This window comes from Oenanthe melanoleuca, chromosome 8, assembly GCF_029582105.1.
Source record: "Oenanthe melanoleuca isolate GR-GAL-2019-014 chromosome 8, OMel1.0, whole genome shotgun sequence".
In the NCBI taxonomy this organism is placed as follows: Eukaryota; Metazoa; Chordata; class Aves; order Passeriformes; family Muscicapidae; genus Oenanthe; species Oenanthe melanoleuca.
Window position 1 is genome coordinate 8,210,788 of NC_079342.1, and position 288,358 is coordinate 8,499,145.

At 36.9% G+C, this 288,358-nt stretch overlaps 1 protein-coding gene across 2 annotated transcripts; it reads left to right on the forward strand.

The window, feature by feature from the left end:
• Positions 1 to 75,722: 75,722 nt before the first annotated feature.
• Positions 75,723 to 202,610, forward strand: COL11A1 (collagen type XI alpha 1 chain). Of its 2 annotated transcripts, none has more exons than XM_056498085.1 (67): positions 75,723 to 75,847; positions 90,748 to 90,915; positions 92,312 to 92,525; positions 94,966 to 95,128; positions 107,427 to 107,555; positions 118,080 to 118,196; positions 118,814 to 118,909; positions 121,064 to 121,309; positions 123,891 to 123,953; positions 124,491 to 124,532; positions 124,890 to 124,952; positions 126,538 to 126,612; positions 127,900 to 127,983; positions 128,150 to 128,206; positions 130,535 to 130,588; positions 131,992 to 132,045; positions 132,160 to 132,213; positions 132,783 to 132,836; positions 136,179 to 136,232; positions 136,349 to 136,393; positions 137,723 to 137,776; positions 137,865 to 137,909; positions 138,342 to 138,395; positions 138,856 to 138,900; positions 140,047 to 140,100; positions 142,193 to 142,237; positions 143,851 to 143,904; positions 143,985 to 144,029; positions 147,833 to 147,886; positions 148,795 to 148,902; positions 151,502 to 151,555; positions 153,516 to 153,569; positions 155,668 to 155,712; positions 155,843 to 155,896; positions 155,986 to 156,030; positions 158,989 to 159,042; positions 159,765 to 159,818; positions 163,886 to 163,939; positions 164,912 to 165,019; positions 165,788 to 165,877; positions 166,164 to 166,217; positions 171,679 to 171,786; positions 172,236 to 172,343; positions 173,233 to 173,286; positions 176,698 to 176,751; positions 177,443 to 177,550; positions 178,093 to 178,146; positions 179,052 to 179,105; positions 179,204 to 179,257; positions 185,320 to 185,373; positions 185,822 to 185,929; positions 186,118 to 186,171; positions 186,463 to 186,516; positions 187,028 to 187,081; positions 192,082 to 192,135; positions 192,509 to 192,616; positions 192,697 to 192,750; positions 193,790 to 193,843; positions 194,707 to 194,814; positions 195,382 to 195,435; positions 195,525 to 195,560; positions 195,670 to 195,723; positions 196,541 to 196,790; positions 198,406 to 198,518; positions 199,278 to 199,346; positions 200,000 to 200,233; positions 201,943 to 202,610. In XM_056498085.1, exons 1-67 carry the CDS (start codon positions 75,733 to 75,735, stop codon positions 202,087 to 202,089), a joined length of 5,424 nt encoding a protein of 1,807 aa, XP_056354060.1. In that variant the 5' UTR covers positions 75,723 to 75,732; the 3' UTR covers positions 202,090 to 202,610. The 2 variants fall into 2 exon arrangements, with proteins under 2 accessions (XP_056354060.1, XP_056354061.1); XM_056498086.1 differs by lacking the exon at positions 118,080 to 118,196 and adding an exon at positions 118,467 to 118,616.
• Positions 202,611 to 288,358: the final 85,748 nt, after the last annotated feature.

The following is a 288,358-nucleotide window of genomic DNA, read 5'->3' on the forward strand; positions in this document are numbered from 1 at the left end:
TCACTTCCTGTCTTTGTACTATAATCAAGAATTGTTCCCCTGCTTTTCTCCCATTAAAAAATCCAACTTACTGCCAGGAAACAGTTTCTTGCAGGTCAACTTGCATTTCCTTCTTGAATTCAATTCTGTTCTTGGAGAAATGAAGGTCTACCTATTTGGTTTTCCAGTCAATCTCATTAAGAGAACGATTCCCCTTTTTCTTTATGAAAAATCAAAATTGATGTGTAAGTCACTTCAGCCTGACAATCCAGGTTAGAATGTTGCCAGGCCTACACTGCAAATCATCAGCAGTTGATTTTCTTGCTGTGAGGATGCCAGCAAAGCCATCAGTGATGCTTAAGTTACCATTGCTAAATACCTGTACAATTATTATATTTGGTCCTGTTTTCCTCAAGCTCTTCCCACCATACTCTAGAATTTCTGAAAAAAATATATCAAGCTCCCTGCCTATTTCCTTGGACATCCAAAAGCTGCAAGTCACACTCCTGGTTTCTTTGCCCTTTCCTGGCAACTCCCTCCACATCATCAGGCTTAGCAGCAGCACACTCAGAAAAGCTTCTGACAGGGACAAGTCAGGGTGAAGCACCGAGGGGAGGCTGCCAAGGAGTTGCTTCTGGGGTGAACAGGAACAAGGCGGCTCTGGAGTGTGCTCACAGGACTTGTGCTGTGCTTGGAGGTGATTTCCAAAGAGAGTAGGTCAGCCATGCCACCCTCACAAAGGCTGGTGCAGTTTCCTGCAGGGGGAAGGTTGTTTTCCACAGACACCCCACCCATATGGCAGGGAAACAGGGCTTATTGGCATGAGGAAGGACACCTTTGTGGGCAGCTCTCCCACTGAAAAGGCTGGAAACAGTTGCAGAGGTATGTGAGTCAAAGAATGTTGTTGGAGTACTATTTTTCAATTATTTTTTCTTTTTTTGTTTTTAGAATTGGATTTAATAACTACAGCACTGGATAACACAAAGGACTTTAGAATTACTGGAACAGCTCTTTTGGCAACCTTGGTCCTGCTTTACCACGAGAAATCCTCAAGAACTCTCCATCATTGTCACACCTTGAAGTTCCATTTCAGTTTTTCTGTAAGTCTACCTTTTAGTACAGAGTTTGAACTGTTGATGGCTTGTGACTTTGAAAAAAGCAGGAGAACCACCTTGGTATTTGGGTTATCATTAGTCCCATTCAGTCCCTTTATTTGTACGTGTGGAAGTTGTTTTTTCTTGTTTGCTGGAACTCTGTTTCACCACATTGCTGTTTGAGTTGGCAGTGCTATGCTTCTTATTAGAACAAACAGAAGTCCAGAAACTGATGAAATATAAATAGAAGGTTCACTGTAGTCTACTCTTTTCAGGGAAAATAAACATTGGGGGGTGTTTAAAAAAACCCCAAATAATTCTGTGATATACCTTCCTGATTAGCAGCTAAAATCTAAATGGCACATTCTTAGAGGTAAAACTAACCAGAAAGATTATGCTGGTCTTTGCTTAAAGGAACTTATTTATCTCTCTGTTTTTATAATTTTCACAAGTTTCCACTACTTCAGACATAGCACATTGAGTATACATATATCTGGCTACAATGCTATATTTAAGCTTCATCAATTAGAAAATTAAATCCTCAGAATTCCTGCAATTAAGTTTCCTTTCCCTTTCCCTTTCCCTTTCCCTTTCCCTTTCCCTTTCCCTTTCCCTTTCCCTTTCCCTTTCCCTTTCCCTTTCCCTTTCCCTTTCCCTTTCCCTTTCCCTTTTCCTTTTCCTTTTCCTTTTCCTTTTCCTTTTCCTTTTCCTTTTCCTTCTCCTTTTCCTTTTCCTTCTCCTTTTCCTTTTCCTTCCTACAAAGTAATAGAAAAGGCTATGTGGGTTTTGTTTGGGTGGTGATTTTTTTTCCTTACAAGAAAGAAAACTAGTTTTAAACAGGCTATGTTCAAGGTTTTATAGGAACTTCAACTAGGAAGAGCAAGGAAGACAAGAAACAAGGAAGACAAATATAATCAGTGCTATCAGTTCTAAATTTGGCAGAATGTGCTGTGGGTTAGTGTTCTTGATGAGACACACAGAGCCTGTCTGTTAGAACAAAATTGGATTTTTTTCTTCACTGGGCTACCCAAAGGCAGCTATTCTCTCTTTTGAGTGCCAGCCACTGGAGATAGGCTAAATTTGTAGTACCCATTACCTGTAAAGCAAACCAAAATAGCCACATGAAACCTGACCCAGAGAGAACCTCAGAACGCCAGGGCTGAGTGTTTGCTGCTCAGACCTGAAATGTGCCCTCTCTTCCCCACCTCACACCCTGCTCTCCCCACTCTTGGAGGAGTAAATAGGGCCATTCATATAGAGACAGAGGAAGAATTCTGAAAGTTATAAAAAACTCCCTGTATGTAGAGATGCCTCCTACAGTGCTAACCACGACACTAATGATGAAAAAGCTACACCCTACATGTGCAAACTGGCATCCTTTTTACTGTACATAGGATTTTACTGTATGTATGTTTGCTTTTAATGACAGCATTTCATCAAGAGTGAGTATTTTTGCCGTTTTTACTAGTTCCCATTCACATTTGCACTGGTACATAACAAATGGATTCCCATCCCATAGGTCAGGACTAGATAGGAAGCCTTGAAAACACAGACCCCTCAGAAAAAACACAAAAGAAAAATAGAAATAATAGAAGGACATTAAAAGAATTTTTGAATGCTTTTTAAAGCATTCTGAGCTCTTGGTAACCCAAGGAAACCTGTTAGAAGATGTACATTGAAGATATATCCCTGACACAGATTTTAGGCCTAGAAAGAATTGTCAGGATGCAGCTGATCCACAGAGAAATTTTACATCAGTTCCAAGCAAAAAACTTTAGACTAAGATCCCCTTATCCCTTTGCAGGAATGAAATGCATAAACAATCTCTGAAGCAATTTAGGATGAAAAACAGTCTCACTTCATTAGAAAGCCCAAGGACTTTTTGACTGAATATTCTTTGTTAACAGCAGCAAAAATTGAGTCATAATTAGTTAAGTATTGGAGACTGTCTTTTCAAAATAGCTAGAATAAAATTTAATTATAATGGAACTACAAAGAAAGTTGCATGACTGTCAAAAAAAATCTAGAATTCTTTTTATACCATCACCATCTTTTTAGCAAGAATATAGTAATGGTTTAGCAAATGAGAATTAAATTCTACATTTCTTGCTACTTCACAGAACAAGTAGTATGTGTTTGAAAGAATGACAGAAGTACATTACTGTACATTACTAGTGGCATCTCTCATCATGAGCAGTCTAGCACAGATCTCTAATTTCCATCATCTATTTGTTAAATACAATCCTAACATCAATCAATTTGTTTGTTGAAAACAAAAAAAAATATTTCTTTCTTAAAGCTAAAGTCTTTCAAAGCTCAACAGTAAAGAATTAAGACAAGTAGGTTTTAATTGAGTGAGGACTACAGGAATTTGGGTAGCCTGTTATTCATTCTCTTCCCCTCCTCTTCTTCATAGTTGTATAGCAGCCTCCCACTACAGGAGGGGAAGCTAAAACCTGTTATTCTGGTATTGATTCCCCCAGCCTAGCCAGGTTTCACAAACCTCCTTCAGGAACCTTTCTCAAAAGTCCAGTGAAATGAGAAATTAAATAAGCTTCCCTAGATTCAAACTTCTCCAAACTTCTATGGAGAAATACAGCAAATGCACTGGGAAATATTGCATTATGATGTATTCTGTTCCTTCTGGAATTCCCTTCAGGGAGAACTTGTGGGCAGTCCAAGCTCTAGAAGAATTTAATCTTCTTTATCATGTTCACAGCTGGGCTTTATAGGATTATGTGTTAACACTGGAGCAAAGCAACATTAACTTCAGGTATGTGGGAGACAGGAGTGTCAACTGAATGAGTGTTGAAATAGAATCTGAACACTCCCTTAAAATACATTTTAAAAGTCCATGGGCTCTCTTCCCCCTTTGTTTGCTCCTCTACTTAATCCATTTCATCAAAGTTATAAGCTTAAATTAAAAAAAAAAAAAAAAAAGAAAACCAAACAACAACAACAAACAAACAAACCCCAACCCCAAAGATACTGCCATTCTTTCTGTGCTGGGAGTGCATTGCTGATGACTTACTTGCCTCTGCACAAACTGGGGAAATGCAAAGGCCACTTCACTGACAGAGATGGTAAATTTGTAACTCAGCTGTGCACATTCACCTATTTTCACTGCTAGGATTAAAAACTGAAATTGGCACAATGCTTTAAACATTTAAGACAAAAAGCTACCAAGAGCTCAGAGAAGACTGTGGTAGAAGCTAATGTCCAAAAGGAAAGTCACTCCTGAGAAGCAGCTGTATGGTAGAAGGCACTGCACGGGACCATTTCCCTCTGTGCTCAGCTTCTGTGTGGGCCCACTGGGGAATGGCATGGGTGCCTGATCCAAAGCTTACTTTGACACAGCCAGTCAAAAGATCCCAGTTCATGAAAGGGGCATTTTAGGAACTTCAATAACTCTTACAAATCTCTAATGTCTGGTGAGATGTTTTCAGTCTGCTTCCTCTCCTAATGCCAGGCACATCGCATGGACCTTTATCTGCATCCCTGTAAGTTACTCCTCTTATAATTTCCGTGCCTTGTCAATCTTCCTTTTTTTTTTTTTTTTTTTTTTTTTTAAATAATTTTAAAGGCTGAAGAACAACCTTTCTCTCAATTTTGAAGTAGTATTTCCAGAAAAATATTGAAACGAATACAATATAGATAAGGTGTGTCCTTCTGTTCAAAGTATATTTGGGGTCATACTGTGGGTGTCACTCTTTGTTCATCTGTGACCTCTGTTTGAATGAAGAGGCAAAAATATAATGACACTAGAAGTCTTCACCAACAGTTCGTTTGTACAGCTCACTAGCCCACAATAAATCACAAATCCTGGACAACAATATATACTACTGAGTCCCTGAACAAGTTTCAGAATGAAAATAAGTTAATATAAAGTATTTGTACTCTGTCTTCAGCTGTGTCTGTTTTGATTTTCCTCTTTAGAACACACATTTGTCAGTGCACATGCACACACATGCATAAACACACCATGTGAGTGGATACTGAATAAACCACCCTATAGAGAGGGAGTACAATATTTCACTGACTGTAGAATGAAGCCCAATTTTATTGGCAGACTCCAATGATGCTAGACAATAAAACATTTGTACGTTTTGCTGCAGACAGTCTGGCTGGCAGTTTCAGCAGCTCTAATTTATTGTGAATAAATAATTTCCTGGAATCTCTGAGGAGTCATTTTAATGCTCTGAAAAAAGTTAAAATCTGGCATGCTGTTAAATTTGTTTTCTGTTGTTTTGAACCAAAAATACTTAAAATGAAACAATTTAAAAACCCACCCTGATTTCAAAGATAGTACTTTTTAGATGTTAAATCTCCTAGTTTCACACTGGTTTTACACATGAATAATTTTTGTTTACTTCATCTTTATATTTAAAGGCATGACAAATACCATCTGGTTTTTTTCCTGTGTGTTATTTCTCAGTACCAAGCAAAGAAACTGTCCAGGTTAAAGGACTCCCATATTTCTGTAGGGTATATTTGGATGTTGTTTGTTTTTCTACCCTACCATAAATTGATTATTCCATATAACATAATGGTGATCAGACCATTTTCAAAGGCAGTGTGTTCTTGAAGTATGAAACAGAAATTCAAAAACAACTTCAGAATCTGTTAGAAGCCAACTGTAAAAATATAGATGGAGTCAATTAGTTGATTCAGTTTTGCAGCCATCAGCAAAAAAAAGAAGCTTTAGTTTCCACAGTTGCTGAGTACATTTTTTCCATGAGGCACCTCACAGTTCTTGCCAATGGAGTTATATATAAGTAACTATTGCACTTTTATTAAATTTTCATTACCTTGATGTATCCAGAAGATATCAAATAAGAAACTGAACTAAGAAAAGGGATACATTTTAATAACCAACAGCACCACTTAAATATCTAACATCATTCTCAGAAACTACTTTGTTGATACTTGGCATAAATAATCTCTCTACAATTCACAGAAATATAGTAAAGCTAAAATCTATACTGCTAATAGGAAATTATAGTGGAAAACACTGTGTAAATTTAATTGTAGGGCTCATTCCCTGTAATGTTGAAAGTGTTTTCTACAGACTAGTTACACTGTGAGGAAACAGCCCATAACACAAAGTAAATTTGAGAAGCAGAAAAGGCTACACATACATTTTTGTGTGACTGGGCAGCATCATCATAAAGCTAAATGCACATTTGAGCACTAGGTCAAGGAAACAGGGGATCTTCTTTTTTGTAGCAGTCGCATGACCCCTGTTTCCATGGAGTCACTATTTCCTTTTCCTGCAGTCTTTGCAGGGAGCTGCTTCCTTCCTCAAGTGCAAACCCAGTATTATTTTAATCATGTTTAGCCAGGCTGAAGGCCTGCAACATACTTGGATGAAAATGGACAGGTAACAGTGACAGGCTTGCCTGTGCCCTAGCAGAAAGCAACATACCTGCCATTAGCTACTGCCTGGTCTGTTTATTTGAGTTGGCACTAAGAAGGCAAAAACTCTTTGCAAACAAAAGGTGCTTCTCTCTGCCTGCAGCAACCAATCTCAGCCCCACCAGTGGTTGTACTCCCAGTCCCCTCAACATCAAGGACAAGCTATGAATTTCTGATTCCTTTTGTGTACCTGTGCTCCAGTTGTTCAATGCTCTGTGAATTCTGTGATAGGGGTGATGAAATTTTCTTATATGAATTTTTAATTCAAATGTGCAAAAAACTGGGATCAGGGTCAGATCTAGCCCCAACTGGATTTTACTGCAATGACGTACGGAGCTGACGGAGAAATTTCTGAAACTGGAAACTACAGCCCACAAGAATTAGAGGATTTTAAACCCTGGTGAGATGTAACATTTCTTAAGAACAATAGATTTTAACATTTTTATTCTGTACTGCTTTGGAAAATTAATTTAGTAAGTCAGTTTATTTGTCATTCATGCATAAAATAAACTAATATACATGTTGTTTCCTTATTCATGAAGTCTTTAAATTCAGCAGATGAAACTCTCTTTCTGCCAGAAAAAACACTGGGCTATAGATGACTGTCAATAAAAAGTAAAGCCAGCTCCAATGAAAAAGCGTGCTGAAAGCAAATACCTGTTGAATGCTGAATCTTTATTTCTACTCTTTGTAGAAATAAACACATTTATGGCTTGTTTATTGCTTGCAGAAAGAAAGCCTGTTCATCCTCCCCTGCTCCACCCATCATTTGCTGGTCTAGCTACTGAGCAGAGCCTAATCACAAGATGTCTGTGTACATCAAACAGATGTTCACCAGCAGCAGAAAATCACTGTCTGGCATGAAGTTATATTGTGTTCCTAGACTCTACTGAGCTCACTTTACTTGAAGAGCAATGCCTTGTGTCACTGTATCTATATCTCATAATAAAGAACAATTGCCCACTTCAAGTTATGGATTGCCTCTATTGTCATTCCACAGCAATGTGTTTTACAGATGTCTGCAAATGAATTTTAGGCTGAACTCCCTTTGCTTCTGAACCATAAGGAAGTATGATATGCTATCTGTCTGGTATTTAGTTATTAAATTTTGGTTTAAGAGCAGTTTGAATCCCTTTGAATTCATTTGAACTCCTGTTTTAAACAAGACCTCTGGCATTTGACATCTGACCAATGGGTCTGACAGGTTTTCAGCACGTTACCTTTAGCTGGCTGAAGTGATGTAGTACTGCACTTTATTTCCTCTGAAGCCAGCAGCTAACTCTTACCTTCATGTGAAAACTTAGATGGGGCTTATCAGCTCCTCCACAGCACTTCATGGCACTCTGCCCCCTTGGGATCATGGTCTCTGTCTGCTGTTATTGAGAGGGACAGGAATGAAACCGCAGCAGCACCAGGAGCCATCCTTTCAGACTATGTCTGACACAAGCACTGAGTGTTACATTATCTGCTTCACTGAAGCAGAAAGAGGAGACCATCAGGGAGCTGGCTGTGCTCCCTGCTTTTCTGTTCTTCCCAGATTTGGACACTCTAGTGCAACCTGTGTGCTGCCCCAGCTCTGCCAGCTGGCAAGAGTTCCCAGAAGAGAGTCTGTCAGTGAGGGTAGCTATGAAAGAGCCTGGGAGCTGCACTCTCCTCTCTGCTGTGATCCAGCTGCAGTGCCCTGCTGGCAGGGCTGCTGGGGCAGGCACACACTGCCACTGAGCAGGACTCCCAGCACTGGGCTAATCCTCACACTGGGGATGGGGACCTGCAGCATCCCTCTGCTCACCCCTCCAAATGGCATTAAAGCCCAAAAGTTCCAGTTAGTCCTTCTGGAGAAAATTTTTTAAAAAGCTTAAATACAAGTATTTTTTTTTCAAGGTATTTCTTTACCATTTTTGCTGCAAACAGAAAAATTGTGTTCTACCACATGAATTCCAAACCACAGACATTGTCTTCATTTTATCTTGAACCTTAGGACAGAATACTTTGTCAACCACAAAAAAACCCCAAACCACACCAAAACAAAACAGATCAGCAGACAAGGAGAAGAGCAACATATGAAAATAAAAAGCTGTGAAATTCTGCACTAAAAAATAGCATGTTGAATTAGTATTTTTAAACCCATAGGGTATCTACACAACTGCAGACTCTTCAAAATACGCTCATAGTAGAGATTCTAAAGAAGCAGTCTACTGAAATATGTCCAGCACAGCTATGCACAAGTGCATATGGGTTGTTCAACTGAAATGACCTGATTGAAATTGCAAATTTACACATGAAATCTTAGTCAGAGGTTCTGTATGTGAGTGGATAAGGAGAGACATGGATACTTGGGCTATGAATATGCTCTCACTCCTACCACAAAATAACATAGAAAATACATTTCAGACATACCCTGGCAACTGAAAATAGAAATGCCATATGGTGAACATCTAAGTAATTGCCAGATTAGGTCCTTATTGAGCACGAGTCTTCCCTTTTGCAAACAGTTTTTAAACTGAGATAATTATGCTCACTGTCCAGAAGCTGGGCTTCAAGCTCAGCCCTGCCAAGCTCTTATTCAGCACAGCTAAGTGGGAGCACAGACAGCAACAGGCCAGGGCTGCAGTACCCTGGATCAACTTGAACCCTTTCAGTAATGAGATACATATTCTGTCCCAAATCTTCTCTTTCCTCTTCAGCCCAAGCTCCCAAATGTCTTTTGCAGTGGGTAGTTATGAGAATATGCTAAGGTATGAGAATAATGGTTGGCATAAAGTAACAGCAGGCTGTCTACAGCTTACCCTAGGGAATCCTCAATTTCCCTGTCAGGAATAAGTTAGGCTGAATATATTAATGGAAAAGATCCTACCTTGAGCTAGGGACTTGTTTTAGTACAACTCCTGTATTACACTTGTCAAGGCAGTGTGGTAGACACTGGATCTCTTTACTTGCATCACTTATCAAGAGATACTATTAATTATTTGTGCAAATATTACAAAATAGTGCAATGTTACATATTGATGAGATGAACAATACCTCTCCATTACTTTCTGTTACTCTCTCAACAGAGAGTTCTGTTTTCTCAACAGAGATTTTAGAAGACCTGTTTGAAATTACTGAGCCTAGATTTTTTTTTCACATATTCAAACTGCAGAAGGATAAACTGTTATTTACTTTGTATTGTGATGCTCTAGTCTTACTTAGGCCCTCAAGTTATGCCAACATTTAGATTTATTCCTCAAAATCTCTTGTCTAGATAGTGACAAATCCTTCTTTCTCTTTTTCCTTTGGACTTATAATGAAACAAAAAGTTGCCAGAGAAGTCAGAACAATCACAGATTTCTTCTTGTAGTGACAAAAAGCAAAAGAAAGCCTATAAATATATCCTCAAGCCTCCTTTTCTGGAGCAAAATTTCAGGAAATAGACATAGCCTTTGAAATCCATTCTTCTTCAGGGCAGAGATAAACCAAAACTTTTAGTGAAGTAAACAGGAGAGTCTAGAAACAAGTGTTTCTATATTCAAGTAGAGTTTGAGGTTTTTCCTCAGTTAAGGGTAGATTGCAGCTAATAAGAGTTTGGCCACTCCCAAGACTCACTTTAACTTTTGCTTCTAATTCCACATGCTCCAGAAAGGCCTTCTGCAGAGCTACCAAGCACCAATGAGTTGTGATCCTGCTTTTTAACTCAGATTACTTCACAAAAGCGCTGCCAGATGTCTTGGCCACATGTTCTGCAGCCTTTCTGGATTCTCTGTGAAGATGATACTTAAGAACATGTCTCAAGGATAAACCTAGACCCAGAAGATCAACTTTAGACACTTCTGATTCACACAAAATTTCTGGATTGGATTGAGACAATTCAACTCTTCAGCTACCAGGCAAGTATTTCCTTTCTCCTGTCCTCCTTGAAGGGAAGAAAAGACAGGAAGTTTGAGAAATAACAGTGGTGAACAAGAAGAAACTGGAAATGAACATATTAATTTCATGTTTTCAGGCACATATTAGTTTCAGAGAAGTGAGAACTAATCCTCAAAATGAAAAAAACAAAAAGCTATATGTGACACTATCTAAAAGTTTCTTAAAATATTTCATTCATTCATTTTTCACACAGATAGTGTGAAAAAGCCCAGTGCAAAATTAAATAGCTGTCTTTTTTCCTTCTATTCCTTTTCTGCCTTGGCTGTCCATCCAAATCTGAGTGCTTCAAGATGTTGGTTTTACACTTGACATATTTTAGCAACACTATAGGCATAAACAGAATTATTGGTGTTACAGTATAAGACAGCCTTGGTTCTCTCTGACAAACCAGCAGCTCTGTGACTCTGTCACAGCCTCACAGCTGGCCTATGCTGGAATAAGAAGATTTTTCTTTGGTTTACAAGATTAAGGTCTTCTGAAAGTTTAAGTGGAAAATTTGCTTTACCATTTTGCAGTTACACATAGGAAATCTCTGCTAGGCTGCAAGACCACTGGCAGGAGCCTGTGAGCCAAGGAATCACTTCCCCTCATCCCACCAATCACCCACTGCCTGCATTTCTCACCCTGGCTGATTAATGGTGTGCTGGCCCCACAAGGCAGCCTTGTTCTTCCCCATAGTTGTTACACTCCAGTGGTTGTGAGTTTCTCTCAAAAGTGTCAGAATTAAAGGCAAGTTATGAAAGCCCCATTTCATTCTGTTTCAGGAGTCCATCCTGGTGCTGTATTATCCAGAATGTCTGTTGAAGTTAAAAGACAAGCTTACTTGGTCAGGATTCCTTTGCCCTTTCTGCCCTTCTCCATCAACATCCCCGATTTCTTCTTTCAGCACTGTTGACTTATAAACTAAATATATCAGTAAGTACAAGACTGTTGCAGACAACTCCTTTAGTTGTTCAGTGTCTTTTTGTCTTTTATTCCATCCTATCCCTTTCACCTTGTTCATCATTCAGTTTTATACTCCACTGAAAAAAAACCTCAGAGTGTTGTCCCTTTTACTGCTCTTGCTTCTTTCTGCTGTGTTTAACAGTTCTGAGTGGATGTCCCTTCTACTGTCTTGCCATTCAAGATTGGAAAAATGCTAAAGCCCTCTTTTCCCACTGATTTCCCCCAGTCCCAGCTGTGGCTCAGATGAATTAGCCAGGTGAAGCCAAAAGCTCAGAAATGCACACAACTTTCTGCCAGCACTAATCCCCCAGTGCAATTTGTATAATGATAGGAAAAAGGAACCAGAAATAAAAATCACTGAATATAGAGAGAACACTGAAAGTTTTATGTTACAATATGTAACATTAAAACTATTTATTACATTGTAGGACACCCTGTGTAAGCTTGTAAACAAAAGAATTAATAAATAAAACAATCAATAAAGCTCAAGAGTAGGCAGTATTTCAATATCAAGGGAGCCTTTCATAATGTCAGCACTTATCAGCACTTACTGTCTTCTAACAATGCTTTTTTAAAAAATTGACACCATTAGATTTTATGACTGTGTACAGTAAAATTTACTTTGCAACAAAATATTATTTGTTTAGCTTTTAAATTAAAGAAGAACAACACTCTGGGGAGATACCACATTGAGATTAATATTGGGATTCTTTTAATAAATGATATTTTATTAAATAACCTATTAAAAATGTGGTTAGAAATATATCATAAAGAATGTTATCCCACTATGCTCTGCAGCTCTGGTATTGCAGTTTAGATTAAGATAATTTGCATCTTCTGTAAAATATCATCTTCTCACTGTCAATTTGAAGGTGCCAGAGTGCCATGATGCTAAGAAATAGGTGAGTGCAAAAAGTGACATTTCTAGAAAAGCAGACTTGAATGTAAATAATAAGTAAAGCAGAGTATGTATATAGTGTGTGGAGTTTGTGATGATCCAGAAGATACTGCTGTTTTTCTAAAAAAACTGTAATTAACTTCCTCTGATCATAATACTATCTAAGAGAAAAAATGAAGACGTGAGTTCTTCATTGACAGCCCTGTTCAAATATATGAATATGGCACATGGGACAGCAATTAGTGAACAGAGTCACTATTATCCTCTGCAATAATTTCCAAACAAATGAAGAAAGAAGACTGCAAAACCATATGTTACATATATTATAAAGTAACCTGTTCCATTCTTTAGACTTACTATTACTGCTTTTGACACAGCTACAGGAAATAAAAAGCTACTGGAATGCAGACCAGGAAAATGTATTCCCAGAAGGCTTTGTAGAACTAGAAGCTGGAATCATTGAGTGGAAACAGACTTTGCAAAGCAGTCTCCCATTCTTTGCTGCTTAGATGATCTGCTCAAATATAAAATACATTTTACAAATGTGGCCATATTTGGTAGCTGTGCTTTTAAGATAATTATGGAAAGAAAGTAAAAGAAAGGAAAGAGACAAAGAAATTTTAAAACGTTAAGTCTCTTAATGGAGAATGGTAATATAGAAGAGAGCTGTTTTCAAGAGAGGAAGCACAAAGTCAAACAATTCATACTTTGTATGCACATATTATTTTCCTTCTCTATCCTTCTTAAAGAACTGGTTAAAGGAATCATATTAATACCTATGAAAAATATATGATCCACAAATCCTGTAAAAATTATTTTATAATATTAAAGAGTAGGTTGCACACATGCTGAGACATTTAAATCAATACTCCATTAACATAAATATTTTAAAATCTTCTTCTTCTTCACAATACCTAGCATCAGTGTAACATCCTTGCTCTGAAATGGTAATAATTAAACGGCAATGAAAGTGCACATTCTATAAATGGAAGAAAGCTTGCGAAAAAAATGAAAATTTTACTTAGTCTGCCAGTGATTTAAATTTCATTGCCAAATATGGGTAAAGTCTTGGCCTCACTGAAGGGACTGTGTCTATTATTCATGGATTTAATCCTGTATGTTCTAAAGAAGTTAGCAGGAATCCTTACATCTCATCTAAATAGAGCAGACAATAGAACAGAAAAAGAACAATGGCCTGTACATGACTTCACATTATTTGGTCATTTGTCATTTAGCTATATTGATAATAATAATAACATATTGATAACATTGATAATAAAATAAAGTTTACTGAAAATTGCCATCTTGACAAAATTAAGGTGCTTTTTGTGGTTTTACACTGAAGTGTACATGCTTGTAAAAAGGGAAGTAACTTGCTGAGTTATTTAAACAGATCAGCAAATATTTCTTTGAATTAAGATATTTGTGCTCTGATGAACAGTCAAGCACAGCTTATCAACACTTGCAAAACCAAGAGAGAAACTCCCATGTGAGTGTGCTTGTAGGGCAGCTGTTTGGGCTGAAAAGAGCAATATTCAGTGGTCAGTCCCTGATAGCCTCTGCTAGAGGATTTTAGCCACCAGGACAGTGTTACCCAAGGTCCAAATTTCCCAGAATTTAACTGCTTTTTGTGTCTGGAAATTGTGTCTCAGTACAAACTATGGCCCTGCTGCTAATTATTATTTTAAAATAAAGAAACTTGAAGTTGTTCTGACAAGGAAAAATAGAGGCTAAAATTTGCTGTATGAATTGTCTATCTTGTCAAGTTGGCTCAACAAGCTAAATGAAACTGATGTGTTGTAATTAGTGTACACAAAGAATTAACTTCTCTCCTTGAAATCTAAGATGAAAAAGTGAAATGTTGACAGAAGCAACAGATCTCCAAGGTATTGTATCAATCTTGTGGCCACATCCAATTCTGCTGATGCAGAAAACCACGAAGGGGGTTGCACCCTCCATCCAAACCCAACTGATTAAACACAAGTTGCCCAGCAGCTGGAAGGGTGGACTCTGAGCAGGGGGAATGAGCAGTGACAGGGTGCAAATGATCCTCCAAGATCCTTTGGGCAGACCACGCTCTTGGGAATGAGATCAAGATGATCACCTGCTGCATTTTAACTCTGCTGTTTCTCTTTAATCTGTCAGCTCACAATTCACTGCCTATGCTTCTGCGACATCTCTGGTATCATAAATACATGCAGCTACTCAGATCATTAAGGCAAAGGTCCCAAATACCCTACAACTGCCTTCATGCTGGCCAAAAAAAAAAAAATAGAGAAGTTCAGTTGCTAGAGGGTGAAGAGTGACAACACCAGCTTTCCTTAAGAAGATGTAAAAAAACAACTGAATCCATACATGAAAGACACAACTGCCAGCAAAGAAATTATGTTTTCTTCCCTCTGAATTTCATTGTTTCCAAGAGACAGGGATGGTAAGCAACAAAGCTAAGATAGGTATGGGCAGGCAAGAGGACATGTAATGAGAGATATTAAGGAGCAGAAAAGCAAATGGAAGAAAAAGAGGGTATAGGCAAAGCAATTTCTATTTTGTGCAGCACTTTTAAGGTAAAAAAACAAGGAAACTAATGTGCTGAGTAGGTGAGAAGTCAATAAATGGGTTCAAGATACTGAAGGGAAAAGCATTTAGAATAGATTATGGTGATGACTTTGGCAGCAGCACCTTAGACTAGAAAAGTCCAGCTGGGGGAAGGCAAGAGTTGTCAAGGAGATGATGAGGATGAAGCAACAGCACGGGAAACTGAAAAGAGCCATAAGACTAAGTCTGCAGAAACTCTTCACACCAGCCAGCTTTGAATATGCTTAACTGGGATGTATCCTTTGGCTTCTGTGATGAATGTGGATCTATGTCAAGGCAAAAGACATCATTCGTTAGTAATACTCAGATTTATGCTTCTATAAAAGAAAAAAAAAAAATCCCCTGCTGTTTATCCTTCAGCACTTTGTGAAAATAGAAACAAAGAACTGGAAAAGTATATACTCTTTTGCTTACTGGATAACATTCCAGTAGGATGTATATAGAGTTCCTATTTACTCAAAGGTATGAAATGTCTTTATATTTACAACAAAACTTCAGTTTGCAAGAAAGATGGTGAAGTTTCACTTAGTTGAAATTGAGGAATGCCAGCAACAATGCTACAATTTTTTGCCACTACCCAAAATTAGTAGGTTAGAACAGCAGTTGTTGTTGCCAATATTTCTTCCTTATTTTAGTTGCTGTGGTTCTGGAGGTGCCAAATCAGCCTTTCTGGCTAAAAATTCAAAGCCTACAGGAAGCAAAAAATACAAAGTCTTACAGTTTGTAATGAATGTCTTGGGTCCAATCCTACAAATATACATGTAGGTAATTTTACTTGCTTAGTAAATCCCATTTACTTCTCTAGAATTATTCCTATTACTAAAATTCCTCATGTATGTAGGAGTTTAGAAGCCTGGACCTGTTCTTCACTGTTTCTGCCATGTGCTGGCAGTGCTTTAGTAAGGGAGATACTTAAAAAAGATCCCAGACAGAAGTATGAAGAAGTCCAAAGGAGTAATTAAGAAATGGTCAAAGCAATGTAACAGTAAGGATAGAAAGATTTGTTCTAGAACTAAAGCTGGTGACTTCTGCAGGAGTTATATAAATGTACTGAGAGCCCTTTAAAATTTTGCTTGCTCCTTTCCCTCCTTTTTGCAAATGAATAGAGCCATTCATTTCAATGGAACTTTTGTCTGTGTGGGTCTGGAAAGCTGTCTGAGGAGCTTGCACAGCTCCAGGTAGCAAATGTTTGTAGAATCCTAAACGTTAGACAGTCTGTAATACTAATCTGGATGGCCTCAGTGCAAAATAAAGTGGCTCTGTGGAGATCACCTACTACCAAGACTAAACCAAACTAAATGTTTAGCCATACCAAATCATTGGATACTTTGAAATATTAGCAAAAGGAATCAAAGAATTGACCTTCCTTTGCCTAGGCTAATCTACAGTAATATTGAGAGAGGTGGGAAAAAAGGCATGTGAGTCTATATGTTCATGTCAAAAAAGAGAATGAAAGTAAGAAAGTTCATCATTAAAATTCAATGTGGTCTTCATGAAAACAACAACTCCAAAGACCAAAGTCTTACACACTCAGATACACACTCATGTTGAAAGACCTCCCTCTTTTTCCAGTGTATGCACTTTATTTTCACAGCCTGAGTATCAGTTATAAGCAGGATTTAATGAAATCTTCTTTAGTACCTGAGAAGACATGCCAAGGTCTGAGACAGTCACTAACACATGCCATGGAACACAGGACACCTCTAAGTGAAGTTAATTTCTCTTATGCTTCTTCCTCACAAGCTCTGCCTATCTTCCATCTAGTTGAGATTTCATCATACTTTCAGAGCCATGAAAAATTCCCTCTCTGCTGTCCATCATTGCCCCTATTCATTTCATTCCTTTCTGGTCCCATCTCTTTTGGCAACTTCTACACAAAGTGTTTGCCACTTGAGCACAGGCTATCCAGGGGACTTTGTTTTTCTTTTCTGTGAGGCTCTCAGTTCTCAAGACAGCTCCTCCCTGACACACCCCTTACCAAAGCTGATAAATAGTGAATAGTAGAGAGACAACTAAGAAATATTTTCTTGAAGTGAAAAACCAGTCCATAAAACATCATAGCAAGGCCAATACCTGCTTAATCAATATATGTTGAATTAACATTCTTAGCTTTTCGTTATCTCGAGGTTGCCATCCTACCTGTGTAGCTCCTAATACATTGCTGACCTCACCAAAGTGTTGCACATTTTTAAACTACTACAGTTCTTGAGTTATTCCTTTGCAAAGGAATAGTTGCCTTGATACTAGCTTGCCTTCCCAGGAGGGCATTTAAGACCCACAGGGAACACAATTCTATATGTGCAGGGAAAAGCCAAAAATAAATAAAATATATGTTTTCTTACTAGGGCTTGATTACATGGCTCCAGTATGTGACCATCTCTTTCCAGTAGAGAAAGGTACCTGCTTGCAGTGAGAAATGATGCATTTTATTTTCAGCTGGATTTTAATGGAGGAGGTTTAAGTAGCTTCCAGCTGTCTTTGGAAGGACTTGTCAGAATTTTCCTCTGAAAGGAATCTAGAGATATTCAGGAAATAGCAATAACTTTAATAAATCATGAACTGAAACCACTGAAAGCTGGAACTATTCAGTAGCATGAAATTGAAGGAGGAGGGGAAGAGAGAGAGAAGCAGGAGTGACAGAGTACGATTTGGGTGAAAAAAAGCATTTTGAAATATAAAACCTCCTGTTGTGCAAGATGACTCAGAAAGGCAACAATTATTTCAGGAGTTGTGCTGGGGCACAAAGCCAATGACAAAATAGGTGAGCAGGTCATGTCTTACCTGACATGTCTCCCAATGAGTGGCTGTGTGCACATACCTTCATACACAGCTGTATATACTGGAGAAGATATAGGTATTTACACAAAATGTGCTATAAAATACCAGTCAGAACTGTATTTTGGGTGGGGGGGGAACAAAAAAACAAAACAAAACAGAACAAACAACAAAAAAAACTTATCTCTTTTAGGGATGCGTTTTGTCTGAAGTTCTTTCTTTCAAATTTCCTCACTCACTTGCTGGCTCAAGAAAATTTCACCAAACAGGAAATATCTATAGTTCCTAGTGAGAGCCAGAGCCAGCTCAGAGGGTACACATGGAGTTGTATGAGTGCTATCAACTTTCCTGGACTTGTTGCAGTCCCATTTCCACATCACTGTGGGAAAAGTGATTTGTTGCTGGGTTACTTCAGAATGTCTGATAAAACATTGCCTTATATCAACAAATTGCTTTCAGGATTCTCTGCCTGGATGCTCAGAATATGAATTGAGTTCCTGAAATGTAGCTTTAAGGAAGACTTGATAAAAATGGACCTTTATAAAGGAAGCAAGAAAATTCTTCTTTGTATAATGGCAGTCAGGAGGTCAGCTTCAGTTATCCCCATGTAACCCCTCTGAACTTGCTCAATGGGGATGCAGTGCTGCAAAACCAGGGCAGAGCTTAGCTCAGTGTGTACATTTCAGGAAGAAACCTTCACTACAGAGCTCAAAAGAATCCTTGTGCTCTCTGAACGAAAGGTATAAAGGGGTGCTTGTTAATGTTAGTCAACACAGTCCATTTTCTGGAAGGGCAGGGATCTTGGTAAGAACCTGTGGCAAGGCAAAATTTCTCCAAGTGGAAAAAAAAAAAAAAAAAAAGCAAATGAGAATTTAGAAAAACATAAAAACACTACCTGCTCTGTACATCTTTGTAATTGTACAACACATTCCTATGGGATTGACTTTCTGCAGAAAAAAATCAACAGCTCAGTAACTGACACTATCATGTAGTTCTTTTAACTTTTCAACATATTTTTGATCTTTAACATAAAAATTATTCTAAAAATTGTTTCTTGGAAGAGAAGGAAAAAAGAAGCAGTGTGCTTGTGCGTGTGTGAGGAAGAGAGAAAATGAGATCGTTTGTATGGCTCAGAGAGAAAGATTAATTTAAAGACTATTGAAGGGAGGTTTTATCTGTAGGTGTCTGTAGGTCTGAAATAAAACCAGGAGTGGGTGGTACCCTGCTGTATTTGGTACTTTGCCCCCATCCTCTCACCATGGCACCATGTCTTGGCTGCTGGCTGGTGCAGGTGAGGCCAGGTGAGATGGGCAGCTCCTGGACCCTGTGCTGCAGCACGGGCGGGGATCCCAGCCTGCCACAGCTGCTGTGCAGGGCCATTCCCTCCTCCCAGCCAGCAGCCCGCAGCTCATAGGCTTTGGGGCTCTGTGACACGGGTGGAGGTGGAGGCTCTTCCCCCATTCTGTCCCAGAAAAACACTCCCATTGTTCCTCGGGCTCTGCGTGCCTGCAGAGGGGGCCAGAGAATTGGGCAGTCTCTGGCCACTGACTGCCACTGAATGTCTCATTTTGGACAACCTGGGAAATACTTTGAACAAAGAGAAGCACAGTGTCACTCAATGTTTCAATATAGTATGGTCCTCTGAGGCAATCTGCTCATCAAAGTTCTAGCTTTAGTGGTTTACCAGCCACTTTCAGTGTTCCCAACTCTTTGAAAATGCTAATTTTTCTTGTTTACAGCAGTATATATTTTTCACTTCAGCTTTTGTGGAACGTGTGCCAATAGAGTCTTAATGATCTTTGTATTTTTAAAGCGTTTTGTCAGAAGCTGAATGCAATATGACTTTTCCAAAACGGTATGGAAATCATGATCCATCTGTAAATTCTCTGTGTACCACAGTCATTTATTACTTCATACTGAAATTTGAAACATGAGAACAAAGCAGAGGCAAAGCCAAATAAAAAAGCCACACCAGAAAGGAACATCTGCAAAATTCTATGAAGAAAAATGCACAAATGTTATGAATTAAACCTTTTCTGACTTTTCTTACAGCTGCACAGCCTCACACTCAGCAAGACAGGAAGGATTATCAAAATATTTCCTATTCAAGAAGCAGAAGCCCATACCATTTTTTGAAACATTAAATAAAAGTCTGCTGGCATACTCCAGAAAATCTAACAGCTGATAAAGAATGAAAATGTGAATCATAAAATGCAATATCAAGTGCAAGTAATTTCAACTTTAGTCTTTAACACAGTCTTTGCTATGGCTACATTTGACTTTGTTAACAACTGGTAAGATCCAATGGAGAAGATGCTGCACTTCACACCTGCAGGGCATGCAGAAACTTTTGCAAAAAACTTTTTTTGATTGGAAAACACAGGTTTGTGAAAAGAGAAGGTGCTCATGAGACCAGGAATGTTTCTGTGAGTTTTAATTTTGTTAGAGGGTTCAATGTTAATCAAAAATAATATACCTTTTCTTGACAAACCAAGTCATAATTGGGGAGTAGGGGAGGATGACAAAGGAAAAAACAAGTTGAAATAGTAGCCAGTCATTAATCTGTAAACTCTTTCAATCTGCTGGTTTACTGACCCTTTCTAAAGTTAAAGCTTGTCTTAATATTTAGGAAAGGAAATCTTAAAAAGCAGGAGCAATATCCCAGATAAACTGCTTCACAATCAGTAACTGACTGCTTACACTGAGATGTAGTCTACACCACTGAAGTCAGTGTGAGAAGGAATTGGACTCAAAACAAGTAAAAAATTCTGGCCACAGAGTAGATACTACAAAGCAAAGCGCATTTCAGGTGGATTTTAGGTGGTAAAGTTCTAGATTACATACTTGCCAATTTGTGAGTTATGTAAGAAAATGGATACATTTCTCTTATCAAGCACTTAAAATTCCTCAGTACACTTTCCAATATCAGCATAATAGTTATTGTATTTTGTCAAATATTAGTTTGAAATTCTTCTTGTCTTATGTATTACTGACTTCTGTATTGTAGGGTTTTGCAGGCCCCAGGTGATGTGTGGCCACACTCTGTATGCAGAAGAAAGGAGTTTGAAAAGGAATATGTCACAGCACTGAAGTATGCTGTGAAACCTTTTTCTGCAGTGGAGAATGAAGTACTGCTCATGGAAAATCTTCTACTGAAGGACCATTCCCACATCACAGCTAGCATGGCCTGTCCCATTTGAAATGCCCTGGGAAACTACACTTTCAGTTTTCCTTTATTGTACTTTGCTTTAGGAACCCTTAAGCAAGAAAATATCTCATTTCCAATAACTGGGTAGAGACTGGAAAGATATCTACAGTCTCTGCATAATCTTTTAGCAAAGCTGTAATGGAAAACAAAGAGAGGTGTACTAGCAGACAAACGTTTTCCTTATGCTTATCTGTACTCTCACTTAGAGTTTTCATGTGAAACCAGAACTTATTTATAAATAAAATATAACACTTTTCTCCAAAGCTAAATTATTCTGAAAGACGTTGTTATTTCTAGAAGTGACATAGAAGTGACAATAGTCAGAAGAAAAGTACTAACTATCAGATAAACATTATACAAGACAAACATATGTGTTTGTGCTAAACATTTTCTACCTTTATCATTGCTATTAAACACAATGAATGATGTATTTGTAAGTAGGTTTACATTTTTTGCAAAAGAAGATTTGTTTGTAAGCCAAGGCTGGATATTACATTTACAAAGACCATGCTGTTATCAACACTAGAAGCATATAATAAGAATATTTCTTGGAAAATGAATCTGAAGAAAGATTCATAAAAGCATTCATTAAGGGAAATCAAAGATTTACAGGATCAAACTAATTAAATAGAGAAAGGGTGCATCAAGTATTTTCCAGACAACATTAAAAGCTGCCTGAGAGGGCACAAGCTGGGCTGTATCACTGTCCTTTTCATCAGAGATGGGAGGGAATGTTCATTAGTTATCAACACACTAAAAAACCACCCCCATTTCCTACCTCTGACTTACTCATTCCTCAAATCTGCACTCACTGAGGTACAGGAGCACAGTGGGTCTGTGCCACTAAGTCCATGGGGGGGATGGAAATGCTGGCAGGGACAGTTCTATTCCAGACTGTAAAGAACCATAAAGAGCTGCTGGTGACACCTTAGTCACCAGCTGTTAGCCACATTCCAGCCTTTACACACAGATAGTCAGAGCTGCAGTTTCATGATACTAAAATATTTCTGAAATCCTGGAGGAGAACCATATTAAACACAAGAAAGTGTGCATAGACTGCATCAATTGAAATGTTTACATTAATTTTCACAAACAGGGGCTTCCTTTAGCTAGCTTAAAGGTTCATGTGCTTTGTGGTCAGGGTAAAGAGAATTGCTGTCTTTATTTGCAGTTCAACTTGGCACTGAAGTGGCAAATAAACTTTCCCTATGGCTGCTTTCCAAAGCAAACAGAACTTTTATCTCTACTTGAAACTTTTATTAAAACAATGAATATCACATCTAGCATATATAAATTCCTTCTGTCCTGCACTAAAGTGGGGCATGCAGGAAGGATAATTTAGGTAATTAGCTCAAACTAAATCCTGGGTTGGAGGAAAATTCATACATAGCGCAATGTGTTAATGTGGAACGGTGATCAGATCTTGTGCTACTCTGTTCACCCTCTTAACTCTACCGTCTCCAGAAAAAAGAAACTTGACTCAAATGCAGTTCTCCTGGGAACCCTGCTCTGGCATGGTTCCTTTTCTTCCATTCACAGTGAACCTTCTTTTAGAAGTCATAATCTGCCCTGGAATCTGGTTTCGTATTTTGAGTCAGAAAAATACTAGCTCATTCTTCTCTTTATTCCACAGTATGTGATACACCATTTTTCTGATGCTATCAAATATATTTAACACCCCAATAAAGGTACTGGGATAAACATTTTCAATATTTTACTCTAATATAAGACTTGGACTCTCCTCTATATAGAAAGAAAATTTACTTGAAGTTGGATCCTTGATATTTGACACTGGTAATAGACTGTTCACTGTTTCCAGCCATTCATGGATGTGTTCCAGATAAGTCCCTGACACATAAAAGATTTTTATGTTATTTGAATACTCTTATGGTAGCTGGAAGCATTTTTCAACAAAGGACCTCACTCAGGGTGATATATTTGGTGAGCACTGTACTACTGTACACTGGTAATGTACATGCTAGAGATGTTGTACTCTGCACAGATGTTCCACCAACACAAGTATTTCAAGCTGAGAAACTGCTGGCCATTAATCCTACATTATTTAAAAGGAACCTTATTTATACATCTACTGCTACTGCTATGAGAATGTTGTAAAACTGAAAGAAATATTACCCTGATATAAAACTTTAGCAAAAAACAAACCCCTAGTTTTGTGGACAAAGAGAAAGATTCTAGAGAATGCCAAATGTAACTTCTTGACTGTTCCTTTAACAAGACAAAAACAGGCACTTCAAGAGCAGGCAGACATTGATTTGCTTGGGGAGGTTGAATGTCTGAGCAATATCAATTTTGTAGCACATTTCCTACATGGGGCAAGGAACTTGAGCAGATCTATCCTGCAGGCCATTTATCTAAGAACACTGCAGATGAGAGGTAAGCAGAAGTGATCTGGGCATCAGTGGCTATGCAGCCATGGCAAAACTCAAGAACCTACCTAGAAAGCAAGTCAGATAATTGGATGTCAGCCTGAAGTAGTATCTGTGCTGCTATGACAGCACAGGCAGCTGAAGACACTGGCATTTATCTTTTAAACATGACCTAATTGCCATTTCTTCCATTAGTGCTAATTGCTCTAAGTGGCCCTTATGTATCAAGCTCTTGTGTCAGTTGAATAACATCTGCTCAGTGCTCATGATGAAGTGTTTTAAACTAGAGAAAATTTTTCTCATATGGATCCTGTAGAGCATTTGCTCTACTCTTTCTGTCCTGTGTGCTGAGGAAGGGCAGTGTGCAGCAGCATCTGTTTTGCCTTATCTGCAGCTGGAATAGATTCTCCAGGCAAAGGTGAGAAGCAGAAGGGGACCCAGGGGTTACAGCAGCTACACTCAATATCCCCAGTGTCTCTCTGCACTGACACACCTGATTTCAGACCTCTGTTCAGGACTAGATTTATAAGGATACCCCAGCCTCTGAGCCTCAAAACCTCTTTGAGCGTCTAGCTAAAAGATTCAGAAAACAGAACCTAAATAATATAGTGGCAATACAAATTGCACTAGAAAACTTTAACACAAACCAGTTTGTGAAGAGAAGGATTCTCTTTCCATGAACATGGAAAGAATCACACCTCATCCATCCTGCTATGCATGCAATCAGAAATTGCCATTGAATGTCATCCACAGATATATATAAACAACAAAAGGCATTGGCTCTGTTTCCCTCTTTTGTGCAGCATGTACAAATTCTGTTGTATTTTTTCCTTTTTGTTATTGTATTGCCAATCCTGAATGAAAGAGCTTACCAATATATAAAAAGATTTGGATGGAAATATAATGCCTGCAGTTTTGTAATTTGTCTTTTCTAAAACCCCAAAACACCATGCATAGCTTTTTCAAGTTGAAATCTGCAGTTTTGCCCCAGCCACAAAAACATGCCTATGCTATCATGTGGATCCCAGAAATTACAGTTTGTTTCTGTAATCCTAACTGCAGAAAGTCTCCAAACTTTTTATTTTGGAAAAAACATATTCCTATGTTGTTATTAAACCTTTTAAGATCACTTTCTATGAATGCTATTATTTCAAATAAACAGGTTGGTATTTCAGAGGGATTTAAAAAGTAGGTAGTTTACAAAAACTTGATAGTACCTGATTGACTTTGTTTTGAAGCATGTTTGAGTAGGCAACAGTCTTAAATTAATGCAAGTTTGTGATCCAGATCTGGCCAGGCTTTTGGCAAAGCCATTTATGTCCTTGCCCATATTGATGATTTTTCTATAAGCTGCTCTAGAGGTGACTTCTCAGTGCTATGAACTGTATCAAGCTTCACACTGCTCCACTGTGTCTCTGGATTCAGCCTGGATGCACTGGGGTTTGTATGTTTGTGCCAGCTAAGATTAGAGACCTCTGTTAGTAGGCCTTGTTTTATTGGAGTATATTTTACCTCCCTGTCACTTACTATTATTCCTTACACAGTTCTGAGTTCCTGCCACAGTCTGGGTCATCAGAGGGATATCTATTAGTGCATCTGCTTATATAAACCATGTTCTAGTGGTAAAATGTTTTGCAAAAATCTTCATTTAAAATTACCATTATTTTGCTAGCACATTCCATAAGTTTCTAAGTTGTGACTAACTATATACAATTTATCTAGGCAATCATGTTTTTAAGTGATATGAACTGTGCTGATAACTGAAAATAATAAATGAAAATGCAAATAGGAGGCAATTGTTCAGAAATTTTGGTGGTTCTGATGCAGCTGGTTTGGGCTGAGACTTGTCTTAGCTTTGTTCCATAAGCAACAATTTCCCATTCAGAATCATTTGAAAAGTGCAAGGACACAGATTTGATGGCATTGGTCAAACACTCAATTGCTGGTCATGTTTGAGACACAGATATAAATGGATTGGTAGTCCTGTGGTGGTCCTGTGGTGGTGTAGACCCAGCCAGTGTGCCAAGAGTGGTGCGATGTCACTGTATGATGAAGTACAACAGAACCCCAAATGCATTTGCCTTTTAAGAAATGCTTCCATCTCCCACACTAATAAGGGCCAGGAGGAGCTATTTCAGCTGGTAACATGGTTAACACATACTTTCTCAATGTAGTAGCTGTTCTGTCTTTCCTGTCATGAGGATATATGGATTTCATTTTTTCACTCAAGACTGGGAACAGTAGGGATTTTCTGTTTTCAGCTGAAAACTGTCAGTTTTTATGGAAGCAGAACAACCTCCCTATGGAAAAAAATGAGACTTATATTTGTGCCTTAAAAAATTTAATCTAAACTAATTTCAGAATAGAAACTTTTAGATAAATTCCTCTTAGCCTTTGACACTTGGTCTATATTTCCCTCATTTTCCAAGAGAGGTTTTATCAATAGTGCTTTTTGCTATGTGCTGGTAAATGTCTGCATAACTTAGAAGCCACAGGCATCCAGGACAGAGTGAAGGAACAAGCAGTACCTGATCGAGGCATAAAATAGCAAGTGTTTGTGAGAGGTACGAGGAAGGTTTTCATGCGGCTCAGTTTATCCAACTGTGAAAACATTGCTCGGGATATTAGAGAGCGGCTGCTCCGAGCTCTTTTGGCTGCTGACCAGGATAAATGGTCCAAGCAGAGGAGCTGACTGCAGATTAGTTACATATAAAGAAGACACAAAGAGAAAAGAGAAACATGACCCAAGAGAGAGCAGCATGTGGGTTGAGAGATTAATCAAGCATTTCCTGAATTATTTTTCCCTATGTCCTGCTCCTCAGTGAACTCTACTCTTTCCCGCCTTCTCAATTAATCCCACCTTGCTCAGTTCTATGGGTTTACACACAGAGTTGCAAAAGTTATCACATCTCTCTTCAAGGATGCTCTCTGGTTTGAGACACGAGGATACAATTGCTGAGAAAAAACCAACAAACCTCAATACAGGAAGGGCAGAGTTCAACTCTACCACCACAGCTTTTCATTGAAAATATCTGAAAGTCACAGACAGAACAAACAAATATGGCTTTTCTCCATCATGACATCTCCCTCAATCACACTTCCATGACTTTTTCCTGACTTAATTCTTATGCTTACATTTGATTCAAATGTGTGTAAGTTTGTATCTCAGATGATCTTTCTGCACTCATCAGTACTCCATGAATGCCCCTGAGAGCTTGTCAGTCATCCCATTGCCATTCTGAGTTGTGTTCAAAGAACAAACTCAATGAGAGTTCAGACAAAGTGAGAATGAGTTTGTTTAGTGTTCTTGACAGGCTGGAAGCATCTCCATGTTCCAGGATACTCATTTGTATACTGAATTTTCATCCTGCTTGAATCTGGCTGAACCCTTTTATACAAAGCCAGTATTTTGCCACAATCTACTTAGGAATAGTTAAAAGCACCACAGCAAAATTATATCCTAAACCTGGAAGAAAGCTGACATATCCTGAAATCTGTAAGAAATTTGATACCCTTGTCTGCCCCTGATTTGATATGCAAACTGCTCAGGTACCATTTAAATTATAACACTGTGAAATCTGTTGCTGATAATTGCAGCAAGCTGGATTCTACTTCCAACCCATCTAGCATCTCTAAAATAGTAGGTATAAGCATCCTTGACTGCTGAAGTCATATTGCACAGAAACCACTGGAATATAAATCTACCACAAAGACAGCTGAAGGTTTACAGTATTCAGGACATGCTCTGCTCAGCATTTTGGCTATCACAGAAATGCATAACTGCAAGAGATCTTCCTTGCAGAACTCACCCCTTAGAGCATAAAATGAGGCATTATCACCTACACAAAGAACAAGGTTTTGTTTGAACTTATCTCCAATTGTAAAGGATTGCAAAGCCTTAAAAGGTTCCCTGCTGTAGCAATTTTTTTTTCCCATTAAGGTACTCTTAATTGAGTTTCCTACTCATTTTTTTCTGACACCTAAGTTAAATATTCCTGTTGTAAATTAAAGAGTGGTGTTCTTATGATTTTAAAGTCAGACAGAGAATCAGCTCTCTAACGAGCTTATGCACATTGGAGAGTCTCACACGTGACATTTGATGAGCTTTTCCACAAATCTTTAATAATTTTGACTTTGCCAAGACATGATCATATTTTCAACTTTGCCAACTATAATATGCTTTTCCTCAGCAGCTTCTAATGTTCTTCTATGTAAAGTCTGATCTATTGTTTTTTTCACAGATAAATGAAATCTATTATTGCTAACAGTGCCATGTACATTAATGATGCACTGGTATCCCCACAGTATGATATATAGAATCTCCTTGCTATCCCACCTTTTCAATATTTCTACAAAGTAATTGGAAAACTGTTTGACAACCTGCAATTATACACCTCTGTCATCACACCCATTTCCATGTTACAATGCAGCCTGTGCTCAACCTCCTGCTCTGCAAAATGAACCCATGACATTCAAATCTTTCTTCATGCTATTTAATTCTTAAAATAGTATGATTGCAGTGCACTTTGACTATATAAAGCATTTTCTATCATTCATTCTGGCTTATTTGAATATTATTTGAGTTTGTAGAAACCAGTGGAGAGCTGTGTCATTTTATTAGCAGCAACACTGATTACTGCTGCCTAGTATGTTTTTAAATGTAGTTCTGTTTCACAGTTCATTGTGCTTAGAACACATTTTTATAGATGGTTGCTTTGCCATATGCATACTGTACTTCACACAACCATTTTAATGTGTTGTTTTTACTACAAATAAATCTGTTCTCTGCTGGGCATTTATCACTTGTTTTTATGATAAGTTCATATATCTTAAATGGATGTTGTTTTAAGTCTTCTATTGCAAAGCACAATTTTAAGCTATCATTTTAAATTCACATTCGTGTGTTGCAGTAACAATGACAGAACACAAATGGAATTGCAACTCCCTTTCAGAAGGGCAAGTACAAAGGAAAACCTGTTAAGACTGTCAGTATTAAACTCCACTTTAATTCCTTTATGAGACCATTCCCTAACGCTTCAAATTCAAATATTTGTTATGCTCTCCAGTGCTACACTATCATGATTAATGCTCTCCTCTGTGGGCCATTTTTAGTAGATTGTTGTAACCTTCTCACATCATAATTTTGTGTGGCTTTCCCAAGAGGTAGTCAAAGATCTATTCTCATTTTCATTCTTGGCCAAGTTTCTTCTTAGAATACTTTGATTACTCCATTCTTTCTAAACAGTACATTTTTTCATTTTCCAAAGATTATTATAATACAGATATGACTTTGTAGAAGACTAGTGTGAGAGAAATTTTCAGCTAACTTAATTTCATAATACGTGCCAAAGCAATAAAGTTATAATTCCAGCCTAGATAAAGGCCTTATGTCTAAATGACAACTACAATTAAGGTTTAGTCATAACTGTGACAAATTCCACTTTCATAAGTGAGGTTTTATTTGTTTGTTTGAAGAATTATGGGGTTTGCATGGTTTCATTTGGTGGGCAGGGTTTCCCCCCCAAAATCGACATACATCTACTTTTGTTATTTGGAAAGCTCTTTTGAGAGCCCCAAAGGACCTTGAATTCCTTCAAGATCAGAGTTTTAAGTTTTCATGCATAGACTTTTATTTCTAGTTAGTAAAACATTTTAAGCATTAAATTATTGGTTGCTAAATATTAAACTTGAAAAAAATAAGTTGTCCTTTACATTTAGCTATGGTTAGTCGGTGAAAATTGTATATTTGAAAGGTGTAGTTCTATATTTATTTGAAGTTGAATCCACTAAACCACAAAGAAATGGTTTTCTAGTCTCCTGCTTCTAGAAAATCAAATAGAAGCTTGTAATTACTTGAACTGCACACCATCTTCAGCAGGAGTCAGAGGAGCTGGAGGAGTAGGTATGTCGGGGAAGTAGATCAGCATTCTTGGGGTTTACAGAATAAATCTCTTTGTTTAAAATATTGTTCAGTGGTATAATGAGGAATTGAGAAGCATCCATGATGTGCTCCTACTTTGAGTTCCTACTGTCAAAACTTCAGTATATTGTCATATGCTGAACAACAAGAAATATTTGCATTTAATTTGTTTGATTTGAAGCAGGTCTCTGGAAAAAAAAATCTTAGTCCTCCACAGATTTTGAATTTTTATGTGGTTGTAACAGCTCATTTTTCTTTATCTGATTAAATGTCTATGGAAAGCTGTTCAAACAGGTTCATCAGTAACATATGTCAACCACATAAAATTAGGCCAAGCACTGCCATCTGTTAGCAGCTATTTTCTTGGCTTGGAAAGTTCAGAAAAGGAAGAGCAGCACAGAAACTAGTTCTGTGAGAGAGCATTGAACACTAAGCTGAGCAAGTCAGAGGAATCACCGAACACTCTGAGCTGGAAGGGACCCACAAGGATCAGCAGCCCCAGGGCTAAGTGCATGGCCCATGTGGGTACCACACCCACCACCTTGGTGCTCTTAGTGCCATGCCCATCTCAGGGTGAGCATTGCCAGTGACACAAGAAGGCAGTGAAACATCCCATCACCCCTTGAAATGCAGGTGTTTATCTTCTGTTGGGTCCTACATAACAGCTTTCTTTGTATCTACTGTATAGGCTTGCAGTATGAGCCCTGGAAAGAGCCACTTTTCTCTCTGTAAGGAATAGTTTTTTATCAAAAAAGTATCTTTACCCAAAAGTAAAATGTTTCATCACCTTTTTGCAGCCTTTTTATGTATAGTATGACTTAGGTTACAATGCTAGAAAGACTGTAGGCAAACATATTTTCTAAAATAACTATAAAATCCTGAAATTATCAAAGTGATTAAGTAAACAGTAAGGGTCTGCACTCAGAATGCCCCAAACTTTGGTTATTCAGTGTTACTTTTTGTGATTTTCTTAAAACTGAATGAGGCTTTTTTCCCCTCTTACAAAAGCCACCTGAAATAATTTAATTTTATTAAAATAATTTTTAAATTAATGGATTAATACTGCACCATAGTATCTGCAATACTACTGCAGCTCCAGATCTCACAAATATTATAGAAGTTATGGGAATTATAGTCCAGCTGGGAGACCTATTTAGGATGATAAAGAATCAAAGCAATGTCCTTAGAGAGAAGTACAGTTATGTAGTTTAGTAAAATGTTTTGAAATAAAGTTTAATACAGATATGAAATGATAAATTCAGATTTGGGTCAAGCATATTTTAAAGACTTGAATTAATTTTGACTTTCACCATCTGAAAAAACAACTCAAAATCATTAACATCCATTAAAAAGTTTAGTTTGTAAAATCTGCATTATCTATTGAGAATATATTGTTGTTACATGAAATTTCCAACCATTTCTAGTTTAAACATTGTATAAAATTCTGTCTCTGCCAATTAGACATGCATCAGTCCCTCAGCACAAAGCAATTTTACCATGTGATGTTCTAATGCAAAAGGCACGGCACATGAAAAAAGCACCGGGTTTGCAGAGTGGATATTTAGTTATTCTTTAGGTTGTCATTTGTGGCTTTATGAAAGAACAAATGTTAAAATAAGGAGAAAAAGGCGTTCTCTTGCAATGGGAGAGGGATACAGAAGATTACAATACAACGTACAACATAATCATACATTTACTGCACAAAACCAACCACAGAAATATATACATTCATTTTGAGTTCCAGCAGATGTTCACCTACTTGAAGTTAAGGCCAACAGCTCTCTCCATCCCCATAAAGTACTGCCTAAGGGGAGAAAACATCAACAAATCAAACAAAACCAAACTACAAAACCAAAACATATCTGACTTATCTTATCCATGGATCTCAGTCCCCTAGCTGCTCAACTTGAGGCTTTTGGATTATAAGATGACCTAAAAGAGTTGAAAACATTCAGAATATGCAGGTAGCTGCTCTGTAAGTTATTTTAACCAATGCATTATGAGGGTTCTGAAAACTTCTAAGCTGCAAATAAAAGCAATTCCCAACCCACAGTCCTTTTAAATATCAACTGCAAAGCAAAAAAAGAAAGCAAAGTTTTATCACTAATGATTAGCATATTTGCCCATGAAATTCCTCTTCAGACTGACAGAATCCAAATATATATTGCCAAGTGAGAGACTGGATGTTGGAGCCCACTGCCCTGACCAGTTGTGCAATTTCCATTAAATGGATAGAGGCTAAAATTCAATAAACCACGTGAAGAGGGAAAAGCAGAGGAAGGACAGCACCACACAGAGTAGGAAATGACCAGTTCTGGTTTTAGCATGACTGTAAACTAGAAGAATTTTTGCTCACCCTCTCCATAGGCATACTCCAGTCCTCACACTGACCTCATTCCTTAGTCCCAAGTCAGTGACTCAACAGGAGGATTTCCCAAGACATGCCAGCAATGTGCAGCACCTGAGGGGAATCCCATTCCTCCCTGTCCTTGCCACTCCTTCCTGAGTGCTCAGGTGTGCTGGAGCAGGTCACTCTGATGCCAAAGGCTCATATACTCATACCAAAGACTGGCTACAGAAAGGACAAAACAGCCACCCCCATCCCTTAACAATCCACCCCAAATATGGGATGAATTGAAATATTTATTTATTTGTTTGTTTGTGGGGGCTACAAGTAAAGGATGGGGGCTCTACTCCTACCTTCCAAGTACTCCTCTTGCATTCCTGCTTCCAAGAATGTTGGTTAAGGCCTCAGCTTCTCAGACTATAGTGTCTATATTGGAATACAATCACAACATTTAATGTCCTTTTCTACTTTTCTTGTTTGCCTGGATAGCTTTATGTCATTATTTTAAAGCCAGCGTTCATTCATAAGAATTGCATTACTACAAGTTTTTCCCATGTCTGCATTTTACTTATTTTCCCATAAGAGAAGAAATAAATAACTTTAGAAATGGATTGGACTCAGTTCACGTACTAATCATTATATATATGTATAGATTTAAAAAAATGCAAAAAACCTGATATGGCAGTTGCCACTATAAACAAAATGAATAGATTCTGAGACATGAAAAGACAACATTTACTTAAAGGAAAAAAAAAAAAAATTTATTATCTTTCAATTGTTTTTTTAATACAATCAAATTAAACAGCTTTGAGGGAGGAAAAATAGAAAAATACTCTAGTTATAACTGGTGTTCTGGGTCAGGTAGTTTCAGTATGCTGTGTAATTATCAGTTCCAGTCTTCCCTTTCTACCCACAAAAAAAGCCCTCAGTGTCTGTTACTCTGCTGTTCAACTGGTTATGGGGTGCATAAAATGGTGTCTTCATTATTAGAAATTCATTGAGATCTGCCAATTGCACCACCTGAAAATCCCCTACTTTACAATTCAAGAGAATAAAATTATTTTTAATAGTAATAAATTGTTTCAGGAAAAAAAAAATCAATTTGGAGATGGTGTTCTGGGTATACTGATGGTATCCTCTTATTACTACAGATTTATGTTTGCATTCACACTTGCTAGATTTAGCTAACTTGCCACAATGAATTATTTTAAAAGTCAAGGAGCAAGCAGTTTCCATCTACAGAGATGAATAATGATTGACTAATCTTTCTGGATGTTGCCAGTAGTAAATGTCTCCAGATTTTGGCTCACACATCTTTGCCTTAATATCTAAGGTGACAAGTAAATTCAGCTTGAAAATTGTAGGAAATACTAGTGCTGGCATATACTCAGTGGACTCAACACATCCATCAACACCATGTATTTGTCCTCAAAACTGAATTATGAATTTTTGTGCCTTGGGTCTCCTACTGTCCTTTTCTAAAAAAAAGAAGAGAGAAAGATGACTCTATTTCTCTGCCTACAAATCTTTTCCATTTGCTTTTAAAAGCTACTTCTTATTCACCCACTCTATTTTTTTGATTATTATCAAGTATTTTTCTCTGATAGCAGTGACCACATCATATCTTTCACAAGTAGTGTAAAGATTTTAAGCAGTTGAGTGTCTCATGGGAATGTAAGAAATCCTGCCACCCTGTATCTGCAGAGACAGCACACAGGCACAGATACCACAAACCCCCCAGCATTTGTCATTAGATCTTGCTCTACTTTTATGCACATTTTATGATGGCAACATTTCCTCTTCAAGAGGGGAACTGGGGGGAATTTGGAAGTAAGAAGTGTGTTTCAGGTAGGGGCTTAAAAATTAAAATTGTGTGTGGTCTAATTTGAGAGGTTTAAAATTAGAAAAAGCAAATCAGGTTGTTCGTTTGGTTCTTTGTTTTGTGGGGTTTTTGTTTGTTTGTGGGGGTTTTTTTGTTTGGTTGGTTTTGTTTCGTTTGTTATATTAATCACTGTTACACCTTTGACTCCAAACCTTAAAGTTGCTGGTAGGTATTAATTAGCCTTTGGAGGGGGCTTAGATGGAGCCTGTCTTGTTTTAGCTCCTTGCAATATCCTAATCTGTAGATAAATGGATGGATCAGTGCTGCAGGACCACAACAATATCTTCATATTTCTTAATTGGCATATGCTCTAATTAAATGTATATAAATTTCACAGAAAATAACTATTGAAGAATTTATGATAATAGAAATTCTACCATGAGGGGAAAATTAGTTTCTTATCACTAAATAGTTTATACAACGAATATAGCTACATTTGCAAACTGTTAGATCCAACCCCAAAATGAATGTGTCTGTGACTCTGTCATGACACTTCTAGCGACTGGAAAAAATATTCCCAGATAAAGACAGCAGTGAATCGATGGATTCACAGTTTCTGCTAAAGCAATCCCTGTAACATGCAAACCACTGCTTTCAGACATGGGAAACATCCTGAAGCAGGTAAATTAAAAATCATTTTTACAGGTTGGAAACAGTTGTCAGTGCACCACATATCTACATAGATTTATTTTATTTCTCCCCAGGATCAACGTGCAATGTCAGATAGTAAGTCCTGTGGAGACACAATAACATTACAGAATTCATGCCAAGAGTTCCACCTGTGAGACTCTCTGTGCATTAACTATCGAAACAGCTGACAGCTATTTATTTCAGTTGCCCTATAAAAATCCTCTCAAATTTTCTAAAATTAATCTCTAAAACACATAAAGATGCAATTACAATCTTTGTGAGCTTATTTACATAGCTAGGATATGTGACTTTAACAAAGAAAAATATGATTGGTCCATAATAATTAACAATATCAGTTTCATCAAGAAGTGGTAACGCTTTGTTGTACCTCAAAACTGGTATTTTTTATAGAGGTAGAATGATCTTCACTAGAATCTAAGAACCACCTTGCTACCCTATATAACCCTCAGACTATACACTAATCAAAGAATGGGAATTAAGAAATATTTCTCAGAACAATTAGAATTTTAGCATAATTTAAATTAATTTTACTCTGGATATTATATTGGCTGTCAATATCATAATGTTTTGCTAAGGAGCTGCAGGGTGCCTACTTCCAGTGAAGCAGAGATTGGACAAAAGCCTATGGGAAATCTAAGTTTCAATCCTAATCTCTTGAAGTGAAATCCTTCCCCCTCTGGAAGTCGAGGGGAGTTTCACTTTTGACTTTAGCAGGAAGGACTTAATCTGTAAACAAAATAAGACTTCTTTATTGAGATCCTTTTATTTTGTATCTTGTTCTCTGATACTTTTTTAAGAAGTTCAGCTCTGAGATCTGTTCAGTCACAGTCCTTAGTTTTGCAAACCTCAGGGGGTTCAATTGGAAGTAGAGAGAAATTTAAACAGCTATATTTTGCCACTTAACCACAGAAAACCATTTTGTACCAGGCACCTGAAAAACCACATTTAATTATTAAAATGAATTTGCAAACATGAAGGAAGTTCAGGGAGCATGGTTAAAATGCTGAACTGTTCAGTTTTCATGGGCTTTTACACTCTCATCTGAACTGTTCACATTAGCTAACTAAATTGTATAATAATTTATCATGATTTTCCCTTTCTAAGTAGGGAAAAAACAATACTATTTAAACTTGTTCTACTCATTTACTTTTTAGATTACTCAAACTGAAATCCAACATATTTCACTTTTTATTGTCAGACATCAAACACTGAAAAAGCATTTAATAATTCCTTTTGACAGAGGCCTTCTTAATTACAAAAGGAACCAAGTTCAGTGCTGCTATTTAGTTACATTCTAAAATGATTCTTGGACTCTCTACAATCATTTTATTCTCATAGACTGGATGATGTCTCCAGTATGACTAGTCCAGACTCTGGATGCACGCTCTCCTGACTTTATAACAAATACTTGTCATCTGCCAAACTCAACTTGCTAGGGCTTAGTCTACACTGTAGTTGGAATGGAAAAAGCTAGGATATTCAAGCAGAGAGTTTGGTACAAAAAAAACCCAAAAAAACAAGCCCCAACAAAACAAAACAAAACAAAACAAAACAAAACAAAACAAAACAAAACAAAACAAAACAAAACAAAACAAAACAAAACAAAAGTCAGGAAGTAGACAACAAAGGCACTTAAAAGAGACCACAGACTTTCAGGGGAAAATTTCAACTGAGATGGATTTCAGAACACAAGAAATATTAAATAGGAATCAAACACCTTGTCATCACTTGTCAAGTGGCTCTTTCAACACGTGTACCTGACAGATTGCTCTCCCTCCTTCCAGGAACAAAAAGACTGTACAACCAATGTTAATATTTATATTACACAGGCAAAACAACCTCATGAACCACCATGATGGACAAGAGAGGAGAACCAGAGACTGTGATGAACACATGGAGCAAATTTTTTACATGATCACTAGCACAGTCCCCTCTCTGTACTAGTGCTTTTTACTTCTAAGCAGATCAGTTTTATAAAGTCAAATAGCCAACATATTCAATTCACTTTCCTCCATGATCTCTCCAGAGCTTTTACCCTATAATTCACTACTTCTTATCTACTTTTACTGATTTCTTTGTTATAAAACTTCTTCAACCATTTTGCCAAAGTGAAGTCCAACAAATGTTGTAGCAATTCCTGACGAGAAAATTTACGTAAAATGTTTCATTTTATTAATTTAATTATTTTTCTAAATGAGAAAGCCAGGAACTAGCTTTGGATGTTTTCTGCCAAGAGAGAATCTGACTCCCTGGAGTAAGTTTTCATGAGAAAAAACACAGCCAGCTCAAAGTCAGGATTTAGATGAAAACAGATAACCTCTCCTGCAGAAAAATTATAAAACTCTTCTATCACTTCCCCTGTGTCATAAGACAAGAGCTGGAAATCAGCAGGCTAAGTACAGTGGCCAAGTGTTCAGTATAGACTGTTGAGCTGTTACTTTTGCACGTCTCTCTGCAGTCTGATGTGGACAAAGTACAGCTGCCAAGTGTGCAGTGCTGGGACAAAGCAGAAATAATGAAGTGTTACAGCCCAAAAGGGAATGTAGGTTAAGGATTTAAACAGGCAAAAAGTGTGAAGGGCTGATGCAGAGCAGTCCAGCTGCTAGAAAAAGGAATAGGCAAGAGGGAAAGGTACCTGCAGTAATCACGTCAGACGAGGCTACCCAGGCCTACAGTCAGGACAGTGGCCAGTCATTTATTAGTATTTTGAAATCTGATTTCAGTTTAAACTTCAGAAAAGAAAAGCTAACAAATTCTGTTCACTGGATTGAACAGTGAATATGAAAAATGCTGAAGTTATCTGGAAAAGAAAAGGACAATATGGGGCTGTGGATATCACACAGAAAACTTTAAATGATGGCAGTAAAATAATAATTTAAAAAAACAAATTAGAAAGCCCCACCAACAATAAAGTGCACCAATGTATGTTGTATAAAACTGCAAGAATTACAGCCTAAAAAAAAGTGAAGACCTAAAATTATTCAAGCACCTCTCAAGATAATAATAATGCAGATCCAGTATAAGATAGTTAAAAAATGAAAAAAATGTTTACAATAACATCTCTAAAGATAGCAAGACAAGGGGTATGAAAATATTTTTCTTTGGATCATTTAATCTGTGGAATTATTTCCATTCTTCCTGTTAGAGATATAATACTGAACTGAATGAAGCTCTGATGAAGAACTGAAAGCAAAGGAAGCAGAAAGGAAAGTAAGATCCCAAAGGTAAATAGGTGTAATATGAACAGGAAAATATAAGATTTAGATCTACAGTATTATTCTCCAGTCAACTAAAGGAAATGCAACCTATTTTTCTACCTCTATTACCCTCGCCATAGACCCAAGATTTTAACTGGGCTCCAAAAAAGCAAAAAAAATTTGATCCATTTGAAGAATCTGAAGTTATTTAAACTCCATATTAAAAAGTTTTTTTTTGCCTAAGAGTGGCAGCGGGTAAGAGCACTAAAACACATCACACAAGAGTTTAGGAACAGACAGAATGGCACATGAGTAAGCAGGACTGCAAAATAAAGCAAACGTGCTACTGCAAAACTCTCTTGCCTCATTTCATGAGTGTAATGATCCAAAGTCAGAGACTCATGTCAGGTTTAGGGCAGCAGAGTGGCACTTGCTAAACACATCATAACATTTCAATGCCTGGCCTTTAAACAGCTCAGCTACCCTAGATCATCATGCTTTGCTGAGAATTCCAGGAGAAAAAACCCAGCATTTCCTGCAGAAGTAACAAGAGGGCAGAAAAACTGGGGAAAAGAAAACAAGGCGGCAAAAAACCAGCCAAATATAATTTGAAAGCTAGGATCTTGAAAAGATACAACTAAAGTACTTTGGATTTTTGAGCCTAGTAGTGGGCTAGAAAAATACTCTCTTGTTAGACTAAAGCTAAGGATGGAATTGGTTCAGTTGGCTGCTGTAAAGGCATATCAAGAAACGATGTTTTTAGTGAGCATTATTTTCATATGTTGGCATCTCCATTCATCTCTCAAAATGAACAGGGTGGGGCCATAGACATGTGTAAGAGATTGATTACTCTCATTAGAAGGGTACATTCTCATTAAAACTGTGATATAAAAATTGAAACAATTGAAAACCATAGATATCAGCTGTTGAGAGCCATCCAAGAGGTAGGTATTGTTACAAGAGTAATTCAAACATTTTGCTGCCATGCTGGAAGATCAGAGGTGTGAGTCCTCTCTGTTCATCTTTCAGATCTTCCAAATAGCTCAGCATACAGAAATTGTCTCCTTTTGACATTGTTTCCAGATGTACTTTTGGCCAGCTTTCATCTTCTATTTGGACTAATATGAATGACCTGAACCTTGAGAACGCAATTATACTCTGGGACAAAAATGTTATTCTCTGCAAATAAGGAACAAAAGCTGCAAAGCAAAGATATGCAGTGACTTAACATCTAAGTTGTTCTTCACCCCAGAAGAGAGGGCAAAGGACGTTTTGATTACTCCACACATTTTTTAGTTTCTATGTATGAGCACTTTCTAACATATTCAAGGAGTTAATTAGATAGCTTCAGAATCAGTCTTACAACACCGAGTGCCCATTAAATTACAAATTAGCAATTGTGTTATTATCATACTTTTTTTTTTTTTTTTTTTTTTTTTTTTTAGAAAAAAAGACTATTTGGAAAAAATGTAGTTGAGCTAAATAATTAAAGTCAAAGCTACAGAATTTGAATTTCAGCAGTGGGTACTAATCCCTCTGGTAGGGAAAGCAGGACATCCTCAAGCATTATTATATGCAGTGTAACCCTAGAAACACTGCATATAATATATATATATATATATATATATATATATATACACACACATATACAGACATATAGTGTCACACCGGTGTGGGTGACACTGCTGGGTGTATGTGACAGTGCTGGGTGTGTGTGACACTGCTGATCCGTGTGTGACACTGCTGGGTGTGTGTAGTGGAATCAATATGCAGCAGATCTGCCCAGTCTCCTTTCAGCCCACACTAAAAGCTCTTTGTCCCAACAGTGACAGAGGCTGGGAAGAAGACTGCCAGAGCCAAGACAAGTAAATATGGGCAGCTCCCAAGAGCTGTCCTCCCCAGAGCCCCATGGCTGCCTCCTGGCCAGCCTGCTGCTTCCCTAAAGTCACACCTGCAGCCAGTCCATGACAGGAGGGGGCTGCCAGCTTCCTGGGAATAAGCATCACTTAGTGTATCACAGATCCCAGGAATTGTCCCACTGATCCACAAAAACTCCACAAGCTGTAGTTTAAGCAATGCTGCTTTTGACTACATAAATTTCAAGTAGCTGGGCTTCATCTTCCAGTGAACCACTAAGCTGAGAATTCTACTGTTAGTTTGGTGGAAGAGCCTCATTTTGGAGCTAAAGGACAAATGAGCAGCCAGTTATAGTACAGGGAATTCTCTGGGGACCTCCCATCACATACCAGGTACATATCTTCCATCTAATAAAAAGTATATTTCATCACTGTACAAGACACCATGGCAATAAAGAGAACAGCACAATTCCAACTGCTAACCAGTTTGATGTCAGTCAACCCAGCCCAACAGAAATCTGAATAACACAACACTGCTCCAATTAGCAGAGCCCCAGGCCTCACTGGTGTATTTGCATCACTGAGTTTATTTCTACCATTCATATTCAGTTACTGTTTTACAATTTCCTATATGTCCTTTACTATACCAATTAATTGGGTAATGCATTCCAATCAAAACTCATTCAAGCTACACTACTTATAAATGAATTTTGTTTGAGGCACTTGGTTCTTTAGAGGAATAAAATGCTGAGAAAAGGCTTCATCTTGCTGGTGAGTACTGGGCTGTTTGTCAGAGTCCTCACTGGGAAAAAACCAGTCCCTGTTAGCACTGAAACCAGCAATGCTGCAGTGAGCTCAGAGACAGTTTTTCTCTCTTCTCTAAGAATTATTTTTATAAGACAAAATTACTTCCTAATTTTGATGCTGGAGTCTGTGAGTCTGTTCTTCGTGGAAGAACCATACATGTGCAGCTCACAGAAAATCCTAACTCTTTAGATCACTTTCTGCAATTTCCAACTTCCCTTACTTATGACTAAATATTAATTCAGTGCTATATAAACATCTAAATGAACCTTCCTCATCATTCACAAGTGGGATATTAAAACCATTAGACATTTGAAGTTAAGGCACAATACACTAGCTTTTTAAAATTTAACTTGAAAAGGAACAATTTATTTTACTGTAAATAGATCAAATTTGCTTAAGAAAACAATTATCCTACATATCACTGATTTTCATTTATTCAAACAAAATTGTTCCTTCCAGTGAAAGGCCACTATAAGTTCAAATATATTTCATGTCTCCTTTTAACAATTGATGTTTTCTTTTACCTAAGGGCAAACATTAACATTTGAACACCATAAATTTAGTTTCCAAGCAGCAATACCATTTAGTTCACTAAGAAAATGCACAGAAACTGTTTTGCTAAGCAGTTGAAGAAAGATCTGTTTAGATAATAGAGCTGCTGAAAGTGAGCATCATTATTTGACTTTCTATTACAAATATAGACAGTGTTGCATTGCTTAGGTAGAATCTGAGAACAGTTTTCCCATTTAATATCTGATTTCTGCACCAAAATTATTTTTTCCTTCTGGAGAAGGTAAAGCTGAAAAAACATGAGTTCTCCCACCAGTGGGAATCTCTGTCCCATCAAACAAGAGGTCAGCAGTTCACTGCTGAGGAGTCAAGACTGGCTCTTTCAGAAATGTTCCTTAATCATTCTTTTTTTGTTGTTTGTTGTTTGGCTTATTGGTTGTTCTGGTTTTGCAGCAGTGGGGGGAGACAAGAAATTCTTGTTGGGATGGGTAACAATATTTTTAAAAGTCTAAAAGTTTTGTCACCACATGGAATTATACATACTAGGAACTACATGTATCTCATTCTCTTGATATAAGACAACCTTTCATATCTACCACATCCCTGTCCCAAGAGAAGTTCAGCAGATGTTGGACAGAGTTGGATGATTTGCCATAGCACTGCTCTTCTGACCAAACAGAGACTGGTGACAACTGAGCCAGGATCCACAGCATTTTACCTGGCTCTCTGAACTATTATTGCTGAAAATAAAAGTATAAAAGAGAAGCAGAGGCCAGTGCTTTAAATTGCTAGTCTCCTGCCCATGCAGCTGGGGTGCTTATTTTGGTTTGTCTTTAGAAATGGAATAGGCTGATATGTTTTCAGTAGGTGGGGAATCAAACATACTAGACCAAAAAGTCAAAGTGAGTTGGATAAGTAAACAAAATATATCAAAGGAACTCAACTCCTTGGCAGTGGTAACAGTGGATTCCAGTGGAGCTTGTGTCTGGAAAATTGGACTCCAGGGCCCAAAGGGATTAATTTTTCAAATTTGTTTTACTTTCCTGTTGCAGATTTGGAACTTTGTACTCTTAGGTCTTCCACTCATTTTCTTTCCCCCTCTAAGAACTGGATAGCAGGTCAGGGAAAAAAAGTTGAAAATATGTACTAATTACACAGTAGATTGAAAGACTTCCTTTCAACTTGGTACTATAAATAGGCAAACAAACAGAGCTATTGACATTAGTCACTATCAAAAAGGAAATTATTTCTCTGATTATTCCACATATACTGTTTTTTCTACAACCATATTTTAAACTCATAACATTGCCACAATATATAATGAGGTAACCATTTTGTCACATTATTGTTATGAAATGTTATTTCACAGCATTGTAAGACTAGTTACAAACACCCCCAAAAAGAGAATGTGAGCACTTACATACTGTGAGGCCATTTACTAACAAGGACCTGATAATAATGTCCTTCTGGGATTGGGACACAGCGCATTGTTTTGGGAAACCAGTAATCTTTAATTCAAACTATAAATTACAATGACTCTTGGCATTCCATCAAAGTGAGGGCTTTGCAAGCATAGCTATTTTAGTTTTTTTCTATTGCATCATTAAAAGAAACAAACTCTGGATCCTCTGCCCAAAAGCTAATAGGAAGAAACATGACAACTTTCAGATTAACAATATTTAGAGAAATGCTTAAGGCTTCAAGTATACCTTTTAGTCTTTGATTTGAATGTCTGGACTTCTTTGAGACTAAGCAAGTCTCACTTTTAAAGTGGGGTTTTACTGCTAACAACCCTCTCTAGAAATTATATAGAATCATACAACAGTTTGGATAGGAAGAAATCTTAAAGATCATCTCATTCCAATCCCCGTGCCATGGGTAGGGACACTTTCCACTAGACCAGTTTTTTCATGGACAAAACCAGATAAAGTAGCTATAGTACCTAAAGAAATGTTTCTCTCTGATGACTCAATTCAGCTCATATAAAGCAAAGGGAAAAAAATCTTCATTTATTTCATTGTATACTGAATGACTCTCTAAATGAGTGCAAGTTAGCAGATGAAAGTCTGGCTACCTCAGAGCAAAAACAGTTAAAGCCAAATCCTTCAGCTGTCTTGTTCATATTTGCATTTTTTTAACTAAAGTATGATTTTTAACCCAAGTTCAGTGAAATTGTTCATCTACTTGTAGAACGATCCTTTCTCATCAAGAGGTATTTTAAGGTAACACACATCACTACATTATGCCAATTCTCTGTCGCAGACATAATTCGTTCTGATTTGACTGAAATTTTAATCAGCTGCCAGGAGAGCAAGTCCTTCACTGGTGGCATTCAAAACCAGCTCTAATACCCGAGCTGCCTTGGGAATTAGAGCTGACATTATTGTTACAGCTCTGAATGCACATACAATGCATTTTTATCTTGCACAGCTGAAAAAAACTGTTTTCTATGCCTTGAAAATTACAGACAGTAAGCTTATAAAGCAGCTACAAACTACAACAGTTGGTAGCTGTTTCATAAGTGTGAAGTGCTACATGTAGATAAGCAGTGACTTGAACTTAGCTGAGAGACATTCTGAACAGCAATTACATTAAAAATCAAGTATTTAACCTAAACCAAACAGTTTTAGAAAGTTTTATTCAAAGGCAACATATTCTGTTCGGGGTGCAGTGAGGGATGCCTGACACAACACAAAATTAAATTCTTCCTTGCCACAGGGATCAGGTAAAGACTTCTCCAGAAGGTTGTATCACACTCTAGGAATCCCACTTCATGTGCAATGTATGGGAAGAATCAGGAGTGGAGAGAAAGTGCTAGTTTTCAAGTTTGCAGAATATTTGAAAGAACTGGATTTACTCTCTAAAGAGCAGACTAAGGAAAGGAACAGTGAAGCACTCTAAAAGATGCCAAACAAACAAGGGAGGAAGTTGTTCTTCATATAAAAAATAAAACCAGATAGCTCATTTTAAGCCTGCAGCACTTTCCAGCTGTACAGCCAATGACACTGACAAAAAAGATTGTGTGATATGTTCACTCAGTTTTCTTTCCTTGGGACAAACTTCAGTGCTCTAGGTTCCCCAAGCCTTATTTGTTGTAAACCTCATAAAATGAGATTGTACTCAATGGTGTGCAAACCCTAGATAATGTAAACACAGACACATAGGTATGGAAAGTAATCTTCTGATTATGAATCAACACCCAAAGCTACTAAATAGCTACTTCTTCAGAAAATGTAACTTGCAACTCACACCTAAGTAGGGTTTCACCAGTTTAAGACAGAACCAAATGAACTCACAGTGCCTCATCACAATGGTATTGTAGTAATTGCTGACTTATCCTCTGCTTGAAATATAACTCAGTAACAACAGTTAATTACTCCACTTTTAAGTCTGTATTCTCTTAAGTCTAGGATAATAGCATAATTTAGTTTGGAAAGGACCTCCAGAGATCATTTAGTCAAATCCACTGCTCAAAAGAGGACAAATTAGATCGGGATTCTCAAGGCCTTGTAGAGTTGAGCCTTGACTATAGCCCAAGAGAGAGATCCAAACTCCGCTCCGGACAGCATATTGCATTATTTAACTATTATAGGGTTTTTCATTAATTTTGTTTGCTTTTCTTATTTTGAGAGATGCTACAAAAGAATATGTCCATATTCTTAAACTTATCTTCAGGGGAGTTAACACTAAATATCAAGAGATGTATGAAAAAATACTGCCAATAAAGTAGTTTTACCAGGCCCATTACCACATTTTTACAAAAAACCCTCCAAATGCTTGATGAATTATTCATAAATACGTGTTTCAGCAGGTAAGTATGACCAGGTTGGTTCTGCAGTAAGAATTGTGTTAAGCTTTCCTGGGTTTTGCAAATCTAATTTTTTAAAAAAATATTGCCTTAAATACTTTTATTAGTCATATTACTAAATATAGAGGCAATGAGATTCTCTCACATATTAAATATATTTATTTTTCTCAATGTTTGTCAAACTTATTTGGCTACTGATTTTTATATTATACTACTACCACCTCAAAGTGGATTATGGAACCCCTAAACACTACCAGAAGGATGCACTTGAACTTTCAGCCCAAGTCAAGCATGAAATTGGCAGCCTGGGAATTTTCAAATCTAAGCTTTTATACCGCACAACCAGAGAATTTGTGAAACAAAATCCAGCTTTGTTTCCAAATCTCACGTCTGAAACTTCTGCTTGAAGCTGAAGATGCTGATGGTAAGTTTCCTGTGCAGCATCTGTGGCTTATCACCAGAAGTTACAGGTAGCCTGACACACCCAATATCTATGCCTAATTAATATATTTCACACCTGCTGCCCATGTACTTGCACTGCCTGAATATTCTATAAAAAGCATGTACCTATACTCCTGACTACAGAGATATTTTCTGCTTTGCCTCTGAATTCTCATCTTTCCACTATCTCAAAAAGTAGAATCCTGTAAAGATAAAATTAAGCACTTATAGAATATACAACAACTTCGTTGTCTGCCATCTTTAAGGAAAAATATACTCATTAATAAAGGCAGGGAAAAAAAGGAAAAATAAGCAAAAAACCCCACTAAACTCACAGTTAAACCCTGATAACATTTTGCCACTGATTTTATTTGGTCCCAAGAACATTATAAAGCCATTCTAAAAGGGAATGAAGGGATTTGTTTCCTGGTTTCTCACAGGTGCAAATCATGAGGACATGGTGACATATGTGAAGGAACTAAATAATCTTCATTCCTTCCTGAAATTCTTAAATCTCTACTCAAGCTCTAAAGAGAAAAATTAACAACAATTAGGTCATATGCTCAGTATTTCTAAAATGTCTAGCTTAGTGTTTGCTGCAGCAAGATACACCACACTTCTTAGAAATACTCGATACAGCCATGCAGTAAGCTGTGGAAATTGGTTTTTAAGTACCAGATTTCGTTCATACATTTTTCTTTCAGTGATTTATTTAAAGCAGTTGAAAGATACAGCAGTGGTTTTTCAGTAATGAAAATTCCATTTCTTGTAGCACTTGTGTCTTGGCTCCATAGCTGCTGATTTGCTCCAAAATCTATTACAAAATAAAATGGAATTTCCAGACAGAAGTCAGTACTTTGCTGCTAGATATATATCAGAGAAAACCTCTTCTACACGTTGGCTGCTAATTATATACTATTAGTTCTTGACAGAAATAATTTCTGGATTGCATTTATTTTTTTGTTCTCATAAAGATAATTAGAGAAGACCCTATAGCATACTTCCATTTTATTTTCCACAAAAATCTATCCATCTTTTACTGGGACAAAGTGACACTTTAGAATGAGCAAGTGAATTCAGACTCCAGTTGGAATTTTTTAAAATTTTTTTTCCTAAATTTGACAATTTGAAGTTTAAAAGGTCTTTTCTGAGGAAGGCATACATCAAAAATAGCAGAACAAACTGTCAGAATCTGGATGATGGAGCAAGGAAGTATTACCATTTCTAAGGAAAGTGGAGGGTAGTGTTCAAACTTAAATACTGGATCAGGATGAAATTCAAGATTATGAACAAGTGCTTTGCCCAGGAAACTTCCACTCCATGAAAGGGTGAATCTTTTTGAAGATGAAATTTTAACATTTTGGAAAAGTTGGTCGCTGGTGTGTTGGTTGGTGGGGGTTTACTCTGTTTTGTTTTAGGCTCTAAAATCAAATAATTCAAACAAATGCCAGAAAAAATAATTTGTCCTTATCAGACTCCTTCCTTATGTCTTGCAACTCTCACCAACCTTTTAAGTTATGTCTCCAAACACCATTCTCACCACAAGCAACTTCTAGCTCTCCTATCCTGCAGTGTGATACTGACACCTACAATTTAAATAAGACATCAAGCCACAGTTGTATGTACATGGCCACTTTGAAACAAATAAGGAGGATATTTTTCTATCTATCACTTTTCACATACACACACACACAGAGTTTGCTTTTTCAACACTTTAAGATTTTCCATAAACACAGGCTACCTTGAGGTTTTTCTGTATGAAACTAAGGTCTGATATTGGTGAAAATGGAGCTTTTCATAATAACTATTAACAGGTCCATTAGTACTCTGATCGGGATTGGAAAGATTCTTTTTTTAAACCGACCAAAATCCCAGATCTCCTTTCCCCAAAGGTGGAAAGACTATTTTTAATATTTTTAACCTATTCCAACTCCAATCCCTCCTCACATCTGAAAAAGACATTGAGCAGTCCACATGGTGTTCCCTGAAAAAAAAGCGAATTTTTAACATATTTATGGGACCCAAATGTTTCATTCAAAACAGTATTAAAAGGTAAGAAAAACCCCACAAACCTAGAGAGTTTCCATATATGTTCCCAGACTTTCACTCTTCTACAGTAAAGTCCCACTGGAAGAGTAGTTCATGGATAATAAAAGTCCATATACTTCATATTTGATCATTAATTTAAAAACTGAACTAAGAAAATGGCATCTTATTTTGTGAAAACTCCAAATATGCTCGAAGGAAGAAGAGCTACCATTTCCTTCCTGGCCTTTTTAGCTTCCTGTCACCCAGAGTTTACTCCATAGACCTCCAATCTAGAGCTGGCAAAATGTTCCTTCATTAGAAGTAAGTAAATATATTTCACAGATGTGTAAAAAGATTTTACTTCCTTGTGAATAAGGCAGAGGTGACCTTGCCAGTGGGTGAGGTACGTTAAGCTGTAAGAACCTTAGTGGAACAGCTACTGAATTATACATGTTCACATCCTTTACCTGCAGCTGCAGTGAGCACAGCTTTTTCAGGAATCTGGAATGGACATGGGTGTTTTGCTGGAGATAGGAGTCTACTTAGACCTCATCTTAAGTTAGTCCTCACCTCTGTGTTATCTCTGGCACTTAAATTAGCTGGAGATTACAAGGGGAGCCAACAGCCATTGCCAGTCATCTGGCAAACATGGGTAAACAAAAGGGGCAGAAGAATATTTCAGTATTTTCAGAGTACCTTCATGGCAGTTAAAAAATTATCACAAGACAAAAATTTGGCAAAATACAGACTTGGATCAAAACTTTTCAGACGTGCAAAAGCAAGCTGCAAGTATAAATGAGGGAACAAAAAAATAGACAGCTGTGAAAGAAGGAAAGAAATCCCCTAGATACTGAGGAAGGGGGAAAAAATTAAGAATTTATTTACTAATTTAAGAAACAATGAAACTGGATATGCAAGAAAAAGCACCTGAATACAATCATACATGGCTGCATAGTTTTTCTCCAAAGTTACACAAAGCTTCCCTCAGAGCAAGTTCTAGGACCTTGAACCTCAGGAGTAATTAATATTTGATAGGCCTGATTTCTTTTGGATTACCTCTGAAATCAGGGATTAAGAATTATCTGGCCCATACACAATACATTCAACAATTTTTCTTCTCAGACAAGTAAGAAATAAGGCTCAGATAATTTTTAACTATAGTGTTACCTGTTGTCTTTTTAAGTACCAGTTGTTTGGTTTGTTTAAGTAGCGCAACAGATTCCACAGATTTTGTTTAGTCTACAGGCCATCTTCTGAGCAACCATTTCAAGAACACATGCCAATAATTAGTTGAATATCCTCTGTATGCCAGAGGCTGTAAGAGGAAAAAAGAATCCTTCAGCTGAATAATAATATGAAACCAAGAAAAATATACAATAATATTCCAAAATAGGTATTTTATGTTTACAAATCAATATTTTTGCATTCTAAATTCATCATGATCTCCACTAAATATTTCTCAAAATTCCCCAGAAACTAAATATTCGAAGGGCCTAAGAAATATAGGTGCCTTAATCAGGTTTGAAAATGTGACTTAAGTTAGTTTGTTAGCTGGATACATATGGAAATTTGTTCTTTCCTCTATATTTAAGGTACATCCCATTGATAACTCCATTGACATCTTATACTTCAAGTAAATCCACTTTGGGTAAGTAGTCATATTTCCTCATATATTGTAGTGTCCAGAAGACAACCCAATTCTTTGTGATTTCACATGAAAACCATGCATGCTCACATCCAAAAGATGTGACTACGTGCAAGACACTTCACTCAGAGGTACCACCAGTAGAACAGAGATTCTATGAAATACAAAGTTATCATGGATACTCCAAATTCTGGTTTCATATTAGCTCCTTCTTAGTGACCTTATCCAAATTTCCCAGGTCAGGTTTTGAGTCCTACACATACTGTAACTTCCAGGAATGTATCTACAAAGCTCTCACTTTGGCTTCACTTAATACTCATGAATTGCATTACTCAGAATGAGTCAAGCAGATGTGTACACAAGCATATAATTTGCTGATTTACCTTTCCATTTCCTTTTTCCCCCCTTTAGCTCCCTTTGAGCAAGCCTGTTAGTCCCCCTTTTGTCTTTCCAGGATTGCACATGTAAGCAACATTAAAATCAACAATACCCTCACCATCTTTTTCGCTGTGTCTCAATGGTTCAGTTCAGTTCTTAGGTAGAAGTCCCTTTTCCAACATATCTGCTTTATTTAAGATGCAATTAGAAGCATGAGGCAGCTTTTCCCAGTTAATTCTGAAGTATCTGGCATTGACCACTACTTGCCTTCTGTATGTCAATGTATATGTTCACAAAATTAAAACCAGGCTAAGATAATCCTTGACCAAGCAAAATGCCAAATTTGCATTCCAGAATTCATAAGAAATCTACATCTACTTCACAGCATAGGCATCCTCATCCCCTCATGGACCTCTGTCTCTATTATTAGGAAAAAAGAAATTAAACTAAAAGCAGCAAGTAATAAAACCAGTGGATGGATGACAGAGCAGCCTGCTAATGACATTCCTTTGCCTCTGCTCCATTCTTTCTTCTGTCACATTAATTTATGCAAGCAGTGATAAGAAGTAGAAGAAAAAGCATATAACCAGCATCCATCACATCTGACACAAATATTTTAGTTATAAAAGGCACTGAAAGAGGGAGCTTACAAACTTGGGGTGTATTTTTAAATTTCATCTGTTTTGCTGTGGAGTATACTCCAAAGAGTTTGCTGTACAAAATAGCTTATCATAAACACCTGAATTAATTCATACCACCACATCTTCATAATTAATTCTTCAATCAGTTAAGGAGTGCCAATTAACAACTGTCCAAAAAAGCAAAGAGATGAGGTGACACCAGTCAGGAGTGCAGGAGTGCAGGCCTAAGCACGGACATGGCTGCTCCCACTGCCCCTCTCATGCCCGGCATGGCTGTGGGAATGGGCACAGCTCCTGCTGTTCCTGAGGGGCTCAGGCAGTCCTGCTGCCCCTCTCATGCCTGGCATGGCTGTGGGAATGGGCACAGCTCCCACTGTCCCTGAGGGGCTCAGGCAGTCCTGCTGCCCCTCTCATGCCTGGCATGGCTGTGGGAATGGGCACAGCTCCTGCTGTTCCTGAGGGGCTCAGGCAGTCCTGCTGCCCCTCTCATGCCCGGCATGACTGTGGGAATGGGCACAGCTCCTGCTGTTCGTGAGGGGCTCAGGCAGTCCTGCTGCCCCTCTCATGCCTGGCATGGCTGTGGGAATGGGCACAGCTCCCACTGTCCCTGAGGGGCTCAGGCAGTCCTGCTGCCCCTCTCATGCCTGGCATGGCTGTGGGAATGGGCACAGCTCCTGCTGTTCCTGAGGGGCTCAGGCAGTCCTGCTGCCCCTCTCATGCCTGGCATGGCTGTGGGAATGGGCACAGCTCCCACTGTCCCTGAGGGGCTCAGGCAGTGTCACTGCCCCTCTCATGCCTGGCATGGCTGTGGGAATGGGCACAGCTCCCGCTGTTCCTGAGGGGCTCAGGCAGTGTCACTGCCCCTCTCATGCCTGGCATGGCTGTGGGAATGGGCACAGCTCCTGCTGTTCCTGAGGGGCTCAGGCAGTGTCACTGCCCCTCTCATGCCTGGCATGGCTGTGGGAATGGGCACAGCTCCTGCTATTCCTGAGGGGCTCAGGCAGTCCTGCTGCCCCTCTCATGCCTGGCATGGCTGTGGGAATGGGCACAGCTCCCGCTGTTCCTGAGGGGCTTAGGCAGTTCTGCTGCCCCTCTCATGCCCGGCATGGCTGTGGGAATGGGCACAGATGCTGCTGTTCCTGAGGGGCTCAGGCAGTCCTGCTGCCCCTCTCATGCCCAGCAGGGCTGTGGGAATGGGCACAGCTCCTGCTGTTCGTGAGGGGCTCAGGCAGTCCTGCTGCCCCTCTCATGCCTGGCAGGGCTGTGGGAATGGGCACAGCTCCCGCTGTTCCTGAGGGGCTCAGGCAGTCCTGCTGCCCCTCTCATGCCCGGCATGGCTGTGGGAATGGGCACAGCTCCCGCTGTTCCTGAGGGGCTCAGGCAGTCCCAACCAGGGAACTCCTCTTCCCAGCTCCGCAGCTGCCCACCATGCCATCCATCAGTGCCACCTCTCCGTCCTCCCAAGAACTCTCCTGAGTCTGCCAGACAGCTTGAGGGTAAGTCTCCAGTTTTGTTAATGAACCAATAAATATGTAAAAGTCAGGAAAAGTTTTGGTTTATATTCAGTAAGGGGCAGGAATCTTGCTGAAGGTTATTAATTCCTCTTGTTCTCCCAGACTTGGTGCTGTTCATCGAAATCACACCAGAAAGAAAGAAATTTTTATTGCCCACGACATCTATTCCCTTATCCATTGATACCTGCAAATTCTATTTAGCTCTCAGGAGGTTTTTACGGGCAGGAATTAAAAATGTTCCTAGGAAAGTTTGCAGCAGTGTCTGAGGTGCGGCCGGGCCTCCCCTCACAGCAGCCGCCCCACAGGCAGACAAGCTGAGCCCTCGGGGAAGCTGCTGCTGCCTCTCTGAAGGAGCATGTAAGGGGAAAATGCCACAAAAGCTGTGAGCAGTGAGGAAAAAAGTGTGGTACACAGCTCTGTGACCCCTGAAATCAGAGAAGGGGAGGAGGAGGCAATCCAGACACTCACCAGTGTGGCTGAGTACTGATCCTTGGCACTGCTTTTACCAGTGACTTTGCCAATGTATTATGAAGAAATCATAAGAGAGTCATTGCATAAGAGAGTCATGGCCACCCATGCCACCATGGCAATACCAGAGAAACCTCACTAAGGCACTGCCCCTTGTCAGACTGCTCTAGAGCTCTGCTTCTACCTCTCTCCATGCACAAAAAAATTCCTGCACACCAGGCCCTGTCCCCTGCACACATTCCTCTTACAACCTGAGCCTCAGTCTCTCTCTCATGTACCATCCATGCTTACTCATCTCCTCTGTGGGTGGTGGTGTCAGCATTTTGAGATGCCTGGAGAAATAAATTACAAGTTCAATTCTGCCATTTCAGACTGCTCGCCTTGCAGATCTTGCCGTGTTCGTACATCTGTGTGTGCTCACACGAGTGCAAGGCCTGGAGCTGGGGGTGATGGACCAGTCAGCACAGAAACACAAGAAAAGGAACCCAGAGTCAAACTTCCAGAAAAGGATCACACAAACAGTTTCTCAGTGCAAACTGTTAAGTTCTCAATTAAAAAAACCCAAATGAATCAAAACAAAACTCCCACCAAAACAACAAAGAAATTAATTCCTTTTCCAGCAGGCTTTATTATCTCAAAGATAAGGGTTAGGTTGAATTCAACTACAAGTTAAAAAATAAATCTCTAATTTATATAATTTCTGAACAGCAGATTAACTAATGGCATTTTCATAACCTGTACTACGCATGCAATGCAACTTCTCATTGCATGTAAACAATTTTATTTCTTTTTAATGTAATGTTATCCTTTTTGTGAGATAAATTGCTATGATCATCTTGATAAGCAAGATCTGTGATATAAAGTTATGAGGTAAATAACTCTCCAGTCCAATTATGGCACATTTCTTAGCTCTACCACAGGTAAGCTATAAACCATGTTTATCTTTTTGGCATTCTGTTTATCCTCGTGGGAGATCCAGTATCTGCCATCTCTGCTTGTCAGATCCTCTCAGCTGCTCCTTGTATGTGCTTGCCAGAGATGTCTTGTGTGCTGTGCCCTGCTGAGGCTCCCTCCTCCTCTGCTCCAGGCTGGCTTCCAAATTGTGCCTCACTATGCCAACTGGAGATCTGCCTAAGCAGCTCTGTTTTGTTACTGGTCAATGTCCATTAATAATACCACTTCACATCATCTCACTAATCCAAAAGCCATCATTACTTAAATAAAACACAATCAAGACCTAATGGCAGGCCACCCTTGTGCCTTGGTCAAAGCCAAGTCAAGGAAAAAAAAACAACCTAAGGAGAAACCTACATCAATAACTACAAATAAAATTTACCAATTTTTGGATATAATAGACATGAAGCAAACTTAGCAAGATAAGTTGCACTGCCTCCTAATGAAGTTTCTGATGGCCAAATTTTAGTTTTATACATGATGATGTGAGTCTTCAGCAATTCTATTGTTTTCCCAGATAGACATTCTGGATTTCCCCTACTGGAGCCAAGAGCAGCATCTGGCCTCTGGACTCCATTCTATCACTTAAAAGCAGCTGATATGAAGTATTTACTTATTTTATTTTAGGCTTTCCAACCTTCTATTTTGGGTTTGGGGCAAATTTATTCCTTGGATATCACTTAAGTTACTACCACTCCTTTCCTTGTAATTAAGATTTATCTCTAGCAATGGAAATGCAGTGTGCTAAAACAAATCTGAACAATACTGATGATATTTTTTTAAATATATAATTTTTATAGGCTCAGGAGTACTAATGTTGCCCTTCCTAGTGTTCACCAGACATCCCTGCTGGCTCTAGCATAAGACCCAGCCTTTTACCTTACACAGAGATATATATAGAACCTGACAGACTGAAGAAGCTTCTCATTAAAAAAATCCACCCATCTGGGACCACTTTGCTATTTTCAGTTTTCGAGCTTTTCACTAGAATCAGAAAGACTCAGTTGCAAGAAAGAATTTCCCTTCTCTTGTTGAAATTCAGAAACATATAAGTCAGCACCGCTGTGGTTCTAATCTCAGCTTTCAGCTTGAGGAGCTGAACTGTGGTCACTTGTTCTCTGTAACTACCAGAGAATTCAGGAAAACTGTTAAGATCAAATTATGCCTTTTCAAGGGCAGGCAACTCACATGGTAATGTGCTGAGCCACCACCAAGGAATGCTCTGGATTCTATTAATACAGGGGCAATTTTGTTGCATTTTCTCTAAATATGTAGCCTTACAAAAAAGCCTTATTTTCGTGCAGCTAGCACAGAGGAAAATGTGGTTAGAAACTTACTGGTTAAGTATAGTAACTTTAGCTTGAATAAGAGGACAATTATTCTGGAGTTTTTAATTTAGGAATTAACAGTTAGATCATAGAATAGGACACTGTTAAACACTAAATATTATAAATTAGCATATATTATGCATGCTTACAATGATTAGACTTGGATGCAATTTTTGAGGTATGTGTTCATGAACATTCATTTACATCTTAATTTTTTTCTGAAAATTTTCAACATTCATTTACGCCAATGCATGATAAATTTGGGGGGGAAAGGCTGTAATATCATATTTTAACACATAGCAACACCTAACAAGCTCTTGAAAGCAGGCTTTTAAAGTGTGTATCAGTTCATTATAAATGTTTTGACAGAAAGTTTCCAAACTGCTTTCTCAATAGCTTGATATCATAAAAAGACATACAAAAAAATATGTTATATATACTGAAATGTTTTACATAACCTGGAAGGAGTTTTAAATTTCTTAAGTGCATATTACACCAGTACACCTTTTCTGTGGCTAATCAAAGCAAGAAAGCAGTCACAGCAGATCTGCAGGCAGTATGAGGTGTTTCAAACTGTTCATCTAGAAAAACACAGCTTCTATTTGCAGTCTAAATTCTAGAGTGCTCACAAGAGCTGTGACTTGTCAGAGCTCCACTGTGTCAAATACCAGCCCTGCCCTGCTGCACACAGGGCTCCAGTGTGATTTCACTGTGTGAAGATGGCAGAGTATTTTGGCCTTGGTAAAGAGACCTGTGTTTCTCAGACTTCGTGTAGAACTTTAAATATGCATTTAAAATCTTAGAATTACTCTGGATATTTTTCTGAAAACTATAGTTCAATATTCAGATGTTGACAAAAAGGCAAAAATTAAAAGAAAACAGATAAACAATCGTTCAACATTGACTAGAACTCTAGCACACACATCAAAACTTCTACTAGTGATCATCTTTCACAGAAGGATGCTTCAGTATCACACTGTAATTAGTTCAAGCAGAAGTATGGAATGTTTTCTGAACAAAGATAAATTTAAAAGATCAAGAAACTTCAGCTTTTATATGAGTTACACTAGATGTAAAAATTAAACTTTGTAATAGAGGAAATGGTCAGAAATTATTTCTCAGTATTTCTTATCATTCAAGAAAACTAGCAGTCACAAAAAGAAGTAATTATTCAGGAGATTTAAAGTTAAGAATAGGAAATATTTTTTCATATATTCAACCTTGAAATTGTAGCATTTATAACTTCAATATTTTGAATGCAAACATATGGATTCGAAAATAATTAAGCTGATTAGTATAAAATAGATTTGTCAGCAGCTTTCAAATATGACAGTAGAGATGTTCTGAAGAGGAAACATCTTCAATAGCAAATTCCTTTAAACTGGGACAGTGCATGGAGAGACTTTCTTACACACCTGTGAGCTTCTAGTCTTGGCCACTCTCCAGGACAGGATAAAGGTTAGATGGATCATGGATCTGAGACTTTACCTGCGCTTTCCATTTTATACAACAGCATATGAATACAAAAAAAGCATCCAACTGCTTTCCAAAGATACTAGAAAAGGAATTTGCATGATACAGTTTTCCCAATGATCATACAGGATTTAAATTTTAAGTCTTTAACTTAAATTGTTCTGCCTCTGGCTACTGTACACTTCCTCAATAGACAGGAAATCATCTCTAGTTCCTGAGTAGACACAAGAAGGGTCCTCAGAGCAGATAGAGTTTCAGAATGGAAAAAAATGAGAATTACCAAATCAAACAATCAGTTTCCTGTCTTTCAGGAGCCTCGTGCCTTACTGTATAATACAATATAAACATCAGCTCTGTTTTTTCTTAGCATTTTCATTTCAGTTCATAATAAAATAAATCTCCCTATTCACATAAAAGAAATCAAATTAAAATGAAGTTGACACATTACTTTGGAAGTTAGTTTTATGCCAATGATAAAAACAGATCCAAACCATGTGCTATTTTATTTTCATTCCATTCCATTATTTATAAGAACTGGTTAAAACAAGTAATGAGCCATTCATGCCTCCAAGAGTCCAACATATAAAACTGACATTGCAGAAACTGTCAGAAATTCATTATTTCTGCAGTGTCAGTCTATGGCCTGTTATCTCCCACACTGTGCACCCTGCTCCAGGAGTTAACTAAAGCCACCAGAAGAGGTGCAGTCAGCCCCTTAAATAAAAATCCTGCTAGTGATCTGGGACTTGGGAGTCCTACCAATTCACATAGCCAGGCTGCTGGAGAAAAGCAGGAGAGTTGGCAATAGACAATGCCTGGCTCTGCCTGGGCCAGGAATAAGGAACAAAGTATTTTTCAGCTGATTTTTTATTGGAGGATGATGTGGTCATGCTACATCTCTGTAGGTCCATCAGAGGGGTTGACTCGATTGCTCCTGTCCCTGGGAACAATGACTGAAGGTTTTATAGGCAGCTCCAGAATGCAAAACCACAGTAGGATAGACTGAAATTCATTCAGGCAGAGTGAAGAGGTGGTTCTTAGCTGCTGAAGCAAGAGGGAAGTTATTTTCTATATTCTGAAACTTGAAAATAAAATCCTGAAATTAAAAAAACCCAAGTACTTGAACTTTCAGTAATCATCCTGAGAAGTTTTTGTCATAAAGGTGTTCGAACTCCTCCTCTATCACCTATCCAAGAGCAGGAGTCTCTCCTCCCTCATTCTTCATTCTCTCCTAACCTTGCTGGAGAGATTATCCCTTCCCCACAAGGACAATTTCAGTTTAACAATTTGCTCTCTGATTATGAAATGTTTGTGGCTGTACTAGTGGCTTGTGTTCATCACTACCAGAGCAATGTGAAGCATCTGCTTTCTCCAAAAGACAGAGTGAGGATTGAAGATGGGATAAGCCATCTCATGCTTTAAAATGTAAAGACTTTTATGGGATTTTTGGACTTAATATGTTTGCCTTCCTTTGCAGATACAGCTCAGTATCATAAATAGATGATAATTAGGAGCAATCTAAGCATCAGATTTTTTCAGTAGGACTCATCCCTGCTAGTAAACATTCCTCTCAGCTTTTACAGCTTACTTAATATTCACACTGTACATACATAAGAGATTTTATTTTTCTTTCAGTCTCCATCAATAATTTTTCCAGAGTTGTATTGCACAAGGTTTACACTGCAAAAATACTGAAGCTGCGCTGGAGCACTCTTCTTTAAAATAAAAACTTTTTTTTTTTTTTTTAAATCAAACAACTTCAACATATTCAGGCTGTCACTAAAATAGCTAAGCACCCCTAGGACTATAATGCTTGCCCAGACAAATGCACATTCCTGTCTGTAGAGACCTAGCCGGAATGTCTAGCATCAGAATTTCACATTTTGTGCAGTCAATTCTATTTCACGTACTAAGCCACAAACCCATTCTAGTTGAAAACAGCAGAAAGTCTGTTTTAAATTAGGTGACGCACATACAGTAGTAACAGAAACCACAGAGAGAGCCCAGATGTAAAGCTTATACATACAGGCAAGGCAACCAAGTAGGAAAGGCAGGTATCTCTTAAAATGCTTTCCAAATTCACAGGTTTAACAAACACTACTAATGAAGAAAACTATATATTTACTGAACAAAAAGGCAATGCAGTGTTTTACTCTTTTACTAAAGCTCTATCAAATATGAAAGCAAGAAAAACAGGTAATCCCAGTGTGTCTTCAATGAAGACTCTTTATTACAACAAGGGCTCTCTTCCTTTGAATGCACTACTACAAGAGACAGGACAATACCAACAACTAAGGAAAGCAGCCTTGCAAAGAAGATATTTAGACTCACAAGAGTCATGACCACTTACCAGAAAAAAAAGAGAAGAAAAAAATTATGCAGGCAAGAAGTAAGACAATATCGCATTTTATACTGCAGCTCCTTAAAAGAGCAAAATGACTGCATCAATCTCCTTTTTAGACTACCTGAGATTGCTCTAGCTTTAATGTGGAGACAGAAAAAAATGGCTGATTTTTTTAATAGAATTGTTCTATTTTTCAAGATGATGATTGATGATGTGATTTGATGTTAAAAAAAAAAGTTTGCATGATGAGACTAAACCTGTACCTGTAAATCAGTGTATTAAAAATCAGTGGATTAAAACAACTCAGGTCACTTTCTAATAGAGAATTGCATGAAATTATTTGATTATTAAATGAAATAACGAATTTATTTTAACATTGGGGGTATTTGAACTTGTCACTCATCCAGCTCAGTTCTTCTCATCCATAGTACGTTGTTCCACTTGTCCAAGGACAAAGGAAGTTATTCATAACAGGTTAGTACCAATAGAACCTACACCTTTTGCTGTGTTTTGAGATTTTTAAGGCCAAGAAAAATTGCCTTGTTGAGGTGGTAAAGCCTTGATTTATATTAAAGTAGTTCAGAAATTCAAGAAGTGTTGGCACAAACACTAAAGAAGTTGTAACTATTCAAAAACGCACAGAAAAAAGGCAAATTGAACAAATACTGAAAAAAATCAACTTTGAAAACCCCACAGAAATCCTCTACCTTTAAGAAGGAAGCAAGAAAATCATGCACATTATGAAGCATAAGTTAAATATGAATCACACAGTAGTTATGCCAAATTGCTATTATACAATCAGCAGCTGGCTCAGAAACAATTGAGAAATTGGAATCTTTTCTGTTCAAAAAGGTTGGCTACAAAAGCAAGCTTCTCTTTCACTCATTCAAGGGTGCACAGGATATTTATTTTCCATCACTACTGACACTACAGATACAAAAAAAGACATTAAAGCAAAGTGTAGTATCTCACTAAGGAAAAAAAATATTGTCCAAAACGTTTCATTTCTTGTTCTGTATCAATCTTCTAGAACTTTCCTTTTTTCGCCATGTTCATCTCTAGAAATTTCTTTTACTTGCATAGGTTTTCACTCCTCTATTTTTCTGTAGTATTTGCTTCTCCTTTATATTACAAGCAATCTATATTTAAAAATCAATTCTTCTCATAGAAATTATTCTGGTAGATTCTTCAAATCTATGCGCCAGTGTTTCAAATTCATGTGACTCTTTAAAGAAAGCCTGACTTGTGTTATTTGACTAAGATGAGTCAACAAAGCAAAAGAGGAAATAACACTATTCTTAAGACATACATACTTTGTGATAAATCAAAAATATTTAATCTTCAAATATCACTGTGGCACATTCACTCTACAGTTCATCCTGCCTTATTATTTATATTAGAAAAATAAATATTGAAGAACAGTGTGGGAAAAGCTAAAAACTAAAAATAATTACTCTTTGATGTTGAAAACAATATTTTAGTAATAAATTTATCCAATTTAGCCTGACAGAGTCAGCCCATGACTCAAAAAAATGCAGTCTGCAGCATATAACAGGAGTGATGGAATCATTAAGTAAATTTTTACTCTGAGCCTTTTTTTTAATGTCTTTGCTCAAGGTTTCTGTCCTGTCTCAAACTGTCAGCTGGGGTAGCTTGGGAAGAACGAAGGGGTTTCCCTTCTCTAAAGTACCAACCATTCAGTGCTCTCATATTCAGACTTAAAATATGTCTAAGAAATGTCTTCATACTGCACCTGTACGTAATCATTTCAAACAGAACTGATCTTTATAATTTTTTTTTAACAAAATAAAACAAGCATCCTTATAATAACAAGAACTTTGCTAAAAATCCTAAAGCTTTTTTTGAAAGATACTTCGTAGTGAAAGTAATTAATGGGACTTAAGCCTAAAGCAAGATCTTTAGCTCAAATTCATTATTGCATCCAGACATGTGGGTCTGGACATGGGATTGGGGAAGATTGGGGTTTTTTCTTATTTTAATTAATTTCTGGATTTTAATAAAGCTGGTGTATAAGCCAAATGGCATTAGAGTTTTATCATCTGTACATTTGTGAAGAATAGTGCAAATTGAGAGCAAATCTTAATGCATACAGAATATTTCTGGGACTTGTTGCATAGCTTACTTCACACCTAAAAGGTCCAGAAGAATAAAACGTGTGGGCCCAAGCTGCAGGCTTTGATACAATTTGCCAATCTATAAAAATCTCTGCTGAGGGCAGGAAAAGTATCCAAGATTTGCATTACCGCATGAAATTTGCATCAAGACAAAAAATTGAAGAAAAAACCAAACATTATTTATTATCAAACAATAAGGCAGAAATATTTCATGTAAAGTCCTTTAGCTAAAGACCCGAAGCATTTCTTTCAAAAGATGCATTCAAAATGAAATGGTTGCAAAGAAGTAACAGAAAAAATAAGAACTTTTTTCACAAGAAATGACTACAAGTATTGCCTGATTCAGTCCATCAAAGCTGATGGTAATGGAGAGTATGATAATTTATCATCAGTGTACCAAGAAAAGTAACAAGTACTTTTTGTGCAAATATATGATAAATTAGCCATAGATAAATGTTGCCAGCAAATTACAAGTCTCTTTTTAATATCAAAGGATGGGCTTCTGGAACAATCTTTCAGTTACAGAAACAACTGAACTCATCTGAGATGAGGCCTAACAGATTTACAACAGAGTTAATTTTCTTGCTTCTCAACCTCTAAATTGTAGAAATGCTTTCCTAATGCTTTAATGTTTTTCTTGCTTAATCTACGTTTTTTAGCATCCATTTTTTGTTTCATGACAGCATAAAAAAATGCAGGAAACCATATATAATGATACGATTCTGTCTCTGTAATTTTGGTCTTGTGCATCTCAATGATCACATGGCTTTGATATGCCACAGTAAGTTTTAAAATGCTGCATTTAATGGTAAATGTGGTAAGCCACAATTGTAGAGCTTGGTAATGCTTGCTTTGGCTTTGCAAAATGGGATATCAAAGAGGTATAAGATCAGCTTGCCATATTTGGCACCATCAAGTTTAAGTTAAACTTGTATCCTAGGTGAATGGACAGTCAAATAAAGCCATCCCTCTGGAAATAGCAGGGTACTGTACATAAACTAGAAAAATTACTGGTTGTAAAGCAGTCTGGACTGAATATAACAAACTCAGCTGGCTTGAGCTCGAGTAGCTGTTTCTTTTGCTTCATAACAGAGCTTTTGTTTCAGAAGTTGGAGACCCTGTGTTTAGCCCAGCAACAAACTCTGAAATGAATCAAGCATGTGTAGGTTGGATAGTGTGTTTACCAAGGCTTCCTGTGTGTGTATTATTTTGTCCTTGTACCTTAGTCTGATATTGCTGCCTGTGTACTATCCTACACAAAGAAAAAACTAAAAATTAACAAAAGCCTTCCCCCTAAGATATTTTTTTAAAGCAATTGTGCCAGAAAAATACATTTCTAATTATCCAGAAGACACATCTACTATCCCACTAGCTCCCACAAAATGGCTGGTCCCCCCATTCTCAAACAACTCATTTTCCTTCTTTCTTGATGGCAAATGGGTCATACTCTGTGACCCATTCTTAATTCCTTTTGTCAGCTACCAATATTTTCCTACTCCCATTGCCATTTTAATCTTCTTTCATGGACGAAACTACATTATACAATCCAAGTGTCCCATTTCAGGTTATTATTATTATTTTAAGGTAATTTCCAACTTAATTATACACCCATCCCAGGCATAAATATAACTAGTTGAATGTGGAAGTACAAGGCAGTGTGAGGAAAGTTTATACAAAGTCTTTTGTACATTCAAATTTCAGCCAGTGTGTTCCACAAAAACAACTTCTGTGAAATCATTACCTTGGAGATGAAATAGCACTGTGCTTAAAACATACTGCCTTACAGCCCAAAATTTGTGGCTTATAATAATTACTTTAGAACATTACTCAGGAACAGAAAAACAATGGAAAGCAGGAAGTTGTATCTATTTTCTTCAAAATGCTTTTACAGTACCATGACTTCATGTTCTTGACACCATCAGGAAGGGCTGGGAAGCTTACCCAGAGATACTGACAGCTTAACTGGGGTTAGAGGGATGCCTACCTGGCAGCAAGGGGAAAAAACTTCACTTGTACCCATAGACACAGTTGTGCCTTGCATTTTATGCAATCCCAAGGGAGATTTGTGCTTCCCTGTTTAGAGAATCACACTGTGAGTCAGCCTTCAAACCTTCCACAGGTGAATAGAAAGACCAGGCAAGAAGTTAAAGGAATGTAGATACTGACTCCACTTACATACAGCACAACTGGCTGAAATATTTTTCAGACCTGAAAAGGAAATCCAGTTAATATTTAGAAAAGGGAGTAAGTCGTTTGCCCAGTTTGTTGTGGAGGTTTTCCAACAATCCACATTCTTGATTTTATCCATTTCTAAACTCAGTTTTTTGGCATTTTTCTAAAATACAAGTTTAGAACCCTCACTATTGCTTTGAATGAAAGCCTGGTGAGCCAATTACTAAGTCTGATTTGCTTTCACCACTACTGAACAAGGCAAGAATCTACCAATTATTTTTATCCTATTATGGCAAACACTCATAGGGATAAACCCATACTATTGCAGCTTAGCAAATATCCACAATATCAGCCTATGGCTATATGGTTTGTTATGGTTTCTTCATCTGTATATTTCAAATCTTAGTGTTCCCCACCTCTTTCTTTCCTACAAAGATGACAGCAAAATGCCAAGGCTCCAAAATACTGGGAAAGCCCTCTGGAGCAGTTGTTTTGTGTATTCTGATGTGCATTCATTGATACTAACTGAAGAGCACTAGACAAAAAGAAAAGTGATACTAGGAAATCTAAATTATGCTCTACACCAAAAACCCTTTGGATTGGAAACAGCATCTTTACCTAAATATTTCTTAGGTAGATGTTCTTTGCTTTTCCATTCCTCTGTCACAAACTATTTTTCAAGTGAGAAACAGGAAAAACAACACAACCAAAAATAAACAAAAAGATCTCAGGAACAACTTTCATTACCTCACCAAATATTTTCTTTGTTCATAATTTTGGGGAAAATTATGATAACCTTAATATATCATTGATACATTTGCTTTGTTTCTCCTTGTGAAAAATTAGATTTAAGATTTTTAAAAACTTAAAACAGTAAATAAGGATCCATTTTTGCACCTGTCAAAAAACAGGTAGTAACAGATTGATTAGCAAGGGACAGAAAATTTCATAATATGTGTATAGTAATTTATCATGGTAAAAATAAAAGCAAAAAATCCTCTATACTTCTGCTACATTGATTTTCTTAGATTTATAGTGAGAAAATGAAGAGCATAATCTCAGCTACTGAAGACCAAATCATGTGCTTCTGATATCACGTACTGATCACTTGCATGGATGTAAGTTTATTTAAACAACCACATAAATAAAAGTCGCATCAGGATGAGATTATACTGTGCATGGCCTGAATTAAAGTTCTCTTACAGAGATATTTGTGCTTGAGAACTCAAGCTTGTCATTAGCCATCTTCCTTGCTGCTGGTTTCTGAATACTTATTCCACAGTAGATATTGAAATACACAGAGTGGAAGGGAAGTCTACAGGATTTACCACAGCAGGAATTAGCATCAAGTTACAGCATAATAAGGAGTGATGAAAACTTCTTGATAAACCATACAGCTGGATTTTCTTTTAAAACAAATCTATAGTATTTTTAGGCATTTTCCTCAACTTAACACACTTAAATTGAATTATACTTTAAAATTCTTCTGATTGCAAAATAGACTGCCTTAGTCTGATGAGTCTCATTTTACAGACTTGGAAAAAGAAAAAAAAACAAAAACAACCCAAAACAAAAGAAATGCTATTTACTGGTTGTTGTTAAAATCAACTTGATCTGTTTTATTTTACATAGGAATGTTGGGCTTTAAATTCCGGCATCTCAGGACTTACTAACTCATAGAATTTCCCCTTTTCAATTACATCATTCTCCTAGTCCTAGCTCTTACTCCTTGTTTCTTTTGGTCTAATAGACTATCTCAAATAAACTCGACATGGGTAAAAATTGTCCTTTTGGCCTCCAGGTTACCATAACCATGAGATGATGCTCCATAACAGGCACAGAAACTATATAAAGGTACAGTTTTAAGGCAATTCATTTAAAGAAAGAAAAAATCAGCTGTCTGAGACTGCTCAAATATTTGGAGTGTTACAGCCATGTTGTAAGAACCTGGCTGAAGAATCAAATGCAAAAGAAAATTACATCATGAAAGATGGGTGATAACTGGAGTTTATCATGATTTGGACTCACCATAGGAACACCAACAGCCATATGATGAAAGCCAGACAAAGAGATAGACCCAGCTTAGCTCCACAAGAATCAATGTATCTGCTTTAAAGGAGACTTCTTCCATAACTCTGGATGTCAGGGCAGGGAGCAAGGCAGGACTTAAAGACAGAACTATTTACACCTTCCTTAGGATCAGCAGTCCAAAAGTGGTTAAAGGGTTTCCATCCTAAGCTAGGCTTTAGTAGAACTCAAACTGGAGTAAGGTTGCTTTTCAAGTAGACGTAATGCAGATCTGTTGAAAAAGGCAGGTTTAGACAATTTGTAAACAATTTATTCCCTATCCTTGGTACCTGCATATCCAAATCCTGCTTCCAGGTCCAGCAGTTTTCAAGTCTTGGATTACTACACATTCAGCAATCCCTTTTAAAGCCTAAGGTGGCTTTTCTTGTCCCTTTATATGTAGCTATATGTCTACTCCCTGCCCTATAAGCAGGTCCTCTGCAAACTCCCCAGCTGCTTGTACTGAGCTGTGAAAACTCTGCCAGATGAACATGGCCAGTAACACTCAGAAGCTGATTTCAGGGAAGCCCCCAACATCCCTTCCTTTTTTCAGTTCACCTGAACTGAATAAATCCTTCATCAGGCCAAATTTCATCTTTTATAAAGTGTAGTGCACAATAAGCTTTGATCAAACAAGTGATACTATACACCTTTCATCACATCATGGATGGAATACAGTGCTCAATTGTTAATTTTAAAAATATCTTACTGCTAAATTTAACTTGCTTACTCTCACAGTACAGCAGGATTTTCTGAAGTACCCAGCCCTCCTAGTTGTGCTTCCTGGCAGTACCACAATAGAGAAGAATCCTTAGGACCTCTTCTACAAGGAGCTCCACAAGGGGTTTATTTAATGTGACCTTGATCAAGAACTCACTGATCTCTGCTCTTTTCACTTAAAATGAGACTTTTTCATTTCATGCTCAGATATTTGCTGGGTGGATAAGGGAGCATATTTCTGTCGCAGGCCAATTTACTGGTGAGAGAACAGCTGGGGAGGGTTTGTTTTCTGAGGCAGGTCATCTTTTCCCATGAAATGGCCTTTACTGGTATTAAGACAGTTTGCTGCTTTATTATGGTGGTTTTGTAAACTCCCTAAACATAGTTTTGACATAAACCAAAGAAAGGCTGGTGTGGGCTTCAATTTTTAGTAACTCCTGATGTTCAACAACTTTTCTTTAAATGAATTATTAAAAAACTTGGGTTTGAGTTATCTACCAAATCATGACTCTCAGAATACACAGTTTTAATCTGATTAAATAAAAGTGTCAATTTTTAAAGAAATGAAGATGAACAAATATTTTTAAAAGTAAGAGAGGAAGCAAAGCACTGAGTGTCAATTTTTGAGGGAAATTTTTCACAAAAAAAAATAATTCCTGCATTTTGTGTTGCTCTCTTCTACATAGAAAGAAGCCACTGTTTTACAAGCCAGACCATTTTGCCTTTGGGGAGGGGAAGTCAGGAACAGGGAAACTCCCTGTTGAAGGGACAGCAGCAACATTCCCATGCCTGCAGCCCATTCCTGTGGCTCCCACAGCTGGAAATTAAACAGAAAAAGTGGGTAATGCAAACTTGTGGTCAGGTTTCAAAGTTAGTAGATTGTACCAGCTTGACATGTTTGAAATCAAACTGTGCATTCTTTCATTCCATTTTTTATTGTTTTATCAATGTAGGTGTTTGAAATTTTATGTCACACTGTGACAGTGTGCTACTGCTCTCTTCACCAACACAACTCTTAAACATTGCTTGTGTTCCTCTTTCTCAATTTTGAGATTAAATTTCACAATATAACTAACAGTGTAAGGGTAAGTAATATAAAATAAATTAGCAGCTTCATTTTGTAGGATAATTTAAAATTTTTAAAATTTTTTTGGTCAAAACAGTAAGTCAGTGATTTTCAGAAACATACCATAAAGTTATAGTAACACAAGTTACATTTCTAAACAGGATGATAAACTACCATCTCTTTGCAATTCCTTTTATAATAAAGAAATAGCTCCAGAGTCTTCTTGGGAATTTGAGACATATTCAAAGCAGAAAATAACACATAAATTCCTTACAGGCTAAGGTAAGCCATGGGGGATACAAGCCTTGGAGACAAAGCAGTTCTGATAAATGAACCCTGACAGAGATGAACAAAGTGACAGACCCACAGGCAACTCTGAAGGCAGCAGCTCTCCTGCCTGTGAAGTTTGCCACGAAGCATAACATGCCCAGGTATTTTCACCTGCCTGTTATTATTCTCACTCCTGTCAAAATGCATCTCTCTTGCTACACTGTCATTCACAAAACACTCTGGGCTCCAAAGGCAAACAGGCCAAATTCAGAGCTCTAGCAATCTGACACCAGCCCACTGAAGTCAACAGCTACGCTTGCTTATGTATGCATGAAGAATTTTGTCTCAGTATCTTAAAATGTGGGAAATTCTGACCTATTCAGTTTGGTGAAATTTAGCACAGGTTTGTAGGAATTTAAGGGATTATTTCAAACAGCAAAACTGCAAGATTGTAGCTTATCTCAGATACTTGCTGGAGTAGTTCTTCTGAGTTCTAGCATCAACATTTCACCAATCTCTTCCCCTTGTATTAGCAGCACAGGCATCATTAAATGGTGGACACTGAATGCCTAATTTTCATTTAGTCATTTTTCTTTCCCAAAGAGCAGAGCACTGCAAATAAGCCTTTCTCATTCACTGCTTCCTGTGGGTCTTTCCAGGTATTCTCAGTACCATAATCATCTTGGGTCAGAACAAAAGAGTATATACAAAAAATTAATCATCCTTTTTGATTTTTTTCGTCCACTCCAACATTTCTTCAACTCAAAATGATGGTAATGTCATTCTGTTTAATTTGTATTAGCACCATACAAATGCCCAGGAAATACATATTGATTCTACTTTTCCTATATAAACCCCCCAGTTACATACACTGATTTTAGAAATATCTAGCTACCTTGTGATAGTTGGAACTATTCCTGGAGAAAAAAAAAGAAACAGATAAATATAAACCCCAGTGAGGTACACAGATATATTTACGTGCTTAAAAATTAGGCACCTGCCAAAATACTGGAAGGATCATAATCATAGCTAGCTTGCAGATGTGAGAATAAATAAAGAACAGAAATAGTATTTTTGGTTAAGATAGGTTGGATGTTTTTATCTAGGGGAAACTAAAAGAAAAGATTGCTATATTTCATCTGGAATGAATTTTGAGCCTTTTCCATACCTAAAAGTAAAACCAGATGTATAAAATCCTATTGGCATAAGAAAGCCCAGCTTTGAAAAGGCTATTGTCTGCAAATGTGATGATCCTTAAGGTCTATCTTTAGGAGGACTAAGGGATTCTGAGCAATCTAGGGATGATAGCAGGATGTCATATCTATAATAGCCAATACTTGGAGTCAATGTTTTTCCTTTCCATTTCTCAGTCTTGTTCTCATATCTGTTTAAAACTTGGTAGAGAACTAGAAGATTAAACCATATAATAAATTTTGGAAAATTACTGCAGTCATTACATGGAATTATACTGGATACAATAAGTTAATCCTTAGTATAAAATGAACATTGCCTCCTGTACTTCCCAACCTGAAAATATACACTGTAGAGGCTATAAATATATCAAAGCCTTACTTTCTCCAAACCCTGAGAATCTGCACCAGCACTGCACCTGTCACAGACAGGCGATCACAATGTCTCAGCACGACAATCAAATAGGCCTATTTCAACCTTCAGCATTTTGCCCACTGCATTTCAGAAATTCTGCAACTAATTTCAGTGTCTTATCACAGTACTACCTTCTGGAATGTTCATATTTTTTTTCTGAATCATGGTTTGGTTTAGCAATCTTACTTCAAGGCATTATGAATAAATTCATCAAAACGGTTTTTTATACCTCTGTAACTTTCATTATGTGAATAAGAAAAATATTTACATTCTTATAATCGATGTAAAAATTACCACAACAAATTTAATACTGAAATATATGAATTTGGAACTCATCGGCATCACTGAAGATTGTTATGTAGCACAACATTTATTAATTGCTATGATAGTTTCATAATCAATACCCTTTATTCTTGAGTGTCTGATCACATGAGTTTTAAAATAATGGAGTGGTAGAAAAAAAAATGTAATAGAACTTGGATCTCTTTAACTAAGAATTCAAATGTGAATTTCCATATTCCTATCTTTTTTTAATGCTTATTTTATAGAATTTCACTAAGATACAAATAAATTAAGATATATTTAATCTAGAGTTTTATATGTTGTAGCTTTTCATCTTCCTCAACCATCACTACAGTAGCAGGCCTTGTTACTTTTCGCTTCAGTCCAGACCAGCTACAAATGAATCTAATTATTTTACAGTTTGGGCAATGTGCCTGGCAGACAGCAGGGCATGGACACCCACTGCTGCTTTGAAGATACATGCTGAAAGAAAAACTTGACGTTTTTCTGATAAATTTATTAATTTTCATGGTATTGACTAAAAAATTATCACTTCCTGGAAAAAAGATCAGAATATGGGCAGCTGAGATTATTACTAATGGCAATAGAATTGCTGAAGCACTGTGAGCACCTGTTAAATATGTTTTTAAAGTGTTAAGGGAGAATGAACACCACTAAAAGTGAATGAAGTAGAAATCAAACATTGATCATTTAGTCTAACACACATTATAGAGCTGTATCACAGTTTCAGATAGGAAAAGATGTATGCAAAGATTTCTGCTCATCCTGCATTTACTGATTCTTTTGTGATTCTCACAGATCTGCTATAGTCTCCTTTGTTTGTCCTAATATGAGACGAAAATATTCACATTTTTCCCATTAAACAATCATCAAAATAGTATTTCTTTTCTTTTCTCCCAAACAACATGTAAACACACCACCTCTGAGAGAGGAATTTTGTGCTCTGCAGAGATCTATGCCCATGGAGAGGAAGCTTAAGGCAATTTGGGAGTTTTAGTGCAATCCTTGTTTCACTATTCCCTGTCACATGAACTACCCAAAGCTTTCTGCGAACTGCTGTTAACACACCCAGCCCATTGAGCTCCTGGGACTGCTCCCTAAGACTTTGTAAGGACTGTGTAGTGAAGGCTGCCTCACATTTCAAAGGGAATGGTCAGCCCTAAACAGGCTTTTCAAAACTTAGACAATTAAAAGGCATCAACTCAAATTAAAAGCTTTTCTATGCCTAAATTTTAAAGCTGCCACATGTAACTCAACCACTTTTCTCAAAGGGGTTTCTTTATTTTCTGGGATAAAAGCAGAATTTGTCTAGAGAAGATATAGTACATAGCATGCTAATGCATGTGATTCAGTTTTCATCAGCTTGGACTACTAAAGTGACCATTATTTTATAAACTGAGGTGGATAATGAGAAATATTTGAAGTCTGAGAGCACTCATATTCCAAGGCAGCCGTCAATCGGCAACCTCTGCGACTTCTTTGAGAGGATGTGTCATTTTGGGGAAAAGAGTTAAATAAAATGGGACTTCTATATTTATTAAATTATAAACTACTAATATATTCTTTCTTTTATTATTAGTTAGATGTAGTTTATGTTTTTGACCTTGTCTTCTCAAAACTGGGCAGTTATGAAATGGAGTATCCTGAGGCACAAGGCCTTCCTGAAATGTTACCTTTGTTCTCTCTGTGATCTTTCTTATAGAACAGGATAAACTTTTCCTCTACTTCAAAGTGCTTTAACAAGTGATCAGTTATGAGCTTTCTATACATAGGAAGAGGAAGTACAGGACTGTAAAGGACTATCATGGACATAAATTCATTTGCTGTTAGAAATTCACCTTCTTAACTCTCTCTATATCTTAATTTCTTCCATTTAAAAGGAACTGTGAGGGTGGTAGCATTAATGTTGCCAAAAACTAATAAACATGTTACAAGCATGTGACACATGCAGACCATTAGTCTGTGCCTGCACTGCCTCCTTGTGTATTAGATAGGCCACCAGTGCTCCCCCAACACAAAACAATGCCACAAAACAATGCAGAAGAGGAACTCTAAGAGGCCTTTCATACTTAAACACTTGTGTTCATAATTTTCCCAAGTTATAATTAAAACTGGACTGTGTTAAGTAGATATCAGCCCATTGCTTCAAGAATGACAGTGATTAAAGCAGAACTAAACAGGGACACTCTCTTTGATAATATGATAAACAGCTGCCAATGTCAGTAACTGAGCTTGCCTACACTGTCCCCTTTGAGCTTTCCCAGCCCATGTATTGTATTGGTACAAACTTTGGTAAATTGTGACCTCAGGTTAACCTGTTTGGCAACACTTAAAACACACCTGAACTAGAGCAGCCCATGAGAACATGAAAGCTGTTCAGGGAGCTGTGCAGAATCAAACAATTATCTCCAACAATTATCCTGTGTAAGTTTTCATTTTCCCAATGATACTTCCTAATTCCATCCCAACTCCTAATTCTACATGCACATGGGTATAAAAATAATTTACACTTGTGACAATTCCATGGAACATCCTATTCCTTCAAGCTTTGAAGAATCTTGCTTTAAACATGAGTCTTGAAAATATTCTTTCTCCATTCCAACCTTCAAGCCAATCTTATCCCTAACCTTCCCTATGCCCATTGCTGAAAATAAGGCATTCGCCACTGATAGCAGTAAGCTTCTTTGTATTCCCCAGCAAGAACTCAGTCTCCTGAAGTCATCTCTTGAAGCATAACCTTAATGAAGACTGTATACAGACCTAGCAGAAAGATATCAAACTTAAAATAAGATGCTAGACCTTGACCAGACCATTTTGTATCTCTAGATCCAATAAACTAGGTTGTCTATGAATTACAGTCCTCATCTCAGCCTCTCCTACTGTCAACAGCAGCCTTCCTAACACTTCAGATCTGTAAAAATGGATTGTAAACTGCAGTCTTGACACTTTCCTAATCTTAATCAGAAAGACAGTAAATCATTACTGAAAAAGAACAAAGGGCATCAGTTTCTAGCATCGCTGGTTTCTTCCTGCCTCTAAAAAACTTCTGGAAACTAACAGTAAATTGGATTCTAGATAGTAAATCTTATCTCAACTCTGCACAGAAGACCAGACACATCAGGGCCACAAAACATTCCCTGGACCATTTTATTTATTAGATTCAATCTAAAGATTCTCAAGCATTAAACCTAAACTCCTAATCCTCCCAATTCTAATTCTTGAATTATTAATAGCTACAGGATCACTTACTGCTCAATGGCTGAGTCTTATTAATTCTTATTTCTGGGAACACTGTGGATGCCGCATAAAGTATGTTCTTTACACTTAGTCATCCTCTTCCAAAGCCCTAATCTTTATCTGTTTCAAATCCTACCAATACCCTCCTAGAGCAAGTATTCCTACACAGACTAAAAGAAAACACAACATGAGCCTTATAACAGTATCTGCCCAATTCTCACCTCTGTAGCTTGTGCAGAGTCCAGTGCTAATTTGTAATTTATACATAGCAGCCTACTGTTATACTGTAAGACAGTATCAGTATCTGCTCTCCATTGGTACTGTTTCTGTGCTTCCCAGCAGGAAACCCTGTACAGCTGAACTCAGGGATGCAGACACATCACAGTAAAAAACCCTAACCTCTCATGTGGCAAAGGTCTTGTTCAGATCTAGAGAATGAGTTCTAAGTGTAAAATAAAATATAGATTCTTAGTTTATTTCTCCACCTGATGTAAATACTATTTTTCTTGCAGAAGAAAACCATGGGAGCTTTGGCTGCCAACTACATTAGTACAAAGATTGCTGACAAGATTTTGCATTTGGGTGAAATGAATTTACCTGTTGATCCTTTATTTCTCTAAGACTTAAACCGTCTCTAGACTTCTTCCCAGCCTGCTTGTGACTAAAGCATTGGTTTCTGCCAGTTAGAATAAAACACTGACTTCTATTAGTGCCCACCTTCTTCCTATCTCCTTGCTTCCCACAGATTCAAAATGGGCAGTCATTCCCTAGACCAAAGAGGGTCAGAGAAAGCCTTGGCTTCATCCCACAAAACCTTAGATAATGGAACTGGGGGAGTTCAGCAAAGTTGTAAGCTATTATTCATATTAGAAAAAGGTATATTTCACTTCTTGAAGATAGAATCATGGTAAGTAACGCTGCTACTATTCTGTGTATATGCATGTGTTTATATATTTCTCTCCCTTTAAAACTACAAAAAGGAGCTGGTTAGTATTTAATCTAGCAGAGATCATTCCACTGATCTCCACCAGTGAGACAACTTTTTACAACAGTTCACTTCTCTGAAGCAGTACGACTCACTTTTTTTCCTAATAATAATCATATAGCAGAAAACTCTCAGCAAACATAGATTTGCACCAGAAATGAGACAATGATAAAATAGCCACCTACCTAAACCAAAAGAATTAAAGCAACAGAGAAGGCAGTGGGTGATGACTTTTAAGGCAGACATTTATTTTGCGATATTCACTTATGTGCTGTGATAGAATTGGAGGGAGCATCAACATCTGCATGAAACCAGAAAAAAAAAAAAGTCAAGTAAATATTCCTGAGATACATGGAAGCCAACAATAAAAGCATACTCTTCTTTACAATGCATTGTATATTCCCAGTGAAATGACCCCTTTATATGGAGAGAGAATTCTATCACTTTTGGTGATGCCAAGGAATATGTTAGAAAAACTATGATTGCAAGAGAGCCAAAGAACACCATATTTACAATTGTATTTCATTAAGATGCCTACAGCCTGAAGAACGCAAAAGAGCTGCTGCTGTGAGTTTCTTGTGACCTACAGTGGTCCAAGGAAACACATTCTCTTCTCCATCGTTCCTAACCCCTCCCCCTCTCTGCCCCAAAATACAACAATGACCCATCTGTGCACATACAAGAGAGCAATTCCTAATATTTAAACATGGATTAATCTGCCAATGTCGATGTATCAGGGACAGAACATAATGAATGTCACAGTGCTTAGTCTTTCTTTTCACTAAAACTGTCTTGAAGAGTAATGAGGAACAAAAAAGCCGACAGAAAGAACAAACCACTGTGGATCACAGATGATTTAATAAATAACATCATGCACTTGTCTTCTGTTTCTGTCTGAAAATATTTTCACACTTTAGCCCTCTTTCAGATTCAAGAAAGAAAATATTGCTTCTGAAATTACATCTAAGAGCTGAAAATTTCTAATAAAAATCTTTAATTTTATGGCATTCATAAAGATTATCTATGCTCTGAATCATTATCTATTGTTTGACACATTTACATGGCTGCAATTACTTCACTCTGCACTTCACTAGAACACCATCGTTACAAATTAAAAGATTATGAACAATAGCTAGGAAAATATGTTAAATGTAAATCAATTAAATGTAAATCAATAATCCTTAAATAATTTGATGGGCTGCAAAATGTGGATCTTCTTTGAAATGGCATGTAACTTTTCTCTTGCAACTGCTGAACCTGATGGCAATTTATTACATGTCTGTGTGGCTTGACATGCTGGCATGCAAAAATAACTGAGTTAGCTCTAAATTAAAGTGGTCCTGGTACCAGAATTCATAAAGAATTACACAGATTTTTATATTAATGTAAGTATGCTACCTCACCCAAATAAATGCTTAACATTTTTCCTCTTTGTTCTGCTTTGGTTTGATGTAGGACCATGAAAATCAGTGGGTATCTTTCCACTGACAGTTTGGGAGATGAACCACATCCCCTAAACTTAAATAACTCTAAAGGCACTGTGTGAAATTACTATTCTCCACACTGTGAGAATACTTGTTCTTTTTCACCACTATCTGAAATGCTTCCATTTCTTCTCCTGGGAAGAGACAGACTTTTTCCTTTTTATTAGAGAAGAGTATAACTGTATTCATTCAGATAAAAAGAAAGGCTCAAAACAAAGTCAGGGAAGTAATGTGTGATAAGAGACTGGAAGCAGCAAAAATGCTGGTGACAAAGTGGATTAATTTATAAGCATGAAGAGGAAACTTGAAACTTCATAGTGTATAAGATTTTCCCATACCTAACTATCGAGTAAAAATAATAAATTGCCATTGAGACTACCTACTGATACTGTAAGGAAGGAGGCTGAAACACCAAGTTAATCTGGTCTGTTCTACAAAGCATCTAGTAAGTGACTGAGAACTACATGGACCAGCAGAGCAACAACAATAGTACTGACTTTTGGGGACCTGTGTGCAGTTAGGCTGTAAGGCAGACAATTGTATCATCTGATATTGTCTGATATTGTCTGACAGAAATATTCCATAAGCAGCTGGGGGTAGTCTCATCATCACTGAGAAGATGGTTCAGTGGTGCACACAGTGTTGTTGGGTTAAATGGCTGATGATCTTAGGGGCCTTTTCCAACTTTAATGATTCTGTGTGTAAGTTGTGGTACAGAAAGGTCGGATATGGCATTTTGGTGCTTCATAGCCATACCCTGGGTGACTACCTAAAGTGCCAGAATGACCTTGAGTATCTCATCACTGAACAGCACCCAATGCACAGCACTTAAGGGAGCTCAGATGCAACCTCAGCTCCTCAGATGCAAACCTAATGACAATGACACCAACTGTTTCAGGAAACCAAGAACAGAAAGACCTAGGTATATTAATGGAGCATAGCAAAATATAAGATATTTTATGAAAGGATAATAAATTTCTGAAGTATAATTTGACACATAAAAATTATTGATAAACCATATATTTATAAATTGCTGTAAGGCATTAAAGATCTCAGTGAAGGCAGATTTTTTTAAAATAATTATATACATTTCCACCAAAACGTGACCATGGTCTTCTCTCATTTTCTAGAGGAGCCAGGGCAGAACCTGATCCCAGCCGAGGACTTTGGCTGGACCTGCTGCACCAGCAAGCTCTGCCGAAGTTCCAGCCTCCGGGCCGGTCCGTGTTACCGATTGCTGCCCAGGTGGGACAGGACGGGAGTGCGAGCGGGAGGTTTCCCGGCGAGGAGCGGACCCGGCTGCCCGGGCTGCAGGATGTGGTGAGGCGGGGATGGCAATGTCAGTGGCGGGCTTTTCCTTCACCACCCCGCGCTCTGCTTTCTCGCAGGCGCCTTAGAGATCCCCCAAGGCTGTATGAGAACAAGCGGCGCCTGGGAGCGGTGCGAGGGGCAACGGGCCGGACCCGCCGCGCACCAACGCCAGCGGGCGGCTTCGGGGAGTTCCTCGGGGAGATGTTTCACCTCTGCGCCCCAGCTCCTCTCTCGCACATTCCTCCGCTCAGTCTTGCCCTGCCTCGCTCCCTCCCTCCGTGCCGGCGTCCCCCTCCCCCGCCTGTCCCCAGTGTCGCCCCCCCTGGCCGTCCCCCCCGGCCCCCGCGCGTCCCCGCTCCGCGCCCCCGCCCTCGCTCCGCGGGGCGCCGCGGCGGCCTCTGCGCATGCTCGGGGCGCGGGGCCCGCGCGGAGCGGAGCGGGCGGGGGGCGGCGGTGACCCGGGGACGGGACACCCCACCCTGTCCCCGGGCCGCTCCCGCCGCGCCTCCTGCGAGCCCCGAGCGCCTTGGGCAGGGCCGCTCTCCGCGCCGCGGGGGCCGGCGGTGCCGCGGAGCGGCCGGTGTGCCGCCGCCGAGGCGGAGGGCGGTGCTGTGGGCGGCCGGCGGAGCCCCGCGATTGGCCTCCGCCCGGCGGCTGGCGTGTCACTCGGGCTCCAGGGGTGGCCCTGGGAGCCGCTCGCCCAGCCCTCTGACGGGATGAAGCCTTTAGGGGGATGCGGAGCTCTTTGCATTTTGAGTAAAGCCCCTCATCTCCCCTCAGTCTGAAGGCAGGGCACTGGGGAGGACGGGTCGGAGGGGCCTGTACAAGGCCGGGCAGAGCGGGAGCGGGGCGAGAGAGAAAACCTTCTCTCGGTTTATCACGTATGGCTCTATAGGAGAAGTCATCTCTGGGAATATAGTGGAAAGGACGGAGCTGGTATAAACTGAAGGCGCCCGTGTTTAAATTCACACTTGTGGGTGCGCAGCATGGAGATGCAGAGATGGTCCACAAGGTGGAAAACGAGAAGGTGGCCGTGGGACTCGGCTGTAACCGTGCTCATCACCTTCGCTTTCCTTCTCCAGGCTGCAGAGGTCAGAGGAGGTAAGAAAGCAGAGGGGAGCCGGGAGTCCAGCCGCCTCTCTCCCCTGCTCGGGGGAAGGACCCAGGGCACGGCTGAGGCCGCGTTTCAGAGGAAACCTGTCAGAGGACTCCCGGTGCTGGGGAGGCAGAGCGCTCCTGGAGCCGGCTCCGGGCGCGGAGACCCGCGGGGAGCCCCCGCAGCGCGGGCTGGGACGTCCCCCCAGGTGCCGCCGAGGGACGGCTCTCAGTCAGCCTTAAACTTTGGATGTGTTTTTAATGAGGTAAAGGAGATGCACTGGCGGGGTGGGAAAATGAACGAAATACTTTTTGAACATAGAGACTTATCCTCTTCCAGCACTGGACTCTTGTTTTGTGGAGTGTGCGTCCAACTTTGTTTTGCTGAACTGCTGAAGTTCACCAGGTTGTGACTGAAACTGACCGACAAGTATCTGCCTTCTCCTCGGAGGAGTAAGGAAGGGGAAAGTTTGGGGTGGAGGCTCTTTGCTCTGATTTTCTCCGTTTTCCTCTCTTTTATTTTTCCTTTTGCAACGGGTTTTAGTTGTGAAAAAGTTTTCCAGGGCGCAAGCGGGGGAGGAAACACACTTGCAGGAGCCCTTTGTGAGCCGTTGCGGAGGGCAGCTCCCGGGGCAGCGGCGCCCCGCAGGTGGTGCGAGCAGTGCCGGGCCCGCAGATGCTCGGGGGGGCTCGGGGGGCTCAACCCGAGGGTCGCTGGGCTCCCGCGGGCGGTGTCAGCACCGGAGCGCCGTCCCCTGCCTCCTCCCAGCTCTGCACCTCCCCGCAGTATCGAGTGGTCCCTTAGGTGTCCGTGGACCTGGTGGGCAGGGTGCGGCCCGCGGGGGACTCGCAGGGGGAACAAGAGCCAGGCAGCAGCGCAACAGCCTCAGCAGAAAGGAATCGCCGCCCCCTCCCCCGCACCGCCCCTCGCGTTCTGCGCACTTCTCCCCCTGGGCGCCCCGCACCGCCGCCAGCCCAGCTGGGTTTTCTGGGCTGAGCTCGCAGTTCGCCGAGCTGCGGTGTGCAGTCTCCGGTGGCGGGAGAGTTCTCTCCTACCGGGGGTGAAAACGCTGCCTCTTCCTCCTTTCCTTCCTCCCTCCCACCGGAGCCCGCAGGCGCATCTGGAGGCCAGTCTGGCTGGGACTTAGGTTTTTATTTTTCTGTGGGTCTGACATCAATGAAGGGGCTTAACTCTCCGAAATGAAAGGTTTAATTTTTATGTATTTATTATTTCAACGAGGTATTTCTCGATCTGAATCCAGAATCAATAGGCATCTTAGAGGGAGCAGGGAAAGGTGATCAGTTTCCACTCAAGCCTTTATACCTGGGCACAACCTTGACGGTGTCAGATCGATCAGAGCTCCTGCCCCCTGCTGGCCCCGTTTCTGACAGGGACTGGAGGGGTCAGATTTCATCCCTCTTGAAATTCCACGGACTCGCTGGAGTTACACCAGGGTGAATTAACCTCGCAGAGCTTCAAGGATTCGGCTACTCGTTACTATGTGGAAACTAAATTTCTTCAAGAGCACCGTTCTCAAAGGCATGATCGATTTCTTATGCCACATTTCACAGCTGAACTCGCTAAATTAAGTAGGGTTTATGTAGCCTATGTTTATGTAATGGATTGGATGAAAATGGCAAGTTAAAAGAAAATCGAAACCCAAAGAGCACAGGAAAAATCAATAGAAATTACACTGAAATAAACAGAACTGATAGCAGACTGTATTCAGCAACATTAGGCAGACTAATTTGGTTGTGGTAACTTTATTCAAAACTAAAAGGCTGTATGGATAGTCTTCTAGTCTTCTGGAAAAAAGGACATTCCAGAAATGTAGAACTACAGTCTTCTTATTCTTCATAGAAGCATTCAGAAAAGAACTTAGTTCTTGACCTTTTCTGAGATACAGTATGCTATTTGCTTAAGAACTACAGGGAGCTGTGTGTTCAGGGCTTGATCTGTTATTGAAGTCAGTAAGAGTTTTTCCATTGACTACAGAGGGACTAGAATTTGACCTAATTTCTCTAACAGAGTACAAGGGACTTATTTCTGAATCATCTGTAATGCATTCTAATCTTATTTAAAGTAGTTAAAAGATAACATAGGACATAATGATTTCTATTTGAAATAGAAATAGATAGAGAGGGATAATACCAAGGAATAAAATAAAATAGCATAAATGACAGGTAAACAATATGACTAAATGAAAATGGTGGATAAAATATGAATGCTGTTCAGAATCTGAGTTGTTCTTTTAAACTCTTTTAATCTTCTTCAATTTTCTTTTCATAGACTGTCTTTATGAAAAGAAAATTGCATGGTGTATTCATATAAAGTGTTAATCATATATCAGTGACTTTTTGAACACAACAGAAACTATTCCATGTAGACAAACCTCAACAGATTCCTAAAATTCTTGACTTTTTTTTTTAAGTTTCTTTATTTAACAAAAATAATCCATAGAGAAGTATGAGGTGTCTTTCATACTTGTAAGAAAAGGTGTGCAAAAAAGTGTTTGGGCTCTTGAGTTATTTCTTCTTTAGACAGAAAAAGTTACAGCAGTGAGAATCAACTGAATGGGAAAAGCAGTGACTCACACTTGGTCAGCTCAGTGCCCACCAGCTCTTAAGTAGCTCTTTTCAGAAAATGTTTTTGCTTTATGACTTGGCTAAAGTAAACAAAATTCAGTATTTTTAAAGACATCCTTTGATTTCCTTTCCCCTTCCTCACCTTTAATACTAAAGCTGTTGGTAATGTGTTTGGAATGAATAAACTCATTTAGTCAAAATGGCATGGCTTCAACACTATAAATTTTTGTAAGTGCTTGACATCAATGCACTATTGTAATGCTGATTTAAATTTCATGGGCAAGAAATGAAAAATCAGCCTTTTTATTATTTATGAGCTTTTTCAAGCAAATGGAAATCTAGCTCTTAATCTGAGTGAAAAAAGAATTTAAGAAGCCTTACTGAAAATTAGGCTATGTACCTATATATAGAAAACTTTGGACCTTCTGTGTAAGCGATGAGCATTGGTTTCTAAAATAAATAGATACTTCTTGCTGTCATCTTAGGAAATACAAAGGTTCCTTGTGCTTCCCACACACAGGCTTGGAAAATAGTGGGAGTTCTAGGTGCAGAAGGAATGCAGAACTGGGCCAATTAGTGATGGCAAAAAGTGAGTTTGTGGATGCACACTTAACACTGCTACTTTTTTGTATTTGCTTAGTAAGGAAGATATGGATCTGTATGTTCAATGAAAGCTCTTGAATGTATCCAGCTAGTCTAAATCTGTACAAAATGGTGTTTTAAACTAGAAAAGTATGAGTTTCTTCTCAGAATTATTTGTGATGTAAAGCACTTTTGATTTTACTTTTGATCAATTAACTTTTAAGATTGAAAAAGAATATAAAATTCTAAGCATTCCTTTACTTTTCAGTGAAATTGTCTTGTGTGATCATTTGTGTGGCAAAAATGAATAAATCAAAGGGTGATTTCATCAGATGCAGCTAGTAGTCCTAGCTGAAGTTTTTCAGAGTCCCAAGGATCAGCAGGTGAAATGGTCCAATCTTCCCAGAATAGTGCAAGAGACACCTGCATGTATACATCTGTTTTGCTATGTAAACTCAATTTCTTAATTGTTTCTAAGGTAAAATAATTATTTCAACTTCAACTGCAGACACCAGACACAGAAAAAATGACTGGTATGTGTTGTTAATTCTCTAGAGTGTGTATCTTTGCACTGAATTTAGAAGGAGACAGGAGACTGTCACATGGATACAAGAAAGGACTATTCAGGCTGCAGGGAACAATGTCTCTTTCCTACCTCTCCAGGGAAGAAGTTTCTCAATTTCACTTTTGTGTATATCATAACAAATTTAACTGTATATAGGTGCACAAATACTCTGTGGGTTTAGTGTAAAATAATCTCTTCCCTAGTACCTATAATTGAAATGACAGTAGGGAAAAAAAATTTTGATATAAAAACTTTCCGTGGTGCTATCTTTTGTTCTCATTACTAAAAAAAAAAGCCATAAAAAACCCCACCCCCAAAGCTCACAATTGTTTGTAAAATTGGTGTCTGCAGCAGATATAAAATGTAGGAAAAAAATTTGTTGTACTTATTTTTACAACTGTCATGCCCAAAGTTACTCCCCCAAAGAGAGCCCTTAATTCTGACACAGTTGCAGCATACTGAAGGAGCCCTGACATTACTGCTGAGGTTATACCTAAAACACACTGGAGCAATTATGTCTTTCCCGGATTTGTTTTGTACAGTGGTGAACAGTAGGGTTTCCATCTGCCAGCAAGATTAAGAAGTTGCTTTTCTTTTCTCTGTGGAGCGTTCTGCTTCTTTTCAGAAGAAATCTTCCTAGCATTGGTTAATTTATCATTGTTCTGAGTATTTGTTGATAATAGGGGGGAATAAATTAGCAGAGCTTGGGAGAAATCTCTAATGTTCTAAGAATGTGAAGTCTCATGCAGTGATAGAGATTTGCTCTCTGGATGGACACAATAGAGAACAGTGGCTTAAAAGGAATTAGGTTAACACACATGCCTGTTGCAAGGGTTTATAACTGTTCTACTCAGTATTAAATACCAAGTTTACAGACTGTAAATGTAAAGATTAATTGCTGACCTGGTTATTACAATAGTAGTAGAATATGGCAGAACTTAAATTCTTTTTAGCACATTAGCACACATAAGGGACTGTAAAAACCTTTGTGAATTTCAGGTCTGGGACTTCACTGCAAATCCAATTGTTAATGTACACAGTGTGTGAAATAGAAGGTATTTGGGAGAGCTCATATTATAGAAGCAGAGTGTTTGCTGCAAACAAAATTGAAAGATGTATTATAAAAGAAGAATAAAAAATCTTAGATCCTGATCTTTCTATAACTAATGTCACTGGCAGCTAAGCTTTGTCTATGATAGAAATTAGTAGTAAATCAAATTATGGTCACATTTTAAAAGTAGACTGTATGCTACCTACTCTGTCCCTTACCTGTGTACCTTACCTTACTCAAATGACCATAGTAATCTGATAGAATATCAAACATTCTCAGTTTATAGATAGTTCAGGACTTTACAACCTTGGTGTCTGCGTAAGAGGAATTCCTGCTAATATTGGTAGGATACAGAATTGAATCTGATTTCCTTGCATTGCTCTCACAAGAAAGATGATACCCTCAACATTGGGAAAACATGGTGAAAGATTTTAGTTGTACAAGTTTCTCTATCAAACTAATTAGGATTACATTAAATGGCATAATTTCTAAATCTTATCCTTGGCTATATTCTCTGCTTAAAGCTGAAAAATGTATCATTGTTCCATATTTGATAACTTCAGTTTATTGGAAGATATTTTTGAATTCTTATTTGAATTATTTCTCAATAAATACCTTGATGACAAAACTTCTAAGTGGCCTCAGTTTCTTTCATGTTTAATTACTGAGGGAACACCTTGTCTCTTTCTGTAGCATGAGCCATTTTTAGACTGTGTCTCATTTTTTATGGTAATAGAAACAGGATACTCAAGAATGTAATACTTGTTTTGCTGATTTTCACAGCTGGAACTACTGTGTCTGCAGTCTGTACAAAAAGAATTTTTTGAATCTGTAGCAGAGGCCTCAATATAGTTTGGCACTTGGAATGTAGTCCTAAAAGGTTATGCTGTGGTGCAAAATAAGAATGAGTTCATAGAAATATGAAGACAGATGTTAAAGTATTGTAAAATAGTGGATCAATAGAGGTCTGCACAGATGATGAACAAGCCCAGTCTTCTGGGGGTAGCAAATGAAATGTTTTATGGAATCACCATTAGGTCTCTAGTGCTTGATGGCAGTCAATGCTGCTAACAAGAGATAAAAGTACAATCTGTCCAGTCTCAAGAGGTTTTTGAATAATACAAAAGTCACATTATGTAATGAAATACGTTCTGATAAAAAGTCTCAAAGTCTACATTACACTTCAGAATGATACAATTTAATGAAAACTTGAAATACTTATTCTTTTTTTCTTTTTTTTTTTTTTTTTTTTTTCCTTTTCTGGATATGTCCAGTAAATTAATCAGCCTACAAGCAAATGTTACTAAAGATCTGAAAGTGTAGTTGTACCTACACAAGTTTTCCACTGGTTTCAGTATAGACTATAAGTGGTGGTGGATTGTGGTTTTTGGGGTTTTGGTTTGTACTGTATGAGCGTTAGAAGTTGGTCTTTAAGTGAGATATAGTTAGTAGTTGCTATCAAAAGTGCCTCCTGTACATGCCTCGACTGACTGCATAGCCTTTGAAATACTGTAATGTATTTAGTAGATTTTGTAGCATAGGAATGAAAAGATTCTAAATAACTGGTGTGGTAACAGAAGTAGCCAGTTCTGAGCAGTTTCACAGAAGCCTCTGTTGGTGAAATAGTCAGTCCTAGGCTATTTAAAGCATTCCTCTATGCATCTGGATAATCTCTAGTTCTGTAAGCATTAAATATGAAAGCACTGCCATTACACATATTTCTAAAAATGTCACCAATCAAGATTCCAATTATATAATTCATTTAGGAAATTCATGTAGGAAAATTCTTAGGTAAAACAACCTTGAAGTGTGTCCCTAAAAGTATATATAGGCAACAAATATTCAGTTAATCTCATAGATTTATATTCAGTTTCCTAGGGAAAAAAAAAACCAGCTTAATTTTCAGGAGCACTATGTAATTAGGCAACTCTGTTGGTTTCATTTTTGTACCTTGAAGATGCTCTGTAACTCACTTTTGCAGCCCATAAAACAGAGAGTTCATTTTATCCAGCTCCATGAAGTCCATCTGCGAAAAGTATTGGAACCCTCCCAAAGGACACTGCAGAACCAGTGCTTTGATGCTGGTTCCCAGAGCAGTTCTTCTGTTACAGGGCTGGGCTCTCAGCAGAGTTGGGAGGCAGGCAATTCTCAGACTGCCAATCCCAGAGCTGGCCAGTAGGAAATGGTGAGCACAGAAGAGTGCCTGATCCTTTTCTGGTGATTAGACACCTATGGCCAAACTGCACGGAATCCTTTCTTGGGATACAGAGGCTGGAGCCTGCAGTGGGAAGGCAATAGAGTCCTTTGTAAGAACTGCAAAGCTCAGCAAAGCAGTTGGGCATAACACACTTTTCAGTTCCTGCTTTTGGATGTTCTGTATTAATACCTAACAGATGAAAAATGTAAAATAATAAATGTAGATAATATTATATGTGTTTTCTGTTTTTAAAGGATATCCAGCATAACTGCCCACTATAAGTGAAAGTGTCCAAGAGTAAAAATAGGAGCAGAAATATTCTTACTATATTAGAAATACATAGTTTTCGACTAATTGATGGGTCCTGTTTTGTATATTAAAAGTCAACAAACCATCAGTTTATCAAATTCAGATTCTAATGCTGCCAGTAAAAAAGAGGTGAAGACCTCTTACATTCATTAGGTCTTAGACCATTTAATGGGTGCCAGTTAGAAACTTTCATCATAAGAAGTGTTTATATTTACTCACGTATAGAATATATGGAATGTTCTTAGAATTATAAAGATTCAAAGTTTTAGGAGAAATAAATAAACTAAACAGCAAAATGTTATTATATCTTTAATAGGTAACATGGTTTCAAAAACCTATGGTGCAGATAGTACCCCTTCTACTTAGGTTCTTAAATCTAGAAATCCTACTAGAGGTAGCCTCTTATGAAAATCTTGCCCACAAATATAAGGAGTCCCTTCATTAGTACTCACCAACTGCACACATTTTAGCTTACCAGATCATCATAGCTTGTAGGTTTTAAATGATCTGTTACAGTGACATAAAACTGGACTCAACTTTGAGAAAACACTCCATTTAGAACTGAGGATTAATGTTTCAAGGCTCCTTAAGTTTTAGTTTTTGCAGTGGTTCAATTGGAACAGATTACTGGCAGAATGAAGTCTATTTCCATGGAAAAATATGAAGTAAAATAATAGTAACTTAGAAACATTAGTCTTCCTAAATTTCTCATTAAATTTTCTCATATAATTCTTTGTACTGGGGAAATTTAAGCTCTTTTCTACTTTAGAGGTGTATCTCCCTAATTAAGAGTTATTGATTGTAACTCTTAAAGGCCCTTTGTGGAGTGAGCACTGATAAATTTTCACTTTCACGTTAATCAAAAAACTGCATTGCTAAATAATTGTGAGAACTCAAGAAGTTATCTGTTTATTATATCAGAAAAACATATAATATTTTTTAAAAATACTTCTTACTCTACCAAAAAGAAGGAAAGGCAATTTCTATGGGTATTGACAGTATAGTGAACAATGAGTTGCACTTTCAGTTTGCTAAGGTGTATTTGTATATAAAGAACTGTCTCTTTGAGTTTTGTTATTGTTTACATACAAAGTATGTCCCCCAGCAGGAAATCTGGGAACATCTTGTAAATTATGTAGTTAAACACAGCCTTTAAGTAGGGAAGGATCATTGTGCCTGTGCTCTCATAAAACTGAGAGACTAACATCAAGGAGTTAACAGACCAAAATCTAAATATAATAGGATTTTAACTTCTTTGCTTTTTTAGGTAATTGGACAGAAATAAACATATTTTAGTCTTTATAAGTCATCTCCTGGACAATTTCTTCTGGGAATGAGTTTTGTAGCCAGATATTGCCACCGCAGTCACTTTCCTTCAGTCCTGGAGGGTTCCAGTTTGAGGTGTGATGGTGAAGTCCTTCTCTCTGAAAATGCAGATGATGGTTTCCTATCTTCAATACGATTTTACCTTACCTTCAATATCTGTCTTGAACTGTCTGGTCCTTAGGTGCCAGCACCTTCATCTGCAGTTCAAAAGTGCTGTACAGTTTATAGCAGGAGAACAGATGTCAAGCTTGGTACACCCTATGTGCAAAGGTTCAGGGCTCCTTTCCCACTGCAGCTTGGAAGTGGCTTGCAGCATGTTCCATGTTAAATAGAAGAAAACTTTAAGGTGTTGGACCTTTAGATAGGACCATTTTGACTTCCATGTTCATCTTTTGAGGAATAATAAAACTCGCTCAAAAGTTCTCTATTTAGTGAATAATAGATTTTCAATCTGTATGTATTCCAATCTGTGTGTATCACCCTAGTGTGGAATTGCAGCCGCTCATGGAATTGGCACATTAACTGCTTCTTAACACAGCTGTACCTAGGTTAGAAACCTGGATGATAGCCAGCTAGCCCAGATGAGTCAAAAAAGATTTCTGAAAAAGCACAGGTATGTGGTCAATTTTTTCTTCTGAAAAAAATTTCCTGTAATAAAGTGTTCATGTCATTTTATTTGAATGAAAATAATATTATATAGAATTTGTCAATTTATTTATGACTACAGCAGGCTTAAATTAATAGTAAGATACTGTGATTGGAAGATGATACTTATGCTAAGAAACAGAAAATCTGGTTTTTCATATGCATAAATGTAAATTTATTGACACGTACGCATTAGCTACTTAGGGTGATACAGGACAGAACATTCTACTTAGGTGAAAGAGTACACCTCTATTCTCAGTGTGTATTAATGGCCTAACATCTACAAACCTCACACTGACAGTAATGCCACTTGCTAAATTGATCTGAGTAAAACTTTGTAGAAAGAATATTGTAGATCAAAACATTTTCAGTATTGCAAAGTTACTAAAATAAAGATAATTAACCTTTAAAAGTTATTGCAGCTAGAAAGATAATATGTGTATATTTTGCTCTTTTATTCAAAATGATTACAGCTAGTATAATTGTAAAGATGATATTGCTGCCAAAAGATGCGCTGTTGATCCATCTTTTTTGGATTCTGTGCAGTTTACATTTGTAGGGTCAGATAGGCTTTGTCACAATGCAGAAATTTAATGGTGGCTGCTGAAGCAGAAACAAGGAATTTTATTGCCACTTGCTAAGTTCACCATGATCTCAGTTACAGACAGGATATATATTTTATAAACTAAGAAGAGGTGATTAAGTACCATTCATTTAATTACTGTCTACATTTAAATAAATTCAAATGTAATGAACCAGATATGACCATTCCAATGCAAATTTTCTTGCATATGTTACAACTTGTCCCTTTCTTGTAATGTCTATTTTTTAAGGTTGTGTGATCATCTACAAGAAGTGTTCCCATAGGGAGGTAGGGACTTGCTAAGCATTTTTACTGAAAATTGGGGTCATCCTTAAGAGAAGGAGGCTTGATGTCACACATTGAATAAGTCATGAGTACAGGCAGTTTCCAAAGGACTTTTGTTTCTGCTCTCCTTTACAGTTTCTCAGCCCTTTCTTTCTCTGCTATCATAACTTGTATTGTTGTGGTACCTGGGAACCTCCTCCATGGACAGTTTCCACCAAGAGAAAGTCAGAGCCATGTTGTGCAATACATTCCAGATCAAATGTCAGGAAGTCTAAGTGAAGGAAGCAAGTCCTCTGAACTTTAATAATGAATGTTGTTTATATTTGTGACATTAGGGCATGTCAGAAATGAATCTGCTGTTTTCACCAGATTCTGCTTAACTCCAGATGATACCACACCGAGCAATGGTAGTAATTGTTTAGGTGTAATGCAATATAAAGGCAGCAGAATTTGATCCATATATATTATATCGGTATTATTAATTATGATATATCACAGATATCATTTCAATTTAGATATTGTGGAGTGAATGAAAGCTATGATATTTTCAACTGTGATGATATGATAGTAATGTAGTCCAGATTTCTACAGACTTTTAAAATCTTTAATGGCATTCTATTTTTTACAAGATAGGGTTATGAATTAATAGAATAGAAAGCACTGTCATAGGCTTTAAAACAAATATATTATTGTCTATGGAGGAAACCTAGGCTTGGAAATGCTAACCAAAATTGGAAGTAAATTTTTACATGCATTTTCTTCCTCTTCAAGTAAACAGAAATCACATGAAGCTCCCCTCATGTATTTAAAGCTTGATATTCTCTCCTGACCTGGCAATGTAGAAGTGTGATCTTGCATCCAGTTTACAACTACTTAGCTTCAGTGAATGCTTTTAATTTCCAGCAGAGATATTTTGATTGTTTTTTCTTAAGTTTCCTAGTGGATGAAAGCTAAAGGGAAAGGAAAGGAAGAGTACATATGGCTTTGGAGTTATATGTAATATGAAATGCTCTGGACCAAATGTTCTGATCCATACCACTGTAAATATGGAAAGCTCACTGAGTGAATGGATCTACTTCAGTCATACCACAGTAATGAAGGTCTGAATTTGACTCTAAATTTTTAAATATTGAAGTTACAAATCATTTTGGTTCTTGAGATGTGGCGCGACATTTCTTTGTGTGTTTTACTTTTATGGCATCGTCTGGCTTGTCTGCAAGAGGTGGCCTTCAAGCAGGAGTGCAACATGGCCATAAACATCTACATAAGGGTCCTGCTTCCCAGGTCTGGATCTTGTATTTTGTCAAATTTGCCCTGAACAGAGTTGAGTTTTCAAAGCTGATGTCCAAATTTCATAAGGAGAATTAACTCCATCCCAAGAACCGGTGAACAGAGCTGTTTGCATGATTGTTATTTGTTATTTCCTTGCCATCTGAAATCTTGACACTAAATTGGAAGGATATAAAAGCATTACATTATATATCATTAATGTGCATTTTTCTTTACTTTTTGAGAAAACTATTGGGGAAAGGTAAAATTATTTAGTCAAGCTGTTTTATGCACCATAAGGAAAGTCTCGTGGAAGCCTTTGACCAGTCAATATATGGGTTCTATTAATGTTGCCCCGTAGAAATACAGGCTGAGATCTTAGTTTGTAGACCACACAAACAGGCAAACTCATGCTCTTAGCACTGGTGCTCCTTCTGGCTATTGCTTACCATTCCCAGAAAGCCTGTGGGAGCAGCATGCTAGAGAAGAGGCAGTTTTCAGAAGGAGCAGAAGCTGTCAGGATGCTGTTCAGTGACACTGAACACTGCAGAACCTAAGGAAACTGGCAGAGAGAAGCCACAGACTTCTCTTCCCTGGCTATGAGTTGCCTTCCTACCTCTCTCCCTGGTCTTCTAAGCACGCAGTGTTGGCTGTGCAAGGAGAGCTCATTGTATTTTACACTTTGAGCAGGTTGCCTGTAACCATTTGGGCCTGACCTGCGCTTTTTCAAGAGCTTCTTATTTCAGACTGTGTTCCTACATGTGTGTGTTCTGTGGCAACAGCAACTGCTGCTTTCAGGAGGGGCACAGAGCAGGTTATCTGAGCAGGCACAGTGAGCTCATCAAGAATTTTAGAACTGAGGTAATAGCAGCATTGTAAAGCCTACTGAAGGCTTGTTACTATAATAATAGTAAAAAAAAAAATCGTGAAATTCCCTGAGACAAAATCTCTACAGGCAAAAAGAGGGGTTTTCTGCAGAAGCCTCTCTATATGGCAGCCCCAGCCATGACAGTAGGATTCATGCTTTTTATACATTCCTGCTTGGTATTTCTGTTATCTAAGACTTCTAACGCATTTCTTTACTTTTTACTTGTTGGCTAAAATGACTGTTTGAATTTTTTAATATAAATTAGGGAAGCATTTTCTGTTATTTGTCATTTGTATGATTTTAATAGGTCAGCCATGTTATCTTTGTGAATAGACTAATTACCATTTTTGTGTTAATGACTTCATGTAGCTTGTCATTTCTATGCAACTTGTCATTTCTGTATAACTTGTCATTTCTCCTAACTTGTTTCTTCTATGAAAATTGCATTTCTAGTAATTTTTTTAAACTGACTAGTCATGCTATTTTATGTTTTGTGAATCACAGTTTGTGGAAATAAATTATTAGTCAACTGCGGACCATTAGCAGAATGTTTATTGTTATTATTTGGAATTTTTGGTTTGAAGATTGTCCTATTATTATTCTGTTTCTTGTCTGGAAGTTTTTTAGCAGCAGAACTAGCAGGGAGTAATGAATAATCTTGTTTATGGGTGAATAGTCTCCCAGTCAGCCAGGCAAAGAAAAACCATTATTCTGAAAAATAATGAAGAATCTGGTACAAATTATAGAGAAGAGCAAAGGATAAAGGAATGTAGCAATGGTTGACTTACACAGTGAATTTAAATTTTTACTAATATTTCTGGTGACTGGTTCTGCATTACTGGTTCAAATTAGCATAGGTACATCAAAAATAGCTATTGGTTAATAGAAAAAAATGGGCAGCAGTTCCTTCAGAATGTTCCTTCAGTATGTGTGTCCATTCCTTCAGAACTGTGTGGAAGACATACAAAAAATAAATTATATCCATTAAAATTATTTTTTCATTACTCAACAGAGAAGTTAGACTAATACCACAGTTTTTTCACACTATTGAAACTTTTCTTTTAAGAATGCTGAAACATTATTTCTTGAATTTGCCATATATGTGGATTTTAGATAAATTCAGGTGTGTACTGCATCATTCATTTCTAGTGTGTTAGCTTGCAACAAACATTGGATACTTGGTTTGTGTTTAATAACACAATGATGATCTGATGTGAAAAGAAAATAAAAAACTGCAAGATGTGAACAAAAATTTCAAAAATTCACAAACATTTCCTTGTGAATGTATTTTAAGAAGGAAGAAGTTATGTGCATTCTAGGCTGACTGAGAAAATAAGGATTGGCTTAACCACAAAGTTGAGTTCTTCATATTTGGCAGTGTCAGGAGATGAATAGGATGAGCTTTTTAAACTTAACTTTGTTCACATCTGTGCAAATAGTTGTTTAAATAATTGAATATTCACAGGCAATGGATTTTGAACTTTAAGTTGATTTTTGTTGACACATAAAATGAATGATAACAGACAATAAATCAGCTATAATTAATGTCACAGTGTAGTACAAAGATGTGAAGTCAGATTGACCAAGCTAATTTCCCAGCTTTAATGTTAAAAGTCATTTAAAACTTTGTCTTCCCAAATAAATTGGTTATGAGTTTGCCAACATAAAAACTGTGGAATAGTCCCAGTGAAAAAAGTCTACTGAAATTCTGTTTCCACTCAAAAAAATACATTTAAAAAGTAATGATTTGTAGGGAGTATGATAATGAGCATGTTCATTTTTCCTAGGAGAAAAGACATGCAGTGTGCTGTTTTCTCTCACTGCCTGTCTTGAAGTGCTTGTCCATTCAGTGCTTTATCCTTTTGCCATGGACAACTTTTATATATTAAGGCTTTTTTTTAGCTTTACATATATATGCAGGCTTTTTTGTTTAATTTGTATCAATATCAGTACAAAAAACAGCTCTGGATTTCAACTTTAGATTGTTAGACACTGAGCAAGATACAATCTTATCATACTTGATCTCTAAAGTATATATTTGCATTTAACTTGGAAATAATGAAAGACTGCAATTCTGTCCATTTATTCCTTGCAGGCACAACAGGTACATTTTTTTTTCTCTAACTTGGATGTGAAATTAGTTTAGCTGCTTCCTTATTCCTTTGTGCCTGAGAAAGCAGTTATATGTAATCAGAATATATTTTAATGTTAGAAACAGATGGTTTTGTGGTAGCAGATTATTAGCAGCTGAATGCTTCTGAAGGTTTTGGCAAACTTTGAAGATCAGTTCAGCTTCTCAGAAGTCACTCATTAAAAGCATATATTGGAAGTTTCAACCAGCAAGATCCTCAAATTGGTGATTTTTGGTGTGTAGTCAGGTAGTTTGAAAATCTGATCATAAAAACCGCATTGAATGGGATGAACTCTTACATATTCAAAAATTAACAATCCTTAAAATAATATTATGGTGCAGGAGTAATGTGCAATAAGTCCAAATAGGATACAACTACTGCTCTGATTAGACATATGTGTTGCAAAGGAATTAAAAACCTTTTTAGGGGCTGCGTGCCATAGAGATGCAAGATAAATAATTCTTTTTGTTGGTTTTTTGTTTTTTTTTTTTTTTTTTAACTTTGCCAGCTGAACCCGTTGATGTGCTAAAAGCATTAGAATTTCACAATTCTCCAGAAGGAGTAACAAGAACAGCAGGATTTTGCACAAACAGAAGGAATTCAAAAGGATCGGATGTTGCTTACAGAGTTTCAAAAACTGCCCAGCTGAGTGCCCCCACAAAGCAGCTGTACCCAGGTAAGATTGGCAGAAAGCTCTTCTGTACATTACCTTGCTGCATATGTTTTTATGTTCTCTGAAGCATAGCATGTAGTCCATCTTCAGGAGCAGAAAACACTTCTCTTATCCCTAGAGTTGGGACTCTTATGAATGGCAGGATGGGCTCTATCCACCAGATAATTCAGGTTTTTATTGGCTTCAGTTATAAAACTCTTCATCAAATTGTGTAACTGGAATTGACTTTTAAGTCACATTATCTGTTCTTTCATGATGCTATCTGATGGAAACCTTATTTGGTGGCTTTGGCAAGTTTCCACCTGTTTCATAGTGCATTTAAGAGTACTTGTACATCCTGGAGTAACGCTGCAGTGGGAAAAATGAGTTGTGGTTGGCCATTGCAAAATCATTCCCAGAAGTACCATCTGGTAAGAATTACCTCAGAATATCTGGGTATCTGGGGGACTAAACAAGGCTAGTTGTGGATAGATGTGATTCCATCTTCTCTCAAATTTCTCTAAAATTAAATAGTCAAATTTTGGGAAAGATTCCTTGGATGTTACAGAGAGTGTCTTATTCCATTATTTTGCTATCATTTGTCACTTGACTCTCTAGTGAGCTGAGACACATGACTTCTTTTCAGTCACTTTTCTTAAACAGCTCACTTTTTCCCCTAGGATGTTATGAAGACTACATGCCCAGACAAGCTGAATTATTATCATCTGCCTTAAGCACTTTGAACATATCTTTCAGATTAACAGCGCAGATAGGGCAGGTACTCAGTGCTTTTCTAAGAGTTTCTTTGGCCTGTGTTGACAGTCGTCTTCTTTCCATTTTTTTGTCATGTTTATTATGACATTAGAAGGTATAATGTAAAGTTTATAATGGAAAATCTGTTACCAATGTCATGAAAAACTTTTACCAGTGACTCACCAGAGTAAATGAAGTGTTTTCTATCTGTTGAGCTTTGATCCCTTCTAAATAAGGTGTCAAAACGATGTATAAGCATGGTCCATGTTACTACAATGTTTCAACAAGCTTCCATAAAAAAGTTAGAAAGCGATGGAAAGCACATAAATTATCACTGCAGCAGACAAAATAAAAATGTACGACCAGGAGTTTCTGCTTTAAAAGGGTAGTATGCCATTTAAAGAGCAAGGGAAATTCTACACATTTTGTTTACACATTGTAATTCAAGAAGTAAAAACTTGTCTTCAAGGAAAAATCTAGAATCTTAGGAGTTTTCCCACAATACCTGTCTTGGAAACAATCTTACATTTTCTCTGTTGGAAGAAGAAATTCCAAAATCAGAATTTGATGAATTCTTACATGCTTTATATAAAATGTAAAAAAAAAAAAAGTAAAAATTATTTCATCTTTTCTGAACTTATAGCTCTATATATCACTTTGTTTACAGGTGGAGGTTTTCCTGAAGATTTTTCAATATTAATGACAGTAAAACCTAAAAAGGGTATTCAGTCTTTTCTTTTGTCTATCTACAATGAACAAGGAATTCAGCAAGTAGGTGTTGAAGTTGGTAGATCCCCTGTCTTCCTGTTTGAAGACCAAAACGGAAAACCTGCCCCAGAAGACTATCCTCTTTTCAGAACAGTCAACATCGCTGATGGCAAGTAAGTGAAACATTTTAAAATGGAAAATGTATTGCAGACCACTGTATATATGATTATCTATTTTCAAACAGTTTCCTTAAATATTTAAATAAGTCAGTAACATTGTTTCTAGGTAGTTGGATTGGTATAGTACAAAATTAGAGAAGCTTTGCTGTAGAATACAGTTCCAGTTCAAATGGTGCATACAGCTATAAATGAAACAAACCACCTTTCTTATCTGCCATTTTTATAAATCAAGGGCGAGGAAATAGTCATAGAAGTTAACCTGACCCAAACTAAACCTATGAAGATTTTTCCTGTGCAATATACAAAGAAGCTATTTTCAAAAAGTCTCAAGGAATAGTCTCACTAAAAGAAATGTCTGGTCCACTTGTAGGTGGTAGGCAGTGTGAGGGCAAGTTGACAAGACAGCATAGAATTTCTTCTATCCTGGGCCAAACCAGCAGATAAATGAAATAATTTTAGATATCTATGTATAAGAAAATCCTGTATAAGGAAATCAGGAAAGAGTAAGCTGGACCATTAATCCCAACTGCTTCAAGGATTTATGCTGCACCCACAGTAAAGGATTAATCTCAAACATCCATTGTATTAGTAATGCAGTTGTTAGTTTTTTGTAGCTTTGTAGACAAGCAATCATTCTCTGGGAATGTCATTCTAGTGCTTGTAAAAGGACATTTATTCTTTCAAAGGCTTTTTATTTGCTGTGCTGCAGTCCAAGAGCAGCAGCCACAGTCTTCAGAGATACACAGAAATAAATTTTACTAAAGCAAAAGAAAACAACTCAGAAAGGAAGGATGAAAATTGAACTATAGTGAAATATGTTTATGAAGCAATGAAGAAGAAAGAAAAAAAAAGCAAAAAAAATAATTGTCTGCTTGGCCTGTTATTACCAGACAATGAAATTATATCATGAATCTTAGACTTGATTCATTTCCCTAGCAGAAGGAGTAATAAAAAACAAGGCAGCACTTTTTAAATGGACTTCTGCTAAATAACAAAGCTTTGACATAGAATTTCCTCCAAAATGTTGATAAACTGCAAAAATGAAGAACTAAAAATGAACTTGGTTTGGTACAATTTCCTATAGTGAGACATACAACTTCTAAATCAACTCCAGTCAATCCTAGGCACAGTGAACTATGATTTCATGCTTTCAGCTTCTACACACTTTCAAAAGATAAGCCAACAATTTTCTTCTGACTCGGCTATTTTATGAAGGATCTAGGACAACAATCTTCATCTCAAACTGAGATATATTTAAAAAGTGTGAACAGTGTAATGTGCCTGAGGATGCATGGCCAGTTTGCTTTTATAATGGTAGTGTTTAACAGCATTCCAGAGAAAACATGGAATTATAGTTCTGGCTCAGTGATACTGTTTAGCAGTCAGATTCCATTAGCTTCAAGGTGTTCCTTTTGATACACAGACACTCTTTGTAACAATGATCTAAGCTTTCTCTCTGATTTAGGCAACCCTAATGCCAGAAATGCCAACTAAAATAATTTGATTCCAACCTTCCTTTTACCAGTCACTAGTATGACATATTTTGCATTTTTTTGCCCTGGTCTATCAAAGATTGTTTGATCTTTTGCTCCATGGTGGATTACAGAGTGTTCTGCTTTTGTTCTTAACCATTTGCTATAGCAGAGACACTCACAAAATTAATGTAGTCTGTCACAATTATTCATTAAGTCTCATAAAAAAACGTAGTAGAGTGGGGCAAAACACACAAAACTATTCTCAAATGTCTCTAAAATAAACTCCCTTATCAGTACTCTGAATCACTTCATTCATTTTTTGGTGAATATTATGTAGGCAAGGCTATTGTTGAAGGAATAGTGCCAAGTATTGGTAAACATTTATATCTCTGGAAAAGTATCTATGTTGGAACTGTTGTATGTGTTTGAAGAATCTCTATAGGTTTTGGATACCTTCAAATATGCAAAAGAACATGGTAAAATCTGGGTGGTTGTTCACAGAAAAAATAGTAAATTGTAAATAATAAATAATAACCTGCTTGGTTAATTATATTTGCACAAATAATTTGGAAAATCAAACACATTCATAAAAAAGAACCTGCTGTCAGGTACTTCAGTCTGTTACCATGTAAACTGTTCACTGGCTTATAATTTGAGTTTGGTAATGTTCTCTGGTTAGAGCTGCAGAGAAGGTCAGTTTGAGCTTCACCTTACAGAGGGTGTTCACAATGAGCTGTGGATCAGAATCCTTTGTGCTGAGGGACAGAATGTATACAGTGAATAGCCAAACCACTTTGTACACTTGTGTATGTATAGAAGAAAGAAATGAAACGAGACATTTTACATTTTTTCTGTGGATTAATTGGTGCACCATCTCCTATGAACTAATTTACTAAGAACACAATGACCTAGTTTTAAAAACATAAATTACAGTCAAATTATATTGGTTTTTTTAATAGGTGGCATCGAGTAGCTATCAGTGTGGAGAAAAAGAGTGTTACAATGATTGTTGACTGTAACAAAAAAACTACAAAACCACTTGACAGAAGTGACAAAACAGTTGTGGATACCAATGGCATCACTGTCTTTGGAACCAGGATTCTGGATGAAGAAGTTTTTGAGGTACAAATCAATAATGAATAAATGGAATTGAGTTATTTTGTATTGAGTGAGATGGTTAATGCAAACCAGAATAATCTTTTAGGTCAAATGCTGGTATAAATTAAAAGTTTCTGCATTAGTTAGGATAGACTAAAATAAAAGAAAAGTAAAACAGGGAAGAGTATTGTTGGAAGATTTGGTGCATTTTTTTGTCCTTTTTGTTGTAACTGGAAGGGAGTTGCTTTTTTTGTCTTTCTGCCTAATATTGAGATACCTGAGATATTTGGGAGAGTTAATCAGGGAAATGTGTATAGTATGATACTGAATAATTTTCTTTCTGTCTTTTTTAAACATTTGCAGATATATGTGTGTGCTAACAGTATTTGAGAGCAGGGCAGAAGGACCTGGAAAGTTTTCTGCGTAATATGAATCTGTTATAGTGTTTATCCCACTTATTACTCTTTCCAGTAAATGGAACATACTTTGGCAATAAGGACATATATGTTTCCATCATTTACTGGCCAAGAAGTACATATAGGAAGGGTAAAATACCTTTAAGGAAGTAAATGCCTTTTACTAAATCATGAGGCCTTTCTGGGTAGAATCCTTATGTCAATAATTATTTTTACAGACTAATTATGAAGCTTCTAATATCTACACTATTTATATTTCTTTTATAACATTCTTATACAATGGGTAAAATTGAAAAATTTAAATTAGAAATGAAAAATAAGAAATTACAGATTGGTTTTTAAAGTTGTTTTATCTACAGAACATCTGTGCTCTATAAATGTCCACAGTTTTAATCCTAGCTTTAAGCAGACCAAATGCTTGAGAAGCTACATAGGTATCAAGAGGGGAAATAGGAATTTTGAGTGTAGCATTGTAGCATTGTTACCTTTGTTTTCCATGGACATGATGAATTGTGGGCCTTTTGAATATGGAAATTTCTGGGGTGATTTGGTGGATGAACCAGTATGATATGTTTAGTATTTGCAGCCTAATTCACCTGTGGTCCCCGATACAGTTGGCACATCTGAGGAACATTATTTTCTTTTTGAAGATGAATTCTGCAGTTGCTTTTATCTGGGATGTGACAAGGGTTTTTTGATCTCCTCATGGGATAATTAAGTTTTCATTAGTATTTCTTTCTTAGCTGAGAAACCAGCTTCCCCAGTATTTGTGTTTGACAATAAATTGTCAAAAATGTGTGCAATGTAAATACACATAAATAAAAAAAGAATTCAGAGGAAAATAAAATTAGGTAAACTAAATTTTTTTAGTGCTTTCCATGTGATTTTAGATTATAATAAAAGTTAAAGTGGCAGGGTCTGACATGTTCTTGCAAAGTTTGTAACTATTTTAAAATTTGTCCCACAGGGAAAGGCACAATAGCTAAACATGGATGTTTGGTTTGTTTAACTCAGTGCAATCACTAAATAAAAATATCTGTGTGAAGTTTCAGAGGTGCTGAAATGATTGTATATACCAGTTTGCAAATAATTTTTTATGATACGTGCATTTTTTACTTTAAAAGATGGAAAGGGATGTAGTAGAATGCAACTATTTTTTAGTGAACCCCTGTTGAAAGAGTCTGTAAAGTTGGATGAAGACATAACTTAGCAAATTTAAATTAGCACTTTAATCAGAATTTCCAGATTAATTGAAGAAACTGAAAAATAACTCTACATTTTTCTTGAAGTCAAACTTGTGCGGAGTTAAAGTGGACACAAGGATATACTTTACAGAATTTGATAGAATGAGTTAAAATTGCTTTTCTCCAAGGATGTTGTCACTTGTGCAAGGAGAGAAAAGGAAAGCAGTGGTATCTGGTTTTCTGCCAGATTTTTATTCTGAAATCTGGTACACTGACATGGCAAATCAGTGCTTCAGTTTCAGCTGAGACCCTCTAAGGAGGAGGCTTTGGACTCACAGAAGAAATTGTGCAGCTGTCTGTAAGGTCAGTTTAGAGGCTGAATCTTGAGATTCAGTACTTAGAACAGCAACATTTCTACCTTTTTTAGCCTCACTGTACATTTCTGAATTTCTTCAATGATTAGGTTTTTTTATTCAACTGAGTGCACCTCTCTTCTCTTTTTATTCAGAGAAATCAACTGCCATATTTTAAGGCTATTCTTGAAATTGATGGGGGTTTAGATTAAGTCTCAAGTCTGACTTAAATTAGAAGCTTGCAGTCCTTGCTTTTGGGATAGGTTTCTGCTTTCTTTGTTACAGCCACCATGGAATAATTCATACCTATGTTCAGTTATCTAAATCTGTAGGTAAAAATGTGAATTTTGAAATTAGAATGTACCTCAAAGTTTAAACAAAATACTGGGCCTTATACATTTTTAATGGATCATAGGATCATAGAATACCTAGAGCTGGAAGGCACTCTCAAAGATCACTCAAGTTCAACTCCTGGCCTTGCACAGAACTCCCCAGGAATCACACCATGTGCCTGAGAGCGTTCTCCAAATGCTTCTTGAACTCTGTCAAGCTTGGTTGTGACCACTTCCCTGGGGAGCCTGTTCCAGTGGCCAAACACGCTCTGGGTGAAGAACCTTTGCCTAATATCCCACCTAAACCTCCCCTGGCACAGCTCCATGCCATTCCCTTGGGTCCTGTCACTGTCACCAGAGCAGAGATCAGTGCCTGCCTCTCCCCTTCCCCTCCTGAGGAAGTTGCATATTGCATTGGGATCTCAACATTGTCTCCTCTTCTCTAGGGTGAACAAGCCAGGTGACTCTGTTCTAAGTCTGGCCAAACTAAACATAATCTAGTTCATTTTGAGTTTGTCTACTGTTTCTTTACTCTCTGAACAGCATTCTTTTTGTTTTATTAACAAAAATTTATCCATCCATTAGTTACTGCTGCTACAATTTCTAAAGTTTGATGCTGTTTCCTGAAATCTATCCCTACTTGAAAGTGTTGTCATTGTGTGTTAAATGTTCTGGTTTTCTGATTCATGGCAGCTCAGAGTGACATTTGGTAATTTCATGGGTCTCCTTGTTAGTATTTCTGTGTTATGAGCCCTGCTGTATCTTGAGACCACAACAGTCACTGAAGATACACATAACACAATGTGTCTTATTCTGTGTGCAGGAAATTCCAGAAGTTATCTGGTCATGACATTAGATTTAACTGTTTAAGACTTAAAACTGTTTACTAGAGACTTCTCATCTGGCATGTACAGCCTTTGCTAGTTTAGATGTAGGAAGCCCCTAAAAACAATTACCTTTTGCTCAGAGTGTCAGAAGGATTAATCCGTGCATCACAGAGATTGTCTTGTCTTGGGTAATAATGGTATTTTTACTCATAATAATATGACCAATGATTTGGTCATAGTGGAAAACTCTTCAGTCTCCTCAAACTGGATGGAAATTTAAAATGTGGAAATAATAACTTGTAGATATATATAATGATCTCTCAGACTTCAGTGACCTACTAATTGAAGATGATACTCTTCCTTTTTGGTCTTGAACCAATGTGTGCAGCAGAACACAACTGCACCAAACCCCAATCCATCTCTAAGGTAACTCACTCCCATTGAATCAGGTGTACACAAATGAGTCCAAAACACTAATTATTACTTTACATTATTGTGACCTCCTAACAACTTGATTTTGAAAAAGGAATTACTCTTTCAGTCATATTGCTCTAACATATTTGCATGGATCATTCATTTAGAAGCTTCAGAATAAATATTGTTCCTGTAAGGAAAGTTTCACACTTACTTTAAAACAATATTACATCCCCTTGGCTCAAATATGCTTATTTTATTTCTAATTTTGTTACTTTAAGTTTGTAATACAAGATTTAGCTAAATTGAATTCTTTGTAATTTTCTTATATTTTATTTTTGTTCTTAATAGTAACCTGTGTTTTCTAGGCAGTTGTCCTATCTGTGTTCTGATTCTGGTAGTCTGACTGTTACTAACACAAGAATCTGCTATAGCAAACTGGCAAATTTTAAGTGCATACATTTTAATCAGTGTGACATGACCTCATGACATAACTTTCTGATGATTATCAATATTTTCTGAATAAGTGAGCGTACTGGGTATCCAGAGATCAGGTAGATCACTGAAAGAAGGAAAAGGCTGATTGGTGTCCTAAGAACAAGATAAATTGCTGCCAAATTCTCTGGTTTTGTATTTCCAAAACACAAAATATTCTTTGGTAGGTTTACCTACTAGTGCTAAAGCTAAGAGGCATTTTTTTAGTGGTGCTGTCAGAAAGATTCTGGTTTAGCTGTAAAAGCAAGAAAAAAATTATCTAAAGTGTTTTCTAAATCTAGTGGGCAGTTGTATGTTTTACATGAGAAAATTCCAATTTGCAGTTGCCTGCTGCTCATTCCTGAATATAAGTGCTATTCTGAGATTTTACAACACTGTGCTTTGTTAATATGAAAATCAATATGATGTTAAAAACAAGATAGTGAATTCAGCAAGCACTAAGCATCAGGTGCATACAAATGATGAGAAGCAAGTTATAAATTGTGAATGCATCTTAAAATAATAAAATTATGCTGCCTAGAAACTGTATTATTATTAACTGACAAATTATGAGACCTTCATTTACACTGCTAAGCCCTTGCTCACTGAAGTGAGTCTTTTGATATCAGTGGGACTAATTTGCAAATGCTTGTTTTTGAAAGACTGTCACAACATTCCTCAGACTTTTATATGTGTCTTTTGAAATTAATGTCTTCTGTGTTTTCAAATACATATTGCAAGAACAGCTGGTTTGTAAGTGCTTGCAGCAGAGAATTCCCAAAATGCAAACCAAAAAAAAGGAAAAATAAAAAAAGGAAGAAAAACTGAGTGAGATGCTGGTACATGGCACCTAGTAAAGGAATTTTGAATTGTATCCATTGAAATATGTTTGTAGCTTAAATGTTTTATAAATAATAGGAATCTTTTTATTCTTTGCCAGCTTTAAGGATTTGTCACTCCTCATTTAGTACTGTTGGTGTGAGCAGTACAGGTTTTTTATAAGTATTGTATAATAAGTTAATAACTAACAGAATCTTTATGCAGATATGTCTATATAGAGACTTCCTTTTTTTCCTTCAAAACTCCTCACGTCAGACCAATACCATCATTTTTAAGGCAGTTTGCTGTAAATGAGAATAACAAGACAAAACCTGATGTATAAGACTCTTATTTAAAGCCAATGAAAGCTTTAACAGCACAGAGTTTATGAATTAAATCCTTGCAGTAATACTTGTTAATAAAGGATTTAGATTTTGATACTAGGCATTAATCTGTTCCCATGAAAAAAAGCAATAAAACACTTGTGTAAACATGGGATTCCTATTTAAGGAGATAGGAATAGCTGAGTGAGCAGCTGGAGTTGGGCTGAGGGTGCCCTGGCAGCAATGTGGGTTAGGCTGCAGTTGGGGACCTGTCCCTCGCATATCTGTGAGCATGGGAAGCCCCAGAGTGCGAGTGCAGACTGGAGCAGAATGAGTAGAACTTTACTGCTGCTCAGATTTGCTGTACAGCTAAAGTAGAACAGAGCAGTCAGCCCAGCCTGAAGTGTGAAAAAGGTGTCCTCAGTGTCCTCTGCTTCACACTGCCCTGTGAAGCTGCACCACCAGCTCATGGAGACACTGCCAAAATCATTACCACTATAGTAATTTTGTAATTGATGCTGACCACTGACTGTCTGTGTCAGACTAAAAAGAAATGTTTAATGTTCCAGGCAAAAATAATTAGAATCAGCCTTTTAGATATCAACACCAGAGTAAGTGGCACCAGAGTATTGAGCCCTGAGAAGTAAAACACCACCACCAGAAAAAAGTAAAGCAAAGCAGACAATTTTTTTTCATTTCAGAGACACCTAATAAAAAAACAGGATTTCTTACAAAAAGCTTTCTCTTTGGCTTGTTTTGTTTTACTTTATTCTTTTTTATCTCAAAGAATTGTGATCTGGTGTTTATTAATTTTTTTATAGTATTTCCAAATGTATGTTCAATAAACAAAGGTAGATCCAGTTTCCCTTTCTTATTTTTGGAAGCAGGAGGGGGAGAGAAGAAGGCAAAGTTCTGGTAATTCATTGGGATTAAAGTTCATTTTCAAGGAATGTTCCCAAGAAACAAAGGAATGGTCATTTAACTAAACTGTTGTATTTACATTTAAAATTAACAACCTAAGATCAAGGAATGCTTCATGCTTCATCAGCTTCAAGAGGTCTAACAGATAGGATTTATTATTACCTCATTTGCTATTGTGTCTAATACATTTCAGTTTTAAACAACAGATGTAAATAAGATTTCAAAGATACACAAAATGTAAGGGATTTGTAGATCTTTTATCTAGGAAATAGGATGTCCTTGGGCACACGTTTGTGCCTGTGTCTATGTACACTTGCTGTTGCATAGACATTGTAGTAAAATCTAATATCTCAGCCAAGAATTGCAGTTGACTTTGTGAACAGTTATGTTTTGAAGGTCCAAAATTATAATTGGATTATCAACCTATTTCTTAACCAAGCTGAATTTATCCTTCTATAAGCATGGAGTTCAGAGAATCAAGAAGACACTGATTTCTGTGGAAACTTTGACCTGTACAGTATTCTGCTTTCACAATTTATTGTTTTTACAGTGCTTCAGTCTGGCAGGCTCTAAATATCTTTCTCCAGCTATATTATGCAATGGGCCTGGGTTATGGAATATTATATTAAAAGCTCCTGGAATTCCTCAATCCCTCAAATCTTTGCAGGAAGATTAAATGAATTCTGCAGCAGGTTTTTCTAAATTCTATAGTAATAATATCCATGCTGTCTAGACTTTTGTTCTTTGGAGTCTATAGCTGTACTGTCACATAACTAATTAGAGAAAGTTGGTACAAATACCCAGGTTAGGGTATTTGTGCTGATTTCTGCTGATCTACTGAAAAATTCACTTTGTAATTTTTAGGCTTAGCCATAATATTAAAATGAAAGATATTGATTTTGTTCTTGTGAGTTGATTTAGTGCTTAGCACTTCTTTTTTTCCATTTATTACCATTTTTGCAAACATCTTTAAAATCTAATTATCCTTATAAGCACATTTTATACAATTGGTACTATTATTTATACTGTTTATACTATGGTACTAATTTTATCCAGTGTGAATCAGGAAGGTGTATTTTGCCAATTCTAACCATTCACTCTGGTTGTAGAAAGTATTTTTCAACCTCTAATATATAAATTAATCATTTAAGTAATTGCTGGGGGGCTTTTTAGTTGATTGGTTGGTTTTTATTTTTTCCCCTCAGAGCTTTTAGAGTAATGCTCACCTGCTATTCCCTGGATAAAATAACTTTCTCCTGGCAGAGTTATTATTTTCTTAAGATTCATGTAAAAGAGATATCCCAAAATCTGCCTCTGAACATTTTGGGTTTCTTGTAGAGCTAGAGAGCAATTAGATCATTAAAATTTTACAGACTGGAAGAAAACATTAATTTCTGCACTGATTTCTTCATACAGTGCCCTTACAGCCCTCTATGAATTCATACTTTTGCCTTTTTAGCAATGTGGCAGTTGATAGTAGAGGTGTCTTTTTTCAGTGATAGGGACATTTAGGTAATAAATAGACTATAAATGGACTACTTTATGGTTTTAATTCTCTAATACACCATGGTTAGAAAGCATTAGTAAGATTAGGAAAAGAGGCTGTTTCAAAAAGACAGATAATATCTAAAATTTTTTATTAAGTCAGTTAAGGTAATAAGCAGCCATTAGCATTTATTGCTATAACAATGAAATAATTATTTCCTTACTACTCAGGCCCTTAATGATTTACATCATTGAGAAAATGTGACACCATATCTTATTGGAAATTTTCTTTGTTCCTATTTCTGCTGTGGAATCTATAGAAGACTCTAAAAATCACATATAGCAATTATTACCATGAGGCTAACTAAAGCAATAATTACATGAAGTTGTAGCCAAAAGTGGGAAGAGAGCTTGTTAATTTACTGGTTTCCTCCAAATTTGGTCTCCATTTTCTTTTTGTTGTTATTCAACACTGCATTTTTCTAGTGTTGCACTGTTTTCGTACCAAAGCTATTTTCCAGCACAGATACCCCACCTTGTGCGTTATTGCTTGGAGTATTTCATCAAGTCCTGGAATCATACATACACATCAGTTTTCTTGTTCCAGGATGTCACTGTGGAATGTCTGTGAGATTCACAGAGGAATTTTCAATGAATGAATTCAGCACACACTTCTCATTCTTGGCTGGGCTGTACCTTGTAGTAGAAGAGTTGATGTGAATGAATGTGTGTGCAGTTGTTCCAGCAGGCAGGAGTTCTACTAATTGGAGCATATTCTTCTAGCTCTCTCTGCTGGTTCTCCACTTTTGCTCCAGCATGCAACAAAGTGAATAGTTCCTTAATCAAAACAACTCTTTTTAGTGCTCTTGGAGGATTCTGCAAAGAATAATTTATTTGGTGGAGTATCTCTTAGAAGAAATCCTTCTGTACCATGTTTTCACACTAGGTATAATTGGTGGACAAGATATTTTACGATTCTCAGGCAGCTTTTATAATATAACTATGAGGCTGATTCAAAGGCCTCTGATTTTAATTATGAGCATATCCCTGAAATACAGAGGAATGAAAGTTCATAGACTTTAACTATTTTTATTCCACATTGTAATGAATTATTGAACTGTGAGCACATTGCCTTTGTGAGTTATATGTTGGCTTTGACAACAACTAAGTGCCTTTTCTTACAAAGAATTTAGGATCTAAACTAAGTGTTAAGATTTAAAATTGGTCCACTTTACTTCCAAAGTACTTGTATGGTTGAAGTTAGATAGAACACTTTGCTGGATGTTCTCCACTGCCTCAGGGTGACTGAGATGTAGCTTTCATCTTTCTTATCCCTGATTAGCAAGTTAACTTAAATATCTGACAAACCATTGTTTTAAGTATTATCAAGGATAAAAAAAATTGTTACGAGGCAGTAGTTTATGATTCTCAAAGGTGAACTAGACTTGTAGAACTCTTTGGGGCAAGTTAAGGATGCACTTTGCTGCAAGTATTAATATGACAAAGTGGCTGTGTATGTCTGCCTGATACCTCACCACACGTTCTCTGCATCTGCCTCCTGCTGTTGTCCCCCTTGCCTCTGACACCAAAGCATGGTGGACAACAGGCTCAGCAGAGACACGAGAGGCTTTACTTCTGTAACATGCTAGAGAGCAACTTCCAACTTTGTGAAATTGTCTGAACAGCCTTCACCAACAGATGTGGTCATGAAATTTTCATAGAGAAGGAACAGTCTATACACAGTACCCTTTTGTACTTCCTTTTCTTCTCTATGCACCTTTCAGAGTGCTTTAAGGATGCTCAAGTATATTTCTACATTTTAATCTATTTTTCTTTCTCCTTCTCCATTTTTTGCTCTCTTGCTTTCATCATTCTACCCCATGAGACTTCCTTTTTTCCTGAAATTTTCATACAAGAAAAATTATTTTAGATACCTCAGTATTTTATACAAGTCAGCTATTGGACTTCTTAATGACACATAATTCAAAGTTCTCAGGACTTGTGCAGATGGATCTTTATGTACCTCATTTATGACTCCAGGTCATGAAATACGACCAGATTATTTGTAGTTATTTGCATAAAATTATGTTTTGGTCTCACAAAGTCAAGCAGTTGCAATCAAAGAATGTGTTTGTAAAGACAATTCTGTGGAAAATTTTCAAAGAGAAAGAGTGTAGATTTGTCCAACAAATACCCTAGAACTGTAACTAAATCACAATAATGAAATCTGCAGTAATGTGTGTGCAGCTTCATGAGTTGATACGATTGGCCTGATCTGAAAGGAAAGCTCTTGGACTATTCTGACAGTACAGCCAATACTTCATGGAACAAAATATTCAGAGAAACAATTTAATTAGCAAAGACAGAAACTAAAAACAAAAAATAGAAAAGGGAAATGAATCATTTACTGTAAATATTTTTATAGTACATCTTGAAGAAAGGAGGGAAATTAACATTTGGGATTCCAAATGTAAAATCAATCGGTTCTTCAGTAAACTTATCGCACATGAATAGCCAGTAGCAATTCATGTATTCTGTGAAAATGTATGTATTGTGTGCAGGATTTCTGAGAGCCTCCATCTATGTGGAGCCATGACAGGCAGACAGGCAGGGCTGGGAAATACAGTAAATGGATCAGGAGCAGCTTTAACCAATTTAGGGACGTTTAAGCCAAGTGGTAACAGCATACTGAGTGCTTCTTGCAAACACACAATCCAGCAGAACTCAGTGCCAAAATTCCATGGCATTGAAGACCAGCACAAAGCTCCAGAGTACTGGCTGTATTCCTGGACCTGTGTTCTCTTAGGCTCTCTGACTAAACAGTAGTTTCAGTGGTTTGGGCACGGCTCCTGCTGGCTGGCACTCTGCGGACACTGAGACCTGTCCAGGCACCTCAGACAGCCAGGAATGCTCAGGGCCAAAGAGCAAGACCATGACTTGAACTCAGCAGGGTGAGGACAGAGGTTCTACACATCCACATCTACGTCGCTCAAAAGGGTCATTTACCCCTTTTGTCTTACACTTGCTTATTATCTGTCATTTTTTCCTCTGCCTCACTTGGTTTTAATGGGGTTGGTGAAAGAGAAAGGGCAGAGCACTTTGGAAACACTTTGCTGGAGATGGGGGATGTGCATCCCAGGCTGACAGTGACTGTACAAAACCTCTCAAAGCACTTCAGCTCTTGAAGGAGTCATGGAAGAAATCAAAGGGGGAATTTTTCTGTATGTGTAGTAGGTTTAGTAAGATGTCCAGATCAGGAAGCATTAGTGAATTAATGAAAATAAAGGTGATAGTCCAGAATTGCTGACAAAGAAACAAACTGCTGCATTTGTAGTATTTCTGGAAGCTTATCTAAATCTAAATTAATCTGAGACACATGAGTCTATAAAAGTGAAGTGGGCTTAGAGTACTGAAAAAAGCAGACTTGTAAAATATAGCCATTATGTGCTATGAAACTATTTCCTACTTTATTACTGAAAAATTAGTAAAAAAGTTGTAGAGCTAGTAAAACTGCAGATTATTTTTGATTTATTTATGTTCAGTTTGAGGAAATTTTGCTTATGTCTCTGTTTTTTAATTTTGAAAGAAAGGCATGTTGCAATTATTATTTACTCTTTTAAAATATTTTCCAGTTTTCTTAATTTGGTAAATTTGGTTACTGTTGTGATAGATGTAAAGTGATTCTGGAAATATTGAGAGAATTGTGAATTTCCCACCTGTAGACTTTCATCAGTTATGATATCTTGTCTTTAAAGACAAAACAGGCACAGGTATAATAACAAAGTATTAATTTGCCCCTATTTTGGGTAAAACCAGAAAAAAATTATGTTAGAAGTACATAAATCTTAAAAAAAAAAAAAATCACCCTCTTGTAGGGAAACAGTGAGAAATTGAAATTAATGGGTTTTGACCAAGAACGTGTGCCAATTTCCAACAAACTTATTTTTATGTGAGCATAAGAAGCTCCTGGATGAGAAAATTTACAGTGGAAATATTGGCAGAAATTAACCTAATGCTGCTTAAATAGTACCACTATGTTAATAAATGTGCTGGATACCAGACAGCTTTCTGTGGAAAATGATAAACATACAAGGTCTCTGGAGGGCATCTCAGCAGAGCCATTTTTATTATACAGAATAGTGGGTCTCTTTCTTTGATGTTGTTTTTATGCATGATATATGGGAATATGGGGGCAAAACCAACATTTTTTAGCAGTTACATTTTTTGAGCACATTCTATAGTGTGTATTTACACAGTGCTCACTTAATTATATTTTATTCAAATAACTGTCTCTGGTAAAGATTTTTTTATTTCATTTCATTTAATTGTCTCCTTTGAGAATGCATGTGTGATGCAAACTCAGAATTATACTGTTGATCACTTGCATGCTGAGCTGCATGATGGTAATAGGAAGTGCCCTGAATTAAATCTTAGGAATTTAGAATGATTCCCAGTGAAGAAGTAAACAAACAGCATGAAAATCACAGATCAGAACTTATACCTTTCCACTCTCTCCTTTAAAAACCAGACATGATTTTAAGCCAGAATTTTGCACCTAGTCCATTTGGTGTTAATTTTCATTGTTTTGCCATGTGAACAATACTTATTTTTCATAATAGCTGCAGAAATTAAGTGGATATGCTATTTATAACCACAGATGGAAATATCTGAGCATTATGTGCCTGGTGTTGTTTCTGAATGTGAACTCTGTACTCCTGATGAACTGTAGGCTACCTTTGGTTTTGTTACTCAATCTGCGTATGCTTTCCTGCAGGGTGAGATCCAGCAGCTGTTGATTATAGCTGATCCCAGAGCTGCATTTGACTATTGTGAGCATTATAGCCCAGACTGTGACTCCCCAGTGCCCAATGCTGCTCAGGCTCAAGATCCTCGGGTTGATGAGGTGAGTAATCACTCATGTATTACTGGATTTATTACACATTATTGGTTGTGCTGGAGAACAGTTACCCAAGAAACACTTCCAGCTAAATGGCACACATTATTCTAGGGGTGAAGAAATCAGGTTGCAGGAGTGCATTCATTTTAGCTGTCCACTTATTTGTGGCAAGCATTTGAAGAAATCTATCAACCTGGTGGTATTTGAAAAACTAGCATTCTCAGTGGAGTTAAACTGTAATTCTTTTAAAAAATTATAGCAGTATGAGTTTGTTTACATGTATATTTATTCTTCCTGTGTAGGTTTATAATTTTACTGATGCTGGATATCAACAAATGCCACATTTGAAAGACATGGGAGCTTTGAGTATCCTACAATTGTAAACTTCTTCTATTAAAAGTGTCCTGTGTTTTAATAAGCTGCATACACAAATGTATCCGTACACAAAAGTATTTCAGCCAGTTCCACTCATAGGAGGTAAACCAACGAGGACAAAACAGAGTAGGAATTTTTCCCAGAAATATGAAAGATATTTAGAGTAACCATTAGTCACTGTAGGCAGTTCTCACTCCCACAGAGTCATTCACCCTGGTCAAGATAGTTCCTCATATGGGACCTCTGAGCACTTGTATGTATTGCTGTACACGTTCTGAGTACTTGCACTGAACAGTGTAAAGGGAAAAGCTTTTCCAAAATGTAACAAGTCATAACTGAGCTTGGCTCTGGACAGCCAGTATGCACACCATGTGTGATCTGACGGGTTATTACTACTGATTTCTCAAGAGATCAGCATTAAAAACTTGCTGAATTGTTCTTAGATGTCTACTTTGAGCCTGTTTTGGGACTGAGGTTTTCCCAAACACATGGTGATTTTATTTGTTGTTACTATTTATTCTGACTGAAAATTATGTCAGTAGGAGGCAAAGGGCCACAGGGTGCAGAACTTCTTTCAGAGGGACTCCCTCCCACATCCATTCCATCTGAGGTGTAGTTCAAGATGTGTCAGGTCACCTACACACAGGCAGAGGACTTTACACTACATTACAGTGTGTGGGGTCTGGGCTTTTCAGGAGGATCCCAGAGGACCTGCTGTCCATGTGCCTGCATACCTGGATCTCCATATTCCAAACCAGAACAGATTGAAAGCCTATTGCTGGTAATTTATGGAAAGGGAAAAAAAAAAAAAAAAAAAAAAAAAAAAAAAAAAAAAAAAAAAAAAAAAAAAAAAAAAAAAAAAAAAAAAAAAAAAAAAAAAAGTAGATAGGTAGATCTAATTTCTTTTTTTTTTTTCATAATTAAGTTTCAAAGAAAATGTAAATTTTGCTTGGGAACTTTCCTGGACTTCGCTGCTATTTGGTTGCTCTTGGGTTTAGTGGTTTTGTTTTTCAAAGGCCTGTTTTTCCCTCTTGGTAGCACACACAGTTTGTGGGAGTATCTACAGAGAAAAAAGTAAAATCAAATATCTTAATTTGTAGAGTAACATTTTAAAATTAATTTAAAAACAAATTGAAAAGCACTCAATGATTAATGAAATGGAGAACAGCTGTTTCTAATGATTTAATTTTTTGCTGAGACTATTGATTTGTTTATTTTGCTTAGCTTTCTGACCTAAGACACAATTTCCTTGTTGTGCTCCATGAGTTTATGTGCCACTTTGCATAAATATTCCCAGTGAAGTCAATAGATCTCTTCAATGTGATTTAAAATAATCACATCAGCAATGCTCCCATTGTGATAAATATGCAATAGAATAAAGGACTGACTGAATTTATAGAACTATAGAATTATAGAATTGTCTGCTAAATAGTAGAAAAAACCCAGCTTGTTGAGGCAGGCTACTTTGTTATCTTTTGAGAAGCAGCCTGTCAAATCACATATATAATTTATTTTAGGGAAATAAATGAAACAATCTTTATTTAGGTACTGAAAGAAGTTATAGAAGATAGCAATGCTGATTTTTGTAAACTGTAATTGCAAAACTAAAGAAGATGTTAAAAATATATTTGCAGGTAGTCTATAAGGAAAATGATTGTTTTAAAATGCTTGATTACATGTTTTGAGTAGACTAAACCTTTGATTAGTCATGTCTAATAGAATTTATTGACTTAGACCTTTGCAAAGCTTCTGACTTGTCAACATATGATATTTCAATTTAAAAAAAAAGGCGTTGTGTGGTAAAGTACTTGACAAAGAGATTCAAATCTGGGTGACTTATTTCAGAAATTGCTATGAACAACGAGCTGTCACTGAATTAAATTTTTAATGCGGTTTCTTAGTAATTGTGCTAGAAATATAGAAATGTGTATAAAATGGATGGCATTAAAATTTGTCAGAGTCATGATACTGCAGAGCAGTAAACAGTGATGGGAACACAACTAAGGCCAATGTTACACACATATAAGCCGAAGAAATAACTGCAGGGCAAACATGATGAACTCAGTACACTGCAATGACAGTCTGCATATGGCCACAGAAGAACCTTTCATCTGCAGCAGATTGTCCCCATCTGGGACAATACCAATCATGCTGAAAGCCAACATGGCAAGATTATTGTTCAGCTTGATTAGTTTCATGGTTTGATCTTCAATGTTTTCACAGAAACTCTTGTGGTAGGAAGAGGGAAAAAGGCTAGCAGGATTGTCTCTTCAGAGTCTGGATTAAACCAGCCGAAGCTGAAAACATTTGTTGGGCACTAGCCTCAAAATATTCTGGCTATTAAAGGAGGGAAAGAGGTTTTCCCAAAGGCAGTACAGTGCATGTGCTAGTTTGTAAATAAAGAATTAAGGATACATATGCAGTATTACCTCTGCATGCTGTCACTTGAAACATAGACTGCATCATCACATACATGGCTCACTCACTGCATGCAAAGATCCAGGACAAAAAGAATATACTGGCTGCAGGCAAATGGGGCGGGGGGAGAAGAAAGATAGATAATTTCAGTTAGGAAAATATCTGCTAACATTTTTAGGAAAGAAAGAACAAATTACAAAAATGGTGAATCTCTAGATATCTTCAAGCCAAGGGTAGATACCTTTCTGAAAGTTTCGGGAAATGTTATTCATACTTTAGTTGACTCAGCTATAATGTGACTAGGAAGTTTTGAAGTCTGCAAGTATACAAGAGTTAGCCAAGGTGGTCTAATAGTCCCTTTCAACATTATGTCTCTGAGCCTTTGAATTACTGCAGTTCAGAATAAGAAACTGATACTTGGCTTAAAGATAAATTATGTGATTTCGGAGCCTATTAATGTGTGTTTCCAGCACTGATTACAAAACCAAAGGAAATAGTGGACTTTTCATCAATAAAATAGAAGATTATGTTTGTGAAGATGAATAGGATTTCTCTTGAAATTGCACACTTTTGTAGTTTCCTGGCAAGCTCACAGCCCAGGAAGGCATCAGTCTGAAAAGTTGGATTATATTTCGACAACTAAAGAAGCATCTAGAGAGAAGGATTTAGGCAAAAAGATATTGGTTTAAGGGCATAACACTTTGTTTAGCTGAATGTAATCCTTATTGCTCTAGGCAGTGCTTCTTTATCCAAAGGAGCAAATAATCAAATATCCAGCATTTTAGATTTGGGGGAATTTCTTTCAATAGCAGTGCTGAGTAATTTTTTGAATTTATTTCCACCCTATGCCCTCTTTCCAGTTCGGTTGGTGGAATTGTCTGTTTTTGTTGTGGAAGGGTCTAAGACTTCAACTAGACTAAAAATAATTACCAACCATAAAAACAGAAAAATTATGGAATATATTGTGGTGAGTTTCCATTAAATGAGCCTGAAAGTGCATGTCACATTACTGCAACATCAGAAAGAAATATTTGCTTTCTAAAATGTTTGAGTTTTTCTCAAGGCCTTAAGACCTTCACTGTGCTCTCATATGTAAATTTACTGGACACTGATTTGTAATCAAATTGTCTTTATTAATTATACCTTAAGTGCTGCATTGAGATTTCCTTTTTTTTGTTGTTTGTTCTTTTGCATCTCATTCAAACTGCAATTTGGGTGATCCAACAGAGAGGATTTCAATGCCTACTTTTTACTTACTCGTGCCTGAATCAAATGCCAAGTTTACCCTAAACAAAGTTCAAGAAGAATCAAGCATCTCACAGTGGGATTCACAAAAATAGCAAGCTGTGAATAAAGACATAGAACTAGTCAGCCTAGAAAGAGAGGACATATCTTAAATTCTAGCCTTGTTGCAGACCCAGCTGTGCTGTCCTGATCCCTCATACCATTCTTCTCCCTCAGCAAGGTCAACTCCTGCATCCTCATTTCTCCCTTCTTATAAGGGGTGAGCTGAGGATTTCAAAATATAAGCTGATTGGGTCTTTATATTTCCATTTTAGTTCATTCAGTCTCTTTCTGGACCCAAGTGACTGTGTTATATATCTAAGCACGATTTATTTAACGGGGCAACCTCTAACTACCTTTTGTGTTCAGGCTGTGCAGAATGTGTTGCACTTGGCTGCTGGCCAGGACTGTGGGCTCTGTGTGAGCAGTTCAGGCTGAGCTCTTGGGATAGATGAACCCTCCCTATACAGAATGCTTCTGTTCCACTGGGATTTGTTCATCAGACCTAAGTGTCATTCAGTCTGAAAAGAGGAGAGCAGTAGATTGATAGTAATATCCACACACTTTACTCTTTTATTTATTGTAATTTATTTTGAACTTCAAGACATGTTTTAACAGAAGTGTGTATCAGTCTTCCTTGTTCTTGCTTGTGAATAGCCAGGTATGGATCTCTGTAGGCTGTCAAGGTCAGAGTGATTACCTCAGCATCATTGACTACACAAAAAGGTGTTGCCTAGGAGTTCAGAAATCTTTGGGTTTATTCACAATGAATGTATGACTTGGTTTAAGGATCCCATATAGGTTTGAAATTATATTTTAAAACTATCAACATTGCTTTCCTTCAAGATACACACCTATACTTTTCTTATAAATACCTTATGAACAGTCTGGCCTTTGTCTTGTATTCGAACCCCTTTTTACTATAAATGGAAATGTATTAAATTCCTTTCCAGTTCAATCACATATGCTTGGCCAGCTCACAGAAATTAGAGCAGTGACAGACCTAGCCAGTCTTCATCATCCTTGATATTGGGCAGTATATTTTCTGGAGTACCATCAGGTCTTGTTTTCAAAGGAACCAGCTATCAGGCTTTCAGATCTTCTCTTGAAAGATTATTCTGTAACCCAGTGAATCACATGGTCTGACTTCTGCTGAAGAAATAGCTCCCCAAAGGAACTCGGCTTCATTTATTTTGGATCTATCCCAAACTAATGGATTATATGGAGACATGAAATGTTTTCCTTTAATGAAATGAATTCGGTAAATTAAAAGTGCAAATGGCTCCCAAATATGTTGACTTGGAGGCTTCAAGCATCCATTTAGAACATGTTAATTTAGTGTCCTTTGGAGTGTTTGGTCAGAAAGACTAGTTTTCTGAAAAATGTAGAAAGATGGTTATTTTTATGTTTATTGTTATCTTTAGAACTGCAGTTAGCTAATTTAGCTGATATTAAAAATAATGATTTTCCTAGATCTCTTTTTCTTTGTGCATATATACAAACTTTTTATATAAGGGAGTCACATAATAAAGAACATTAAGAGTCTTATTCTCGTTTTGAAACAGGATGTCTTTGGAAACTGAAGATATTATTCTTACCTCCTTTTATCTCCTTGCTCCTATGAACATTATAAGGACTATATGGTAGAAGAGGCCATCTTTAAACCTTTTTAACTTTCCTTCTGCCCTAAGATTGACATCTTCCAACATTTATTTATTTATATTACTGCAGCTGATTTTTAAAACTCTCATTTTGCTTGGCACCCTTAATTTTATTGCATTCTGTAAAGTGTTAGTGAGCCTAGAATATTTCAGTCATCTTTGCCTCTTTAGCTTGTTCATGATTTAGCATAATCTTTAGGAAATTGAAAAAATGGGCTTATGACTGTTCTTTGGTTTAGGGTTTAGATTATTAATTATTTTCATTTGGAAACATAAAGCAAAAGTTGCTAAAATCTACGGATGGGAGGTTAGGTTTTTAGAGTGTGGATAGCAGAAGAATCGGTTTCCAAAGGAAGGTTTCTTTCAGAATATTTAAGTTATTTCCCAGTTCAAATAGGCCTTGCATGTTGCTGGTCCTCTGCTTCTAAAATTCGTCTGATGAAGAAAACAGTTCATCTCTTTAATTGGAATTGCATGATGATCTGGTAGTGTAATATAATCACTCTGGTAAAGAAAGCATGAGGTCATAATGGAAACATTTTGTCCCATCAAAAAGCAGCAGGTTTCATTCTTCCTTTCATTTGTAAGAAAATAGTCATATGCAATATTCATTACAAGAGTACAAGAATGGCTGTTTAGTAACTATTGGTGGTCTTACTAGAGAAGAAAGAAAAGCAAGAGGAAGAAAATTGCATCACATCTGAAGTATGTGTTACCTGATGTCTCTTGGCTGAAATCCCCCGCTGAGTTTAACCTATTATTTCTTTTGAAATTCTAGATCCTTTCTCCTTTACATTCAAGAGTCTACTTATTATCTTTCCTTTATTAGGAGTGCAACTATGATAGATTTCTGTGAACTCCTCAACTTCTGTGAGCTAACAGCAGGTTTTATGTATCCAAAACATATAGGAACTTTTCTCAATATTTGTTGAGGTCAAACTGAGTGGATCATACTCCTGTCTCTGGTAATCTCATAAAGGTGACCTTTTGGCTGTGTAGCTTCAGAAGGGGTATGGGCCACATATCCAGTCTTAACTGTTAATGGCAGGGTGAGTTGCGAGTTTCACAGCAGGTTACTAAAGCCATTAAATCTATCCCTCATGTTGGTATATTTAGTCTTCATTTACCTGACTAGTCTTTCACTAGTCCTGTTGTCTCCTATTAAAATCTGGGAACAGCCTTCATCAAATTAAGTTGGTGAAATCACTCTGTGAGTAAATCATATTTCTAATGTGTATTTTTGCATCAGCTAGGGGTGTAGAGATGCATTCCTCTATGTGGACAGATTGTGCCTTAGGAAATACACCTGGAAGATTTTGCACTATGTTTAACTCTCTGCAGCAGGACCCCTAGAGTTCAATACAAAACATATTCTCTGTTTATCAACTGGTGTGAAATATTGCTGGTTTTTCAGAAAAAAGTCTTGGGAAAGGAAGGATTCCTAAGAATAAAGTAGAATGCTTAGGCTACTACATATTTTCCCTTGTCCTTCTTGTATTTGTGGAGCTGCAAAGTATTGTGATTTCAAAACTACTTGAATATGGTTTTGGCATAGTGGCCACATGTCCTAGCTTGTAAGTTCAAGAATTTTTGTAATACGCCTCTGATATTGTGCTCTTAGTAGAAGATCTTCACCTGCTTGGCAGTAATCTGACTCCAGCATGGAAACTGTCATTCCCCACTTCTCATCCATTCCTATTATTTCTTTCTGTGTGCCTGCACAGCAGTGCAACCAAAATATAATCTTGATTTTGTGATCACATTTTGCATATAAAGAAAGTTTCATTTTCTTTAACAGGAATGAGTGAAGCACAATACCCAAAAGTATTTTCTGTGTGATTATGCATGATGCAATATATCTGTCCAAATATTTGTGCTTTTTTGTATGTTTTCTAGTTCTCATTCATAAATTTCTGACTTTCTGACCTAGGCCTCTTAGCATAAATATCAAGTTATTCAATACTTTCTTTTTTAATACTAACATACTTGGCACAGATACTTTTCCTTCCTTTTTTTCCCCCACAATCTACATTTCTGTTTGGTTTATGGCCTCTGGAAAACTACTTGTAATCCACTGTTGCAATTTTACTAGTCATGTGGTTGGCACAAATCAGCATGGCCATTCAGCTTACCTTAAGAAAAGCTGTACAACTGAGATTTTCAAAACAGTTATAATACTGAGCAACACAGTGTTATATTTTAATTGTCAGTTGGTCAAAGTGACTGCTGGAATGAATGCTCCCAGTTTCAGAACAGGTTTACAACGCTTACTAAAGAGGAATCTGTGTGTCTATAAGTTGCTAAACAAAGCTCCAAACAGCATATTAAACTTAAATCTGGCTAACGACATGCTATTTCTCTCAGAAATGTTGCTCTGCTTACTTCTTAAGATACTGGATATTATTTAACATAGGTAGTGTCTTTTCCTTGGGTTCCAATAAAAATTGCATAGCAGAGTGTGATTCATGTTGTTTGGCTGAGGAAGCATTGAAAGGGATGGAATTGGTTACCACTGCTAAGATGGAATGACTGAATTTGGAGAGGTGTATTCCACTGAATACTTTTTTTTTCCATGTAGATAAACCTAGTTTGTGTGTAGTTCTTCAGAGAAGATAAGCAAATCACTTGCAGACGTTTTTATAATTTCCATATATATACTGCAATTTCAATGTCATTCTGTAACTATTTCAAAAAGTCTGGTTTTATCCATGTGGTTCTTCATTTACTTCCTTTTTGTGGCTGCTTATGGTCTCCCAGAAGCTTGTCATTGCATTTTCTTCTCTGGGAGGCAGTGGCACTCTTAGAGACAAGCTGTATTGAGCTGCATTTCCAGAACTGCACAAACCAGAAAATATGCTTTTATACCTTGACAGATCTGTAAATGTATCATTGCTGCACATGAGGCTCTGCACCACTACCAGTTATAGGTCAAACATGTTTCTTTGACTTCATTGGGGTTAGGACTGAATCTTAATTTGCTGAAGAGAGAGAGAAGAATCCTGTATCAATAACCATGGCTAAGTCTAAAATGCTGTTTTGAAAAGTAGAGATAGTGTTAACTTTTTTTAGTTATATAAAAGATACCACTGATGAAATCAAAGCACTGCTTACATTATATGAGGCAGATATAAAGTGCCCATATACTTCACAAAGAGGATATTCTCCACCTAAAATGATATTTTGTTATTTAAATGTAGCTTGAAGTGTTCTTATAAATGTGCAATATAGTTTTGAATGAGTACCAAACATATGCTGCATCCTTTTTAAATGTTTATCAAATCTCATGACTAATCAGTTTATAAGTGCAAGGGTAAAAATAATCAAAGGACAATTGAGCAAAAAACATCTGCCTTCTGAAAAAGAATGTGTTTTCTTTTTAAGAAAAGCTGTTGGTCATAGTAAGACTCTGAAGTCACAGGAGTGCAGTAATAGAAGCCCATGTAAAAGGATTTTTAAGTGACTAAGGGCCATTCAGCATTAGTCTTATACTTGATGAGGAAAACAACTTCTGTGCATTAAAATCATAAGGAAAAAATTGTATCAAAATTGCCAGAGGGAACAATTAAACCAATGTTTTGGTCACATGGTAGAATATAGTTTGGAATATGGAGATCTATTTTAATTTGTAATTTCTTCTAACATGTCCATCTCTTTCTGATAATGATGACTTTTATGAAACCTCAGACTGATTTGAAAGTGTAATGTGCATATTCTCTCTATCATCAATATAATGAAACAAACAGATATTGTCTTCATTTTACAGACAATGATGCTGCCTTGTAACAGGAGAGAGATTTCAGAAGGGACAAGTTCACATGAGGCACATTTGAATATTTCTTCCTAAAGGGAAAACAGACACTTGTCCAGTCTCTGGCTATAGTTCTGCCTTCTTTTGGCTCCCAGGGTTCATAAAGAGAACTGGTAGCAACCAGGAGACTGCTTTAATTTACCAGACCAACAAGTTCTTGTAGCTTTCAAGCATGATAGGAGTGGAAAGATAGTTTAAAGCTGCCCTTTCTTAGTTCAGATGAGCTGTGCTTGGTGCAGATAATACGGAGACCAGGATCTTCTTGGCACAGCCAAGAGTACAGCTCAGGAGTTCCTGGCTCTCTGGATCATTATCACAGCACTACACAAGCCAATTCTAAAGCTACTTTCTCTTGTAAAAGTTTGTGTGGCAAATCCTCATTTGATAAAAATTGTAGAAACAGAGCTATGGAGCAATTGACAGAAGCTGAATCTGAAATGAAATTACAGCAGTGAGGTATTTGCTCAGGAAATTTATACCATGGAGCTGCCTTGATTTTTGAACTCGACATCAAACTAGAGGAAGATAGCCATGTTTACTTGTAAGCTGTGGCCTCTTTCCTGTATCTGAAATTATTTATTCATGTCTGATATTGGCATCTCTGCTCTTCTGGTCACCTGAAAAAAATACAGGTAAAAGAGGTATGATTTGAAATTTAAAGATTAAATAAATATATGGTTTCACAAAAACCTATTAGTGCTCCCAGCAGTCAAAATTATACTTGGTTCTTCTTTGTAGTCCAATAGAAGTTTTTTCCTGGCATTACTATTTACTTTTTTACTACTTTTATGCTGTGCTCTGAAAGAAATAAGAAGTTGTGAGGTTTTTTTCCTCTCAAATGAATAATTACATTGAATTGTTCATACTGCCTTAATTTTGTTAAACTTTATTCCTAAGTAAAGGTGAAGATACTTTCCAGTATTGCTAATCTAGTTTGCTACCACTAACATGGGAATGCCTGATATTTTTCCGTTTGCAATGTAGTACACACCAGAAGATTTTATCGAGTATGACTATGAGTATGGGGATGCAGATTATAAAGAAACTGATTCTGTAACAGAGGGACTCCCACTGTTCGAAGAGACAGTAGCACAAACAGAGGTAACAGAATCTGATCTGTTTGTTGTGTGGTGTCCAGCTGTCCCCTACCACATGGTTTGTCAATTTGTGTCTTTGTATATGAGCTTAATGCTTTCCTCTCACTCATTTCTTTACTTTGTAGCTGTAACCCTGGCTTTCAGTTAGAGATGGAAGGTCTCACGGCTGACAGCATTCATCTTTCATTTGGTTACCCTTCTTTCATTCACCCTTTCTCAATTTCCTTTTCATTTTATTTATGTTTTCCCATTCCATCTTTCATAACGTTTGCAGAAAAAGAAAGCCATGGTCAAAAAGAAGAGGACAGTGGCTGCTAGCTCAAAGGACAAACCTCAAAAGGCCACAACAAAAAAAACTGAAAAATATGCATCCAAGAAGAAGAAAAGTTACCAAGCAGCAACAAAAGGCAAACTAGGGGTAAAGGTAGCCAAGAGATAATCAAGATCTTTCCCAGACCAAGACTGGAAGATCTTTGATAATAAGAAAAAAATTTACCTAACCCCACTAGATGAATACATCTGGCTAATACCATAACCTGAATAAAAGCAATACCCCTTGAATTTTCATACAAGATTTTTTTAATTTTTTTTTTTTTTTTTTTTTTTTTTTTTTAATACTAGGCCAATGTTATTGATGGATTTCAAGATTACAGCATAGCTGAAAATGACTATGGGCCCCAGACAGAAGCTCCCTCCAGAACTACTGAAGCAAATGAGGTAATAAGGACTCTCAAGAAAATACTTGTCACACCAGGTGTCATTCATTAAAAAAGTACAAATGTGTTTTGAAAGGATGGATTTCTATGTAAAAGATACAAACTCTACCAACACTTAATGTGATTTTATACTTTCTCAGCCAATATCAAAACTACTATTTTCTTGGGCAGAACTCCCATTAATTCTGTAGAGATCTGCCAAATCTTCAGCCTGCAGAGTTCATGATTGTGGAAGTAATTCAGTGATATATGGTGTGGAAATTTGGTGTTGCTGCTTTCAGTATGAATGTGAATGGAGCTAAGCCTAGCATAAACCAGGTTACATAATAGATAATTTCCTCCTGATGTAATAGGAAGGGGAATCTCTAATTTTTTCCTGTAATTTTTAAGGTGCAGAGCCTAGCAAAAGACAAAGAATGGCTGCCACCATAGCAGCATATGGAAGTTGAGTTAGAAGCCATTGTTTCCTTTTAATAGTTCTTCAGCTAACAAAACCAAATTATGTGATTTTCATTTGTTCTATTGAAAAGAAACAATATCATTTGAACTGTCAAAAAAGATAAAATTATTATTTTGACTTATGTTAAAAAGCATGTTTCAAGAAAGCCACATTAACAGCTCTAAACATTATTTTGTTAAAATTACTGCACCTAAGCCAGTGTTGATTAATATGTTTGCATATTAATTAACACTAGTGTTAGAAAAATGATGGCAGATTTTAAGAAACATTGTTCTCATTTTTCTTTTACCTTTTCCTTTCAAAATTAAGATTGTTGCTTGAAAGATGTACAAAACTCCCCCTCACCCCTTTCCCCTGAATATTTGAAAAGAGAAATAGAGTCTCCCTTTGTTCTGTGGTTTTCCTCCTATGTATCTTGGAAGGTAAAGGTGAATTAAGGTATGTTTTACTCATTTTGTTGTAAAGCATTCTTGTGTTCAGTCTCATGTTTGCTTCTCACAAATTGATCAACAAATGTATCTAAATCATTCACTTTCCTGGGCAATTCTAAGCAGATTGCATGACAGTAGAGCTGTAATAAGGTAGATTCAAAGTTCTAAATGCTCTCCTTGGTAAGAGCACTTCTTCATAAAGATAAAATTTAGAATTTAGGCTTAGAATTGGTTCTGATCTGTGTTTATTCCAGCTATAAGGTAGAAGTGACACTCCTGTAATTAATGGAGCTAGGCAAGTGTTAAATCAGAATCCTGCCTTCTATTTTAATTGCAATATATTTCAATGTCATTATTAGATCAAAGTATTTTAATCACACTGGATGTTGATTAGCTTCTGAATATTTTCAAGATCATACTACTTCATATTGTCTGATCATTTTATATTATCAATATCTGAACTTCAATTTCTTTCAAAATTATACTGTATGCAAAATTATTAGACCTCTGTAACAGAATAAAGCAATCCTCCTTTATTTCACAAATGGTTTTGTACATCTCAAATATAGCGTTCTTTTAAACTGCTTTAGTGCTTTTACGTTGTTTGCTTGGTTTGACAGCTTACATACTTTAAGATGAAAGCTTAGATTTCAGAAATCTCAAAATTAATCTGACTTCTACTAGTGGAACAAAAAATATGGAAATTATCATGACACACAAAAAGTCATGACTTTTACTGATAAATAAACTTCAAAATCATTAATGAGAAAATAAGTTTATCTCAGCATTGGTATTTATAGACAAAATAAAAACTGGGCTTGACTAAAGTGATGCTTGCACGTCCTCCACATTGCTATTGTAAAAAGATCTGAACTTATCCACTGTTCATTGCATATGTCCATTCATGAATGTTGTAAGAGTGAAACCAAGCAGCGAAATTCAGCTATATTTGGCACTAAAGTAACATTACGCAAGCAGTGCACATAATACTGGATATATTGAATTCAGTGGTTTTGGAAATAAAAAACCAAGGCATACGAAAACATTACTTCTTTGTACTACTTATACAAAGATCTTTTAATTACTCTGAAAGGCTGAGCTTCCATTCCTTCAGACTCTAATTAAAAGACAATATGCTGTAGTTCTACTGTTCTTTCTTCTTTTGACAAGTCATCATGGTGGATCAGCGTATGCTTACATTGCTTTACTAACAATAACCCACATATTCCTCCTATTCCCAAATCTTTGCTACTGATATGAATAGCAAAATCCTGTTGAAGAAGTTTTTGCTGAAGAATACATAACTGGAGAGGATTATGATAAAAAAACTGAGGCAACTGAATATGGAAACAGAGGAGTAGACCTCAGTGAATCTGATCTGCTGGTAGATGGAGATTTAGGAGAATATGATTTTTATGAATATAAAGAATATGAAGAGAAACCAACTGATTCCACTAATGAGGAGTTTGGTCCAGGTGTTCCTGCAGAGACCGATATCACAGAAACAAGCGTAAGTTGACTGGAGGCATAATGCAGATTAATCTAATTTAGCAATTCTTTTATAATTACACAGTCTCAGAACTACACAGACCCTGATTCAGAGCTCCTTGTACACATTAGATACATTATAATTTCTGATAGCCTTTGGAGCAAGGCCATCCTCTTGTTTTAGTAATCGGTATCTTTTTATTTTTATCATGTAAGATTCTTATCTCATTTGCTGAAGGGAGGGTGGAAGATGGGAGGGAAAGGAAAGAGGAGGTGGAATTCATAAAATGAATTATAAAATTTAAAGTTTTAAAAAATTTTCAAAACTGAAGCTAAAGCTGGAAAGAACATAAGTTCTAATGCAGGTACAAGTACTCTAATTAATATCTTCATATAATTACTTAAGAAATTGAAATGGATACAAGTGTCCAGAATCCAATGGCTTTTGCTGCTTTCCAGGAAGAAAATTAATGACTGGGAAGGTTAAGGCCTGCATCCTTTCATGAAAATAAGCTTAGTCAATGGTGACAGGTTTATGCTCTTGCAGAAATGATTTAACAGCTCAGTATATAGAAAGAAAGATAGGGTGACATGGTGGATCCTGTGAATCATGCTCTTCATTCTAAGTTTTATAGCTCTCCCTCTGACTCAATCATAGGCTAAACAGCAGGGCTTTAACTTTCCTTTAGTTGTGACAAAATCCTTGTTTACCAGTTTACCAGCTGTGGAAGCTGCAAAGAAAACTAATATGGCTAAGACTGGAAGGAAAAAATACCATTTGGATTTTTTAATTAGGAAGATCCTTAGTATAATAGAAAAAGAGAATTTTGTTTGAACTATTTTCTCAGTCTTATCTTTATTTTCTCTTCACAAATTCAGAACTTCACTTTACAAAGGATCCAAGAAATAACAGCAAAGGCTGTGAGGTTGCTTTTCCCTGCCAACCTTGAAACCCATCCTTCTGTATTTCATTTACCGCTCCTTTCTAAACCCTGTTGGGGTCATTGTATTTTTTAATGATCCTTATCTGTGCAATGTGATACAAGTGTACTCTTTTCCTTCTAGCCCAGATGAGGAGACTGTGGCAGAATGACACAGAAAAGTTCAGATTATCTGTGAAGCAAAGAGCCCATAAGGCACCATTTGTGCCTGCTTTAAGCAAATGACTGTAGACTCTATCCCCTGGTGTAAATTTCAACTTAAAATGCCTTAATACAAAGCTGAAGGAGTCAGGAATCTTGAATTAGAACACAGGCTCTGGTCTGTGCAAGCTTTATTACAGTTCTCATCTGCTGAACCAGAGATATGTCATTTTCCTTTGGCATATCAGTTATATTTAGAATAACTGAAGTTCTACCTATGATAAAAAAAGGCAAGATGGAAAGTATTCAGTATTTGGGAACTTTCAAAAAGGGGAAACATTTCCAAAGATGGAAACCCTGATGTCTTTTTTTACAAGTAATTTATGTTAATCTAATAAAACATGATTGTCTATACCTCTTGCTACTTGACTTTATGAACTACCAGTGGGTTTATGAACATCATTGCTAGTGAGATCTGTGTCTTCATAAATCAGTGCAAAATACACAGTCTGTGAATTTGTTTTTCTATTAAAAAAATTTATATTGAAATACTATAACATTATCCTTACTATTCTTACTGATCCCCAGCTATTTTAGAGTAAATGTTGAATCATGCTACTGAAATAAAGAAAAAGGCTTTTTTAATTTTAAAATGTTCAGAACTTAATTTTGTAGTAGGTATGTTAGCAATCAAGAGAGGTGCTTCTGAAGAAAAATATGTTATCTCATGGTTTAAAAAAACCCCCAGTTTCCTTTTCTTTGTTTGAAATTTGAACCTGTTTCTTCCATTAGTATGTGTTATTGACATATTGTTTTAGGTACTTCTGTTACCTTAATCCCAAACCCAAACTTCCCACAGAGCTGGTCCTCAAAGAATTTGGCAGTTGTTGCTACTTCAGGTAGCGAAGAGGCATCACTGATTATCTGTGAAATATTCTTTAGTGTCCACAGTGCCACTTATCTCCTTTCTCATTTATGCCATGAAATCACAGACCCTTCTCATGTTACTTTACATGTTGTGGATGTCTCATAAATGAAATTAGGAGCTTGGAAGGTACTGTCCATATTGTCCAAGGGATCTTTCTTTCCATCTTACTTTATGCTGCTTAATTCATAAAGCCATGAAGAATCCTTGTCAATTGCCAAGAATATTTCCAATCAAATAAGAAAAGAAAGGATGTTGTGACTTGCACACAGAAATTTTAGATTATAATTTCAAAGTTCTAATGTAAAGATAAAAAAAAATGGGATAAACACTCATGGGATCCACATCTCATTCAAAAAGTACAAATTGACAATATCCAATAATGAAGAAAGCATGCATACAGTTTGTGCATTTTCCATTTCTCACTTATTAAGTATTTTTTATTTATATGGTTTGTACCTGTGATGTATTTTTTATAGTACAAACCAATTCCAGCTTTAGCTTTCAGTTACAGGTTGCTGCAATTCTTTATTGTACCAGTTCCTTAGACCTTCTACTTACTTTACTTACTTTTTTGGGCTGTTTTTTCCGGCCAGGTGACAGGACATGGGGCTTATGGAGAAAAAGGCCAAAAGGGAGAACCAGCTGTGATTGAACCTGTAAGTATAGATGTCAGAGAGTTTTTCAGTAGCACTGTATAACATATATTCACTGTTAATTCATCAAGGGTTGTTGTTCATGATAGGATGACAGCATCCACATTATCCATGATCTCTGAAACAGTTCCTGTAATGTGGATGGTATAAAATGATTGAGCATGGACTGTTCCAGCTACTTCTTTGGTTACATGAAGGACTAACCACATGTTCCTTAAAAAAGGAGTATCCTGTGCAGAGGAAAACAGATCATTGATCTGATCTTCAGGCCATCTGATAACTGCATCTTGGACAGATCTACCCAGATAACTTTCAGCTTAGGCACAGGTAACATCACTACAGGTTTCAGCAAGGGCAAGGAAGTATTCCTCACTTTTAATGCCACACAGTGATTCCAATTCTCATTCTAGTAACTGTAGAGAGAAGATTCCTGGAAAAGTTTATCAAAACACTAAGAAATCTTGACTTAAGTAGTTCAGCTAAAAAGATTTTTTATGTTTTCCTACAAAATAATAAATGTTCTGTTACTTCCACCCCTAGGGTATGCTCATTGAAGGACCACCGGGACCAAGAGGACCTGCTGTAAGTACATTAATCACAATTTCCTTTATTGCATTTGATTCATCCACTGTGCTTTTATATTCACAAGTTAACACAATATTGGTCTTATTATAGTTCCCAAATGTATATCAGATTTAGGACTTCTAATAAGGGAAGAGAAAAGGGTTATCTCTAGCATTTTAAGTGGCAGCAGGCTACAAGCCGATGGCATGTGAAAATCTCAGTTTTGAATGTTGACTATAAATCTTTGTAAGAAAAAACAATATTCTTCCTTATAAATTAATTTATCCAAATATGTGTTCATCATAACTTTCCGCAGAAAAAATTGTTTAAAAGTCTGCAAGCATTCGCCATGATTATGCTGTTCGTTTTCTGTAGGGTCTTACAGGTCCCCCGGGTTTACAAGGTCCTGTTGGTCCTCCAGGTGACCCTGGTGAAAGGGTAAGTCAACAAACAGATTATCCCATGCATTCATGGGATATCTTGCACTAATTGCTGCAGGGGTGAATTAGATCCTGATCTGAAATAGATCCAGAGGTTAGAAACGTCAGCAGAAACGAGGCTGATTCATTCAGCTAAGCAAAGCAGCTAAGAATCTGGACTAACATGTTCTTAGTGGTAGAAATATGTGCTGTAAATACAGGAAGACATTTCAGTTCTGTTTTGTTAGTATTTTTCTGTTTTGATGTGTTTAGAAATATGCTAAAGTAATAGATACAAACATTTCATATGATTTGAATTAATTTTTTAAAAATCAGTATGGCTTCAGCTAAAATATGTACAAATATAGAGAAAAACAATCTTTTCAGAATCAAAACACATGGGAATATTGAAAGTGATGAATAATATTGAGATGATCTTGGAAGAATTTATTTGCCATATTAAATAATATGTGGCTTGAGGAACCTATCCAGTCATGATATTAAGAATAGTTAAAATTTAAGCTCTTATTTTAATCTTCACGTTCTAATAAGCCTTTTCTTACTGCCACCACCAACACAGTTTTAAAACAGCCTAAACATATTTATTTGAGAAAAATATGCTTCTAAAAGACTTTCCTGTGTTTTATGAGAGATAGTTTACTGCTGAATCCAGCATGTTCATGCTGTTTTTATATATAAGATGTTGTGAAGATGCCAGCAGTAAAATCCCAACAATGTCAGCATCCACCCTTCTTTCATATTTCTGTCTTGTAGATTAATTGAATATTCCAAAATTTGAACTTGTAAAGTGGGAATTTTAACATCTAGTAAGGGAATAAACACCAATTCCTAATAAAAAAAAAACAACAACAAAAAATCTAATAGTACTTAGTTTTGTAACTGGCTGCTTACTGAATTCATCATAAGGAAATTCTTGACTAAGCACGTCATGTGCCTGTCACAGACCAGACACGACACAAATATATAATTGCAGCAATTAGGCAGGGAGGAGAATGGATTGAGAGCAGCCCTGCAGAGAAGGATTTGGGGGTGTTGGTGGACAAGAAGCTTGACATGACCCAGTAACACACACTTGCAGCCAACCGTATCCTGGCTGCATGAAAGAAGCATGAGCAGCATGTTGAGTGAGCTGGTTCTGCCCCTCTACCACTCTTGTGTGCCTCTTCTATGAAGACAGGCTGAGCTGTGGGGGAAGGCTGCAAGAGAAGTGGAGAGAGACTTTTTACAAGGGCCCATAGTGATAGGACGAAGGGGAAGGTTTTTAAATGGAAAGAGAGCAGGTTTAGATTAGATACTGGGAAGAAATTCCTTACTCTGACAGTGGTGGGGCCCTGTAATATGTTGCCCAGATGGCTGCACCATCCCTTGAAGTGTTCAAGGCAGGGTTGGATGGGGCTTTGAGCTACCTGGTCTAGTGAAAGGTGTCCCTGCCCATTACAAGGAGGTTGAAACTAGATCTTTAAGGTCTTTTTCAAGCCATTCTGTGAGTGTAAATTTATGTAAGTGACTTATTATGTAAGTTTTCTCTTACACTGCTATCTTTTTTTCCTCATCTTTTTTCTCTCATGTCTTTATTCTCTTAGGGTCCACCTGGTCGCCCTGGTCTTCCTGGTGCTGATGGTTTAGCTGGTCCCCCAGGTACCATGTTAATGTTGCCGGTAAGTTATGGTTATGGGGTAAGCACCCTACAAAAACTGGAAGTGTCTTTCAAGAAATGTATAGGTATTTTCTTTTCTCATCTAATTTTGTCTGTGGAATGAGTGAATGACACAGAATTTCTTTTATGGCGTAAGCATTTGAAATTCATATATATGGTACCTTTCTTCAAAAAACTATATGCTTTAACTTCCTCATGGCTGACAAATTGGAACCTACACGAGTCAATTACAGACACTGAAAAACACTTTATCTTTTTAACAGTAGCTATATTTTGCTCCTGTATGTCCCAAACAACGAGTTGTTGTACAGAGGACCTGTACTCCCAACAGGCATGTGTGCTTTCAAGTCTCATTGACATGGAGATTTTTAGGTATTCCACGTTTCAAATTGGACTTCAGTGTCCTCTTTGAAGAGTCAGTGCATCCTTTGAATAGAAATACATGCACATAGCCAGCTCTGCTCCCACTGGAGTCAAAGCAAAACACCATCTGTTTTAGCAGGTGGAAGAACAAGCCCAAAGCTGTTAAAGTATCTTGCAGCACTGGGGTATGAAAAGCACTGTGTGCTTGGAATTAGTTATTCCTAACTGTGTATATGGATGAAAAAGATCTGTGTCAACTCTGGGCATAGACAGACTGTCCAAACTGGACAACTAAATTGTTGTCAGCAGTGCAAGATTCATGGTCCTGATACCCAGTGTGTCTGTGCCATACCTTTGGAAAGCTGTGCTTCTTGTTGCAGCCTAGCACTTCTGCAACATAGCAAAGCTGACAGCAGTTTCAATAGCAATAACGGTGCAGGAACACAGGAATGAGCACTTAAAATTGTATTCAGTAATTTATTTTGAAATTGTCAGAAATCACACACAACTATTTTATTTTAGATACCAAACATTTTTCAAATTTGTGTCTGCCTTAATTTTAATTACACTTTTAATGTCGGTAGCTACCAGTGTTAATTTTGGTACATATTTTTATTGACTTTTGCAAGTAAGTAAAAGTCTATTTTGGCCTCTTTTTTAAGTGAGCAAGAAAACAAAAAAGGGAAACCAAAATCCTATGAAATCAGGAAAATATTTGCTCATAAGGGATTAAATTTAGACTTACTATCACCCATGGCGTCATACTTATGTTGGATGCAGTGGCCTCCATGCAGCCATCTTCTGAAGTTACTAGAATGAACTAAAGACTGTGACCTTGTGACTTTGAAGTGGTTTGCACCCTTGCAGCAAGTAACAAGTATGATTTGATAAATTCTAAATCCTTTTATTGTTTTGATACTTGCAGTTCCGCTTTGGTGGAGATGGTGAGAAGGGCCCAACAATCTCAGCTCAGGAAGCTCAAGCACAAGCTATTCTTCAGCAAGCTAGGGTGAGCACAAAGAGCCAAAAACTAATTGATTTTATATCCTGCAGGAGGTGAAGTCAAAGATGGGGGATATTTGCTCACACATTCTAAAACCCTGTTAGTATAGAATTTGTGTGAGCACTGGTAGCCTTTTCTTGACACCTGGTATTCTTTTTGCTTGTCTTCTCAGATTGCTATGAGGGGTCCACCTGGTCCTATGGGACTCACTGGAAGACCAGGTCCTGTGGTAAGTAGACAAAATAGGGGCATAGGTTTAAGAACACACTGATGTGGCCCATGGATCTCATTCTAGCCCTGCCTACCCCTCTGTATTTGTACTTATTTTGTACTCATTTGAAATTAATATTAAATAATTAAAGCTATATTTGTGTTCTTATTCAAGGTCTGCAATGCAACCTAAATACTAAATGAATTTTTGTTGTAGGTTTTGTGGTATTTGGACAGAGCACACTGCTGGACTTACAAAACTAGTGAATAGTTTTACATAAATGTACCTCTACAGTCAATCATCTCTGTAATACTGCTAATACAAATTATTGTAGTAAATATGAAACTCTACAGAAAGAGATAATAAAGCGAGAGTTTGCAGAATTACCTTTGCTCAATATTTAAGCTAAATCTGAAAAGTTTGTAAGAGACATTTCTATAAACAATTGAGAGACACAGATTTCTAAAAGAATGACACTTTTTTATTTCAGTCCTGAATTTGACTCAACTGCTAACACCAAATGATCTGGAAATGGCCCTGTGGATGTCAAAATATCTTAATATTTGTATGGAGTGTGTACACTTGTATTTTTAAGCAGATCTGTACAAGAGCAATTCTTTTCTAGAGTAATTCTTCCAAAATAAATAGTAGCTACCAAGCAGAGAATCTGGCACACAGACTCCTGATTCATCACATTTAGGTATGCAATACTCTTAAAAAGAGTCAAATCTATTTGGTCTATATAACAAACTCATGCATTATTTCCAGCAATGTATTTAATTCAAGAGACCTGCAGGATAACATTCAGTTTGTACAGACAAAACTCTGGAACTGCTGTAAACTAGGATGACTTTGCAAAGGCTGGTATCATACTGACAGTGGGTTGGATACCTTTAGCAGAGGTATAACCTGCCTTCATACTCATGCTTCTGTGTTTTGAAAGCCTTCATTAATTTCTGTATGCAAAGTTCAGCAAATTAATATTAATAGTAATTTTGCTTCTAAACCACCAGGAGGCTCTAGAAATCCAACTTTTTGATCTAGAAACATTTTTTGCCTACAGTTCCAAAGCAAGTTTCTTGGTCTATAAATTGTTTTTCTACCCAGCTTCTTTTAAGAATTAAAAAGCTTGAGCTTTTACTCTTTATATGAATTTTATTTTGTTAAATGAATGTGTAGCCAATAAGATTCATTAGTAACGTATTAGTCACTGAAAACCTGAACACAGCAGTGTCAAAGCCCCAGTCTAGCCTTAGTTGAGTCTGGTGTTTACATGCTTAGTTAACATAGCATAAAAAATCAGTCTCTGCCTACAGATAGTAAATGTAATCAATTATATTAATAAAAAGCAGAGCTTACATCAGAGAAACCCCAAGAGAGAGTCAACACCTACCAAAACCAATCTTCTCTCCACTGCCAGTACCAGTTCAGGATCTGATTTTCAGTTTGCTTAGGACTTGAATTAATACCTGCAAGGTCAAGGGGGATCTTTCCACTCCAGAATGTGAGACTCAGTACTAAGCCAAGCCATTAGATTACTTCTTTCTTCCAATGTTAACTAGAAGAATTATCATTTTTCAAAGGTCTGCAACATTGGTAACAAACTCCCATATCTTTTTTCCCTAAGACTCTATTCTATGTGTGCATGCCAAGATTTTTTTGTTTATTTTTTCTGTTTTTGTGAGACCTTTAACTTACTCTCAATATGTTTGCCTCTGATTTCATGTACAGTATGAATGAATATCTGGTTTTGGCCTGTTTATGACTAAAATTTACTCCTAAAATCTATGTCTTCATTTCATATTATAAAGAGATGTAGTTATATAGATTCTCCATTTCTTCAGGGCCAGGTGCACAAAGAACTTGATTAAAACATCACTGAAGTTCATTACAAGATTAGACAGGGTATTTTTCATTGACTACACTGATCTTTGGATTGAACTCTGAGACTGTTATTTTCTGTACAACACAGAAATAAAGGTAAAAAGAGGTAGCTTTCAGCTCTGTCTTATTGCCTACAATGGATGCACTTCTGATTGCACTACTTATGTTCTTACTGTGCTCATACTTAGCTCTCAAATGCTAATATAGAACAAAGAGTTACATTTTGCATTTAAATCCATGGGAGTTTTCTTTGGTAAGAGAAATATTTCTGCCCAATGTTTAGATAATGATAAATCAAGGTAGATAAATCTGGAGATACAAATGGTGAAGTCACACCTCCTGATGAAAAGAAGATTATTTGTTGTTTCTCCCTGTAATTCATGTATGGAAATAGAAAGTAATTTATTAATTTAAATAAGCTTTTGTATATTAAACAATATATGTTTGTTTTTTTTTATCAAGGGTGGACCTGGAGCAGCGGGTGCTAAAGGTGAAAGTGGTGAACCAGGTCCTCAGGTACAATAATAATCTCTATTATGTTTGAGCATGTTTTATCTTTAAGAGAATTTATTCATATCAATTAGAAGAAATCAATCAATTATATGCTTCTTGCATGCAGTTGAAAAAGAGATATCCTTCATAATACTATCTGATTATTTCAATGGCTTGATCAATATTAAAATTGTAGTTAAAATCAATAGCTTGATTGTTCATTATGAAATATGAAAGTAGCAATCTTTGTATAACAAAGAGCAAGTATCACATGTGGAGTGTCAACAGTTGAAAACCTGTTTTAATATTGTCACTTTGGGCTCTCTCCTCTGTTCAATAATGATATGCTAGTCTGCAACTGGATGACCTTGGGCTCTGAACTTATCAGATCTCATAAGTGGGGGAGGTTGAATTTGGTTGGCAATTAGACAGGCAATTTTCAAGAAAGAAGTGACATAGGAATAAATCTTTAGGAATCAGTGCATGTTTTGCTTCTCAGCCTACTATTATATAAAATTCTCCACAGTGGCGTCAAAGAGCACTGAAACACATGGAAATCTTTCAGCTTAAACCTAAAAGCAATAAGGAGATTGTGAAAGAAATCATGAAAAAATAATCCAGAACAATGATTTTGACAGCCCTCAAGCAGTATCACGAATTTGATGCATTACCAAGTGCCTGTCTTAAAACTGCACATGGATACTTCCACTAGAAAAAACATTAAAATAAAAAAAGAAAAGACAAAAGCATTCTGACCAGTTGTACAGTCTTTCAATTTGCTTGCTTACATTTTTAATGTTTTTTTCTTTTCTTACACATTATTTTTGGATGGCTTGTCCTTGTCTTTGCTTTTTTTTTCACCTGAAAATGCATTTGGATGGAGGGTGAAAAATTTCCACAGTTATGCCATACAGTCATCAGTGAAAGTTACATGTGTTTGGAAAGTGAAATGTTTTTTCAATCTGGGGTAATTTGGTCCCTCTCTAGTCAAACCTATGTTGTGTATGAGGTCTTTACTGGCACAACTCATGTTTGTATATATATCTGAAATTTGTACTCTTTGGTTTTCACTAAATAATTATAATGGGAATAAAATGATTTTGGCATGAGAGGAAGAAGTTTTTTTCAAACCACAAATCTTTAAAGCCATGAAAGGAATTAAGAAACTTACATGATAAAATGATGACTTATGCCATGTATAGTGCCATCTCATGAAAACTGGTGTTAAAATTTGTAGTGCTAGGGCCAGTTTGGATGCCTACGTACTTTTAAAACTAATGGGAATCTGGAAACCAGAACCCATCTCCTAGGGGAAAAAATGCAGCTTTGTGTAAAAAAAAAATCTTGCCTTGTTCTTGAAGTGAGTTTTTTTGCTAACTTTCTGCTGACATTAGTGGACTTCTAAGTATTGCCCTCTTTAAATGCAGGGTCCTCGTGGAGTCCAAGGTGCCCCCGGTCCGAGTGGAAAAGCTGGCAAAAGGGTAGGTAGCATGTAGAGCAGTTCTACTCTGGGTAAATATTTCTTATTTAAATGTACTTAAATATTAATTGAATCCATTATGTTTTGAAATGTTTGCCCCTTTGGGTTTTTGCAGGGACGTCCTGGAGCTGATGGTGCCAGAGGAATGCCAGGAGAACCTGGTGCAAAGGTAAATAATAAAGAGACCTGAGGCTTTAGTTCAGTCTTGGAATGGGCTAGACAGATTTATGTAGGTACCACAGTTTCATCCAGACCAACCCAAAATTCTTCTCGCATGTGAAAATACTGCGGTTTCAGATAGCTGGGTCAGATGCAAGAGCTGAGAATGAATCATCCATTTAAAATATGGTAATTAATGGTAATTCCTAGTAGTCTGACTTTGAAGGAACTTGATTCTTAGGATGTGATTTCTCTCTTTCTGAGTCAGTTTCTATTTACAGAGTATCAGTAAAGTCAGTTTTGCAACTGCAAAGTGCAATTGGAACCGAGCTTTTCATTTCAATGTGAAAATTATTTTTATAAATAGCATTACTATAGCACAGTGAAAAAGCTGTGGCATCTTCTCTTCCTACAGTTTGCAGAAGCAAATTTTATGTGTTTGATCTATATGCTCAGCCCCATGTGTTTCATGTTCAAAAATGTACATACAACCAAAGTGTAGAAAGTAACTTTTAGGGGAAAGGCACTATTATTCAGACAATTTAAAAGTCATTTACTAAAGCTTTCATTTCTTTCTAGGGTGACAGAGGATTTGATGGTCTTCCTGGCCTCCCTGGTGACAAAGGTAACCGGGTAAGAAGAAAAATATGTACATTTATGCCTCACCAAACTAATAGAGTCGCAGAAATAATTCATTATTCATTGAGAACAGCACTAAGGGCTGAGGGGAAAGTTAAAACAGAATGTCAGCTTTTCACTCTACAAATAATAGGTGTACTATCAGGCAATGTATTCCCCATGAAACTTTTGAGTAATATCAATCAATAGACAAAAAATATATAAATTTGTAGTTTAAATATATTTGCAGAATTTAGATCACATCTTCATCTAAGTTTTTTTCTAATTTTTCTTAGTTCAGGAATTTGCCAGTTGGACTTTTAAGTCTTTGCTCCAAAGGCAAGAGTAATAGGGAAAGGAAATTAGCATGAAGTTTCTGTATCAGAAGCATGCCAAATTTTAACTTGCTTAGAAGCTTGCTCAAAAAAATCACCATGAATATTTAATTTAAAACCTGAATTGTTTAGTGGGGCTTTTTCCAACAACTGCAGCTTAATGAAAGGTCACAGTCAAGTCAGATAAATTAGGAAAATTTTTAGTAATATTTAAAACAACTAAAGTGTTTGTTCCTTTTGTCATACAAATCTATGGAATGAGACTTCACCTTTCCCTACAAAGTGCAGAACTAATCACAACCAGGGATTTCTGCTTCAGATTGTACCACTAATGTAGGTGCTAGCACCCTGCTGAGTGTCCCTCCTTTACTGTTGTCCTGGTAAATGCAGTGCACCATGAAAGAAACAGTGAATGGGAATGTCAGCAAAACCCTTTCCAAACGTGCTAAAGCTCAGTGACCAAGGAATTATTACCTCACCCTCACCCTTCAGTGGGTAAGCACAGTTGTACTTCCTAGAAAAGCTCAGCTGTGTTGGCTACCAGACCCTAATGTAGTTCTTTTTAATAGCATCTAAGGATACTCTTTTGAGTTCTGTTTGCAATGGGTAAAGAACTACTAATATATAAAGAATTTTTTTACTCCTCTTTCATCACCCTTGTTTGGGTAAAGAGTGTAAAGCAGTCAGTGCATCCCATAATGGAAGCCCAGTGTGCTCAGCAGGCCAACAGCAGAGGGGGCTCAGCATTAAGCACTTGCCACCTGCACTCAGAGGGCTGAGCAGAAATTTGGCCTGAGTCAGGCAGTGTGAGTCTGCTTTCCAGCCTGGAAGATTAGACTTGTCTGTGACACCTTTCAAGTAATAAGGAAATATTTATTTGTTCAAATATTCCAATTTTTCCATATTTCTGTTCCAAAATTAAAAATTTAACACACACCTCCTCTCTCACAAAAAAAAAAAAAAAAAAAAAAAAAAATAAGCCTGGGTTTAAGTTTCCAAAATAGTAATGAAATTAATGACTTATTTTTGTATTTTTTCATCCTACTATTTAAAAATCACTACATTCTTGTGTTTCTATGGAAATCTTCTGTAAAAGTATGCACTATTGTTCTTGTGAAAGCAGCTCAGTTCAAAGCCAGATAAGATGGTTATGGCTCTTGGAGTCTTATATAGTGATAATATATAATGCAAATTCAGTTCAGTTCCCATTGGCTTGCAATAACAAACACAGCAAGACAAGTGAAATACTTCTGTTGAAGTTACATTTCAGCTGTAAAAGAAATCAACATTGAAAACTCATAACTTTAGAGTAGAAGTTTCAGGACTGATTTTAGAATTAGTCATATTGAACATATGAGTTGCAAACTGAATTTCTCTCCTGGGTTATGTCTCTGTCAAACACAGGTTTGAACTTTCAGTGTAGAACAGACCACATCACATGATGCCATATTTATTTTAACCTCATTATCTGTGACTTTGAACTTTTTGTATTTAGATTTACTAGATACACAACTGTTCTTCAGTATAAAAGCAAGACATTTTATACTTTTAAAATAGGTCCAAGGAAAAAGAAATTCAGGTTTTAAGAGAACACTTGAAGGGAAGAAATAGAGCTGAAAGACTGAGAATGCTGATAATGATAGGAAGTTTTGTTCTTAGTGAATGACAATACCAGGACATTGAATGCACACTCCTAATCTATATCTAAGTACCATGTGACTGCAAGAAGAGAAAGGTAGCCCTTAAGTGGATGAACTATTTCAGTATTTGAAAGCCTAAGTCAGTCTTCACATGGATATTAATTGGAAGCCAGAGGAAAGACCATGCTTCTCATGTGTCATCTTTCAGAAGTGTCATCTAACATGTAGAAAAGCACATTCTCTACCTGAAGATAATGTAGAGTAGTTGTAGAACCTAGCAAAATACATTAATTGCTGTATGAATTCATCTTGAAGGTGTTAGAGAGCAGTTAATAAAATTTTACTTTCCCTTCCATGCTGGGGGAGGACAGAAAGGCAGTAGAATAAAATCCTAACATCCCTGGTATTGGGGGATGTTCTCTGGGTATATGAGGGTTACCTAAAATTCCCTAGGAAAGTTTGGAAGTGTAAAGAACAGAGCCACTGAACAGTGACTCCATATATCTCTACCAGAATCCCCAGCAGTGGTCAGGCTCCTTGGAGACACTGATAAAATTAAGGCAAACAGCATGAATACTTGGGTGCTGTCCAATGCCAGAAGGAAGTCACAGTCTCAAAGCCTGCTGCCCAGAAGGAGGTCAGTCAGTGGTGTTTGAGCTCTGTAGCACACTAGTTCTCTTCAGGAACTGGGAAAGAAAAATAAATCCTAAAAGTATGGTCCAGAATCTACTGAGGTTCTGCATATATAGACTTGAAAAGCCCCAGCTTCTGAGGGGAAGTGTGGAAGTCTGGCTGCCTTCCAAAGCCTCAGACAAACCAGTCCCAAGGCTCTCAGTAGCTGGTGCCAGGGTGTATGGCTCTGAAAGGTGCTTAGTAAATCTCTGTCTAGTCCTGGGCCCTGCAACTGATTTCTTCACTTCTGCCCCATGGACATGTCTTATTTTGCTGCAGTAATACATTGTGTAGGGGAGAGGGAAGGTGGTGATGAGACAAAGGAAAATGTGGGTAACACTACCTTTTGTAGATGTAGCTTGTGTATGTTCTGGGGCCAAAAATCACAGAATCAGAGAATCACAGAATATTCTTCATTCAGAATTGGAAGGGACCCACAAGCATCATCAAGTCCAACTCTTGTTACAGAGTGTAATTGTACAAACACAAATTATTAATTATTTCAAAAATGCTCACCTCTTCTTATACAAAGGTAATGAAAGATTTTACTGAGTACTATAGCTTACACATTTGTATCACTGTGTCAAGACCTGTTCTGATACATCAAACTTCATCTAACATATTTGTTTTCATTTCCCTTCCCATCCATTATTATTTCCAGCAGCAGAAAGTTTCCAGCAGTTCTTTTAATGACTTTCCTTATCCTACAGGGAGACCGTGGCCCACAGGGACCTCCTGGCTTACCTGGTGAAGATGGATCAAGAGTAAGTTGCTTTTCACACAGAAAAACCTAGACCTTTTCAAACAGGAAAACCATTTATCATATGGTATGATAAATGTTTGGTTTTTTTAAGCCTGTTTTCCTTTTGCACAAAAATAGGGAGAAGATGGGGAAGTTGGACCAAGAGGTCTCCCAGGTGAAGCTGTAAGCAATTCTTTCTTACTTTTCTGTTTCTTTTACAAACAAAAGTCACATTCAGATATTTTTTCCATTCTATTGAACTGTTCTGAATTGCAGGTATAAAAATTATTTCATGTATTTGTATATAGAGAATACTATTTCTGGCTGAAAAACAAACAAATGGACCACTTATAGGATTAGAATTAAGTTAAGGATATATCCACCTAAGTGTATACATCTTCCAGAATGACAAATGCTATATCTTAGTTGTGTAAAATCAATCACTGCCATCCTTGATACATCAGAATACAGACAAGCCCCTGTTGCTTTTAAAGTGTTACCTAAATATCTACTTATTAGAAAGTAAGGCCTTGGTTCTCCTCTTTTTTCACACTACCATGCTTCATTGTGTATTTTACACTTGTTTCACATACAGAATTTCCACTCCTGTCAGTTGGAATTCTGCAGGTGCTGTCACTGCAGGACAGAGTTCTGCATTGCAGGCAAAAAATCAAGCCTCAGAAAGGGGAATTTTACCCTAAATGTCTGATCTACTGCTGCCTACTAAAAAAGACATTTCTACAGTCAGTGTCAGTGATTTGTGACTGCATCATACAAGGGGAGACAAGAGACTCAGTTCTGCCTACTTTAGCAGCAGAACATGAATGATGACACAGTCATGAAAACTAGTACTCATTCACACAGTATAGAACTAAAAGATTATCTTATAGACCAAAATCTTGTTCACCTCATTTATGAGAATAGCTATTGGTCTTTTGTGAAAGTTTTTAGGAATAAGAGCAAAAAATTCAATTTTTGTTTCCAGAATGTCTTGTATTTATTGTAATAAAATTTCCAGCAATTTTTAATTGCCTATTGGATCCTTACTACTATTGAATAAAACCACTATTTTTTACTTAGAATAGTATATAGCATATGACACACCATCATGTTTTCAAAAGAAAGGAAAACAAATATGTATGTTAATGTTCAGGTCAGACCTTCAGGCCAAGACACAGCTGAAATTTTAGTGGAAGTTGCTGTGCCAATGTTCTGCACCAGGAAATATCAATATCAATCTCTCACCTTTCTCTATACAGAGAGAGGCAAAATCAAAGGCTAAACCAAAGCTTGCCCTTCCACTGACATCCTGTTCAGAAATATAGTGCCCTTGAGGAAAATCTGTTATCCGTGAATTTTTCCCTTTCTTCTTTTCTTTCTTCCTAAACACACATGCTGCCTTCCCTTCATCCTTCCTACTCCTTATTCCATTCCTCAGCCAGTCCTGCTCACAGCATCTCTGTTCAGAAAAAAAAATTATGCAGATGTCAAAAAGGGTTTTTTCTCTTGCAGGGTCCACGGGGATTGCTGGGCCCCAGAGGAACACCTGGGCCCCCTGGACAACCTGTACGTATGAGCTGTCGAGTATTTGCAGTTTCCAGAAGGATAAAAGGAAGCCCACTGAAAACTGCTCTTGTTGTATTGTTTGTTGTAGGGCATTGCAGGTATTGATGGACCTTCAGGCCCAAAGGGAAACATGGTGAGTAAGTAAACTGGGAATTAGAAAGATTCCAAGAATGCTTTCCACATTCTCTCATCCCTGCAACTATGCCATCCCTTCCATTTAATTAAACTTTTATGTCAACTATTTGGGTTCATTATGATTTTATATGGAAAAGACAAGGCTTCTGTTACTTAGTTTTCAGCCAAAAGGCCTGACCATGCTGTCTCTCAGACTCCTCTAGCACCATGGACTCCAGTGCTTAGGTCTTATGTGTGGGCTGTTATGCTCTATTAAAGAAAAGGTCATGATATTCATTAGCATGAAAAAATTTCATACTGGAGAGAAAGTTGCTGGTAGACTTTAAAGAGGGAAGAACAAAGATGAGTTTGTACTCCTTTTAGTCCTGACAATGAAGATCTGTAGTGCAGAAATGCAAACCTAATGCTCTACTATTTTTTTGCATGGTAGGGTCCTCAAGGGGAACCAGGACCTCCTGGTCAGCAAGGAATTCCAGGCCCACAAGTAAGTGTAAAAGAATTCTCAAGAAATACGATGTCATGTGCAGCAAATGTTTAATAAATGGAAATTACTAAAGGTTAGCTTTTCATCTGCAAAACCGATAAAGCTTCAAGGATTTTATAAATAATGCTGCAAATGTGCCGAGGGCAGTGGGAGCAGAGTTTTCAAGTAAGTTTTCAGAGGGATTTTTCATTCAGGAGAAAAATGACTCATTCAGTGTTCCTGGAATGCAGCAGGAATGGCCACACCTGGAGGAGGGTTCTGAATAGGATCTTGTTACAGACCTACTGCCAGAATAGTGGCTTGTGCAAAAGGCTCACACAAAACTCCTGATCTAACTTGTAAGGGGGAAAAAAAGCCACTTATATTTGCCCATGTGTTTAAACAGATTAATGAGGGACCTGTAGTAGGGTGAATGTATGTACATTGTTCTTGGTTTCTCACACTGGTTTCTTTCTAACAGGGGCTTCCTGGTCCTCAAGGTCCTATTGGGCCTCCTGGTGAAAAAGTAAGTTACAGCATTATTTTGTTATTCCAAAGTCAGTTCTGTGCCACAACCTCGTATATGAACTTGACGGCTTTGCTATCTTTTATGGAACAGTAACCTAAATTTAAATATTAGATCTTCCTGAAATCATTAAGTAAATTAATAACAAAATAAATACCCAGTGTTTCCTCTCAAACACACTTTTTCATTTCCTCCCTTTATTTTGGATTAATTTTCTGTTATTACATTCAGAATCCCATTTACAATATTAAACTATTTGTACTTGTATTTGTTAAGTACTTTGTTACTTAATTTCACAGCAAGCTGCAAAAATGATTTTTCTTTTTTTTAATCTCTTTTTTATAACAAAGTTTTACCTATTCAACCTGATTCTGTTATTTTTGTCAAGAATTATGTTATGACAACTCTGCAGTGTAATTGGCACACTGTAGTATCCTTTGGTGGCTTTTTCTTCTGTTTGCACATGTTCTTTTGTGGTGTGAAACCTGTCTTCTATTCATTAAAAAAATGTCACTATTGAATTTTATGCCAATTTTATTTTTTCCCCTTTTTGTTGAATTCCTGTTCAATTAATTTTTTGATTTTTTTTCTCCTCTTCACTGTTTACTTTATTCTATTGGAGAAATTAATTCTTTTTACTTGTCAGTGTGCTTAAGTATTATTCTAGCAAAATGGACAAGTTCCATGATATCTGCATTTCTAGGCTTTCACAAAGGCATACCAGGCCTTTCAACTATGAGCACTGGGGTTCTGTACCCTGCACTCTTTGCCTCTTGAACTTGATAACTTTCATTGGTGAATCCTTTTATTCCTGAAATTCAAAATAGTACTTAATTTTGTATACTGGAGAACTCCTCCCCACCTTTTATTATATGTCTGCACGTTCCTAGGGTAATTCCTGAAGCCTGTACTCAGGCAAGCATCTCCTTGAAAATTGTGGATCATTTTTGTAGGCTAAAGATTGTTAGAACTGGCCTTGTACTTATAAATGGTATGAAAGTGTCATTCTGGATTTAGTTTAATTTTTGGCATACCCCTGAAATCAAGGGATTCAGGTATGAGTGCATTTTATGTCCCTAGCTCTTAGGGTCACATGTGTTGGACATGTTTGCTGTTTTTAAGATGTGTGTCTGTTACTGCATTTAGGGACCGCAAGGCAAGCCTGGCCTTCCTGGCCTTCCTGGCACTGATGGGCCTCCTGTAAGTAAAGAAATATTTAATCCTTTGAATGTTTAAATACTTTTATTAAGTGATAAGTACTTCTGGATGCCTGTGTTACCAAAAAAAAATGGAGGGGAAAAGCAATGGTAGTCCTAGCTGGCAACAACATTATAAAATCCATCTAAAATCCCTGTATCACTTGAGCTGTTAAAACTTAGAGAATTACAGTTTTTGAAGCAGCTGCTAAAAACATCTGTGTGCTTTTGAAATGTGGTCCCTGATGATGAAATGCCTCTGCAACATCTTCAGGGATGCATAAATAACCCACTAACACACAAAGGGCCAGATACTGTTCCACTGTATCCTACCACGTCAGTCTGGCAGAGCAAATCACCTGTAAAAATGCTCACCACTTGTTCTCTGAGGGAACATGGAATACACTAAATCTTTCTCAGCTTCCTGGCCTAAGGTGTATATGTGTTTGAGGCACTTCTTGCATTGTCTAGACTGGGACACACCTAAGCCAAAGTTTGTGATTGCCAAGGAATTCAGCGTCACTCTGAGGCTGCAATCCCTCTTGTGAACAGAGACTGTAACCACTGGAGCAGCTTAGGCATTCATCTTAAATGGAACCATTGGCCATAATGGCATGCCCATGCACTTGTTTCCTTGCAGCAAAAACATAATTTTATATACCACTGAGAGCCATTAGACAATCTTGTTTCTGAGACCTTGTCTATCCTCTCCATGCAATTGTCCCTTACAATTTTTCTTTTAGGTGAAATCTACATTTCTTAAACCTGACTTTTCACAAGGCTTAACAAGTTCACTGCAAAAGTATTGCAAATACAGAACTGTTCCCAGGGCTCTCACAATGTAGCCTTTTACCTGCCAAAGTACCAATTTAATGGAGAATGTAAAGTGTGCAGTGATGGTCCAGCTGAGTGTCTGTATATTGAATCATTGTCTAAACATTTGAATGTTTGCCCTTATCCTTTCCTGTATACTGGAAACAATATTAGTTTCCAAATGCAAGCATGATTTGTCATCTGCATCGTGTTAAACCTTCAGAGCAGGGGGAACGTGCTGTTAGCGATAACCAGGTGTCAGCACAGGTCTGTACCTGATACACACACTGCTGTGGTGGGTTGATGCCAGTCTGCAGCCAAGCACCCACCTGCTCACTGGCTCACTCCTCCCACAGCAGGGTAGGGGACAGAACCACAAGGGCAAAAGCAAGAGAACTCCTGGGCTGAGGTAACAACAGCTTAATTAGTGGAACAAAGCTATGCACACAAGCGAAGTAAAATAAGGGATTCATTCATTCATTAGTGCCAATCTGCAGGCAGATGGCCAGCCACTTGCTGGGAAGTTGGTTATGAATGACCTCCTTCCTCCTCCTTTCCCTGAGCTTTTATTACTGAGTGTGACATCATGTGGGATGGAATATTTCCCTGGTCAATTTGGAACAGTGTGCCAGCTGTGTCCCCTCACAGCTCCGTGCCCTCCTGCAGCCTAGTTACAATTATCTGTTAATTTTTAGTTTCATTAAATTGACTTTATATTCTGCCATTTAAGTGCAAATTTTGTAAGAAAGGAAAACAGGGGGTTGAGTGCTGTGGTATTAACATCAGTGATACAGAGCAAAGTCTAAGATGTAAATTTATTTTGTTTAAAAAGCAAGTCACAGTTTAGAACAAAGACATAGAACATTGAAACTAAATCAGCCTTCTATTGAATCTTTTGATGAATTCTGTAATTTAAAAAGTATTTTTAGGAATGTCTTCATGCTACAAAATAAATCACCCTTATTTCACAATCAAAGGTGAGAGTCTCTTGCATGAAAAGCCTCTTACTGCTGAAACATTAACTAAACAGGACTGGTCAGCATATTCCCAAAAATATTGACATGAATGTAACTATTGTCCAGTTTTTCCTTTGCTATTTAAATTAAATTGGTATTGAAAGTAAAACATTTCCTCAAAATTTTGTGTGTCTATTCTAATACTGAAGAAATGTGATTAATGACCTGAAATTCAAATGTTTAAACAACTGTGGTTTTGTAAAAGTTTAAAATTTCACTCCCAAAAAATTCTTGCTTTTCAAATGAGATACATTTCTCTTTAAACAGGGTCACCCTGGCAAAGAGGGTCAGTCTGGAGATAAAGGTGCATTGGTGAGTTTTAAAACTCTTGCATTTACACAGATTTCAAGAAAAATTTTGGCAGTTTTTCATCTTTATTACACATTTGTTGCTTACAAGAACGGTTTAAGAAGACAATAGAAAACCCATGACACATTCAAAGCATCTTTTCACAGACAAGCATATATAGAAATATATTAAAAATATCTTAAAATATATTAATATTGAATATATTAAAAATAGTAGAGATTGTAAATAATATAAAGATTATTCTTTTAAATTAAACTCATCTTGGAGTTGGCAGAGTGGCAATGAAATGTTGCAGACATTTCAACTTACAGATATTTTGAATTTTCAATTCTGTTAAAAGAGTACTTACAGTACTCACAAATGTTCTTCAGAACCTGCTGGTTTTTTGAAGGTATAAAAATGTATGCAGAGGATGAATTTTTTAGCTCGTCTTCAACTCAGTGTCAGTGTAAAGTTGGTTTTTTTTGCCCTATGAAGCTCTGGAAGGGCCTAGGAGCTCCTTGAAGTGTTCTGCTTACTCAGCTTTGACCCTTATTTATCCAGAATAGCACTCTCGAAAGCACCTGAATTCAGTCTCAGTTTTCAGGGACAATACTAAAAGGTTGTATTCTGGATGACAGGATGAGTGAATTAATAGGACATTTCAGAAAGTACAGCACCAATGACATCAGCATATTATATTTGTCAAAAGTGTTGTTATCTGTAAAAAACTTGTAAATTTTATCCCAATTTCTTAAGAAAATAAAGCTTATGCACAGCATTTATGTTTTAAAAGTCCAGGCATCTAGCCATCTTATGTCTTTTGAATTTACTGATCAATTTCTGCCAAATTTGATAGAAAGTTCAGTTTCTCAGAGATGTTAACAGTCTGAAGGTTTTGTGAAAAGACACATTGGAGAGAGGTAAAAGACCCTATCAATGTCCCATTAGTAAAAGATTTTGTTATCTGTCCATCTCAGGCATGGGAGAATCAGCAGAGCAGCTCAGCCTTGCACAGACTTATCATGTTTCCAGGCTTCCTGGCTTCCACCCTTCACAGAACTCAGTTTCTTTAGCATGCCATCAGATTGCATAGCTCCAAGTTGAGCATCTTTAAAATACTCAGAAAATGTAACTAAAAGAATCCAGGCAAACATCAATATTGATAGCACCATGAGCCTTTTACCTTCCAGGCTTGGAATGTCTTCTTTGTTCTTTTTTTAAGACCACGATTTTAATTATGCCCATTGTTTTGGTTTCTATTTTTGACTTGTGTCATCATCATAATTGGCCTATAAATTTTTCCAATAAAACACCACTGGTTTCTAACCAGCATATTTTTGTTTGTTTCTGATTGTTTATTCCTTTTTACAATTACTATTGTTTCAGATAATTTATATTAAGGATAGATGCTTCCCAAACATACAAGTTAAATCCAAGTTCACAACTCTATTAATAGTTTATAGTGACATTGAATGGTGCTTTTTAAAGCTTTAACTTTTCTTAGTGGCAGGCAGCCCAGTGTTATTTTGCTGTCTCATACATTATAGTGAAAGAATAAGGATTAGATGCTGAAGAGAACTGCTTGCTAACCAAAAACTGTACAAATAAAGGTTCTTTGCTTCAATATATTTTAGGGGCCTCCAGGTCCTCAGGGTCCAATTGGATATCCAGGTCCTCGTGGTGTAAAGGTAAGATTTAGCAATTTCATTCCTCCTCTCACACCATTTGAATATATGCACGTGGGTAATTCTTTATATTCTTCCTTTAGGGTGCTGATGGTGTACGTGGACTCAAGGGATCCAAAGGTGAAAAGGTAAATCTGGCTGAAGTTAATTATTTTCCCTTTTTACACTGTAGTCTCTTCTGTCTCCTTCATTGCAATGTTCTTTATCTCACAGCAATGAGTTTATTTTTGCCTTTCCCTAAAGACATACCAAGCCCAGTGCCTAAAACAGTGATCTTCAGGGTTATTTACACTGGTACAAAGTGAATATAAAACCTTCATTTATTATAATAGTTTTCAATCCTCTTTGCACCAGTTTAGGTAACCTCTCTAAAGAAGCCTTAAGTAGAGAATTAGAGGTCCCCTCTCTTGTTACTAGGTACTATAGTGGGTATTGAGAGGCTTGAGCATCAGAGACATCTGTGGTGACAACACTGGTTTTTATCTGCTTTGATAAAGCCATGCTAGATCTGCATTTTTATGTACATTGCACAATGGCTTTCTAGGCTCAAGGTATTTTGTCCCAGATTTTTGGCTTTGCCAAAGTGATGGACAGCCCCAGTCAGATCCATATATATGAATGTGAAGAAAGCTCTTATTTCCCCTGATACCATTAATTCTGTGTGTAGAGCTCTTCCTAGAGCAAATACCAGCCATTGCAATCTGGGCTGACTCCTGATGGTCTGTGGTGGCTGAAACTGCAGCTAGTGTTGGTTTAAAGTCACACTTCCTTCAGCACTCAAAATAAGAGACACTCAACAGACACCATCAGTCACACCTCCTGAGCACACAGGCAAATCCACTCTTGGGGCTCTGCTGGCTAATATATATATATGTGTGTGTGTGTGTGTGTGTGTGTTTGTATTTATATAGATATTTATAGATATTTCTAAAGCAGAAGAGTCAGTCTTGCCAAAAAGCCTGGATTCAGAACTTGGTTCAGATGCCAAGAGCTGCTGTACATTTTCAAGCCTTCCTTAAACCACAGTTTGTCTAGACTGCATGCTCATTTTAGAGCTGCTCATTAAATCTAAGCTGAAAAAGGGTGTGTTTTGGAGACTGGAGACTGGGCTGTTCAAAACCCCAGCTTTTACTTGTGCCTTATTGGATGCTGCTTGGACAAAATGCAGAACTTGTATATATATACATTTCATATGTGTGTGTGTATAGATCAAATAATACTGATTAGCACAATGCCTACAATACTTCTGTGTTCATAAAATTGATCTCACAGTTGCAGTAAAAGTGAATTCTACTGAATATCTCCAAAGATCACACAAAGATATTTCATAGTTTGCTTTCTTAGTGCTTTAGGGGTGTGTTCATAGGCCTTTTTTTACTGAATTATTCAGCATGGGGGGAAACCACTGCAAGAGAACAAAATAAATAACCTTATCATACAGGAAAGCCCCCAGAGATCTGGATAAGTCCAGGGATACCAGAGGAGGCCCATTTCTGTACTGACCAGTAAATGTGACTAGAACTCTTCAGCTATTTTATTTTTTTTGTTACCAGCAGAAGAGGAAATAGAGCATTCAGCTCTCTCCTCCTACACTGAATAAAATCAGCCTCTTTAGATCTCAGTAGCTGGAACCTTACTGTGAAAGCTGAAGAAGATTTTCAGTTCATTTGGCAGCCATTTGGTCAGTAGCTGGCACATGGTCAATCCTTGCTAAGGGTTCTCATGTAATTATTAGTGACCATATCACTGGCCATAACTGAGTAACATCTACAATTGAAGCTTTATCATGTATTCTTCACATTGCATTTTTCATTTCTTTCTAAATTTTAAGAAAAGTCACCTTTAAATTCTAATTTATGCAATATAAGATGAGCACATTAAACTTTGTTTCATCATATCGAAAGCATGGGAAAACTGGTTTTAGACTGGTTTATAGCATATTTTTTAAAATTAATTAAAATGTCAGCTCCTTTGGGGTATTTTATTTCCATTAACAAATTTTATTGAAAAACTTTATTTGCTTGTTGAATTTGTTTTGGGGTTTTTTTTGTTTGTTTTGGTTTGGATTTTTTTGTTTGGTTGAATTTTTTTTTGTTTGGTTTTTTGTTTGTTTTTTGTTTTTTTTTTGTTTTTCCTTTTGATGCCTCTTTGCCTATTTTGAGTTGTTTACCACTAGCAGATCTACTTCTACCACCCTTTCTAGGATTATTGTTGCATACTCTATGACTTCCAAATTCAAAATGGCTTTAGCCCTGCAGTCCATCTCCCCTGGTGATCAGGGAGAAGATAAAACTTTTGTAGGCCCAGGAATGCAAAAAGCAAACTTCTTCTTGAACAAGAGGATTAAATACAAAGCTTTCTTGTTTCATTTTGTTTTGGTTTTTTCCTCAGTAATGTGGAGAACATTGTCACTCTCTCCTGGTTTTATTGACAGTCCAAATATTACTCAAAGTCAGCAGTATTACTTGAGCATATAAAAACTAATAGCATCATAGTAAAATGTTTTACTGCGTTATTATTCATCACAGACATTTGCTGCCATGTTACAACTAAGCATCAGATGAAAATAGAGTCTCTGTTGCCTGGATTTTGAAACAGTTTTTCTATGATGAGTCACAGAATCACAGAATCAGAGTGTTGGAAGAGACCTCCAAGATCATTGAGTCCAGCCCATGCGCTAACACCTCAATTAAACCATGGCACCAAGTGCCACATCCAGTCTGTTTTTAAACACATCTAGGGATGGTGACTCCACCACCTCCCCAGGCAGACCATTCCAGTACTTTATCACTCTTTGTGTAAAAAACTTTCTCCTATTATCCAACTTATATTTCCCTTGGCACAGCTTAAGACTCTCATGTGTCCTCTGGTTCTGTCAGTTGCTGCCTGGAGAAAGAAACCAAACCTGACTACAAACACCTTTCAGGGAGTTGTAGGGAGTGATAAGGTCACCCCTGAGTCTCCTTTTCTCCAGGCTGAACAGCCCCAGCTCCCTCAGCTGTTCCTCACAGGGTTTGTGTTCCAAGCCCCTCACCAGCCTCGTTGCCCCCTCTGGACGTGCTGTTTATGCTGGAGCAAGACATAAAGAACTCTGCTGAACACATCTGGAGATTTCTGCTTGTATCTGAACTAACTCATACACATATAAATGAAACCTGTCTGAGTACTGTGCTTGTACTTCAACATGGAGACCAACTAAATTGCTTGGAGTAGATCCTCTGCCAGAATTTTCTAGGCAATAAATAAATAATTTTTATTAGAAATAGCAATAATGTGTACCTGTTTTGCCACTCTATTTAGATTCAGTCTTAATACTAATTTTGTTTCTACTTTATTTCAAGCACTTCAACTAATGAGAGTAGGCAGGGCTGAGCATTGCTGGATATCAAAACTGCTGTATAGAGATCACTGCTTCTTTTAAGTTATAAGCATTATTATGTTTGGGTTTTGTGTTAGTTTATTAAGATGTTACAAGCAGCCAAGTTTTAGATTCCTTTCATTATTTTATTAAGGCACTAGATTGAAAGAAAAACTACTTAAGAGGGAAGTTCTGCTATTAAAACAATAATGCCGATTTGTCACCATTTTTTAAATTTAATTGGATGACTATTAAAAGGAATGATAAAAACAGGAGTTAAGAAAGGACTTTGCAAGACAATTAATATTAAAACAGAATAATTGTTTCTACCTTTAAATAGATTTTTGAACAACTGTTATCAAGAGTTTCCAAACTTAAAACTCATTTTGTGTACTGCACTGGTGTATTTTCTATAAAGTAGTAGTAGCAGATTAGATTTTCTGGTGTCTGAAGTTCCCATTTTATCTACATAGGTCATTTAATCTGTTGTGAATTTATTTTCATATGTTTTTTGCAAGAAAATAAAGTTCCTCTATATTGCCAAGTCTTTACGTGCATTTCTGCATTTTTTAGGGTGAAGATGGTTTTCCAGGATTTAAAGGTGACATGGGTCTTAAAGGTGACCGGGTAAGCATTTATTCATAGCCCATTTATTCTTAAAAGTTTAAGTGTTATTGTTTTGAAAGGATCACTGAAGTGAACAAGCATAATTAAACCAGAAACAAAATAAAGGCTAGTATTTTAAAATATGTCTATTCCCTGTGCATGCACAAATTGGATCCAGATATATGGCTCTTGTGAATCAAAAATGGCACAATCATAAAGAGGAAGAGAATGTCAATCCTGAATATCCTTTTCACTGAGCTTCTTCCTAGGGAATCTCCTTTTCCAGGCTCCAAGATTTCCAGTATTTGCCTGAGGAAAAGTTACCTATCTAGGATAAAGATATTTCCACTCCAGCCCAGCATTATGCACATCTCTGCCAAAATGCTGTTTATTTAGCTTAAGGAGCAATTGCTTCCTTTCATAGGAAGTGTTGTGGAGGTTGTAAAAAAGCTTATCATAAGAGGCTCCTGGCTTGTATCTGTAGTCTGTGTACATAAATAACTGTGAAAATGGTAACTACATTAGTACTTAGACTATTTTCTTTCTATGGATTGCCAGGGCGCCTTCTCAAAAATTTAGGAAAGGAAAAATAAAAATAGTTTCCACATGCAGTTGTCTTCAAGCAAGACAACACTCTGAAAGTGATATTTACTGCCTATTTTTTTAATATTTGCACTTATATAATGAACATAGTGATATTTTCCTAGTAGGAAACTGGACAGGGCTTACAGCAACCTGATGTATTTGGACATCCCTGTGCACTGCAGGAAGCCTGGATGACCTTTTAAAAGTTCCTTCCAACCTGAACTATTGTATGATTCTATTCTCTGTTTAGATTTATTGAAATTTATTTTCAAGTAATTGTTGGTAATCTTTCCAATATATGCATGAAGGCCATTGTTCCATGTTTATAAGGTGATGTATTTTAGGGAGAAATTGGTCAGCCAGGTCCACGAGGAGAAGATGGCCCAGAAGGTCCAAAAGGTCGAGCGGGTCCATCTGGGGACCCAGGTGCTGCTGGTCCAGCTGGGGAAAAGGTCAGTAGCCAGAAATCAATATAAACATAGATGGATCCCATAATCTCCATCACTGAGAAACAAGCCTTCAGATCTGCAAAATCTTTTTGTGACACTATTGCAGCAGACTGCTGGGGTTCCCATCTGATCAAGGATTGGGAATCCTTATCTTGTAAGGTAACAAACAGGCTTTGTAGTACTCCACCAGTACATAAGGCAACTGCATTTTTATCCCAAATTACATACAGTGCATGCCAGCTGTGGAAAACACAATGAAAATTAAACAGCTGGGCACAAAGGAGGATAAATGTGCTGCTGAAGCATGAATTAATATTGAGTCATATCACCAAATGGTGACTTGGAAATTTTTTTAAGTGGAAAACATTTCCTGAATAAAAATCCAAAATAGAGTTGGCAAAAGGAAAAGGGGTTGTTAAGAGGGAGGACTGATAAAAGGATGGTTGGTGAAAAAAGAGAGATAAAGTACAAGGTAAAAATCTCTGCAGAATCCTGGTTTCAACAAAAATCATTTGAGTTTGGTATAATGGATGGAAAAGAGGCTGAGAAATGTGTGTGTGGGTACTGTCAGAAAGGAAAGATGATTTCAGCAGTGGTAATATAAATAACAGGATAAGTATGATAATATAAAATAACATAAAAATGATGGTTCAAAAATGTATATGCTATATACATATAAATGTAAATATATATCACTTAAGTGAGAAGATGCTGATGAAAATATTTCCCTTTAAATTTTTGGTGAGCTGTAGTTTCAATTCTAGTTCTCTCTTGAAAAAAATAGGACAGATCAAAAAAAGCAAACTTTCTTTACTAGTTGGTGGTTTTAAATTCAAATTTGAGGGTTTTTTAGTTCTAATTCAAATTACTCACTATGAATATAGGTTTTCAACCATTCCTTCTTCACTGTGACATATTTGGGACTCTCACAGTATACAAGTCAAGAATCTGAATCCCTAAATATCAGAGAGTATTAAAAAAAAATTGCTGTGTTGATAACACTATTAGCTGGTCTTGGAATTTTAGATCCACATTTTTTCCTTTTATACAAATATTTACAGCTTTTCTTGTTCACTGGAAGGCACAAATCTTCCGTGGATATTCTATGGATACTTGGCCAGAATGGAATTGGTTAGAGAGGAATTCTTTGGTGCTGGTCCTGTGATATTTATTTTAGTGCAAAAACTGGAATAGTTAATGTGAACTTTTAGATCGTCCCACAATATTTGGAAAGTCTGTAAGAGCAGATATAAATATCTTGTTCACTTGTCACTCATGAGATGTATTTAATGCAAAGGTACTATTCTTGTAAGGAAAGTAATGAAATTGCTGCAGTAGTTCTTATTCTCTGTGTTAATCTGATTCCATGATAAGAAATCTCTATTTCCTAAGTCAGTCTGAAGCTAGATTTGCTTGGTTAATGAAATCTCAAGTAGGGTGCCAAAAAAATTAGGAACATATCAGAAATGAGCTCATAATAAAATATATCTGTATTCACACTCAACCTAGGCAACTGGGCTTGCTGACTCAGAAAATCAGGGACAAAACTTTCACTGAGTCTGGCAAGAGTTTGATGTGCTGTCATGCTGCACAACATTTAAATCATTGCAATGCATGCAGCTTGTTCCAGGGTGGCAAATAACAGGCAGCATTAAAAGTAGTTTCTTAAGTGTAAAAATTGCTCTCTATAATGTCTCACCAGACACATGTTCTCTATAATGTCTTACCAGACACATGTGCTTACATGAATATGATAATACTCAATATATTTATGTATGTGCTGTATAAACATTTTTGGGGAAATTTCCTTCCCCATGCAAGTCTCTCCTTCCTATTTTATGTTATCTGTGGTTACTGCAGAGTACTATATAATACTTTACAGTCATCTTCTCCAGAGATCTTCACCAGAACTTGATTTTCTAGAACACAGAGAAATTCTTCCCCAGAGTTCCCATCTTTCAAAGTCTGAAACTGCTTTCCCTTGCCTTTGAAAGTGGTCAACAATTACTCATCCTCTAGAGGTCTAAAGAGACCAGCTCAGTGGAGTAGGGTACTGTATTTTATTTCTGGGAATGGTTGATGTCAGTGCTGATCAGTCTTTTCTGAACATAGCAAGTTGGTAATGGTTGTTGACAAATCCATTGTCAGCAAATAATCAGTAGGGTATAATTTATCATAGTCTTGGTTTAGAACTATTCAAGAAAAGAATTGATTCTTCAAATGCCTATTCCTGAAAGTCAGCCATCACACAGTATAAATTAAAAATAATTTCTTCTCTCTTAAACCTATTAACACCCTGATTTCTTTAGAGAATAATTATTGTTTAATGATCTCAACCACATAGAACTGCACAGCACTTCATGGAAGGAAAAAACCTTTGAGGTATTGATTTCTCTGGACTTATTTATTGGAGCAGGATTTTTGTATAAGTTTGGGACTAAGCCCACTGGTAATCAATTATAAAAAGGAACAATTTATTTAATTTAATTTAATATTTCATGTAGTATCATTACTCTGTATTGTGGAAAAATTATGCTGTATAGAAGCTTGCTGAACCACAAAGGAGGATACAGTAAAATATAACACTGCCTTCTCATTTCAGGGTAAGCTGGGTGTACCTGGACTGCCAGGATATCCAGGAAGACAAGGTCCAAAGGTGAGCTGTAAATGAGCTGTATATTGACTGTTTTGACACTAGTCACAATGGCACCTATTTCATTTCTGTGTTTGGGGAAGCAGGGTGTGGGCATCAAAGAAAGGGCCATTTATCTCATTTTCTTTCTTTACAATCGCATTCTGAAAAAAAATCTTGTACAATGTGGGATCCCCTAGTTCAGGGTCTCTATGGAGCACTTTCTTTTCTCTTCTTAATATAGTACCCTTTAGCATCTTCTCCTGAGTTGTATTGTGCAAGCATCAGACTGGCATGCACTAAACAATTGGAAAAGGAAGGAAATGCTGACATTCTTGATAGAGGACAGGCACTATATTGACTAAATGGATGCTGATAGTGATAGGAATTTTCAGTGTGGTGCAGGGATAGTTTGTGTGATTATTGCTCCTTCCATGGGAAAAACCACAGTTTTCTTCATATTTTCCTTTAGTTTCTTTTAAGAAAAACATGAGCAAACACAATCCCTTGTTAATATAAGTGCCTATATCTATCCTTCAGCTACTTTACATATTGGGACTGCAATAGAAAACCACACAGGGGGCTTCTGGTTTAAAACATTTTTATGAAACAAATTTCTATCAAGTTCATCCTAACACATCTTTAGGAAATGGGAATGCTAAATAAGCCTCCTCTTGATTAATACAGTTGCAAAAACTGTACATGTAAGATATTTACAATCAAGTCGTGACTATTAGTGCTCCATCATTTTGTGTGATTTTTTTTCCAGCTTTTAACTTAAAAAAAAAAAATCGCTTCACAGACTAAAATTTTCAGTTTTATTCTTATAAAGAGTTATAACTAGTGAAGAATTAAGAAGAAAGAAAATTAAAGGAAAATTAATTTAAAAGGAAAGGGAGGGAAGAAAAATATTACTTTTCTGCTACCAGACAATATCAGTAAGGATTTCATTTGAATCTGTGTTAGTGAAATTGTACTGCTCCTAAGTCTTTTATAGATAATTGGAATGATTTTGTAAAACAAGATTCATTAGAGAAAAAAGAGGAGTAAGGACAAGAGAAAAGGAAATGAAAAAAAGTTCATTTCAAACAGCACCAAGAAATTACATTTTAGGGTTTTTTTATATGCATTTTATTTGCCAGTAAAAAGCTAATAGCAATCTGCACAGACATGGATGCATTATGACAGCAGGGACTCTGGCTAGTAAATTTTAGTGGCCAACCAAACCAAAAACTCTCTTCATTTTCATCTCTGGTCTGTTAAAAGTATATTTTATCATGGTTATCACCTCTTTGATCCCAAGTTCCTTATGAAGAATGAACATTGTGGCAGGTAAAAAGTCTGCTCTCCCACAGAACCTGTATGCCAGAAGCAAAGAAGGAAATAGTCCTGTTTCCATTACACTGGGCAGCTGGCAGAAGGAAAGGGGAGGAAAAAAGTCAGATAATCTCATTAATTCTGCTTATGTATGAGTTGCATGGATCAGTTAAATGAAACTGTCCATTGGTTGGTTTACAGTGAATAAAGAACTTGAAGTAATTAATTTACAGCTCAGTAAAGTGAATAGAGGATGTGGCACATCCTTAGCATTTTTTGGAATTATTTTTTAAAATAATTATCTTACTGTGAGGCAAAAAGGCCTTGTTGTCTTCATTATCATACAGTTATTTCTAGTGAGCTGTTACTAATAATTACTTCCCTGCTTTAAAAAAAGGTGCAGCTTTAATGAATACTTTAATGTCTAATAAGATGACAAATAATGTCCATTCTATATATTGATGTTTTTTTAATGCTTTCTGGACTTGAGGCATTATGGTAAGTTTATTTACAGCTTTCATAAGTTTATTTACAGTTGTCACAGTTGCAAGTTTGACATGAAAAATGTACATGACTTAGGAATTGTGTTTTATGTGTCTATTAATGTTGGCTCCACCACTGTTTTGCTCTTGATATCCTCTGACATTTGCATCGATTTCTTACATAGGGCTCAACTGGTTTCCCAGGATTTCCAGGTGCCAATGGAGAGAAAGGTGCAAGGGTATGATAATTCATTCTTGCATAACACTTAATTAACTTTTAAAATTCAGTGCTGGGGGAAAAGTCTGAAACTTGAGGATACAAGTTACTATCTAAAGAACGATAACAACAGACTTTTCACATTTAAGATGGACTTCTGTCTTCATGTAAAACAAGACATACTGAGGCACTATTTGCAATTCTTTAAGGTATTAATCTAAATATACAAGAACTTGGACAGTTTCTTGCTGCACATACTGCCAAAATTATATAATTTGAAAAAGAGAATAAAAATCACCTTTGCTGGAGGGCTTGGAGGTTTTTTTGGACAGTATAGCTGAGTGAGTTGGCAAGAATTATTTTCCTGTATCCCATGAATTATCCTGCTACCATGCAATTTACCCTCAAGGAAATTCAACTTGTATTTCATAAATATTCTGACTTGCCACAAGGGTTTATTTTTAGGCTTTGCTTCAAAAAGGCAAAATATACCAGGCAAGATGAAGAACATGTACTATTACATATATTAAAAAAATGTAAAATTACATCTTCTGTTGGTTTGCTTGCTTGAAGCAGGTGAGGGGAAATGTGTTATGCATGTTCTTCAAACTATAACAATTAAAATGGATTGGAAAGAAAGTCACTGTGCTGTTGTCTCTAAAGCTCAATTGAATATAGCAGGTATCTTAGAAAGATGGTGAAATTAAGAGATGAGTCAAAATTTATAGCTGATAGCAACATCAAGTCAAACAGGTAATATATATTATTATTCTTAAAGCAGAAATTCATTATTTTAAGATGAAATATATGCAATCCATTAACATTTGCATTACTTATGTACAGTTTAAATTGTTCTTGTATTATTTTAGCTAAGACAAAGATCCGTTGCTATGTACAGGCACAAGCAACAAAGCAATGCTCAGTTCATGTGTGTTGTGAAAAAATGAGGCAACTGCTAATACAGGCAGCATATTGGAAAAAAAAAGTAAAATCATAAGATCAAACAGGAGGCTTGAAATTATGAAAATTTTACTATATTGATCCATTTTCAGGCCTTCATAAAGCTTTAGGTTCAGCTAGGGTATTAACCATGTAATTAATACCATCAAACTGCTGGTACACTGAAATATTATGCTGATTATCCATGAGCCCATAACTGCAGGTTTAGCTATGAGAATCAGATATTATTGTTAATCTTGCCTAAAGAGTTATCATGGTGTTTTATGCTACCACGCATACAGGTACTAGGAAAGACAGACCCTCTCCTTGAGAAGATCACAGGCTGAGTAGCATTTCAAAAACAACACATAAATTTTATTCTGATAAGTGAAATAAAACCAACAGGGAAAAAAAAATCTGTCAAGAAAACAGGTGAATGCATTTAATTGGTTTCCACTAAAAAGAAGCTTTGTGCTAAAACATCTCTGATGATTTTTCTTGCTGGTTTTTTCACCAGAGATTGGAAAGTACCAGTCATCAAGTTCCTTTCTCTACCTAAAGGACACTTTCTTGAATTCTAAGATTCTTTGCATTACAATGCACAGCAATTCCAGCTCAGAGCTTAAAGGAAAAATCAAATTGAGCATGATTAATAGATATATTAAAGCAAAAAATTAAGGACTGGTATTCTGGCAAGTTCTGTGTGTCTATCAAGTGTGCATAATTTTGGTAGGTATTATAGTGCCCATTTCTGTTATAAATGAAGAGAGGCTTGCCCTTTCTTTTCTCCATTAACCTGCAGAGCTGTCCACTGTAGACTGGGAACTTTGTTTTAAGGCTGTTCACAATGCCAAGTCTTTCAGACTGCTGCAGAGGGACTCTGCTTGTTGTGTGCCACCTTCAATGCTGCTTTAATGTAGATAAAAGTGCTCTAATGCCTCTGACAGAATCTGACTCTCAGGCAAATTCAGTGCATTTAGCCACAAGTCCCAGTGAACTCAGAAAGATAACCAGTTTTATCAAGGACCATGATTCTGTAAATTGAAATGCAAAGTAGATGGTTAAAGGTAAAATAACATTTAAACTTAAGGGAGTTGCTTTCTGCCTCCACTTCAGTAATAAAACTTTATCTCACGAATAGAATGCCTGCTAAGATGATTTCTGTGAACTTTTCTTTCCAGGGATTGCATGGCAAACCAGGCCCCAGAGGACAGAGAGGACCAACAGTAAGTTCTTTTGATTTGCAATTTAGAAGCTTCACTGTGTAAATTGCCTCCACTATACTGTGAAGAATTACTTTCATTAGATCATAAAATCCAGCATTTATCATCAAGTGTATCTGTGTTACATTGACAGGGTCCAAGAGGCTCAAGAGGTCCCAGAGGTCCCACTGGTAAACCAGGTCCAAAGGTAATTGTCAGGCACACTTTACAGATTGGCTGCTGGCTGTTTCTTTTATATGAATGTAAATCCTTGAACGTTCTGTCTTCCCTTTGCAGGGCACTTCAGGCAATGATGGTCCTCCTGGCCCACCAGGCGAAAGGGTTTGTGGAAGCCAGCTTTGTACATGTTTTTATCCACTATATAGGAGTGTGATTGGAGAGTGGGAGGGTGGTTTTCTTTCCAGTTCTCCCTCATATCTCTGTGCTACTTTGACAAGGTAACCAGAATTAACAAAACCTCAGTTCCAGTGATGCTTTTCACAAAGTTATGAATGGAGTTGCTGAAGTTTGCTGAAAGCTTCTTCCAACTGTATCTCAGTTTTGTGCTTATAGAAAAGAGAGAGTACTTACACACCTTGTGTTACATGCATGCACTTTGTGTACACCCCTGTGAATTACAGGTGTACTCACAACTTAGACTGTTCAGATTTCTTCACTTACTGCAGCTTACTGCCTGTTCATTGGATTAGAAAACATAGCCACATGCAGAAGATTCTTTTTTGAAGCAGCTGAGTTTTTTTGTTCTAATCAGCTAAGAATTTCCTTCAATCTATTTTCTGCATGCCTCAGAAACCCTATTGTTCTCTCTAAAACAAAATTTTCTGCTTGCTATTATCTTACTAATCAATACACAAATCCACTACACAGCTCATTGTACAGCACTGCAAAGAAAAAAGAGTATTAAAAAATCGTATTTATAATGGCAGCACTTTAAAACCAAGTCAGTTTAAGTGGATGAGCTTTGTGCCATTGTATTTTTGCAAAGCTTAAGCTTTTTCATATAGAACACCTAAAGATCTTCTCCCAGTATCCCTAGCAAGGTGCTCTTTCTGTAGGAGTGTTACTCTTCAGGAGGGTGCATTTTCCCCAGCTCCGTAATGTCACTTTTTTTGGCAATGGGATGGAGAGAATGAGGCATAGACCAAGAAAGGAAATGTAGGTTGCTTTACACTGAGGAGGATCAGAGGCAGCCTACCAGGAGGGGAATAGTAGATCCTTGTGGAAGAGGAGTCTGCTGACAGCTGCAAGAGTTTGCAAGGAAGAGAAGTTGTGGGGTACTAAAACAATGAGCAGATCAATTCAAGATGAAGGCATCCCTTGAGAGAAACTGATAAAAGCAAAGAGATGAAGAATCATAAAGCACCATGTTTCTCATCACTTGTGTAATGTAAGTGTGAGATATCTATTTGCTTCCCAAGAGGGGTGAGTGTCAGACAAAAAATAAAACTGTCATCTCTTCTCCTCTGAGACTATTTCAACTACCAAACATGAAAATAATAAATAATCTATCCTGCATAGCTACTGTTAAAATGAAATTTAATAACAAAACTGAAAATGTAATTTTGATACCATGCTGTTAGTATTCTAGTGCTTTTTCTCACATAATCCGTCAGTCCACTGACTTGAAACCTGCAAGCCATATTGTGGATGAAAAGAAAAATGTGAAGTCTTTTCCTTAGAAAGCCTCAAAGCGTCAAAACAGAGGGAATTATTGAGAGAGAAGGTGCATTTAAATGTAAAACTTTGAGTTGTGTTCGTATTACTCAGTTTCTGAGACTGACCAATTTCATTCAGGTAATTTGTAGCTGAATTTTATTAGTTTTCCTCTATAAAGCTCCACTTTTTTTTTTTTTTTTTTTTTTTTTTTTTAGCTTTATGTTATACCCAGAAACAAATGAGCAAAGTTAATTTGCTCACAGACACTGCATATTGAAAAATGACTCGAACCCTCATATGGAGCATATTTGTGTGTTATGAAGGTTTCAGGAACAGATTTATACCTCTTTCTGGAAGGAAAAAAAAGTATGCATAGGGCAGTAAGATCACAAAGATTTCTCCCTTTGCCTAACACTTCTTAATTGATTCAGATTTAGTATTTCAGTATAACAGAAGTCTGCCCTGGGATAGGATTCATTTAAGATCAAGTTCTCCCAGGCTGGGCAGAAGGAATCCTCTCCCCAGCTGCTTTTGTGCTTTGCCCATTACAGAAGGCAGCTGAGCTCTGCAGGCCTGGGCTCTAAGGAATGAGGCTTATGGAAGTCTGAGGAGCAAAAGGGTAATTTGGGAGATGTGGCCTCCTGCTTCAAACCAACATTTCTAACATATTTAGATGTCATAGGAAACCCACACATCGTACACCAAATAGAATAGGATAAAGTCTTGCACATATGGGTATATAACTAAGCTGTGGAATCATGTAAATTACTAAGACTCTTAAGATTTCACTTAGTACATTAAAAACTAAAGAGCAAAAAGGACTTTCATAAGGACTGACACAGTACCTTTCAGTATATCAACAGTAAATTTTAAAAGCTGGCCTCTGGGGTTTTTTTTATAATAACTTTAGAAAGAGTCATGTAAGCTAGTACTTTAGTGTAAATATCTATGTGTATAGATATTTACATGTGAATATGCATGCATGTGCACAAAATGCACTGTCAGTAGATCATCTTTAGCTAAATTTTTAAAATCATGCTGCATGAAAATTTTCTCACTCCATATATATATATATATACACAAAACTATAAAAATAAAATGTTCATATATCATGGGATTTTTAAACTATTTTTCATAACAGTAAAAATGCTGTATTTAATCCTAGCTAACTCTGAAAAGTTTATTCTATTTGTACTGTTGTACTGGTTTGAAATATTATCAGGGTTTATGAGTTGCTGAAGACGAATGTTTGACTGAAAGTTAAAAAGATGACCAAATTATTAACTAAATCCCCTGGTTTATGCAACATGGAAGAACAGTGCTTCTAACTCTCAGCTGGTTCCTACTTTATCATGCACAGTTTTAGGGGTAAGATGCAAACATAGCTGACGTAAGCAGTTTTTCTCATTTTTTTACTGCATTCCTACACAAGCACTATTGCTCTCAGGAGATCCCTCCAGTGTGTGTGCTTGTGAATTGTTGCTACCAATATTTATGACAGTGTGGCTAAAGCTTTATTCTTAAATCCAGACATTACCTGCAGGGTTCCTATATTTTATAACTGAAGCAAACTTTCCATCCAGTTTGAGTAAGACTCCATTTGTTTGATTGCCTTTAATCCAGGGACCGCAAGGGCCTCAGGGACCTGTTGGATTCCCCGGACCAAAGGGACCTCCAGTAAGTATCTCTTTTATTAAGTATGTGCAACAACAGGAATAGTAATGTTTGTAGTGTCCCTCTGAAGTGAATAGTTGAAAATTTATGTAAGGGATTGTTTATGTATAGGTTACAAATATTCTTGTTGGGCCTTAAGGGTTTGGAGTCACATATTCTAAGCATGACTTGAATGATTGATGCACTGAGGGAAAATGAAGAGGAAGGAGGCATTCACTAGTAGCAGAAACATATAGAAGTAATAGCACATTTGAGCTGCCCCCTGAACCAGTTTAGGTTCTTCTAGTGTGCCTCTGCTCATGTACAGTACAAAAGCAACAAACAACCCGTGATTTTTTTTCTCTCCTATGCATTTGCTACTTCTATTTCCAATTTCAAAACCTGAAATTTTATCAAGTACTTCTGTAATGCTTAGATTTGTGTTGAGTCATTAACCAAAGAAAAATGGAAGTATAAGGACTTTCCATGATTTCTGAATTAACAGAAATCTATTTTGAACATGTTTACATTTCACATCAGTCATTCTCCAAGCAAATGTTAAGACACAATAGGAAGGACACAAGGAAAAAATTTTATTCAATTCCTAGCTAGCTAATATAGGAGCAGTTAAAATTTACCAAAACTAGTCTAGAAATAAACAGAGAGCAGAGATTCTGACAGCTAATTGCACACTTTTTTTTAAGATGGCTAAAAAATTGCTTGATTTATGTATTTTATAATTTCAGGGTCCACCTGGAAAAGATGGCTTGCCTGGACACCCAGGACAGCGGGGTGAGACTGTAAGTACTGTAAATGTACTCTGCTGTGTTAGTGTTGTTCTAAAGGTCATGATTATGTGATCCAAACCAAAGAAATAGAGACTACAGGGAAAAATTAAAGAGGCTGGCACCAAGAGGTTATATAATTGCACTTTCCTTGTAGATGGGCCATGAGAAAGCTTTATTTTGCTCCCATGATGCAAATGTGAGGTTATTCTTTGGTATGTCCAGTTAGTAACATCAGAATGAGATTGAATATTCAATAGAGGTAAAAAAGATTAATACCCAAGTCTCAATTTAAATTAAGATTTCTCAGACAATTACTGTACAGCAGTTTTCCCACTGAATGCCATGTACCAAAAATAGTAACATAAAAAATAGTCTTATTGATGATAAACAGCTAGAAAACTGAAAAGCCAAGACCTTTGGAAAGTAGAATCAGGAATGATTGAAAATAAAATAAAATTTTGAAACTATGTAACCCCTCTAAGAATCACAATGAATAAATTCTGGCATCAAAATGCAAAAGATACTATGTAATACTTTTAATTGAATTATCTTTAAAAAACACACTATTTCTGTAGTGTCAAAACGTTACTCATATTCCATTATTAAATAAAAATTCTCACTTGAATTTTTCAGAGCTAGAGAAAGCCATAAATTAGTTCATTGCAAATTTTCTTAGCATGTACAATGTGTTTTAGGCTCTTGCTTCATTGGAAATCTCTTAGTGACTGCTGAGTCATTTCCACAGCTGGAAGGAGGAGCACAGAGGTTGGAGTAACACATCCCTCTGAAAATCTCTATTTTCTTCTGCTAGTATTGTAGCATTGTGACATTGTAATGCTTTGCAATGATAGTGGCTTTTTGGTGTGTGAAATATTCTTGACTGTTCTGTTCTTTTCCTTTGCAATGATGCAAAGACTGTGCTGCGTACCGTAAGGACCAACTGTAATCATTGTTTACACTGCAGGAAGCTCAAACTTGTTCTTTAGTCTGCTGTTAAAAAGTTATATTTTTTCCCTTTAGTTTTACTGCTTTGAACATGAGCCAGTAATGTGCCAGTACAGCAAAGAAAGCAGAGAGCATCCTGTGCTGCAGCAGGGGGATCTTTTCCTTCTGTCCAGCCCTGCTGAGGCCAGGAGCAGTGTCCAGTTCTGGTTTCCTCAGGACAAGAGAGAGCTCCTGGAGAGTGGCCAGGAAAGGACCACTAAGATGATTGAGGGACTGGAGCATCCCTGCTGTGAGTAAAGACTGATGGAGCCAGGACTGCTAGAGAAGGCTCAGGTCTCACCCAAGTACAGAAACACCTGAAAGGGGCTCTAGAGAAGATGGAGCCAGGCTCTTTGTGGTGCCCAGTGACAAGACAAGAGGCAAAGGGCATAAACTGAAACACAGCAGATTCCATCTGAACATCAGGAAGTGCTTTCTCTGTGTGAGGGTGACCAAGCACTGCCACAGAATACCCAGAGAGGCTGCATCTCCATCTGAGGTGTTCAAAAGCCATCTGGGCACATTCCTGAGCAACCAGCTCTCAGCAGCCCTGCAGCAGAGCAGTTGCACAAAATTACTCCAGAGGTCATTTCCAACCTCAGCCATTCTGATCATGTGACACAACATATAACAAAATATTCAAAATACAGTGAAATCATGGACTCTGCTGCTGTGTGAAATTTGAACCAGGTCCCTCAGGATTCACTCTCTCCTATGGTTCCTAATTTTGTATCACTTCGGGTTCAATAGGATTATACTTATAAAAAAACTGGAGTAACTTAGGAGCAAATGCAGCTTTTCATTAGGATTGTTTTCTGCCCTGTGTGTTTGTAAACTTGGGCCAAAATTATGCTTAAAATCTTTTTCCCCATGGATTCTCATATATGTGTTCTTGTAGAAAACCTGATGGATTTAAATCAATCAGTAGGCTTGTTGACTTTCTTTTCCTGATGAAGATATCCACTTCAAGTTTTTAAAAAATGTATAAATAGAAAACTTTCATTACACTCACTGGTAGATTAGGGTATTAAGAATTCTGTTTCTTATTTAGACACATATCTTATTATAAAGTTCATTGGTGCATATGGGCATTTCAGCAATTAGGGAATTAGGATAAGAGACATAGTCAAGCATAACAAATTAGAGAGCCAGATTCCCAGGTTGCACTCTGCAGTTTGAATATGGAATAATAAGCACATGTTGACAGCAGCCAAGGTAACTATTGGTGGAGAAGAGGCTGCAACTTTTTACCCCATATACACTTGGAAGAACTGACATTGTTTGGTGAAATTATAGACATAGGAACAGTAATATCATGGTAAATAATTTGGAATATACATGTAGGAATAAGCTTTATACTGAGAACCAATGCTATGCCAGTTTGTCCTTAGAAGTGATTATAAATTTCAGTGATGTCAATCTCAGTTTGGCAGGAGGCCTCAGCAATGAACATTGCTAGATTGTCTGCTGTTATGGAAGAATCTAGAGTTTCATGTTTGTAAGGAGATAAAATAGAAATATACCATCTCTGTCATCTATTAGAATTAACTGAAGGCCTTCTTCTTGTTACAATAAAGCATTTCATTAAATTGTGTTTCACAGAAAATAACAGAAAAAATAGGCTACTAGGCACTTCAAAACACACACGTGAGACATTAGCATGATTTTAAAAATGCTAAATATTTTAGATGAAGCCATGGAAGGTTCAGGTCTTCTCGAGTAGCTGCTGCTGAAATCTCCTTTGCTTTTTATATATTTTAAAAATGTAGGAATAGATAAACTTGTAACAGAAGGAGGTAGTGAACTCAAAGTATCAATGCACTCTGCAAAATCGGGACTAGGAGTTCTTCTCAAGGTGCTTTCTGTAATTGGGTGATGTTCAACATTCTTTGTCTTTCCTGACAGCAGGCTTACAGAGGAAGCTTTGATTGTGTAAAGGAAGGGACATGGAAATGATTCCTTCTGGAGAAGTTCTGATTTTCTGGATTTTCTGTCATTAGAACAAAGGGGTACTTTTGCTTTTTTTTTTTTTTTAAATCTGGGCTATTTCAGATGTCTGAGGGAACACCTGAGTTATGGGCCACAGTGAACCCCTGTAACATCTGGCTGGCAGCAAGAACAGAATCAGATTGTGTCAGAACAGCTCAAACAGGAACTGATGGAATAGGGCAATATCAATCAGACTGTGCCCAGAGGAAAGCTGAGCAGGGCCCAACATTTGAAACAACTGGGGCCAGATAACCCTTTTGTTTTTACACAGTGAGCAGAGCAGGAGGCAGACACAGGCTGTTAGGCAGGCAATATTCTGTAGGACCCTAATGTGACCCAGCAGGATTGCACTAACACTCTTCCAACATTTGAAAGAAATAATTCAGCATAAATCAAAGATGCATTAAACAGTGCTATTATAAAGTGACGTTCTTATTCAGTTCATTGACTAATTTTGGCCTATAATCTGGAGCTGCTGATTAGAAAATGAAAATTCTGTAAAATTTGCCCATGTTCTAAAAAATTGTCTCAAAAATATTTCCTTTCTATTCTGTTTTTGACATCACATTGGTTTTTCATTAGCTTCATTCTTTTTGTGGTACTCATGTTGCCTTTTCTACCATTTCTACATAACCTTCACCTTCCCTGGATCTTTATTTCTTTTCATCTTCTTTTTGTCTCACCTCCACTTTCTCTTTAATGCCCTTCCAACTTAATCCTCCATCTGTGTCTTTCTTTAAAAAGCATTTTTATGTCGGCTTTTATGATTCATAATATACATATGTAAAAATGTATTTTTAACTGTCTTTTAGCCTCATCACTTATGCATTCAAACTCATCTAATCAAGTTCTCCTAGAGAGATCTGTAAAACTGATGGCAATTTTTACTGCTGTACCACCTCAGAGAGATGGGAACTGAGAGATGGAAGAGAGATTAATCAACATTTCATTTCTAAGCATACACAGACAAAAAAGATTTCTCTTTTTTATTTCCTGAAGAGGAGTGTGTGACATGGAATTTCTCATTCAGCTCTTCAGCACAGATATGAATTTTGTTCTTCTATAACTTGTAAAGGGTAATGAAATATTCTGTAATTATTTCACAGGGTTTTCAAGGAAAAACTGGTCCTCCTGGTCCTGGTGGTGTTGTTGGCCCTCAGGTAAATAATTTCCCTTTATAGCTGACTTCAAGAGACCAAGGTTTAGTGGTTATATTATGGGTAAGACAGATGCTTTTGCTGTATTAAAAAGACCATATCAATGGGTATATTAACTTTTGTAACAAAAGTTGCATAACAATGTTAGAAAGCTATACTTAGTAATCATCAGTTATTCCAGAAAAAAAAAAAAAAAAAAAAAAAAAAAAAAAAAAAAAAAAAAGGAAGTATTTGGGTTACCTTTCCACTTAGTTTTATGTTTTGGTTTGGGTTTTTTGTTGGTTTGTTTTTGTTTCATGGTTTTTTTATGTGATTATGAAATTGGTGGTTTACAGAAGTCAAGGAGACAGATTTCTGTACCATTAAACACTTTAGAAAGAAAAATGCAATGTGTCAATTTCTTACCAAAGAAAAATTTTCAGTAACTTTTAGATTGTGAAGAGATAAATTATCAAAATTCCATTTAGTTTAATCTTATTAATTTACAACTTAATCAAGCATTAAGAGCTTTTTTTAGCTAATTCCATCAGTGAATCTTTTCTGTTAGGGAATCTGAAGAGAGATCTTTCAACTCTCCTGCCTTACAATTCCTATTATTCAGAAAAACACCAGTACAGAATGTTTCAAGGCAAGAATAGTACATGGATTTCTCTCCCATGTCCTTTTTGTAACCTTCTCCCATACACGCTGTGTTTTAAAGCTTCAGTGCTTAAAGAACAAGGTCAGGATTTCACTCTTTGGAAGCTGCACAGACGTGTCTGCAGGCAAAATGCAATGCAAGATTTATTTTATAGGACAAAGATATTTTGTAAGTCAGCCTTGCCTGGAGGGAAGGTGAGGAATGTATGCTAAGCAATGGCATTACTGTTTGGTAAATAACAGCTGGATATTGAGAATCTGCTCCTCTCCACTTCCTCCCACACCCCACAAGACATTAAATACCTTAGGTGACTAAAGCTGTACTTTTGTGCCTAGGGTCCTACTGGTGAGACTGGACCAATTGGTGAAAGAGGCCATCCAGGTCCCCCTGGTCCCCCAGGTGAACAAGGCCTCCCAGGTGCTGCAGGAAAAGAAGGTGCAAAGGTAAGATGTGGCTTTGGGGAGCAAACAGACAGGGACAGATAAATTGCTGACAGTGTGACATTTCAAATCATCATGTAGACATGCAGAATAAAATCAGAACATACAGTGTAAAATCATGATTGGCAGGTTTCACCCAGAAGGACTTGGAAGACTGGAAGTTTCCAATTTTAGAGCTGTGTCTGCTTCCACTGAAATAATGAGACTTCTCTTGAGCCAAAAATTAATATTTTTGTAATAAAAACTTTTTAAATTTTTTTTTTTGCATATACTATGTATTCAATATGGAGATACTAAGTACTGACATTTTCACACCAAGGTAGAAAATTGCACATTGGCATTTAAAGTCAGATGTGTAGTAGTGAATAAAAGGCAGAATTTCACTGAATATGTTTAACTCCCTGCTAAATTTTTGGCTACCACTGGGGAACAAGAGAAATATTACCTATCTAGTTACTATGTAATTCCATTCAATTTTTGATTATAAGTGAGTATCAAAAATTTTTATTGAATGTATCTTTAAACATATTTTTTTATGGCTTGTTGTGTTTTTCAGTATTTGTATTCCATAACTGGTACTGTATTTTGTCAAAGTTCATTATAAGTGTAACCACAGACTATTTTACTGTTAAAAGAATTAGTGGGTGAATAGCTGGAGCCACAATCTTTGTTTTCATTACTATAACTAGGATCTGGCAGTTAATTTTCATTGCTCATTGTACATCTAATTTTTAAACATATTTTTTAATAAAAATGTAATATGTTTCCCAGGGTGACCCAGGCCCTCAAGGCATTCCTGGAAAAGATGGACCAGCAGGTCTTCGTGGTTTCCCTGGAGAGAGAGGCCTTCCAGGTGCTCAGGTATGATACAAGCACTAGAGCAATTGCCATGATATTTCTAAATAAAAGAAACAATGTATTAGCTCCTTTATTTCATGAAGTGTTCTACTGTGCTTAAAATAAATGCAATAGGAGAACAGACATCAAGCATCCAACATATAATATAATTGGCTAGATAAGAAGAAAGGAATTTATTCAGGTTTATTTCTTTGGATCTTTACATGCTTCCTATTTTATATGTGTTGCAAAATTACTCTTGAGCTTTCCAGTTTAGTAGGCAAGCTTTTTTTTTCCTTTTATTTTTTAGGGTCCAGCTGGTTTGAAAGGAGGGGAAGGCCCACAGGGTCCACCTGGCCCAATGGTAAGTAAACATAATAATTTTATGGAAATATAAACAATATTCCCTAATAAGCTTTTTTCTTCTTTACATGCTGTGGTGTTTTCATTAGTGCAGTCTGTAAAACAGCAGGCAGATCAGACTTCTACTAAGTATCCACACTAATAAACATGCAGGGATTATGAAGATAATAGAGAATATCTGAAGCCTTCTCCCACTAGAATTAGTTATGACATTTACTTGCTGCTTGATACTTGTCACTTACACAAATTGGTTTTGAGATGAGAGGTTTTCTGCAGTGCAAAATTCCATGGATACTGACTAGTGGACTAATGCTGTTGTGGTGGGCTTGCCTTGGCTGGATGCCAAGTGCCCACCAAACTGCTCCATCCCTGCCCTCTTCACCTGGACAGGAGAAGACAAGATACACTGAAAGGCTTGTGAGTCAAGGTAAGGACAAGGAGATCAGCCACCAGTTACATCATGGGCAAAACAGACTGGGAAAATGAGTTTATTTTCAATCAAATCAGAGTAGGATAGATATGGAGAAACAAAAACAAAGTCTGAAAACACCTTCTCCCCACCCTCCCTTCCTTCCAGGCTGAACTTCATTCCTGATTTTTGCTTTATCCTGCCCGAAGCAGTGCAGGATGGCCCTCAGTTCATCACATATTGCTGCTCCTTCCTCCTCATGGGGAGGACTCTCACACTCTGCTCCTGCTCTGGTGTGGGGTCCCTTGGCTGGGAGGCAGTCCTCCAGAACTTGTCCAAGTGAGTCCTTCCCACGGGTGCAGCTCTTCATGAACTGCTCCAGCCCAGATCCCCCAGAGTGCAGTCCTTCAGGAACAGGCTGCTCCAGTGTGAGTCCCCTCTGGGGTCACAAGTCCTGCCAGCAAACCTGCCCCAGTGGGGGCTCTCCATGGGCCCACAGTCTCCTTTGGGCACCCACCTGCTCCTCCATGGGCTGTGCATGGATCTCTGCTCCCCCTCTGTTGTGCATCTTTTCCCCACTTCCTAAATTCATTATCCAAGAGGTTCTATCCCTGTCACTTATGGGTGGTGTGAGCTCCACTGGACATGGGAGAAAGTGGCATCTTCTCCCAGAAGTCAGCCCTGTGAATCCCCTGCTACCAAACCCTGCCATGCAAACCCAGTACTCCTGTGTTCCCTTTGTACAACTGTGTAAAATCATGTCCTACAGGAATTTTCCTTCTAGGCATTTTAAGCTCAATAGTAGAGTATGCTTCAAGTTGCCTGTTCTCTGTTGTCATGCTTTTTTGCGAAGAAGTTCTACAAGGATGCGCTGGCATTCAAAACATGGTAGAGTTATTCCCAAATGTGAATTGTGTAGATTTTGACAGTCATCTTGTCAACTTATTTCTTTCATTCAGTGCAATTGAGGTTAAAAAAGAAAAGAATCAATCACAGCTATTCATGTTAGGAAAAAAAAAAGTAATGGAGGAGCTGAATTTCTATGTGCTTCAACAAAGCTCTCTTATGTCCTTGCAATTCATATTCAGATTAGAATGCATTAAACATGGATAAAAAGCCACACATAGTACAGTACAAGTAATACATAGGACTTGAATTCTTCAAATGAATTATGGAATTATTAATGCCAAAAACCTGAATTTATAGTTCTTAACAACCTGCAGCAGATATATATATTCCCAAAAGGCACCAAAACAAAGAAGGAATGGAATGGAATGGAATGGAATGGAATGGAATGGAATGGAATGGAATGGAATGGAATGGAATGGAATGGAATGGAATGGAATGGATGGAATCTAGTAGGGAAAGTCAAAAGGGATATCATCTTACCCATCTGAAGAACCTGAAATGTTAAAAGAAAGGATGAATCAAAGTCAAGAAAGCATAGACCAGAACAATCTCTTCAATGTAATGGTCATGTCTTGATTTTTTTTGTTGAAGGAACCCCTCAGGCTGGACTGACCTCCCAGGCAGATGGTTCAGGTGCAGTGACCCAGAGCCCTTCTGAGCATGCACAGAGCAGCCAGCACGGGCAAAGCTCAGAGCTGACATGTGGCACAGTCCCCCCTGCCAGCCAGCCTGTCCTCACAGAGCTGGGCCACTCCTGTCAGGGGTCCTCAGAAAGACACATCACACTAGATAGCACACCTTATCTAGTGAAGGTTGTCTGTATTCTGAAATCCGTATGTTTGAATTGAAATTCAGATGATCCATGTTTTTTTCTAATTCTTATAGGGTGTGTAGAAGTTAGTGTTTTAGCTGAAAACACCAGAGCTTTTCTGAGGAGGATGTCTCAATTATCCCCATCCTTTGGTTCAAATCACAGAGCTCTCTCAGAGCTCATGAATAGTACTCCTTTCACGTGAAACTAAATTGGTAGAGAAAATCCAGGAACACTATTAATGCTCCCCAGCTAATGGGAGTTCAGTGCCAGACTGAAATCATCATTAATTATAGTCCAGAAACATACAGAGCATGGGTGTCAGGAGCACACTACCACGGGCTCCAGTTCAGAAACCCCTTTCTGTTGGGGCCATCCTTCCTGCTAAGATAAACAGTCATAAAAAAAAAGGAGGCTGGGAAATTTTGCATATAGTTTTCCAGTCTTTAAGAAATAGATGTAGTGGTAGCAGGATTTGAAAGAGAGTTTGAAGGACAAAATTTATAATTTTTAAAATATATTTTGAGCCCAGCGTAGTGCAAGGGGGCCACTTGAGGTACTAACAGGACCAAGTTGCCCTTAAAGTATTCCAGCAGTCCTCAGTAGGGTTTTTATCTGTTTCATCTTTAATTACTAATTTGTTATCTTGAAACAGTATTCTGTGTAAAAAGTGTGTAGGTGCCCTTAATGCTGGGTTTCTGTGCACTTCAAGCACCACAATTAAACCATGATTGCTTGCTTTTTTTCACAGAAGCTCACAGCAGACCAAGAGCATCAAATAGTCTGAAAATATTTTCCCATCTATTTTTAGCCAACAGCGGGTACACACAGAAGTGTAATTGTAGTGGAGTCTTCATTTGCCATTTCTAAAAGGAAGAGATTCCATGCCACTGGCTGACTTTCCTCTGATTCCCTGCCAATCCCAATTGTTTCTAACCAGCATATATAGTCAATTATAAGCTTTATTTGGCTGGTGTGTACATCTGCAAGCATAGCAAACAAACGACTGCTCCAAATTCTGTGCACATGCCAGTTACTCTGTTTAGAGGGATTTGGACAAAAGAAAGAGATGCATGAATGCATGTCAGAGCAAGAGGGGGTTCTGCAGGATTGAGGGGGGGTGTTTTCATGGTTTGGGGTTTTTTGGGGAGGGGTTGTGGTTGGTCTTCTGTTATTGTGGGGGGGAATTTTTGAGGTTTTTTTAACAGTTCTCTTTTATCTGCTCTCTTTGTTGCTTCTGTTTGTTTTCTTCCCTTCTCCTACTACTGTGTGGAATGCTGAATGCTGATGAGAGAAAGCTCTTTGGAATGTCAAGCAGTCATTTTTCATTTGCTCATTTAGGAATAGGATGCTCAAATTAGACTCAGGATAAGCCAGCTGTAGGCTACCCAATTATCAGTACTGAACTATCTAGAGCTATCTTCATCTATCTGACAACATTTTACAGTCATGGGGGCCTTCACTTGTTGAGCATTTTGTTAACCATCAGCAAAAACTATTGCTACTACTATGCAATGTATACATTAGCTGTCATTGCATATCTCCTCACAGGAAGTGAGATAAAGCCAAGGTTGCTAATGAGTTTGTAGTATGTATAGCAATACAAGACAAAACATGTCTGTAGAAAAGTTTAAAAAAAACAAAACCAAAGTAAATTAATAAAAAGATTCCAGGATGTGAGCACTGCAAGACCAAAGGTTAACAAGTGGTTTCATAACATGTTTGTTTCACAGTGGGATAGAGTGACCAGGGGAAAAAAAAAAAAAAAACCACCAAAAAAACCCACTAGCACAGAAAGAGAGAACAGACTTTAAAAACTGCTTAAAATGCTTTTTTGAGTTGGGACTATATGTACTGCTGTGCTCAGAGGCCATTCTCTCAGAGAAAGGAGCAGGTCCTTGAAAACAGAAGGTGTAGTCCCTCTTCACAACTCATGTGAAATGCAAAGATAAATATGAAAAGTTGGTTGATTAAAAAGAGCTACTGAAAATTATGGCCTGTGTTAGTGTCTGCTGTCTGACACAGGAAAGATCTATGAATTATTTGGGTTTTTTCTTCTCTTTTCTTATATCCTCCTGATAAGATGACGTAAAATTGTTTAGCTTATGAGAGCTGACAAGATCAGAGTCTATGGTACTATGGCTGTAGGGTAATGACTTTTTCTTGTTGAATTCACTGAAGCCTTAGGAACTAAAATTACAGAAATAGGACAGGAACTTAGGCAGCCACCCAGACTTAAAAAAAAAAACCCATCACCTGGAAGGATAAAGTCATCTATGATTTCTATACAAATACATACAAATACTTTGTTTGAACACTCATGCAAATTTAGATCTTGCTGAAATAACTTGCTAAAATACTTTGAGAAACCATTCAGCACTCTCTTCTGTCACATTCATGTGGAGGGAAAAGCACCTTAATATGAATTAAGTACCAATTATGCTAATGAGGTCAGTACAGGACAAGTATTTTATTAGTAAAAGCAAAAAAAAATAGGGTCCTCATATGTGAAAGCATCTTAAAATTCCAGTATCTAAAATACAGCAATTTTGATCCTGCTTAAATATGAGAAAAAGGCTATTTAGAGTATCAGGGTACACCACCTATTAATTTTCTATTCTTTGATGTATCATCCTGCTTCTAGTATATCAGCTGGCGAAGTGAAATTACCAAGCATAACTTTGAAGTGTTGCAAACCGTCTTGAAGGTGTAAAGCTGAAAAGTTGGGGAAATGTTTTTGTACCACAATGAACATCTAACAGTACTCTCTTAATGCAAGAATTGTAAATTATTTATAAGACAAAAGACTAAGATGCATGTATCTGTATTACTTTTAATTTGTAATACTAGATTCTAAACTTTTCTGTGCTTATCTAAAGATGCCTGTATATAAAAAACTTCTTCTGTACAACACAATAAATTAGTCATTATACTTGAATAGATTTTTACAGAGGTGAAATGAAATGCAGAAATGTGATCATCACAGCAATGAACAATGAATTGGAGTTTGATGTGACTTAGTTCTGTATTTTGATACGGTGAATATTCTTTCATCAAAGTAGTATGTTAGAGGAAAATAAGTTCTTGAAAACAGGATAGTTTAAAGACATTTTCATTAGATGAACAAATACAGGCAGTGGTATTTGTAAAAAAATAAGATTAGTGTTGTATGAACTGTATTGAGTATGAACTTCAAGTCGGTTCTTTCAGCCCTTGCACACATGATGGATGCGTAACCTTTAACCAGCTGAACTCTCACTGATAAACATCTCTGTTGGCTTGCCCCCGAACCCCGCCCGGGCTCTCAGCATCCCTTTGTCGCTGCTGTTGCAGGGCTCGCCGGGAGAGCGCGGCGCCGCGGGCACCGCCGGCCCCATCGGCCTGCCCGGCCGGCCGGGCCCGCAGGGACCGCCGGGCCCCGCCGGAGAGAAGGGCGCGCCCGTGAGTACCCAGCCCCGCACGCTGCTGCCTGTTCAATAGCTATTCTCAGAGCACCCACTGCTCACTCTACATTTACACATATGTCTATACTTAAACATTTCTTATTGTGCTAAGACCGGGAAGGGTTAAACCTGTTAATTTCACAGACTGATATAAATCAGTCTTTCATTAAAACTTTGTACCCAGCCACTCTGCATTACAGTACAAGTGTATTTGACACCAGCTTCAACTAGTACTTCACATAACTCTCTTATATATTCTCTTGCCTTGATAATTTTCTTTTTGTTGTGTTCTCTGTTTTGCTGGTTTTGCTTTTTTGTTTATTTTTTTGGGTTTTTTTTGGAGGGGGCCGGGTTTTTTGGTTTTGTATTAGTACTGTGACTCCCTGTACTGAAGTTTGCATTACTCTCCTATGTTAATGTGGATTGCTTCATTTTCTTCAAAACCAGGGTGAAAAAGGTCCCCAAGGTCCAGCTGGACGTGATGGAATACAGGGTCCTGTAGGACTTCCTGGTCCTGCTGGTCCTAGTGGTTCTCCTGGAGAAGATGGTGACAAGGTGAATCATTATAATTGGTATTAGTGCATCTGGGAGAAGATCTATCAGTACAGTTCTTTGTAGCTTTCCTCACAATAAATAGGATGATGAAGCAACAAATCTTATCCCTGCCTTCCCCCCAAATTCCCTCTGCCTACTGCAAAAAATACCTAAAAACCTCTTCTGTAACCCAATGTCTGAAATGCCATGGGACACTGGAATTTGTGCTAAAGAACATTTATCCTGGCAAAGAAACAAAGGTGAAAATGTGGCAAAATAAGGCAAATGATGACAAAATTGATTTTTGCCTATTTTAGAAACTTGGTCTACTGAGTGAGTAAGATGAAATGTCTTCAGTAATGTACAGGGATTCAGAACCACCCGAGGTTATGCTGGTAGGTTGAGGGTGTCAAAATAATTATGTTCACAGCAGAGATACTCTGTTGACCTCTGGCAGAATTTAGAACACGGCACCTTTTAGGATCATCTGGTGTGGTTGCCTAACCCAGCACTTCTCTGTTAGTTAGCACAGGGTAAAGGTAAAGATTTCAACATTCATTTTTGTGACTCATGAGTGTCACATGAGTCTGTAAATCAGGATACTTTCATTATAAGTTCATATTGAAGGTGACATGAGCAACACAATTTCCTTTATTTAGAGCTCAGTTGCATTATACTTCAAAGCCAGGTCTTGCTGCCCTTTTCAATTCAGCAATCAATATCTTGATTAATATGACATACTATTGATCACTGCAGAATTGCTCCCTTTAGGCTTTCACACTTGAAGCAGCAGCATAAAACATAGAATAATCATATCAAAGGGGACATTTAGAGATACCATGATATTGATTTCAGCTAAGTGTGAAGGAGACCATTTTAAATGAGTTTAACTTTTAACTTTCAATTACAGGGTGAAATTGGTGAACCAGGTCAGAAAGGTAGTAAAGGTGACAAAGGAGAAAACGTGAGTAGCAAAATCCTTTGTGTTTTACATCTATTCTTTATAAATAAAAGGTATTCATGCATAAAGTATGCAGGTAGCCTTGCTACATAAATGAACAGAAACAAAGACACACTCCTAAAACGGTCCTTCAAAATAATGTTCTTTTAATGCAACACTAGAGGTTTGTACTTACAGATCCAGGCATGTATTTAATATTGCTCATATTCCTAGAGCTTTCAGAATCATTACAAAATATAAACTGCATTCTTAAGCACTCTCCTGTATTTAAATCAAATCCCTCCATTTTTCATTTGAACTGGAGAGACCAAGAATTCCCATAGGCTCTCTTACTGTGTTGTACTTCACTGACTGCAGTGTGGGAACATACCCAGCCTTGGCTTCTTAGCTATGAGGATGAAAACTATGGAGACTCAGTAGAGGAATCTACTAATGTATTTTTATAATTTTTAAAGGATATCTAATTCTTGGGGAGCACAATTAACTGATGGCAGATAAAATGGCTTATACAAGTTTTCATTAGGCCTATAAGAGAACCTAAGAATAATCAGGTTTCTACTGTTTTGATTTGACAGTTTTCTGTCATCAAAAATTAATTCTAAAGTTCAAGCACTTCCTTTTTTATTTAGGCCAGACATATAAAATTAAGCTTTTTTTCTACTGTGAATTTCAAGGCTAGAAAGAATAAAATTAGTCTTTATTTATTTGTGTTTGATTGTGGTTTCTTTTCTAAAATTCAAAATGGTATGTTTTTACTTCTGTTCAATTTCAAAATAAACTGGTACTTTACTTGAATACTTTTCCTTAAGAAAAAATGGTGAAGTAATGGCAGAAAGATCCCTTTTATTGTTCTATTTTAACACTATTCACAGTTACCAAAGCTTCAAACTCGACACAGGGGTATTCATGGCTAAGTATATTTATCTTGAAAACAGTGTAATTTTTGATATTAGCAAGTATATTATTTCTAAAATTTACACCAAATTTATGGCTTATATATTACCAAATGATGTTTATGGGAGGATATGCACATACTCAAACAAATTCATAGGTCATAGAATTACAGAATCACAGAATGGCTTGAGCTATTAATGAACTTCAGGATCAACTTATTCCAACCTCTGATCCAGTTTCACTTCAGGCTTTGCATGTGACCACTGGCACATCCTGTTTTCCCCTTTGCCATGCATCTCTCCATTAGAGATGCATTGTATCAGAGAAATTCCAGAAAAAAACACAAGCTGCACTCTTGTGTTTCAGATAATTTTAGCATAGCTAGTTATGCTGAGCATTAGACTGTGACCACAGTTCCCACAGTGAGTACTGATGCATTTGGGCTGTTCCAGGCAACCTGCTTTGCAAATAAAGTCTCTGCAGCATTATCATTTGAGAATGTATCCTGGACTCCCAGTCTCAAGGTTTAATGCATTAGAGAATATTACACATTTTTCTTGAAGTACAGCATTCAGTGTTGAGGCCTTAGTGAATGTAACTCCAGCTGAAGTCATGTCTCTCCACGTGTCTATTTGCCCTCAACTGCAGTCATTCAACCCTGACAATTTCAGAATGTGTTTATTTTAAATCTGCTTTCCTTTCAATGTGCTGACAGATGCCTGTTGGGGCAGGGAGAAAAGACTTGTTGGTCACCTCTGAAAGGTTTTGAAGAGGAAGTACCCAGTTCTGAAATCACAGGACATAAAAAGCAGATATTTACTGTCTCAAAGCACCCACAGAAGGCCCTGGTGGCCATTTAGAGCCTGATCACAGCAAGGATCCTGATCAAAGAACTGATTCATCTTTCTTATTTAAGAAGAGCTGGAAAAATTTTAATTCCCCATTGAAACTAACAAAGATTTATTTTTGTGGGTCTGAAAATACTGTGCCTAACTATGTTGGCATAGTCAATAGCTAAGACAGCAGAATTTTGTTGCTGATGTGCTGTCCTCTCTTGAACTTCAAAACCTCCACAGTTATCACAGCTGCCTTTATTAAATGAAGGCTCTCTCATGATTCTGATTAGTTTTTCTCCATTTGCCCTCCAGAGCAATGGAAAAAGAGAATCTGGCCATGTGTCCAAATAATTCCTCATTAATCAATTGCAGAGTACGTTCCAACAGTGCTTTATATCAAAATGGGTTTTTAAATGAGTTTAAAAATGTGCAGGCCTCATTCCAGAGCCTATAAAATGAAGGAATACACTGAAGTATCTTAAAGAGTGTAGAAAAATCCATGCATGCCAAATCCCTTTCTCATGGTAACACTTCCCAGTCAGCTGGAGCATATCCATTTAGATATGTCACCACAGAGCTAGAAAGCTTTGTTTCATGGATTGCCATCAGGTATGGGACTGTAAAAGGGAAGAAATACAGAGCTTGATGCTTCACACTCCCTAGAAAATAAAATGCTCTAAAATATATATAAAACCCAGAGAAAGAAATAGACTACAAGACTTAAGAAGCCCCTTTATTTAATTCCCCCTATAAAGGGCACAGTGATCCAATTTTGGCCCTAGCAAAGTCTGTAAATTATTCTGTTCTAAACCAGAATTTGAAGCCTAGAAGTTGCAGGCAATTTGGCATCTGAAATAGACTAGAATTAGCCAAAGCCAGGTGTTTTGTGCCTTCTTAGCGTCACTCTTCATCAGTCTACTTCCTCTAGTGTTGCAAAAACAAGATTCAAACTGCCATTTAAACCTCATCATAAACTAGTATCTTGCATTTGTAATCTGATAGCTTAATTATATCACATCTGCATGACTGACTTCTAATTATGTGCAATATAACTTAGTTATTATTCTGCAGGGAGAATGAAAAAAAAATGTTCCTCTCAGAGACTGGGGGGTTTTTTGCCATTCTGTTAAAAAGAGACTTAATATCAAAGAGAATGTGATTCCCAGTGCTCAGCAAGAACTTGCACTTTTTCATGTCACCTGGAGGTCAAAATAAGCTTTGTGCCATTGCAGCAGTAATTAGCAGTCTCATAAAAACTACTCCAAATAATAAGCATTTGAATTAAAGACAGATTTTTAGATTATTTAGATGATGTTTTTAAAGGTTGAGGGATATTTTGCAGAAATCTCATTGAAAGTTTTGATATTTTTAATTGTGGAAAAAAAATTAATTTTGATTCATGTTTGCATGGAAATCTATTCTGAAACATTAAAATGAGCTTCTAACAAATGCCAGCATTGTCTATTATAGATGGGAAAATCTGAGTTTTTGAGACATAAATAGTTTGTACTGAATGGAAAGGACTTGCTGATGATGCTACAAACTCTATGGAGAGCCATGGAAAGGCTGAATAGATTATGATCGTGCAAGTTGGGTTTTCTCTCATGTCTGTATTTGCTTTTAATCTCATTGCAGATGATGTCACAATCACTAATTTGTGCTTCTGGATGTGTGTTTGTTGCAGGGTCCTCCAGGTCCACCAGGTCTGCAGGGTCCTGTTGGAGCTCCAGGCATAGCTGTGAGTAGTTCCTTCAGAGCCAACCCCAACTTTGCTGATACTGACTTCTTTGAACTGTTTGCTCCTCACTGAGGAATAGATTTCAAAATACCATTAACAGCTCTGTCCCTGCCCACTGCCCTGCAGTTCTTTATTGTAAACAAGCCTGCATGGATGTTACTGTATGGCAGATTCACAGCAGGCAATAATTTGACAAAATTATTAAAAGTAAAGGCTGTAAACAGTGAATGGTGGCCATCCTTTCAGTGAACTAGTTTGGCAGTGTATTTGGCAGCTCAGTAGAGATGCAGTTAAGAGTCTCTCTTTATAAAATACACCTGATACCAAGTGAATTAATTCTTATTTTTATTTAGAAGGCTCTGAATCCTTTTATCTTGAATATTGGTAGAACTCTGCTACTCAGATTTAAATAGGTATTCAACAGATAGAATGTTTATGAAGATGTGATAGAGAGGGGGAATTTTGGGAAAATTTTTGTGAGAAATGCAGCACCTATATTAAACTAGAACATGTGCTGGCATTCTGTTTGTGTAACAGACTTCATCCAGCCAAGATTGTAAACATGCATTTGTAAAATCATTTGGTGTGGTTCTGAGCCCTTCTGTAGTTATTTTCCAGTCATTTCCATGCAGCTTTTCCTGTTGTTATTATCAGAGCTTTGATGGATTTGCTCTTCATTGTTTCCAAACAGGGAGGTGATGGAGAGCCAGGCCCAAGAGGTCAGCAAGGGATGTTTGGGCAAAAAGGGGATGAAGGTCCTCGAGGCTTTCCTGGACCCCCAGGCCCTATTGGCTTACAGGTAAATTCCTTTATTATTTTACCTTACATCTGTAAGAACACCAATTTCTGTGTCAGAAACTGAATGACTCCTGTCTTCTATTAAATAAATGATAGCACCAGTTAATTAGAACTAAAAGATATGATGTGGTTCATGCATAAACAACAGATTTAATGCAGCAGGACTTTATATATATATATATATGTATATCAGATATATCAGAGCATAAATCCAGACTTCCACTTGAGCTCTGGATAATTCTGGCAATGTTTTTAAAATCACCCAGTTTAGTATTTCTGTGTGAGTTTTTTGGCTTTTCTTTTTTCCCCAAATTTATTGTGTCACCTAGTTTAAGAATTCTAGGACTACCTATACATTTACTGTAATGTGAAAAACTCCTTTCCCTTTCTTTCCATTTTAATGCAAATAGATATTTTTATTCTTTTTTCACCATTGCCCCCTCCCAAGTCCACGAGTTTGACATGTAGATCTGATTTACATTCTTTTATATTGATTTATAACTAATTGTTCCTACTTATAGCATCCTTCTCTGTGTTTTTTAGGGTCTGCCTGGCCCACCAGGTGAAAAAGGTGAAAATGGTGATGTGGGCCCAATGGTAAGACTTCTTCCCCACTGGTCACTCTGAAGGACATAAATATTCTCCATATATTACTGTCATTTTTCTATAGATCACTATTTGATAAGATACTCCTGAATTTAGTATGAAACATTTTGTGTAACATAAACTCTCTCTGGGATTTACTTTGCTTTCCCTTATCTATCCCCTCATTATTAATATCAAGATTTATGTAGCATGAAAAAATACTGAAAAATAGATAGCAAAGCAGATGCTCTGTGTGCCTGAGACAGGACAGTGATAATCAGGTTCAGGAAAGAAAAGGGAAAATAGATACCACTGCACCAGAGTCTGGAACTGCCTTAAGTTCAGGCCATTGTTATTAACATACAGTGTCAGGTACTTGCAGGCCAGAAGATGGTAAACACTGTTTGGCTCTGTTTAATTTCCCTGGGTGATGCACTTTCCAGCTGTTTCTCCTGCTGACAGAATGCCCTGTGGCCTGCTCCTGACTGCCATGCAAGCTCTCTACTCTCTACATTTGCCTCCAGCACCCTGTGCCAAGTCTGGATGCTTCACTCCTGCCCATCTGCAGGCACCATGGTGTAGTTCTGGCCCAGGGCACAGACACTTGGGCTGCTCCAGGTCTCTGTCAGTGGGATGGGCATGCAGGGAACCTGTGGGGAAAGAGCCAGTCCTCAGGGGGTCCAAAGCATCGGGTCATGTCCAGCTCAGGTACTGTGTGACACAGCCTGGGTCTCCTGTCACCTTGTGAACTCATCCAGCAGGTACCAATCTGGCCCTGCTGTTCCTGTTGCAAGTGAACATTAAAAGCCCTCTACAGATTCAGTATATTGTTTTTCATTGGTCAGAAATTCTTCATGGTTGTAACTATATTATACCTGGTCTATGATTCTGTCATATCACTTGTCTCTTTGATACAGGGTCCACCTGGCCCACCAGGTCCAAGAGGTCCCCAGGGTCCTAATGGAGCTGATGTAAGAATCTATGTAGTTTTTTGTCTTGCTAATTGAGAAATAAGCACTCTATGTTGGATAACCATATTTGGGATAACAAATATCTTTTATCACTATAGGGTCCTCAAGGCCCCCCAGGCTCAATTGGCTCTGTTGGAGGTGTTGGTGAAAAGGTGAGTGTGGATGGAAACCCCCTAGAAAGAGAAAACATTGGAATAGGAATGCTATATGACACTCATTCATTAAAATTATTTTCATTGCTATTTTCAGTCCTTTATTTAGAAAATTTTCTGCCAGGATATGGAGTGAGTTTATTTGGGATTTGTTATTTTCATATTTTACCCAAGGAACATGCCACATTGTATCTTCCTTGTTCTTAAAGGAAAGATGATATATGCAGGGATATAAGGGCTTTTTTGCTGTGATTTATTTGAAGCAACAGAGTAAACTATTATATAGTGCTGAGCAAGCAAAAAGTTCCAAAGAGAGTCTTAAAATGCTTGTTTATATTTATTTTATCACGCTGCATGACCTCGACCACATCACCTATGTAAGCCTAAAAGCCTTTTGCTGTAATGTTACAGATTTAACATTAATTTTTTCCTGAACTTTGGAATGGAAAAGAAGATTCTGAGTGGAGCATAAGAAGGAGAAAACAAAATAGAAATATATTTATATTTAGGCCACTATATAAATTGCTTATTGAGAAACTATGTAGATTGCTCTTGAGTATTTAATGATTTGCCACAGATAATCACATATATTCAAAGAAACACTGATGATAGTGAATCCTAGAAAAGACATCTCTAGGAATGTCATTACTGGTAGTTTTTCAGAAAGCTTTCCATATTGTTAACTTTTCAGAACATGAAGCAAGATTTCTCTTTTTCTAACTAAAATGGTCTTTTAAAAGAATCTTGTTTCATGTTCTTCATGTTTTGTTTTTTTTTTATTACGTGCCAAATAACTAAATCACTTGCCAGTGCTTATTATAAAATAATATAATATTTGGTTGATGGAGAAATATCCTACTTTGTCTCCCTTATTGTCCTTTGAGGCCAGAGGGTACTGAGCCCAAACAGATGTCATTGTGTCAAGCTGGCAGTGCTTCACTGCAGTGCTTCTTTCTCAGGATGTGGCTCTGAGCATCAGCTCACCTCTTGGGAGCAGCAGCATTCTGGTGTTTTCAATCTTTTTTCCCCAAAATTGCAAAGACATACAAAAAATGATGCTCTTCTGCTTGACTGCATTATTAACAAGGATATTCCTTCTAATGTCCCAAGTTCATGACATTCTCATCCAGTCTACTTTTAAAAGGATCTTGGCCTCATGAAGGGCTGCAGGATTTGTTTTTTTTCCCTCTGGGAAGAGTACCAAAAATGTGACACAATCTAAGAGTTGAGAGAAATAAAAAGTTACTGGGAAAAGAGAGTCTGTGTGTCAGTGGAATACAGAAAATAATAGGCATTGTGGGAAGAAAAAATTTTCCTGTGACCACCACTGAGAAAAATGTGAATTATGAGAACATTTGGGATAGCACCCAATTATATTCAGGGTTTTAAAAAACCCCACCTTGTATAATATTGTGGCCCATTGAACTTGATAGGAATTTTGTCATTGGTTTCAGTCACTTCTTTAATTTTCAGTGTTGCATGATCAAATTATATTCCAGTCATTTTCTAAACACATTGCCTTATATTGAACTCCTTCCTCCTTTGTTTCTCCCTACAACTCATCTGTGTGATTTAGAATCACTGTTTGTGATGATTAGGCCATGAAATTTAATTCAAGAACATGAAGTTCAGACTGTTTATCACTTGGTTGTCATTTTTTATTTCCCCTAGCTTATATCCCATATTCTCTCTATTCACAAAGGAAAGCTTCAAAGTGTATTATTTTGGAAGTTTATAATAATTGTAGTTACTTTCCTCCCTTCTCCTCCTCAGGTTTTAGTACATGCCACAGTGTTTTCCTTGTTAGGATATCTTCCTTCTTAATTTCAGTGCCATTTAATGAGATTTCAAGCTGAGATATCATCAGGAGTTGTTTTGTCAGGGGGAGTTGCTGCAAGGGGAGGACAGGTCATGCTTTTAAACAAAACATGCATTTTTTCCTTTCCTCTTCTTCCCATGCATTTTTCCCCCAATGTTTTTCTTATTATGTCAGCATGCTTTGGCCTCTGCACCCCTTTCAGGAAAGACACACCATACTACAGATAATGCAATGCAGTTAGTGTAGAATGTGGAAAAACATTTTGGCATCATCCTTACCACTGTTGAGAAGTAGGTTTGCTCGCTTGTATATTTTAATGGTTTGACTAGGAGATATTTTTACATGAATACAGGAGTTTCAAAGCCCCCTTATCTTCTGGCAGAGATAAACAATTTTTGTCACACTTAGTGCCATGCATTTTTAACTAGCTTGTTGTTTGCCCCGCTCTGCACACAAGGACCTGAATGTTCAAAGGCATCAGTGCTGCAAACATTCCTGTAGCCCTGCATTATTAATGCAGTAACCTCCACGAGGGCCTGGCAGCCTTACACTCAGCAGAGCCATTAAATGAAGCTGCCACACCAACAGCAGTCACTTGCTTCTGCTCTTAATTAGGAAAAATGGAAAACCAAAATGTACCTACACATGCTTATCTCTAATCCGATATCAGAGGTCTAATGTGCAGATATTCTAAATAGCCAGGAAGTTGCTCATGACTTCTCTAACCTGTGTCTTAGTATCCACATAAGAATTTACAACAGAGGGGAAACAGATCAAGTAATTAACATTACTTCCACAAAACCGAATAAATAAATTTGCCTTTCTAATTTAGATTAATTTGTGATAACTGTGTTGAACACTGTGCTGTTCTTGTACCCATTCTCCCTTCCACAGCATATTATAAACCACCAGAGTTAGAGAGCAGTGCAACCCCAGCATCTGCAGAACCCAAGCATTCATTCTGTAGCCTCTCAGAGTTCAGACCTGGTTTACTGCATGAAAAAGTCTGGTGTTAGAAAACCACTATACTCATCTGGGTTTAAATTTCTTCCTATTATATTGTTCTAAAAAACTTTCCAAAGTAGTACACTAATAAGGAGTCCAACACAGTAAACAAGTGAGATCAATAGTTCTCATGCCAAATCATTGATTTATACTGCAGATGGAAGTGAGAGGACAAAATAAATTGAGTATCCTGGCTCTTAGTTTAGAAACATGTTTGATGAGTGTTCACAGAAAATTTATGTGTGCCTATCATTTTTACATGTATGTGTAGACACTGCTAAGGTACCTAATGAAGGTGTGTCTGCAACAGTTTAGGCTACCTGCATATCCATCCTAACAAATTACTTTTAATAACTTTACATGACCTACTGACTGTGATTTTTTTTCTCATCCTTCTCTATCTCTCCAACATGCTTGTAAACAAGAGCCCTCCTAGAAAACATAGCCTTAGAATTTCTCTCAATTAAATTTATTTCTCCACACAGCCATTATATATAACACATATGGACACCTTTCCAAAGGGATTCTCTTCTACAGTTACAATTTCTCTTTTTGGTTTTGTTTGTTTGTTTGTTTGTTTGTTTGTTTTTGTTGTTTTTGTTTTGTGAGAATGGCAAAAAAGAGCAAAACTAACTTTTCACAACCCAGTCAGTTACAAAGTTGCCTCTTATTGTTATAAAATGAAGCACCACTTCCCAGAATTTAACCAAAAGGTGGCAGCCTTCTATCCACTCGCCCTGTGCTTTGTATGGACAGTTCTCTAGAAATGATCATAAGGAAACAACATTTTTTAAACCTTAAAACTTTTTAAGAATGTTCTTTAAATGTTAACTTTCAAAGTCCTTTGCCAATCTTGGTAGAAGCCATTGTGCTTGCTTAATCCAAGGAGGTTTTCAGAATTAAGCATGTCTGCAAAATGACATGACCCTTTGTCATTCAAGGTGTCTGTCTTTTCTTTTTGAAATTCTGTCAGGGGAAGGCTTTGCCACAGTAACTTTTAAAAGATCTGAGCTGCTAACAAAAGAGAAAAAAATCTCCAGAGATGGAATAAATCTATTATTAGATCATAAAATCTGTTTCCCAACAGAACATGAAATATTTCCCATGGAGAAGGTGCATCAGATTCTGAATTAATGCCATTGTCACTAAAAATGAAGCAAAAGACGAGGGCCAACAAGAGCTTTAGATTACACAGGTTTTAGTAGCTATAAATATGCACTCTGTAAATATATATCAGCTACAATCTTCTCTATCAAAACACTGTTTAACTCCCTTAACAGTTATCTAAACCAAATACAGAATTTCATAGTACCTAATACTTGGAATATAGAAATCACTGTCAGATAAAACAAGGACTGCATACATGGAAGAGGCACATTTTTAGTAGAGAAATGATATAGAAATATTAATGTGAGATTAAACTTTAACTGGTCTCATCTTTCATAAATGCCCTTTAAAGGAACATCTTGACATTTTCTAGCCCTTCCAATTTCTCTGTTTTCCACGCTGCTGCTTGCTGGGGAGCTGCTGTGCACAGAGCCATCACAGTGTGTGCTGGAGTAGGCACCCCCAGTGCTCCTCCCGTGCTCCCAGGTGTTGGTCAGAGGGAGCCCAGTGTTGCATTATAGAATGAAGATGAGTTTATCAACAGGAAGGGTGAGAATTGTATTACAAATCAAATGTGGATCGTCATAAATTACAGTATCATTAGGCACAAAGGCAGAGAAAGAATTGTCTGTGAGAAGCTGCCAAGGGGATTACTGCACAAGTGCTTGTCAGCAGACTGAGCACAATCAGTGCTCTTAGGTTACTGTTTGATTTTGTCCTGCCATGGGCTCACCTTTGGAAAAGCTCTATATAGTGGACTCTGTGGATATAGTATGGTTACTAACTGGAATAACATATTTTTGCTGATACCAGACTTCATGCTCTGTTGATACAAAAATCTCATTTGATTGATAGTACGCATGGACAAAACCCTAGTGCTAATGATGCTGCAGACTCAGTAAATGCTGTGCAGAGAATAAGGAAATGAAGATTATGAATTTTCCTAGAAAACATACTTAATGCTTATTGACCTGAAGCATCCACTACAGGTTTTGTTTTGTTTTAAAATGAATGCTACATCACAGAAGTGAATTAATATTAAACACTAAAAGGGATCATTAATTTTTGCGGTTACTACAAATTTAAGTATATCTGATAAAACATACCAGAGTTTCTAAAGGCACATTCACCCTTTAATAGTGCCCTTTTTAAAGGGTATTTTAATATTGCTCCTAAAATGTTGGTTATCTGTTAATTATCCTAGTCTGGAATTCAGTTGAGGGGTACTGAAATATTTGCCTTTAATCTAATGAAATATTTGCACTGAGCCAAATTCTGGTCCCAGTGAGGTTATCATGCTGCTATGACCTTCTCTGAGAAATAGTCCAGTATCTACACCATAAGTTTCAGTTTAAAATTGTATTTATGATTTTACAATTTTATACTGACCATGTGGAAATGGCAGACATGCATGAATCCTTCTGTGATTTGTGTCTCTGTGATGCTAATAACTAAATATTCTACAAGCAGAGTTTTCTATAAAAGTTTATGCATCAGATCACTGAGCTAGAAAATAATTGGTCATAACTAATCTTTAAAATAAAGAATTGAAAAGCCAGCCCTTGAGATAAGGCTGTGTATTAGCTCAGAAGGAGACTGAATTATCTTAAATGGTCACTTAATAGTGCACAATCTTTGACCTGCACAGATTTTCTTTTCATATGGTAGCATACTGAAAGCCATCTGCTTCACAAAATAAATTCCATCACTGGTAAATACATAGCACACCCTCTGTAGCCTATGGAGGAAGTTTTTCTAACTGATGCTAGTATTTCATCCTTAGGTTTTTTTTATACAACTTTTTCTTCTTCTAACAGTAGCTATAGCAATAATCACAAACAGGAAATTTGCAATACATGGGATAATAAAGGGGAACATCTTCCAAAGTCCAAAGGAAAGTTTAGTCTCCCTGGCTCAAGAAAATATTAGTTTGATGTATTATCTCTCAAATTTCAGACTCCAGTTCTGCAAAACCATATACATAACTCAACCCCCTCTAGGTAGACCAAATAAAAACCAGTTCTTATAAGCTGTTTACATAAATAACATGGAAAGAATATGTAATAACAGAAGTAAATTCATAGAAATAGTCTCCCTAATGACTCATAAATTTATTTTTATGCATCTATAGGGTGAGCCTGGAGAAGCTGGTAACCCTGGACCTCCTGGAGAATCTGGAACAGCTGTGAGTATTTTGCTGTCTTAACATTTATTGTGGTGAACTGAGGTATCTGGCAGTGCTTGCTTTGTTAAGTAAGCCTTTCCTCAAGATCACTTGTGTGCTTTTGTATGTTTTCTTTGAATTTTCAGTGAAGAATTTATATCTTTAAAATTTGTTTCCATATAATCATAGCCACATCTTGTACTAGTGGAGGACGGAGACTTCCCAAAAGAGTATCTATTTTTCCCCTCCATAAGTATTAACTTTGGCTTGTGTGCTTTTCATTCTAGAAACAGTTCACTGTTGCAAACTGGGTACAGAATTTGGCACTTGACCTGAGACATCCTAATTTGCCACTCACATGCCAGTATTTATTGAGGAGTAACATGGCCCTTGTCTAAAAAACGAGTTTGCCATTGTGATCCGTTTTTTAGCCATTGATGACATTTTTGTGTTTATGTGTTTTCCACAGGGTCCAAAAGGCGAAAGGGGAGAAAAAGGTGAAGCTGGTCCACCTGGAGCAGCTGGACCACCAGGTGCTAAAGGACCTCCAGGTGATGATGGGCCTAAGGGTAACCCAGTAAGTGAGCTTCATAATTCTAACCTAAAAACCACTGTGAAGCATTGCTGAAGTTGTGTGAATATAGAACCATAGCATTTCCTACAACTGCACTATGTTCATTATATGCTTCGTAAAAGATTTGTGATGAGTGCTACCTGCTTGGCAATGGATGACACATTCCTTACTTTTTTTCCTGATGTATCTAGGGCCCAGTTGGTTTTCCTGGAGATCCTGGTCCTCCTGGGGAACCTGGTCCAGCTGTAAGTATATCTTAAAAACAGCTTTAGGTCCTAATCTTAGTTTGCACTTAATTCTAGTTGACGCTGTCTCTTTCTTGTCTGGGGATGAGCTCTTGCCTGTAAGATCTGTTGCTTTTCTGTTCTCGCATTTTTTGAGGCTTAAAAATGTTTAGAAATATTTTTAAAGTTTTGAAAAATAATGTCCTTGGAAAATGCTTTGTAGAAAAATAGTGCTCTTATATTCATGTATAAAAGTTAGTGACTTTAATTAGCTGAATTTTTAATTTTGTATATTTTCCTTTAATTCTGTAGGGTCAAGATGGTGTTGGTGGAGAGAAGGGTGAAGATGGTGATCCTGGTCAACCTGTAAGATTTTTCTCTCATTTTATTTTAGCTGCATGATCTCTTTGATAGTAAGAAAGTATCTTTTGCCAAATCAGTGGTTTCTATGCAGACACACTCTAAAAAATATTTTCAGAGTGGATGTTTCTATTATACTGAAAAACAACTATTTATTTCCTTGCAGAGATAGAACTGCCCATATTAAAGTAACACAATTAAGCAAGAGCTCAATTTCCTTTAGAAGTAGTGATGTGTTAAAGGAGTTGTGCTGGAGCTGCTGAGGAGCACTGAAAATAGAGCAGCTCTGAGCATAAGAAAGAAATGCTGCCACCAAATAATCTTCATTAGCTGAACTAATGAAATTAAGCCAAGATCTCAAGCAGTATCTGAGCAATACCCATATTATGCATCAAAGTTCTATTTCTGTAGATTCTGTCCACTGAAAGGGGCTAATAAATGGCAGATGTCCGTGGTATTTAATAAAGATGAGAACTTCATCCTTCATTACTGCTAAGTTTTCAATTTTCTGTTGCAGGGTCCACCAGGTCCTTCAGGTGAAGCTGGCCCACCTGGTCCTCCTGGGAAAAGGGTAAGGAATATCTCATGGTCTCTTGTATTCTTCTTTTTCTGAGGCACCGTGTCCTAGAGAATTTCACCTACTTGTTCCATGTTGGGACACTCATATATGATCTGTGTCATTTATTTTAAGTAATGTAATGAGAGAAATGAAATAATAGAAACAGCAGAGAAAGCCCTTTAACATGGCTAACATGGAATATAAGAACAAAAATTCATAGGGAAGAATGTATTGCTCACCCATAAAGGTGCTTTTTCTTTTCACTCAAGACTTCATTGTCTCCTGAATCAGCCTGCTAACAGGAGTGAGTTGGTATGACAGTAATAGCAGACATCATCTTTTCATAATTTCAATGCAGCTACTGTGCAAACCTACGTCATCCTCTCTGCATACAAAATTAACAGGCAGATATTTCTGTAACTCATGAAGCTCTTCTATTATTTCTAAAGCCTTTGAAGGTTCACAGGCTTTACAACTACAGCTAATCAAACCCAGTAAATAATATTGCAGTCATAGAACTGTAGTAGATGCATCAACCCTTAGGTCTGCTTCAGAGAGCAATTAGATGTAGTTTTTGGACTTTAAAAAACAGAAAAATTGCCATTATTAAATGTAAGCCAAGAATTATTTAACAAAATATGTTAAATTGCTTGATTTAATGGGCTTGAGTGAACTGGCATGCCTAATTAGTTTTATTTATTTTACACAGTAATCTATTTGCTTCACCAACATCCAAAGTATTTATAATATTCTAAATGATTATGGTAGCATTAGCAACCTTATCACTAAAACTGAAATATGGCTCAATTGAATATTAGCAATTAGTATGTTTGCTTGACATCAAATTAAAACTTCTTGCTTTATTATACAGAAAGGCAATAGCTCATCCTCACAGATGGGCTATATTCTATCTGATTGTAACAGGACAAAAACCCCAATTTCGAAGCACAAATTCGACATTACCTGTGGTTTGACAAATTTCCATTTTAGGGAAAGTGCATGGCTAAATATTGCAATGTGGTCCCTTTCTAAACATTTTGTAGAATCAGTTTCTACATTACTTGAGTACCAGAATGTTTCAAACTTGTAGGGAATCTTTATTATATTGGTGTTACACCAGAAAAAAACAGGGAAAGACTGAAAAATTCATACTTATCTGGAAAAAATGCATTTCGTTAGTTTTTATCACTTATATGGTAGAATCAATTTCAAGAAAAAGCCCTAACAAGAGTCTTTTAACTTGGATAGAGAAGGACACAGTTTCAGTAGTAATATTGCTGACTAGGAGGTACAGCTCTGGCTATACTACCAGAAAGCAATATTCCACCCCATTTTTTGTTTTTCTGTCTCCAAAATAACAAGCTGGCAGAGCTCAGAATTCATATTTTTAATTAAAGGCTCTTGAAATCCTCAACAGTAGGCTCCTTATTTATTTTGAATTCATTTTCATTCCCTCTTCTATTCTATTTTGTAACTGACCTGACCTCAGTTTTACAGCCTGGTCTTCTGAAATCATGTTTATTACCAGGTGTCAGAGTTTTGAGCAATCTCTGTTTAGTTACAGAGTTACAAAGTTTCCCCAGCTCTCCCTGGGAAGCAAATTCTAGTGAAAGACATGGACATAAATAATTTTTCCATTGTATATAAGAAATTTATAAGCCAAAACCATAATCTAGAAAGGGTGACATTTGTGACATAGTAATTGATAAAGTCTTTTAAAATTACTTTTTTTAAAAAATCATTAAATAGTAATTATTATTTTACATATTCTGACTTCTTAAATAATCTGTGCATGCATCAGAAAAATGCATGCTCAGAAGGCTTTATACAAAAATGTAATTTAGCTGCAAGTAATTGTAGTAATTCTGGCTGTTTATCTAGAAGCAGAGATACAGACTGAACCCCTCTACAGTTATGTTGTTATTATTATTTTTCTGAAACTTAATCCCTTGCTTTTACTTTTGGGATTACTTCTTTTTGGTTTGTCACACAGTAGTGGGTAACATCGCTAGTTTGAATTGATCGATTTCCATCTGACAAATGTTAAAAATACCACGAGGACAAGACACCATCAGAGAGTATTTGTCCTTCAGCTCAATTTGCAATCAATACAGATCAGCACAGGCAGCACTTCTTGCCTGTGCTGCTCCCAGCCCTTCAGTGTGCCAGGCACTTGAGCTTTGGGATCTGCTGTTGGGCTGCTTTCCCCAGGAGTGATAATCAGATGTCCACATCACATACACATAAACCTCTATATACCAATCAAAATGTATTAGAATTTAAAGCCCAAGACTAAGGTATATTTTTGTTCTCAACTGGAGGCCATACCATCTTCTTCCATTAAAAGAAGACATGTCAATACTGAAGCAAAGCCAGCAATTTTGCAAAGCAGAAGTTTATTTGGCTTGTTGCCTTTAAATACAATGTTGAATAACTTGGGAAAAAATAAAGTGTTTCTATGAAGGAGATTTTTTTTTTCCATTTTGGCTACAGCATGCTGCTGCATCAGCAGGGTGTACTCACCACTTAAAAATTAAGTTGATTTTCTCTCTTGATTGCAAATGCGGAGAATATCTAACAATATGCCAGGTTCCTATCTCAACAGGCTGATGAAATGTGATAATTGTTTTCTGTCTTGGAAATCATATTTTAAGCCAAATGACAGACAGCTATAAACAGCAATTTAAATTATTTTATTGAAATATGGAAGAACAGATAAAAATATTCAATAGGTTCACATAGCAAAAACTGAAGAACAAGTTTGTTTCTGCATGATTTCTTCTGTCTTCTCGGTTCATAAAATATATGAGGCAGTATGTCCAAAATTACAGTGCAATGTTCATAAGAATCAGCATGGTAGCTGGGGTGCTGAGGGGGAGAATCGTGCATGAGTGTAAAATGCTGTTGCTGAGGTGCTTTCTGTCAGTTCCATTTCCCAGCCCACGAAGGGCAGTGTGGAAGGTGAGATAAATAACAATGAGCAGTTCGTGCCTGCAGAGGCGCGGCCGCGCCAGGCCAGCAGCGAAGGAGCAGCTCCTGCAGCAGCTCTGAGCCCGGGGCAGCCTTGGCACTGCCTCATAATGAGCACCCCTGCTTGGCACTCATCACTCATTGTCTGTATTTCAGCCACCACAGTGGGTTTAGCCCTGCTAATTAATTCATGCTGCAGCTGCATTTCTAGATTATGCAGAGACTATGTTTCTCAAGTACAAACTATCACATTCAACCCTTTTCAGTTTCTTAGATGGGGTGGATTATATTCCATATGGGAACTTCAGGGCAAGGCATTTTCAAGCAGTGAAGGCAGAGGGCATGTAAATTAATTCATGTAAGGAAGAGTCAAGTTTCTAAAATGTTTCTGAAATTATTTATGTACCTGTTGATCTTTCTTGTTATCACTGCAAACTGTGATCCACCCAACAAATTACAACCTGCACAAAGGGGTACATGCATCAGATATTATTAATTATTATTGGAACAGCAGGGATTTAAAATATTTCTTCTTGTTTTAAAGAGTCAGCAATTGGTCCAGGGCTTTTAAGCTTTTCTGTATTTTGAAGAAATAAAACTAAGTCCTTTACCCCTTACAGCTCTTAAAAATACCAAAGAAAAAGGTTGTTGATACCCACAACAAATGGTTGAAGTCCTCTGTGGGTAATTCAATTCATTTGGCATTATCTTTGATATAAAGTCTGAACTATCTCTGTTGTCCAAAAGGTTCATACAGCGCTGCAGATGTTCAGTGTCACTCTGGAGAAAGCTTAATTTCAGAAGCAAATGAATGATCCTAATATACTTCTATGTAAATAGCTATAAAATGAATATAAATTTTCAGGAATTAAAACTAGTGGAGTAGCTCAAGGTATGTGCCAGTAGCAGCTGTAAAATGTTTGGGCTGAATTCAGCTATAGTATAAAATATGGCTTTAGATCAAACACTGAGCTCACAAAGCAAACAGGCAGATGCTTGACTGGAAGTTCTTATCTGTAAAATTAAAATTGTGTTCTGGTGCTTTACCTTTTGGGAGCCTGAATTGTTTCTCTATATGTTGTTAAGTAAAAGGCAGTAAATAAATGGAAATAATTGAATTTTTCTAGTTGCTAGTCTTCAGAACTTTTTTTTAGTTTCTACATAACAATCTGCTTGTTGCATTAATGAATAGATGAGTCTTACAGAGATTCACAAAATCACAGCATTTGAGCATGGTCACTTTTCTTTCATTTTCCTTTAAGCTGCTCAGTGGTTGGCAAGGAATAGCTTGTAATAAAGACATTTCCCAGGCTAAAAATTAACCTTGTAGGAGAACAGTTGGTCCATTATCTTGAGTGCATCTTTTCTAAACTCAGTATATAAGAGAACCATTTTCTGAAGAGTACATTAAATTCTAGACACTGCTCCTGTTCATAACTGAAGCTATGAATATTAATTACCTGACCTAAAAATCAGCCCTTGATGTTTTGGAGGAGAAAAATGTCTTTTTATTCTTCACTTTCATATTTAGTGGACAATATTTCAATTTTTGGCTGTCCAAATGTAATCAGGCCCCTTACTGAGCCCATCCCTGACTTAGAGAATAAAGAAATATTTGCCACACTGTGCACTGTAGAAAGAGAGGCCTTTTAGGAATCAGTGGATAAACTACAGTGAATTGATAGAATTCAATGCAAAGCAAGTTTAAAATTAATTGTTATTGTACATATAAATTAGTATTGCCTTTTGTCTTTTATATCCTGTTTTAGTTTTGGGTTTGTTTTTTTTTTTCCCACGCTAATTCTTTGGTTTGAACCCCATCATCTTTTAGATATTCTAAAAACCCAGAAAATTTTATAGGGGAATAAGAGCTGTTTGGTATTTTTTATCCTGTGAATAAAATGTCAAAAAAATATATTTAATCTGATTTTGTAAAAATTTGCTACTTATTCGTATGGTGGGAATTGCACTTTCAGAATTTTTTTCCACTGGTTATATTTGAAAAAACCTGAGATTATGAGCTCAGTGTCCATATTTTACAGGGACCTCCTGGAGCAACAGGTGCTGAAGGCAGACAAGGTGAAAAAGGTGCAAAGGTAATATACTAATTTTTTTATTTTTTTTTTTAAGCATAGATATATAAATTATTTATAAATTAAATTACTTAGGATGCACTGAGTGTGGAACTTTTCAAATTAATTATAGGTAATCTGTAAAATCCAAATTCAGACCCAGAATTAGTAGCAATATGTAATGGAGTGCAGTGCAGGCCTAACACAGCTCACCTGTACCAAACAAGGGGAGTCTGCTCTGCTGGCACCACATCTTTCTATGAAGCCAGAGACAATTTCACTCAGAAAATCGTCCTGTACAGAACTCTGGCTTTTGAAAAGCACTTTGCCTCTTGTACATCCCTCCAGTGCCAAACTCAGCCAGCCCTCCCCCTCTGACCTGCTCTGTTCTTTGCAGGGTGAACCTGGTGCAGAAGGAGCTCCTGGAAAAACAGGGCCAGTTGGTCCACAGGGACCTGCAGGAAAACCTGGCCCAGAGGGTCTCCGGGGCATTCCTGGCCCTGTGGTAAGTAACAGAGCACATCGTATTTTAAATGTTGTATTTCCTGTGCAACTCTGGTAAAGCCAGCTTTTTGTTTTTTCTAGGGAGAACAAGGTATGCCTGGAGCACCAGGTCAGGATGGCCCTCCTGGACCTCTGGTGAGCATCCTTTTTGCACATATCAGTCATAGAAGCCTCCAGAAACATCACCAAAAGATTTCTCATCTAACATTTGAGAGCTTAAACATTCTATTAAAATCTGTAGCTGAGTATAATAATGAACTACATGCTTACAAATGCACAGACTTCCTGTCAGCTCAACAAGAACTTTTCAATGCATCGCTGCAACTTTATTTTGGATTTTAAGAAAGTTAAGTTGATACGTGAGAGTTTTTGAGGTTAGATTTCCCTCCTTCCTCTCCCATCCTCCACAGGAGATTGCTATCAGGAGAGTATGAAGCCTGATTTGCAATAGTGCACAACACACTGCAGGTGAAAAGTCTGATTCTGCATTCCAAAAGCTTAAAAAATTCACATTTCATTCATGAAATATGTATTTGCCTACACTTTTGCATCTAGTGGTATCCTGAAGTGGAGATGGAAAGCATAAGCACTGAATAATATTTCTTACATGAAATGTTATGGCATTTTTTAATATGTGCCAGGTGGAAAAGGTCTCTTATCATTCCTATCCATAGCAGAAGTTGTCCACTGCTACCAGGAGAGCAGTGGTGAGGAGACACAGACTTAGGGTAGCAGCTCTACTCCTCATGGACACGTGCAGTGTGAGATTAACAGCCTCTGAAAAATTCATGTCTTTTGCACAGGCACTGCATGGCCTGCATTTTTTGCCTCATTCTGTACAAAGTAAACAAAATCAGCATTGCCATTCATATAAAATCTAAAGATTTCTCAAATCAAGAATTTAGTTGACCTTCTGCTTCGTACATTTCTATTCATACAACCCTTTCTAGATCTCTAATTATAAAGTAATTTAAATACCACTGTAGCATCATTATGATTTTTTAAAAGTACATTTCAACTTCATCTTGGGCTCTAAATCACATTATCAATCACAACCATCAACCACTGAATGTGTACTTTGATTTGAACTGCCTTTAATAACATTTCAAGAAAACATGATCTGAGCAGGATGTTAAAACTTGTTTTAATATTACTTCCCTTGATTTATATATAGGGCCCACCTGGCTTGCCTGGACTGAAAGGAGACCCAGGTTCAAAGGGAGAGAAGGTATGCTTTGCTAATTGGTCCTGTCTTTGTAACTTCAGCCCAGTCTACAATCTGTATAAAATTAGCAGAAAGAAGCAGTAGAGTTTGTATCAGCAAAGCACCGTTCTGTGCCTATCAAACAGCTTCCCACAGCCTTAATAGTCACCATGAAGTTATAAACCATACCCAATATCCTGGAAACACCTAGAAAGAAAAAGATTACGGCCTGTGTGGTAATCTATTGACCATGTGATCCCTGCAATGAAAATCCCAAAGATATTGGTGTAAAGAGAACTATCAGATTTACAAGAACAAAGCAAGTAGAAATAATGAGTATTGGCCATTTTTATTTTAAAAGAACAAAATGTAAATATTTAACAGCTATAATACTTTCTTTTGAAATAATGGATTGAGACATCTGGGACAGCATTTTCCTATGGAGTCCTGTCAATTTATTGATTGCTTGGCTATAAGAGAAAAACTGTAGAGAAAGAGACATGAATATGACTGTGCCTTCTGAACAGCAGGCTTTGTTTATCTGCTTGGATCAGCTGTTTATGCAGCCATGTCACATGTGGAACTCTGTGAGATGCTGATAGCAGCTACATGTGAAAACTGATATGAAATTTGTACCCAGGATACTGTGATTTTTGTACCAGTTTCAGTAAGGTACAGATATTTCATTGAATAAGCAGTCACAAATTGCAAATAATCTGAAAGTTTGAAGGACCATCTAAAAACAATACATCGGCTTTTAGAATAATTTGTTTTCAGGTTGATTGTTGACAAGCAACAGTGGTAACATGTAAAAGGTCTAATTTATGTGTTTGCAAAACATATTTACTTTCATGTATCTTAACTATATTTTCTTAAATCTTGTTTAGGGACATCCTGGTTTGATTGGCCTGATTGGACCTCCAGGAGAACAGGGTGAAAAGGGTGACAGGGGTCTTCCTGGCCCACAGGGATCTCCTGGAGCCAAGGGTGATGCAGTGAGTACAACATACTTGTGTTTATATATTCCAGGCTTCCTTTTGAAAGACATGAAGTTGTTATAAACATTTAACACCCAGAGTCTCCTGCAAGAGGTTAAAACTTTCTTAGGCATTGTACAAACAAGCAAAATTTAAGATCTTAAAATAAGATTATAGAGTATTGGAGAAAATGAAGAAAACATACATGCCAACATGCACACAGAACAGGTTAGCAACAAGATAAAAGCAGCAGCAGCAATCTCATCACGTTTACTAATTGCATTACCCAAAGCAGTTTCTAAGCCATGTTTTTAGGGCACTATGTAAAAAGTGAGGTTTCCAAGCCAATCTGAAAAGGAACACAGCTGTGACAATTCACTGCAGTCAGTGTAAGAACAACAAGCAACTCAGATTGTCAGATAATATTTTAAACTTGACAACTATTTTGGCCTGCAAATGGCCTAACTAAAAACTCAGCATAGTTGGACACTTTATGAGACTACCTTTCTCATAGATGAGATTTTTTAACACAATCCAGTATGTAGAATACTTTAGCTCTGTGCTTGTCCTCTTATTCCTTTCTAGGGAATTTCTGGTCCTGCTGGTCCACTTGGACCCCCTGGTCCTCCTGGATTACCTGTAAGTAATTTCATCGAGCCCTCCTGTTCTAACCACCCCCAAGCTCTGTGCAACACACTCCAACCAGAGTTATATCTTCTTGCCCATAGGGTCCCCAGGGTCCCAAAGGTTCCAAAGGATCCAGTGTGAGTAACTCTGCTCTATACTTTTTGCTCTTTTCCTTATTTTTTGTGTGTGCTATTTTTAAACTTTGTGTAGCATGGTCAACACTGCACTTCTTTCATTGCTCTGTAGGGTCCTGCTGGTCAGAAGGGTGACAGTGGCTTACCTGGTCCACCTGGTCCTCCAGTAAGTAAGAATTCTTATCTTGCATTACACTGACATGACCAACCTGTTTTGACAAGGGTAGAAAACAGTATTTGGGAACTAAAACACCAATGATGGTTTGAAAATTCATTTTTCAGGAAACAGATCCAGCTGGCACAGAAATACATATCTGCACTGAAAAATCCAGAAGAAACTTAAAGCAAATAAATTTTAAAAACCAAAAGAACACCCTTAAAAACCCCTATAAACCCCCCCTTCTATAAAGAAGCCCCTCATGCAATAATTATTCAATGTGTTATATTGAAGCACAGAAAACATAATTCTACTGGTTTTCCTTGATGATAATCTTCTGTTTCCATATTTATTTTTTATATTATAACAAACTAAAATGAAGAGTCCAAATCTGAGTGAAGTGTCTCGATTTCTTGAAACTAAATATTGTTTCCTAGACCCCAAGTGGAATTTTCAACTTTTATCATAGGAAACATCCAGAGTTTTCAATTTTCATAGAATATATCTGTGCTTGAGGGAATTAACAGGGATAAGGAGGAAACTGTAAGTCAGTTCTGCGTGTCAGTTGTGTGAGGGCAACAAACTCTTTCCCAAAAATCAATGTAGTGAGAAAAGTTTAGAGCACAACAATTGTTTGGCCTTTTACAATTTTTTTTCCTCAAGTAAATCAAAGGACATAGGTATGAATATAAAGGAAAAAAGGTAAAATAAAGAAATAAATACCTTGAAGAAAGCCTGTTCAAAGCATCTCCAAGCTACATGCTGTGGTCCTTCTCTACTGAAAAATAAACAGAAGATATAATGAGATATATTGTTTTCCACTTAGGGCCCTCCAGGTGAGGTAATCCAGCCACTGCCAATCCAGTCACCCAAGAAGACAAGAAGATCTCCTGACTATATGTTATCTGATGCTGGTGATAATATTCTGGATTATTCTGATGGCATGGAGGAGATCTTTGGCTCCCTGAATTCACTGAAGCAAGATATTGAGCACATGAAGTTCCCCATGGGCACTCAGAATAACCCAGCCCGGACCTGCAAGGATCTGCAGCTCTGCCACCCTGACTTCCCTGATGGTGAGTTCCTACTGCACAGCACAGCACACCTGCCTCAGCCTGGCCTTCTAGGGCACTTTGGCACCATTAATCCATTACTGCTAGATGGCTCAGACAGTTGCACAACAAATACAGTCTCATGGAATCCATTTTTACAGGCATAACAGTTTTAAAATGTAAGACATGTTCTCTTGGTAAGAGTCAAAGTTCTTTAAATACATAACCTGATCTGGTTTTTGAGTTAAAACCTTTTAAAATGATGAATAAAGAGCAGTTGTTGTTTTGAAAGGTGGGCCTTGCATTTCCAGGACAATCAAAACAGGAGTGTGATGAAAGAGCTTAGTATAACAATATGAAACAGCACTAGTATTACATGAGATTTATGTTCAAGAATGATTCTCAAAAACTTTGGTAGTCTTTTAGCCCAGGAAGCAATAATTTTCTCTACTGCATCAGCACTGTTTTTTCTAGATCAGCCAGCAAATATGCATGGAAGTTTCTTTGATACTGTTTAATTCTACCAGGTAGTAGTGTAATGAAATGCAAAGTAATATGAAGAGTGTTCCTAAGAACTATCTTGATTTTATTATTATTTGGGTTTTTTTTTCTTCTAAATAATTTTACCCATCTGAAAATGTTTAAATGAAAGCCAGCCTCCACTAGGTTTCATCCTTTCATAATTTTTTCAATTGCAATGCATATTTTTCCCAGTTCAAAGCAATATTTTTCTGCTTTTAAATGGGAGGAAAAATAGATTTTGACAGTTTAATAATATTTTATTGCTTTCACTCTAAATAGATAAGAACAGATGGTTGCCTTGAGGAGTAGTTAAGCAGTGTATGCGCTATATGAAAAGTACATATTTTATAATTCAGTACCCTCCATAATAAGGAATGGTTTTTACAGAACACATTCACCTTCTTCATTTACCAGTATTTACTTCTTCTTTAGAGCTGTCTTAATATAAAAGCAATCTTATTTTGGTTAAGATAAAAGCAAATTTGTTCATTAAAATTCAAAATTCTCCAGGGATAAGACTTACAGAAAAGAAAGACTGTTATCAATATACAGCCTAAATCAACAGAATTGTTAAACCTCATAAATACTTTGTCTATGCTCCATATTCAGAAGACAGAACTGGTAAAAGGATTTGTCATTTCTCTTTGAAACCTCCACTATTTGTTTGAAACTGGATTAGAACTATAGTTGTCAGAAAGTTGTTTGCTCCCTGTTTGTCAAACATCTGAAGATAAGAACCCATATCAGAGAAATCATCATTCTAATTAGAATAGCAGATTTTATAAAGCACTGACTTTGAATGGACCTTGGATGCAGCTGTTTTCCTGCCCAGCCTTCACTGGTGTTGCAGCTTCATAACCCAGGAGTAAAAAGGTCTTTGCTTCAGGTGGACCCCTCTCAGTGGCAGCTTTAGGTGCTTGCCCCAAGAAGCCCCATGCAGACACATCTGCATGCAGATAAGGATGCAAATCACTCCAGATTTTGCTCCCTGACCTAAACCATTCGGATAAAATATTTTTTCTACAAACTTTGGAGGACTATTAGGTAGCAGTGGTAGGCTGGTTCTTTTGAATACCATTTTTACTGTATGAGGCAAATATTTTCTCATTTGTATTAGGGGAATATTGGATTGATCCTAACCAGGGATGTTCTGGAGACTCCTTCAAAGTATACTGCAATTTCACAGCAGGTGGGGAAACTTGCATCTACCCAGATAAGAAATCTGAAGGAGTAAGTACCAATCTGTGTTTTCAGTTGGCTGTTGACAGTTCCTACTATGCTGTTACAATGTTGAACTAAACAGGATAATTACACTGCCACATTTTCATGTATCTGTCTTTCTAATTACATTTACATTTGCATATATCTGAATGGAACAGTAAAATGGTACATAGTTAACAAATACCATTTTCAACTTCAGACAGGGAATCTATGCACCTGCTTGATATGCAACACAGCTGAGCAGCCACTAACAGTACATGATTCAGTATTTGTCACCTAAAAGCTAAACCTTCCTGTGTTTCTGTTGTGGGCTCATTTATAGCTATTTATTCCTATGCAAAGTAGATGTAAAAGACTGTATTATTGAGAGTGTCCTTAGTCACTGTTATAGATTACATCTGCTGGGGCATATGGTGTAGAGGAAGGCTTTCTGAAATCTTGACTAAATGACAGGGATCTATTAGCATCAACACTGGTGAAAATTCATTTAGATAGTTCACAGCAACAATTTATACCAGCAGTTTACCCGACTCTTAACAGATTACAACCATCTCCCTCAAACAGAACTTACTCTCTGTTGGATTCCATTTGAAGTCACTAACTTGAAGGCATTTGCTACAAGAAAACTCTTTATTTTAGACCTTTAGTGGCTGAGATTTCAGGAAGAACCATTATTATCTGGTGTGATATTTGTCCTAAGTAATGTAAAATCTTCACATATGTCAACTTATGTTTCAATACTTCTTTATCTGTTGTTTGACCACACAGGTTAGAATTTCGTCATGGCCAAAGGAGAACCCAGGATCTTGGTTTAGTGAATTTAAGCGAGGCAAACTTGTAAGTTGTCACTGCAATATAACTGTATTCACAAATCAGGTACATGTTTTCAGCAATCATCAGATCACAGGGAATTGTATAAATATTTGCACAACAAAAAGACCTCCAGCCTTTTTGCCCTAAATATTACAGCAGCTACCTGGCCTCTTGTCCCTGGACAGCAGAAGCCTGGTCTGTATTGTCCCACAGTGATCCCAAAGGTCACCTGCACAGCTGGTGGTGAGAATCTGGCCTCTGGCAGACACACCTCACCACCAAACCTTAGGAAAGCAGCTGGACCATAGATCCTCCACCCCAGTCTAGGTAACTGGAAATACACTGAGTATGCAGAGGTGAGGCTGCAGGCTGACCAACTTTATGATTAACTAAAACAGATAACCAAACAGGTTTACACTATAAAGTAGGACTAATTCTCTGTCTGTCCCAGTAGAACAAAGCTGAAATATGTAATTCTTCATCCTAAATATAGTGCTACATCATGAAAAATCTATTTACTGAGTCATATTGACCTTTAAAACTTCATAAAATGTTATGTGTTGGTTGATAATTTTATTAAGGGCAGTTATATGGCTCTCTTTAGTCAACAATAATTTTGGTTTGTGCTGTACCAAAGAAAACAGGTAAATATTCATCTAATTTTTTGTATTTTCCAGCTTTCCTATTTGGATGTTGAAGGCAATTCCATTAATATGGTCCAAATGACATTCCTTAAACTACTGAGTGCCTCTGCCAGACAAAATTTCACTTACAACTGTCACCAGTCTGTAGCCTGGCACGACGCACCCTCTGACAGCTATGACAAAGCACTAAGGTTCTTGGGATCCAATGATGAAGAAATGTCTTATGACAACAATCCTTACATCAAAGCTCTCCACGACGGCTGTGCAGTAAGTACAGCTTCAAAGAGTCTTTACAAAACCAACCTGTCATTTAAAGTAGAAAGCAAACAAATCTATTTTCTCACAGCTTTCTTCTGAGAAAAGCTTTATAAACACTTTACTTGTCATATACTGATTTTTAGTAAATTTTTAACCACCGTACACTAGTGTCATATTCAGTTTTCACCTATGTACCAAAAAAGAAATAGCCACAAGGCAAGCAACAGAAATTGAACAAACTTGGAATGGATGCAGGCTGTCAGCAGCATTGTGCTGAAAGCAGACTATCTGCTACTGTGTATGAGCATAGTATAAGGGAAGAGGAGGAGCAAAAAAGATGAGAGGAGCAGCCTATATGCAGACTATATTTATACTAAAAATCAAGATATACACGAATAGAATATTTAGTGAATACAACAAAAACATGTATCACATTAGTCCTATTACCCAAATATAGTGAATTAATTTAATTATTTTATATGTGACTTTGTATTTCCTTTTCTTGTTTTGTGTATTCAAAGCCAGGTGAAGTTTGTGGGTTTTACTTTTCAGAATCCCCCTTTAGCTAAAAATCCCCAGAGGTGTCCAAACATGCATCAGCTCTCTGAGCACTCCTCTTTCAGGGTCTCTGTGGGCATAGCAACTGTTGCCACTCAGAAATAGAACAGTCTCTATTTAACTCTTTGAAACAACGGCATCAAAGGAACAAGTGACAGTTGAAGCCTCATTAATTATTTCGGGGTTTGATATAGGAGCATTCTGAAGGCAATTTCTGACAAGTCAGAGATACAGAATTAGAGATCTGAAAGTGTTTAGCCTGAAAGTGCCAGGATATACACCTGGCTCTGAGGCAGAGATGCAGCTCAGGAGATGCAAAGCACCTCCCCTCAGCAGTGAGAGACCCTAACACACAACTGCTTCATGTCAGCCTTTCAATGTGCCTTGTAGTTTCATTTCACTTTTTTTATCCACAGAGGGTAAATTAAATGTAGAACTCCATAGAGAGCTGAAAGTTACAACTGTCACTAAACTGAGAACACTCAGATCTGTCAGCTTGGATGCTCATCTGAACTCCAAGACCCTGGAATAGCTGAAAGGGGTCTCAGCAGATATGAGAGACCATCTCAAGGAAGTGCAGTGCTGATAAGTGATGTGTTGCCTGGGCTGTGTGATACACAGAAGAGCTAGAGAACCTTCTTCAGGCAGTAAGGGTGTGCCTTCAAAGAAAGCTTCTAAGTACAGCAGTTGGCAGTTCTGTCAGAATACTACTGTCTTTCCTGTCCAAACAGCTGCTCTTATATTTTGTGAGGCAGTTACAGTCTTTCTTCTTAGAAGTTAATCTTCTCTCTTTCAGAACTAATTAGTGATTTTCTTTTCACAGGGAAGATGTGAGAATATTATTGTTTATTAAATAGTACAGACATGAACTGAGAATTCTCTAAGAAACATGACCTATCTAATATTATTTTTCTTTTGTAGGCCTACTTTAGTAAGTAAAAATCCTATGGGCCATTCTCCATCTAAAATCAGAACATTCCATGTCAGATTTTTAAAATGAAATCATAAGAAAAAATAATATTTAGGGCTGGCAATATCTGATGCATGACAGAGCAATGATTTAAAAATTCTACACTTAAGGGATAAACTGTGAGGATCTACAGCACATGTTAAATGCTCAGTTCTGTAACAGTTTGTGTTTTTTCTTCTTTTTTTAACAGTCAAGAAAGGGCTATGCAAAGACAGTGCTGGAAATCAACACGCCCAAAATAGACCAAGTGCCCATAGTTGATGTGATGATCAATGACTTTGGTGATCAGAACCAGAAGTTTGGATTTGAGGTCGGTCCTGTCTGTTTCCTTGGTTAAGCTTAAGACAAAATCAGATCAACACAAATGTTGCACTTTGGTGCTACCAACCCACTTCATGCCACATGCAAGTTTTGAATAAGGATGGCATAGAAAATGTCTTGCTGTGTATGTCTAATCTAGAAAGTAATTGTTGCCCTTGTAGGGCCAGAATCACATGACTTAAACTTATTTTGCAAAGATGCTGTGGCACAGACAGACAACATAGGGCTCACTTCAGGAACACCCCCTTTGCATTCCTTTGGTGCTGTACAAAACCAATGACAATGGTGCTCCTTCCATTATAACAAAGAGGTGTTTAGAAAGTGTTTAATATAAACTGTAATATTCTATGTACAGTACTATACTGTGATTTCTTTGTCCCCTTCCAAAACTTGCATGTGTCTCTGAATTGCATCTGGCTCTTATTTACAATTACAAACTACATTGTCAATACTGTGTATGTATTCTGAAAAAAATAAAACTGTAATTGCTAGTGAAGCCAATTCCATTTCTGATTAATAATAAAATCCCTTTGTATATATTGTTGTTGAAGAGCTTTGTTATTTGAAGTCGCCAGTAAAATTAAGGTGGCAAAACTGGAAGATCTTGAGCAGCACACTCAAACAACTCCTTTCTGCTGATATCACTCTGTGACAATGAATTTAGACAATGAAATGAAAGCACTTTCTAAGGTGCTGTGTTCCATGGTGCTATACCTCAGACTTTTTATTTTCTATTCTAATTCCATAATTTCATAAGATAACTGTATATACCTAAAATAAACAAGTTTATATTTTTGGGTGGGGAAAATATGTAAGAAAAAAACCAAACTTCTGTGTAAGAGAACTGTTTAAAATCTGTGAAATAAATTAGTCATACAGCTTTGCAGCTTTCCTTTTTTTTTTTTTTTTTAAATCTCATCTGGATTTGTTTCCATTCTGCTTATTTGGACTACAAATAAGCTATAAAAACTGGATTTGAAACAGTTATTTATGATTTTTTGCAATGTTTACTTAGATGTTTATGTAAGCAATGATGGATGTTTGTTTCCTGAACTGGATACTAAAGGTTTCACAGAATAACCTATACAATATTTGCCCGTCCCATTAATATGAATTATTTTTCTTCCTGTTGCTCCACCTGAAGGCCAGGGATGCAATATGTCTAGGTCATGTGATTCTACACAGTTGCTAAGCAACATAGGAGGGACTGCTTCTAAAGAGCTGTCTTTGACCCAAACCCTTCACTATTCAAACTCACCAAAAAAACATGTTGGTTCAGCCTTCCCTCTGAACATTTTATTCAGGTAGTTGGAAGTAGAAATTACATTTTAGCTTTACAACACAAATCCTTTTGTAATTATTTTTCATAATATATGTAAGACTTGAAAAGAAATGTTTGTTTCTATTTCTTATAAATTGTTAAATTAAATAGTACTAGTTTCTGCTGGCTCGTTTCCAACTGGTATTTTCTTATGCACGTTTATTCATGTAAAAGTGAGATTCCAAAAGTCAACTTCTTGCTGTTCATATTTTATTTTTGAACCAAAGTTTGTAACTGTCACCTCAAAGAGGGAAATACAAATTTTATTAATAAAATCAAGTCTTGTTTATCTGGATTGGTCATTCTCTTATTTCAATGTCCAAAACTCATCCACTGCCATTCCTGTAACTTCATTCTGCTTCCAGACCATCCAGGCTCAAAAAAAAAGAATGTGACTACATTGTCCTGGCAAGCACCAGGCAACAGCACTGGGAAGAGAGGTGTTAACAGAGAGGGTGCTGATCTGGCCATTGGCAGTAGACAGCAGGGATAAGTTCACATCTGGTTGGGATGGATTGATAGCTCCAGCAGTCCAGCTAATACCATCAAACACAAGACAGGAGGCTGATACCCTTCCCCAGCCACTCTTAACCTACCGTGACTGTCCATTCCTCAATCCTGTGCTAATCCTTGTAGGACTCCGGGTAGGCAAATGACCCTATTTATTAATAGGAAATAGAAGACAAGAATGAGACCAAGACTTGGAAAGTAGTGGAATACAAAATGTCCAGCAGCTTGTTTTAGGCTGTGGAACCAGAACCAGTGATGGGTCCAATGACATGACATATGCCCCCTTCTCCAAAAAGCCTTCTATCATTTTAATCTGCTACCTGTTCTTTATGAACTCTGGCGATGTCTAAGATGTGAGGGCAGCTGCAATATGTTTGGCAGAGGAGCAGTCACCTTCTCATGCCCAAGGGGACTGGGTTAAGTTAGGAACTGACCTGTTTGAGCCTATCTAAAAAAACCTCCTCATCTGAGTGCTTTAGGGTGAAAAATACAGATGGTTGTGGTTTGGCAGTCAGGATTAGTCTGCAGCAGAATGTTGTTTCTAAGAATGCAAAGATGTATTCAGGCATCCAAATAAAATCAAATCTTTTCCAGAGTTAGTCCAAGCATCTTGCCAAGGTTTGTGTCAGCAACATCACAAAGGAGGAAATGAACTCGAGTCTTCTATACTTTTCAGCAAGGACCCATCTGGTTTATTCTTTAACCTTTCTTAAGGCCTTAACCACTTACCTTACTATTTGTCCTTGTCATGAAAGCATCTCACCACTGCTTGTTATCTAACTCCTCTTTGTCCATTCTCTTTTTCAATCTGCTGTTCTCTCCAAGTTTCAGATTAAAGGGGGAAAATTGCCATTATATATTCTTGCCTTCAAGCAAGAATTATGCTTTTGCTTGTCCCTCTTATTAGCTGTGCTTAAAACCCAAAAAAACAAACCAAAAGGGCACTTCAGAACAGAAAGAAGTTCCACATCAAAACTCACATATTGGTCTTGCTATGAAAAAAGCCTCAGATTTTATAGTCAAATCCTAATAGCCATAAAAACATAAAACCTCAGATTCTTGGTATGATATTATAAAATACATAGAAATAAACCTCCAAAACTATGCAAGTTGAATTCCTTACCCAATCAAGCCCAAAGTAAAACAATGATCAATATTCTTCATACCCTAAATTAAAGACCTGTGCAATCACAAAAAGACTGAAATTCTTATATAACATCTGGGTTTAACCTACAGAAACAGAACTTGGATGTTCTGTGAACTTGAGGGTTCACCCTATCTAAAGCAGACTGGGTAGTTTGTTTTGAAAGTTTGCTTCAAGCCCCTCTAAACAGAAAGCCGTCCTGGAGGTCGTTTCTTCACTACAAAGATTGTGGATGTGTTGCATGGAAATGGAGTAACTCAGCACATGCCAAACCAAGCCCAAAAATACTCCAGACTGAGGTAATGATCTGTCCAGAATAACATGGGTATACAAGAGACATTTAAATGATAATCTATAACTAGAGTGGCAGAATTTGTTCTGTGTGCACGAGTGGAGTTTCTTTGCCTCTCTCTCACCCAGGATAGAGGAGTATCAACTCACCATGACTTGTACATCTCTTTGAAAACTTCATTAAATGCAGTGAAGCTATTTTTTTCCAGTCCAAGTGAGAGCTATTATGGCTAAGATCAACAATCACCTTGCGACACAAAAGGCTACAAAGCTTCAAAAAATAAGGACAGTGAGCTCCTTAAGATTCTTCCTGTTGGGAACAGCTTTGTTAATTTTGAAATTAATCTTCACATGCTAATGGCTGAAAGGAGAAGCCTTAATAGCCACTGATTTTCTATTGCAAGCACACTTTTTCTGTGAAAGAATATCTTCTATTGTAGATGCACCCCCCCACCCCCAAAAAAATAGAAAATTACAAAGACAGAATATTAAATGTCATGTCTATTATATTTACCTGGAAATGTGTCTTATTTGTGTTCCTTTTGAAAGCACATAAATTATCAGAGGCTTGTTGTTAGTTCAGTGAAAAGCAATGCCAAGATTATTGCCAAGGAGAAGATTGCTCTAAAGCTATTTTTACATTTTTGTTTTCAGTAAGAACATTGAAGATTAATACAGTGAGGAAGGCTGCAAGCTTACAGATAGTCACACACCCTGCTTCAGCCAAAATTGGCCTTGTTTCTTTCTCAGCTGTGTGAATGAAGGCTCTGTTCTAACGAGAGAGGATGCAGCCAAAGCCCACATGGACATGTTTTGTATAGGTTGTCCAGGGAGCTTTGGCAGACCTTGACGTTGTTTCCAATATCTCAACGGTGGAAGAAGTGATCTCCATCAAAACACACCTAATTTCACTAAGACAGACAAGAGTTGTTAAAAGCTCAGCAGTGGGACTGGCATCAAAGTGCCTCTTCTGCTCCCATTATAATCTAAGAAATTATTTTTTTAACATCAAAAAGGCAATGTAGCTAAATCTTGCTGAAGCATGAAAGAACTCCAGCTTGCACTGTGATTAAAATGTGGATGAAAATGAAAAATTCAGTCCATCCAATAAGGTGCTGGAGAGAAACCAAATTAATTATCTTCTAGGCCCAGAAGTTCTCTAAAGTGGATCTTCTGTTGTGTTTTCGATGGTTAATTAGAAGAACCTTTCTGAGTTCACAGGATTGGTACAAGGCTGCCCAGACCCCAGGGGCATCTTAATAACCACGAGTGAGCACAGGAGCCTCACACTCAGCTCCCCTCTCACCTGGAATATTTCACAGCCACAGATCTTGCATATGGCCCTAGCCCCCCATGGGCTGCAGCAGTGCAAGGCCAGTGAGTCGTGGCCTGCAGAGGCCCAGCCTGCAAGCTCTGAAGTTCCCCAGAAGAGGTAAAATTAGACATAGCTACAGCAGAGCCATAAAGCTGAGTTTTTAAATTAAAAATATTAACTAAATGAGGAGACTCAGGAAGTGACTAACAAAATAAAAACATTACAATATAATTGTTGTTTCTGAAATGGAAATATTGATTTTTTTATTTGTTAGTTTACTCAGAATGTTACTCAGAAAGCCCACACAAGTCAGCCAGGGTATATCATAGAGCTGCATGACTTCTAGAGCAGGTCCTCCTCATTACATATTAAGTGGAATGAGAAGTAGAAAGATTTAAAATGAAGTTGTTTTTATTGACATAAAAGCTTTTTTCTGTCAAATATTAACTAAAAAGAAAAAAATAAAGTAAGGTTTTATATTCCACCCTTGCAGTTTCTTGAGCCTTTGCCTGTTTTTGTTACATTATCATCTCAATGGCAGCTCAGGTGAGAAAGTTGCTGTGCTTTGTGGTCCTGCTGCCCAAATTAGCTCACAAAATAACACAGCACAATCTCAGGGCTCAGGTTCTGGAGGATGCTTAAATACATAATCTTCCTAACATTCTCTATTCAGTAACTTTCTGATTTGGATGGATAGGGATCACTTATCCCTTTGTCATTCTTCAGAAGGATTTTAGAAATATCCACTTTGCTCTAAGTCTGCAGAGTTGTTCAGTGCACAGATATGAAGATCAAAGCTGTTTACTGTCAGAAAGCGCCAAAAATGGAATTTTAATTTGTGAAAACTTTCACAGCACTCAATTCTTAAAAGAACAAAGTACATTTCACCTTTCAACTTCTCCTTTGTAAATTGTGATGTTTTCATTTGAAATAATGAGATGTTTTTGCCCAAACTCATTGAAAGTATTTGATTGATAGGAGGAAGTCCACTGGTACCCTCACCAAGATGGTTTTCCCACTGGGAAACAAGAGCTAAACATACTAACAATGGAATAAAGGCACCTCTAGAAAAGAAAGGAACAATAAAATAGTTCTCAATTTACAACAGAAAGGAGGAAAAATTAGTGGGGGGGGAAAAGGAAATAGAAAAGCAGTGGGGAAATACGTGGGAAAAGAATGATAGGAGAACTGGCTTCCCTTAACAAAGGGCAGGAGGGTGAGAAATCTTTATGGGCAGTCTGGGAGCATCCTGTGAGATTGCTGGTACTGCAGGGCTCAGGTTTGTTTCTTACAGTCAATGCAAAGGCAGGGTACACTGGCCCCATAGTTAGGAGGCAACAGCAAAACTGGTTTATAAAAGTACACCTGCAAGTGGCAAAGATTTCTGTGGGAAACACCTGCAGCACTGCCTGCAGCCACATCCTGTGCCTCGCTCTCCCTCCCCTCCCTTCCACACTCACCTCTCCCTCAGACACTCCTGGCACTGCCTCCTCTGCTGGGCCTCTATTCTTGTGAAGCAGCCACCTTTTGCTGGGGCACTGGAAAGCACAGGAGATCAGAAAAGGGGGATGAGATCCATACTTTTAAGGTGAAGAGAGAATAGATGACAGGGGAGGGTGAGCAGATTCAGAAATCAATATACAGCCACACTAACATGCTTCCAGACTCAAAATATAAAGCCTTACTGGATCATCCAGATTAGGAACAGGCAATTTCTGTGTCCTTTTCCTGCCACAGAGAAGCATAAAGGTCAGGCAGCACTGAGGGCTGTCTCCGAAAGGAAAGTCAGATAAAACAATGGGGAGATCAGCTCACACTACTGACCCTCTGAAACCTCTTTCAGCATTTTAAAATTGACCTATTCCCTTTTCTGAACACATCGACCTCAAATCAAGCTGTATCTTGAGGAACTACATTTGAACTAGCATCACATCTTTCCATGAAAATATTCTGAAAAAAGCAACAAAAAAATTTAAAATGTCCATATGAACAGAGGATACCTGAAAATGTTCCTGATTAAATCATTCTTGACTTTTCAATGCATTATTCAGTTTTGATGTGTGCATTCACTTCTCATGTTTTGCATAATATTTCTGATGACTGTATGCACAAGTGTACCATGTAGAAACAGCAGTGAGCCAATGTGATTACTCATTAAACTTAATGAGAAGGTTAGAATTATCTACTATAAAACTAAGATGAAAGCAAAATCACAAATTTGAATGCTAACTAAGAGCTGAAACATATGCAAGTACAGTTAGGTAATACCCTCTTAACATGCAGAAAAATAAATACATCATATAGATATACAGCAAATTTGGATTCATGTTACCCAAGTGGAACTCAGCTGTGACAGTGTATGAAATGATACATTTAACTCTAATCAGACACATAACTCAGAGGAAGCAAGAGCACAGAGTAATTAAGGGCTCTCTTACACCACTGGAATATTTTTGATAGCCAGATAGCATACTGCCCTTTTTTCTTTAAGCACAGTGAAGGAAGACAGAGCTTGATGTGTGCCTGCAGATCTCTGTAAATAAATGCAGGGTGACTCCTACACACAAAGGTCAGGGCTGTAACAACACAGCAAAAAACAGAAAAGGATGAAGCCCAGGGCCTACGAACAATGTATGTGTAACAAGGGAGAGTTACAGAGGAAGATAACCAAGTACAGCTGAGGAATCATCAGATCATAGAGTATCCTGAGTTCAGAAGGACTTACAAGGATAATAGAAGTCCAGTCCTGGCCCTGCACAGCCCATCCCCAAGAGTCACACCGTGTGCCTGAGTGCATTGCCCAAACACTTCTTGAACTCTGTCAGGCTTGGTGCTGTGACCACTTCCCTGGGGAGCTGTTCCAGTGCCCAAACACCCTCTGGGAAGAAGGAAGGGAAGAACCTTTGCCTAATATCCAACCTGAGCCTCTTCTCAGCTTCACATGAGTTACCTGAGTCCCACTACTGCTTACCAGAGAGAGTGATCAGTGTGTGCCCCGCCATTTCTGCCTGTGAGGAAGCTGTGGACTGCCCTGAGTCACCTGTGCCTCTCCCACACTTACCAAGCCAAGTGACCTCAGCTGCTGCTAATGTTGGGTCCCCTCAAGGCCCTTCACTGTCTTGGAAGCTTTCCAATAGGTTCAACCTCTATTGTGGCACCCAAAACTGCACTCAGGGTGATACTTACAGTTTAGTACTCCAGTACACTCAAAAGCCTTTCTTTAAGAGGTGGCTTTAAGGAGGCTTTTAGATGTTTGTTCTGACCAAAGCTCCCTGCAGAGACCTGGCTTTGGCACTCCCCATGCGAGCAGTCGGGGCCTGAGGGGGGCTGTGCTCTGCCAGGTGGCTCCAAAGCCCACAAGGTGACTTTGAGCCCATGTGTGTGTAACAAAAGGGATGGACCTCCACTTACCCCTAGCCAAAACCCGTTATCTTCTTGTTGGGAATTTTCCTCCCCTCAATTCTCATTTCTTCTAAAAGCATCATATTAAAAATGTACTGCTCACAGCACCCACAGACTTTTATGCATGTGAAAGGTGGACTTGCATTTAGTTGTTACCTCTTCAAAGGCATAATTAAGGGGGAAAAAAAGCACCAACAAAATCTCAAAGCCCACCAGACCAGATACAAACCTTGCCCTCTCCTCCTCTGAACTTGTGCATGTGCTCCAGCTCCCTGCCCATGGTGCTCGCAGGGCAATGGCACATCTCTGACTTTCTCCATCAAGCCATGCAAAACACTTCCCTTGAGTTAGCATCACTCTGGTCACTCTCAACACAGCTTCATGTCTGCAATCTGAGGTGAGAGACCTTTTTAGAGTGAAGGAATGAAAAGGGTTTGTTTTCTTTACCCAGGTGCTCCTGTGGTAGAATGGGCTGCAAAACCTGAGTAGCTAAGAGCATTTGAACAGCAGGCATGCAAAGGCAATATTTAAACAACTTTATAAATGAGCTAGGGATGTGTGTCATTGGTTTTGAAGAACTATCTAAAGAGTTTTTATGCTGAAAACACTTCCACTGAGACATGAGTCATACTAAGCAGCTTTGTGGCAGATAGGGTAGCTCCTTTCTCATGCAATCTCTTTCTCTGAAAGCTTTGATTGAGAACTAAGCCACATTAAGGGTTTAGTGGTTGAGCCTGGGAGCCTCCTTCAGTAAACTCCTTCCTGAATTAATTGCAGCTGGAGCTCATCACCCATAATAACATTTTCAGAATCTTTTCCCTATTATCCTTCTCTGTCAGGTTAAAGTCATCTTTTTGACATGACACACATTAAACATTGTAAAAGAGGAACAAAAGCTTCACTACTCAATAGGGAGAAGCAGCATAGGGTGTGGTTACTGTCCACAGGTCTGGTTTTGCACTTGGTGAAATATGAAGGCAATTTCAGCAGAATTTTAAAGATAAACAGTTGAAAATAAAGAATTCTCTCATCCACAATCCATTACCTTTAAGGATTCTTCTATATTCACAGCTGTAGGATGTTTCTATTCAACATGTACTACAAAGTGAGAGACCTGCACCAGTCTTACACATAGACAAGCATCAAATTGTGGCTTAGGCTGGGCTCTCTTGCCCTGGTTCTCCTTATCTGTGAATTGTCTTAGGCTGAAGGTATTCTATAGAAACAAATGGAATGATAAGTCTTGCTCAAAATACTCAGCTGCCAGGCAGGCAGGAGAGGATTGCAAGTTAAAACACTCCTGAGGGTTAGAACTCCAGGCCATGGTAAATTCCTAAATCAACAAAGGTGCAAACCATGCATTCTCTCTTGCTAGAAACTGCTCCTACGGGGATTGAAAAAAAAGGTCTTACCCTTAATGAGCTAGGATCCAGTTATGCAGGAAATGCAGACACATTGTAAACACCTAGGGATGAAAGGAGAGAAAGGTTAAGACAGTCTTGATCTGTATCTCATCTGAAAATAAATGCAAATTCTCTCTCTGCTACCAGAACACTTGGAAAAAACCAAACCCACAAAAATTATTTTTTCTCTAATGCTTTCATGAAAATTCTAATGAATTGAAAAAAATTGCTTGAGCTGTAAATATAAATTATGTATCTTACAGATGTCCAAAAGTTTTAAAACAAATCAAAAGAAACAGTAGGCTTGGATTTCCTGTACATAAGTGGTACACATTTCGTTTTTCAGCTTCTTAAAAGCTTTTATATGACATTTGGGAAAAAATATCCCTTCAGTCAATAAGACATTTTAAATATATGTCAGTATAAAACATAGAAAATATACTTTTATAGAAGTTCTTCACGTAAGTTTATATGAATCTAAAAGTACATTGACTCTTCACTGTGGTGAACTCAACCACTTATAATTATGCTTGGTCTAATTTCACAAAACTTCCATGTTTGTTGATGGTATCAAACCAAGAGTGCAGAGAGCTGAAGGCTGATACCAGGTTAAGTGAAAAGGAATCAGAGCCATTCTGCTTTTCTGACTGCCATTATGGTAATGTGATCAGTACCTTGAGAGATGCTAAGAAGAATAATTTTGCTGATTGACTTTTCTTCAAAGGCTGTGGGCAATCAAAGAAAATATGAACATCTGGCTGAGCTTTTGATTGCCATGCTTATTGCACGATATAGCGCACCCAAATAAGCAACAATTAGTACAGCTTGTGTCAAAAGACCCATCAGTTAATTCAAATTAAGTCAGGAAAATTGAATCCAATTGGCATTCATGCATATTTGTATGCAAAGTTTAAATAAGATTCTTCTGCATTTCATTATCCTATATTTACAAGGGAAACACATGCAAAGTTTTGTGATTTAAGCAAATATTTTCAAAAGCCTTTTGACTTCTTAAAGCCAAACTTCTGGGAAAACTCTGTGTCCTGTCCAAGAACATATTCATTCTAATAAACAAAAAATGTGTTGGCTTTCTCAAGTTCATATTTCTCATTTCTTAAAAAATTTCACAAATTTGGACAAGTTATTCATAGGCATTTTGTCAGTAGCAATTGCAATAAAGCAGAACTGATATGTGGTAAATTTACTAGCTAAGATCGTGGCCAAGATAACTACCAGACTTCATTAAGAAAGAAAAATCTGAAAGCAGAAGATTTTCCTCAAGCTTTTGCTTGATTCTGAGTGTAAAACCCTGGGAATATGTACTTTCTTTTTTTAAAAAAATAGCTTTTCTGCTGGGATTCTGTTTACGGTAAATTAGGTTGCGTGACAACCTGAAATTAAAACTAATCAAAGGCAAAAGACAAGTTGTATGCCTAATTTTTTAAATAGAAAAATTTAGAAAAAATGGTCAATTTGATTTTTTATTTAATTTTAGCACCTTGCAGTGAATAAACTTTAGTCATTGCATGGCAGATATTGTTTTCAGTTGAGGTGTTAAAATTTTATTTATAACTTCAGTGTGAAATCTGTTTTTTTTCTTAAAATAGTGACAGACTCTCTGGTTGAGGTGCTATCTGTGCTCAGCTAACTAGTAGGGGAATTTACTGCAATCTCACCTAAATCTCAGTTATCTTAATCTCACTTGATCTAAAGCCTAATGCAAACCAGTGTATCTCAGACAACATGGGGGACAGGGGCACACTGGCAGCCCCAGCTTCAGCTGTGCTCATGGTTTGGGGTCACATTGCACCTGTAGCCACTGCTCCTGAGTGCCCAGTGTTGTCAGAGCCAGGGAGCTTCAGAGCAGAGCTGGGAATACCTAAAGTACTGATAGAGCAGAAGAGGGACCATGCCACAGGAGAAGGCTGTTTGAGTCAGTCCCTTGGCCAGGGCTCACATGCTGCATTATCAGCTGCCACTGGTGTGGCAAGTGTGGCCAAGTACCTGTTACAGTCTTTTATTTTTCTTAGGGTTCCCTCTGTTTTGATGCCAAGAAATAGGTTTTCCTAATCACTGACTTCTGTGAATATTAAGACTCAAACACTCTTGAGAATAATCAGATCAATTCATTAGAAAACTGTTACTATGCTGCCTTCATAAATTGAGAGTTAACTTGTGATCCGTAACTTCAAACAGTCTTTTAGCAGCTGTTTTCTTGAAATTCTTTCCTTTAAAATACTAACGTCTCTTATACATCCATCTTGTGATTCAGAGGTTAAGAGTTCTTCTACTAGTGTTACCTTTAGAAATATAGTTGATGGAAAATCCCCTAGGTAGTCAAATATTATGGTCCAGTTACTCTCAAGTGCACAGGCCCCTTACAAATGCTCCTCAAAAATCAATATCAATCCTTCAGTGCCTTCAAAAGATGTGGAGTAAAGGCCATAATAATGGTGATTGCCTCCAGCAAATAACTGTTCAGTGATTATACTGCAGTGGCCTGCTAGTCCAAATCCCCCTCAATAACTTTCAAAATGGATGCATGCTGGGAAATGTAAAATCATCCCTAGCAGGCAGGTCAGTAGCTGCACTTTCTAGTCAAGTACCTACTTATTTACTGTGTTGCTCTCTCATTATTGATATAAGATTTTGGAGAAGAAAGTCTGCTAAAAAAATGTAAGCTGCAAAACAGTAGGTCAGCATTTCGGACATGTTCAGCACAGCAAAGAGTACTGTGCACCACAGGAGAATCAGCTGGCAGCCCCTCCTTTTGCCTGTTTTATTTATTATGAAAGTAGACTAAGCAGAATACAATTTCAAAGACTGTGGTAGTAGGGAAAAAATCACTCCAAGTGTAAACAACAAAGCAGCATTCATAGTTATGGCCTCTGATATTTATTCTCTGAGTAAAGCAGCTTCTTGTTGGAGTCAGGAACAGGGGAATACTTAGCAAAGTTTGAAGTAGAGTGGCAGTTACTTTATCACTAAGACTTTGAATGAAGTCATGGCATTTGCCTGGAGTTCAAGGTTCCATGATTTGCACATGAAGGACATAGTGGACAGTATCAAAAGCTCAGCACAGCCCAGGTGCAGCAGCCTTTGCTTTGACTCTACAGAGTCAGCTGCACCACTGGAGTAACATACTGGCTACAAGGCACCCAAAGCCCAAACTGCCTGAGAACATTGCCTTCCCACCTCTTTATCTTCTGCATGCTGATACTGAACCAAAACTAGCCAACCAACCAAAATGGTTTGCCAAGATATCAGGGTTTCCTTCAGGTCTGCTCTTTGGTTGAATCCATGCTTGACCCATGTGTACAATTCATTCTCAAAAATAAGACATTACAAAGTTTTAAAAATAAAAATTAATAAAACACATTTGGAAATCGAAAGACAGTGATGTTTTTGTCTGTTAGAAACAGAATTACAAAATAAATATCGAAGAATGAGAATTCCCAATTTTTTTTAATCCTGCATTGGATTTAAAGGATTTTTATTTCAACCATTTCTCAAATATTAAAGTTTATTTTCTAACAGTATTCCTATCAATTTAACTGTCTTAGCAAGTTCTGGAAAACCAGCCTTTTTTGCAGACATGTTGTACCACCGTGTTGAGTTCTACAGCTCCATTAACCATAACAAAATCATTAGCACATCTTTTTCCTGCATGTATAATATAGTGTTTGTATGAATGCCTATTGCAACTGGAAATACATTGTGCCATCTAGCAGCTGACAGTTCAGGCAATGCATAAATATTAGAACAGAGAAAAGCTTAGTGTGATTTCAGAGCCAGTTTCATTGAAAATTCTCTGAACTGGCCACTCTCTTTGTGCCATCTGTTCTCATAGGACATTCTGGTAGCTGAGGGGGATTTTGTTTCAAAAACTTTGAGAACAAATGTTATGTCCAAATATATTCTCTGCAATAAGCATTAGGTAGTGCAATAAATTAGACTAAGTACCTACCCAGGAGTAAAATTTAGGTTTTACAGGCATGAGTGCTACCAGAGGTATCAGATTCAAGGAACCCATTATGATTTAGACCTTAGTGATATGACAATAATAAGATACCTTAAGCAAGCTGTTGGCTGAATCAGTCAAGTTAATCTCAACTGTGTGCTAGTGAAGTAATTTTGTCCACATAAATTGATTTTAGTCCATTAAGACAACCCTTTTACTTCACAGTTTGCATAGTCATTACATTTCCTTACCTTCATTTGTCTTCATTCACAGGAGCACTCAACCACCTTGGTGCTTATTGCCATTAATAAGATTGTGGTTTACCTTAATACAGTGTCAAATGAAGTCACAAAGAGTCATTGGATGATAGCAAGAAAAACTGCATCAGTGTGCACAATGTTACCATGTAGATGAGAAATATAAATGAGGGATGAAATGCAATTTAAGCAAATGCTCAGATGGAAAACAAATGTGCCATAAACAATTTCTGAAGTAGCTGTATAGGAGTCCTCCTTCACTTGTAATTCTTGCAATGGGATTGAAAATCAGAAGAAATCAAAATTGGTAAGTTATCAGTAAATAGCAGATATTTTCACTAAAGTTGTATTTCAGTGAAATAATTATCTTTTGATGACAAGATAAACATTATAAAACATAGAGACCTAACTGCATGAGCATCTCAAAAGCTTGTGTATTAAAGCTCAAAAGTTCATTTGGCAGAGAGACTAATATGCCTAAAAGCTTTCTAGTTCATTTTAATACCCTCTGTTTTTCTCATTAGTGCTGGCACTGATCATATTTACAAACCCTTGCTATTTTTTCTTCTTAGAGACCTCATCTGAATTACTTCTGAATATCTAGCAGACGTTCAAGATACTGAGTTCTTAGAAAGATGCAAGACTCTTTAAATGCCATGTGAAGCACAGCTACAATCTCTAACTACTGACCTTAAAAAGTAAAACTTTCCTTGAAGACACTGTCTCATCTAAGTAGCTACTGCTGGTTTTATCCTCTGATTCAGTTTATGCTGATCATGGAGGATTCAGGATCCCAGATCAGACTAATCCTACACAGCTGTACAAAGTCTCTATGTTAACTTTGTCTCCAGCATTTATTATGCTCTTCATTTCCAGCACTACTTTTAACACAACAGTCTTTTACTGAGTCCTTGGCCTCCAATGTTTGGTAGAAAAAGAAATATAACTCCTGAAGCCAAAATGTATGATGGGAGAGGATTTTTTTGCCTTTTACAGTACTGATCTTAGTAAGTTTTAATATGCACACTCAAGGGAATATGCTAATATGACTAAGTACTCCTCACTTCACTGAAGAATCAACTTCTATCAGCATCTCAGGTTTGCTCCCCAGCTCTTGTATGAAATGAACTCATGGGGGCTGTGCACAGCTTGTAAGTCTAGTTCTTTTTTAGAAGCAAAGTGTTTTGTCACTGTGCAGCAGCATATGACCTGCTGAGGTCAGATCAGATGCAGATGTGTTTCAGAAACACTTGCAATTTTCATTTTCTCTGAAATTAAAAGTAAAAATATCTTCAGGATAAGAAACATCATTAAGGATGGGTTCCTATATGTTCTCCTCTGTGTACACCTTAATCTCATTCCACATTAGCCATAGGGGAGTTAATAAAATGCTCAGAGTGAACTTCAGTGAACATGCTGAAGCAGCAGATAGGTTAGAAGAAATCACTCATGTCTCACTGGCATAGCAGTCACATTATGTGTGTGGGTACAGAGCTGAAAGGAACAAAAGTGATGCTATCCAAACTCAGAATGCCTCAATCCATCAAATCACAACTACTTCCCACAGGCAAGGAAGACCAGCCCCAGCTACAAACACCACAAACTAATTTTGTGAGTAAAAAGCAGTCCAGTAAATGATCTACATCCATGTGTATTAACTAAAGTTTTATAATCTACATTTCTGATGCCAACACACCTTTTTCTTAACTTTTTTTATAAGACTTCGGAAGCAGCTTTCTCTTTGAAGAGCTTCTCAACTCTCTGCCCTGCCTGCCCCTCAACACCACCTTTCCAGAAATACATTCCTATGTATTCACATTTGCTGTTTTAAGCCCACAAGCCCACACTGGGACTATATAAACCAAATCTAATCTGCTAAACTGCTAATTGCTGAACTAATGGTTTTTTTAGTGTGTATATTTATATGCACCTGCCTTGTCAAATTTCCTGACCAATATGTGTTACCAATAGCTAACCCCAGTACTGCCATGCAGCTGCAGTGAGATTCTCCTGAGAACCTTGGCCTATTCTGCTCTCTGAGGAGACAGGAAAAGCATCAACATGACATCCCACTCCCCTTGAAATCTCACCAAATCAGGAACAAGCTCATGCAGGACAGTTTGCTCTAATTCTGTCAGTGTTTACACTTAAGGCAAAAAGGGCCTGACTCTGATGACTAATGGTACAAGGACACTGATGTATAAAACTGTATCAATTAAAAGGAAACATCTACTTTCATATATTAATACAAGAATATAGTCAGAAATCCGAGGATTTTTTCCTCCCCAAATTAGATTATGCATATATCATTACAGTCATCATTTTATGGATATGTGGGAAAAGAACATGTATAACTGACCTTCAAATCAACCTTCAGTTTGACAGCCTAGATCGATGTATTATCCAGACCTCTATTTCTCATTCTGTTTCAACTGTCAAAAAGAAGTTGTTTGTTATAAATGGAAACTCCCCAACAATAACAGAAAATAAGATACAGGCAGCCACCTTGCAATGTACCTGTTCTTAAAATTCTCTTTGTTTTTAAAGAATCCCAAATTTCCATGCTGCTTGCATAAATAGCATCCTCATCTCTTGGAATGGAGTATTCACAATGGAGATCAACTACTTACAATGTTTCCTGGAGGACAGACACAGAGGTGACATAAGTTATAGCTTAATGGCTTTTTGTTCACTGTGTGGGAAGGTCATGGGAGCTATCAGGTCCTAGTGGGTCTCAGACCATAGGGGGTCTCAGTTTCAATGAAAATGTAAACCAGAAACAGAAACTTCTGTTTACATACTCTATAACTTAACTGCAAAACAAGCACACAAGTGGTTTGCCACCACTTTTTGAAGTCCATTTTACTTCTAATACTGTGTTAAAAAAAACTGGAAGATTCTCCTAATTTTTCTTAGTGGATATAGAATGATTGAGAAAATGTAAAAAAAACCCCAACATACTCTTAAATTACACCTTCAGATGGCCAGGATTCTAAGGAATTAAATTATTTTTAACCCAGGGTACCTTCAAAAGCCATAAATGTCACTGAGCTTCTCTTGTTGTGAAGACAAGTAAGGAGTGGGTGTCTGAAGTCATTGTTAGGCCCTAACAGACTTGCATTCATTGCAGGTACAGCTTTTGTTGAAGTACATAAGCAAGCCTTGGGAGGAGCACAGGCTGGGGAGGTGTCCTTAGGCCAGCAGTAATTAGCTCCCCTAAGAATCCTGCAGCTACGAGGTGCTGTTAGCATTAGGAAATGTACTGCACTTTGAAGATGTAAAAGGATTTCAAAGAGCTCATTGGTACCAGATTATCCACTACTGGGATTTCTGCATTAGTGTTTTCAACTCCTATTATAAAATTATAAATAGATATTCACACAAATTTTTAAGTTATTTTTGTGCAACCAGTTATTGCACATATTACTCAAAACCCCAAAACATAAGTTTTCACTATAAATGCCCCTTTTGTTTAAGGAAACAAAAGTTTGTTTTCATTTATTAAGGAGCCTGAAAATCTGTTCAGCTTTGTTTTTCCACTTGTTTACTCCTTTAAAAAAGTTTGTGATCTGTATAAAAGAACAGAATTCTTAGAAGTAATTCATTTTTTTCTTCCCTGATGATACAGCAAGATTCAATGAAAAAAAGCCCAACAAACCAGAAGGATTTTGTCAGCTTTGGATAACAGGACAACAGAACAGAAATGTAAGCTGCTTTCTTTTGCCCCAAAAGATCAAGATTAACATGAAAGTTATAATAAAAAAAACTAGTTGAAGGGGAGTCACATAGGCATCAGAAAAAACCTCTGTCTCAAGGAAGGTAATGATACTCAGGGAGAGGTTGCTCAGCAAGAACACCTTGGAGGTACTTGAGACTCAGCAAAACAAGGCCAGGACCGGCTGGACCAAGCTCTAGTAACAGCAGCACCTCAAGTGGGGGCCTGCAGTCAATAACTCCCAGAGCAAAAGTACTCCTACTGCAATTAGTGAAACTACCCAAGAATCATCTAAGAAAAGAGATTATAGGATTTTAGTAAAAAAGTTAAATGTGGTAAACCCTCTAAATACAAAATAAAGCCAAATATTGAAATTCTAATGCAAAAGAGCATATTTTTGGGTTGAAACCTCAGAAAGAACGACGAGGTAATTTCACTATGAAACAAAACAAAAAAAGAGAAATGAGACCTACATTTACTAGACTCAGAATTCAGTGCCTATATCAATTCCCTACATGAAAAAAGTGACCATCTGCTTCACTTTCCCCTAAGGAATATTAATATCTTCTCACTTTCCTGCCCTATTCATCCCACCTCCCCCCCTCACTGCTTTAGCTTTAAATCCTTCTCTTCATATAACACTATCGACCTATTTTTAACTCATGTCTTCCAAATTTGCACTTGGCTGCTCACCTCATCAACATATGGTAGATCTGCTCACTGGTGCTACAGACCTCCTATCTGGGACCATTTATGAACCATCTTGTAGCTGGCACAGTCATTTACATGTCTTAAAAGCATTTACAAAAGGTCACCACCTCAGACTACACCCTCAGAAGAAGCTGCAGCCGGACCCACTTAGAGCTCTTGATCTTAAATTTGTTCACTCTGCAGTGGATTGTAATTTCAAAAGTTACAATAAAGCTAAATGTTAAGTCTGGTATTATCATTCTAATCATCCCATTCTGATCTTGAGGCTTCCATTTGATCTGGAAATTTCTCTTATATTGAAAAGTAGGTATTTGTGAGATTAAGAAACTATTTTAGTATTTATATTTTCCCCTCCAAAAGAAGAGGAAAGGTACTCTTAATTTCTTCTACTCTTAATTTATTTGGAATACTAGATTCCCTCTTTCAGATGTCCAGTGAGAAAAGTGTACCTAATGAGTGTTCTCCTTTAAAAAACAAAATGTAAGGATGTTTGTGACCTTCAAGGGCCTTACTGCTGAAGTTTGAGTCTCTAGTGATTATCTTACAGCTGTTCAATACTGATTCTGGGTTTCATATAAATGTGTAAAGTATTTCTTGTACATCAGCCTAGAAACAAAGTAGAGCTGCTCATCTGAGCTTTTCTAATTGTTCTTATACTATCAGCAAAGGAATTCCTGTACATAGATTTGTCATAATACCTTGTTGGAATTTTTTATTTAACAACAGCCTTTTGAAGCAAAGCAAACCCTGGAGAAGAGTAAAGCTATGGTGAATACAGTTGCAACACTAATTAACAGACATGCTAAATATGAATGTTTGAGTAAGAATTAAAAAAAAAAAAAAAGTATCTTGGATGTCAAGCAGCCAGAAAATATTTGGAAAATCGAGTTTCATTTCCTTGAAAATTTGACACTCTGCATTAGAATATATTGAGCTGAAATTTAATTTGCTGGGCAGCAAATTAAAGCAAGGGCCTTGTGTGTGCCCCTATGCATTATTCCTCTGATGTTGATGTTTACCTCAGCCGCCCATTGGGTAGACTGCAGAATTTGGATGAATTTATAAACTTACCAGTAATTTCTAGGCTCTAAAATACTGCAATACAAAGTACTAGCAGCAGTTATCTGGAAGAGATCTACTGATTAGGCAGCCCAAGTTAATTATTAAGACATAGTAATTTTAAACCTGCTGTCTCGTTTGTAAGCAAAACAAAGGAAACATCAGCAACAGCCACCATGTTCTGGTACTCTGAAGAATGCCAAACAATGTTTATATAGGAAATGTAGAAACTCATCTGAGTTCCTCTGCAGAAAAAAAAAATTAAAACAACTGGTGCCTCTACTATATTGTCTCAATATATCTGATATTGTCCTTGAGTAGCTGGAAGTGCTAATATGCAATGTTCAAATTAATTCTGGCTCAGAGGTGAGGTATGAAGGTACAGTGATTTTATTTATCCTCCTCTGGTACTGATTTTACTTTGCTAATATTAATTCTTTTTCTCCATCATGTGATGTCCTTAGGGCCAGGCTATACTTAACCCAAATATCACCTAAAAAGGAAGCTGTAATAAAGATGATTGATGTGATTTGTCTTTATCTAGTTAATTACTTAATTCTGCACTCACTTTCCTTTAATTTTGCAATTTCCTGAACCAAGAGAATGAACTGTTATTGCCAAATGAAAAGCAGAAAAAGAAAGGGAGGGGTAGAGAGGAAACGGAATCTTCATTTGTCTGCATTTCTCTGTATCTCAACTTCTACTTTGCATTCAGGTAGATTCAGTGCTAAAAACTCCTCATTAATAAATAAAAGCAACCTTCTAACTCTGTATTGCTTTTGGTCCTGAAGAACATCAAAAGACTGTGCAAACCTAAAGTAAAATGCAATCAATTACCAAGCTTGGGGGATTATTTCACCAAAGCAATTGATTTAACTTCACCACTGCAGCCACCTCTTATTGGAAACATATCAGCTATTTAACAGCACATTCATAAAACAAGGTAACAAATTACCTCAACATTTCCTAGGGAATAACCAACCTTCCAGTCTTTCACAAGAATAAGACAGGTCAAAAATCCCCTTTTTTTCCTTTTCTTTTCGCTTTAGTTAATACAATCTCTACCATACCTACAAGAAATATTATAAAAGAAGGGAATCTAACTGAAGATTTCATCCAGTAGAATGCATGGCTTAGGTTTCAGTATATAGATAATGGGATCTTTAATGACTGCATATAACAAGGATTGGGAGTTGTCACATCAAACTGCATTTCTATTTAACAGCATGACAGGAAATAGACTTCAGTGAAAAACATGACTCAATTTAAAAATGCAGGGTTTCCATCAGTGAAGATATACTGTCCATGTGTGATCCCAGAGGGAGTACATGCAGGACTTTGAGGACTGACATTTATCTCAACAAAATGGAGAGCTCTGATCTTGACAAGTGGCACTACCTAAAAAGTGAGAGGACACTATCTAAGATATCATATCCAAAGTTACTTATTTATTTCTTTGTCTTGCCATGCATTTTTGGTTCTATCAAATTGGAAAATTATTCCTTTTCTTCCCTTCTCCTGGGCTAGGGCCACATCTTACTTTCACAGTGTATCTAAAGAGACAACACTCTCTGTTGATGTTGATGCCCTTCAGACACTTCCCATACTAGTGATAAGCAACTTATACTTCCCTTTTTTCAAAAGTGCTGAAAAATCTAGAATTTCCATTATCACTCAGCAAGATACTGCAGTGTTTTCCACTGTGTTGTTGGTTATGAAAAGCTACATGACATCATTCAGAAATGAAACAACTTCATTCTCACTGCTGATGCCTTTTTTCTAACATTATTCAATATGTGGATCATCTGTCTTGTATTCCCATGATCAGATACTGAAACTTAGCTTTAAAACTTAACTTTTCTCAGCAATCATAGTGCCAGGGACTAGAATCTTTGTCATGTCACAGGGTTGTGTCAGGGAAATCCAGCAAGGTGAAATCATTCAAGCAAACACAGTTACACAGAGAGAATAAAAAAATCACAGTATACCCAGCTGGAAAATAGAGGAGCCCAAGTGCTGAGTGGCAGCTGCCATTCTGAAGGAAGTGCTCATTAAGAGCTGCCAGTGTTCATGCAGTAAGCTGGAAATGCCTGACTCCAGCAACATAATAGGCCAGAAATAGCCAAGTGTCAAGAACACAAAGTGCAGATCACTAGCACTTTAAAGCTTCTCTAATTCCTGGAGATCTTTTTGGAATGATATTCCTCTTGAAATCTGTCAGCCCATGAGTCTGCCTGACCTCCCCTGCAGCTTGTGTGGAGTCAGCTCTACCAGCCTGCAGGTGTGAAACAGCATTTTCCTTGCTTGTAACCAGTAAGGATGAAAAGAGAATTATAAATACTGAAAGAGATTGCCAGTGTCTCAGGACAGTGGGAACATAACAGTGCACAAGTCTATCTAAAAGCCCACAAGGACTGTTCAGGTAATAGCACTTCTCTGAATAAGAATTTTCTCTGGCTTTGGCAACAACAACATAACAATGATGTTTTATCTTCTTCCCCTCAAATCAGAATTGCTCTCAAATTAGCTCTGTTCTAAAGAGGACAATTTAAAACATAATTCAATCTTTACTTGATATGTATTTACATGTAAAAAGAATTGCCTTCACTAAGGCAACTTTCAAATTTTTTGCGGCTTATTTTCATTTTTTCTCTTTTTTTTAGCCAAACCACTAATACAGTACTGTTATTTAATCAACCTCAGATATTTTTTTCATCCTAGTTCTTGAAAAATAAGAAAACTTTATTGATATATACTCTAGATACCTCATGATTTAAGGAAGGAATTTAGCATTCATGAATGATATTTTTTATTTTGCTGATGGTATTACATTTTCACATACCAGCTGAATATCTTGTAAGAATATAGGACATACCCAAGCACTAAAAAAAGGAAATTAGGGTGTATATAAGGCAGCATTTCTTTCAGTAGAAATGAAAAGTATGAGAAAGTAGTAAGAGAGTCACTGAGACATTTGGCAGCATTGGTTATGTATGAAAATAATCCAGCTGCCATCTTATTTTAGACAGTCATGGGAGTCTGATTGACATCTAAGAAGCTGTCATTAAAGGGATCTGAAAGCTTGATAAAGTAGAGAGAAATAAATTTTTCAAACCCATCCAATCTTCAACTCGGATGCTTGGGGAACACAGAAGAATAACTGACTGGTGTAAAGGAACTGGAAAAGTTAAATTACTCAAGATATTACTGGATTTGTCCATTTGTTCTTTCACACAGGTTGCACACATGAATATTATGTTCACTGTACATTATTCATTTTTTTCAGTTAAAATGGACTCAGCACTTCCACTTTTGGATTATCTTTTTTCCTCACTTGCAGTCATTGTAGTTACAAAATAATCACTTCCATTTTTTTTGCTAAACATCTTCACTTCCCAGTACCATTTCTATTTATGTGTATTCAAGTGTCTAGGCTCTGCTGAAAGTCAACAGACTCTTCAAAGGTACTCCCACATTTATTTTAAGGAAAATATCTCTGAATGGACAGTCCAAAAGGCTTAAATCACTTCTGGGACTGAGACAACACTGTTGCCTCATCTTTTCTCTATGGCTGTTTCTTAATAAGGGAAGTTGTAGTTCCCATGTCTGTAACTCATTTACACAGCTTTGAAAATGTAATCTGAGATCTCCTCTCCATTGCTCAGCTCCAAAGAATTCTCCACCTTCTCATATAATTTCTTTTAAATCTATAACTTCCGATTAAATTCTACTAAACAAGTTAAAAAATATATTGCTGCTTTAAAATTATTGAATTTCTCTTTTTGTTTCATGCTCCCTCAAGGAATGTCTTAAAGAGTATACTTACATATAACATTTTGAAATTGCTTGGGCATGTTGGGTTTTAAAAGTGATCAGATTTCAATTACCAATAACAACCTTGCAGGACCTCAAAAATTACCACAGTTCTCAAAGGGTGCTTATTAAACTTTTAGTGGTTTTTCCTCTTTTTAAAAACTTTATTCCTTTTGCACAGAAAAAAATTCTAGATGATTTCAAGAGGACTATTTATGCCTAAAGCTACTTACTTATGATAAAAGAGCAGTACTGTTTGCTCATATTCTTTTTTTCCATATTTTCAGCTATTTAATATTCCATCCTACTTTTCTATGTACTAAATACTTTGCAGCTTTTAGATGCTTGTTGCTATAATTTTTAACAGTTCTTATATTTGTTTCTGTTTGTGACATCAGATGCAAATTTTATCCTTAATTTTATTGAAATAAGTGTTTTGTTTTTTTTCCTTATATCATAATCACCTGTAACATCTCACAGTAAACAGCAAGTCGTTCTAATCAATCTCTTTCCACCTATTACTTATTCCCATGAATATTGTCTTCTAAGAGCTCTATGGGTTTGGAACTATACATTGTATAAAACTGTCATGTAATTTTCATTTCTCATGATCCATTATCACAAGATACCAGATGTGCACTACTTCTTCTTAATTACCATACTTAGGGCATATGACATAGAATTTAACTGAGATAATCTTTTAGATAATCTTTGATCTGGTATTTTCTTCCAACACTGGGAGAACACAATACTACGTTACCTCAAGATACACTCACACAATATTTAGTAATTGCTCACAGGAAAAGCAATTTGATTGAGCAGCAAAAAGAAGCCTTCAAAAGCTGTTTTCCCCATACATTCCTCAGCCTTCTGTAGTCCATTAGGCTAGTCAAGCCCAGTGTTGAAGAATTACCTTCTTAAACCAGCAAAATCAAGTTTTTCGTCAGGTAGGAAACAATATGCATACAAGAATATGTTGCCTAGCCCTGAATGATATGTTATTTTAAATATTGATTTTTCTCCCCTAGATCCTCACAGCTCTTACCAGAAATTACAGCATTTTAGAACCAGCATTCCAGAGATAGAATAACCTGTCTTATGTCCAAAACACAAAGTTTCTTTTAAAAAATTAGAATTAAGAATTTTTTCAAAAATTTTAAATTTAATTTTGCCTCCAGTAAGTACTTCTCAAAATAATGAATATTTTAGCCTGCATGTTGCTTACAGCCTGATTTGCTAAGCACATGCTGCCTGTATTACACCACAGAAAGCCTCTTTTCAGAAGGTATTATGTCTTGGCCACCTGGGAAAGAGATGCTCAACAAGTCCTTGCTGGGTTGTACAGCTCACAGGCCCAAAGGTCCATTAGGACCAACGTCTCTCATGATGATCACTTTCTCTTCCAAGAGTTGTAGAATTTTCAGACTAGCACTCCACAGCAGTGTTAATGTTAAGGATTTTTAAAAAATAGTTTGAAGCAGATTTAAGAGGTGTAAGCATATTCATCAGTACTATTTTTACACTGCCAAGTAAGCATAAAATTCTGCTTTAACTTCTGAGGAAAAGTAGAGAGAAGAGCATATATTCAATGGGAGAGGGAATGTCTGTCTCAAGAGACGGTGCTGCTTCATCTAGAGCCATCCAGAAAACACCCTGTGCCAATCAGTTCAGTTCCACTGAGTGCTGAAAGGATGAACAGGCAGGTTTACATTGCAAACTGAGGCTGAACCTGGCAGTTTGGAAGCCTGGCTTCTTTTCCTTGCCAAGTTCTCTCTAATCTTAGTTAGCTGTGCACCGCTTCACTAGTCCTTAGGTTTTGTCTTACTTTTCATGATTTTTTTGAATGGCACTAATACAGGAGTGCTTACAGTGGAAGCTCCTAAGAAAACTTTTGAAATATTTAATTGGTAACAATAATACATATTCCATTGTTTGACTTAACATTTGACCTACTGCAAATAAAACACACCTTTATTTTCTGCAGAAATATTATGTCAACTATAAAGTCAGACAGGGCTTTACTTTTGTGATTATATTTTTGATGCAACTTTTCTAACAAGGTAGTTAAATCATAGTTCTGAAGTTTCCAATCAGAAGTCAGAGATGTGTTTATTAGCAAGAATTCAGGCAAATAGTGAAAGATTATCCAGAAGCAGAATTGCTAGAATACCTAGCAATTTTAAAATACTTTTTCCTTACAAAGAAAAAAATAATCTATTCAAATAGACTGATTATCTTCTATTCAGCGCTCTTAAAGCAAATTTTTCAGGTGGTGTAAATTGATATGACTTCACCAAAACCAGTATACTTTGCAAGTCTACAAGCTGCAGTTCTAACCCTTCATTATCCAAGTGACTTCTTAAGAAAATTTTACATTTTTTATTGTTCGGAACCATTGTTTTCCATGTATACAGAGACTCCCAGAATTCAATGGCTTACAGCCATTTAATAGCTCTAACTGCATGACAGTTCTTCAAAACTGGATTCCAAATTACTCAAAAGTGCAAAATATATCATCTGCATTTTAGAATCTACACACAAAGTTCCACCCTGATGTATATTCCTTAACTCCACTGCAGATAGCCGAGAGCTAAGTCTGCTGTAGTTTGCACTAATCTGGATGATCTCACCAGATCATTCAGCTACAGATTCTTCAACAGTTTAAACAAGCACTGTGATGGCTTCTAGTCCTGCAACAGGAACCATTCTTCTATCATCATTTTCGCACTTCATAGTTTTAAGTATTTCTGTCTTATGGAAAGGATTATTTAGATTCAGTTCTTCTCTGTAGCAATAATAGATTGGTATCATTCAATAACAGAGATAGTTCTATCCTGTGTGTCTGAAGCCATCAATACTGCTTTCCTGGGATGAGCTTTTTGTTCATCACTTCCAGCTAAGTCAAATGACTGGTTTGACATAATGTCTCTAAAGGGTGCTTCACAAACTCTCCAAAAACAGACATGCCTGAAATAAGCCAGAAAATGGGGCAGGTTTTTCAAAAGCAGGACTGTTGCAGGTAGAGCTGCAGAGAACTTGCCGAACTGGCCTGTAGGCAGAGACAGATTGCACTAATTTAGATAGCTCCTTGGGGCTTTCAAAATTATGCCATGGGCCATTCCATGGGTGTGAGTTATGAGCTGCAACTCTTTGAAGAACAGCATTGAATTTCACCTCAATGTATAGGGTCTGCAGCTGATATATATCATGTTGACAGAGCACTTCTTTCCCATCAGAGTTCTATTGCTCAAATCAGTGAATTCAGAACTTATTGAGGTTAGCATCCAGGACTAGTCTGTAATTTTTTTAATTTGGTAGGGATATCTAATATAATTCAGATCAAGCTTTTATTCAGATTTCTACACTGTTATTTCCTACACTTTCTTATATTTTTGTTTCAAGCATACAGTAAATTACATATTGTAAAGAAAAATACTACTGATGGATTCATTACTTAGTTTGCAAACTGACACTCAATTCCAGCATATGAATAGGCAGGACTAGATAGTGAACAAACCTCAGCAGGGAGGAAAAAAGATGATGAAGAAGAAGTCTTTATCTGATGCATTATGCCAGCTTCATTCTGCATGTTTTACCTTTTCACTCTAGCTTCTATTTTTTAATTACCTCATATTTATTTTTCTTCTTCTTTGCAGACTGATCAAACACAGTTTCTTTCATACAAAACAATATTGCTGTCACATTTTCCATCAAACCATTGCCATTGTAATAAGTGATGGTGATTTCTCTCACTAGAGCATGTTACAGTCAATATCAGAAAACACCAAATAATGAACCCAAGGAACAAACAAGTTGCCATCAGATTAGATCTCTGTTTTCTTCTGATCCAAAATGTTTCCTCTCCCAATTTTTCGAATCTCACAGGGCTTTGAAAAAAAAGGCATACTTGGAGTTCCTATGTTGTCTACAGAAATTGAAAAGCCTGAATTACAGCACCAGATGCTTCATATTCTAAGACACTTGGTTTGTGGCATGTATTACAAGCCAGATGCACTATTTTTCAGTATCTTGTCTCACCTTTTTGCTTCATTTCACATGGTACTTCACTAGGCATTACATCAGCTTTTTTTCTCCTTTTTTTCTTTTGCAGTTTGGGAAACTGAGATAAAGTGAATGCAGAACATGCTCAGCTACCAGAATTGACTTTATTAAGGTTCATGTAGATAACTTGCAACTACTGCTATTGTTATAAATTATTCCTTGTTTTACCTTTTACTGAAGTATTGCAATTACTTTACTGTAAAAATCATCTATTAGATTTTATTCCAGAGTAAAACTACACCAATTTTTACAAAATTAATAATTGGTGGACTTGGTGTAATATTACCTGGCTTCTGTGGAATTTTGTTAGTTGTTATATTTTGCTATGAAGACCATAGTCTGATAAATGTTCCTTCTCCATCCCTCCCCAAAACATAAGTTTTCTTTTGATTATTGTGATTGCTTCTCACCATCACAATGAGTTTCCCCTCCAAACTAATAATTCATCAAAACTAAAAGCTAACTAATATTTTCAAAAGCCCATAATTTCTAAATTCAAAATAGTAAAAATACAGTTCAGTATGCAAAATAGATTCAAGCATATACGTTCCTGGAAGACTTTCTTATTCCTTCCATTTCTCCAATATCTGTATATAACAACTAGAATCTGAAGTAGGACTAGAACAAAACCACTTTGAGTGGTTTCAAAGAAATTTTGTCAGACACAACTTGTTAGTCAGTCCTCTCTTCTTGCAAATGGATAATAGAGTTGGCAATATTCAAATCATAAAAGGACTGAAAATTGGCTTTCTTGGCAAAAATATGCTTCTGAGTCAGCCCTCAGCATCTCTTTTTAAGACAATGCCCCTTTGCTTCAAGTACTGTATTCTGCCACTTCCAGAGCAGTGGTGCTCTGCTCAATCCATCTCCTGTCACAGCATGTATTCAACACCCACAGCTTCATTAGAACAAGGCTTCCTTTTATTCATGTTATAAAATGACTAATTTCCTCCTTCTGGACTTAGATATACTTTTTTGTGACAAATACTAATTTGTAGACTACGTGCTAAACTTAATGATTTTGATGTCTTAATTTTCCTGTTAGAGTCTGCTTCTCAGTTTCTAGAATAGGGTGGCTGTGTGAACCTTACTGACTCCAAGTAAAGCTTATTTGGCTCTGAAAAGCAGGCAAGGTGAGCTGGACTGTTCATCCATCACTAATTAACTCTAGAAAGCCATTAAATAGCTAGATTTTAATAGTTAGTTTATACATAAATTAATCTTTGCATTTCTCCTTAGAAAACATTCTCTATTCTTTTACCCTTCAAAGACAATTGTCACTGATTTTGAAATCTGTCATACTTCTGTATATAATCACTTCCTTTGGCAACTATCCCATTGTTATTTCATTGGTTTGAACCTACTGGCATGTTGTTCAGCCACCTTTTCTGACCCAGGTTAAGCAGTCTAATTTTTTTCTTAGCTAAGATTTAAACAGATAATTGAAGAAAGCACATTTCCAACACAGTGGATTTCCTCTGGTTTTTCCCCCTGTCTTGAATTCCATTTCTAGACACGGTCTTCTATTTCTCATCCATTCTCCCCACCTCAAGGGATGTAAGCTGTAGAGAGAATTTTCACAGAATTTTAGGAGGTGGCCTGGCACTGGTCAGGGACACCACAGTGCACACAAGCCTCCTCCAGGAAAGTTCTGTATGCCTTTGCAAGACACAAGTCACTCTAACCTGCATTTCCATTGCTTGGGTTAAAAACATTACCTTCCTTTCCTTTGCAAGGTCATAGTGTTTTAAGCAGCTGTGATTTACATAGAAAAGCTGTAATAATTTCTTCTTGCTGAGAGCCCAAAGACACACAAGCAGTTAATTTGGGTGACAAATTCAGATGGTGCAGATTTCAGATTCTATACATCTTGTCTGCAGTCTCCCTCGTTCTGGTTCAATAGTAGTTCACATGAGATTTTAGGCTTGTTGCAATTTATGTTTCACTGCATTCCTCCTATGGACCCTGCAAGCTCTGCCAACCCCAAGAATTTCTGTTAATGAGACAGACAATTCATCTGCCATCCCATCCTCTTCAGTCCTTTAGTTTCTTAACTGCAAAAATGAAAATTATTCCCAAGCATTCTGCTTGACAGAGAGTGGGGATTTTGAGAGATATGAGAACATACCAAGGCTTTTTTAGGAAACAGTAAGCCTTTCCACCTAACATTTTGCAGGATTTTCTCTCTCACCTCTCAAAAGGTCAAGATTTCCAAAGAACCTAATATTTTTTTTTCACTGAATCTTTGTGTTCTCAAAGAAAAATGACTCTACAGTTCTAGTTTTAATTGCTAATCTTCTTCACCACTTCTTATACAGAAAAAATCAAGGACTTATTTTTCTAAATACTTAAAAGGAACCACTAAATTCCTATCCGTGCCAAAGGCAGAAGACAAAGGTTAGAGCCCAGCACCCAAGAATCATTATAAATTCAGCTGTCTAGTGGAATCCACAATGAAACACAAGATAGGTGCTAAGCTTTTGGGGTTCTTTTCTAAGAAAGGAACATCATTTCTAAACTAGAAACATACCTTATCTTGCAGTTATATATTAAACACTGGGGAAAGGGCAGGGAATATAGAGCTTACAGCTAGATGCCTATATCCAGGTCTCTGCAGTTTAAAAAATAAATAAATAATTTTAAAAAAGAGTGCCACCAAAGTGTGATCAATAGATCAACAGCCTGACATTAGGTGGGCCATTTTGTTCAATTGTAAGAATACTTATGTCAAAGCAGGCTATTCAGCCTAGCCATTAGGAATTTCTTTTGCTAGAAAGGAAATCCAAACATCCTGGGTTTAAAAACATGTTAAGTGGTAGGTTTTCCTCCCACCTGCACCAAAATACCATTGGTTTTCGAGTCAGCTGACAGGAAAAAATTCTGATGGGTTCAGTACAGCAGCCTGTGTATTAGCCTGTCTAAACAAAACAATCTGAGTCTTGCAACTGTTTCTCAGTGATCTTGTAACCTACTCCTTATTTCCCTTCTCCAAAGTAAACTTCTCACCTTTAAATTTCAAATTGCAGTCTGGTACATGCACCTGGAGATAATACTGAAACTTCTGTTAAGCTTATGTTAAAAACAGTACAAACTATTCTATACCCTTCACATCTTGCTATTTTCCTTCCTCTTCTTAACAGCAGAACACAATGAAAGTGCTGCTAAGCCAGGCATACCACACCTTCTACTCTGCAGTTGATTACCAATATTATAAAAAGCACAATACTTCACACTTGGCTTCCCAGAACTGCCTTCCATTTTTTAGGCTTTGGGTTTTTTGATCCTTTTTTTAACATTTCCTATTTGTCTATAATATTTTAATTTCTACTCTTGTCTTCTAATTTGCTTGCAGCCTTTTCCAGTTTGGAGTCAAGCACTGAATGCTCTAGAAAGGGCTCAGCAATTACATTTCCCATGCAGTGCTCAATTCTGCATATCTGGCACAACAGGGTTTGCAGACTCATCTTGCTGCCATTAGATATGGCCCTAATTATGTCATGGAACAGGTAGAATAAAAATCCAAATAATTTAATAATCATGAAAACAACACTGCATTCCAATTCCAAAGGGTGTAGAATGGTCACCTTTGAAAACAGGCTGCTCATATGAAAAATATAGTGTGCATTTTTTGCTTTGAAAGAGGGCATTTGATTCTCTGACCTTCATGAGCAAACCCAGCAACAGCATTCTGTGATTTTTCTGTCTTTGATTTATAATAGTTGCTCTTATTTCCAGTGTCACTGCAATACTTGGAAAACAAAATTAACTAAGGCAGTTGGATGATCATTGTATGTCCCTTGCAACTGAAACAGTCTATTCTATTCTGTCTATTCTACTCTGCATCTGCACAATCAATCACGTTACTGCTCCTTCAGGCAATGTTACCTTGTACTTGTATCTATGACTGTATTTTTATGCCATTTTAATGGGTGGCCTGGTATTAGTTTAGAACTGGTTACTGTTGCATTTGAAAAATTGTAAATTTTATATTTTTGATCTAAGAATTCTGACTTCAGAATCAGACTTCTGGAATAATATATGGAGGGAAAGGGTACAACAAACAAATTGTATCACAACATTGAAAAAAAAAATTGCAATGTCTCCTGGGATATGGAAAAAAGAGGAAAAGCCACAAAAAAGATTCCCAAAGCAAGTGTTCAAAATTATAAAGATGTTCATCACTTCTAGGTCATACTTCTCATTCATGTTTTAGAAAAAAAAAAATCATAATTATTGGTGAATATTTCTGTATATTTGGAGCACTATGGTTTTGAAGCACTGGAGAAAAAATAATGCAAGTTGACTCCTCAATTCCCTGTCTGTGATGGCTTAAGGGCAAAAGCAAGGTTCTGTGTAAAAGCTGAAATAAAGACGCTGAAACTGACATTAAAGTGCAGATATAGGAATACCCTCATGGATTTTAATACACTCCACTCAAATTGTCTCTCCTACTCCCTCTGAGGGTAGAATTCAAACACTGACAAATTCTACCACCATAGGAAACTCAGGAAAACTGCCCCATTTCATTTGCTTGGTATCATATTGTTTCAGTTCAGAGAGCAAACAGACTGAAACTCTGGGAGCATCTTCAAAGCTGAACCATTTTAAAGAAATGCACTGCTTTACAGTCAGGGAAATCAAATTAAATTCTGTATTCCTTCCATTGCTATTGAGTCATAGTTCTCACTAATATTTTTAAAAACCCAAACAAAGCAACTAAGGCAGATATGTTGATATGTTTCCAAAGGCAGTAATATGAGCTAATTATACACTCATATCTGAATTGCACAGGTATCAGTTAGCCATTGCCACTTCACATGGTTCAATCCATTAATAGGAACAACATATCCAACTTCCTACTCTTTGTTATATGGATTTTCACTTTCTTTCTCTCTTTCTTAATCATTTGTCCTTGTGTCCTGCTTATCACTACTCTTTGGATATTTTTAGTTACTTTTCTCAACTCTGAGCAGAAATAACATAGCTCCTAGGTATACCTGCAGATAGTGTTATGGAGAACTCTTACATCTCTATTTGTATTTTAATGTTTGCTTTCATTGTTCTTGTGATTGCACTGAAAATACATTGCTTTTTAACTACAATATTATGGGCTTGGAATGCAGAGGAGTACAGAACCAGGTTAAAATTCCAGTTCCTCCCTACATTCATTTATATTTTCTTAATATAAGCTCATTTTTTCATTTCCCTTTTTTCACAAAGGTAAGTTCTCAATACAGGCAAGCTCATTTCTCTTCCACTGCAGAAAGATGTTTAGGACTAGGTATATTTCAGTTTGCTCAAAAGATAACAATGAACACTCATTCTGAGCACTTTTAGCCAGCTTATGATATTTACTCCAGTGTCTTTTTCCTAAGGGCTCATTAGATTTTGAAGAATGATAAATTGCTGAATAGAATGGATTTTTTTACAACACTAAGAAATGTATGGGTTATTGTATTCATGTCAGGCAAGTAATTCATTAATATGTCACTTGAAATATCCACCACCCTCATTTACTGTTCCAGGGGTCTAATCTACATGCATTTCCTTGCCAATGGCTGACCTGTTAATTGCAACATCAGCAAGGCTACAAAATTTATTGTTGGCCTATTCTAGAACAGCATCATTTAAGGATGAATGTACAACAGTGGCTGAAGAATTAACTAGACTGATTGTGCAACTTATCCAACATTCTTCAAGACAGGGCAAAATAATCGGAAAACATTTTTTATTTTTCAAAACTACTGCAGCTAGAACACATCAATAATGACACATCCTCGTGCCTAGATGCTCTAATGTTCTCAGATGACAGTCATGCATTCAGCACACACATTTTATGTGCAACATCAGCAAAGCCTGCCAAGTGTTTAAAGGAATGTTTGTGTGTCAGAATGTGTATTTCACTATTGGAATTACTTGCAGAACTGGCTGAGCAGCTGTAGGCATTAAGTACACACACACATGCAAACCCACACCATTTCTTTCTGCAGTACTGTCATGATGCTGTCACATATTGCTGTCCCTAGGATCACTTCTGTTCAAAGTTATAGGATAGGAAATAATATATTTACCTGATTTCAGCCTCTGACAGTCTGTTTGCAAACTTGTCTTTGACATTTTTTCAGTGTTCCTTTTCTATTTGAACCTAATGCAAATAGGAAACTTGCAGTAATTTATCAATTTATTATTTGCACTATTAATATTTTAAAGATTTAAGAGCTGTCCTTCAGCATGGGGTTGATCAGACGCTTGTATGGTTACAAAATATGCTTCTCTTGAAATTCCTATTATAGAGCTATTGTAGCATTAGTGGCCTAAGGGTAAATAAAAGCCAAAGCCTACAGGGAGAGGGGAACATTTGACTGTAGCAACTCACCTGGCTGGAAATGTCACAAGAGTTTTCAGACCTGCCACTGGAATACATGAAGGAACACTCATCTGCTGAAGGTTTATTATGCAAAACAAACCCTTCAGATGCTTCAACTATGAAATGACATTGTGAGTCCTTACAAACCTTGCCTAAAAGTTCTTTATCAGAAAAGACAGAACTGCCTTTTTCATTTCCCTTACCAGCTGGAAGTTCTATGTGGTAAAGAGCCACATCAGAGAGCAGAGTGGAAGGAACACTAAGACTTGGATAACAACAGATAAATTGGAGAGCTCTCCTTTCAGTTACCTTATCACAGATTGTCCACTAGCGTGTTGTACTCTTTCTCTTCCTGACATTCCGACCAGTATAAAACATATATTAGAATAATTCAGCCCTACAAAGACATGGTGAATTGTCACTAAATAACCAGCAGCCTTAACACTTCTGTAATTAATGAAATGTACTTTGTTTTTACCTTATTAGCAAAGAAATTGAGCCTTCATTTCTGTTGCTGACAGTCCCCATATTTTCTTAACTCCATTTTGTTCTCTCCATCTTAACAATAATACCTCCATAAAGATCTACATTCTCCATTATGTTATTTACACTAAATCCCCCATATTGTAATTAATTTTCAAAAAACCCTTCCACTATTTTCTGAAATGTGGAATGATTCTTTAAAATGTCAAGTAAAAGTGGGCAAAATACTCAACCCAGGAGGCAAGACTTTGCTCTCCACTATAAGACTTTGCAATAAAGAGACAAAGGCTTCCTAAGAAGGCAACTTAGGTCAGCTAACCCTTGTGAGAGTGAGGGGGGTCTTGAATCAAGTTAAGATGATAAATTCTGCCACAGACAAACTACTACTACTCATCAGAGTTCTGTCATTACAAGGAAAATGGTGATTTTCTTTGTTTCCGTTCTCCTCCCGCTTTTCAAATTCCTTCATAACATCCAATTATTTTGTTCTTAGTTGCCCTGAGATCTTAGGCACTCCGCCTCAGCTTGTGAACCAAATACTGTTTTTACAGGCTTGCCCCTTGACTTTATGTCATTTGTGGTAAGTAGCATGAGAAAAGCATCCAACGCTAGAGAATCACAAAAGGTTTTCCTCTTGTTATGTATGTTTGTTTGGGCCCCTCCTCCACTCCAAAAAAATAATTTCTACAATCTATTTTCTTGCCACTGCAGAAGCCACGACTCTTAACATTCCAGTGTTCTCACAAAAGGAAGCCTTCTTGTTCTCTTTCACTGCCTAGTGACTTCTATCTCATCTGTGGAAAGTGCAGGTTTTGTCTTCTCAGTCCTGAAAGTATTCCACTACTCTACAGCATCACCCCACTTCATGCAGACATATCTAGCTAGGGTTTTCATTCAACAAGGGGGGCCTAAGGAATAAAAAATCTTAGGATATTATAGTTCACATTACCCCTGTACATGGTGACATGAGAGAGGCAATTTTAATTTGGTTTTGCACTTTTGATATGGCATTTGCAATCTTTATGGACTTTTTAGTCTCAAACATTGATATTAACTGTATTTCAGTTCAATGTATTTTTCCCTTTAAACACAAATTCTGGAAAGTATTACTAATGCAATGAGTCATTTCTCCTGATCTGACATAATCAAATAAATATCAAAACAAATGTATAGTGTTGCAGAAACCCTTCTATTAAAACAAAATATCAGAAGTGGAAATGTAGTACAGCAAAGAGAAATGCCAAGCAAATTATAGCTTTCATAAGCTTTGCTAAATGTCCAAGCCAAATTACTTATTTTATGGAGAGCAGAGAAATGGACTTTGTGCAAATTCCTGATATCATTCGGGTCTCTCTTTTTCAGAAGCAAAGTTATAATTGTGTCATCATGACTCAGTGGAAATCTGTTTTCTCTAATATTGCCTTCAGTTCCTTGAAATAAAACCTTGTGAAAACCTCTAAGGACAATGTTTCTGTAATGTAAAAGTACATCATTTCCTGAGAATGTTCTTTTTATAACCCTGTGGAGCTGGGGTCTAAGAGATGCTGCTGGATCTTGAATACATTACAGTAATCTGTTAATTCATAAATAGATATAGAGCTCAACACTTTTATTCACAGGTCTGTAAATTATTAAGGAAATTATTAGATTAAATATGATTTATTTTAGCTCTCCCAGATATTAATGCATATTATGACTGAAATTTACTTTTGTGATAGCCCACATATTTTATAATTACTATCTTAAATCTGAAAATTATGAGAAAACGTATCACACACCAGTTGACCATTACCTTAAAAGTCTTGGTCATTTAATATAATTACCCAATAGTGCATTTTAATTTTGGCATTCTGGAATTGCATTGAAAATGTTTGTTAAAAAAAAAAAAAAAAATAAATAAATAAAAAGCCAAAAACCCCAAAGCATTTCAGTTCATCTGCTATATGGCTTTTAGTACTGAGTAAAATTTCTTTTCTAGGCCAAAGCATTTTACTATTGCAATAAAATATTTAACACTTGATACCAACTTTCCTCTCCCCAGGGAATGTTTTTTTTAATATTTTCAAAATATCTTTACTTTCTTAGCCAAAAAACTAGAGCCAATAATATATTTCTGACTAACAGTATGATTCCAAAACTTTCTTTTTCTCCATAAGCATTCTATTTTCTCCCACAAAGAAAGGTTCAGAGAAAAGACATTGTGACTTTGTTATGATATCATTGTTAATGATAAACATGTAGGTTGATCTAGAAAGAAAAATGTGGCCAAATGATGCCAGAGGTACCTGATAAGAACAGGGCTGAGTGTAGAGACTTTCACCAGCAGCAAGGAGCCCCAGCCCAAAGCTGTGCTATCCCAGAATTACACACACAATCGGGAGGCTTGGAAGGTGTTGGAACCCTGAAAACAGTTTTAGATTTTCTGTGCTGACCTCCAAGAAAGCACTGCTTTTGACCTAAGGCCATAGAGAAAGCTTCCAAAATTGAATGATAGAACTAAGATCCCTGGTGTGTAGTTTAAACAGAAGTGTGGGATATCACATAAACAAAACTTAGAATTTAAGGTTTTAGAATATAGTAATATATAGAAAGCAAGATGGAGGTTTTAGGGTGGAAGTTTTGTCCTTCTTCTTCATAGGTCAAAGCAGTATTTTTGTAATTGGATAGAAAAATCCGCATTGCAGGTCATGAGTGTTTAGTTATTGGGTTCAAAGTAAAAATAATTTAGGACCACTGGAGCCTGGTCCCACCTCCCTGCTCAGGGAGGTGCACTAGAACACATTACTCTGGCTTGTGTCCAGATGGGTTTGAATTTCTCCAGAGGAGATTCCAAAACCTCAGTTATGTGAGGTGCTGCAAGAGAATTGGTGACCTCTTGCATTTTAAAGAGTTGGTAGAAACAGAAAGGAAGAATCAGATCTTTTTGCAGAATGCTTCTTAAGCTAAGGTTTTCAGCTTTAATCAGGTCAAAAAGGGAAGTCAAGCATAGAAGAATCAAGAAAAATGGAGATATTTAAGAAAAGATGCAGCTAGAACCCATGATGAGACATGATCAGATTCTTTTATGTAACCATAGAATACAAACAAGGTTAAAGTGTAACTTCCTCTCCTTAGAAAGTGAACAGTAAATTAAGTGCATCTATTTAACACATTTGTAAAATGACAGCTTTCTGATAATGACTACAAAATAAATAACAGGAACACTCATATTTTGCTAAAGGATCTACTTTCAGAAAAGACAAAGACATGCATTCCCTCCCAGGCAAGCATCTAAAGTTGAGGGATAATTTATTCCTAACAGGCTGTGTCACAGTTTACTATTTCTTCGCATTGTAAGGTTTATTAGGATCTCAGCAATAATTATCTTTTCTTTCCTAATGGAACATAAAATTGTACTACTTACGTATATCTTTAATGAAATATTTATAGTGCACTAGTTGGTTTGTGATTCATTTTCAAAGTTCATTTTAAAGTTCCTTTAAATCAAGTACTTTTCTTTTTTTCTGGAACTGGCTCCTGTCGTGCCCAGATCAAGTCTGAAGGACAGAAGGGTCTGGTGCCAGCTGGCTTTGCACTGGGTCCATGCATGGCTTGGCACTTGCCTTTGTTGGAAAAATGAAGGCTAATACTCCAGCCTTCTGACTCAGGCTCAGGAGAGGCACTGATCATCAAGCAATTTCAAGCCACACAGATATTTTGAAAAAAAAGGATAGGTTTGAGGTCTGGGGTTTTTTTTCCAGTATGATGTCAGCATAAACTTTGCCTTACTGTGGTCTGACTGAGTTATATTCCTGGAGACAAGCAGTGTTATCCATTCAGTTCATTCAACTTCTGTCAAAAGCCAAGGTAATCACACACACTTCAGCAAACAAAACCTCCCTAAGACATCCAGCATGGAAAGAAGCAAAAAATCCCCAGAAATGACAACATTTTGATTTCTTTTCCAGCAAGGTTAAAAGATATGTTTTGCCATAAGTTGTCACACATTAGATTTGCATCTGCAGGCTGAAGTTGTTACCAGGTAGTGCCCTTTTGTTTGTTGGGGTTTTTTTTGTTTTGTTTTTTTGTTTTTTTGGTTTTTTTTCTGCCAATGTTATACTCAAGCTCTTCTTTTTTAATGTTGAGCCTTTATAACAAAGCACCCACGTGCCTGGGAATGCCTAACTTCATCCATTCTTGCATCACATTTGCCTTTATCATAGATATCTTTGTGACTAATTATTCCCCTAAAGTTTATCATTTTACACCTTCCTCTTTTCTTTTTTTCTCCCTTCATTATCTCTTTAAGTAGAGATGTGTTTGCATCCCCATTTCCTGAGAGCTATGAGCACGTGTGTGGACAGCTTCCACAGCTGAGGGGTTAAGGTGGACTTGCAGGACCATTTGTCTGTGACTTGTTACTGGTAGGTAATAATTTGGAAACCTGGCCTCCAATCTAACTTTTCAATTTTCTTTTAAAGCTAATGGAATATCATCTACCTCTTTTATGTGTAACCTCTTCATTATAATCCCACTCTTCCAAGTCAGGCAGTTACATCAAATACATGACATTGTTATAGACTGAGCAGCTATTCCAACTACCCTTATGTCCCTGCTTTTTGCTTCCACTGACTTTTTTTATACAGGCCTTCCCAGTGCAGTCTTTTTTAACAGCAACAGATCAAACATCTTTTCACGCACAATCAGGTATCACAGACTGCACTCATTCCAAGATGGATTTGCTCTACCTTTATAGCCTGTTCTTTAGCTACAATTGCACTTAAGGTCACACTCTGATTTAGCTCTTTCACACAGATTGCTGAAATATTTCTCCATAATAGATATTTTTACTCATAATATGACTAAATATCCAAAGAGAAAAATCAAAATTACATTAAGTTTTGTTTTTACTGTCTGACAAGGGCTGTTATAATCTCAAAAAAAAAAAAAAAAAAGCAACCCTAAAATGTTCTGAGTATAATAAACTTATGCAAAGGATTCAGCTGAAAAATGCAAAGGCCAAGGCAAACAGGGCATCTACTGTGAGTGTCCATGTAGGGAACACACATCACATAAAACACCCCAAACTCATTTTAGAGATGATTCCTGCTGCTACTCAGGAACAAAGGATTCAGGCTCATGGGGACTTAGGAGAAAGGAGGTAGTATGGGCATTAAGGACACCATATCAACTGAATGGAAACTAAAGAGTGAGACCTGCTCACAGGGAAGAAACGATGACCTGGTATCAAATTATCACACAGTGGCACTAGTTTTATAACTCAGATTGTACAAACTGCTATCATCCAACAACTGTCATCTTCAAATTCTTTCTACAGAGTCATAAATCTATTTTTATGGGATAATCTCTTTGCAGCATATAGTTTTTCAAAAAAATAGCATAACTAAAGTGTGAGATTGCTTGTGCCTTGTGAAATGCAGCTGTACTAAAACAGAAAAAAATTCAACTGATAGTGAAATCAGTGGTTACAAAAAGAAAAAAAGAAAAAAAAAACAAAAAAGGAAGAATTCAGACAGGGTGATATTCTGTGTCACAGGATCTTGTTGGCAGATAATTACTCTGACAATAGCAGTGCAGAATTTATCCTACAATCAGAACTTTAGCCATTTACTTTAGATCATAATACATGATAATTTACAAATTCAAAACCACTAGAACATGATCTCGTTTAAATGTCACCTTCCAACTCAGCTGTTCCACTCTCTGTTTTGTATTCCTAGTCTCATTTCTTTACTTGAATAGAAAACAATACATTTTTTAATTGCATTAGCCTTAAGAGCCTGAGAGAAAGTGAGCCAAGTTTTCTTTTCCCTCAACAAGTATTGGCAGGCTTATGAACTGTGTGTCAGGTACCGAGAATAAATAAGAACAGTTCCAATGCAGTTCATAATATTTGATAATTCATACCCACTGAGGACCCGAATTGGATTATAAATTGCAGAGTCATTTCTGTCCTTAATTACAGTTATGCCACCTCACTGGAAAATGAATTTCTACAGGTGGAGCTTAAGATCTGAGCTTAAAGAAAATTTATAAAAGGTCATGATGCATGAAAAGGAGAGGATTTCACTTGGCTTTCACTTCCATCTGAACATTCACTTAGAATATGAATGCTTGTTTTCCAATTTGTACTCTGGTAGTAGAATTTTTAGGAACCTTCTGTTGAAAAAATGAGCTTCAATACTGGAAACCAAACCCTGCACGTGTATGAGATGCAGCCGTGGCTTTCAATTGTTTTCAAATATATCTGTAAGCAGGAATCTCAAAACAGCCTTAAGAAACTCCAAATACTATGTACTTCTGTAGACTTAAACTCCCATAAGAAGTTCCCTGACTAATATTAAAACTAGTGGAGTCTGAAAAGATGGGTTTTTTTGCTGGAATTATACAGAACAATTGGAATCTTCAGGGAAAGCAAACACAGCTGCAGCATCTTGAATAAGTGCAGTGATTAAGTGTACTATCACAACTGTGGTAATCCATGTTCAATTTGAACTCGGACTGAAACAAGAGAATTGGAAGGCTGCTGGCATTACCAGAAATAATGTGTGTACTACAGGTGGAGAGGACAGAGAGCTTGCTCAAAGCAAGGAAAGCAAAGGAAGAACAAAGGAGCTCTGGGTTTCTGCTAGAAGGTTCAACATGTAGGAAAAAGACAGTTACAGGAGCTAAAACAATGTGGCAATAACAACTAATGTTTATTACCTAGGAGAAATCTAACGTGGAAAACTAAAAGGTGCTATAACTCCAGAAAATAATCTAATTTAAATGTATAATGACTTGACCTCTCTATGATATCGAACAAAATCATTTAGGAGAAAAATACATTTTTGTGATAATTCCAGTACATCTTTTCACACCAAATCATTCATGTCTATCACCGAAAAAAGAATCTTTCTAAGAGGGGCAAAGTTCTTCCTTTTCTTATTACAGCCACATGTGGAAAGGAGAGATATAAGCAACAAGAACAAATGGAAAAAAAAAAAAAAAAAAAGCTATGAAAACATCAAAATTTGCATCATATTTGATATAAAATTTTTGCTTCCTTTCTCATTAGCTGGACCCTTTATTCACTATTCATTATTTTTATGAACCTAATCATGATGGGCTTAATCAGACAGAAAATAGCATACTTTATCTCAGCTTTAAGTCATAAAATCAGGAGGAGGTTTCTCTAAGCTGTGCCATTTGATGCTGAGCAAGTGCTTTGTCCTTTTATTTCCAAAATACCCAACCACAAGACAGAAATGCAAACACCTAAACACAAACTGTGGGGCCAAGAGATAAAAAGCACTTCCTAAGAGTAAAGTATTTTTACTGCTAATGTTCTTGATTCAAATTCCTGAAATGCTCTGATGCAGCAAAGTCAATTTTTAATTTGCTTTAGTAAAATAAAAATTTAAGAGCTGGAATAATTGAAATCAACTGGGTAAGTGTTCCTAAATTTTTATTCTGTACTTTAAAGAAAACTTGATTTACAGTTGGATATATCACTAAAGTAGAACATTCAGCAAAACAAACTTACTGAGGTATTTTATCTGCACTATTAAAACATTGAAGTACTTGAGTATATGAAGAAAATCAAACTTATCAGCAAATTCCAGGGGTTTGCGACAGTTTTGACAAAAGGAAAAAATTTGGTAGGGCGTGTTAATTTCAGCTTCATTTTAAAAAAGGAATTGGGAAAGAAGAATGGAAAAATCCTTGTGCTAAAGCTCTAAGTCACCCAAGCCAACTTCTTCAAAATGGAAAAAAGTTACTTTCAGTATAAATATATAAAATAGGAAAAACAGGAACATCCTGAAAATAAATGCATTTGTAAATATGAATAGCATATTAAACATAAATTTTTTAAACTTAAAAACAAAGTGGAATTCTTTTAGTTTATCAAGCTGAAAGTCTTGGAGCATTTGTAGGGTTTATTTCATTCTGTAAAATGCATTGTTTTGTTCAGTTTTGGAAAGCTGCAGAAAACATTATTTTCTTCTCCAGAATAAAATTCCATTCCTGCTCAGGTCTAGTAATTAGCAATAATTATTTCCATATTAATTGGTGCATTCTGCGTTAAAATGTTCTGCTCAAATGTTTATTTTTGATTTGTATCTGATCAGCTAAAACATCCATATGGCTTGCTTTGGAAAGATACACTGAACTTGTTTTCCAAAATAATATGAGCCACCAGATATTCACTCAGTCAATTTTCAGAAAACTCTATGAATCAGAAACTGGCATTTCTTAAATTACTGGGTGCCTGGCTTAGCACAATCTGTCATTGATTAAAAAACTAGAAAGTGGTGAAATCCCCTTGGTGTTCTTTGGAAGAGACACAGATGGCTCCCATCTCCCTGAATAAGTTTTATTTTGTTTTCCTCCTCTCAAAAGGGAAACTTGGTAACACTGTGACAAAAAACATACTGCACAGAATAAGTTCAGGCACTTTATGGGAAACTGACATATTGTTTTAAAGGATAATAGTATGTCTTGGGAACTGAAGTGTTTATAGGATTATAAAATGCCCAGGATGACAGCACAATATATACCCAGACAATAATAGTGCTGAAATCTTTGAGTCCCTCACGATTTTCTCTTACAGTTTTCTACAGCTATGATATCTCATACTTTCAATAACATAGATGAAAACCAGAGTTCCACAGGACAATTTCTGAGATTCCCAGCTATTTGCTAACAACAGACATGAAAAAATCTCACAATCTTCAGTTCTAATCTAGCTTCAGAAAAACATACTGCTGTGGTAGGTATAGCTCCACTTCTATTTCACCATTAAAAACTGCTTTTTTAGCATTGCTTTTCTCTTTCTGCTCTTCCACCCAGTTTCAATCTTCCTTACCCACTCAGTCAAAATCCCCTTCTCATCTATTGCTTACACCTGTGCTTTACTCTCCAACCTCTTTCCTCCAAATTTCCCTATCCAAATTCTCTGTGACTCCAGCAGGTTCTGCTCATCCTCATTCTGTGTAGTGAGGGAAGAATTTTCACATGGCTCAAGGGAAGACAGAAGAGAGCTACCACCTCTGTGTCATCAAAACTGCAGGCAGCTAACAAATGACAGTCCCACTCAAGGTGGGCTGGACAGGAAACTGCACAGAAAGAGAAGGAAGCCCTGATTTTCAATTGGATTGTAAGGGAACTGAATTTCAAAGAGAGGGGGAAAAAAAGAAAAATTTCGTTTTCATGGAAGGTCTACATTTGTGAATCATTGTGGCCTGAAAAGAGCAGGAATGCATGGAGTTGTATCTGGTTTTCAGATCACAACATAGATTTCCTACAGTAGAACTGACTGTAAGAGCAACTATTAAACTGCATTATCTCAGATATGCAACTGTATTAGCAGCAGCTAAACTAATATTACACTTGGACCTACTGTAATATTAGTTTAGAACTTAAGGACTCTTTCAGCTACAGAAATGCAGTGGTTTAGATACTTGCCATAAAATTAAAACTAACAAAAATTCCACAACACTTCCATGCAGTGTGTGCTATATTAGAAATAAAGGGCAGTTCTGGAGAGCTTGGATTCAATGGTGGACATTAACATTTCTAAATCTAGTAAATCTTTTAAAACAGCCATTATAACCACTGGACCTAGGTTCTATAACAGAATAATTGGACCTAGGTTTAAGGATTTCCTACTTCAATTGTGTTTAACTTCAGTTTGACATGATTCTAACCAGCACTGAAGTTACTGATCAAAACTCAGGGCTAGCCATGCACACGGGTACTCTAGTAATATAGTAATTTATATATAAAGCTCATTTGTTTAGCTAGCAATAGCTTTTCTTATGTATAATCATCTCTACTGTGATTGTGGTTGGTAATCTGGGACTATGGAAAAGCTGAGGCATTATTATACAGTAAAGCCTATCAGAGAATTTAAATTATCCATACAAGGACATTACTGTGTTATTCATTAACACATATTTTGATGAAATTGAGCTAATATCATAAAATGAGAATTTTAAATGGCTTTGACAGGAATATACAAAAGGTAAAACTTTAAAAAATAGGTAAAGGTAGAAAATTAAATTGGCATTTTAAACAGCCTTTTCACAAGAATTTCAAATTTTCTAAGAGACGACCAGCAAACTACCTTCTGTGTACAGCAGAGTCCCACTTTTGCCCTTAGTGCTGACCACTATAATATTTAAAGATATTTTTCCAAATCCCATCACTTTTCTGTTGTTATTTAAATTTCTCATCAGAAAGAATTGCGGAGGCTGTCCTCTTTATTCTGCTGTGGCAGGACTATCCCTGAAGACACACACAATTAACAACACACAAACTAACAGGATCTTTCACTGACCTGCAAGTAATTATTTCAGTGTACACCTAGAAGTTGACTGTAATTCTTCTCCTTTTGTCCTCTAGACAAGTCATCAGCTGCTGTGAGTTTTGGGAGGCGGGTGTTGTTACCAGAATTGTTTGCCTTTCTGACTGCTACAGCACATCTTCAAGGAGAACTTTAAAAAGCTGATCATAGCTGCAGCTGAAGAGATGCAGAAATGCCCCCGAGCAATCTGCAGGGCTCCTCTGTCACAGCCTGAGTGACAGTCCTCTGCACAGATTGGCAACAAAACTTGAGTCAGCTCACGCGAGTTCAGCGGGAAAAGCTCTCTGCACGCTGTGGTGTTTATTGAGGGAATAAGCAGGCTGAACTCCACATTGCAAAAGCAGATATATTCCATTAGGAGAGTTCTGGTCTGCTATAATTTTTGAGTGTACACAGCACAACTGCAGTTCTTCATTTCCACCTGGACGAAAACAAATCAAAGCAACCAGAATGCAAGTATGTGCTGTTGAAATATTTTGCAGTTTAGTCCATGTATTTAACCATGAGTCACTGGGATATTTAAGGAATCAGGTATTTTTGAGCTGTTAGAAAGAACCTTGCTCATTTTGTGCCAAATACACTGCAGAACTTCACTGGTCACAGTAACAACACCTAAATGGAAGCTACCTTAACAAAAACGAACGGAGACTAAAGATTGCTCCTTAAGATAATAAACATTATGGAAGACTATATGGTTTTAGGGGAAAAAAGGGAAAAAAAAAGACAAATCTTTACAAATAGAGCAACAGGGAAAAAAAAAAAAACAATTCAATGTGGCAGTAGAAAACATGGATTTCCTCTAGTCAGACATAGAAGATTGGTGTATATACTGAATTGGGGAGAAACAATATTGAATATACAATAACCATTCAGTAAAGATATCTAGAAATAAATGCCAAAATATAAAGTATAAAAGCCTAAAAATAGGCAATAAAAATAAAAAATAGAAACCTCACCTGTATTTCTAATAGAAACCTGTCTTGTGTTTATCACTGCACTATACACACTGCATTTGAATTGCTATAATCATACATCTGAATATGTATATAATGAAAATGGGGTAATCAGAGGCAAGTACGTTTCCAAAATTTTATAAATAGCAAATTTATAATATATCAACAGATGTGCTGAGAGGTAGTTGGGGTTGTTTTTTTTTTTTTTGATAAAGTGATGCTGAAAATTAAAAAGAAGAATTAATGTATGATTTATAGACTTTATACTTAATTACATTGGCATTGGTTGATTATAACGGCTGTTTTAAAAGATTTACTAGATTTAGAAACGTTAATGTCCACCATTTAATCCAAGCTCTCCAGAACTGCCCTTTATTTTTAATACAGGACATGGAAGTATTGTGGAATTTTTGTTAGTTTTAATTTTATGGCAAGTATCTAAACCACTACGTTTCTGCAGGTGGAACAGTCCTTAAGCTCACAGAGTTGTGCCTTCTGAAACTCCCTGGCACGGTACTATCCTTCCATGCTGGAAGGAAAGTTTTGCAGACTCTGGAATGCAAATACTTTGGAAATGTAGAAGGAGTCTTGTACTACTAATTGGAATTCTGGGGTCGAGAGCTGGCTCAAAGGAGCCCTTGAGTCCATCAATCAGATATGTGTTTATCTCACAACATTCAAAGTCTACTAAAGTCCCTGCAGTACTTGTTTGTATGGGAAACTGATTTTTCCTTATTTCCTCTCAAACATAACCTATGGACTACACCCAGAAAAAAGCAGTGGGAATTCTTTGGTGCTATAATCACCAGGACATAAACCAAAATGGAATGCATTTTTGGATTCACTGTATTAAAAAAAATTCTGTTTCCCTTCATATTTAGGGAATATTTCATTTTATTCTATTCACTAAATCATTCTATATTTTCCCAATTTATAATCTTATCCTGTAGGTACAAATGTTCACATCAATAATTGGCTTGTATGATAAAAATGTGTAATAGTGCTTTTATGGCAGCATTGTAATAGCTTTGGAATTATTAACTCAAGGCTAGAGAACAGCAATTATTCAGCTGGATTTCTTTGGAAGGAGCAAAATCTCCCTTAAAATTGCTTTAGCAAAACAATTACTAGAAAAGAGAGAAGATTAGAAAGAAGAAGGTAGCCTCAACAAGAATATTGTTTTTAAAGTGCCTTACAAAGGAATTGGTATATTTATCTTACCAAAGGCTTGAGAAGGGATTTGACTACTGCATGTAATTATCATCATCAGAGGAAAATGCAGGATATTTAATGAAGCAGAGCTTTATATGAGTCATTTCAATAGATACGTGCAACCTTTCTAAATCTGAAGGGTTAATTAATAGACTAAATCTTCTAATGACTTCAGGCCCCTGCTTCACCTAACCTGTCCTAGTAGAGGGAACCACCCATCTTCCCCCAAGAATACCTAAAATTAAGTTCTTGTCCACCAACACAAATATTCTTTTTTCTATGAAAAGATGAGGTCACCAAATCTTAGGCCCGATATTAAAATCAGTAAAGTTTTATAAATATAAATGATCTCATGACTTTTTATAAATTTAGTTTTTCTTTTCCCTGTCTGAAGTAGCATAGAAAACAACTTGACAACTAATTGACAGTATTTGACAACTTCAGAAAAAAAAAGAGCACCACTGTAATTAATTTTAAGTTCATCTCGATAGAAATCAGTGGCAATTTGTCCACTGGACTCTTCATGCATTAGCACACACATTAGTGTGTCTACATTAGTACAATGTAGTTTTGCATCCTGGCCAAACTCTTTCCCTGTGTGTGTGTAACGCAGTGCAGAGCAGAGATACTCCTCCACTTGCACTTCCCATTTGCAAAGCCTTTCTTGGTCTCCTCATGGAATAACAGCCCCTGGTAGAACTCCTGTCCTAAACACAAGTGAATGCCTAATGAACTCGACAGAAACAACTCCAAATTACACTAAACTGATTTTTCTCATATAAATATGATGCTTAAGCACTCCATAAAAAACCAACAAACCATGAATCCAAAATAAGGGAATGAATTCTGATTTGGAAAGGCACCATATATAAATGCTGATTACTCTTTGATTATGTTGATTTGGGAGGGGGGTTCATAATGAAGCAAATACATTTTTTACTTAATGTGTGCCACTTTTAAAGGACCGCAGTAAGACAAGTGCAATCAAAACAGCAGATTTAGTGTACTCAGTCAGGAGCTACAAGCACAACTGCTTCTGATTTCCAAACTTGCCACAGTGAATCAGATTAAAGGCCCCGTGCTGTGAACAGCAAGGCAAGGACTGTGCTAAAGCATCAAGGCTCCTCAGTCAAAAGGCTGACACTCATCAAGGTTACTGAAACACAACAGAGAATTTTAATTGCAACAGTATTTCAAAGCAAGCCGAGTCAAATACCCGTTTGAGTTCAATTATACCAATATATACGAAATTGTATCACACTAAGTTTCATAGAGCATCCAAAAGTCTTGTAGAACAATGATATGATATTTTGAAAAATCCAGGGATTTATTTCATTGTGCCATAAGTTTCTGTAAGTACTTACTTCCTTACAAGTACGAATCTCCTTGATTTCAAGTGGTGGGTTTGGTTCTAAATCACTTAGGCTCTTCTAAAAATCTTATTTTCTAGAAACATTCAAAAATGTTTCTCATGCTTTGGATAATTATTTCACCTAAAGAGCTCCTTTTCTTTTTTTACAAAAGCATGCTGGATTTGATAGTCACGAAGAAATTAAGAATCTGGTTATTAAATTTTTGGCAGTTTTTAAACTCCCAGAATTGATTTCCATTGGCATGTTTAAAGTCCTGTTTAACCCTAACAGAAAGTTAATTAATTCCTTTAACAGCCCATTTGTACAGCTCCAAGTCACTCATAAACAGACACTAAGAGAAATTTCTAAAAGTTTCAATACAATCCCACTTTACAAAACTATTAAGTTGTTGAAAACTGCACTTGTGCAAAAAAGAGGCTTGAATGATTTTTCACAAAAAAAAAGTTTAAGAGAAGCAAGTTTCACCTCTCTTCTCTGCAAAAATATACTTAGACAGGGAATATGCCAATGGATCTGATCACTTCATTGGAAATACCCCTCGATTTGGGTCTTCATTTTACCTAACATGTAGCTTAACAGCTTTGTTATTAATCATGTCTTAACGTAAACACTTCGAAGCTGTTGCTACTCAGTAATGTTCATTATAAATAGTCCCTGTGGGAAACACCAGCTTATTTCATTAAAACTCCTGCCTGCTGTTAATTGCTCTTAGGAAAACATGAACAAATTAACTGTGTTTTAAGAGACAGTGGTGTAAATTTGTACGCTTGTGTGCTTAATTGCTGGGGCCTAACGATTTTCCTGACAATCCTCTGCTGTTGCACTCAGTGTATGATAGTTGGCAGCACCAGCCTGTTTTAACCAATACCAATTGATGTTACACAGGTTAAAAAAAGAAAATATGGCTTGAAAACCAGAGTGTTCATCATGCCATACCAGACACAGTATCATTCCGGGTCATGAGCAATCAATTTTTAAGTTTTAATGAATCTTTTGTGTGAAAGAAATGATGCTTATTAGCTGGGATGATTAATGTATATTAAATGAGCAAATTAAAAACTCCAGAATATTTTTACTGTGACAGTCATAAATATAGAATATGTGACACTTTGAAGGTGAAATCAAGGGATTACCACAATTCAAAGAGACATGTGGCTTTGTATAAATTGTAATAACATTCAGTTAAAATAGTGTAAAAGAGCATTTAATTTAAATGTCTTCAATCTGAATGTTAGTAAATATGCTCTATGGACTAAAAGCAACAACTTGCCCAGGAATGTATAAGCAAAAATAAAATTACCTTTATAAAGAAGATTAAGTAATGCTTGCAACAAATATGTGCTAAAAAATAAAATTACTTATTATTTTCCTCACAAAAAGCTATAGCATTATAAGCCATTCCAGATAGTTATCTGGGCTTCATCACAGATGCCTGAAGTCCCTTGGAAAATCTGTGGCTGGAACCCCAAAATGAAAAGGAATTGAGTAAAGAGTAATATGGGGCATATATTTATATGTCATTAAAGAAATCATTATCCTCTGTCCTAGGACAACTGAACCTGAATTTTTATTTTGTGTATTCAGCATCGTCCTCTGATTTTGGGGGAAAAAGCACTTCAGATTCAGCTAGGCATTTAAAAATTGGCAGTTTGATTGTCATTAACCATCATTAGCCACTTGATCTCAAAAAAGCCAAAAAAATTCCATGGGTAACAAAGGAGAAAGATGTTAAAAATGCTGGCGGTTAAGCAAACCCTATAGAACTGATAATGATTAATTTAATTACACAGTAATGTGTATATTTCAGAAAACAAGGTGATATAACTGCTTTTCCCTGTTTCTTTGTGTGTGTTAATTTCAATAGTCTAGAATATATAGTAAATAATATTGTTTTGGCTAAGAGCTGTGCTTTAAATAATTCCAGGCTCTGGATTTTCAACACACATAATCCTGCTATTAAATCTGACCATAATCAGAGGAATATCTTAATAATACATACTTAAGTTAAAATGTTCTTTAGTCCTTCTGAAATTTTCCAGTCATCCCATTCATAATTTTCAGTCCTCAGCTCTATTATTTTTGCAGAGCAAACTGGAATTTCAGTCCCCTTCTGAGCACTCCTGGTTATTCTTAGCACATGAATAAAATAAGCAATATGATGGAGGCCCAATAGTTGCAAATGATGGCTAATCAGAATTAGTCCCTCAAGAAGAGAATGTCATTGATGATTGTTTGCTCTACATATCAACAACTTTAGCACACTTTTGTTAATGTGCTCAATCATGAGAATCTCTTTTTTTTCTCTGTAAAGTCAATTTTTTCCTAATTTGACATTTATCATAACAGCAGAATATAAAATACCACAAAGACCAAAGGACTTAGAAGAAGTTTACCAGGTGCTTAAATAATTCTCTGAATTTCCTTGTGTAATCTTGATTGAAATGACAAGTTCATGTTAAATATAGCCCTGTATGCATAAGGATTTTTTTAAGAGATGCACCTGTTAATTTGCAGACTCTAGAGTCTGAAACATCCAGCCCTCTACTTGCTGAGTTAAGGAAACCTCAGGCGTTTTGCAGTAGAATGTGGAAAAAGCAAGCCAACAAACAAAAGCAAAACATGTCATTCTTGGTTATATGGTATGTTTGCAGAACAAAAGCTTTTCTGTCTTTTAACATATAGAGAAAACAGAAGTAACTTGAATTGTAGCAGTCAGAGAAGCCCTGTAGGGAGTAGGAAAATGAAAGGAAAACAATTTGGGGTAATTTTTTTTTTTAAGATATTTTGAGTATCTTGTTTACTTGCTTATTTGCACTTTTCCCCTATTTCCCTTGAAACTGCAATTTTTTAGATGCTAGCAGTACAGATTTAATAATTCATCTGAGGCAAAAATTTGACATTTTAGGTCTCCACCAGAGACTGTAGCTTCTACACAAAATTAAAATATTTATCTCAAACCACTGAAAATCTTCTTCTGCTTAATATGAACTCAGCTATTCAAGAGTGTCTCCCACGTTCATGATGTGCATAAGCCAGATACTCTGAGCCATCTGTAAAGATCAAATCACAGTTCTAATTGAGAGATATTGCAGAAGTGTTGCAAAGTCTTGGTGAACTTGGTAGCATTAGGTTAATGGTTGGAATCCATGACCTTAAGGGACTTTTCCAAAGTAAATTAATCCATGATCCTGTGAAAGCCAAAAATGTGATGCTATTACTCCAGCCCATGCATAAGTCGCTCAGTTTGTAAAGTGCAAAAATCTCTAATCCTTCCTCTCAGAAAACTATTCTTCTAATACCATGCTCCCCAATCCTACACCTTAATCATACCATTTGTGAGGAAAATGAGGGAGTTTTCTGTAATAAAATTGAAATTAATAAAGGCATGGCAAATAGAAACCTACTGTGGAATCTTAGCGATCCTATAAAGACTGAAGAAAACACTCACTGCCAGTGCAAAAATTCACCACCATAACCTGACCAGAAAGTCAGTGGGGCTTGCATGTCTTCTCCCTTGCCAATGGAAAAGGAAGTGAATTAATTCCTGAAGATGAGCTGCATCAAAAAATCATTATGAACTTGACTCAGCAAGGGTTAAAGGAATGAAGGGAAATTGGTTTATATGTGCTACACAGATTGAAGCAATGCAACCTGACAAGGAAATGCAATTCTCTGGCTTTTTCACTGAATGAGCATGTTCAGTGTGTTTCACAGCTGCAAGAAAATTAGATAATCTGCAGAAGAAACAAGTTTGGATCAGCTAGAAAGGACATCAAGGACAATATTCATACTGCATTTTAATGATAAACAGTCTGGAAATGTCAATGGTTTTTGTGTCAAAGAAAAACTACAAGAAATAGGAACATACACATAGAATTTCCAGGTCAGTGAAAAACCAAAAACTGGAAAAACACCAACGTAATATTTAAAATTCATCAGCATGTTTGGGGAAATATGTAGCCCAAGGAGATTTCTAAGATGATTCTATAACTGTAGAATTTGGAAGGTACTTTTATTGTTTGCATTTCCAGAAAGAGCAAAATGGAATAGTAAGTCTCCCACAGATCTTGTTATTTGGAAGCTGGGTTATCAGAGAACAGCTCCAGAAAGTGAGACTGAAAGTCTTGGGACAGGATTTGATGGTGGAGGTGGTGCAGTATTGTAGACTCCTGCACTGGGGAGCAGTGACAGGTATTCACAGAGAAGGGTTCAGCTGGTCTGGAAAATCACCATGTCTGGAGTCTGACCACGGCTGTTAACTTGTTCCAAAACAAAAATGGCTGGCATTTTGGAAAAGGTCATACAAGAGCTGTCAGGACGCTACTGCAGCCTTAATACATAAGAAATACAATTTTTTTAGGATTTTGCAATGCATAGGGTTTTGTACTGTCTTGCATTTTTTATAGTTACAGTCAAAATTAGAGGAAAAACTTGCAAATCTGCAGTCCTTTGGGACTGCATTTCAAAATTCACCACAGTAAGTGCTGAACCACTCAAGTGTGAATAATGAAAAAAAAATCAATAGGCTCTCTGGATCTAGGGTAATGTAAAGATTAGGTTGACCAGAAAGGCAACCAAATCTCCTTTTTTTCGAACCAAGAAAATAGGCTTAATGTGTCTTACTACCTGGTAGAAATATTACCTCAACATCAACCATGCCAAAACCTATCTGGAATGTAAAATACAATAAAAAGGGGCATATTTACTGAAACAGATACTACTTACCTTGAGCTTATAGGTTAAAGGAGAAAATAGAACCTACTTAGTATATTTGACAGTGACTTATGGTAGGATATTTTTCTGACATCACTTCTTCACACCGTTTTCACACCATCAGTGTAGCAGTTACCCCACTTTTTATTGAAATACATTTTTTTTCAGGTCTTTGAAAAGTTCTTGAAAGTTGGAGGGTTTTTTTTTAATGTAGCATTGTAGAACATAAGGAAAATAAATTAATTTCCCTTAGATTCCAAGCATATTGAAATAATGCATTATCTATATTACTGGATCTTTCATAAAATTTAAGAAAAAATAAAATTGTATATTTGAGCACTTACAGTAAGTTCCAAAATACCAGAATTAAGGAGTAATATATTTTCTGCTACTGTCATTATTCATTCCAATATCAGTAGTATTCAGTGTGAGCTCAGCTAGACCAGAGCCATCAGAAATGGTTAAAACTCTTGTTACAGGTTCCCGAACAGATTACAAGAGGCAACAAATGCAAACTATATTTCAATTTTCAGCTATTTGTTATAATAAATAACATTTAGAATCTCACATCAGCTTCTTACCAGTTTGAAGAAGTAGATTAAAAGAAAGATTTTATCAAACACACAAACATAAATTATTGTATCATAATCCCATATACCCTGAGTCTACAAAACAAGGTTACCTTCTTTATATTAATTATAGAATTAATTAATTCCACAATTAATTCCTGCAAACACACTATTGTAAATCAGAATGTTTGGTCTTCTTTGTTAGACTATGAATAACCAAAAAATTCCCTCAACAAACAAGGACAAGGAGAGCAGAATTAATCTGGCCTTGAGTGTTATAATTTAAAGAGAAAACATACTATAACTCATATGCTTGTAATTCCTGGTTTTGTCAAAGAACATCAAGCATGGAGAGACTAATTTTAACTCAAGTTTCCAAAGACAGGCTGTGCAAGGCACCTACAGATGATGCCCCATTTTCCAGGCAGCCTTAGTTTGGTCAGGTGAGAAATTCAAATCCATTAATGGTTTTTGCAGTCACAGGCTTTCCAGAATAGAAACCAACATTTAGTTTCCACAAAAAAAGTGCTCTGAGAGGGAACATGGCTTTGTATTTCTAAAGTAGTCCACTTGTATTGAAATTTATTGAACAAACAATATTCAAAGAGAATGTACCTGACTAGTAAACTACTAGGGAAAGACAAATATGCTAAATGCCCTGCAACTAGAAAAATAAATCAATCAATTTTTTTTTACATACTAATTAGGTGAATGTATAAAGCCAGACACAACACTATGTTTATTTAATGTATTCATTTTAACTGTTACTTTAACGTTCAATGACTGTAAAAAGCCCCAAACCCAGAATTTCTCTAATAAAAAGACCACAAAATTTCTCTTTAGGCAGAACTTTTCACTGATTTAGATTTGTTCCAGAATGGATGGCACAAATTAAGCTCAGAATGTTTAGGAATCCTACATATAGCCTATGCTCTGCTTTTACTGAAAAGTGAGTCTAATTTTCTTTTTGTTAATCACATTAACTAAAAGTAGTTTACCCTCTGCTATTGCATAATTTAGCTGAACTGCACTAACAAAGAAGCACATGCTTACTCAAGGACACTCTGCACTGAGAGAAAAAAACACAACATCTAGATGTCAGTAAAAGCAGAGCAATAGTTCACGTGGGCCTCTCTGTGATTAGAGACTTAGGCAACCAAGATTCAACTCTGATGTACTGATATTCATGGCAACTTCTCACTGCCTGCTCCTTGTAACTTGTCAGAGTACAGGACATGCTTAATGACTTCAGTTAAAAAATCAATCACTTTTTCTGACGCATGTCACACATTTGTTGTCATAAAGCATTGGTAAGTGTCACAGGAAGAGATATGCCTCCCAGAAAACTAGTGAAGCCTAAAAGAAGCTGAAAGCAGAAATTAATCAAACACTGAGGCACACTTTACTGGGACAGGTTAAACTCTGGTGGGTCTCTCATTCAAGATATTGCCGTACCTATTGAAGTTTGTGATTAAAAATGTTTTGGTGATATCATGCAGTCTGAAATAAAAAACAACCCGTCTTGCATAAGCTACAGCAGGCTAGGAGCTTGTCAGAGTATCAGTTGAAACAGCAGGTTCCAAGTCATTAAATCTCAGTTTATATTATGCTCCAAAGATTTCTAAAGTAGCAGAAGGTTGTACATTACTGTGTAGGCAAAATAGGAAAGACAGATGTTGAACTGACCTCTTCTCATTGCAATCTAGCCCACTATACTAACAACTACACTAGAGATGTCTCTAAAGGTGCACAGTGAATGCCACAAGAATTAAAATGAATGGTGAATTCACGAAGATAATATCACCTGATTCACACTGCAAAAAGTGTCAACGTATTTGTGGGAAAAATTTCAGGTATCAGTTAATAATGACGCCCGAAATAGTGACAAAAATCACTCTCTAGCGTAACCAAATTATTTCTGATCAATCCTAAAGAAGAAAAGAGAAAACAGAAGAGATGCTGATATTCCAATTAAAATTATCTGGGAAAGCTTAAGTGAGGGAGAGCTTCAATACTGAGAGACAGAAAGCAACATCATAAAAATGTGCAATTCTGCTGCAATTACCGTAAGCATAATTAATGTAGTTTGAAACTTCTGGTGTCTGCAGGAATTTGAGAAGCCAAAATAGAAAAGCAGTTTAATTTTTAATGGTTAGTATTATGTTATGCTTTTAGGGTTGACTGGGCATGCATTTAGTGCTGACATTATAAAATAATTAAATTGGAACTTAAGAAGAACAAGGGATTCTGACTTCCAAATTAAATGGCAGGAAGAAAACAATGGATAAACGGGTCACACTAAGAAATACTGAAGGAACTTACACAGCTTCAGTGCCATCAATATCCAGCAGCTTAGAAAGGCAGACCTGTCTATTACTGTCCACTGATATTTCTGCTTCTAGCTGCCATTCCTCAAGAAAGATTAATAACTACAAAACACTAGTGGTGAGCAGTAAACTCTTCTCTCCCCTTGGAATACTCTTGGCCAGTTAAGCATGATGACACAACTCTTTACAAACCTCCCCATATCCAAAACCATAGTTTGTACTCTTCCACAGCGTTCAATGCACATGTATTTACACCATTTGTCATGGTAGACATGTTTTGTAAAAAGCACTTATATTGGGACAATTGTTTCATAATGAGAAGATTTTTATCGTGTATTTATTTCTCTAATTGGTAGTAAAGGCATCCAGACAAATCTAGGACAAAACCCTTGTTACTATTTCTATGCAGCTATGAAAAAAATTGTTGATGAGATTCTCTAACATCTGTACTAGCCACAGAGACAGTCAGCTTGCTAGACTTTGCATTGTTTGGCTTTGTCATTTCAAAGGGAGTTGAAGCATCAATCCTGATGCGTTCCTTTAAACCACTATCATGATACAGAATAGAAATACCCACGCTATTGGGAACTTCGTGAGGAAATGCTTGTTACCTATGACAAACTCATAGTGCTGTTTTAACAACGTTAGAGTGATTTTTTCTGCTAAATGAGAGTGCCTTTCAGTATTAAAATGACTACTAACCACTTACAAAAATAGACGTATGCTTATTTCCATTTTAGAAGAATAGCAGTTCTATAGCAATTTGTTCATTTGAGGGTTTAATAGAGACGAATTTTAATTTTGCCTTTAACTCCACTTACACAAAAACATACAACTTGTACTTACTAACTTTGTTTCACATAAATTAATTATCTGCAGAGAACATTAGAATTTAGATTTTTTTTTCATTTCAATTTCAAAAAAATAACTATTGTTAATTTTTCAGAATGACTTGCAAAACAAAGCCCTTTATTAATACTGAGGACAAAGTTAACTATGCATCATGTGACTTGACATGAATAATTACTATTAGCATGATGAAAACTGCATCAGGAATCACAACATAGTTATAGTATCTCCCTCCATCTTTACTTCAATTTGTTTCATTTAGTTTTGTAGTTACACTTAAGAATGAACATTAAAAAAGACAAACCAAGAAAAGAAGGAAATGAACCTAAGGTTAACAAGAGCAATTTATTTCAAGAAAGGAATTGAGGTGATTGACAAAAAAGAAGATATATTGCTTTACTTTATCTTGTTCCAGAAGATCAGTGCAAAGGAAGGAGATTTCTGAGGAGGGAACAACCTACATTGTCACAGCCTTCAGCTTAAACCATTGCAATGGTTTAGGATTGCAATTGCAAATAAATTACAGTCATTAAGGCTCAGATTTTCAAAATGAAGCAATAACTGCTTATACCATGTCTTGCAAATACTCTGAACAAACAAAAAACTACAGCAATATGCGGAGGTGAATATATAGAAAAGTAAAAATGGATTTTGCACTCAATTTGTTTAAAAGATCGTTCCTAAGTGCTTCTAAAACAAAGCAGTGACGACATAGTAGCAAAATACGAAAACCCTCTAAGTGCTGTGGCTTGCAGGAGAATTACTGAAGAAATGGAATCCCTTTTCCATTTGAAAGAGAAATTCCTGCAGTTCTGCAGTTCAGTTGGTGTTCTAATTACACTTTGGCACAGTCATTCTCAGTCAGTGCCCAGTATACGATCAGTTATAGAGGGTAGCATGATTAGCTCTTCTGAGTGTGAAAATTTGTAATAATGCCAGTATTTAGATGTTTTGATCAGAACCAAAATTTAACACCACTGCAAGATTCGCTGAATATCTCAATTTTTCTTGCAATCATAGTCAGACAAAAAAATACTATTTAACTGCTCTCTAGTGACAGCCTGTTTCTCTACTGAAGAAAAACAATAGTGTAGCATCCACTGGTTTAATTTTTACTAAAAAAAAGAGAACATACTTATATTAAGAAACTCCACTTCTTTAAATGGACTGGAAAAATAACTTTTAAAACTAAACTTTGTGTTTTAGAGGACAAAGTATTCTGATTCTAGATATGCTTAATGGCAACCGTGAAGTATGGATCAATAAAATACAGTAACTGTCCATCAAAAATATGAAGATAAACCTAAGAGCTGTGCAGTGAAGCATGGAAAGACCTATCTTTTCTTCTTGAATGTCACAGAGAAAAATAAATACTTCAAAACAGTAGAACAAATGGTTGAGGTTATGTAAGAGACTGACAAAAGCAAAATTGAATTGTCTTGTTTATACTACTAAGAAGAGATATGAAGATCCATTTAGAATTAGCTACATATTAGCATATGACATATTAGGAGCTGGTGAATGTACAAAGATTAATACAGATAAGTAAGAAAAAAAAAAAAAAAAGTAGTCTTCAAAACATGCCCACACTGATTTTTTGTAAAATGCAGGAGCACCTCAAACAGCTCAATTTCAAATGAATCATGGGATGGATTAGTTAGAAAAAGCTTGCCTTTGATCCTGTTCCTTAAGAGTTGATTAAGGGAAGAAAACAACAAACACCAGTTTGGGCTAGCAGTTTTGCATGCCCACAGAGAGACAACCCACTTGAACAAACTAGAAAATCAACTATGTGCAACTTCAAGAAATTGCCCACAGGCAAGCAGGGAGACCTAGAGTAATATTTGCACATGTTGTAAACTTCCAAATAGCTGAGATGTCCCAATTTTCACAGGTTTATGTTTTTAATAGGCTAGTGGATGACTTCCTGCACCATGGATAGCATTTTCAACTCTTGCAGTGCTATACTGGAATATGAAGTATTCAGGGAAATGTAAATAACTGAAATTACCCAGCTATGCTTTATTTCTTCTAATACTTATTTATTTTAATGTAAAATGGGGAGAAAGAGAGAAAAACCTATTTTAAGATCTTGTTTCAGTCTTATTTTATCCCATGCTTTGTAACTTCACTGAATTCCATCCCCTCATCACCTCACAGACCTAAACAGTGGAGGAATAAGAACATTACCTAGATATAAATCAAGTGTATATTCTAAATTGCTCACTTTACTCTGTCCTAAAGTAAAACTTTTGTAAGTTGATTTCTTTTCTTCTCAGTCCTGGTCAGGTTTGGCCTGTTTAATCACCGTAATTTAGGAGAAACTGAGAGAGACATCCTAATGAGGAATTCCGTAATGGCTGCTTGCCAAGAAATCAATCAGGTGATGTCTTGCAAAGTCTATCACTAACCTCATTAAACTAGTGAAAATTGAAGCTGTGACTTTCTCAGCTCATTCCCTTGAGGCTGCACTGAAGTCTCTCAGTGAGGAGCACTGAGTGCATCTCAGATGTGCAGACTGGCCACTGCCGTGGGGCACAGATACTGTGCATCTCATATGGTCACAGAGATGGAAATTGCTATAGGGGTAAAGACTTTTTTTATTTGCTGCAGTTTGTTATGTAAAAATGGAGGGAACTTAAGCCAATGTCAGCTTCACCTTCCAGGCTCCCAGTGTTTATCTGGCTCCCAGTTACTACCATGGGGATTCATCCTAATGACTAGCAAGCTGCTGGGAGGTGCTCTGAATCAGTACAGCAAGAGGCAAACAGACAGGCAGAAGCCTTTGTTTAAAGCACAGGTGCTCTAGAAGATAAGAAAGCCCAGAGGAAGTGATAAGAAGGAAAGTGATGCATATAGCACATTGCAGCTGTGTTCTGTTCACCTGGCTGCCAGACGCAGGCTCATAAAAAGCTTGCTACTCCCTCTCCCTCTCTCAGAGCTGGTGCTATTCTTTGATCCCCTCCTGTTTTGTCCCACATGATCACATAGATATGAATTCACTTTAAAATGTCACACATGGTGCCACACTTCCAATAGGAATAATAGAATTTATTTTCTAATAACAGCATTAAACTTAAAAACTACAGACGGAATTGTCAAAAAAGTTGGTATATACCTACACAATTCCAAAGACAAACTTTCCTGAACTGTATAAAACCAAATGCTTGCTATAATTATTGGAGCAGCTGTCCAAACTAAGAGTTTTTTCAATACATATGTTATAAAATATTTGTCTGCTCACCAGCTCTTAATCTTCTGAAAAAGTTCCCTAACCTCCAGATTCTTAATAAATTCCAAGTTAGTGGGATTTGATTAAAGACTTTCTAGCATGAAAAAATTTTCTTTTTTTGTAATTATTACATTCGTTCCATATGACATCAACTCACATGCTGCAGTCCAGCATAAGACTTAAACTCAATTTAAAACATACTTAATCCCACAGGCCTCTCCTTTGCATAAATCAGCTTGCTCTCCACATCTCATAGCACTAAATAATGACTGAACAATGTTATCAAGAGTTGGAATTAGACATTAAATCACATCACTCAATGGAAGCATCTAAACAGCAGTCTAAGAAATATTACCATATTACCAACCTATGACATATACAATATATCATGAAAATATGATATTGAAAATTCAAAGGTTTCAAGTATATACACCCTGATGAACTCAATGTTCAGAGAAGTACTCTTAAAAAAGTAGTAAAAAGTTTGATCTTCGACATGAATATTTCCTCCTTGGGAGAACTGTTGCTTTTAATTAGACTGGAACTACAGGCATTTATTTTAGATGTGCGTAGAAGGATCATATTTTACCATAAAGAAACACTTTTATTAAAAAGAATCATCAGTGTTAATCCCACACAATGAAATTACAGAAATTAAAGGAAAGTATAATCTGACAGATTCATATTTTGCTGTTTAATTGGTCTAACTAAACCTGGTCAGTTCTGACCAGTACAGTTGTGATACAGTATCACAGATGAAGGATGTAGGCATAAGTTAGTCCCCAAGTTCTCCCCCATACTGAGAAAAGAGGAGCTTAGGAGAAGGCAAAAATTTAATTTCCTCAGCAAACATTCTCCAGGAGATCTTCAAGAGAAAAGCTACAATCCAAAGCTTAGTCATAAGCATTAAAAATGAGTGGGGAGGTACATGTTATTGACTCTTTCTTATCAGTTACTCAGCACTAATCGACATACTTTGTTTTCTTGTTCAAATCAATGTGGTAGGACAACCCTTTGCATTATTTTTAATTAGCTTAACAGTATGATTTTAAAAGTCACAAATTCTCTTTCAAATAAAGATGCAATAACTCAGAAGTAACAACACAAAAATGTTCAATACATAACTGCAGCTATGTTATTAAAGATATCTGGATTATTTGGATTCAGATATGTTTACCATAGCTGAGGTAGAGGGTCATGGGCTGAGGCTTACCACTCAATGAAGCTAAAAACAACTCTCATAGATTTCACAGTAATACAAATGAAACTATACTGAAAATTATTCTACAATACCATCCAGAACAATGTGGATCCCACTGACCTTACTGGCATCGATATTGCTAGAATATTTTTTAAATTATTATTTTATCTGGAGTAGTCTTCCAAATTTGAGACACAGAACACACTGCATTAGAAGGGAATAAGTAAAAAAACACAGGGCAAGGTTCAAGAAAAGCAATCATGGAAATATTTGCATGAAAACTCTGAGTCCAGTTCCCAAATTATCCTAGAATCTCCACTAGGATTTCATTTAACACTGAATTTACACACACCAGAAAGAAATACCAGCTTCTCACTGTACAGGTCTCCAAAGACCTGAATGCCTGAATGTAACTCGGTTTCAGTAGCATTGCTCAGCAGCTTTTCACATATATGCCTAGCTTGAATTAATTTTCATAAGCTGTTTCTAGTTTGAATTCATTTTCATACTGCTGTTCCAAGGGATCTGAAAGGATTAGACATGCTTAGAAACACTTCTAAAACATTAATTTCCTGGGTTTGGTTCCTCTAATTTTTCACTATACCACCACTACACCACTATTCGGGGAAAAAATTCAACAGATTTAAACAATTCCTCAGCCTCTCCCTTGCTCCTTTTTCTCTATCCCATCATTATGGTTAAGGCATCCTCAAGACCACATGCCAGGAAGATGAACATCTTTGGTCAAAACTAAAAAATTAACCTGGACTTCTTATATCACAGTTAGTTATCAAAGTATCATAGTTACCACATCAAGACAGGAAAACTTGGGTTTCCTTGGGACAAATTTCAGGTTTTCTATCAATCTCAAGAGGGTGAAAAGTGAGACCCTTACCAACAAAGACAGGAACATTTAGAAAAGTGATCTGCAGATGCACACTGGGGTCTGCTCTCAGTGTGAAGGATGACTTCAGTTTGACCTTGATATACAGACTTATTTTCTCTGGAAATCAGAATGTACGTGCAAGAGGGGAGGAGGTGGAGACCATGAACAGGTAGGGATTGAGTGTTCTGGATTTCATTAGCTCTTGGAGTGCCACAGAGAGTTCAGGGCCTCAGAAGCCATGAAGCACTGTGAAGTTTCCCAGTCTGAGAAGTGTCTCCAACCAACTCTCAGACAGAAAGCTACTGGTGAACTGGTACCTCCCTGCAAGGCATGAGCTCACCTTTGTCTGCTCAAGGAGCTAATGTCCCTCTCAGTGCATCTAAAAGTGAATTTTTACAACACCCCACATACGAGTGACTGTCTGTTTTAGGAATGTCTCAATGGAAATGAGGAAGACTGAGAGAAAGGGACCACAGAAAGACACAAACGTGATGTGATTATACGAGAGAGCCAAGCAGTGATCTCTCCTGCTAAACCACCACCACTGCCAAGCTTTTGGTAAATGCTAAAGCAGAGTAGATTTGGAACACAGGACAGAGCTTCCACTAATGGAAGCTCAAAGTGCAGCAATGGCCAGAAGAGAAGATACAGCCTTTGCTGAAAAAAAGCATGTAGTAATCATTGAAATAGTGGTGTATGAAAGTAGTTAGTAACTTACAGGAAAACTCATCTAAATACGTGATAGATTTTCTGATGAAAAAGCCCTGTCCTATCTATATATTACGTTTTTACTCCTCCTGTACTTGTGTTTTTTTCAAAACAGGTAATTTGTCTTTTTACAGATACAGAGGATATTTTGTAAGATTTCAGATCACTTCCCATCAGACATAAGCTTTATTTCCTAAAATAAGCACAACCAGAGAAACAGGTGATTTAGGAAACAAATCAGAGCCAGTGCAATTACAGCAAGACTTGACTTGCCTTCAGAATGTAACCTTGATGTCTGCAAATCAGATTCTAATTTAAGTCCCAGTGGGAAACTTAAGAATTAGAATGCTTATCACTACCATGGTGTTCTGTGTTTTTCATTTGGATTTTGACACGCAGCATCAGAATATAACTGGGTGAAAGAGTACAAATATATTAACCACCTGCCTACCTTTATTTTACTTTTTGCAAATTCCTGTACATCTCAAACTTTACCCATGTAAATACACTGAAATCAAAGGGACTATGAGGTGATAAAGGTTAAGCAGATGCTAATATAATTTATAAAATTTAAGCCTTAAAAAGCAAATGGTTTCAAATAAGGAGTAAATCCAGCCACCTCTGATTTCTATTCCTCTGGGTTCTTTAAATTTTCTTTACTTTCGCAATCTGCTTTTTGTAGCAGAACCCAGTTCTACAGACTTTAGCCTTATTTTCTTTATACAAGCCTGTTAATTAAAAAAAGAGTTAACTCAATATTACATGTAAGGAATCATAGTTGAATGTGATTAATTTCTGTAACTGCCAAAGCAGCTGCTATGTATGGTGTATATGTCTGAGCAGTCATATCTTCATTTAACAAAGAACACACAGCCCTGTGCAAGACAGCTATTCATCACCTTGATGAACGACTGCCAAATGGAAGTGAAGTACCTTGTGGCCTCTCAGTGTCCAACACCCATAACCTGCCTCATCAGCAGTCTGTAGTCAGTGCTATCACCAGTGAGCAAGCTGGGCATGCTGGACACGTCATCCTTCCCCTGTACAATCCCCAGTCCCAGCCAATGACCCCTCACCATTAATACCAAGCCATTTTTAGGTAAACTTTTCTCCAAGTCAATGACCCTGCTACCTGAACCTTAACAAAAACCCAGCTCTAATCACTTATCCACAGTTTAGTGATACTTCGCCATCTCAACCTAAAAGGCTGTTTTCAATTGGCACATGCCAGCTTCAGTTCTCAGATTAGTGTTAATAGCCTCTTTCTGACTTCACACCTTATTCTAGCTCATTTGTATTTGCAGTTCATGTGTTATGATTGATTTTATATATAATGTTTATACATTAAATCTACTCCAGACACACTTTCCAGTAATAAAAATTATCCTTTACCAGCACTTTCGGAACTGCAGCAATAACCTGAATCTCTTGTTCCCTTTACTGTGTCACACTCAGCCACTGAAGTCACTGATCTAAGTGCTGGGGCTACCTGTCAGCATCAGTCCTATGCTGAACCTGGCAGCACCTTTGGAATTGAATCTATGGCTCACTCTCAATAACATCCATATCCCATGCACTGCCCTGCACTGCTTTACACTAGCACTTCCTTACTTCACTTCATCTGTCAGTACCATGAATTAAAAACATGCATCTCAGCATTTTAATCTCTGCTGATGCAGCTTCAACCTTTCAAGTAGAATTAGAACATTTTGACCCGCCCCATAAAAGCAGTGTACAAAATTAATAAACTAATCTAAATTATTTTCTAACTTCAGCAAACTGTGTTTTATTATGAGAGATGGGAAAATTAAACTCTCTTTTACTTTCATTTGAGAGACAGCATCCTACAGAATACTGACATACTGCTCTGCCATTTCCAAAAAGAACACCATTTCAACCTTGTTCTGTTGCTTTTCTAGAAATCAAATAAAGTTATTCCAGTCAGACAGAGAGCATATGCTGTCACAGTACATCTGAAAATAGTGTGTACATTGGCCAGCACTGAAAAGAGTGACAGCTGAAATGCAGTAGAGATGTTCCTCTGCAAAAACTCCCTTGAAGGCATTTGCCAAGGAACAAGTCTGAAAGCCTTTCCTTGCCTTCCTGGAAGATGCTTAAAATTGCACCAGCAGGCATACTGCTCCTGAAATTTGCAGTCACAGGCTGGCCTGGCTTTTGGAACTATTCAATACCTTATCATGGCTCTCAGTGCAAGTGCCTATGCTTACTAGTGGGAGCCAGCCCATTCCTAGTAATGGCTCCCCCCAGTACCCTTAGGGTATAGATGAGTACACTGATAGGTATTGTCACCACTTTCTCAGTTTGAGGGTGATCTCTCCTGTTCCCACAACAAACTTTTATTCTCTACATATTTGAAGTAGAGGGACAGGCTGAGCCTCTAGTAACAAACACATGACTAAAAATTATATGGGGGTTTTATGATTCAAATCTAATATAAAAACATCCTAGATTTCGATTTACTTTTTAGAATAGGCAAGAATCTTACAAATATTCACGACCACATGGACATTGGTGAAGTTTTTCTACTATGTCATCTTAGAATCTGTCACTTTGGATGACTATAAAATTCATTATTTTTTTAAATGCTGACTATATACTTTCATCCAGTATATAATTTAATTATCATATCTGGTATGAAAATATCTAGGTAGCTGCAGAATAAGCAAAGCATAATATGAAACCTGAATTAAAGTAAAACTCTCTTGTGGAGTAATACATGTCTTTTCTTTTTAATATGATGGAGAAAAAAATAGGGTTGACATGATGGTGTTTTAAAATCAGAAACATCAACACTGCATTATAAATTATTCTATCTCTTTGTACTTTATATTCATGTAGTCTTAAGCACTTGTGATTTCTCATCTCCAGGCATCCTAAGCATGCTTGAGAACCAGAATAAATGCAAACTCAGAAGCCTTCTTAACCTTAAGATGAAGGAAATTCCATTAAATTCCTCATGACATTCTCTATTGTCATTTCAGCACATTTATGATAAGAATATGGAGCTGCCTGTTTTCAATGACTCTTCAACCTGCTATCTACTGGCTTGCCTATCTTTTTAATAGTGCTTTGTATTTCAAAGGATAATACTGATAGGTTCTGAAATGAAACTATCTCAGTTTTAAAAAAATATCCTCAGACATTAATTTTAAACATGAAGTAGAGCTATCTGTGTTTAACTTAAAATTGATTTATGGGGTTGGATTTAATGTGCTAATTTATCACATTACAGTGATTTTATAAGCTGTGAATCTTCTTTTCAGAGCACCTTGTTTCTATTTCTTCATGAAAATATTTCCTCTTTCATTTATCTGGATGTGAACACTATGTGACGATAAATTACATACCACAAGTTTCCACATATCATCACACTCCTCACCTTCTGATACAGAAAGCTCTCTTAAAATTAAATTAACAGAAATACATTTTAATATGTTAAGAAATATAGCAGAAACTTGGTTTATGGGATTATGCTGAGCAGTGTAACAAACCAGAGGATCCCAAATATTTTGAGTATGCATTTCATAATCAACAAGATAACCAAATAATTTTCAAAACAGGAAGTCTACTATTTATTATTTAGGGTAAATGTCTTAAAGCACTTACTTGATTTTGGGTCCCAAAACCAAAATAAAAATCAATATGGTTTAACTTTATTTAATTGGTTCATTTCCAAGGTAATTATGAACTAAGGGATACAGAAAAGCATCTAGTGGGATTTCCTAAATACCTAACTGTCCCTGTTTTTTTTTTCTACCTGTAAATATTTTCTCCATGTGGAACAAAAAAGCAGGGAAAAGAGCAGTAGGTCAGTTATATCTGAAAAATGTCGTCCTACTTCAGCATAATTAAAGTAGCTAAAATCAAAGAATAAAGAGTGAAAACAGAGCAATGTGTGGTATTAAAAGAGAAAAGGAAATGAACAGCTGCAATGAATTCCACTTGATCTAGATGTGTGCAAATGATCAGGATATATGACATGATACCAGTATTGTATCACATCACACACACTGTGGTCTAAGAAGCCAGCACAAGTATATAACACTATATTTTTTAGGGTAAAAAAAATATACCTCTTGAATACACAGAAATGTAACAGCTGAAAATTATGCAACTAACACTCAAACAGTACACTGAAGAATTATAGTTTAAAATTTAAAATAACTCAGTCAACCCAATTAGACTATGCTCCACCATGTGCATGAACCCAGAGCCTCTAACATATATTTTTGATTTGAAAATGCTGTCTCTAATCATTTGACACCAGATTTCATAAGGCTTCTTGGCTGCCAGCAATCACATCCATCTGTTATGCTGGCAGTGTGCTCAATCACAAGGTGTGTTGGATCTCTTCATTTTAGACACCATTGCCAGAGAAATACAAAACCCTTTGAACTGAGTGCAAATGCATTCAGTAGGTACCAGCTAAAGGCTTTCTGGATGGAGCAACAAACTTTGAGCAGAAAATAAAGTACAAAGGAAAGAAAGTAATAGATCTAAAGACTGTAATAGCTCTAACAGAAGTCTTACCTTTTCTTGAAGGAGTGAGGAAACTTTGAAAAGAGTCATTACCAACCAACAAGTATCATGCTAAGTGATACTTCCCAAAAGACACACATTGTAAGTAATAGCACTATCTTCTATTTCTTCCACAGATTTTAAAGACCACTTTCTGATTTCTCTTTCACATATGTGCATATATAGCTATACACACATATAAATACATATAAATAGAAATGCATTTACTAAACATATACATATGTATAGCAAATATAAATATTATTCACACACAACAAAGATGCGCATGTTATATATACATATGGATCTGTATATACACATACATAATTTTTACTGACAAGCTCTCTGTGGTTCACTACAACTACTAAGGAGCAAAATCTACTTTGCTGTAAAGTCTTTTTGTTTTTCCCTGAGGGAGGAGGCACTCACTACATGCTTCTGCATAGTAAACATATTTTCCTGCACAGTTACAAGGAGAAAAAGCCACACAAGAGTGTGGCTAATCCATTAAGACAAGTTCTGTATGTTCTAGAAAACCACTGCAGCTCCAATCTTGCTTCATTTTGAAGGAGAATTAGGAAAATGTCTTTACTTGGTCAACAGTTTTTCCAGCCATCATTTTCTTGCTACTGACCACTAGATTGGTTCAGAAGGATTAAAGCATGGAAGTCTCACTGGAACTTGTGGGGTTTTTTTTCTCTGCAACTATCAAGAGATAAAATAATTTTTCATCTATAAAATGTGGTACCTGCAGACCAAATAATTTTCAGATTGTTTCCATTTATTCCACCAAACTCACTCAGCTGTGTCACTCCTCAACACCTCAGTAAAACAGTTTAAGAGACAATTTTAGAAAAAAGTTCCTAAATTTTAGTTTCCTTTTTATCTACAGTCAGTCCCCCAAAAAGAGTAAATTCACAGGTACAAAGCTCAGTATTTTCCCGATCATTTGCAGATACTCAGGCTTTGCTTTCCAGAAAAGTGGTGACTGTGCATATCAGGAGAGCAAAGGAGCAGCATTAGAACCCCTGCACTCGGCTCAGGAAGTGTTTTTCATTACCAGCTGTCACCAAGGGCTCAGCCCTGTGGGAAGAATCCTGTTCTGCCTGCTGCAATTCTCTCTCAGCTGTTTGCCCAGGAGCTGCACCAAGGAGCATCCTCACGCCAGCAACATTACAGTCTCCAGCAAGAACTGATCCAATCTGGCAAAAATGGGCTTTGTCTCTGCTGACTGTGACCAGAACAGATGAAAACATCGAGGTCCCTACACAGTCACTGCCTGAAGTGCCACTCCACAGCAGTTAACTGCAACTACAGCACCAAATGGATGTTCAGATACAAGTTTGCCAAGGATTAGATTTTTTAGCAATCAAAAGTGCTTCATGGTATCAGCTACAGAAAATGTTGGAGGAAACTACAATATATAGTATTAGATGTCAAAAAATGACAGTAAAATATGAAAATATTGTTTAAACCAGAAGAAAAATAAAGGTCTGCAGTAGAACAGACTACTTTAACTAAAGTAGTGAAACAGTAATACATATTTCATTTTCAGTACTATTTTCATAAGAGCAATTCTGTGATGTTTAAATCAATTACTGATACTTTGTCATTTCTACTTATTTGAGGTATGTGCCACAGAACCTTCACTCAAGAAGCACAAAGTATGAAAGCTTCAGTTTACTTACCACAGAACAGTTCTTCATCTATAACTTAATGGTTTGTTGATTGCTGTCATTGTGAACTTCAAATTATATGGGTCTCTTCTTAGTCTGGAGGAAGACAAAACAATTCACCTCTTGTAAATACATTCCTGATTTTTGAACACAAAAATACATATACATAAAATACATATACAGCCTGCTCTAAGAAACAGTACAGTGTATCAAAATTAAATTCAGAACATGACTCCATCACTTTGACTACTGAAGCAATGTTTTCCAGCAACAAATATTCCAGTTTTACAAATATTGTACACTAATGCCAATGTGAAATGATGTCTGTGTGTGGCTGTACAGAAAGGCTCTGCAACTCAGAAAAAATTATCTTTTTCTGCAGTGTGACAGTGAGCAATGAGGATTGATAACAACTGAGCAACATCCAATTTCCTCAGACTTTAGATGTTCCACCTGTCATATGCAGGGACACAGAGTTCTTTTTTCTTTTTGTGTTTTATCTTCTTAAATATTGCTTTTCTTCCCTAATTATAAAAGACTAGCTTTCCACAAGCATTTATATAAATTTCAATTTCAACTTCATTTATCAGATTCCTATAATACTGCAAAATGGTAAAAAATAGACAAATTCATAAAATAATATAATTTCTAAACTGAGAATTTTTTAATAATTTTTTTAATTTAAGCTCCTTTCACCTGTGAGAGATGAGCTTATATCTGAATCACAGACTGGCAGCTATATATATGGAATTTGATGTGGGAAAACTGATAGAGTTGTGCAAGTCCCAGTTTAAATTTTAAGGATGAAAATGCTTTTGGCGTCATATCTTAAAACAGTAAACATTACAGTACAGTAATCTGCCCTAGTATATTTTCAAGTATATTTTCATCACAGAGATGGGAAAGAAAGTAGCCTTGTAAATCAGTCAGAGCATTACATCCCACAATTAATTATTTTATATTTATATATAATATATAAATATAAATATATAAATATAATTTAATATATATGTATATTATATTTTATATAAAATATTATATGCCTTCCTATTACAAGAACCTTTCATTGAGAAGTAAAAATCTCACTTCTTCCAATTTCAATTTTTTTCCTTCCTTTCAAAAGTTACCTGTAGCATTATCAAGTACATGAAGTCATACCCATCCCTAGTGATATTTGTGGAGGTGATATAGTTCTGGTTCTGAGAGAACACCATCATTTCATATTGAAAAAAATCAATCAGGGAACTATTTCTCCCAGAGCTTTTCATACTATTCCTGCTATAGCCCAGGCAAATTACATTCTTTGAAAAAGTAACTCATAGAATAATTTTTCCAGAAAGCAATCAATAAAAGCTCCTTTCATCTGTCTCTGCTTTCCTGAGAAATAAAGCCACTAGCTGCGCTGGCATCATTGACAGACAATTTAAGTGACTTTTTCTGAACATATTCCCTCTCTCTTACGCATACAAGTTGCAAAACTGTTATTCTGTAGACCCTATAGTTCATTGAAGTAGGTTCAAGCTTTCAGTAATCCTGGAAACACAGCAACTGACTTCAATCCTGAATGAAAGCAAACCAGCCCAGCTGGAAACGTAAAAATGTATGACAAAGTCACACTGAATGTTCAAAAAGAGAAAAGAATTTTCACCAAAGTTCAACAGTATTTTCTCTAAACGAATAATAAGAATTGTATTATTGCTACACAACAAATTCAGATGCAACAAATCCTTTTCAAGCTTTAGGAGATTCCATATAATTTTCTTACTTGGTTTCTGATTGTAGTATGCTTTTTTAAATATTCTACACTCACATTAAATTATAAAACTATCAATTATTTTAAAATAAGGCATAGATACATGTACAATTATTTCCTTAGCAGTATATCAAATTATATAATTGATCTATTTCTAATCCTAAGTAGTGATAAAGGCTTGCAATAGCAGGTAGTATTTTATCACTGGTAATGGTTAATGAACATTTTTGTTCTAAAACAGGGATGTATTTAAAATTTCCCTACTCCTGAGCATAATGTTGAAATGATCTTAATTTAACTTAGAATTAAAACAAAAGCTAATTCAACAACAAGAAAAGCTATTCTATTTATATAAGCCTTGGGATGAAACTTCACCTCAAATGAAACACTTGAAATGAAAATCAGCCCTTTACACTTGCTGTTCTACTGGGCCTAGAAGCAATACAGTTACAGCTCATCCATTCAATCACTTCTGATTTCCAGAGCTTTTTTTTCAGAGGGATGTTTAAATGAGATATCTAAATGTATTTTATGCCAAACAGTCCAAATATTAACAGAACTGACTTTGGGTCGTATATCTAAGAATAATTACAGAAATCATTTCATCTGTCATGTGAAGCACCCAGAATAAAATGAGCTGCCACAAAGCATTGTGTCATGTCAACATACAAATGCACACACACATTTTATATACAAAATATTGCAGCTGTTCACTTTCCCTCCTACAGGGACACTGTCTAAGGTGGCAGCTTTCCTTGGGGAATATGCTATCATTAGATTTCCCATTTGGGACTCTTCCATGGAGAGAGATTTTTCCTGTACTAGATTAAATCATGCTAATTTCAAACTGGAAGCAGTCACATCAAATCAATTTTTAGAAGCTGAAGAGAGGAAAGAGATGTTTGGTAGATGGTGTGAGAGGAAGCAGCAATGTAGTAAACATTCTCAACATCGTGCTTGCATATTCTGTATTCCAGAAGCCCTTGAGATTTGCATTGCTCTATTTACCTCATTGAACATTTCAGCTCTAGTAATTCCCTCTCTCATATCCACTGTCAGAGCATCACTGGCAGCACTGGATTTCTGTGTTGTAAGCATGACTATGTCTCCTTTTCAAACTTATGCAGTAATTTCTTCAAACAGAACCAAGCCTGTTCCAGCAAAAAGCATAGATATTACAAATAATAATAAAATACCTCTGACAGTAGAAAAATCATCTTAAGAGTTTCACTTCACTTATGGGAAAATGAAAAGGTCATTGGATATCAGAAGACTGTGTCTAAACAAAGATTTGGAAATTTCGTTCTGGGAAAGACACAATTGTGTTTAGAAATGTCAGATGCAGAGGTAAGAGGCCATCAGGGATGCCGTTTTTACTGGGAAGATGCAGAGTGAGCTTCTCGTCATGGACAGACTACTGTACATTCCTAGGAAAGCAAGTGACGGGGGGAAGCAAGAGAAAAGGAGTTCCCTCTAAAAGTCTGTGAAACTTCTAGATTTTTCTGTTTCAGACAGTATGGCTTTGCTCATATAAAATATGAAAAAATCAGTCTTATTAAAGTATTTCTGAATAGTTTAAAATTGCTGTCTCAACTGAGTTTATACAAACACGTGCATCATGCATTTGTGTATTGATATGCATAAAAATTAAGTATTAGAACGCATCTTGCAGCTTGCAAAGCTACCATGTGAAATACATTGTTCAGAAAACTTCAGGCTAGTTGTTACTGCCATTATGCAATCATCCATTGCTGTGTAGCTACTGAAGTTTTAGGTGAGCTAAGAAGTTCAAAAAACACCTTTTTAATCCTTCAGGAGAAAATATATAGCAATTTCTTTTTTTCCTCTGCTTTCAATAACTTTCAAAATTCAAACAGGAAACATTGCAAATTAATTTTAGAAGTGTTTAAAATTAATCTCCCATCTGTTAAAGCACACAATGTACCACCTTCCACATGACATGGTATCCAAGATGGATAAAGACTATTTCTCAAGCATCCAAACATAGTTAACTATTAACCTCTCCAAAACAATTCCCAATAAAATCTTCTTTTTCATTTTTTTGAAAAGTTATTCCTTCCTGAGGAAAGCTGGAAAACTCCTATTACCACTGACAAACAGACCTTGCTGTAGAGTTGGGATCATAAGATCACATTTCTACCAAGCTTCATTAATTACTGGTTTGCAGCACATACCAGATATTAAATGCTGTAGTACTTGCACAAGAAACGTGTTTGCAACAGTTGTTCATTAAATTTTAATCTGGTTTTTCCAAATATAATTTCATTGACTTTTCCCCATGAAAATTTTTGCCCATGGATGATAATTCTACTTTAAATTCTACTTCAGTAATTTTACTTAAAACTAAGTTCTACCTAAAGTAGCAAAGAGAAAGCTATGTCACATCTAAGAAGTATGGGGTTTTTAAATAAATAAAAGTCTAAAAACATAAAATAGCAAGTCAAAATCAGCTTTCAGCTATACTGAGATAATTCCTGAGTAAACTCTAGACTTCATTAGTCATGCTGGGTTTCTTTTTGTGGGAAGTTGTTTGTGAGAGTAATATTTTTCCCATACACCCTCTTTTCTCAGGATAAAATGTTACTACTGCAGGCCACATCAGAACTTTCCCAGCTGAAAATACTCGGAAAGAGTCACAAACAAGCCATTTGTGATGGATAAGCTGCCCCTAAAGGGCAAGCAAACAGAAATAAGGTTTTCTTCTGTCCACACAGCTGAGTTCTCAGACATAACAGCACTAACTTCTGCTCAAATGCTGAAGACATGAGTTTGCTAATGACTAAGTGCCACATCATAACAGAAGCAACACAGGAAAAGGCCTGGCTTTTTCAGGAAGTCTCCTCAGTTTAGTCCAACTGGCAGAGATGCTGCTATTTACTTTATACTCAACCAAAAGAGCAATTTAATGTTCCCCATATATTTTATTTTTCTAATATGTTGCAAAATTTTGAATAAAAACCTCATTACTGCCTAACAGAATCAATTAAAAGAAAGCACAGATTTGTAACAGATGATTAATAGACATTAGGGTTCCTGGCACCTTGGAAAAAACACTAATAATGTGCAATAGCAACTAAAAGAGACAACATTGAGTACTAGTCTTTATAAGTGAACTAACAAGACACTGAAAAGCTTAAAATTAATTTTTTTTCAAAAATTGGACGCAACTGTATTTTAGTTTAGTTGCAGTTGACTCCATAAGGTCAAAACTGGTAGAGCTGACAAAACACATTTGATCCTCAGAATTCCTCAACAGTAATTCTTCCTCTTCCATATTCTTTTGAATATTTTATTATTATTCCTCCGAAAATTCAATTTAATTAAGATGGAAGCATTTAGAGTTCCTAGTTCGGATATTATGTGCTGCTTTCAAAAAGCACTTGCATATGCTGAGTGGAGTGCTAATAATAGACCAGTACAATGCAAAGTTTGTTTCAAACTTCAAACTTTCTGAGAGATTACTTTCTCATAGTCTTGAGGACAGCTATTAAATGTCAATTCAGTATCGCTTTTGATTTCCTTAGATTTAGCTGAATTGAATGAAGCGAGGCACAAGGGAAGATACCCTCAACATAAGCCTCCCAGGCTTTTATGTTTAGATCAAAGGGTATTGATTTACAATTCTGAGGATGAAAACAGTGGTGAAGAAGCCCAGGCAGCTTTAAGTAAAGTACGGACATCAGTGACAGATCTGATTGTAGCTGTGAGTGCCATCAAATAAAAACAAGGCCAATGGCCTTGTCAAAAACATGCTTTCCTTTCCCCACTCTACTTGTAACACTGGTAACTATGTGAATGCAAAAAAAAAGTACAATAAAGGTAGACAGAGAAAAAAAAAAACAAACAAAACATAAAAACCAAACCACTTATATGTCCCAGTCAATCACAGAATGAATGCAAGTGAGTTGCTGGAGGACCACAGGTAAAACAGCAGCAGAAATGAGTGCAAGAAAAGTAAGATTTTTGTTGTACAATATAGTGGGCTCTTACTCAAGTCTAAACATAAACCCTTTGCTGCCTCAGCAGTGAGAGGAACAGACACCCTTCTTTTAAAGATGCAGCCCATAGCCAGGGGTTATCCAGTACTAAAAGCTCTGCAGATCACATCTATGCTTGCTTTTGTTTCAGGATGAATTATTTTTTTAATCTTCTAGCCATTTTAGTGTTTGCATTCATCGGGGTCATTTTAACAAAGGAGAGAGAAAAAACTTTTGAAGTAAAGTGGATTTTTTTAATGGTGACTATCACTTTTAATATTCATATGGGTGGAAAGTCCTCTTTCTGTTAGTCAGTTGATTTTCTGATTTTCCTTTTTAAGCTTCATGAAAATAGCAAAAAAAAAAATCATAATCCTAAATAAATGAATAGTAAACAAGAAGAAAACATAGCATATCACAAGTTTTACAAAGAGCTTCCATATGCTCAACAAGAATTCCAAAAGGAATGAAACAAGTCTGAGCTCTAAGATTCCTGATGAAAAATACCAGGAGGAAATTAAGCACATCTTTCATGAGGCTAACTCATTTTTCTCACTGAGAAAATGCAGCGGAAAGAACAGCTCAGAAGCTACCAGCTCCTAGTAGTAACACAATTCTAGATATACCAGCTCCCTTGCTATGTTTTACTGTGCTCTCATCATTATTCCTCCTGGTATTCCCCAAAAAAAAAAAAAAAAAAAAAAAAAGCAACAAACAGTGCAGAATCTGTAAAGTTTGCCCTGAAAGGTGGCAGAAGAAGGTGGAAAGTGAAATGCAGAACAGCACAGTGCGGGAGTGTTCAACAGCCCTGCAGTACAGCTTTGATTTTTGGAAATGGCACTTACACAATAAATTCATTTAATTTGCTGAATCCCTAAACCTGGATGTCAAATTTTGTTTCATGGAAGTAAGAAGAACTTCCTCAAAACAGTGCATTTCTTCAGAAAACTAATGCCAAATGGATATGGGGAGTACATATGACTAAACTCTGGAGTTCATGGATGACGGTATTCCAGTTGGATTATCATACAGAGTATATTTATTCCTACTCTTCCTAAAGACAATAAGAAAAGCATTTTTTGCTTGTCATCACTGTGTCTGAAAAACAGCATGTTTTTAATCAGGAAGTGGGTATGCTGATGTTGTTATATGAACAGCGAGGCCAAATAAACGATTAGTTTTCATCCACAAAAATATTGTTTTTAGAGGTCAGAGTAGTAGTAAGAGTAATGACTAAGTAACAAATGGATTAATCTCTTTGTTTCTAATCAATTGATATAAGCACACTTTCATTCCTTGAACTTGATAGTCAGTTGGCCTTTATGCAGAACCAATTCATTGATAATTATAAATTTAACCGAACCAAACACAACTGGTAACACAGACATCACCAGCTTTTTTATCTTTTTACAAAAGGTTCTTTTTTTCTCAGTGGCATGGCTTCTTCCGCTTAAGAGAAAGAAACAGCGGCTATGGAGATAGTCTAGGAGCAAATCTCTTATCAAGTATTTCACTGAACCTAATAGAAATAATAATGCCTAATCTCTCAAGCTACAATGCCCCACACCAGTTTAAATCTCAGAGTAACGAAAGCATCTCGATAGCTATCTAAGGGTGAAATACATTATTGTCATAGGCCAAAACTGCTCTACAGACATAACACAGCCAGAGGCAGGATATCAGAATTCCACCTTAAAATCCAGGGCAACAGAGCAGCTTAATCACTAAGATCCACGCCAGGGTCATCACAGGGCCCATACAGTGTTTCACACAGCTCTGTTGGCACCATATTTTTTCCTTCATATAAAAGCAGCCTTTCTCATCAAGCCATAGTGCCCCTCTACATCCAGGGAGCATAAAGACTAGTGACCAACCCTCCATCTCAAGGCAAAATCACTCTGTGCACTTATCCTGAGACAGGAGATAAATACAGAGAGCAATCTTAAGAAAAAGAAGCTATCACAGAAAATATATTAATGTATTGTAAGATCCAAGCATTTAAAATTATATGGTTCCCTATCCTATTTAAAACATTTTAGGAAATGGAAAAGAAGCATGATAGGTCATAGATAGGGTGCAGAAGCCTTCAATTAAATCCCTCTCCTGTCACTGAATTTCCCTCAGCTTCTTTTTTGGCCCCAGAATGAATGCATCCGCTTAAACTGGGACATACACTAGGCAAAGGAGGAAGGCATATAAAGTAAGAGCAATGTACAGATGAAAGGGCACCAATAAATAAATCAATTTTCTCTCAAAATATTGCAGTGTTAGCAACTATCCAACAGTATTTAATGCATTGCTTTGTAAAAATGAATTACTACACTGTGTATTGTTAAAATATTTCATGTAATTACTTAGAGTTATCTGAACATCACTCTGCACAATAGATTTCAAAGTAAAGTACTAGAGGCCAGTCTGATCCATGTGCAGACATGGGCAGAAGAATTAATCCCTTTTGGCAGGCAATAGGGAGCAGACAGAACAAGAAAAAGGTAGAATCAATAAAAGAGAGGAACTTTTCTGTTACAAACACAGTATCTTAGGTAAATTTTAAGTAATTTTTTTCATGTATATGCTCTTTTCCTAATATGGAAGAAAATGGCCCTGGATTATGAAAACTGTGTTAATCAAATCAACTGTTTTTCTAAGCACTTGTGTATCGGAAGTGATTTACAAGCAAAAAAACTATATAGAAAGGGATTTTGTTTTGTCTTTATCCATCAATATTAATAAATTTCACAGTAATTTTTGTGAGTATGGTTACACTGACCAATTTTTTCACAGCTTCCCCCTAGAAAAATCAGAAATAAGGAATGTGAGGTGTTTCAGTAAATTCCCATGACTGTCTACAGCAGGAAGTGAGAAATGGGATTGATCCATGTCATGGGCCATTGTTGCACTTGTTGCAACAAATGTTAGGTAACTATGCTATTAAAGCAGGCTTTGTTGCAATTTTATCATGTCAACATTATAAATTACAGATTATTCTTTTTGACAACATCACAGACACTTAAAATGACACCTGTGATACCAAGAACTATCTATTTCATCTCAGAAAACAACTACTGTCTAAAAAAGGGACGACTGGAAAGAAACTTGCTTTGCATGCTGAGGGATGACTGAAGCTCTGAGACGTGTACAGCTGCTAAAAGTTAATATACTTTATATATTGCAATTGTATTTCAAGAATAATCTAGTTCTTAAATGCACTTATTTATTTTACCTACTTAAGTCAATAAATAGGAAGTTTAACCTCAGCATGATTAACAAGAAAAAGAATTAATAACAAAGTACAATCACAATCTCCATTCTCTTACAAACAATAAATATATAGCGATTTTCTAATTTTTAATTTATACAAAGAAGCAATAAGACTGGAAGATGCTGCAGAAAATTCTTTTTCAAAGACATACAGAATACTAATCATCGTATGGCAGGATAATAATAGCACAAATAAAATATTTAAATGTACTAGTATCTATTGTAGAATAACATCCATAAATAGGATTGGCATTAAAGTGACAAAAGAAAATGTAAAATAAAATTATTCTTGCACAGAATTTGAAATACTGTATTTGCCTAAAAATGCTACACTACGCAGATTACATTAAATGATTTCTTGTTTAAGCTACAAATCTAATGCTTATATTACTTATAAACCATTAGCCTAAATAATCTCAGAGGAATGTAATTACATATACAAAGTCCTTCATGTCAATTATGCTGAATATAAAAACAATAAGTAGTAAATTACTTTACATAAACAAAAATTTGCTACCATTAAAGAGATCAAGATTTGTTCTTACTACACATTGGGGCAAAGAAATAATTATAAAGTGAAGATTCATCTCATCAGGATTCAGTAGCACTCAGACTTTTCACAATGGGTCTGCAGGGCAACCCAAGTGATGGAATCAGAAATAGATCAGAATGTCTCCATAAATCACAAGCTGGTCTAGATTTCACTGGAAGTAAATGCAAGCAGTTAAGAACCCAGCATGTACTTGAGAAGAAGAACCAGTTATCATCTTGCTTCAGGGCTGCACAGGCACACAGCCACCTTCTCATCACACAGCCTTTGTCCTTAGTGATAAACCCACTCCTAAATTTAACCACGATACATCCGACAAGAGCTGTAAAGGAATATTGAGCCATCTTCACTGCACAACTTTTTTCCAGAATAATCTCATATGTTATGCAAAGTGAGACTAAAATAAAAACCAGAAGACCATTCCCTTTTAACCAGCAAATCAATCTAATTTTCTAAATAAATATGTTAGTACAAGTAGTGTGTAATTGCCTTATAGGTGGAAACATTGAGGTCCTCTGTGTGATAGCTACAGTGAGTCTGAAGCTGCACAGATAAATTTGACATAGAAGACCCCAACTCAACTAGCCCAGTTAGAAATACAGGTAAGACAAAGATTGGTTGGATTTGAACCCAAACAGGAGACCCCAGCCAATCCCATTCAATCGTGAATGCAGACATCTCACTGGCCAGTGAGCTGGTGGTGTTGAGACCTCAACCAATCGGGTGTTCAGGATTGGGAATTTGGAACCCCCCATAAAAGAGATGTCCATGAATAAACGTTGGCTGCTGTCACGTGATCTCAGCGTATTCAGTGTGTGCCTGTCTCCAAAACTGTGACCCAATGAAATACTCTACATGAACATTCATTTTCTAGGAGGCTCTGAAAACTTTGAAACAAGGAGTTAACATTGTCTGTAAAAAATATTTAAAATTACATACTCTTCCTATTTTTACAGTAAAAAGGCAAGAATCCTCATCTGGAGATGCTGCAATGCTTTTATATATATTAACATGTGAAGTAGAAAAAAATCTCTAACCAATAATAAAGAAGGAAATTGATAATGTATGAATGATGTTAATTAAACAGAGTATGAATGTACTGCAAGACCTAGTTGCAAGGAAGGATAAGAGCAATCAACATTTCTCTCCATTTCTACTTTTCTTTTGGAAAATAACCTCCCCATTTGCAAACCCACTCTTCTATTTTATGGCTATGATGATTTCATCCAGCAGCTCTGTTGTGCCTAAAACAAAATTCAATAGAAGACAAAAAGCAGTTATAATCACAAGTCTGCAATATGGATTTCTCTTCATTATAGCTACAGAAAGACAAGAGGTTGAAATATAAAAGAAAGATTATGAAATGCATTTTTAAAAATTTCTCTTCTTATCCCAAAATGATTTTCAGCTTTTCTATTACCTTGCATGCAAGTTTGACTTGATGGAAAATAATGATTCATGATAAAGCAATGAAACCCATTTTCAAACTTTGGAAAACTTTAGTGCCGGGTTCTGTTCCCAGAACTCTTTTAATCTTCTCTAGTTGCATTCTCCCACTAAAGCTGCACAGTTAGGCCACAATTTCACAAACTACTAAAGCATGTGTTAAATGCATTTTTCAATCAATGCTTTATACCATACTCAATCACCCTGACTTCAGAGTGACTCACACCAGAATTTTACCACTTTTACTTACAATTAACTTTCTGAAAGCATGACTGAACCTTAAGTTTTTTTCCTTATTTCTCCAGCATTTTCTCAGATGCTTCACACATCAGAGGGATTCTGAATGATAACTGAAGCTTTTGCTCATCATATACCCCGTACAAAATTCTGCCAAACATACGGCATGCTCAGTAACAATAAAATAATAAAACATCTTTGTCTACTCCTGTAGCTATTTTCTTATGTGGGCACATAAACTGTGAATGCTTTCTAAATTTCCAGAAGCATTTGTATGCACTTAATTGGTGCTTCCCCAAAGTGATTTCCAATTTCAGGAAATATCTCAGATCTTTGGAAGAAAATTCAGTGAAACCCTAGGATTGGACAAAAATTAATTAAATTCTATTCATATGTACATTACCTTTTAGTGGCTCACCAGCATACTCTATAGCTTATATTTAATTAAATTATCATTAGTTACCTTACTTTCCTTTTTATCTGGATTGTAATGTAGGATTTTTCCCCCCCCCATAACTACAATTCCCAGCTCCAGCCTGCATCCAGGAATGATTCTTCTTTCACACCCTTTGGAAAAAAAAAAAAAAAAAAAAGGAAAAAACCACAAACCCTATTTCTAATGTCTTTGCATTACAACCTCTAGGCAAGAGTATTCTCAAGCTGACATACAAAATTTTCTTAAGTGTTTTTCAAGAGCTTTGAATGGTTTTTCTGTTAATGCAGCATTAAATCATGGCTTTGTGGAAAGAAATGTTATTAGCTCAAACAATTAATATCTCTGTATGATCATTTGCTTCTAGCAATGATTTTTGATTCATTAAATATAAAATTGAATTTTGGTACTATACAGAAAGATGTAATGACCAAGAAAAATTGGGGGAAAAGTCAATCTAAAAATTAAATTAAAGATTTCAGTAGAGAAAGAAGTAACTGTGAAGAAAAACAGTAAAAAAGTGGGATGCTTAGCACTTTAAATTTAAGAAAAAATTGTATCAGTGAAAAAAACCCCCAACACGGTACTCTACAAACTGCACTCTAGAAATTCACTGCTGTGTAGAGCACACAGAAACACTCTTCCTCTACACGGTATCATTTACTTGCCTGGCCCAAGAGAAGATGCAGGTCTGAATTCTGCACTTAATTTATCTCAGAAAGGCAGAATTCATATTTCATTATACTTTCCTATTAACTTGATTTCTATACCTTATCACATATTAATCACTGCAAGATTAAAGTCAATTTTTCACTACTGTATCAGCTATAAATAACTAAACAATGAGAAGCCCATCATATGTAATACAGGAAAAGCCCTTTTGAATTTACTGTGGACTCTTTGTAGAACACTTGTATAGTCAGAATTTATTTTAATGAAAAGTTGTTTGAAATAATACCTTCAAAAGCATAATTAATATTGTACATTAAAATAAAGGTCTAGGAAACTGAAGACAGAAGCCATAAAAGGTTTAGACTTTAAGAAAAACTGATCCTTACATAACTGGTGTCCTAAATACAGCTGTATTTGAATTCATTTCATAACTAATTTGCAGGTCCTGTTTCCTGTACTTTAAACACCCACAACCTCACAGCATACCATGGCATGAACCATGGCCCTTTGTTATCTGGTGAACTAATTAGCTGTAATTATTGAGTTTCCACTGACTACACTCCAGGTATTTAAAAATCAATCCTTGCAGTCCTTTTGTGTAACACAGTATTTTTCAAAGAACAGAGAAGAGGCACAAGAAGTATAATTTCAGTTTTGAATATACTTCTGAAATTATTGTGATGCTTAGTTAAGACCAGCTTGTACATGTGTACACATACGTGGAATAAAATACATGCATCACTAAAGCAGCATGGTTTGTGGTTTTTTTCCTTAAGGGGTCATTCAGATGACTTGCATTTCTTAAGATACTACTGTTTTTTAGGAAGAGGTGGTGACTATATATTCTGAAAGGTAGATAAAGACCCAGGCACTGATACTTTTGTCTCAGGTTTCCCTGAATATGCTTTCCATTGCTGGCAGTGCCAGTGGAACTCTGCACCCACAGCATTCCTGCTTGACTCTGTCCTGAGTCATTGCAAAGACAGTGTTCTGTCTTTGAATATCAGAACCTGTGTCCCCACATAAAGAAGAAACCTGGCCATCCTTCTCATGAGCACATCAAAGCTGTCCTCCTGCTCCCTCCTGCTCAGCACAGAGCAGCAGGAAAGCCCTGAGAGAACTCAGCAGTGGGTACTGTGGATTTGTCTAAGGTCCAGATGGCAGAAAGAGCCATGGGCAGTGTAGAGAGCACAGTGAATTGTGCTGACCATTTCACTTCAGTGCAATTTGAAAACTGCAGTAGCCTAAGATTTCTGATGTTTATGTCTGTTAACTGTGTATGTAAAAAAACTCTGTAATACTGAGCAAAGCCTCCCTCGCTCTCTGAAGGCATCTGGAAGACAAAAGTTCGTACAACCTATTGGTTATAGAGTTGGTTATAATTTTGTCCCTACTATGATACTGAGTTTAAGTTTCCTTGATCTATGAGCTGATTGACTATAGTTGATTATCTATGAGTCTTTGGACTACAAGCTTCAACACAAAAATGTCAAGGGCTTTAATTTTCACACTGTTTTTACTATGCATAAAACTTACTATAAAACTTACTTACATATCTTACTAAGTATCTTACTCTGTATAAAAGCCATTTGTGTCCCATGCTTGGGAAAATAAGGAAGCCTAATAATTTTTTGGAGCAGATACCACTGATCAGGCAGATAGTAAAAGAAATTACTCATAAAATGTTACATGCCTGGGAAAAAACATCAAGATGTGGACACTTAAAGGAACCCAGTAATACTAAAATAGACATGTCTCTATCTAGACACTGTGTAACAACTTGTACTTATCTAAAACTTGCAATTGTTCATTGTCATGTGGGATAATTTAAATATTCTCCCACCAAAACTGCTTTCAGCTGACTGGCTTTACTTATTTCAAGAACTTTTGTCAAGTATCTGGGTTGAGTCTGCTCCTGTGTGCGATAAGAGATCCCATCAAGGAGACTTCACTGTATTTCTTGCAGATGATACATACGTCCAGAAATTTCTAAGTATTGCATAAACATCCATAAATTAAATGTTTTTTACACTGTATCAGAAATTCAGTGTTTTCTCCTTTATTAAAGCAGATATTGTGTCGGCCTATTCCCTTGAGGTCATTGAGATTTCTGCTGCACAAAGAAAATCATAACTCCAGTCCTGCCTTCTCAGCTACAAAAATGAATGGTTTTGATCCAGCAATTAGTTCTAAATTGACAAATATAAGAAAACTTGGGTGTGGAATATTGTGCCTAGGTTTCAGCAGTGCGAGTAAATTGAAATGCCTGATGTGCACAGAGACAGCAGCTGAGCTGCAGGGCAGACACGAGGCATGGTAAGGTTGTACTGGTTTGGGTACAATTCAGTGAATACATGTGAACTTTAGCGTCCCCTGTCATCTTCCTCCTCCTGCATCCCTGGAGTATTGCTTTGTCCAAGTATTTGGGGAGCTGACCTTAACAGAAAGTGTGAGCTGAGGCTGTCACGTGGATTAGCCATAGGGACACAAATCCTCTTCTGACACATCTGAAAAAAAGCTCTAGCTGCCCTTGCACAACATTTCCTAAAGAATGCAGGGCACAGCTCTCCTAGCATATCACCAGCCTATCTTCCTGCTAACTCTGACCTCTTTATCAAATCCCCTCTTGTACTTCAGCACACTTTCTCTCCCACACACCCCCTCCATAGCAACATCAAGTTCAATGACTCTCAGGGGCTCTGCTTCTTCTTACCCACATCCCTCTGATCCTGAAGTCATGCTTCAAATCAATTCATAAGATTGCAAGAAAGGACAAAGTTACAAAGTCACATTTCTTTTCATTAAAGGAGCAGCAATTAAATACTTTTGCAAATACAAAGATTTTTCTATTTATAAAGGAAAAAAACTAAGCACAGTTTTCATCTGTACACTTTTGTACTACTAAGTCAGCCCATTCGAAGTCACACAGCTTGACATCCCTTTCCCCATAAACAATCAAACAAAGTCTGGCTACATTAGTAAATATTGCTAATATAGAAAATAATTTATTCTCAGCTGGTAAATAATGAATTAAGATTCAGACTAAGGCACATTTCTCATAGTAGAAATGCAGCCTCTCTAAAACAGGGCATTTATAATATCCAGATTCTCAGGTATAATAGCATAAATTATGATGCTACAGTAACTTCAGAAATAAATCTTTCTCTTAATTGGAGCTTAAAATTTCAAACTCAAGTAAGACATATGAGTCATATATACATGCTCACAGTATTGAGCCAGTTTGTATTTGCCATCCTGCCGTGCTTCTGACAAATTGCAGAGAGGAAGTTGCAACTTTCTTTAATCAGATTGAAATTACATAGAAGTAGCCCCATGTTACCTGACTCCTATATTCTATTACCATGGTTTATATTATCCTTCCACATTCTCAAGAGAACTGAACTTTCTGAGAAGATTAATGCTACACTCACTTCACTGCACATTAATGTAGAAGACATTATTACTTTGAGCCCCAGGAGGTCCTACTGGCAAATGATATTAAATCCATGCATTGTCTCTCCAGGCATCCTTACATGTCAGCTGTAGACCTGCTTTAACTTCAGCCATGGCTGATAGCAGGAGTTCACCCAGAACTTTGAAGTATGCACCCACTTTAAAAAAAAAAAAAAAAAAAAAAAAAAAAAAAAAAAAAAATATATATATATATATATATATATATATATATATATATATATATATATATATCTTGGAAATACATACCAATGCAAAACTACAATTGTTTCTTCCTATGCCATCCCATTGGTTTATATGGGAACACTAGAGAAGCTGTCAAGTTGCACTTTGAAAAATTAATATTTTTATAAAATTATATATTGACATAATAATTATATAGTTTAATGTAAGATATTTGTCTGTAAAGATGTGTATTTCAGAGCACTAGTATTTGTAGAGATTTACCTCTACATTTTTAAGGGAAATATCCTTGAAACTGCTCTAAGGAAAATTTACGGAAAAAGAAAAAGATATTTCCTACATATTCTCTATGTCTTCTTGCCCAAATAAATATGGAAACACTGAGAAATTTCAACATCCTATGGTGTCATCATTCTTTAGAATTAAATTAATATAGTCTGTGCAGAGACATAACAGGTCCTCTCCAACTGCAGACTTACTTCAGTACTTATCAAACTCAACTTTCTCTTTAAGTCCTACAAGATTTTGGGTTAGGAAAGGAAAATAAGCACAAGTTCATCAGATCTGAAAACTGTACAGATGCTTTCCTTCTCAGATGCATCCCTAACTGGTATTGTAGTAATTACATATACAGATTGAAATTATATATATCAATTTTGGTGCAGAAGTTAAGAGAACAATAGAGAAAGGAGAGTGCTCATAAAGACTGCCCATAAATCTTTAAAAATCTTGGAAAGCAGGATCTTATTCAGCAGCCCATTGATGGTATTAAATCCCACACCTCTGCAACTGCACCTTAACACCTGAAGTAGCAAAGCTCAAAACTATGAAACAGGCCACAGAGAATCTACAACCTCAAGGTCCTGTTTAACTTCACATTTAATATTTGAAGCAAGAAGCAAGATTTGAGGTATTTACTATTTCTGTGTAGCTCTAATATGGGTAGCAACAATTTAATGGTTAATTAACAGTTACTCTTCTAATCCCATATTATTGATTTCCAGTCTTAGAGTCAAGGTTCCTTTCCTGAGAATTCCCAATGGAACAAAGGCAGGCAACATGCAAACACATGAGAGGGGATGAGACTGATAAAAGTGATACAACTGAACACAGGCACTTACCACATAAATTAATAGCAAAAAATTTTTAAATTTTTTTTTATGATTTTAAATAAATATCACGAGGGCTTTACTCACCACAGCCCTCTTCTTTGAAAATGTGCTGTTATCATATTTTTTATATGGTGAAACTCTTTCTGTTACAGGAAATAGAACTCTGCAGAGTTCTATGAAGGTAAAAAGGTTGCAGGTAAAGCAGCCCTTTGGGGAAAAAATGTCTTGTCAATCATATGCTTATCATAGTCATACCCTCCATCCTGAGAAGATCAACTTCTTCCAAGTCATGCCAGTTTCAAGCTGCCTGTTTGATGAATGCACTCAACTTGCAGTAAAGAAGTCTGATTTGTGAAAGCTGGGTTTGGATCCTAAAGGCTTCTTATAAGATTTTAGGATTCTAAACTAAATGTCAAATGAGAAGTGGGACTTATTTTTATAATTTAATTTTCACATTTTAAGTCAATACAAATGTAATAAAAAATAGCACTATGGAGCAAAAAGCTACTTTTTTATTCTTGCTTTGCATAACAACTTAGATTTTCACCTAAAACATAACAGAAGAATTCACACTATTTCCCTTGAAAAATTTTTTAAAATTCTGTTTGACATTAAAAAGGTTGAACTTGAACTTATTCGCTGCGTGTCATAACTGCACCGTGAAATATTATGGTTTTCATTTATAGCCCTCTCCACTAGCTCAGAACTCTAATACTGCCAACATTTCCACAAAGCATTCAACAGCAAAACATGGCCAGATTCATAGATG

Excerpts from the sequence above, each read along its gene's own strand:
- COL11A1 (XM_056498086.1), top strand. The coding sequence starts at position 75,733 with ATGGAGATGCAGAGATGGTCCACAAGGTGGAAAACGAGAAGGTGGCCG. Across the intron at positions 140,101-142,192 it reads CTGGCACTGATGGGCCTCCT|GGTCACCCTGGCAAAGAGGG; the intron begins GTAAGTAAAGAA and ends CTCTTTAAACAG. Across the intron at positions 155,713-155,842 it reads GAGGACAGAGAGGACCAACA|GGTCCAAGAGGCTCAAGAGG; the intron begins GTAAGTTCTTTT and ends TTACATTGACAG.